A 288,358-nucleotide genomic window follows, 5' to 3' on the forward strand; every position below is an offset into this window, starting at 1 on the left:
CTTTAACATGTTTGTAACAAAATGGTCAGTGGTTCATCTGGGAAGATGTCCATGAAGGTTCCATGTTTGGTCCGTGTGCCATCCGTAGTCCAAGAATACTGCTTAACTGAAAATTTGTTTCCAGAGCATCTCCGTGAGAACCAAGGGCCAAGCATGGATGCCAACCCTGTTGTGTCCATGGTTTTCACGGACCAATAGACTATAATGTGCATGGGGGCGTGCTTCCGTGGTGCCATCACGGACCCACAGATGGTATGCTAATGTTAAGGATGCTTATTCATCATCTGCCCTGCGCCCCTTGGAGAAATCTGACCACATCCTCATACTACTGTCACCAGTTGTTAGACAGTCAGCTACAAGAAGGAACATCAGACAAGTGGTCTTCAGGAGCTGAGGAGGCCTTACACGAGAGCTTTGATGTTACAGTCTGGGACATGCTGTGTAGGACAATGGGAGAGGATGTTAATGAATTTGTTGGTAGGATTACTGATTACATTAAAGAAGAACTCCCCCTGACAAAAAAATTATTTTCTGACCTGTTATAAAGGTACATGATGTAATCTGTAGTGAATGTAATTTTCTTACCAGCGTCAGTATTTGTGAGTTATCTCCTCCCTTATGCTTCTCAGCTGTGTCATGTGACCAGCAATCAGACTCTCCAACTAACACAGCATCTTATGTGTGGACAGGAAGTCAGTTTCTCTATGTCTTCCTATGGGAGCCTCACTCTCAGTCTTATAGTTTTATGGGTTTTGTTTTCACGGCGTTCCCTATTCTGTAAAACGTACCTGTTACCTTCATTTTCCGTGTCAGTACAATTACAGCGATACAACATTTATATAGTTTTTTTTTATTTCTTTATTTTCTTTAATTTGTCATCGCCTTATTCTGACCCTCATAACCTTTTTCATAATTATGTGTACAGATCTCATTTTTTGCACGGTGATCTTTAGTTTTTATTGATACCATTTTGGTATGCATATAACTTTTTAAACACTTTTTATTCAAATTTGTCGGGGAGGTGAAGCAATCAAAAATGGTGAATCAGCCATTTTGATGGTTAAACCATTCGCTGTATGGGATAAATATTTTTTATTATGTTGTAGTACAGGCGTTTTTTATGTTCTTTAAAAGTTTATTTTGGGAACTTGCACATGTAGTTATCAGATCACTTCCATCATAGTCTCCAATGCTAATGCCTATGAGTCTATGAGAATTTCACCATTTTCCTATGGCGACCCCTGGCAGGGTCCCTACAGGAACATAGCTGCGGCAGCCTTAAATCATTCATGTAGACTGGGAGTGCTGCAGGGAATGAACGGCTTCCTCGATCGCTGCTAGTGGCACAGTCAACCTTCAGATGATAAGAAACAATGACCACTCTATCTGAATGGTGAAATGTCTGCAATCAGCGTTATCACCAATGCCAGACATTAGTCGTTGGCAGCAGCTAGGGCGCCTGGTGCGCTCCTGAGTAGGCACCATATTTAAAAAGATGACTTAAAGAGGACCTTTCACTAGAATAAAAAATCTAAACTAACTATACAGACATGGAGAGCGGCGCCCAGGGATCCCCCTGCACTTACTGTTATCCCTGGGCGCCGCTCCATTCTCCCGGTATAGCCTCCGGTATTGATATGGTTCTGGATCTGACTCCAATAGTCAGTGATGTATTGTTGATGTATTGCTCCGAATGATATAAAATAATTGGCATACGTACGCCTTGAAAGAGAGATCACACACAGACTGTCACAGAGAAGTCAGTCAATGCAAGATGCTGCGTTTATTGAGATTACATGATATTTTATAACAAAAAAGAGGAACTTTATGACTCGGCTAATTTGATGATCTAATTGTCACATTACTAAGTCCCATGACAAGGTATCACATTATCACTCCATACTTTAGCAATGTCAGCACTATGTCAGCAATTTCAATATCATAAAGTGTTTAGTAAGGGATTATTAAGGGAGCTGGCTGCTACTTCAGGGGCCATCTTGTTTGTTAAGCAAACTGTTAGATATAATACAAGCAAGTATACATTTGATACTAGATATATGATATATGATTCCACAACAGTCCCCCCTTGTAGACTTGATTGTAGACTTGATTGTAGACTTTCCCTAAACCTAGCGAATCCCCTGGCATACCATTCGTATCCTCTTCACCCACAGTGGCGACAACTTATCCCTTGTGAATAAGTTCCCGATTGAGCGGACTTCTGGTAATACCCTGGGATTCATTTGTCCCTAATTCTCATCATCTCTTGGATCTTCAGGTCTGGGTGGAGGAGCTTCATCCGCGGGAGTTGGAGAAGGCGGGGGTGTCGGGAATGTAGGGGGTGTCGGGAATGCAGGGACGACATCCACATCTATTGCGGTGCTAGCCATTTGTTCATAGAGAAGTAGTATGGCTTCTTCAGCAGGCTTCTTTCTGTTGGTGATACGGTTAATGCAGGAAACAACAAATTTGATAAATATGTAGATTACCATCAATATTAGGGCTATCTGTAATATTCCCTGAATTATTCCCATCGTCCATCCACTAATTCCCTTGAACCAGTTACTGGGATTAAGGAATGAGAAAGTGTCAGACCACCATGTTGACTTATCTGCACTGTGAGACTCTAGCCATTCATCACGTATCTCACTCATCTTTTCCAAACCAGCTTTTACTTGTAGATTACCTTGTGGATCGATATAATGGCAGCATGCAGTACCTACTACCTGACACATACCTCCATCCCATCCTTTGCAGTGAAGTAGTCTAATACTAAAGTGTGTTGATTAGTGACTATGATGAGCTGATTCTGGACAACATTAGATGTATTCATCAGTTTCATAATTTCCCAAATCTGATCATCCAAGTAGTCGGTAGCCATTACTAGCTTGTCATATGTTTGTGTAAGCATAGGATAGATTAATAGAGTACTAAAGAACTTGTTGGCACCACTCATTTCCACAAGATGGGGTTTTCCATTTGGTCTAGGAATGTTATCTGCGGCTCTTTTATATAAGGTGTGTTTGGGGATAGCATTGACATTTAATTTTCCATGAGGCAGTGTAAAAGTGGCTGGTGTGAGCCTAGCAATTGTACATAAACCTTTGAAATCCGAAGGGAGCCATTTATATGCCCTGTGTCCACATACTAGGTATATATTTTTTGGGACCGAAACCACTGTACTATTGAACAAACGAGTGATTAAGTGGGCTAGTTTGATACCTTCTGCCAGTTTTTGACCCTTTTCTTGACCCTCTGTGGTTTCACTAGTCATCCCTATTGTCAAGTCCTTTACACTGCGCCGGGCGCAGGCCAGATCACCACTTGCTTCAGCATATATACCAATGCACTGTACTGGACTGTCTGGGTTGGAATCATTACAGCCTGATCTGTTATGGGAACTGAAAACCATACCATGGGTTTGTACCTGTAGGCAGTAACAGTGGGTCCAATTTGGGAAGCAGGATACATTGCTCCACATATAGTCATTCCAGGGCATATTGCTATTCTGAGCTGAGGGTCCTGTTCTGTTTATCATTAGCCATGGGGACCCATCCCATGCTACTACTATTAGGGAAGCTTTTATACAACACTTGATGATGTTTGACAAACTTATTGTCCCACCCGTCATCATCCATTTCCGCCGGGGGAGGAATGTATGCACTGGTGGTGAGTGTCACCAGTGCTAGCAGATAAAAGAAAATCATTTTGTTATTTCTGAATCTGGCGGGTTCCTTATCCTTTTGCAGTGAGAGGCGTGGATCCAGGTGGATCTCCCTTCGAGCTTTACAGAAGTTGGAGTGGTCAGTAGTACTTGGTAAGGCCCCTCGAAGCGTGGTTCTAGGGTACTTCTGACGTGTTTCTTGACCACTACCCACTCTCCTGGTTTCAGAGTGTGGCTGCCTTCTAGGGAGTCAGGATCTGGAATGGAAGAAAAGACTTGCACATGGATGTTAGACAACTGTTTGCTCAAAGCTATCACATACTTTGCAACAGATTCATAATGCATTTGCAACTGTTGAGGGAAGTACAGCCCCATCCGGGGTCCCGATCCAAACAATATCTCATGTGGAGTCAGCTTATGGGGAGGTTTGGGAGTGTGTCTGACTGCAAAGAGTGCTATTGGTAAACACTGAACCCAATTGAGCCCTGTTTCCCTAGTCATTTTCAGCATTTTTGACTTTAATACCCCATTCAGTCTCTCGACTTTGCCGCTACTTTGGGGTCTGTAAGGGGTGTGGAATGCCAGGTGTGACCCTACCATCTTCCAGACCTCTTGGGTTAGGTTAGCAGTGAATGCTGGGCCCTGATCACTCTCAATGACCTCAGGTACCCCGTACCTACAGACAGTTTCCTGTATCAATTTTTTAGCAGTAGTTGTTGCTGTCTGATTCCTGACGGGGTAGGCTTCTGGCCACCCAGAGAACATGTCTACCACTACTAACACGTATTGAAACCCTTGGCACATTGGCATCTGGATATGATCAATCTGGATCCTCTGGAAGGGGTATAAGGCTTTTGGGAGACATTTTTTGGGCGTGGGCTCAGTCCTACCTGGATTGCATTGGGCACAGATTAAACATGACTGGACATATTTCACTAGTACAGGAGTGATTCCTGGGGCTACCCATATTTTATCGATGAGCTCTTTCATTATCGTCTTAGATTGATGAGTGGGCCCATGGGCCACAGAGGCTATTACAGGATAGAGTGCTCTAGGCAAGCACACTTTCTTCCCTTGTGTCCAAAGTCCGGATTCTTCTTCCAGGGCTGACTCCTTTAACCAGGTTTCCTTTTCTGAGCGGGTGGCTTGCTTCTGCATCTGTTTCAGTAGATCCCATGATATTTCTTGTTGCTTGACATCCGGTTGTGCTAACATGATTTTATCTGGCTGTGCTCTTTCCTCTTCCATTGCTGCCTGTTTGGCTGCTTGGTCCGCCAATGCATTTCCTTTGGCTTCTGGTGTGTCAGCACGGGTATGTGCCTTTACTTTGATTACTGCTACTTTGGTGGGCAGGAGTACTGCAGTCATCAAAGCCTCTACTGCTAAAGCATGTTTAATTGGGGTTCCTGCTGCTGTAATGTAATCTCTGGCCTTCCATATTATTCCGAAATCATGAACTACTCCAAAAGCATATCTGGAGTCTGTGTAGATGTTAGCAGTGGAGTCTTTTGCTATGAGGCAGGCCTCAGTAAGAGCTATGAGTTCAGCCTCTTGTGCTGACTGGTCTGGGCGCAATTGCCTTGCACACAGTACTTCATACTCACTAGTAACTGCCATGCCTGTATGGAATTTCCCTTTGTCATCGGCATACCTTGAACCGTCTACAAAGAGTGTCCAGTGAGGGTTTTGCAAAGGAGTATCCTGTATTGATGGTGGAGTTCCTACTTCAGCTTCCATCATTGTAATGCAATCATGTTCTTGTTCTTTGTAAAGAGAGTCGGTTGAGGCCCATAGTTCTTCTTCCTGAAGATCTTCTTCAGCACGTAGATCAATAAAATCTGCAGAATCTCCATCTGCAGTACACTCCCCCCTTGGGAGAGGAAGGAGTGCAGCAGGATTGAGGATGTGGCATCTCTGGATGGTGACATTATCTGGCAGAAGCAGGCTACACTGGAGCCTGAGGTGGCGTTGTGCAGTGAGGTGTTTAGGTTGTGTTTGTTGCAGGATAGCTGAGATGTCATGGGGAGCCATGATGGTGAGTGGGTGTCCCAGGACGATGTCAGCTGTAGCGTTCAGGAGAGAACTAGCAGCATGAACGGCCCTGACACAGGAAGGGGTGGCTCTGGCTACAGGGTCTAGACGTTTTGAGAAGTAGCCTAGAGGTCTACTACGACCCCCATGGCTCTGGGTGAGAACTCCAGTGGCATGACCCTGACGTTCCATGACATAAAGGCGAAAGGGAAGCTGATAGTTAGGGATGCCAAGAGCTGGGGCAGTGACAATGATTTGTTTGAGAGATTGGAATGCTTTTATGGCTTCTGCAGTCATTTGGAAAGGAACAGTAGCAATACGGGGTATGCAATCAAATAGTGGCTGCATTAGAACGGATGCATTAGGGATCCATGGTCTACAGTATGAAATGAGTCCCAGAAAGGTTTGCAGTTGGTGAGGGGTATCTGGCAGTGGGATGTCTGAGACTGCTTTCTTTCTGGCATCCGTAAGATGCTTACTGCCTTGAGAGATGCAGTGACCTAGGAAAACAACTTTTGGAAGACACAACTGTAATTTAGAACGTGAGACTCTGCACCCAGCATCCGCCAGGTAGGCAAGAAGTGAGGCAGATGAGTTCAGGCAGACGGGGTGTGAGTCAGCACAGAGGAGTAAATCATCCACATATTGTAAGAGTTCCACCTCTGGGTGATCTGCTTGCCATGGTTGTAAGATGGATGCCATTGCTTTGCTAAAGCAGGAAGGACTATTATGAGCTCCTTGAGGCAACACCGTCCAGGTGTATTGTTTTCCATCATGTGTAAAAGCAAAGAGAAATTGGGAGTCTTCATGTAATGGGACAGAAAAAAAGGCATTTGCTAGATCAATGACAGTAAAGATAGCAGCCACAGGAGGAATGCTAGCAAGCAAAGTGTGGGGATTTGGTACAATGGGGGTTTCAAAGACCGTAGCCTCATTAACTGCTCTGAGGTCTTGTACCATGCGATATACAGGAGGCTGTCCCTTCACACTCTTCTTTTTAATTGGGTATAAGGGAGTGTTACATGGTGAGGTGGTAATTTTAATAGCTCCATTTGCAAGAAGAGCCTGTATCTGGAGGGTGATAGCATCTCTCTGGGAAATGGAGAGAGGGTATTGTGCTTTATAAGGCAGTAAGTTAGGATTCTTCAAGGTTACAGTGACTGGTGGGACTTTGAGACGCCCAATGTCTTGGGGACCTTTGGTCCAAAGGGTATTAGGGATGAGGTGCAAAATGCTTTGCAGCGAATCCCCTTGTTCATGTGATTCAAGTGACTGGGATTTTAATGCCATTAGGAGGCAGGTTTCTTCAGGACTCAATGCCGTACCTAGAACAACTGTACCATTTTCCTTGAACTGGATGTTGGCACGTATTTTCTGAAGAAAATCTGAGCCTAATAGGTTATAAGGACATGTCTGGCTTACAACAAATTGTGACATTACTCCAGTGGGCAGATGTAACTGTGGAGATTGGCTTTGGGATTTAGTAGAGGGAGTAATCAAGAGAGGCTTAGTAACAGGGTTGTGCTGGGTGACCCCTTCTAAACCAGAGCAGGGTAAATGCATATCTGTGAGCCAGGAAGGGAGTATGGCGGTCTCACATAACACACTGCGGGCTGCACCAGTGTCTACAAGGAATGAGAGTTCCTTCCCTGCCACATCGAGGGTGATTCGAGGGGCGGGGCCTGCAGGAGGGGCAGAGACTGCCATACACGGGGTGTCCCCTCCCAGCAACACTGGTTTGCCAACGTCCTAGTGGGATGGAGCTGGCCATGGAGGAGGAGTTCCTCTTTGGCTCTGATCTGCTGGCCACAGATGTTTGGAGCGACAGTTTCTCTTAATGTGCCCTGGTTTGCCGCACCCATAACAGACACGGGGGCGGGGGTCTTTCCTCTCTTTCTTCTCCCGTCATGACTGCCATGACTGATATGCGGGATTTCTTTGTACTACTCTCCAGCCCTTTTGCAACTTGTTCTAAGATTTCCAATGTTAATGATTTCCATTCTGGGCGACAGGTTACAAGAGCTTTGTTCAGATCTGGCCTAAGGCCATCTACAAATGACCGTGCTAGGAGTCTTAAGTGCACAGGTTCATTTGGACTGAATCCCATATCTTTATAGTTTTGTTTAACTCTTTGTACAAACTTTTCTACTGACTCTGCTTTATCCTGCACCATGTCTTGCAGGGTCGTGGACTGCTCTGCTAGTCTGTCTTTCGCCCACTTATATAATTGCTGAATGAAATCACGGCCAGATTCTGAATCACGAGTGTCATAATTTGCTCCAGGGAGTTCTGGTTGGCGTATGTGATCCATTATAAGTGAAGAAAATTCACCAGTTTTATTTTGTACAATACTTTGCAAGTCTGACCAAGTACACCCGTAGGTTTGATAAACTTGTGCCAATTTTCTATAAAAGGGCATAGGGTGTGTATCTGGGTCAGGCATGAGGTTCACTATGGTGAACAACTGCTGGGGGGTAAAGGACACATACCTAGGTGGCCCGACTGGGCGAGTGTTCAAGTATATTTCCCTTAAGGCTTCAAGATTTCCTTGTCCTATGTTATGGATCTCTCTTTGCAGCTCTGTAATTTGGTTTTGAAAAGACTCATTCATTGCTCTTGCTGCACCCTGCTGGCTACTTAGGGTAATATCAGAAAATTGTCCAAGGTGCGGTGGGGGGCTGCGATATCCCGGGGTTTGTGCTGCAGTACCAGGTGCATAGTCCACTGTCTGCTGTGAGTCTTCCCCTGCATCTTCCTTTTGTTTCTCCCCATCCTCATCTTCCTGATCTACAGCACCACTACCTCCTACCATTATATGAGCTGGAGCTATGGGCTGACTGGGTAGCATGTAGGTGCCGTCAGGATTTACAAGTGGGTATATAGCAGTGACTTGTGGCATGACAGAAAGAGCAGGGTTTGGGGAGATTACAAGTCCAGCCTTGGGCGTTGGCTGAGGACAAGATGGCGTCACTGCTGGGACTGGTGAGACGTGCTGGGGGGCTAAAAGAGCATGATTATGTGGGCGTGGAGCACCACAGGCTAAGCACGTATCACGGGGGGCAGGGTTCTGCTGACCACAATGTGTACAAGTCCAACTTCCCCTTTTTCTTTCAGCTGCGCCACTGTTATAGGGCGGTGGCTGTTCCTGTACTAAGACTGGGCCAGGCCGATAGTAATGGAGTCCTGATTTTTCATCAAACATTGCTTCTCCTTTTGTCTGTTCAAATTCTTTGCTACAGTCCAGCCATACCCTGACTGTATCTATCAACTTATCATCATTCAATTTGCCTCTTTTCTCAGTCAACAATGTCTGCCACACAGCAGAACACAACACACCTCCTTTTGCAATACCATAATTCTTTTCTAACTTGCTTAGTCCTTTGACATAACCTTTTCCTCTCCGGTCCGCCACGTACTGTTCAGGTGAACAATAGCCCTTCGGGACACTATTTCGGTTACCCATCTTTTCAAAACAACACGTTCTGGAGCCTTCAACACTTTCTGGAGCCTTCAACACTTTCTGTCTCTGATAGTTGGATTAGCACAGACACTGACAAACAAACACCTTGAGCTTGAGATTAACACACCACTGGGTTATCAGCAAGCCGTCTCCTTCCCTTCTACTATTTCTTGGGGTTACACACCAGGGTTACCCCTCAATGTAGGCACTTTAGGAGACTTCTATTGTTCTGTCAGTCTATGCCTCTCCTTTCTCCCAGAGACCAGAGAAACCAACCATACACAAAAAAATAATAAAACACAATACATCAAGCTTATCAATACAATGGGGTTCTTACTTTCATGCCCCTGAGGATGCCTCACTGTCGGTGCACCCCTCCCTAGAACAAATATGGATAGACTAAGCCAAGGGACACAGAATAGGTAAGATGAATATATTTTCTCACCTCTTATTACGGGCCGCGGTCCCGGTGTCCGTTGGCTTGTCTCTCTGGGTCCAGTCTCTGGGGGTACGCCAGCAGGAGGTCCAATCCTCAGGCCCCACGTTGGGCGCCAACTGATATGGTTCTGGATCTGACTCCAATAGTCAGTGATGTATTGTTGATGTATTGCTCCGAATGATATAAAATAATTGGCATACGTACGCCTTGAAAGAGAGATCACACACAGACTGTCACAGAGAAGTCAGTCAATGCAAGATGCTGCGTTTATTGAGATTACATGATATTTTATAACAAAAAAGAGGAACTTTATGACTCGGCTAATTTGATGATCTAATTGTCACATTACTAAGTCCCATGACAAGGTATCACATTATCACTCCATACTTTAGCAATGTCAGCACTATGTCAGCAATTTCAATATCATAAAGTGTTTAGTAAGGGATTATTAAGGGAGCTGGCTGCTACTTCAGGGGCCATCTTGTTTGTTAAGCAAACTGTTAGATATAATACAAGCAAGTATACATTTGATACTAGATATATGATATATGATTCCACAACAGTATCTTCATATGTTAGGCTCCACCCAGTTGAACCTGCCGGCATCTCATTCTCCCATGCTGTAGCGCTGGCCAATCGCAGCGCTCAGCTCATAGCCTGAGAGATCCCTGGGCGCTGCTCTCCATGTCTATATAGTTAGTTTAGATTTTTTATTCTAGTGAAAGGTCCTCTTTAATCTGAAGTTGTCTAAGGGTTAAAATCAATGGGTACATGTGCCATCTGTGATTCACTGACATGTGAAAGAGGCATAAGGGCATGTTGGCGTCTGCATTGGACGCTACTTTCAGGCCCTTCGTCACAGATTTGGTCAAAAATAGAGGCGAACCACAAACAAATGAATCCCACTATAGTCAACGGGATCTATTTGACTCAGTTCGTGTCAGTTATGTTCCATTATTTTCATTTTTCTGCTCCTTTAATGGAGCAGAGCAATGGAAATAAAGAACGATGATTTGCTTAGTCTGATGAAGCCTACCAGTGTCACGGTCTCTCCTGTGACAGGGGTCAGAAATGACCACACCTCTTGTCACAGGTGTAGCTTAAGTGGTTATTCCAACTTCTCTATTTAGTCTGGTCTCACACTGCGGTTGTTAGCCCCTTTCTGGTTGTGGAAGTGCTGGTGTCTGGTTCTTCTCTGAGTTCCTACTCGTCCGCGTACCTTGGATTTAAGTGTCTTTTCCTATTTCTAGTTTTCTGTATTCACCAATATTTTGGAATTAGGCCTGAGGGAGTCTCCTGTTCCTTCAGCCAGGAACAGGTCATCTTTTGTCCTGACACTATTTCCAGGGCACTTTAGGGTCAGATAGGGCTCTAGGTTCCCGCGTATGAACATTTCTACCATGGAGGTCTGTTCATACTGATAGTAGTCAGGGCTCGGTTTAGGGATTCACTAGGTGGTGACCTTTCCCCTTTCCCTAGTTTCCAGGCCCAGTACCTTTTCCCTTCCCTCCTGTGTTCGGTGTGGAGTTTACCACCCACACCACGCCATGATATTATCAACCGCCTCTAACCATCTTTTTTTTTTGTGTCAGTGAGGCTATGGATACAATCACTGCACTGGCTAGACAATTGCAGGGTCTGTCTATGGAGGTAGCTGACCTCCGCACGCATATCCAGGGATCACAGGCTTCTGGTAGTAGTTACAAGGCCTGTCCTGATCCCAAGGTTGCACTTCTGGACATATTTTTTTGGGGAAGCGATAATTTCATTCGGTTCAGAGAGTCGTGTAAATTGTACTTTAAGTTATGTCCACTCTCATCTGGGAATGAGAGTCAAAGAGTGGGTATTATCATGTCATTGCTTAAAGGGGATGCTCAGACTTGGGCTTTTTCTGTACCGACCGGATCACAGTCCCTCCAGTCGGTAGATTAATTTTTCAAAGCACTAGGTCTTATCTACAAAGGCCCGGATCGGATCTCCCTGGCCGAGACCAAGTTACATGGTTTACAGCAGGGAGAGCGTTCTGCAGAGATCTATTATTCTGAATTTAAGAGATGGGCTACGGATATGTAATGGAATGATCCAGGTCTCCATAGCCAATTCTGTCAAGGATTATCCGAGAGGCTAAAGGACGCGTTGGCCTTCTACGAAAATTCGGAGTCATTGGGAGAGGCTATGTCCCTTGCTGTACATATGGATAGACGCCTGAGAGAGAGATCTAAGGTACCTCACTCTCGGGACGAACTATCATATAACATGGCAGCTTCCTCTGACACCTTGGGTGGAGAGACTCCTGAGTTTATTCCTGGTGATGAACTAATGCAGTTAGGAGAAGCTACCCCTGGGCCTGCTTGCAAGCATTTTAGTCATAAGAAGGGAGTATGTTTTTTTCTGTGGAAAAAGTGGACATTTTGTTAATGTTTGTCCTTACATTCAGCGTCAAGGTGAAAACAAAAATAAAAAAATGTGGGACGGGAGTCAGAGAACTTACTTTTGTCATTTACTGGTAGTACCCAATTTCTCCTGTCTGCCGAGGTGGTGCTAGAGTCCAAAACTGTGGGAATTGAGGTGTTTATTGACAGTGGGGCAGGGGTTAACCTAGTTGATGGTTAGTTCGTCCGTTTGCATGGGTTGACAACTAGTGCATTAGAGAAAAATATTTCGGTGTTTGCAATAGACTCTGCACCACTTGTTTGTCACAGATGGTGCTGGACATCCGTTTAAGAGTGGGTGATTTTCATCAGGAATCTATTTCGTGTTTTGTGCTGGAGGGTCTGCCTGCTCCATTAATTCTGGGTTTACCATGGTTGAGCAAACATAATCCTACCATTGACTGGCAAGCGAGACAGATTCTCAATTGGAGTGATTATTGCATTGATCACTAAAGCTGTTCCCTCTTTCATTTCAGATTTATTTTCTGAGAATGGTTGCCAGGGTTTACCCCCACACTGGGAATATGATTGTCCTATTAATCTTATTCCCGGAGCAAAGTTGCCCAAATCTAGGTTATATAACCTTTCTGAACCCAAAAGAGCATCCATGCGAGAGTATATTGCCAAGAGTTTGGCTAAGGGACATATTAGACCTTCCAAGTCCCCAGTGGCAGCAGGGTTTTTCTTTGTAAAAAAAAGACTAAACTCTTAGGCCATGTCTGGACTTCCGTGAGCTCAATCGGATTATGGTCCGTGATCGTACCCATTTCTTTGATTCCTGACTTGTTTAACCAGATTGTTGGTGCCAAGGTGTTCTCCAAGTTGGACCTAAGGGGGGCATATAATCTGGTCAGGATCAAGGAAGGGAATGAATGGAAGACGGCGTTTAATACCCCAGAGGGTCATTTTGAGAGTCTGGTCATGCTGTTTGGGTTAACTAATGATCCTGCAGTTTTCCAGCATTTTGTTAATGATATCTTTCATCATCTGGTGGGGAGGTGTGTTGTTGTGTATCTGAGTGACATACTAATCTATTCTCCAGATATAGAGACTCATCAGGATCATGTGAGACAGGTGTTACAGATCCTAAGAGAAAATAAATTGTATGCTAAGATGGAGACGTGTGTATTTGCAGTTCAGGATGTGCAATTCCTGGGTTACCTTCTCTCATCTTCAGATATTTGTATGGATCCAGAGAAGGTTGTATTGGACTGGGATCGACCCGAAAATCTGAAAGCATTTATGCGGTTTTTGGGGTTCACCAACTACTACCGTAAATTCACTTTGAACTACTCGACTGTGGTTAAACCTTTAACGGACATGACTAGGAAAGGTTCGGATGTCTCAGTCTGGTCTGATGTGGCATTAGAAGCTTTTTCTGCAGTGAAGGAAGGTTTTGCTTCTGCTCCTATACTGGTGCAACCGGATGTGTCACGGCCATTCATTGTGGAAGTTGACACATCCAAGGTAGGAGTAGGAGCAGTCTTGTTGCAGGGTCCTTCACCTAGTAAATGGCACTCATGTGCATTCTTCTCTAAGAAACTCTCGGCTGCAGATAGGAATTGTGATGTGGGTAATAGAGAGTTGCTGGCCATTAAGTTGGCTTCTGAGGAGTGGTGTCATTGGTTGGAAGGAGCAATCCATCCTATTACTGTGCTTACTGATCACAAAAATCTGGCTTTCCTGGAGTCGGTTAAATGACTGAACCCAAGGCAGGCCAGATGGTCATTGTTTTTTACCAGATTTAATTTCATCGTCACCTGTCGCCCTGGGGTTAAGAACGTCAAGGCTGATGCTTTGTCACGTAGCTTTTCTCGAGGGGAGGGGGTGATTCGGAAGATCCTGGTCCGATATTGTCTGAAGGGGGAGTTATATCCGCCCTATATCCCGACTTGAGGCAGAGGTGTTGGAGGCCAGCTCCTCTATTTAGTCTGGTCTCACCCATCATGCATTGCGGTTGATAGCTCCTTTCTGGTTGTGGAAGTGCTGGTGTCTGATTCTCCTCTGAGTTCCTGCTCGTCCGTGTACCTCAGAGTTAAGTGTCTTTTCCTATTTCTAGTTTGTTGTATTCACCAATATTTTGGTATTAGGCCTGAGGAAGTCTCCTGTTCCTTCAGCTGAAAAGAAACAGGTCATCTTCGGTCCTGACACTATTTCCAGGGCACTTTAGGGTCCAGATAGGGCTCTAGGTTCCTGCATATGAACATTCCTACCATCGAGGTCTGTTCATACTGATAGTAGTCAGGGCTCGGTTTAGGGATTCATTAGGTGGTGACCTTTTCCTAGTTTCCAGGCCTAGTACCTCTTCCCTTCCCTCCTGTGTTTGGTGTGGAGTTTACCACCCACACCGCGCCGTGACAACAAGATATATATTTTTCTCAGTACCTGCTGCTTGGCTACTTTAGCTCAGCTCCATTACGCCAGAGCAATGATCTGTGATTACAGCTTAACTACAGCGACAATAGGGATTTTGAGGTATTCTAAGACTCACCACCTGCCTCATCATTGGTTCAGACTGTTATCATTACAATTGGATACAAATTATACTGTAGCCCACTGGAGTACAGGCCCCAAAAATTATGCATTCACCGTACAGAAAAGATCAAGTGATTATGTGGCTGGAGGTATATTAGACGGTTATTGCATAACAATTTTACTGCAGGCCAGTGGAGTACATGAGAGGAGGGAGAAAATCTCCGGTGTGAGGATCGGGTTCCCCAGCTTCCCCATAAGGAAAATATGGGTCCCGATCCTCACCCCACCCCCCAGTACCTCAATAAAAATGGCGGCGGCGGCCTGGCGCATGTGCAGACTATATGCCGGCCACCGCCGCCCTTACAATAGCTCTCTTTCCTCAGGAGAGGAGAGAGTGTGATTTAGTATGTCCCGATCGGGTCCCCCAGCACAGCGATTGGGGCAATGTGGCCCCAACAAGTTTGATAAAGGGCAGGAGCCCCCCCAAGGAATTAAAAAAAACATTACTATTGGTCCCTGATCATGTGGTCTCCATGATAACCCTATCATGGAGATCACATCCATTATATTTACTAACACAGCCAGGACATGGGCTGTGCTTCTCTCTCCCCTCAGTGCAGTTGTTCTGTGAGGAGAGAGATGAGACTTCTGTCCTGGCTGTGCGAATTACTGTGAAAAAAAGAAAAAATCTGTTCATAAACTGTCCGTCTGTAACTGGCGGGTAGTGTGCGTCCGTCATAAGGCGTCTGTCATTAGGCGTCTATTAGGGATGGTCAGTTACCTCCTTACATTACTGTGTCCGTCTGTCACTAGCGGTCAGAGGCCATCTGTCACTGTCCGTCTGTCACTGGCGGTTAGAGGCCATCTGTCACTGTCCGTCTGTCACTAGCGGTCAGAGGCCTACTGTCACTGTCTGTCTGTCACTGGTGGTCAGAGGCCATCTGTCACTATCCATCTGTTAGTCGGTCAGTGGCCATCTGTCACTGTCCGTCTGTCACTGGTGGTCAGAGGCCATCTGTCACTGTCCATCTGTTAGTCGGTCAGTGGGCTTCTGTTAGGGTCCGTCCATAATTGTCGGTCAGTGGATGCACCGCTGCTGACGCTACCGAACACTTACTTTTAATTTTTAGGGTGGGATATATATAATATATATATTTTTTCTTTCTGAGCTTGATAATAAAAAAATGGCTCAAAGATTATATAGTGCGGAGCAGGCATATGAACTTCTACGCTCTGAAAACTCTGAATCCGACACCGCTTCAGAGGCGGAAATATTTTCCGATAGCGGGGACTCTAGCTCTGCTTCCATCCCGAGACCCCATAGCCTTATAGTGGTAGAAGTCGCCACCTCATCGCATTCACCACCCAGCGTTCCCATCCCTTCTACTACGTGGGTTTCTGCTTCATCATTTTCCCTCCAAGTACCCCAATTTTTATCTACTCCCCAAATTATTGTGGACGTCACCAATTTTACTCCTTATGATTTTTTTCATTTATTTGAGGTCGATAAAGTCCTGGAATTAATTGTGCAGCAGACAAATCTGTATGCCACACAATTTGCTGTACAAAAGCCCACATCTATTTATATAAGATGGTGGACCCCCACAAGTGTCCCTGAAATGAAAAAATTTTGTGGGCTTACCCTGGACATGGGCATTGTAAAAAAGCCATCTGTCCGATCCTATTGGGCTGCGAGTACTGTCCACTCAATCCCTTGTGTTTGCAGCAGTTATGTCCCGAAACCGCTATGAAGCCCTAATGCAGTTTATGCATTTTTCGGATAATTCCCAAGTCCCCCTCAGAACTGACCCAGCCTACGACCGGCTAAATAAATTGAGACCCCTTATTTCCCTCCTTAGGGATTCATTGTTAAAATTATATACCCTTGATAAAAATCTATCAATGAATCCCTTTTTAGTTTTAAAGGTCGCCTTTCCTTCCGTCAGTTTATTCCTTCCAAGCGTGCCAGATATGGAGTAAAATTATATAAAGTGTGCGAGAGCAGAACCGGCTACACCTGCGGTCTGTCTGTATATGAGGGCAGAGACTGCCAACTTAATGCCCCAGGCTGCCCTGAAAATATTGGGACATTCCTACACAAAGGGTACCACGAGTACACAGATAATTTTTATACCAGCATACCCCTTTTTAAATCCCTCCATGCTCCAAACACAGGGGCTTGTGGGACAGTCCGTAAAAATAGAGTGGGATACCCACAACCGCTGGTGTCCAAGCGTTTGGAGAGAGGAACATCCTTCGCCCTTGCAGCTGCTTGCAGTGAAGTGGAAGGAGAGGAAGGATGTCTACATGCTGACCACCGTGCACGCAGACACCACAGTAGCAGTTAGGGAGAGGGAGGCTACGGTTGACAAACCAGTCTGTGTGACAGATTATAATACATTTATGGAAGGTGTAGACCTCTCGGACCAGGCGCTTCAACCCTACCTGGTGAAGCGAAAAAACAGGGCCTGGTATGAAATGGTAGAAATCTACCTCATTCAGATAGCTACCTATAATAGTTTTGTTTTATTTAAAAAGGCCCAAGAAACGCTCAACTTCCTCAAGTTCCATAAGAAGGTGGTTGAGAGTCTCCTGTTTGAGTCCCCCACACCTGGGCAAGACTTTGAATCTGAGGATGTTCGAAGGCTTTCAGAACGCCACTTCCCTCACCCCGTCCCTGCCACTGCCAGCAAGACATATCCTCAGAAACTATGTCGGGTGTGTAGCAAACACGGAAGGAGGAGGGACACCCGAATTTACTGCCCAGTTGCCCATCACATCCAGGCCTCTGCAATTACCCCTGTTTTGAGATGTACCATACGGTTACTAATTATAAATTTTATTAATACCAAAAAGGGTGGGTGTTTTCAGGAAGTCAATTTATTCTAATTTTCTGTTTAGCTTGTGTGCTTTCCAGGGAGGGAGGGATACTTTTGGGATCGGTTGTGGAGCTCATTTTTTTTTTTTGTTTACCTTTTCTGATTTGTTTTCTTAATTTTCATTATTTCATTTTTTTATGACTGTGTCCTGCCACACAAAGCTGTTCATTCTATTCACATTACTGTATCATGATATTTTTTTATTTGGAGGATCTCTAATGATGGAGTTGTTCCTCACCAGTACACTAAGGGCTTTATTAAGAATTTTTTTGTGTGGACCTCTTACACCCCACAACACGTCTAGAAATCCTGACATCATTTTGGGAATTAGTGATCCATTACTGTTCCTACAGACGGTTCTGGACACTGTCCTTTTACATATTCTGTAGGTGACTTGCCGGGCAGGGGCCTGTTATGGTGCACCGCGTCACTTAGCACGTTCCTCTCTCATATAGGGATCGATGGGGCTAAAGAGACGTTATACAACCAGTCACTGTCCGTGAATGCCAGCTTGTCTTTACAGCCCTATCGGTGTTCTTGTATCTTGTGAACAAAGTGAAATTTGCAACATAGTTGGAGACATTTGCTCCGTTTTCTTGGACATGTTGCCTTTCACTACAGTTGAGTTTTTTTTCTGCAATAAATAATTTTATGTCAGACCAGAACCCTGCTCACAACAGCATAAGAATGACAGAAATGCGGGACAACTGCTTTGTTAGCGAGACATAGTCATATGTACAGGCAAATGCCTTTTTAGAAATCTGCCTCCCTTATAAGTGCACAGCTTCACTTCTCGTCTGTACGCGCCACAAAGATAAGAATGTGGCGGATTTCTAAGACAGTAACAGGGTTGCCCATCTAGAAATAATTTTTCTCCAATTTTCAGTGAAAATTTTATTAACAATTTGAATAAAACCATATATACTCATTATTTCATCCTATAATAATTTTGCACTCAGCATCCTCACTACACCACTAGATGCATGCTTTAAGGGATCTAGTTTTTAAAATGGGGTCATTTATGGGGGTTTTCTATCATTTTGCAGCTCAACGCCATTACATGTGTGCAATGGGGCCTGAACCATTTTCAGTTTATTATCTGAAAGGCGCTATTTTATGTTTGGGCCCTGCCGTGTGTCAAGACATAAGATTAGGGCCACAATGGGGATATTTCTGAAGACAGGAGAAATGGGGTGATACATTTTGGGGTGTACTTCTTCATTATCATGTACTTTGTAGGAAAAAAAACCTGTCTTTAAATTGACACTTTTGCATAAAAAAATGAAAAATATTTTTTTTCACCTTCTTTAAAAAAAGATAGGGGATCAAAATACTTATTACACCCATAGATGAATACCTTAAGGGGTATACCTTTCAAAATGGAGTCACTTATGGGGGCGGTTTTATTATTCTGACACTTATGAGCCTCTGCAAACTTGGCTTGTTGCAGGAAAAAATATGTACTTCAAAAAAATGTTTATTCATATTAAAATGGTCAGTCTCCTAAATTAAAAAAATAAGTAAAAGTGCAGCCAAAATAAAGTAAAGATGTGGAAATACATTTCTGATAAAAATATTGAATAGTATTTATGCATGTATGTGAAATATTGCAATTGAAAATAGGAAAATATGCCAACTTTTACAAATTTTCATAGTTTTTAAAAAAAGATACGCATATTTTATCGGTAACGTTTTACCACCTACGTTAAAGTACAATATGTGACGAGAAAACAATGTCAGAATTACTTTGATGTGCAAAACCTTTACGAAGTTATTCTCTGCTAAAGTGACACATGCCAGATTTCCAAAATTTGGCTTGGTCATTAAAGAGGACCTTTCATCTGTTTAACCCTAGTCTAATTAGGGTCTTACCTTATAGGGCGGCGCCCACCCCACTTTTTTTTTTCTTTTCAAAATTCGTCCGCTGTTGTCCCCCGTTGATTTCGGTGCCTATATTCTAATTAGCTGACTTGGTTATACTAGGCGAAGACTGGAGCGGTTCTCTTCTCCGTGGCTGTGAGCGCAGCCAGTCAGACTAGGGTTAAACAGATGAAAGGTCCTTTTTTAAGGTCCAAACAGGCTTGGTCACTAAGGGGTTAAAGGGGTTCTTCCATGACTGATGCAAAAAAGTGACAATCAGACATCATAGAGTACATGACAATCTCTTCCTAACAAGAACCAGCCCTGTACCTCACATGGATCCAGAGATCTCCTCATTCATTGCTTCTTATTCTGATGCGTGTCTGTATTGACTGGTTTCACCTGATACCAATCAGACAGCGTTCAGTCATGTATGAAGAATCCAGATTACATTATTGCAGAGCCTAGAGGAAGATTTCGAGGACAAACGTAGGCCAAGTTCTCACTTCAGTTATTTCCATCAGTTATTGTGTGCCAAAACCTTAGAGATAAGGTGCAATGATTTGATTTGCACATATTCTATGTTTTTGACCCGCACCTGGTTTTGGTTCCCAATATCTGATGGAAATAGCTGACCAAATAAGTCTACTTTCACACTCGTGTTTTGGCTTTCCGTTTGTGAGATCCCTTCAGGGTTCTCACAAGCGGTCCAAAACGGATCAGTTTGCATTCTAATGCATTCTGAATGGAAAAGGATCCGCTCAGAATGCATCAGTTGAGTCTCAATTCCGCTCTGGAGGCAGACACCAAAACGCTGCTTGAAACTGAGCCAAACATTTTGTGCAGATCCGTTTGTATTATCTTTAACATAGCCAAGACGGATCCGTCTTGAACACCATTGAAAGTCAATAGGACGGATCAGTTTTCACTGCCACAATCTGGCACAACAGAAAACGGATCCGTCCTCCATTGACTTTCAATGGTGTTCAAGACGGATCCGTCTTGGCTATGTTAACCGCCTCCAGACCGCCTAACGCAGATCCGCGGTCCGGAGGCGGCAGCTCTGCGCAGAGTGACGCATATACGCGTCATCTCGCGAGAGCCGTGATTTCCTGTGAACGCACGCACACAGGTAAGAGACAGGATCTCCAGCCTGCCAGCGGCGATCGTTCGCTGGCAGGTTGGAGATGCGATTTGTTTAACCCCTAACAGGTATATTAGACGCTGTTTTGATAACAGCGTCTAATATACCTGCTACCTGGTCCTCTGGTGGTCCCTTTTGTTTGGATCGACCACCAGAGGACACAGGTAGCTCAGTAAAGTAGCACCAAACACCACTACACTACACCCCCCCGTCACTTATTAACCCCTTATGAACCCCTGATCACCCATGATCACCCCATATAGACTCATTGATCACCCCCCTGTCATTGATCACCCCCCTGTAAGGCTCCATTCAGACGTCCGTATGATTTTTACGGATCCACGGATACATGGATTGGATTCGCAAAACGCATACGGACGTCTGAATGGAGCCTTACAGGGGGTGATCAATGACAGGCGGGTGATCACCCATATAGATTCCCTGATCACCCCCTGTCATTGATCACCCCCCTGTAAGGCTCCATTCAGACGTCCGTATGATTTTTACGGATCCACAGATACATGGATCGGATCCGCAAAACACATACGGACGTCTGAATGGAGCCTTAGAGGGGGGTGATCAATGACAGGGGGGTGATCACCCATATAGATTCCCTGATCACCCCCCTGTCATTGATCACCCCCCTGTCATTGATCACCCCCCTGTCAGGCTCCATTCAGACGTCCGTATGATTTTTACGGATCCACGGATACATGGATCGGATCCGCAAAACACATATGGACGTCTGAATGGAGCCTTACAGGGGGGTGATCAATGACAGGGGGGTGATCACCCATATAGACTCCCTAATCACCCCCCTGTCATTGATCACCCCCCTGTAAGGCTCCATTCAGACGTCCGTATGTTTTTTACGGATCCACGGATACATGGATGGGATCCGCAAAACACATACGGACGTCTGAATGGAGCCTTACAGGGGGGTTATCAATGACCGGGGGGTGATCACCCATATAGACTCCCTGATCACCCCCCTGTCATTGATCACCCCCTGTAAGGCTCCATTTAGACATTTTTTTTGGCACAAGTTAGCGGAAATAGATATTTTATTTTTATTTTATTTTTCTTACAAAGTCTCATATTCCACTAACTTGTGTCAAAAAATAAAATCTCACATGAACTCACCATACCCCTCACGGAATCCAAATGCATAAAATTTTTTAGACATTTATATTCCAGACTTCTTCTCACGCTTTAGGGCCCCTAAAATGCCAGGGCAGTATAAATACCCCACATGTGACCCCATTTCGGAAAGAAGACACCCCAAGGTATTCGCTGAGGGGCATATTGAGTCCATGAAAGATTGAAATTTCTGTCCCAAGTTAGCGGAAAGGGAGACTTTGTGAGAAAATACAAAAAAAAATCAATTTCCGCTAACTTGTGCCAAAAAAAAAAAATTCTATGAACTCGTCATGCCCCTCATTGAATACCTTGGGGTGTCTTCTTTCCAAAATGGGGTCACATGTGGGGTATTTATACTGCCCTGGCATTTTAGGTGCCCGAAAACGTGAGAAGAAGTCTGGGATCCAAATGTCTAAAAATGCCCTCCTAAAAGGAATTTGGGCCGCTTTGCGCATCTAGGCTGCAAAAAAGTGTCACACATGTGGTATCGCCGTACTCAGGAGAAGTTGGGCAATGTGTTTTGGGGTGTTATCTTACATATACCCATGCTGGGTGAGAGAAATATCTTGGTCAAATGCCAACTTTGTATAAAAAAATGGGAAAAGTTGTCTTTTGCCAAGATATTTCTCTCACCCAGCATGGGTATATGTAAAATGACACCCCAAAACACATTCCCCAACTTCTCCTGAGTACGGTGATACCACATGTGTGACACTTTTTTGCAGCCTAGGTGGGCAAAGAGCACCTTTAGGATTTCACAGGTCATTTTTTACACATTTTGATTTCAAACTACTTACCACATATTAGGGCCCCTAGAATGCCAGGGCAGTATAACTACCCCACAAGTGACACCATTTTGGAAAGAAGACACCCCAAGGTATTTTGTGCAAAAAAGTGTCACACATCTGGTATCGCCCTACTCAGGAGAAGTTGGGCAATGTGTTTTGGGGTGTCATTTTACATATACCCATGCTGGGTGAGATAAATATCTTGGTCAAATGCCAACTTTGTATATAAAAATGGGAAAAGTTGTCTTTTGCCAAGACATTTCTCTCACCCAGCATGGGTATATGTAAAATGACGCCCCAAAACACATTCCCCAACTTCTCCTGAGTACGGCGATACCAGATGTGTGACACTTTTTTGCAGCCTAGGTGGGCAAAGGGGCACACATTCCAAAGAGCACCTTTCGGATTTCACCGGTCATTTTTTACAGATTTTGATTTCAAACTACTTCTCACGCATCTGGGCCCCTAAAATGCCAGGGCAGTATAACTACCCCACAAGTGACCCCATTTTGGAAAGAAGACACCCCAAGGTATTTTGTGATGGGCATAGTGAGTTCATGGAAGTTTTTATTTTTTGTCACAAGTTAGAGGAATATGAGACTTTGTAAAAAAAATAAAATAAAAAATCATCATTTTCCGCTAACTTGTGACAAAAAATAAAAAGTTCTATGAACTCACTATGCCCATCAGTGAATACCTTAGGGTGTCTACTTTCCGAAATGGGGTCATTTGTGGGGTGTTTGTACTGTCTGGGCATTGTAGAACCTCAGGAAACATGACAGGTGCTCAGAAAGTCAGAGCTGCTTCAAAAAGCGGAAATTCACATTTTTGTACCATAGTTTGTAAATGCTATAACTTTTACCCAAACCATTTTTTTTTTTACCCAAACATTTTTTTTTTATCAAAGACATGTAGAACAATAAATTTAGTGAAAAATTTATATATGTTATTTTTTCAAAATTTTACAACTGAAAGTGAAAAATTTCATTTTTTTCCCCAAAAAATCGTTAAATTTCGATTAATAACAAAAAAAAGTAAAAATGTCAGCAGCAATGAAATACCACCAAATGAAAGCTCTATTAGTGAGAAGAAAAGGAGGTAAAATTCATTTGGGTGGTAAGTTACATGACCGAGCAATAAACGGTGAAAGTAGTGTAGTGCAGAAGTGTAAAAAGTGGCCTGGTCATTAACCTCCCTGGAGGTGTTCCCGAGCGTGACTCGGGGTTAATTTTCGCTGCCAGGAGCGGTAACCCCGAGTCACGCTCGGGGTAACATTGCAGTCCTCCCTCACCTTCTGCCGGCGATCCGGCGATGTCCTCTGCTGTGAGCGCCGGCTGGCATATTACTTCCTGGTTCCGTTCCCTGCGAGCAGCAGCTGCGCATGGGGGCGGAACTGGGCGGGAAATTCAAAAAAATATAAACAGTAAAAGTGACACACACACATAAAATAGGTTATACATTGTAATCTGAGAGGATTACACTGTATAACCTCAGATCTGACATTTTATTACTGTACAGTGCCCCTTGCCTGCAATTTTACTGTAATTTGTGCCCATAAAATAAATTTATAACATAACACCAAATTTCATGCAAAAAATTGTACCACTTTTGGTACAAAATTCCAGACATAATCATACCGCCAGGGAGGTTAAGGGTGTTTCAGCTAGGGGGTTGAAGTGGTTAAAGATAATACAAACGGATCCGCACAAAACGTGAGTGTCAAAGTAGCCTAACTGGTGTGAACTCAGCCTTAGACAGCAAACAAACTGCAATAACAGCAATAAGAAAATGCACATGAAACTCTGAAGACATGAGACATGACACTCCTATATTTATTTCAAGCCTGCAGTTTAGGGTGTCCTTTCTCAGGGGATGTGTCTTTTTTGCTCCATCTTTCTTCCTATGACAGCTCAGGGGTATGTTCTCTCTGCTGCAGCTCTCTCCCTATCACAGCTCAGGGGGCATGTTCTTTCTTCTGCAGCTCTCTCCCTGTCACAGCTCAGGGGTGTGTTCTTTCTTCTGCAGCTCTCTCCCTGTCACAGCTCAGGGGTGTGTTCTTTCTTCTGCAGCTCTCTCCCTATCACAGCTCAGGAGTGTGTTCTTTCTTCTGCAGCTCTCTCCCTATCACAGCTCAGGTGGCATGTTCTTTATTCTGCAGCTCTCTCCCTATCACAGCTCAGGAGTGTGTTCTTTCTTCTGCAGCTCTCTCCCTATCACAGCTCAGGGGTGTGTTCTTTCTGCTGCAGCTCTCTCCCTATCACAACTCAGGAGTGTGTTCTATCCGCTGCAGCTCTCTCCCTATCACAGCTCAGGAGTGTTCTTTCTTTTGCAGCTCTCTCCCTATCACAGCTCAGGAGTGTGTTCTTTCTTCTGCAGCTCTCTCCCTATCACAGCTCAGGGGTGTGTTCTTTCTGCTGCAGCTCTCGCCCTATCACAACTCAGGAGTGTGTTCTTTCCGCTGCAGCTCTCTCCCTATCACAGCTCAGGGGTGTGTTCTTTCTTCTACAGCTCTCTCCCTATCACAGCTCAGGGGTGTGTTCTTTCTTCTGCAGCTCTCTCCCTATCACAACTCAGGAGTGTGTTCTTTCTGCTGCAGCTCTCTCCCTATCACAACTCAGGAGTGTGTTCTTTCTGCTGCAGCTCTCTCCCTATCACAACTCAGGAGTGTGTTCTTTCCGCTGCAGCTCTCTCCCTATCACAGCTCAGGGGTGTGTTCTTTCTTCTACAGCTCTCTCCCTATCACAGCTCAGGGGTGTGTTCTTTCTTCTGCAGCTCTCTCCCTATCACAGCTCAGGGGTGTGTTCTTTCTTCTGCAGCTCTCTCCCTATCACAGCTCAGGGGTGTGTTCTTTCTTCTGCAGCTCTCTCCCTATCACAGCTCAGGGGTGTGTTCTTTCTTCTGCAGCTCTCTCCCTATCACAGCTCAGGGGCTGGGGCCTTTCTATTGCAGCTCTCTCACATTCAAAGCTCAGGAGGTATATGTCCTTTCTACTGCAGCTCTCTCCCTATCACAGCTCAGACAGTGTGTCCTTTCTTCTGCAGCTATCTCCCTTTAGATACAGGGAGAACAGTAGATACAACAGTATGGTAAACGACCAAACTGAGTGCCTGCAACCATGCTCACCCAGCTCAGTCGGTGGACATGCACATTACTAGACAGATTAAACACAGGGGGCGCTATTACAATAAAGTAACTGAAAGTAAATTACAAAGGGAAGTAGCTCTTCTTGCTCAATTATATTAAAACAACATTTAAAGTTGGCACCACCCATTCGTGACTAACCTATAACCGCCAGCGGACCAGAAGGGTAGAAGAAGCTGCCACCAGAGGGTTCTGGGGTATTATGAGATCAGCTGGGACCAGTTTGACATTGCATGCATTAAGTAGACATTAACATAGTGGTTCCCTGGTGGTTTAGGATACTAAAGGGGTCAATAAACAAGAGAAAGAAGCTGCCCAATATGTTTGAAGAGGTTGTCCAGCTTTTTAACAAATTTTGTCTCCCCTTCATCCTGCAGGGCCTATGGAGTGAAGCATAGTTACCTGCTCACCGACGTTCAGAATAACAGAATAAAGTGTTCTTAGAAGGCAGAAAATGCTCAAAACCCCATATGCTGTTGCATATTTCTAACTGGGGGAAAAATCCTGCACATGTGATCTATTGCTAACAGCAATCCCTAGCAAAAATGCATACAATGGAGGATGCCCTCAGCGGACCACATGTACCACAACAACATCCTACACAGGATAGCCAAATGTGTGGATGTGATTGGCAATATACAGTCCTGATCAAAAGTTTAAGACTACTTGAAAAATGGCAAAAAATCATATTTAGCATGGCTGGATCTTAACAAGGTTCCAAGTAGAGCTTCAACATGCAAAAAGAAGAAATGGAAGTGAGACAAAACATTTTTTGATCATTCAATTTAATGAAAACAACGAATAAACTGAAACAGGCTGTTTTTCAGCTGATCAAAAGTTTAGAACCACATGCCTTAAAAAGGCCAAATCTGTGCAAAGATGTGGATTCATTGTCATTTTCTGTCAGGTAGTCACACGTTGTGATGGCAAAGGAAAAAAAACTCTCCCTTTTTGAACGTGGTCGGGTTGTTGAACTGCATAAGCAGGGTCTCTCACAGCTCGCAATCGCTGCTGAGGGGGGACGCAGTAAGACAGTCATTTGGAATTTCTTAAATTCTTAAATGATCCTGAGGGTTATGGAACAAAAAAGTCAAGTGGAAGACCCCAAAAAATTTCATCAGCACTGAGCAAGAGGATCCAATTGGCTGTCCGTCAAGACACTGGACGATCCTCGACCCAAATTAAGGCCCTTACTGGTGCTGACTGCAGCCCATAACCATCAGACGGCATCTGAGACTGAAGAGCTTCAAAAACAAAAAAGTCTTCAAAGACCTCGTCTCCTTGAACGCCACAGAACTGCTCGTTTGGACTTTGCAAGAGAGCACCAAACATGGGACATTCAAAGGTGGAAAAAAGTTTTATTCTCTGATGAGAAAAAATGTAACCTTGATGGTCCTGATGGTTTCCAACGTTACTGGCATGATAAGCAGATCCCACCTGAGATGTTTTCTACGCGCCACAGTGGAGGGGGCGCCATAATGGTCTGGGGTGCTTTTTCCTTTAGTGGAACAATGGAGATTCAGGAAGTGCAGGGGCGTCAAACGGCCGCTGGCTATGTCCAGATGTTGCAGAGAGCATTCTTCATGACTGAGGGCCCTCGTCTGTGTGGTAACGACTGCGTTTTTCAACCGGACAACGCTACAGTACACAATGCCCGCAGGACAAGGGACTTCTTCCAGGAGAATAACATCACTCTTTTGGCCCATCCTGCGTGTTTCCCTGATCTAAATCCCAATGAGATCCTTTGGGGATGGGTGGCAAGGGAAGTTTACAAAAATGGGCAACAGTTCCAGACAGTAGATGGCCTTTGTGCAGCCGTCTTCACCACTTGGAGAAATGTTCTGACTCACCTCATGGAAACGCTTTCATCAAGCATGCCGAAACGAATTTTTGAAGTGATAAACAATAACGGCGGAGCTACTCATTACTAAGTTCATGTTTGGAAGTTGGATTTCTGTTTTGGGGGGGGTTTAGTTTTTTTTTGGAGGTGTGGTCCTAAACTTTTGATCAGCTGAAAAACAGCCTGTTTCAGTTTATTCGTTGTTTTCATTAAATTGAATGCTCAAAAAATGTTTTGTCTCACTCCCATTTCTTCTTGTTGCATGTTGAAGCTCTACTTGGAACCTTGTTAAGATCCAGCCATGCTAAATATGATTTTTTGCCATTTTTCAAGTGGTCTTAAACTTTTGATCAGGACTGTATAAAACAGAAATTTACAAAAAATGGTGCACTACAATGGTAAATGCAATTGACAATATATGGCTAAACCCTCACACTGATATTAAAATGAGACTTTCTTCAATATATTCTTATATCAAGAACATACCAAAGCCCGTGCACTCCTTCAAGGTATCTCAAAGTGGCACGGGACCTAACCTAGCTAACCTACCTGTGCCGTATGGGCAATTACAGGGGCCATATGGGCAATTACAGGGGCATAAAGTCAGACACACAGCGAACAACTCCCAGTTGTCAGCAACAGAGCACATGTGCAGGATTTTCTTCCCCAGTTAGAAATGCGCAACAGCATATGGGGTTTTGAGCATTTTTTGCCTTCTAAGACCACTTTATTCTGTTATTCTGCTTATACATGCACGCCTGGAGGTGTGGCAACTCCAGGTTTGAATGTATCTTGATTTTGATCTACGGGTAACATTCAGGTGCCCCCGTGTGGCCTGCGTCGCATGAGTCAGTGATAGGTGGGACTCACAGCCTCCTCCCTCCTCCTATTGTATGTGTGATTTCACGCTGGAGGTAACTGGGAGTTATTCGCTGTGTGTCGGACCTTATTCCCCTGTAATTGCCCATACGGCACAGGTACAGTACAGACCAAAAGTTTGGACACACCTTCTCATTCAAAGAGTTTTCTTTATTTTCATGACTATGAAAATTGTAGATTCACACTAAAGGCATCAAAACTATGAATTAACACATGTGGAATTATATACATAACAAAAAAGTGTGGAACAACAGAAAATATGTCATATTCAAGGTTCTTCAAAGTAGCCACCTTTTGCTTTGATTACTGCTTTGCACACTCTTGGCATTCTCTTGTTGAGCTTCAAGAGGTAGTCACCTGAAATGGTTTTCACTTCATAGGTGTGCCCTGTCAGGTTTAATAAGTGGTATTTTTTGCCTTATAAATGGGGTTGGGACCATCAGTTGCCTTGTGGAGAAGTCAGGTGGATACACAGCTGATAGTCCTACTGAATAGACTGTTAGAATTTGTATTATGGCAAGAAAAAATCAGCTAAGTAAAGAAAAATGAGTGGCCATCATTACTTTAAGAAATGAAGGTCAGTCAGTCAGAAAAATTGGGAAAACTTTGAAAGTGTCCCCAAGTGCAGCCACAAAAACCATCAAGCGCTACAAAGAAACTGGCTCACATGCGGACCGCCCCAGGAAAGGAAGACCAAGAGTCACCTCTGCTGCGGAGGATAAGTTCATCCGAGTCACCAGCCCCAGAAATCTCAGGTTAACAGCATCTCAGATTAGAGACCAGGTCAATGCCACACAGAGTTCTAGCAGCAGACACATCTCTAGAACAACTGTTAAGAGGAGACTGTGTGAATCAGGCCTTCATGGTAGAATATCTGCTAGGAAACCACTGCTAAGGACAGGCAAAAAGCACAATAGACTTGTTTGGGCTAAAGAACACAAGGAATGGACATTAGACCAGTGAAATCTGTGCTTTGGTCTGATGAGTCCAAATTTGAGATCTTTGGTTCCAACCACCGTGTCTTTGTGCGACGCAGAAAAGGTGAACGGATGAACTCTACATGCCTGGTTCCCACCGTGAAGCATGGAGGAGGAGGTGTGATGGTGTGGGGGGGCTTTGCTGGTGACACTGTTGGGGATTTATTCAAAATTGAAGGCATACTGAACCAGCATGGCTACCACAGCATCTTGCAGCGGCATGCTATTCCATCCGACTTGCGTTTAGTTGGACCATCCAGGACAATGACCCCAAACACACCTCCAGGCTGTGTAAGGGCTATTTGACCATGAAGGAGAGTGATGGGGTGCTGCGCCAGATGACCTGGCCTCCACAGTCACCGGACTTGAACCCAATCGAGATGGTTTGGAGTGAGCTGGACCGCAGAGTGAAGGCAAAAGGGCCAACAAGTGCTAAGCATCGCTGGGAACTCCTTTAAAGACTGTTGGAAGACCATTTCAGGTGACTACCTCTTGAAGCTCATCAAGAGAATGCCAAGAGTGTGCAAAGCAGTAATCAAAGCAAAAGGTGGCTACTTTGAAGAATCTAGAATATGACATATTTTCAGTTGTTTCACACTTTTTTGTTATGTATATAATTCCACATGTGTTAATTCATAGTTTTGATGCCTTTAGTGTGAATCTACAATTTTCATAGTCATGAAAATAAAGAAAACTCTTTGAATGAGAAGGTGTGTCCAAACTTTTGGTCTGTACTGTAGGTTAGTGTTAGCTCCCGTGCCACTTTGAGATACCTTGACGGGGTGCACGGGCACCGGTATGTTCTTTATTATAAGAATATATTGGCGAAAGTCTTATTTTAATAACAGTGTGAGGGTTTAGCCATATATTGTCAATTGCATTTACCATTGTAGCGTACTATTTTTTGTAAATTGACATTCATTTCTGGCTCCTTTGGTCCACTTCTGCATTCCCCACTTCCTCCATGGATGGGGGTCACGTGTGCCACTAAAGCCAATAACTGCCTGCAAACGGTGACGTACCCCCCCAAGCGACACATGACCCAGTGACTTTGTGCTTAGGGAACCCCAGTTGTCAGTCTTTGGCTGCAGCGGTACACCTGACCCCCATTTACTCTGAAAGTTGACAGGTGGGGACTGAGCATGGCGAACAGAAGGACCTGTAACTGAATGATGGGGGGCAGGAACATATGCATCCTTTCACAGGTCTGGTGGGCAGGGGAGGTGGCCTAAAATGTTTGAACGATGGAAAAACCCTTTAATAAATTTTTTACCCTTATCTACATGATATAAAATTCTGCAGAGAATATTCTGGGCATGCTCTGTGACTTGCTCAGAGCTGACTGTTGCTAGACTAGGGAGGAGGGAGGAACTGCTGAGCTCCATGTTTGTCTGTGTTATCTACCACCTGCATTATAATGTGTTAACTTTAATATATAATCCTGCCTTGTAATTATGAGATAAACTTCTGACCCTCCACTAAATATACACAGCACAAGGTGAAGAACCATCTAGAAAAAGCAAGCCTGTTATAAATCTAAGTAGTAAGTATTTCATCTACTCTAGTGTAGGATTTAGCTCTTGCTCCTGGTGTTTTGCTTATTTTATATTGAGGAACCAGATTTTCACCATTTATTTTACTAGAAACCAAATGGGGACCAATCATGAAAGGATTGTCTGCGTTGGACAATCCCACTAGTCGCTTGAGCTGATGACAAGGTCTTCCTTGCTGACTCCAAAAAGGAAAATCCTGAATGAAACCACTTTTCGGATTCTCCTTAATACAGGCTTAGATCGCGTCAGTCTCCTGCAGGGAATATGGATACACCCTATCCCAGAAAGCATCCTGTCCTGGAGGAAGTGAGATGGCAAAGTTGCAGGGAAGGTGCAAGGGAAAAGTCTCTCCTTGGAGAAGACATCTGCAAAGTCCTGATATTGATGTGGAACACCATCTGGAGGAGAACTGACCTCAGCGGGAGTAGACAAGTGAGAACCAGGTTTAAGAGACAATGCTGAGGACAGCGAGAGACACAGAAGATGATCTGAATGGAGGATCAGTCTATAGATAGGGATTGTTACATGAGCCAGGGTAATTCCAAAAACATCAGACTACTGGAAAGATTGAGAACTAGGAAATAAATCTCCTTAAATAAAAAAAAAAAATCACACTTAAAAGCTGGAACTTTACAGTCACTGTTGTGAACTTGTGGAAGTGATGATCTGTTAACAAAGATAATACTGTATGTAGAGGTTTTTGGAGTGACTGGAGCAGAATCCAGAGGTTTTTTTTTTTTAGAGACTATTCTGTGAAGTTCTCTAAGGTCCCTTGCAGACGAATGTAGCGGATTAGGTCCGAATGCATTGCGGGTGCTTTCTGGGAAAATCGCTTGATTCTGCAAGCAGGTTCAGTGAATTTTGTCTGCGATTGCGTTTCGTTTTTTCCAAGAGAGTGCAATGTGGTTTAATGCATTTTGCACGCGCGCGATAAAAAACTGAGTGTTTACAAACAACATCTCTTAGCAACCATCCGTGAAAATCGCAGCGCATCCGCACTTGCTTGCGGATGCAATGCGATTTTCACGCAGCCCTGTTCACTTCTATGGTTCCAGCTTTGCATGAAAATCGCAAAATATATAAAACATGCTGCGATTTTCATGCAACGCAAAAGTGATGCGTGAAAAACTACCCTCATGTACACAGCCCCATTGAAATGAATGGGTCCGGATTCAGCGTGGGTGCAATGCAAAAACCTGCCAATATTGCCATTGATAAAACTGAATGTGAGGCCTAAGGTCATCTCTCCACTCTTACTCATGCCTTGAAGTTTTCTAGCTTCACAGGACAAACAGGATGGTTGACCTTTTTGCCCACATTACATAGTCCATGTATCTGCTGGCAAGGATTATTGAATGTTAGAACCAGGCCAGGATATCAGCAAGTCCATTCCTCCTCCTGAGACTTCTTCCAAAAAATTAGGATCCACGTGAGCAGCTAGAGAGATCAGGTTATCAAGAGCTGGAGGAAGACCTCAACCCACTAATTAATGCTTGATATGACCTAATGATCCTTTATAGAAGTCCATTACTAAAGCTTTGTTATTCCTTGAGAATTCTGGAGCCAGGTTGTGAAACCTGATGGCATACTGACCAGTCCTACAGACCCTTTGTATCAGGTATAGCAGAGCAGAATCTGAGCAGGATGCTTCAAAAAGCAGCCTCGAAGGAGGACAGAGAATGCACAGTTGGGCCCTTACACTCCTATAAAGGTGATGCCTAGGCCAGAGCTCTGTGAGTGAAGTAACCAGGGAAGCCACCTTAGATTGGCCATAGTGGAATTGTGTAGGACACCATTCAAAGTGTATGGTACACTGCTTGATACATCCTCACCCGGCTTTAGGATCTATGGAGGTGCAGAAAAGCTGTTTGTGACACTCTGGGGTCTCCTAAGACTGTATCCAATTCCAACCCCTTTCAAACTCTCTAATGCAAAGACAGCACTAGTACGTCTGATCAGACTGTCACGGACGGTGTACAGGAAACAAGGCAAAACAACATGCATAAAAGACTCGCTGGATCCAAAAGCTAAGGAACAAAAGGGAGACCCCTGTAGAAGACCTGGCACTTTCCCTGGCTGCTCAGCCTATGCATAGATCCGAATGGTGGAGGTTTGCATATCCACGTACCTTGACTATATAACTCCTGAGCACCCTACAATAGTGAGGGGACACGACCACCGGCTCCCTACACCAGACACGGAGGGAGTCAGGGTCACCTGGGATCCAGCAAACAGAAAATAACAGATAACAGTATAACACTTAACTTTGTAGAGGAGAGGAGAACCAGATGGGCATGCACACATACTCCAGGAAGAAATATAAGCCGCCCAGAAAAGCATTCTGGGGAGGAATTTAAAGGGAAGCAATTAGTCCAACACATGACAGCTGAGAGAGGGTAACGAGATGAGTGACTGAATACCACAACAAAGAAACTCAAGGGGGAGGTTCTGAAAGGCCTCTGTCAGAGCTTCTCAGCTGTCTGGTTGTGACAGTACCCCTCCCTCTACGAGTGGACTCCGGACACTCAGAACCCACCTTCTCAGGATGGGACCTATGGAAAGCCCTGATGAGACGAGAGGCCTTAATGTCCGTCACTGGGACCCACATCCTCTCCTCAGGACCATACCCCTCCCAATGCACAAGGTACTGAAGAGAACCGCGGACAAGACGAGAATCCACAATCCTAGAGACCTGAAATTCAAGATTCCCATCAACCATAATCGGAGGAGGAGGCAAAGGCGAGGGTACAATGGGTTGAACATAAGGTTTCAATAAGGACTTATGAAAAACATTATGGATCTTCCAAGTCTGAGGAAGATCAAGACGGTATGCAACAGGATTGATGACAGACAGGATTTTGTGAGGCCCAATAAACCTAGGACCCAACTTCCAGGAGGGAACCTTCAATTTGATATTCTTGGTAGACAACCACACCAGATCACCAACATTCAGGTCCGGACCAAGCACACGTCTCTTATCTGCCACACGCTTATATCTCTCACTCATGCTCTTTAGATTATCCTGAATCCTTTGCCAAATAGATGACAACGACGAGGAGAATCTGTCCTCATCAGGTAAACCAGAAGACCCCTCTCCCGAGAAAGTCCCAAACTGTGGATGAAACCCATATGCACCAAAAAATGGTGACTTATCAGAGGACTCCTGACGACGGTTATTTAAAGCAAACTCAGCAAGGGACAAAAAAGAACACCAATCCTCTTGATTCTCCGCCACAAAACAGCGCAGATATGTCTCCAGATTCTGATTGACGCGCTCTGTCTGGCCATTCGACTGCGGGTGGAAAGCAGAAGAGAATGACAACCGAACCCCCAAGCGAGAACAGAAAGCCTTCCAGAATCTGGAAACAAACTGCGTGCCCCTATCAGAGACTATGTCTGAAGGAATACCGTGCAATTTGACAATGTGATTAATAAATGCCTGCGCCAGCGTCTTAGCATTGGGCAAACCAGGAAAAGGGATGAAATGCACCATTTTGCTAAAACGGTCCACCACCACCAGAATCACAGTCTTCCCCGAGGAACGAGGCAGGTCCGTGATAAAGTCCATAGACAGATGTGTCCAAGGACGGGAAGGAATGGGTAAGGGAAGGAGAGGACCTGATGGCCGTGAATGAGGGACTTTGGCACGAGCGCAAGTCTCGCAGGCTGCCACAAAACCCTCAACCGACTTACGAAGCGCAGGCCACCAGAATCTCCGAGCGATGAGATCCAGTGTGGCTCTTACCCCCGGGTGCCCAGCAAGGACCGTATCGTGGTGTTCTTTAAAAATCTTGTGTCTTAAAGCGAGAGGCACAAACAACCTCCCAGGAGGACAAAGATCAGGAGCCTCTAACTGGGCTGCCTGCACCTCTGCCTCCAATTCAGGAAAAAGAGCAGAGACCACCACACCTTCAGCCAAAATGGGACCCGGGTCTTCAAAATTCCCGCCTCCCGGAAAACAACGTGACAGGGCATCTGCCTTCACATTCTTAACTCCAGGGCGGAACGTGACAACAAAATTAAACCTAGAAACAACAAAGAAAAAACCAGCGGCAACAGGTGACTTCGAGGGTCGTATGTGTCCCTTTCTCAGACTCTCAGAGATATAAGCACGCATAGCGATCCTCTCAGGTTGGGAAAGATTGTATAAACGAGATTTAGGCAGCTTGGCGTCTGGGATGAGATTAATAGGGCAATCGTACTCCCTGTGCGGGGGCAAATCCTGAACTCCACTCTCAGAGAAGACATCCGAAAATTCAGAGAGAAAAGATGGTATAGTCTTAGTAGCAACCTCAGAAACAGATGTCATGAGGCAATTCTCTCTGCAAAAGTCACTCCAACCATTAATTTGCCTCGCTTGCCAATCAATGGTGGGGTTATGCTTAGTGAGCCAGGGCAGCCCCAACACCAGAGGGGTAGGCAAACCGCTAAGGACGAAACATGACACATCCTCAACATGAGCATCACTCACAATTAAACGGATATTGTGAACTATGCCCTTTAATGATTTCTGAGAAAGTGGAGCGGAATCGATAGCAAAAACAGGAATATCCTTTCCCAAAGTGCGCACCTGGAAACCATGAGTTATCGCAAATTGATTATCAATGAGATTGACCGCTGCTCCACTATCCACAAAAATCTCACAAAAAATGTTCTTGCTCTCTAGCGCCACCCTAGCCGGCAGGACAAAACGGGAATTACAAACAAACGGAAAACCTTCAATTTCCGCCTCAACCCTGCCAATAGTAACAGACGGAACATTTTTAAAAGATTTTTTCCTCTTTGTTTCTTTATTATACCCAGAGAACTGCCTGAATCTCCTAGAGGGACAAATATTTGCCAAATGATTAATACCTCCACAACAAAAACAAACCCTCCCATGCGGGCTAAATCTTCTATTGTCAGAAGCAATCAACCCCAGCTACATGGGCTCCTGCTCAGAAGGGGCTGACAGCGACTGAGACCCCTGCGCACAAAATGGGACCGCTGCACAGTCCTGGGACCGAGTATGACAGGAAGGAGAGATCTCTCCTCTCTCTCTAAGACGCCTGTCAATACGAACGGCCTGAGACATAGCAGAGTCCAAAGAAATAGGCCTTTCATGAAAGGCAAATGCATCTTTCAATCCCTCTGAAAGACCATGGCAAAATTGACTTCGGAGTGCAGCATCATTCCAACCAGTATCAACTGCCCATCTCCGAAATTCTGAGCAGTATATTTCTGCGGATTGTTTACCCTGGCATAAGAGACGTAGTCTAGACTCCGCCAGAGCAATACGATCCGGATCATCATATATCTGACCCAGGGCTAAAAAGAATTCATCCACTGAACGGAGGGGCCGTGCCCCCTCCGGCAGCGAAAAGGCCCAGGACTGAGCGTTACCCCTGAGCAGCGATATAATGATCCCCACCCTCCGTTCCTCATCACCAGAAGAATGGGGAAGAAGGCGAAAATGGAGTTTGCAAGCCTCTCTAAAACGCACAAAATTCTCACTACCCCCGGAGAACGTATCCGGGAGCGAGATCTTAGGCTCAGAACAAACTCCATGAACGCAAGCTGAACCGGTCACTTGAAGCTGAGAAAAAGTCCTGCGGAGATCAGCTACCTCCAATGAAAGACCCTGAAGGCGTTCAGCCAAAAGTGAAACCGGATCCATGCTTGAGACGGTTATGGCGGCTTATAATGTCACGGACGGTGTACAGGAAACAAGGCAAAGCAACATGCATAAAAGACTCGCTGGATCCAAAAGCTAAGGAACAAAAGGGAGACCCCTGTAGAAGACCTGGCACTTTCCCTGGCTGCTCAGCCTATGCATAGATCCGAATGGTGGAGGTTTGCATATCCACGTACCTTGACTATATAACCCCTGAGCACCCTACAATAGTGAGGGGACACGACCACCGGCTCCCTACACCAGACACGGAGGGAGTCAGGGTCACCTGGGATCCAGCAAACAGAAAATAACAGATAACAGTATAACACTTAACTTTGTAGAGGAGAGGAGAACCAGATGGGCATGCACACATACTCCAGGAAGAAATATAAGCCGCCCAGAAAAGCCTTCTGGGGAAGAATTTAAAGGGAAGCAATTAGTCCAACACATGACAGCTGAGAGAGGGTAACGAGATGAGTGACTGAATACCACAACAAAGAAACTCAAGGGGGAGGTTCTGAAAGGCCTCTGTCAGAGCTTCTCAGCTGTCTGGTTGTGACACAGGCTTAGGGTACTTTCACACTAGCGTTATTCTTTTCCGGCATTGAGTTCCATCCTAGGGGCTCAGTTTTATCCTAATGCATTCTCAATGGAGAGCAATCCGTTCCGGATGCATCAGGATGTCTTCAGTTCTTCTGGTCTTTTTGCCTTTTCAGGACAGAGATAATACCGCAGCATGCTGGGGTTTTATCTCCGTCCAAAATTCCGGGTGCAATGCGTGAGGTGAACGCATTACACCTGCACTGAATGCGGACCCATTCATTTCTATGGGGCTGCGCACATGAGCGGTGATTTTGACGCATCACTTGTGCGTTGCGTGAAAATTGCAGCATGCTCTAATTTGTGCGTTTCTTACGCAACGCAGGCCCCATAGAAGTGAATGGGGCTGCGTGAAAATCGCAAGCATCCGCAAGCAAGTGCTGATGCGGTGCGATTTTCACGCATGGTTGCTAGGAGACGATCGGGATGGGGACCCGATCATTATTTTTTTTCCCTTATAACATGGTTGCCCCAGGCGCCAGACTGCAGGGAAGCTCTGGCTGGCCGCTGGCGCAAAAAACACTGACTTTATGTTTTCGCTCTGCTCTGTTGCACTGCGCAGAGTGAGCGAGGAGCGGTAAACTGTCAGCCGAAGGAGCGCGCACCCTGATGAATCACCAGGGCGCGCACGGCAGTACGCACTGATATAGGCTCCGTCCACCTTCCAGACACTGCGGAGCAAGAAGGACTTAAAGGGACACTGACAGGCCCAATTAGCATATTGAGTTATATATATCACAGTACAGGTCATATAAAGTGTATTAGAATCATGTAAGTATCCCCCCTGCCCACCTTATAAATACGGAAATATAAAGTTTTATAACCTGCTTGTCCGGTCTCCAATCTGCCCAAGGGGCGGCGTTTCATCTGAAAATGCGCCCAGCCAGCCGCTCCCAACTGCCGTTCTGAAGCCCCGCCCAGCTCATCAATATTCACGTGGCTGGGCGGCGGCTACAACTCTCCAGGTCTCGATCCTGCGCATGGGCATCGTTCGTGTGTAATCTTCTGCGCATGCGCATGAGGCTCGGGGACGCAGGCAGGGTGTGTACGCAGGCGCGATCTAACGGCGCAGGCGCAGAAGATTACACACGAACGATGTGTAATCGAGACCAGGCGCAGGATCGAGACCTGGAGTCGAAACGCCGCCCCTTGGGCAGATTGGAGACCGGACAAGCAGGTTATATAACTTTATATTTCCGTATTTATAAGGTGGACAGGGGGGATACTTACATGATTCTAATACACTTTATATGACCTGTACTGTGATATATATAACTCAATATGCTAATTGGGCCTGTCAGTGTCCCTTTAAGAAGAAGATGGCTGCCGCTTCAGCACCAAGTGTAGCGGCAGCTTGTGTGTGACTGAGCGACACGACACTGACAGACAGTGAGTGATGACCGTGTCAGCTGGTCAGATGAGGTCATATATAAGGATCCTGGGACCTGGCTGTCACACACAAATGTGCGAAAAATGTTTATCAGACAGGCAGCAAGAGCACATTTAAAGGAAATGTTAAGGCGGTAAATGCCTTTCAAAGGAAGATGTGCTGTTCTTACTGCCACATTATTGGGGGGCACTATGGGGGCATCTACTGAGACAACAAAAAAGGGGTATTTTATATGGGGGAAGGGGGAGAGGAACACTATGGGGGCTTCTACAGAGGCCACAAAGAGTATTTTATATGGCGGGCTCTGTATAGGGGCATTTTATACTGGGACACATTATGGTGGGTACTAGAGATGAGCGAATTTCATATTTTGAAATTCGTTCACACTTCATTTGGTGGTAAAAGGTGAATTGCATTATGGATTCCGTTACCACGGACCATAACGCAGTTCTATGACGGAATGCACAACGGAAACGGGACAGATCCGCTTTGCAGCCCATATTTATTTTTCCTAGTTATTATTGCTATTGGTGGGACTTGGGAACATTATTACTGTGGGGGCACCTTGGCACAGTATCAGCTTACCACAAATTTTTTGGGCGGATGTTTACACTATTAGTGTCAGGGCCCTATTTGCAGGGTGCAGTTATTTTAGGGCACTGTGTGCCAATAATTATTGAAGGGGGCATCATCTGTGTGGTAATATTATTATCAGGGGGTTCATCTGTTTCTGCAGTATAGTATTGGGGAGCACAGCGGCACAGTATTGGGGGTGGTAGGATGATTTGTCCATAAGATGGGAGGATGATGGAAAAGTAGTAAACTAAGATTTATTTATTTTTGTCAAACTGCAGAGACTAGGAATGGCCGAAAACTGGTGGTCTGGTCTGAAGGTCTGAAAGGAGAAGATGAGGAAAGAGAACATCTACATCAAAGAGACGTCACTGGATGTAAGAGGTATGGGGCGCTGTATTACCCTGTATGTTCTGTAGTGATGGGAGGGTGGATATATAATATTTGGCCCACCCTGCCGCAGCCTGGCCCCAGACTTCAGGTCACACTGTGCGTGTTCTGGATTCTTGGGCCTCACATCCGTCTACTACATTATCTGTACTCAGAGAGTTATCACTGTGTTATCTGTGGTGTTACATAGGACTGCAGGTGATATCTACTACATTATCTGTAAAAAGGGGCGTGGCCACAGGTGGGGGGGCGCAATACTTGGCTCGCTCCGGGTTCTGGCAACCCACGCTACGCCACTGGGAACAGGGTATATGTCAGAGAATGGGCACAGTCCAGTCAGGCCTGAGCCTGGTTGTTCAGGTGGTGTGTAACCATTTGCTGATGTGCCAGGTTGGTGTGGCACTGTTTGTGTACAGCACTGTATTGGCTTCTGTTACTTGCCATAGCACAGACGGCCAGAGGTCGGTGACTCAGCGGGGGGCGTAGGGGCCTCCTGGTCAGACACGTAGGGCACTGTGGCAAGCTGTGTACACAATGCATCCTGGTAAAACAACAATTTTGCCTCCATTTTGGTATCAGAAAAACATTCCCCCTATTTGCAGTTATAGCAAAGGTCTGAATCAAAAGCATGGCTATCCAGAAGTCCTCTCTTTGCTTGATGCTAAAGATACTCTTGTCAGAATGTAACCAACCAACCAAGCATGCAGTTTACCATGTTCCCCAGCAAGCACTAGGACCCAGTTCTTTCAGGTTCCACCCCACACTGTGATGGTTGGTCATGGTCAGTGTCATCATCATCATCATCATCAGGATGTCTGCCATAACAACTGTCAACATCATCCCCTTGCTGTGCCTGGAAAAACTACATGTCCCCCTGCACCACCAACTCATCCTCCTCCAGTAGTAGCTCCTCATCCTCCACGTGACTTTGTCAGTGTGGTTCCCCAACAGCGATAGGGCAATGAGCAAGCTGTTCTTCCACCATAACTTGTTGCATCAATATTTACCCTAATATAAATATCCGGGGGATGACATCGCTGATGCTTCTGTTGTCCCTACTCTCAAATCTGGTGGCCTTAGTACACAACATGTGTCCCCGATGAGCTGCCACTGCCTGAGCTTAAAATAACACATGCCGCCTGCCTTAGTGGTCTGATGCGTGATTAAATTATTCACCGCTTTATGTGGTTGTACAGATGCTCCAGAATGTGCAAGGTAGAATTCCAGCCAGTTTGAACCTCGCAGATCATCAAGTGGTCCAAAGGCAGACGATTCTGTCTCTGTCGCCAGGAATCTGTCTCTTAGCCTCATAAAAATTGTTGCAATGCAGAGACGTTTCCTGGAGGTGGGCAGCACCCTCTGCGTGCAACAAAACTTTGATATGAGAGATGGGGAGTGAAAGCAACGCTCTGTCCTGCTTCTGTTTGGAGGATGACATGGAGGAGGCGGAATAAGCGAGTGCTGCAGGAACCAGACACAGAGGTATCAATGTAACCAGGCCTCGTTGCTGCGGTGCAGAGCAAAATATTGATCCAATGAGCCATGAAAGACATGAACTGTCCATTCCCTTAACAGCTGCTCCATGTGTCGATAGTGGCATGCACATGGTAGCAGTGGTCCACGTTCTCCACCACGTGAGAGTACAAATCCTCTTTTTTTGATAAATAATCTTCCCTTTAGGCGGAGCACATGCCATCAGTTCATTAAAGGCAGTGAAATTCCACTGAGGGCGGGTTTTCATTTGCGTTACGGAAGTCCATTATAGGTTCCATTAAAACAGAGTTATAACGGAATATAAGGGAATTTTAGGATGGAATGCAAAACGGAAGCCGATAGTAAGTTATACCCCTACTTGCGGCACATCCAGCAGTATTAAGAACAAAGTGCAATTTCTGGTACCTGGTGGTTATTCTAGATGATGGGTATCTGGGCCATAGTCCCTTGCCTGCAGCAGGGTCTGTAACGGTTTTGCTGATCACTCTGCTGGCTTTGCACACTGAAGTTCTTTTAAACCTGGTTTGTGATGAAACCAACCTCGCCACTGTGTTTTAGAGGGGGCTGTTTGCCAGCCTCCTGGCCCAGGATTATGGCCCTTTGAGATACTTTTGCTAACTTTTAAACCCCTGAACCTATTCAAGTGAATTTTGGATAGGTTTGTCCCCAAGTTATACTGGGTAAATTGATGTAAGTTATATGTATGGACAATGTAAACTCACAAAGTTGTAACAATTTATAATAAGTGTAACTTGTCAGCTTGGGAGATAGTTGAGTGGATAGACAGAGGGGAGGAATATGCTGGGTGTGTTTCTATTGTCCCATTGTTCTATTGTCCCATTGTGCCATTGTGTGTTTAAATGGTGATGTCTGTCCTGTTGTCTCCACATGTGTATTGGCGATTTCCCTTTGTCCTGAGAGATAATTGGATTGCTCCTCGGTTGTCTCCAGGGCAGAGAGGAGGAAACCATAATGCATTGTGGGGATGTGTTGTATCTGTCCTGTGTCGCAGTCTCCCTTCTGGTCCCCTAGGGGCGTGAACGATTGGTTGCTGTACTTGCATTGTATGTGTTGTAATATATTGATTGGTTGTATTTCAAAACCCTGTGAGCAGTACTATGTTTTTGGTTTGTGAATAAAAGAGGCTGTATGCCCCAGGACAGTCAGTTCCTGTTTTAACCCTCAAAGTGAAGTGTCGTCTCATTCTTGGGGGAGGATTTATGGCATGCTGTTCCAGTTTGACTGATAGGAGCGTAAACCTATTCGTATGGTTTCCTATTCCACTGTCTTCATATGCTTGAGAGGATTTATATTCTTCTTCGGTTCGGTGATGGTGGTGTCTGCCAGAGTGCTTGGAAACCTCAGGAAACGCTAGGAGCATCCAGCAACGGAGGTACCCAGTCGGGGTGCCAGGTGATCTGTTACGGTTCTTGCGTCTTTACTTTTCCAAGGTCTTACAGGTGAATTGATTATGGTCCCTTGGAGTAGGCGCTCTAAAATGTGTGTCCTTTCTCCACCCTGTCTGGACTCAAACTCTTCTTCCTGGTAGGACGTCGGACCAGCCCACTCCTACTAAGAGGGGAGGAACAGAATGGTTAGCCTTGTTCCAGCAAACCATCGCCAACCTCACCTCTTCTGCTGGAATGCTGAGCATAACATAACATTAGATAACATTACATAATAAAACATTTGCAGATACCCCAGGTCTACTGGTACAGCACATGCTGGTCCTTTAAGAGCCTGAGAGAGAGCATACGCAGCCTATGGGGAGGAAAAAGCCAGTCACTTAGTCTACATTCACACGACCACGCCGAGTTTTGTGGTCCCCAAATTGCAGAACAGAACGGGCCGTCCCTTCATAGAAATGTCTATTGTTGTCCGCAAAACAGATAAGAATAGGGCATGTTTTATTTTATTCTTTGCGGGTCCACGGAATGGAGCAACAGGTGAATGGGTCTGCAACAAAGCCACAAAAAATGCGGACCCAAACAACGTTCGTGTGCATGAGCCCATAGAAGCAGGCATTAAGTGCAAACAGCAGGACCATCCCACTAGGTGGAGTGATGGAGACATTGGTGGGACTGCTGGCAATCAACAAGGTAAAAGAGGAGAGAATATTTAAAAGAAAAAAAACTGCTACAAGAGGACATAGTTTTAAATTAGAGGGGCAAAGGTTTAAAAGTGATATCAGGAAGTATTACTTTACTGAGAGAGTAGTGGATGCATGGAATAGCCTTCCTGCAGAAGTGGTAGCTGCAAATACAGTGGAGTTTAAGCATGCATGGGATAGGCATAAGGCCATCCTTCATATAAGATAGGGCCAAGGGCTATTCATAGTATTCAGTATATTGGGCAGACTAGATGGGCCAAATGGTTCTTATCTGCCGGCACATTCTATGGGTCAGATTTATCATTAGCTCAAGTCAGAATAATGGAGTGAAAAAGTCGCAAATTTTTGCGCAATCGCTTAAACTGCACAAAAATGTACGACTTTTATTAGCTCTGCGCTATGCTCGCCAGTTTTCTGAAAGTGGGCGTGTTTTCTTATGTAAATGAATCTCTAGACAGATTTACTATTGCGACTATTTAAAAAGTCACAAAAAAGTTGGACCTTGGAAGTGAGGACCATGCTTATCTTATACGACTTTTTTAATAGAACATGCAAATTTTTTGTAAAGACGTGCGACTGTAAAGCTGCTTACTGACGGATAAACTGCTACCATCAAACCACATTTATTACAGTCTTTAAGGGCCGATCATAAATCTGACTTGGCTAAAACTGACTTTAGCCATATGTGAAAGTGAAGTGAGCTGTCAGAGTCATGATAAATCTGGCCCTATGTTTCTAAGGCAGGTGAGCAGAGTGGTGCCTCTGCACGCTGGAGAAGGTGGAGCAGCATTGTGCATAGGATGCAGCCATAACATTTTTCTCATAGTACTGTCGAGAACATGATTAAGCCTAGTAGGGCCTTTTTGTCACCATCCACCCAAACCTTCTAACTGAAAAAGTATCCCATATAGAATTGTACTGCGCAGTGTCTTTTATTGCCTGCAGATCTCTCATCTTCCACCTAACCCTACATAAACGGTACAAAGTGGGAAAGTGATGTTCTGACACCTTCAATGTATTATCCCCAAAGGCTAGACATGTGCAGAAAGGTCTGCAATAGAGTAACTTGAAGATCCCTCACCTCCCCTTCCGGCCCCAAACATGTTAAAGGGGTTGGCCACCTTCTGGTTATTGTTGACCAAGGTGTATATGAGATGATTACATGACACTTACTAATATAGTCTTTGTGGTCATGGCTGCGGAGATGACGACCTGACCTGAAAGGTGAACAACTTACCTGAAAAGTCATGAACTAACTAAAGATGGCTAGCGGTGTGCCCATAGCCATGAGCGTGGGTAGGCCTATAAGGGGGCAAAAAAGCAAGCATAGGACGTTTGTTAATGATGATTTTTAATGTATATTGGTTTTCTGACACGTGGTTCAACAAGCTAGATGGCGGAAGGCATTGGAGATCTCCACGTGAGGATTGGGAATGTAACGCACAAAGCAAGAGGAACGCCACCTACCCATCTTCTTGATGATATGCCCGGGTACTCCGTGACGGGAAGCTGAGGAAGCGGCTCCAATGCGAAAAGAATGTCCAGAAATGAGACTCGGGTCAAAACCTAGGCTGGAGATCAAAGTGCTGATATGCAAGATAAATTGGGACGAGGTGAGACAATGGTTGTTGAAGGGGAGCAAAGGACTATCCGAAGGAGCATCACCCAGTACTGACAAAAGCTTGTTTAAAACCTGAACTGGGCACGTCATTGAAAGTCTGGTAGTATCGGATCACCATTGGAGGACCGGATTGGGAGGTTTTGGTGGAGGCAGTGATAGGGCGAAGTGCCCCTCGTGCCATGCTAGCTGGCCTTTGGTTAAGCCTCTATTCTTGCGTGAGGAACTGGTGAATTCCCCGGGCCTGAGAAAGCCGTAGAAGCTTAGGAACATGGCAGCTTTGATGGTGATGCTAATATAGGGCCCAAAGGGATTCCCATCTAAAGAGCTGGATAGCTTTCTAAACAGGTCTCCTGAAACCGGCTGTCTGGTCGAGGTAGACTTTGCCACTCCTTTGAATGCCCCTGAGGGTTGCTTTGATCGCCTGCGAAGAAAAGAAAGATCCGTGATTAGGACTTGCAAGCATAAAAAAATGCTGGACCCCTGCTAGATACAACCTAATGGTGTTGTAGGACAGTTTGAACTTCATATGGCAGTAAGCCGTCATGTATGTAGTTTTGTTGGTGTCATCTCTAAGATGCAAGTGCGTGAATTTATTGAAAGCGCTCCAGCCGGCTTTGTAGTTCCTGGCAGTGTTTGTGGACAAGGACTTACGAATGAGGGATTTGGCACCGAAAGCGCACGTCAGTGGTGCAGGTACGCTGGGGGTTTTAAGGAGCCCTATGCCCCTTCCACAAATGCAGGCTAAGACTCTCAGCCTGCTGGATTTGTTGAAATTCTAGATTTAATAAGTGTAGTGTCCCACTAGGTAAATGTGGGCACTACACAAGGGTCAATTGGGCCACGTTGTTCTCCAACTCTTTACATTCCATTTTAATGTATATTGCTATGTTATTTATGTGTATTTTCTCTGTGTATCAGGCCTGTTAGGGTGTAGTTCCTCCTCCTAGACAGTAGAGGGAGCCGGGGAACCCCTAATATATATACACTACGTGCAGAATTATTAGGCAAATGAGTATTTTGACCACATCATCCTCTTTATGCATGTTGTCTTACTCCAAGCTGTATAGGCTCGAAAGCCTACTACCAATTAAGCATATTAGGTGATGTGCATCTCTGTAATGAGAAGGGGTGTGGTCTAATGACATCAACACCCTATATCAGGTGTGCATAATTATTAGGCAACTTCCTTTCCTTTGGCAAAATGGGTCAAAAGAAGGACTTGACAGGCTCAGAAAAGTCAAAAATAGTGAGATATCTTGCAGAGGGATGCAGCACTCTTAAAATTGCAAAGCTTCTGAAGCGTGATCATCGAACAATCAAGCGTTTCATTCAAAATAGTCAACAGGGTCGCAAGAAGCGTGTGGAAAAACCAAGGCGCAAAATAACTGCCCATGAACTGAGAAAAGTCAAGCGTGCAGCTGCCAAGATGCCACTTGCCACCAGTTTGGCCATATTTCAGAGCTGCAACATCACTGGAGTGCCCAAAAGCACAAGGTGTGCAATACTCAGAGACATGGGCAAGGTAAGAAAGGCTGAAAGACGACCACCACTGAACAAGACACACAAGCTGAAACGTCAAGACTGGGCCAAGAAATATCTCAAGACTGATTTTTCTAAGGTTTTATGGACTGATGAAATGAGAGTGAGTCTTGATGGGCCAGATGGCTGGATTGGTAAAGGGCAGAGAGCTCCAGTCCGACTCAGACGCCAGCAAGGTGGAGGTGGAGTACTGGTTTGGGCTGGTATCATCAAAGATGAGCTTGTGGGGCCTTTTCGGGTTGAGGATGGAGTCAAGCTCAACTCCCAGTCCTACTGCCAGTTTCTGGAAGACACCTTCTTCAAGCAGTGGTACAGGAAGAAGTCTGCAAGGTAAGAAAAACATGATTTTCATGCAGGACAATGCTCCATCACACGCGTCCAAGTACTCCACAACGTGGCTGGCAAGAAAGGGTATAAAAGAAGAAAATCCAATGACATGGCCTCCTTGTTCACCTGATCTGAACCCCATTGAGAACCTGTGGTCCATCATCAAATGTGAGATTTACAAGGAGGGAAAACAGTACACCTCTCTGAACAGTGTCTGGGAGACTGTGGTTGCTGCTGCACGCAATGTTGATGGTGAACAGATCAAAACACTGACAGAATCCATGGATGGCAGGCTTTTGAGTGTCCTTGAAAAGAAAGGTGGCTATATTGGTCACTGATTTGTTTTTGTTTTGTTTTTGAATGTCAGAAATGTATATTTGTGAATGTTAAGATGTTATATTGGTTTCACTGGTAAAAATAAATAATTGAAATGGGTATATATTAGTTTTTTGTTAAGTTGCCTAATAATTATGTACAGTAATAGTCACCTGCACACACAGATATCCCCCTAAAATAGCTAAAACTAAAAACAAACTAAAAACTACTTCCAAAAATATTCAGCTTTGATATTAATGAGTTTTTTGGGTTCATTGAGAACATGGTTGTTGTTCAATAATAAAATTAATCCTCAAAAATACAACTTGCCTAATAATTCTGCACTCCCTGTAGTCAGGTCCTGTTCAAGGAAAGGGTTCTGTGTAGTCAGGAGTCTGTGTAGAGACAGAGAAGAGTGTGGACTTTAGCCAGAGAGGAGCTGAGGGCCACCTCCTGACATGCAGCTAGACAGCCAGGCTTCTAGCTGACCACCAGGAGAAGAAGCTACCTCCTGAGAGAAACCTGCAGTTCCCACAAAGTGCAGAGCAGAAGTGTTTCCAGCTGAACCAGAGAGCTGAAGGGCAGAAGGATTTACTTAATGCAAGGATATATATATATACCTGAGGAAGTTTCCCTAACCAAGGATAAAGCCATCAATAGGGTATACGGGCCTTGGGATAAAGACAGACAGGATTCTGAGGAAAAGTGCAGCCTGGTCTGTAAGTGTTGCAAGAACATTGTGCCTGCCATTTGTCTAAGCCTGCTTGTGATTGCTACTGCCTTAAGGAACTTTACCAAAAGACTGTACAAAGTTAACTGTTTCCAGTCAAGGAAGTTTTGGTTTACTACAACATCGTGTTCATCAATTATTCCTCTCATAAATCGGTGTGCCACCGTTACCGGCACTGGCGTCACGAATTTAAAAGGGACCTTGCCCCCGGCACATTAAACACCTGCAACATCCAGGGCACCTCATCTACCATCAGGCCTGGTCCCTATACACTGAGAGTGCCCCAGAGGTCTCCTGTGCCAGCCTTTCCATCACTGCTGTACGCCTGCCCAGGGTCTTTCAAGAAACTGTGAGTAACCCAGAACAACCCTCATTTGCCTAAGTAACTGTGACCTCACCATCGCAATACCCTGGAGGGCTGCGTACTGCATAAGGTGTGCCACTTTGTTTACAATGTCTTTTGTACTGTCCACACAGAGGTCCTGTCCATAAGATGGCAGCTGATGGACAGTCATGTGACCAGACAAATCACCTCTACGTGATGTCTCCTCGATTCAAATACACTACACCTGTCATCTGCTCTTGTTCTGTTAGGAGTTTAGTGCAGGTGCAGTGTATTTGAACACAGACGACATCCCATGGAGGTGATTTGCCTAGTCACATGACTGTCCATCAGCAGCCATTTTATGGACAGGACCTCTTTGTGGACAGCACAAAAGACTTTGTAAAAAAAGGGAGAATACCTTATGAAATATAGAAAATACCACAGATTTTCAACTCAAACTATATTAGTAAGTGCCACATAATCATCTTACAAACAGATTGGTCAACAATAAACAGAAAGTGGACAACCCCTTTAAGGCTGAGCTGACAGAAATGAGGAATTCCTAGGTGACCATCCATCTTGCTATGCTTCAGAGTTTCCAATCTCATACGTGCAAAGCCCCTATGTCACATCAGCTCTCGAAGAAGTCTATAGAACTGATGAAAACATCTAAGAGGTGTCCACAATGGAGAGTTATGTAGCGGGTTAAGCAATTAAGGCATCTAAATCATCTTAATAAGATTGACACCTCCCACCATCGACAATGGCAGCTTAGACCAGGCGCTCGCTTTAAATCTACCAATAAAAGAGGACCGATTTAGCTTTTCGTAATCCGTAAAGTGACACATTAGGCTATTTTCACACTGGCGTTTTGGCTTTCCGTTTGTGAGATCCGTTCAGGGCTCTCACACGGATCAGTTTTGCCCTAATGCATTCTGAATGGAAACGGATCCGCTCAGAACGCATCCGTTTGCCTCCGTTCAGTCACCATTACACTCTTGAGGCGGACATCAAAGAGCTGCCTGCAGCATTTTGCTGTCCACCTGACGAAGCGGAGCCAAACGGATCCATCCTGACACACAATGTAAGTCATGGCTATGGAAGACATAATACAACCGGATCCGTTCATTACTGATGCATGCGGTTGTATTATTGTAACGGAAGCGTTTTTGCAGATCCATGACGGATCCACACAAAACGCTAATGTAAAAGTAGCCTAACTTCCAAGAAGGGCCAAATCCACCTAAAGTTTGGTTCGTTTGGGAATCTAGTGTCCAATTTCCAAACCCAGTATGCTTCTCTATACCAAAGTTTCTTGCTCCTCTGACGGTTTGAGACAGGAGATAGCATACACTACATGCTTAGTATAACAATTCAGAAAGGTACTCATAGTACTCATAGTGACCTAACCTTAACAGGGTATTTACAGATGTCTAGATATCTATTTTATGGGGGCAGTCCATGCCCACTGCCGCTCCTACCCTGCTCATGGGAACAACCACTGCCTTGGTCACTTGCTCCGCTGTCCCAGGGCTCTGGAAGTCTGGTGCTGCTGCAGTCGCCCTCTTCATGCCCGATCCGAGTCGCTGGAGTAGTGCTGCAATCCCTTTTTTTTAATTTACAATAGGAAAGACAGGTTAAACAGGTACATATGCAGGAAAACAGCAAAAAGATACAACTATATCAGCAGTTAACAGCAACTGGATCAATTATAAGCGGATAAGCATGCAAGAACAGGTGAACTGCGGATAGTCGATAAGAAATTAGATAATTACAGAATAATGAGAGAGGAGAATGGGTGGGGGAGGGAGGACAGACACAGGGACGTATAGAGGGGAAAAAAAGGGGGGACGGGGAGGTAAGGAGGGGACGGGGGAGCAGTGGTGTAGGTCCGACAATTGCTAACAGTGTAGCGGTGATGGAAGGGGGGTGGCGGTCCACGATGGGGCAAATAATGTATCGCCATTTGGCATAAATTGGGTAGGTAGCTATGATTCCCTGTACAGTAAGTGTACACAAGTGGATTCATATGTGGGGGGAGGGCGGGGGTCAGTCATATGGGAGACAATAATGACATTTGGTAATCAAACCCTCACTTTTTTGCTGCCCCTCCATACCACCCAGGGTAAGTAGATGTTACTTGTGGTGGGATCTCTTCTCCCAATGGGAGAGTTCCTCAGTCTGGAAAGAGATTCAGACTTGTCAATCCAGAGAGAAATGGAGGGACTGGGACTAGACTTTTAGTTGAGGGCTATTAATAATTTTGCTGCTGCCAAAAGGATTTTTTCTGGTTTGTGAGTGTATCAGGTAATAATGATAGTAGAGCAATTTTTGGGCTAGTGGGTATCTGAGTGTTAGTTAGATTGAAGATGGCCTTGATATTTTGGAAAACCTCTCTCCAAAATGTGCTAAGCAGGGGGCATGACCATCATATGTGTAGAAAGGTGCCTCTGTCGGACTGGCATCTCCAGCATAATTCTGAAGTGGAGCCGTACATCATGCTTCACTTGTCTGCTGTCAAATACCAACTAGTTAGTACCTTATAAGCATTTTCTTGTATAGTGATGCATCTGGAGGTGAGTTTAGGTGACATTAAGATGTTGTGTAGATCTCTGTCTGAGAATTTCACATCCAAGTCTCTCTCCCACTCTCGTATGAAGTAAGGAGAGGTTGGGGTCTCCTGTTCCAGTAGATTCTGGCATATGATAGAGATTAATCTGGTTGGATGTTGTGTCCGGGACAGGGGCCTCTCAAACCATGTAAGTGAGGGTATCTGTCTATCTGGTGATACAGCACTCCTAATGGAGGATCTAATGTAAGCCTATTGCAGGTCATCCGGTCCCGTTAGTTGGAATTTTGATATTATGGTGGGTGAATCTATGATTGTTCCATCTTGATCTAAAAACTCTGTTATTAAAGCCTTTGAGTTACGGATTCGTGATGGTAGAGAAGAATAGCCACTCCTGCAGAAAAGTAGGCAGTCCCCTATGGTCAGTAAAGGGGAGGGAAACGTGGAGCATAGCTCCCTGGTTTCTGTGTTTTTCCATATTGTTAGTGTTGCTGAAACTAGAGTGTTACCTTTTGGGATTGGTGGGGTATCTGCAGGGTTGGAAAAAATCACGGCCCTTAGCGGATGGGCGGCCAAACACTCTTCTAGTAAAATCCAGTGTTTGTTGGTTGGTCTCCTTATACAGTCAGTCTTTTAAGGTGGATAGCCTTGTGGTATCTTATTATAGAGGGCAAACCAATCCCACCCCTATGTAGTGGGAGTAGAAGGATCTTAATAGAAAATCCTGGTTTTTTTATTACCCCACACATAAGAGGAGCAAAGTCTGCAGAAAGAGTCGAAGAAGCTGCAGGGAAGTTTTATAGGTAATACTTGTAGTAGGTATGTAACTTTTGGTACTATTAGTGTGTTAAATATGTTTCTTCATCCCAGCCATGAAATGAATGTTGGAGACCATGAAGCAAGTATGCCTGGTATGAGCAAATCTTATTGGGGATGGAAAAAGAGGGAACATGGTGTCATGAACCCACAATTTGCATGTGGTATTACTTATGTGTTGGATTACTTGATTACTTGTACTTGAGTTACAGATGCAGTTGGAGCAGTCTGCGATCCTCGAGGTGCTGAAGAGGATTTTGATTGGGGAATCTATCAACTGGCAGTGCGAGATGCCTGTAAAAGAAATATAGCGGTTACTTGCTGTGCATTCAAGTACGGCGCAGTGAAGAATCCCCATCGCCCCCACCCCTTTGTATGTCACGGTGTTTGTATGGGGTAATTGTCGCTCTACGAGCGGACTAAGTATTGAATTATTAATTTGTTGTTGGTAAAGTGATGGGTAGTTGTAAAGTTAATGGTATACATTAAAAATTGTTGGATTGACATTAGTTTATGGTAACATAAAAACACTGTGGCCAAATATTACCAATAAATAATAAAAGATTTTAATGATTAAGGTGTGGCCTTCCTTTATTCAATTATTAGGGTATGACACCATGGATTTCAATAGAGGAAGGTAGTTGAGGTTCTAGGGAGATATTTATTCCTAGAAACTTAAGTGATGTGCAGTGGCGTAACTAGAAATGGTGATGTGGTTGTCCATTCAAAAGGTGAATTTGATGGGATTTGGAGATATTAATCTTAAAGTTGGAAAGATATCCAAAGGAATCAAATATTTCAATAATGGCTGGGAAGGCTTGTGAAGGACTGGTCTCCAGTCTCCATTAGTAACAGGTCATCAGCATAGGCAGCCTGTTTGAGCTCCAAAGCTCCACAAGCCAGGCCTTTTATCTCTCGGGATTGTCGGATATGCTGTAACATGAATAAAATTGGGGATAAGGGGCCCCCCTGTCTGGTCCCGTTGTTTATGTTTAAAGCCAGGGAAATTTGGTCATTTACCTTAATGTAAGCTTTAGGTGATTCATACATAGTGAATGTTCCTTCAAAAAAGGAAGGCGGGAAGCCCAGTCTGGACAGAGTGCACCGAATGAAAGGCCAAGCCACTCTATCGAAGGCCTTTTCTGCATCTGTCCCTAACATAACAATAGATTGGTTTCTTCTTTTCATTAAAGGAATGGAGTTTAATACTTTGTATGTGTTGTCTTTACCTTCTTGGCCGGGTATAAATCCTGTCTGATCAGGATGTATCAAATCTTACATAGTTACATAGTTAATACGGTTGAAAAAAGACAAACGTCCATCAAGTTGAACCAAGGGATAGGTGGGGACGCAAATCCCAGAAGGACGTGAGACTCAGATTTCTACACGTTTTCATAAGCATTTATGTTTTTTACTTTTAAGAATTTGCCTAAACCCTTTTTGAAACTGTCCACTGTTCCTGCTGTGACCACGTCCTGAGGAAGTCTATTCCATAGATTCACAGTTCTTACAATAAAGAAGCTTTGACGCTTCTGGAGACTGAACTTTTTCTTCTTCAGTCGGAGGCAGTGCCCCCTTGTCTTTTGAGCACATTTTACATGGAAAAGCTTTACGCTGTATTTTTTGTATGGCCCATTTATATATTTGTATAGGTTAATCATGTCCCCCCTTAGACGTCTCTTCTCAAGACTAAATAAATTCAATTATTTTAGTCTTTCTTCATAACTTAGACCCTCCAGGCCCCTTATCAGTTTAGTCGCTCTCCTCTGTACTTTGGCTGCAGTGCATCCTTTCTATGTACTGGTGCCCAGAACTGGACTGCGTATTCCAGATGAGGCCGCACCAGCGCTTTGTAAAGTGGTAGTATTACATCCCTGCCCCGCGAGTCCATGCCTCGTTTAATGCATGACAATATCCTGGTGGCCTTAGAAGCAGCTGATTGACGTTGTATGCTGTAATTTAATCTACCATCCACAAGGACACCCAAATCCTTCTCTATAAGTGACTCTCCCAGTGTTACATCACCTAGGACATATGAAGCACAGAGATTATTACTACCAAGATGCAGAACTTTACATTTGTCCACATTGAACCTCATTTGCCAAGTTGATGCCCAATCACTCAGAGTGTTCAAGTCAGCTTGTAGTTTGTGGACATCTTCCATAGACCGTACAGTTCTACACAGCTTAGTGTCATCTGCAAAAATAGATATGGTGCTATTAATCCCATCCTCGGTATCATTAATAAATAAATAAAATAATAGACGGCCCAGCACTGAACCTTGTGGTCACCACTAGTAACCTGGGACCATTCTGAATAGGAATCATTGACCACAACTCTCTGGAGACGGTCCTTTAGCCAGTTTTCAATACAGTTACAAACTATACTTTCCAAGCCAATAGACCTTACTTTATTTATTAAGCGTCTCAAAAGCCTTTGCAAAATCCAGAAACACTACATCCACAGCCGTCCCTCTGTCCAGGCTACTAGTGACCTCACTACATCCACAGCCGCCCCTCTGTCCAGGCTACTATTCACCTCCTCATAAAAACAAATCAGGTTAGTCTGACAACTTCTGTCCTTGGTAAACCCATGCTGGTTATCACTTATAATATAATTTACAGTCACATACTAGTCCTGTATATAGTCCTAACTGGTCTATATTTACCTGTGGAGGACCTTGATCCTTTTTTGAATATGGGCACCACATTTGTCTTGCGCCAATCACTTGGCACTGTACCAGTCCCTAGAGAATCCTTAAAAATTATAAACAGGGGCACAGCAATGACTGAACAGAGCTCTTTAAGCACTCTTGGGTGTTATCCATCTGGACCCAGAGTTTTGATCACATTTACCCTATTTAACTTCTCTTGGACCATATCTACAGTTAGCCAAGTGAGTATATCACTGGATGTAATAACAGCCCCGGCGCCACAGATATCAGCTCCTTTCTCTTCTTTTGTATATATAGAGCTAAAAAAAACTATTTAGGAACTCTGCCTTTTCCTTATCTTCAGTGACTACACCCCCTTTACCATTATTTAGGGGACCTACCTGCATTTATATATTTAAAAAACTTTTTGGGATTTGTTTCGCTTTCTTTTGCTACCTGCTGTTCGTTTTGTATCTTTGCTAATTTTATCTCCTTTTTGCAGATATTATTAAGCCCTTTGTAATCGTCAAACTGTACAGCTGACCCCTCAGATTAGTATTTTTTAAAGGACCTCTTTTTGTCCATTATTGCTCTTTTTACAGTAGCTGTAAGCCATGGGGGGTTTAATTTTATCCGTTTATACTTGTTACCTAAAGGGATACATTTTTCAGTGCAATTACTCAATGGGGATTTGAAGCTCTCCCATTTATCCTCTGTATTATTATGTGACAGTAGCTGCTCCCAGTCTATGCCCTGAAATGTTGCCCTCAACCCAGGGAAATTAGCCTTTTTGAAATTCAGTGTCTTTGCTCTGCCTGACAGAGTTTGCTTTTTATAGTTTAGGGGGAATATAATTATATTGTGGTCACTATTACCTAGTGTTTCTCGAACAGTAACATTACCAACAAGCTCTGCATAATTAGAGATGACCAGATCCAACAGAGCATCGCCCCTAGTGGGAGCTTCTACAAACTGGCCCATAAAGTGGTCCTGCAGTAAGATGAGGAATTTTCTCCCCTTTGCAGTTGAGGCAGAACCATGACCCCAGTCAATGTCTGGGAAGTTAACATCTCCCATTATGACCACTGTACCAGCCTGTGCCGCCCGTTCTATTTGGTTATACAGTTGCGTTTCTATCTCCTCTGTGATGTTAGGGGGTCTATAGATTACACCAAGTATTATTTTTACTGTGTTTTTATCCCTTTGAACTTCTACCCATAAGGTTGCCACATCCTCACCATCCTCACCCACAATTGCCTCTTCAGATCACTCCTCACATACAGGCACACACCACCACCTTTTCTATTGACCCGGTCTTTCCTAAATAGTGTAAAACCCTCAATATTAACAGCCCAGTCATGTGAAGAGTCCAACCATGTCTCAGCCACACCAACTACATCTATATGTTTGTCTAGTACCATAGCCTCCAGCTCCCCCATTTTGCTAGCTAGACTTCTGGCATTTGTGAAAATACATTTTAAATTACTATTACCTGTAAAGTGATTATCCGGCTGAATCCGTTGCATTGATATTATAGAGATTGGAATGGAAGCTTTGATAAGCCACTGCTATTCTAGTATTATCTTTCAGGAGCGATTTATCTTCTTTTTGGATGGCGTGGATTCTTGCTTTGTGCTTACGTTGTCTCAAGATTGCTAACATGAACTTTGTGGGTTTATTCCCATGTGCAAAGAACTTTTGTTTGATAGATAAGTGAGGTGAGGGAGCCAAAGTGAATTGTGAGGAGCTGGTTCAGTGACCCCAGTGTTCTCAAAGTGCAGGTCCGTGACCTCCTTGGCCCAGGGGCTTGTAATGTAAGTTGGTGAGCTATTCACTTATCTGGAGTATATTGGCGGCCTTGTCGCAGAGCAGGTAAGCCACTGGGTCATGTCCACAGACCTTCCGTTGCTCTTCTTAAAGTGGCCTGGGGGTAGCGGGTTGGTCCGATGAGTGGTGAGATGGTTCGGTCTGGCTCTGTGGGCAGGGCTGGCCTTATGTGTTCAGGCGCCCTGTGCGAGCTAAACATACACAAAGAGGAAAACAATCTTTGTAACAAACAGTTTTTTTTTATTACAGATAATTTAAGTGCAAGTGCAAACAAGTACAATCATACCCAGTGTCACCCAGAGCCAGTCCCCTGCCCCCCTTAATCATACACTGTCACCTTTACCCAGTCCCCTGCCCTTCTTAATAATACCCAGTGTCACCCTTACCCAGTCCCCTGCCCCCTCAATTAGACCCTGCCCCCCTTAAATTAAGGGTGACAGACACTGGGTATGATGAAGGGGGCAGGAGACTCGATAAGGGTGACACTGGGTATGATTAACGGGCAGGGGACTGGCTTTGGTTGACACTGGGTATGATTAAGGGGGGCAGGGTCTAACTGAGGGGGCAGGGGACTGGCCACACAGCTCGCACACCCCAAAGGCTGGCCCTGTCCGTGGGGAACATACAGCACCTCAAGGCAAATGGCGCCTTCACTGTGTTTTGGAGCTTACTTCCCATGGTAGCCTGGAGCTGCAGCTTGGCGCTTACTTGTATCCTTTCTCCTGTCCACCTCCCAGAGTGGTCCATGGGGTCTTTTTACGGCCGTAGGGATATTTTATTCCACGGCTGTTTGCGATCTGTAGGCCCCAATGTTGGGTCTGGAAGCTCAAATTGTAGCTGGAGGTCTAAAGGCTAAAGGGTATTGATGCCGATGGATTAAATGATCCTATACAAAGCTATGTAAATGCTCGTCCTCACAGCTCGGCTTCTGGACATGCCCCCCAGAATTATAGCTTTTTCAAACTGGAATACCTAGCCTTGGTATGGGCTGTAACTGAGAAGTTGAAGGATTATCTAGCGGCCACGCCTTTCACTGTCTACACTTGAACATTGCACGTCTGGGAGCTCTGGAGCAAAGAAGGGGCCTCTAGACTGGCGAACTTCGGCTTACCGGACTGGTAAAACTAATGACAGTGCCGACGCAGGCTACCTGCGCAGAGGGAACTCATTTCTAAAGATGATCAGTGGGAAGATGTGGAAATGGCAATTTTCTACTCCCGACTCGCCCAACAGGAAGCTCTACACACTAGGCATCAGGCCTCCAAAGCCCTGTGGTTCCTCACTGCCAGTTGAGAAAGAACTCTGGCTCAAACTACAAGCAGAGAGTCATCGGAGAACTGTTGGCTTATTTGTCCAGTGGGCGCGTACCAGAGAGAATCTGGCAGCGGAGAAAACAACTCTTCCTACAAAGAGATCTGCTCCTCAGAAGAACGTTCGATCCAGTCACCTGTGAGCGCCTCCATAAGATAGTAGTGTCCCGAAGAGATGCTAAGATGGTAACGAACATGTACCATAACAGGTCTGGCCATTTTGGAACCCCAAAAACGCAAGCCACCATCAGGCGGCGTTTCTACTGGACTGATATGAGAAGTGATATTGAAACCTGGTGCTGTGGCCAGGAGAGAAAGACATGATCAGCAAGCCCCTCTTCATTCAACAGTAAGTAGGAGTCCTCTAGAAATCGTGGCTATCGACCATGTGAAACTGGAACCCAGCAGATACATCTATGCTATGACAATCATACAAACCGGATTCCAAAAAAGTTGGGACACTATACAAATCGTGAATAAATACTGAATGCAATGATGTGGAGGTGCCAACTTCTAATATTTTATTCAGAATAGAACATAAATCACAAAACAAAAGTTTAAACTGAGAAAATGTACCATTTTAAGGGAAAAATATGTTGAATCAGAATTTCATGGTGTCAACAAATCCCCAAAAAGTTGGGACAAGGCCATTTTCACCACTGTATGGCATCTCCCCTTCTTCTTACAACACTCAACAGATGTCTGGGGACCGAGGAGACCAGTTTCTCAAGTTTAGAAATAGGAATGCTCTCCCATTCTTGTCTAATTCAGGCCTCTAACTGTTCAATCGTCTTGGGCCTTCTTTGTTGCACCTTCCTCTTTATGATGCGCCAAATGTTCTCTATAGGTGAAAGATCTGGACTGCAGACTGGCCATTTCAGTACCCGGATCCTTCTCCTACGCAGCCATGATGTTGTGATTGATGCAGAATGTGGTCTGGCATTATCTTGTTGAAAAATGCAGGGTCTTCCCTGAAAGAGATGATGTCTGGATGGGAGCATATGTTGTTCTAGAACCTGAATATATTTTTCTGCATTGATGGTGCCTTTCCAGACATGCAAGCTGCCCATGCCACACGCACTCATGCAACCCCATACCATCAGAGATGCAGGCTTCTGAACTGAGCGTTGATAACAACTTGGGTTGTCCTTGTCCTCTTTGGTCCGGATGACATGGCGTCCCAGATTTCCAAAAAGAACTTTGAATCGTGACTCGTCTGACCACAGAACAGTCTTCTATTTTGCCACACTTGTAAATGATCCCTGGCCCAGTGAAAACGCCTGAGCTTGTGGATCTTGCTTAGAAATGGCTTCTTCTTTGCACTGTAGAGTTTCAGCTGGCAACGGCGGATGGCACGGTGGATTGTGTTCACTGACAATGGTTTCTGGAAGTATTCCTGAGCCCATTCTGTGATTTCCTTTACAGTAGCATTCCTGTTTGTGGTGCAGTGTCGTTTAAGGGCCCGGAGATCACGGGCATCCAGTATGGTTTTACGGCCTTGACCCTTACGCACAGAGATTGTTCCAGATTCTCTGAATCTTCGGATGATGTTATGCACAGTTGATGATGATAGATGCAAAGTCTTTGCAATTTTTCACTGGGTAACACCTTTCTGATATTGCTCCACTATCTTTCTGCGCAACATTGTGGGAATTGGTGATCCTCTACTCATCTTGGCTTCTGAGAGACACTGCCACTCTGAGAAGCTCTTTTTTACCCAATCATGTTGCCAATTGACCTAATTAGTGTTAATTGGTCTTCCAGCTCTTCGTTATGCTCAAATTTACTTTTTCCAGCCTCTTATTGCTACTTGTCCCAACTTTTTGGGGATTTGTTGACACCGTGAAAATTTGAATCAACGTATTTTTCCTTTAAAATGATACATTTACTCGGATTAAACGTTTGATCTGTCATCTACGTTCTATTACAAATAAAATATTGACATTTGCCATCTCCACATCATTGCATTCAGTTTTTATTCACAATTTGTTTAGTGTCCCAACTTTTTTGGAATCCGGTTTGTAGACTACTACACTAAGTTCGTCATGGCTGTACCTGTAAAGGACTTAACTGCTAAAACTACAGCAGCTGCCATGTGTAAGAGCTTCATTTTGCCGTATGGGTGTCCTGGCAAGATATTCACTGATGAAGAATCTGCATTCTATTCTCAGTTATTCTATGAACTTTGTGCACTGTACAACTGCAAAAAACTGAGGACCACTGCATATCACCCTCAAGGGAATAGACTGTGCGAAAATATGAACCAGACACTGATCAATATGCTCAAGCCTTTACCACCTCACAAGAGGGCCGAGTGGTCTTTGCTTCTCCCTGAATTAGTGTACCTGTACAATAGCACCACTCATTGCTCCACCGAGGTACACCCCATAGTACCTCCTGTTTGGAAGACAGGGCCGTTTACCTGCAGACCACGCCCTTGATGCCCTGTGCCAGACTCTGAACCCCTCCTTCCCCAATATGAATGGGTCAAAGAGCATCAGAAGTGCCTAGAGGATGCCAGAGAAATAGTTGATTTCAAAATAGAGAAGGCCCAGCAAAAACAAAAATAGGACTTTGATCTACATGCACATGCTGAGCCCTTACAACCAGGAGACAAGGTCTGGCTCAGAAACAATCACCTAGTAAGCAAGCTGGATAGTTGCTGGGATCGCGAGCCATATACAGTAGTGGCTGTCCCCTCATCGGAGGTTTATGAGATCCCAAGTACACCGCAACCGGCTCAAGAAATGCCTGCAGGAACCTGTTCAGGAGCAGTCAAGAGAAGTGGATGAGTCACCTGAACTGCCATTGTCTTCAGAGTTGCTGTCCATGCTTGACCCCCTTTGGTGTTTTTTTCAGCCTCAAATCCGAGTCTTGATGCCAGTTGCTGGGATTACTACGTCTACAGAATCAAGTCAGGCGGCTGATCCTCCTTCGCAAGTCCCGGACTCTACCTCCACCCACGGAGACTCTGAACTGTCCTTGAGGAGATCCCAACGGACCAGCAAAGGTAATCCACCTGCCCGTTTTTGGGAATTCTTTGAAATTAATATTTAGCTACAGAGACTATAGGAGCCAAGCCATGGACACATTTTGACTAGTGAGAAACATTACCCTCTAGAGTTGAGCGAACACCTGGATGTTCGGGTTCGAGAAGTTCGGCCGAACTTCCCGAAAATGTTCGGGTTCGGGATCCGAACCCGATCCGAACTTCGTCCCGAACCCGAACCCCATTGAAGTCAATGGGGACCCGAACTTTTCGGCACTAAAAAGGCTGTAAAACAGCCCAGGAAAGGGCTAGAGGGCTGAAAAAGGCAGCAACATGTAGGTAAATCCCCTGCAAACAAATGTGGATAGGGAAATGAATTAAAATAAAAATTAAATAAATAAAAATTAACCAAAATCAATTGGAGAGAGGTCCCATAGCAGAGAATCTGGCTTCCCGTCACCCACCACTGGAACAGTCCATTCTCAGATATTTAGGCCCCGGAACCCAGGCAGAGGAGAGAGGTCCCGTAACAGAGAATCTGGCTTCATGTCAGCAGAGAATTAGTCTGCATGTCATAGCAGAGAATCAGGCTTCACGTCACCCAACATTGGAACAGTCCATTGGCATATATTTAGGCCCAGCACCCAGGCAGAGGAGAGAGGTCCCGTAACAGACAATCTGGCTTCATGTCAGCAGAGAATCAGTCTTCATGTCATAGCAGAGAATCAGGCTTCACGTCACCCACCACTGTAAGAGTCCATTTTCATAAATTTAGGCCCAACTCCCAGGCAGAGGAGAGAGGTCCCGTAACAGAGGATCTGGCTTCATGTCAGCAGAGAATTAGTCTGCATGTCATAGCAGAGAATGAGGCTTCACGTCAGCCACCACTGCAACAGTCCATTGGCATATATTTAGGCCCAGCACACAGGCAGAGGAGAGAGGTCCCGTAACAGACAATCTGGCTTCATGTCAGTAGAGAATCAGTCTGCATGTCATAGCAGAGAATCAGGCTTCACGTCACCCACCACTGCAACAGTCCATTTTCATAAGTTTAGGCCAAGCACCCAGGCAGAGGAGAGAGGTCCCGTAACAGACAATCTGGCTTCATGTCAGCAGAGAATTAGTCTGCATGTCATAGCAGAGAATGAGGCTTCACGTCACCCACCACTGCAACAGTCCATTGGCATATATTTAGGCCCAGCACCCAGGCAGAGGAGAGAGGTCCCGTAACAGACAATCTGGCTTCATGTCAGCAGAGAATTAGTCTGCATGTCATAGCAGAGAATGAGGCTTCACGTCACCCACCACTGCAACAGTCCATTGGCATATATTTAGGCCCAGCACCCAGGCAGAGGAGAGAGGTCCCGTAACAGACAATCTGGCTTCATGTCAGCAGAGAATCAGTCTGCATGTCATAGCAGAGAATGAGGCTTCACGTCAGCCACCACTGCAACAGTCCATTGGCATATATTTAGGCCCAGCACCCAGGCAGAGGAGAGAGGTCCCGTAACAGACAATCTGGCTTCATGTCAGCAGAGAATTAGTCTGCATGTCATAGCAGAGAATGAGGCTTCACGTCAGCCACCACTGCAACAGTCCATTGGCATATATTTAGGCCCAGCACACAGGCAGAGGAGAGAGGTCCCGTAACAGACAATCTGGCTTCATGTCAGTAGAGAATCAGTCTTCATGTCATAGCAGAGAATCAGGCTTCACGTCACCCACCACTGTAAGAGTCCATTTTCATAAATTTAGGCCCAACTCCCAGGCAGAGGAGAGAGGTCCCGTAACAGAGGATCTGGCTTCATGTCAGCAGAGAATTAGTCTGCATGTCATAGCAGAGAATGAGGCTTCACGTCAGCCACCACTGCAACAGTCCATTGGCATATATTTAGGCCCAGCACACAGGCAGAGGAGAGAGGTCCCGTAACAGACAATCTGGCTTCATGTCAGTAGAGAATCAGTCTGCATGTCATAGCAGAGAATCAGGCTTCACGTCACCCACCACTGCAACAGTCCATTTTCATAAGTTTAGGCCAAGCACCCAGGCAGAGGAGAGAGGTCCCGTAACAGACAATCTGGCTTCATGTCAGCAGAGAATTAGTCTGCATGTCATAGCAGAGAATGAGGCTTCACGTCACCCACCACTGCAACAGTCCATTGGCATATATTTAGGCCCAGCACCCAGGCAGAGGAGAGAGGTCCCGTAACAGACAATCTGGCTTCATGTCAGCAGAGAATTAGTCTGCATGTCATAGCAGAGAATGAGGCTTCACGTCACCCACCACTGCAACAGTCCATTGGCATATATTTAGGCCCAGCACCCAGGCAGAGGAGAGAGGTCCCGTAACAGACAATCTGGCTTCATGTCAGCAGAGAATCAGTCTGCATGTCATAGCAGAGAATGAGGCTTCACGTCAGCCACCACTGCAACAGTCCATTGGCATATATTTAGGCCCAGCACCCAGGCAGAGGAGAGAGGTCCCGTAACAGACAATCTGGCTTCATGTCAGCAGAGAATTAGTCTGCATGTCATAGCAGAGAATGAGGCTTCACGTCAGCCACCACTGCAACAGTCCATTGGCATATATTTAGGCCCAGCACACAGGCAGAGGAGAGAGGTCCCGTAACAGACAATCTGGCTTCATGTCAGTAGAGAATCAGTCTGCATGTCATAGCAGAGAATCAGGCTTCACGTCACCCACCACTGCAACAGTCCATTTTCATAAGTTTAGGCCAAGCACCCAGGCAGAGGAGAGAGGTCCCGTAACAGACAATCTGGCTTCATGTCAGCAGAGAATTAGTCTGCATGTCATAGCAGAGAATGAGGCTTCACGTCAGCCACCACTGCAACAGTCCATTGGCATATATTTAGGCCCAGCACCCAGGCAGAGGAGAGAGGTCCCGTAACAGACAATCTGGCTTCATGTCAGTAGAGAATCAGTCTGCATGTCATAGCAGAGAATCAGGCTTCACGTCACCCACCACTGCAACAGTCCATTTTCATAAGTTTAGGCCAAGCACCCAGGCAGAGGAGAGAGGTCCCGTAACAGACAATCTGGCTTCATGTCAGCAGAGAATTAGTCTGCATGTCATAGCAGAGAATGAGGCTTCACGTCACCCACCACTGCAACAGTCCATTGGCATATATTTAGGCCCAGCACCCAGGCAGAGGTGAGAGGTCCCGTAACAGACAATCTGGCTTCATGTCAGCAGAGAATCAGTCTGCATGTCATAGCAGAGAATGAGGCTTCACGTCAGCCACCACTGCAACAGTCCATTGGCATATATTTAGGCCCAGCACCCAGGCAGAGGAGAGAGGTCCCGTAACAGACAATCTGGCTTCATGTCAGCAGAGAATCAGTCTTCATATCATAGCAGAGAATCAGGCTTCACGTCACCCACCACTGTAAGAGTCCATTTTCATAAATTTAGGCCCAGCACCCAGGCAGAGGAGAGAGGTCCTGTAACAGAGGATCTGGCTTCATGTCAGCAGAGAATCATTCTGCATGTCATAGCAGAGAATCAGGCTTCACGTCACCCAACATTGGAACAGTCCATTGGCAAATATTTAGGCCCCGGCACCCAGACAGAGGAGAGGTTCATTCAACTTTGGGTAGCCTCGCAATATAATGGTAAAATGAAAATAAAAATAGGATTGAATGAGGAAGTGCCCTGGAGTACAATAATATATGGTTAAGGGGAGGTAGTTAATGTCTAATCTGCACAAGGGATGGACAGGTCCTGTGGGATCCATGCCTGGTTCATTTTTATGAACGTCAGCTTGTCCACATTGGCTGTAGACAGGCGGCTGCGTTTGTCTGTAATGACGCCCCCTGCCGTGCTGAATACACGTTCAGACAAAACGCTGGCCGCCGGGCAGGCCAGCACCTCCAAGGCATAAAAGGCTAGCTCTGGCCACGTGGACAATTTAGAGACCCAGAAGTTGAATGGGGCCGAACCATCAGTCAGTACGTGGAGGGGTGTGCACATGTACTGTTCCACCATGTTAGTGAAATGTTGCCTCCTGCTAACACGTTGCGTATCAGGTGGTGGTGCAGTTAGCTGTGGCGTGTTGACAAAAGTTTTCCACATCTCTGCCATGCTAACCCTGCCCTCAAAGGAGCTGGCATTGACACAGCTGCCTTGGCGACCTCTTGCTCCTCCTCTGCCTTGGCCTTGGGCTTCCACTTGTTCCCCTGTGACATTTGGGAATGCTCTCAGTAACGCGTCTACCAACGTGCGCTTGTACTCGCGCATCTTCCTATCACGCTCCAGTGCAGGAAGTAAGGTGGGCACATTGTCTTTGTACCGTGGATCCAGCAGGGTGGCAACCCAGTAGTCCGCACAGGTTAAAATGTGGGCAACTCTGCTGTCGTTGCGCAGGCACTGCAGCATGTAGTCGCTCATGTGTGCCAGGCTGCCCAGGGGTAAGGACAAGCTGTCCTCTGTGGGAGGCGTATCGTCATCGTCCTGCCTTTCCCCCCAGCCACGCACCAGTGATGGACCCGAGCTGCGTTGGGTGCCACCCCGCTGTGACCATGCTTCATCCTCATCCTCCTCCACCTCCTCCTCATCCTCGTCCTCCTCGTCCTCCAGTAGTGGGCCCTGGCTGGCCACATTTGTACCTGGCCTCTGCTGTTGCCAAAAACCTCCCTCTAAGTCACTTCGAAGAGACTGGCCTGAAAGTGCTAAAAATGACCCCTCTTCCTCCTCCTCCTCCTCCTGGGCCACCTCCTCTTCCATCATCGCCCTAAGTGTTTTCTCAAGGAGACATAGAAGTGGTATTGTAACGCTGATAACGGCGTCATCGCCACTGGCCATGTTGGTGGAGTACTCGAAACAGCGCAACAGGGCACACAGGTCTCGCATTGAGGCCCAGTCATTGGTGGTGAAGTGGTGCTGTTCTGTAGTGCGACTGACCAGTGCGTGCTGCAGCTGAAACTCCACTATGGCCTGCTGCTGCTCGCACAGTCTGTCCAGCATGTGCAAGGTGGAGTTCCACCTGGTGGGCACGTCGCTTATGAGGCGGTGAGCGGGAAGGCCGAAGTTACGCTGTAGCGCAGACAGGCGAGCAGCGGCAGGATGTGAACGCCGGAAGCGCAAACAGACGGCCCGCACTTTATGCAGCAGCTCTGACATGTCGGGGTAGTTGTGTATGAACTTCTGCACCACCAAATTCAGCACATGCGCCAAGCAAGGGATGTGCGTCAAATTGGCTAGTCCCAGAGCTGCAACGAGATTTCGCCCATTATCACACACCACCAGGCCGGGCTTGAGGCTCACCGGCAGCAACCACTAGTCGGTCTGTTGTTCTATACCCCGCCACAACTCCTGTGCGGTGTGGGGCCTGTCCCCCAAACATATGAGTTTCAGAATGGCCTGCTGACGTTTACCCCGGGCTGTGCTGAAGTTGGTGGTGAAGGTGTGTGGCTGACTGGATGAGCAGGTGGAAGAAGAGGAGGAGGAAGCCGAGAAGGAGGAGGTGGCAACAGGAGGCAAAGAATGTTGCCCTGCGATCCTTGGCGGCGGAAGGACGTGCGCCAAACAGCTCTCCGCCTGGGGCCCAGCTGCCACTACATTTACCCAGTGTGCAGTTAGGGAGATATAGCGTCCCTGGCCGTGCTTACTGGTCCACGTATCTGTGGTTAGGTGGACCTTGCTACAGATGGCGTTGCGCAGTGCACACTTGATTTTATCGGATACTTGGTTGTGCAGGGAAGGCACGGCTCTCTTGGAGAAGTAGTGGCGGCTGGGAACAACATACTGTGGGACAGCAAGCGACATGAGCTGTTTGAAGCTGTCTGTGTCCACCAGCCTAAATGACAGCATTTCATAGGCCAGTAGTTTAGAAATGCTGGCATTCAGGGCCAGGGATCGAGGGTGGCTAGGTGGGAATTTACGCTTTCTCTCAAATGTTTGTGAGATGGAGAGCTGAACGCTGCCGTGTGACATGGTTGAGACGCTTGGTGACGGAGGTGGTGGTGGTGGTGTTGGTGGTACATCCCCTGTTTGCTGGGCGGCAGGTGCCAACGTTCCTCCAGAGGCGGAGGAAGAGGCCGAGGCGGCAGCAGCAGAAGAGGCCGAGGCGGCAGCAGCAGAAGAGGTAGCAGGGGGAGCCTGAGTGACTTCCTTGGTTTTAAGGTGTTTACTCCACTGCAGTTCATGCTTTGCATGCAGGTGCCTGGTCATGCAGGTTGTGCTCAGGTTCAGAACGTTAATGCCTCGCTTCAGGCTCTGATGGCACAGCGTGCAAACCACTCGGGTCTTGTCGTCAGCACATTGTTTGAAGAAGTGCCATGCCAGGGAACTCCTTGAAGCTGCCTTTGGGGTGCTCGGTCCCAGATGGCGGCGGTCAGTAGCAGGCGGAGTCTCTTGGCGGCGGGTGTTCTGCTTTTGCCCACTGCTCCCTCTTTTGCTACGCTGTTGGCTCGGTCTCACCACTGCCTCTTCCTCCGAACTGTGAAAGTCAGTGGCACGACCTTCATTCCATGTGGGGTCTAGGACCTCATCGTCCCCTGCATCGTCTTCCACCCAGTCTTGATCCCTGACCTCCTGTTCAGTCTGCACACTGCAGAAAGACGCAGCAGTTGGCACCTGTGTTTCGTCATCATCAGAGACATGCTGAGGTGGTATTCCCATGTCCTCATCATCAGGAAACATAAGTGGTTGTGCGTCAGTGCATTCTATGTCTTTCACCGCTGGGGAAGGGCTAGGTGGATGCCCTTGGGAAACCCTGCCAGCGGAGTCTTCAAACAGCATAAGAGACTGCTGCATAACTTGAGGCTGAGACAGTTTCCCTGGTATGCATGGGGGTGATGTGACAGACTGATGGGGTTGGTTTTCAGGCGCCATCTGTGCGCTTTCTGCAGAAGACTGGGTGGGAGATAATGTGAACGTGCTGGATCCACTGTCGGCCACCCAATTGACTAATGCCTGTACCTGCTCAGGCCTTACCATCCTTAGAACGGCATTGGGCCCCACCATATATCGCTGTAAATTCTGGCGGCTACTGGGACCTGAGGTAGTTGGTACACTAGGACGTGTGGATGTGGCAGAACGGCCACGTCCTCTCCCAGCACCAGAGGGTCCACTAACATCACCACGACCATGTCCACGTCCGCGTCCCTTACTAGATGTTTTCCTCATTGTTATGGTTCACCACAACAACAAAAATATTATTTGGCCCAATGTATTGTATTCAAATTCAGCGGGATATAAATTTGAGGCCTAGTATTTAGGCGCTGGGTGACCGGTATGGATTTACTAACAGAATTGGACTTGGAAATGCACAGTAGCGTGTGTGTGAAGTTATTCTGAATGACCCTATGTGCACCTTGAATATTATATACCCTTTTAGGGATAGATTTCAAATAGCTCTGATATAGCAGAAACCACTAAATTATGAAATTGCTAAATTGGGAATTGTATTTCAACCCAGAACAAAAAATGTGCTTTGACGGACACTAAATAACTTTCCCAGCCACAACAGGACAGCGGTAACGAGAGATTTAGCGGGATATAAATTTGAGGCCTAGTATTTAGGCGCTGGGTGACCGGTATGGATTTACTAACAGAATTAGGACTTGGAAATGCACAGTAGCGTGTGTGTGAAGTTATTCTGAATGACCCTATGTGCACCTTGAATATTATATACCCTTTTAGGGATAGATTTCAAATAGCTCTGATATAGCAGAAACCACTAAATTATGAAATTGCTAAATTGGGAATTGTATTTCAACCCAGAACAAAAAATGTGCTTTGACGGACACTAAATAACTTTCCCAGCCACAACAGGACAGCGGTAACGAGAGATTTAGCGGGATATAAATTTGAGGCCTAGTATTTAGGCGCTGGGTGACCGGTATGGATTTACTAACAGAATTGGACTTGGAAATGCACAGTAGCGTGTGTGTGAAGTTATTCTGAATGACCCTATGTGCACCTTGAATATTATATACCCTTTTAGGGATAGATTTCAAATAGCTCTGATATAGCAGAAACCACTAAATTATGAAATTGCTAAATTGGGAATTGTATTTCAACCCAGAACAAAAAATGTGCTTTGACGGACACTAAATAACTTTCCCAGCCACAACAGGACAGCGGTAACGAGAGATTTAGCGGGATATAAATTTGAGGCCTAGTATTTAGGCGCTGGGTGACCGGTATGGATTTACTAACAGAATTGGACTTGGAAATGCACAGTAGCGTGTGTGTGAAGTTATTCTGAATGACCCTATGTGCACCTTGAATATTATATACCCTTTTAGGGATAGATTTCAAATAGCTCTGATATAGCAGAAACCACTAAATTATGAAATTGCTAAATTGGGAATTGTATTTCAACCCAGAACAAAAAATGTGCTTTGACGGACACTAAATAACTTTCCCAGCCACAACAGGACAGCGGTAACTGAGAGATTTAGCGGGATATAAATTTGAGGCCTAGTATTTAGGCGCTGGGTGACCGGTATGGATTTACTAACAGAATTGGACTTGGAAATGCACAGTAGCGTGTGTGTGAAGTTATTCTGAATGACCCTATGTGCACCTTGAATATTATATACCCTTTTAGGGATAGATTTCAAATAGCTCTGATATAGCAGAAACCACTAAATTATGAAATTGCTAAATTGGGAATTGTATTTCAACCCAGAACAAAAAATGTGCTTTGACGGACACTAAATAACTTTCCCAGCCACAACAGGACAGCGGTAACGAGAGATTTAGCGGGATATAAATTTGAGGCCTAGTATTTAGGCGCTGGGTGACCGGTATGGATTTACTAACAGAATTAGGACTTGGAAATGCACAGTAGCGTGTGTGTGAAGTTATTCTGAATGACCCTATGTGCACCTTGAATATTATATACCCTTTTAGGGATAGATTTCAAATAGCTCTGATATAGCAGAAACCACTAAATTATGAAATTGCTAAATTGGGAATTGTATTTCAACCCAGAACAAAAAATGTGCTTTGACGGACACTAAATAACTTGCCCAGCCACAACAGGACAGCGGTAACGAGAGATTTAGCGGGATATAAATTTGAGGCCTAGTATTTAGGCGCTGGGTGACCGGTATGGATTTACTAACAGAATTAGACTTGGAAATGCACAGTAGCGTGTGTGTGAAGTTATTCTGAATGACCCTATGTGCACCTTGAATATTATATACCCTTTTAGGGATAGATTTCAAATAGCTCTGATATAGCAGAAACCACTAAATTATGAAATTGCTAAATTGGGAATTGTATTTCAACCCAGAACAAAAAATGTGCTTTGACGGACACTAAATAACTTTCCCAGCCACAACAGGACAGCGGTAACGAGAGATTTAGCGGGATATAAATTTGAGGCCTAGTATTTAGGCGCTGGGTGACCGGTATGGATTTACTAACAGAATTGGACTTGGAAATGCACAGTAGCGTGTGTGTGAAGTTATTCTGAATGACCCTATGTGCACCTTGAATATTATATACCCTTTTAGGGATAGATTTCAAATAGCTCTGATATAGCAGAAACCACTAAATTATGAAATTGCTAAATTGGGAATTGTATTTCAACCCAGAACAAAAAATGTGCTTTGACGGACACTAAATAACTTTCCCAGCCACAACAGGACAGCGGTAACGAGAGATTTAGCGGGATATAAATTTGAGGCCTAGTATTTAGGCGCTGGGTGACCGGTATGGATTTACTAACAGAATTGGACTTGGAAATGCACAGTAGCGTGTGTGTGAAGTTATTCTGAATGACCCTATGTGCACCTTGAATATTATATACCCTTTTAGGGATAGATTTCAAATAGCTCTGATATAGCAGAAACCACTAAATTATGAAATTGCTAAATTGGGAATTGTATTTCAACCCAGAACAAAAAATGTGCTTTGACGGACACTAAATAACTTGCCCAGCCACAACAGGACAGCGGTAACGAGAGATTTAGCGGGATATAAATTTGAGGCCTAGTATTTAGGCGCTGGGTGACCGGTATGGATTTACTAACAGAATTAGGACTTGGAAATGCACAGTAGCGTGTGTGTGAAGTTATTCTGAATGACCCTATGTGCACCTTGAATATTATATACCCTTTTAGGGATAGATTTCAAATAGCTCTGATATAGCAGAAACCACTAAATTATGAAATTGCTAAATTGGGAATTGTATTTCAACCCAGAACAAAAAATGTGCTTTGACGGACACTAAATAACTTTCCCAGCCACAACAGGACAGCGGTAACGAGAGATTTAGCGGGATATAAATTTGAGGCCTAGTATTTAGGCGCTGGGTGACCGGTATGGATTTACTAACAGAATTAGGACTTGGAAATGCACAGTAGCGTGTGTGTGAAGTTATTCTGAATGACCCTATGTGCACCTTGAATATTATATACCCTTTTAGGGATAGATTTCAAATAGCTCTGATATAGCAGAAACCACTAAATTATGAAATTGCTAAATTGGGAATTGTATTTCAACCCAGAACAAAAAATGTGCTTTGACGGACACTAAATAACTTTCCCAGCCACAACAGGACAGCGGTAACGAGAGATTTAGCGGGATATAAATTTGAGGCCTAGTATTTAGGCGCTGGGTGACCGGTATGGATTTACTAACAGAATTAGACTTGGAAATGCACAGTAGCGTGTGTGTGAAGTTATTCTGAATGACCCTATGTGCACCTTGAATATTATATACCCTTTTAGGGATAGATTTCAAATAGCTCTGATATAGCAGAAACCACTAAATTATGAAATTGCTAAATTGGGAATTGTATTTCAACCCAGAACAAAAAATGTGCTTTGACGGACACTAAATAACTTTCCCAGCCACAACAGTACAGCGGTAACGACAGATTTAGCGGGATATAAATTTGAGGCCTAGTATTTAGGCGCTGGGTGACCGGTATGGATTTACTAACAGAATTAGACTTGGAAATGCACAGTAGCGTGTGTGTGAAGTTATTCTGAATGACCCTATGTGCACCTTGAATATTATATACCCTTTTAGGGATAGATTTCAAATAGCTCTGATATAGCAGAAACCACTAAATTATGAAATTGCTAAATTGGGAATTGTATTTCAACCCAGAACAAAAAATGTGCTTTGACGGACACTAAATAACTTTCCCAGCCACAACAGGACAGCGGTAACGAGAGATTTAGCGGGATATAAATTTGAGGCCTAGTATTTAGGCGCTGGGTGACCGGTATGGATTTACTAACAGAATTAGACTTGGAAATGCACAGTAGCGTGTGTGTGAAGTTATTCTGAATGACCCTATGTGCACCTTGAATATTATATACCCTTTTAGGGATAGATTTCAAATAGCTCTGATATAGCAGAAACCACTAAATTATGAAATTGCTAAATTGGGAATTGTATTTCAACCCAGAACAAAAAATGTGCTTTGACGGACACTAAATAACTTTCCCAGCCACAACAGGACAGCGGTAACGAGAGATTTAGCGGGATATAAATTTGAGGCCTAGTATTTAGGCGCTGGGTGACCGGTATGGATTTACTAACAGAATTAGGACTTGGAAATGCACAGTAGCGTGTGTGTGAAGTTATTCTGAATGACCCTATGTGCACCTTGAATATTATATACCCTTTTAGGGATAGATTTCAAATAGCTCTGATATAGCAGAAACCACTAAATTATGAAATTGCTAAATTGGGAATTGTATTTCAACCCAGAACAAAAAATGTGCTTTGACGGACACTAAATAACTTTCCCAGCCACAACAGGACAGCGGTAACGACGAGATTTAGCGGGATATAAATTTGAGGCCTAGTATTTAGGCGCTGGGTGACCGGTATGGATTTACTAACAGAATTAGGACTTGGAAATGCACAGTAGCGTGTGTGTGAAGTTATTCTGAATGACCCTATGTGCACCTTGAATATTATATACCCTTTTAGGGATAGATTTCAAATAGCTCTGATATAGCAGAAACCACTAAATTATGAAATTGCTAAATTGGGAATTGTATTTCAACCCAGAACAAAAAATGTGCTTTGACGGACACTAAATAACTTTCCCAGCCACAACAGGACAGCGGTAACGAGAGATTTAGCGGGATATAAATTTGAGGCCTAGTATTTAGGCGCTGGGTGACCGGTATGGATTTACTAACAGAATTGGACTTGGAAATGCACAGTAGCGTGTGTGTGAAGTTATTCTGAATGACCCTATGTGCACCTTGAATATTATATACCCTTTTAGGGATAGATTTCAAATAGCTCTGATATAGCAGAAACCACTAAATTATGAAATTGCTAAATTGGGAATTGTATTTCAACCCAGAACAAAAAATGTGCTTTGACGGACACTAAATAACTTGCCCAGCCACAACAGTACAGCGGTAACGACAGATTTAGCGGGATATAAATTTGAGGCCTAGTATTTAGGCGCTGGGTGACCGGTATGGATTTACTAACAGAATTAGACTTGGAAATGCACAGTAGCGTGTGTGTGAAGTTATTCTGAATGACCCTATGTGCACCTTGAATATTATATACCCTTTTAGGGATAGATTTCAAATAGCTCTGATATAGCAGAAACCACTAAATTATGAAATTGCTAAATTGGGAATTGTATTTCAACCCAGAACAAAAAATGTGCTTTGACGGACACTAAATAACTTGCCCAGCCACAACAGGACAGCGGTAACGAGAGATTTAGCGGGATATAAATTTGAGGCCTAGTATTTAGGCGCTGGGTGACCGGTATGGATTTACTAACAGAATTAGGACTTGGAAATGCACAGTAGCGTGTGTGTGAAGTTATTCTGAATGACCCTATGTGCACCTTGAATATTATATACCCTTTTAGGGATAGATTTCAAATAGCTCTGATATAGCAGAAACCACTAAATTATGAAATTGCTAAATTGGGAATTGTATTTCAACCCAGAACAAAAAATGTGCTTTGACGGACACTAAATAACTTTCCCAGCCACAACAGGACAGCGGTAACGAGAGATTTAGCGGGATATAAATTTGAGGCCTAGTATTTAGGCGCTGGGTGACCGGTATGGATTTACTAACAGAATTAGACTTGGAAATGCACAGTAGCGTGTGTGTGAAGTTATTCTGAATGACCCTATGTGCACCTTGAATATTATATACCCTTTTAGGGATAGATTTCAAATAGCTCTGATATAGCAGAAACCACTAAATTATGAAATTGCTAAATTGGGAATTGTATTTCAACCCAGAACAAAAAATGTGCTTTGACGGACACTAAATAACTTTCCCAGCCACAACAGTACAGCGGTAACGAGAGATTTAGCGGGATATAAATTTGAGGCCTAGTATTTAGGCGCTGGGTGACCGGTATGGATTTACTAACAGAATTAGACTTGGAAATGCACAGTAGCGTGTGTGTGAAGTTATTCTGAATGACCCTATGTGCACCTTGAATATTATATACCCTTTTAGGGATAGATTTCAAATAGCTCTGATATAGCAGAAACCACTAAATTATGAAATTGCTAAATTGGGAATTGTATTTCAACCCAGAACAAAAAATGTGCTTTGACGGACACTAAATAACTTTCCCAGCCACAACAGGACAGCGGTAACGAGAGATTTAGCGGGATATAAATTTGAGGCCTAGTATTTAGGCGCTGGGTGACCGGTATGGATTTACTAACAGAATTAGACTTGGAAATGCACAGTAGCGTGTGTGTGAAGTTATTCTGAATGACCCTATGTGCACCTTGAATATTATATACCCTTTTAGGGATAGATTTCAAATAGCTCTGATATAGCAGAAACCACTAAATTATGAAATTGCTAAATTGGGAATTGTATTTCAACCCAGAACAAAAAATGTGCTTTGACGGACACTAAATAACTTTCCCAGCCACAACAGGACAGCGGTAACGAGAGATTTAGCGGGATATAAATTTGAGGCCTAGTATTTAGGCGCTGGGTGACCGGTATGGATTTACTAACAGAATTGGACTTGGAAATGCACAGTAGCGTGTGTGTGAAGTTATTCTGAATGACCCTATGTGCACCTTGAATATTATATACCCTTTTAGGGATAGATTTCAAATAGCTCTGATATAGCAGAAACCACTAAATTATGAAATTGCTAAATTGGGAATTGTATTTCAACCCAGAACAAAAAATGTGCTTTGACGGACACTAAATAACTTTCCCAGCCACAACAGGACAGCGGTAACGAGAGATTTAGCGGGATATAAATTTGAGGCCTAGTATTTAGGCGCTGGGTGACCGGTATGGATTTACTAACAGAATTAGACTTGGAAATGCACAGTAGCGTGTGTGTGAAGTTATTCTGAATGACCCTATGTGCACCTTGAATATTATATACCCTTTTAGGGATAGATTTCAAATAGCTCTGATATAGCAGAAACCACTAAATTATGAAATTGCTAAATTGGGAATTGTATTTCAACCCAGAACAAAAAATGTGCTTTGACGGACACTAAATAACTTGCCCAGCCACAACAGTACAGCGGTAACGAGAGATTTAGCGGGATATAAATTTGAGGCCTAGTATTTAGGCGCTGGGTGACCGGTATGGATTTAGTGACAGAATTAGACTGGGATATGGCCAAAAAATAACCACACTATTTCTGGTTAAATGCACTTGGTGACGGGCGCAGCTTGCCCCTGATGTAGTATATGGCCAAAAAATGAACAGACTATTGCTGGTTAAATGCACTTGGTGTCACAGCTTGACCAACCACACTACTGAGGGTTAAATGCACTTGGTGACGGGCGCAGCTTGCCCCTGATGTAGTATATGGCCAAAAAATGAACAGACTATTGCTGGTTAAATGCACTTGGTGTGATAGCTTGACCAACCACACTACTGAGGGTTAAATGCACTTGGTGACGGGCGCAGCTTGCCCCTGATGTAGTATATGGCCAAAAAATGAACAGACTATTGCTGGTTAAATGCACTTGGTGTGACAGCTTCACCCTGATGTAGGCTTTAGCCAAAAAACAACCACACCATTGAGGGTTAAATGCACTTGGTGACAGGCGCAGCTTGCCCCTGAAGTAGTATATGGCCAAAAAATGAACAGACTATTGCTGGTTAAATGCACTTGGTGTGACAGCTTGACCAACCACACTACTGAGGGTTAAATGCACTTGGTGACGGGCGCAGCTTGCCCCTGATGTAGTATATGGCCAAAAAATGAACAGACTATTGCTGGTTAAATGCACTTGGTGTCACAGCTTGACCAACCACACTACTGAGGGTTAAATGCACTTGGTGACGGGCGCAGCTTGCCCCTGATGTAGTATATGGCCAAAAAATGAACAGACTATTGCTGGTTAAATGCACTTGGTGACAGGCGCAGCTTGCCCCTGATTTAGTATATGGCCAAAAAATGAACAGACTATTGCTGGTTAAATGCACTTGGTGTGATAGCTTGACCAACCACACTACTGAGGGTTAAATGCACTTGGTGACGGGCGCAGCTTGCCCCTGATGTAGTATATGGCCAAAAAATGAACAGACTATTGCTGGTTAAATGCACTTGGTGACGGGCGCAGCTTGCCCCTGATTTAGTATATGGCCAAAAAATGAACAGACTATTGCTGGTTAAATGCACTTGGTGTGATAGCTTGACCAACCACACTACTGAGGGTTAAATGCACTTGGTGACGGGCGCAGCTTGCCCCTGATGTAGTATATGGCCAAAAAATGAACAGACTATTGCTGGTTAAATGCACTTGGTGTGACAGCTTCACCCTGATGTAGGCTTTAGCCAAAAAACAACCACACCATTGAGGGTTAAATGCACTTGGTCGCAGCTTGTGCTGGCGCACCACAAGACACAAAATGGCCGCCGATCACCCCAGAAAAATGTGACTGACAAACGGTCTGAGTAGCCTAAAAACAGTGAGCAATTGAGTATCAGCAGCTCAATGATGCACAGCTGCAGATCGATCAGTAATCAAGTACTTTGGAGGAGTTAATCTGCCTAATCTCGCCCTACTGTCGCAGCCGCAACCTCTCCCTACGCTAATCAGAGCAGAGTGACGGGCGGCGCTATGTGACTCCAGCTTAAATAGAGGCTGGGTCACATGGTGCTCTGGCCAATCACAGCCATGCCAATAGTAGACATGGCTGTGACGGCCTCTTGGGGCAAGTAGTATGACGCTTGTTGATTGGCTGCTTTGCAGCCTTTCAAAAAGCGCCAAGAAAGCGTCACAAAAGCGCCAAGAAAGCGACGAACACCGAACCCGGACTTTTACGAAAATGTCCGGGTTCGGGTCCGTGTCACGGACACCCCAAAATTCGGTACGAACCCGAACTATACAGTTCGAGTTCGCTCATCCCTATTACCCTCCCTTTTGTGGTTATATTTTGGCCTTTTTCATCCACCCCTTTTGTGCCTGGACTTCATAGACTCCATCTATCAGTCAGTAACGATCTCCAGGTGGCGCACATTGGCGTACTACCTCTTGTATATTATAGATGACATTTTTTTTCTTTTTGCATTATATGTTACAGTTTTGCAACGTTACAAGCCTGAACCTAAAGGACTCAAACGTGTACCTGAGCTCTTTGTGATTTCTATTATCATTTTTTTGCACTACTTTTGCCATAAAGTTTTACGGGTTCTGCAACGTTTAAGCACGTTAGCCCATTGTCTGGACTCTTATATGGGTAAAAAAATCTATACAGTGATCTATACACTTTTTGTATGGACTTTGGACTTTATACCGTCAGCTATGTAGTTAGCATCCTTGCTTCTTTGCTCATATGGACTGCCCTCTGAGGACTCAAAAATACTAATGGTCCTATTTTGCCTTGTATTAGTTTAGAAAACTTAGGTATTATATTGTCTAATTTGCATATGCCCTTAACTAGAGTTGAGCGAACACCTGGATGTTCGGGTTCGAGAAGTTCGGCCGAACATCCCGGAAATGTTCGGGTTCGGGATCCGAACCCGATCCGAACTTCGTCCCGAACCCGAACCCCATTGAAGTCAATGGGGACCCGAACTTTTCGGCACTAAAAAGGCTGTAAAACAGCCCAGGAAAGAGCTAGAGGGCTGCAAAAGGCAGCAACATGTAGGTAAATCCCCTGCAAACAAATGTGGATAGGGAAATGAATTAAAATAAAAATTAAATAAATAAAAATTAACCAAAATCAATTGGAGAGAGGTTCCATAGCAGAGAATCTGGCTTCCCGTCACCCACCACTGGAACAGTCCATTCTCAGATATTTAGGCCCCGGCACCCAGGCAGAGGAGAGAGGTCCCGTAACAGAGAATCTGTCTTCATGTCAGCAGAGAATTAGTCTGCATGTCATAGCAGAGAATGAGGCTTCACGTCAGCCACCACTGCAACAGTCCATTGGCATATATTTAGGCCCAGCACACACACAGGCAGAGGAGAGAGGTCCCGTAACAGACAATCTGGCTTCATGTCAGCAGAGAATCAGTCTGCATGTCATAGCAGAGAATCAGGCTTCACGTCAGCCACCACTGCAACAGTCCATTGGCATATATTTAGGCCCAGCACACACACAGGCAGAGGAGAGAGGTCCCGTAACAGAGAATCTGGCTTCATGTCAGCAGAGAATCAGTCTGCATGTCATAGCAGAGAATGAGGCTTCACGTCACCCACCACTGCAACAGTCCATTGGCATATATTTAGGCCCAGCACCCAGGCAGAGGAGGGAGGTCCCGTAACAGAGAATCTGTCTTCATGTCAGCAGAGAATTAGTCTGCATGTCATAGCAGAGAATGAGGCTTCACGTCAGCCACCACTGCAACAGTCCATTGGCATATATTTAGGCCCAGCACACACACAGGCAGAGGAGAGAGGTCCCGTAACAGAGAATCTGTCTTCATGTCAGCAGAGAATTAGTCTGCATGTCATAGCAGAGAATCAGGCTTCACGTCACCCACCACTGCAACAGTCCATTGGCATATATTCAGGCCCAGCACCCAGGCAGAGGAGGGAGGTCCCGTAACAGAGAATCTGGCTTCATGTCAGCAGAGAATCAGTCTTCATATCATAGCAGAGAATCAGGCTTCACGTCACCCACCACTGTAAGAGTCAATTTTCATAAATTTAGGCCCAGAACCCAGGCAGAGGAGAAAGGTCCCGTAACAGACAATCTGGCTTCATGTCAGCAGAGAATCAGTCTTCATATCATAGCAGAGAATCAGGCTTCACGTCACCCACCACTGCAACAGTCCATTGGCATATATTTAGGCCCAGCACCCAGGCAGAGGAGGGAGGTCCCGTAACAGAGAATCTGTCTTCATGTCAGCAGAGAATTAGTCTGCATGTCATAGCAGAGAATGAGGCTTCACGTCAGCCACCACTGCAACAGTCCATTGGCATATATTTAGGCCCAGCACACACACAGGCAGAGGAGAGAGGTCCCGTAACAGAGAATCTGGCTTCATGTCAGCAGAGAATCAGTCTGCATGTCATAGCAGAGAATCAGGCTTCACGTCACCCACCACTGCAACAGTTCATTGGCATATATTTAGGCCTAGCACACAGGCAGAGCAGAGAGGTCCCGTAACAGACGAATCTGGCTTCATGTCAGCAGAGAATCAGTCTGCATGTCATAGCAGAGAATGAGGCTTCACGTCAGCCACCACTGCAACAGTCCATTGGCATATATTTAGGCCCAGCACCCAGGCAGAGGAGGGAGGTCCCGTAACAGAGAATCTGTCTTCATGTCAGCAGAGAATTAGTCTGCATGTCATAGCAGAGAATCAGGCTTCACGTCACCCACCACTGCAACAGTCCATTGGCATATATTTCAGGCCCAGCACCCAGGCAGAGGAGAGAGGTCCCGTAACAGAGAATCTGTCTTCATGTCAGCAGAGAATTAGTCTGCATGTCATAGCAGAGAATCAGGCTTCACGTCAGCCACCACTGCAACAGTCCATTGGCATATATTTAGGCCCAGCACACACAGGCAGAGGAGAGAGGTCCCGTAACAGAGAATCTGTCTTCATGTCAGCAGAGAATTAGTCTGCATGTCATAGCAGAGAATGAGGCTTCACGTCAGCCACCACTGCAACAGTCCATTGGCATATATTTAGGCCCAGCACACACACAGGCAGAGGAGAGAGGTCCCGTAACAGAGAATCTGTCTTCATGTCAGCAGAGAATTAGTCTGCATGTCATAGCAGAGAATCAGGCTTCACGTCACCCACCACTGCAACAGTCCATTGGCATATATTCAGGCCCAGCACCCAGGCAGAGGAGGGAGGTCCCGTAACAGAGAATCTGGCTTCATGTCAGCAGAGAATCAGTCTTCATATCATAGCAGAGAATCAGGCTTCACGTCACCCACCACTGTAAGAGTCCATTTTCATAAATTTAGGCCCAGAACCCAGGCAGAGGAGAAAGGTCCCGTAACAGACAATCTGGCTTCATGTCAGCAGAGAATCAGTCTTCATATCATAGCAGAGAATCAGGCTTCACGTCACCCACCACTGCAACAGTCCATTGGCATATATTTAGGCCTAGCACACAGGCAGAGCAGAGAGGTCCCGTAACAGACAATCTGGCTTCATGTCAGCAGAGAATCAGTCTGCATGTCATAGCAGAGAATCAGGCTTCACGTCAGCCACCACTGCAACAGTCCATTGGCATAAATTTAGGCCCAGCACCCAGGCAGAGGAGAGAGGTCCCGTAACAGACAATCTGGCTTCATGTCAGCAGAGAATTAGTCTGCATGTCATAGCAGAGAATCAGGCTTCATGTCAGCCACCACTGCAACAGTCCATTGGCATATATTTAGGCCTAGCACACAGGCAGAGGAGAGGTTCATTCAACTTTGGGTAGCATCGCAATATAATGGTAAAATGAAAATAAAAATAGGATTGAATGAGGAAGTGCCCTGGAGTCCAATAATATATGGTTATGGGGAGGTAGTTAATGTCTAATCTGGACAAGGGACGGACAGGTCCTGTGGGATCCATGCCTGGTTCATTTTTATGAACGTCAGCTTGTCCACATTGGCTGTAGACAGGCGGCTGCGTTTGTCTGTAATGACGCCCCCTGCCGTGCTGAATACACGTTCAGACAAAACGCTGGCTGCCGGGCAGGCCAGCACCTCCAAGGCATAAAAGGCTAGCTCTGGCCACGTGGACAATTTAGAGACCCAGAAGTTGAATGGGGCCGAACCATCAGTCAGTACGTGGAGGGGTGTGCACACTGTACTGTTCCACCATGTTAGTGAAATGTTGCCTCCTGCTAACACGTTGCGTATCAGGTGGTGGTGCAGTTAGCTGTGGCGTGTTGACAAAAGTTTTCCACATCTCTGCCATGCTAACCCTGCCCTCAGAGGAGCTGGCCGTGACACAGCTGCCTTGGCGACCTCTTGCTCCTCCTCTGCCTTGGCCTTGGGCTTCCACTTGTTCCCCTGTGACATTTGGGAATGCTCTCAGTAGCGCGTCTACCAACGTGCGCTTGTACTCGCGCATCTTCCTATCACGCTCCAGTGCAGGAAGTAAGGTGGGCACATTGTCTTTGTAGCGTGGATCCAGCAGGGTGGCAACCCAGTAGTCCGCACAGGTTAAAATGTGGGCAACTCTGCTGTCGTTGCGCAGGCACTGCAGCATGTAGTCGCTCATGTGTGCCAGGCTGCCCAGGGGTAAGGACAAGCTGTCCTCTGTGGGAGGCGTATCGTCATCGTCCTGCCTTTCCCCCCAGCCACGCACCAGTGATGGACCCGAGCTGCGTTGGGTGCCACCCCGCTGTGACCATGCTTCATCCTCATCCTCCTCCACCTCCTCCTCATCCTCGTCCTCCTCGTCCTCCAGTAGTGGGCCCTGGCTGGCCACATTTGTACCTGGCCTCTGCTGTTGCCAAAAACCTCCCTCTGAGTCACTTCGAAGAGACTGGCCTGAAAGTGCTAAAAATGACCCCTCTTCCTCCTCCTCCTCCTCCTGGGCCACCTCCTCTTCCATCATCGCCCTAAGTGTTTTCTCAAGGAGACATAGAAGTGGTATTGTAACGCTGATAACGGCGTCATCGCCACTGGCCATGTTGGTGGAGTACTCGAAACAGCGCAACAGGGCACACAGGTCTCGCATGGAGGCCCAGTCATTGGTGGTGAAGTGGTGCTGTTCTGTAGTGCGACTGACCCGTGCGTGCTGCAGCTGAAACTCCACTATGGCCTGCTGCTGCTCGCACAGTCTGTCCAGCATGTGCAAGGTGGAGTTCCACCTGGTGGGCACGTCGCATATGAGGCGGTGAGCGGGAAGGCCGAAGTTACGCTGTAGCGCAGACAGGCGAGCAGCAGCAGGATGTGAACGCCGGAAGCGCGAACAGACGGCCCGCACTTTATGCAGCAGCTCTGACATGTCGGGGTAGTTGTGTAATGAACTTCTGCACCACCAAATTCAGCACATGCGCCAAGCAAGGGATGTGCGTCAAATTGGCTAGTCCCAGAGCTGCAACGAGATTTCGCCCATTATCACACACCACCAGGCCGGGCTTGAGGCTCACCGGCAGCAACCACTCGTCGGTCTGTTGTTCTATACCCCGCCACAACTCCTGTGCGGTGTGGGGCCTGTCCCCCAAACATATGAGTTTCAGAATGGCCTGCTGACGTTTACCCCGGGCTGTGCTGAAGTTGGTGGTGAAGGTGTGTGGCTGACTGGATGAGCAGGTGGAAGAAGAGGAGGAGGAAGCCGAGAAGGAGGAGGTGGCAACAGGAGGCAAAGAATGTTGCCCTGCGATCCTTGGCGGCGGAAGGACGTGCGCCAAACAGCTCTCCGCCTGGGGCCCAGCTGCCACTACATTTACCCAGTGTGCAGTTAGGGAGATATAGCGTCCCTGGCCGTGCTTACTGGTCCACGTATCTGTGGTTAGGTGGACCTTGCTACAGATGGCGTTGCGCAGTGCACACTTGATTTTATCGGATACTTGGTTGTGCAGGGAAGGCACGGCTCTCTTGGAGAAGTAGTGCCGGCTGGGAACAACATACTGTGGGACAGCAAGCGACATGAGCTGTTTGAAGCTGTCTGTGTCCACCAGCCTAAATGACAGCATTTCATAGGCCAGTAGTTTAAAAATGCTGGCATTCAGGGCCAGGGATCGAGGGTGGCTAGGTGGGAATTTACGCTTTCTATCAAATGTTTGTGAGATGGAGAGCTGAACGCTGGCGTGTGACATGGTTGAGACGCTTGGTGACGGAGGTGGTGGTGGTGGTGGTGGTGGTACATCCCCTGTTTGCTGGGCGGCAGGTGCCAACGTTCCTCCAGAGGCGGAAGAAGAGGCCGAGGCGGCAGCAGCAGAAGAGGCCGAGGCGGCAGCAGCAGAAGAGGTAGCAGGGGGAGCCTGAGTGACTTCCTTGGTTTTAAGGTGTTTACTCCACTGCAGTTCATGCTTTGCATGCAGGTGCCTGGTCATGCAGGTTGTGCTCAGGTTCAGAACGTTAATGCCTCGCTTCAGGCTCTGATGGCACAGCGTGCAAACCACTCGGGTCTTGTCGTCAGCACATTGTTTGAAGAAGTGCCATGCCAGGGAACTCCTTGAAGCTGCCTTTGGGGTGCTCGGTCCCAGATGGCGGCGGTCAGTAGCAGGCGGAGTCTCTTGGCGGCGGGTGTTCTGCTTTTGCCCACTGCTCCCTCTTTTGCTACGCTGTTGGCTCGGTCTCACCACTGCCTCTTCCTCCGAACTGTGAAAGTCAGTGGCACGACCTTCATTCCATGTGGGGTCTAGGACCTCATCGTCCCCTGCATCGTCTTCCACCCAGTCTTGATCCCTGACCTCCTGTTCAGTCTGCACACTGCAGAAAGACGCAGCAGTTGGCACCTGTGTTTCGTCATCATCAGAGACATGCTGAGGTGGTATTCCCATGTCCTCATCATCAGGAAACATAAGTGGTTGTGCGTCAGTGCATTCTATGTCTTTCACCGCTGGGGAAGGGCTAGGTGGATGCCCTTGGGAAACCCTGCCAGCGGAGTCTTCAAACAGCATAAGAGACTGCTGCATAACTTGAGGCTGAGACAGTTTCCCTGGTATGCATGGGGGTGATGTGACAGACTGATGGGGTTGGTTTTTAGGCGCCATCTGTGCGCTTTCTGCAGAAGACTGGGTGGGAGATAATGTGAACGTGCTGGATCCACTGTCGGCCACCCAATTGACTAATGCCTGTACCTGCTCAGGCCTTACCATCCTTAGAACGGCATTGGGCCCCACCATATATCGCTGTAAATTCTGGCGGCTACTGGGACCTGAGGTAGTTGGTACACTAGGACGTGTGGATGTGGCAGAACGGCCACGTCCTCTCCCAGCACCAGAGGGTCCACTAACACCACCACGACCATGTCCACGTCCGCGTCCCTTACTAGATGTTTTTCTCATTGTTATGGTTCACCACAACAACAAATATATTATTTGGCCCAATGTATTGTATTCAAATTCAGCGGGATATAAATTTGAGGCCTAGTATTTAGGCGCTGGGTGACCGGTATGGATTTAGTGACAGAATTAGACTTGGAAATGCACAGAAGCGTGTGTGTGAAGTTATTCTGAATGACCCTATGTGCACCTTGAATATTATATACCCTTTTTGGGATAGATTTCAAATAGCTCTGATATAGCAGGAACCACTAAATTATGAAATTGCTAAATTGGGAATTGTACTTCAACCCAGAACAAAAAATGTGCTTTGACGGGCACTAAATAACTTTCCCAGCTACAACAGGACAGCGGTAACGAGAGATTTAGCGGGATATAAATTTGAGGCCTAGTATTTAGGCGCTGGGTGACAGGTATGGGTTTAGTGACAGAATTAGACTTGGAAATACACAGTAGCGGGTGTGTGTGAAGTTATTTTGAATGACCCAATGTGCACCTTCAATATTATATACCCTTTTAGGGATAGATTTCAAATAGCTCTGATATAGCAGAAACCACTAAATTATGAAATTGCTAAATTGGGAATTGTACTTCAACCCAGAACAAAAAATGTGCTTTGACGGACACTAAATAACTTTCCCAGCTACAACAGGACAGCGGTAACGAGAGATTTAGCGGGATATAAATTTGAGGCCTAGTATTTAGGCGCTGGGTGACCGGTATGGATTTAGTGACAGAATTAGACTTGGAAATGCACAGAAGCGTGTGTGTGAAGTTATTCTGAATGACCCTATGTGCACCTTGAATATTATATACCCTTTTTGGGATAGATTTCAAATAGCTCTGATATAGCAGGAACCACTAAATTATGAAATTGCTAAATTGGGAATTGTACTTCAACCCAGAACAAAAAATGTGCTTTGACGGACACTAAATAACTTTCCCAGCTACAACAGGACAGCGGTAACGAGAGATTTAGCGGGATATAAATTTGAGGCCTAGTATTTAGGCGCTGGGTGACCGGTATGGATTTAGTGACAGAATTAGACTTGGAAATGCACAGAAGCGTGTGTGTGAAGTTATTCTGAATGACCCTATGTGCACCTTGAATATTATATACCCTTTTTGGGATAGATTTCAAATAGCTCTGATATAGCAGGAACCACTAAATTATGAAATTGCTAAATTGGGAATTGTACTTCAACCCAGAACAAAAAAGGTGCTTTGACGGACACTAAATAACTTTCCCAGCTACAACAGGACAGCGGTAACGAGAGATTTAGCGGGATATAAATTTGAGGCCTAGTATTTAGGCGCTGGGTGACAGGTATGAGTTTAGTGACAGAATTAGACTTGGAAATACACAGTAGCGGGTGTGTGTGAAGTTATTCTGAATGTCCCTATGTGCACCTTCAATATGATCTACCCTTTTAGGGATAGATTTCAAATAGCTCTGATATAGCAGAAACCACTAAATTATGAAATTGCTAAATTGGGAATTGTACTTCAACCCAGAACAAAAAAGGTGCTTTGACGGACACTAAATAACTTTCCCAGCTACAACAGGACAGCGGTAACGAGAGATTTAGCGGGATATAAATTTGAGGCCTAGTATTTAGGCGCTGGGTGACAGGTATGAGTTTAGTGACAGAATTAGACTTGGAAATACACAGTAGCGGGTGTGTGTGAAGTTATTCTGAATGTCCCTATGTGCACCTTCAATATGATCTACCCTTTTAGGGATAGATTTCAAATAGCTCTGATATAGCAGAAACCACTAAATTATGAAATTGCTAAATTGGGAATTGTACTTCAACCCAGAACAAAAAATGTGCTTTGACGGACACTAAATAACTTTCCCAGCTACAACAGGACAGCGGTAACGAGAGATTTAGCGGGATATAAATTTGAGGCCTAGTATTTAGGCGCTGGGTGACAGGTATGGGTTTAGTGACAGAATTAGACTTGGAAATACACAGTAGCGGGTGTGTGTGAAGTTATTCTGAATGACCCAATGTGCACCTTGAATATTATATACCCTTTTAGGGATAGATTTCAAATAGCTCTGATATAGCAGAAACCACTAAATTATGAAATTGCTAAATTGGGAATTGTACTTCAACCCAGAACAAAAAATGTGCTTTGACGGACACTAAATAACTTTCCCAGCTACAACAGGACAGCGGTAACGAGAGATTTAGCGGGATATAAATTTGAGGCCTAGTATTTAGGCGCTGGGTGACCGGTATGGATTTAGTGACAGAATTAGACTTGGAAATGCACAGAAGCGTGTGTGTGAAGTTATTCTGAATGACCCTATGTGCACCTTGAATATTATATACCCTTTTTGGGATAGATTTCAAATAGCTCTGATATAGCAGGAACCACTAAATTATGAAATTGCTAAATTGGGAATTGTACCTCAACCCAGAACAAAAAATGTGCTTTGACGGACACTAAATAACTTTCCCAGCTACAACAGGACAGCGGTAACGAGAGATTTAGCGGGATATAAATTTGAGGCCTAGTATTTAGGCGCTGGGTGACCGGTATGGATTTAGTGACAGAATTAGACTTGGAAATGCACAGAAGCTTGTGTGTGAAGTTATTCTGAATGACCCTATGTGCACCTTGAATATTATATACCCTTTTAGGGATAGATTTCAAATAGCTCTGATATAGCAGAAACCACTAAATTATGAAATTGCTAAATTGGGAATTGTATTTCAACCCAGAACAAGAAATGTGCTTGAACGGACACTAAATAACTCGCCCAGCTACAGCACTAAGGACAGATTTAGCGGGATATAAATTTGAGGCCTAGTATTTAGGCGCTGGGTGACAGGTATGGGTTTAGTGCCAGAATTAGACTTGGAAATACACAGTAGCGGGTGTGTGTGAAGTTATTCTGAATGACCCAATGTGCACCTTGAATATTATATACCCTTTTAGGGATAGATTTCAAATAGCTCTGATATAGCAGAAACCACTAAATTATGAAATTGCTAAATTGGGAATTGTATTTCAACCCAGAACAAGAAATGTGCTTTGACGGACACTAAATAACTTTCCCAGCCACAACAGGACAGCGGTAACGAGAGATTTAGCGGGATATAAATTTGAGGCCTAGTATTTAGGCGCTGGGTGACAGGTATGGGTTTAGTGCCAGAATTAGACTTGGAAATACACAGTAGCGGGTGTGTGTGAAGTTATTCTGAATGACCCAATGTGCACCTTGAATATTATATACCCTTTTAGGGATAGATTTCAAATAGCTCTGATATAGCAGAAACCACTAAATTATGAAATTGCTAAATTGGGAATTGTATTTCAACCCAGAACAAGAAATGTGCTTGAACGGACACTAAATCACTCGCCCAGCTACAGCACTAAGGACAGATTTAGCGGGATATAAATTTGAGGCCTAGTATTTAGGCGCTGGGTGACAGGTATGGGTTTAGTGCCAGAATTAGACTTGGAAATACACAGTAGCGGGTGTGTGTGAAGTTATTCTGAATGACCCAATGTGCACCTTGAATATTATATACCCTTTTAGGGATAGATTTCAAATAGCTCTGATATAGCAGAAACCACTAAATTATGAAATTGCTAAATTGGGAATTGTATTTCAACCCAGAACAAGAAATGTGCTTGAACGGACACTAAATAACTCGCCCAGCTACAGCACTAGGGACAGATTTAGCTGGATATAAATTTGAGGCCTAGTATTTAGGCGCTGCGTGACAGGTATGGGTTTAGTGCCAGAATTAGACTTGGAAATACACAGTAGCGGGTGTGTGTGAAGTTATTCTGAATGACCCAATGTGCACCTTGAATATTATATACCCTTTTAGGGATAGATTTCAAATAGCTCTGATATAGCAGAAACCACTAAATTATGAAATTGCTAAATTGGGAATTGTATTTCAACCCAGAACAAGAAATGTGCTTGAACGGACACTAAATAACTCGCCCAGCTACAGCACTAGGGACAGATTTAGCTGGATATAAATTTGAGGCCTAGTATTTAGGCGCTGGGTGACCGGTATGGATTTAGTGACAGAATTAGACTGGGATATGGCCAAAAAATAAACAGACTATTGCTGGTTAAATGCACTTGGTGTGACAGCTTCACCCTGATGTAGGCTTTAGCCAAAAAACAACCACACCATTGAGGGTTAAATGCACTTGGTGACAGGCGCAGCTTGCCCCTGATTTAGTATATGGCCAAAAAATGAACAGACTATTGCTGGTTAAATGCACTTGGTGTGACAGCTTCACCCTGATGTAGGCTTTAGCCAAAAACAACCACACCATTGAGGGTTAAATGCACTTGGTGACAGGCGCAGCTTGCCCCTGATTTAGTATATGGCCAAAAAATGAACAGACTATTGCTGGTTAAATGCACTTGGTGTGACAGCTTCACCCTGATGTAGGCTTTAGCCAAAAAACAACCACACCATTGAGGGTTAAATGCACTTGGTGACAGGCGCAGCTTGCCCCTGATTTAGTATATGGCCAAAAAATGAACAGACTATTGCTGGTTAAATGCACTTGGTGTGACAGCTTCACCCTGATGTAGGCTTTAGCCAAAAAACAACCACACCATTGAGGGTTAAATGCACTTGGTGACAGGCGCAGCTTGCCCCTGATTTTGTATATGGCCAAAAAATGAACAGACTATTGCTGGTTAAATGCACTTGGTGTGACAGCTTCACCCTGATGTAGGCTTTAGCCAAAAAACAACCACACCATTGAGGGTTAAATGCACTTGGTCGCAGCTTGTGCTGGCGCACCACAAGACACAAAATGGCCGCCGATCACCCCAGAAAAATGTGACTGACAAACGGTCTGTGCAGCCTAAAAACAGTGAGCAATTGAGGATCAGCAGCTCAATGATCCACAGCTGCAGATCGATCAGTTAATCAAGTCCTTTGGAGGAGTTAATCTGCCTAATCTCGCCCTACTGTCGCAGCCGCAACCTCTCCCTACGCTAATCAGAGCAGAGTGACGGGCGGCGCTATGTGACTCCAGCTTAAATAGAGGCTGGGTCACATGGTGCTCTGGCCAATCACAGCCATGCCAATAGTAGGCATGGCTGTGATGGCCTCTTGGGGCAAGTAGTATGACGCTTGTTGATTGGCTGCTTTGCAGCCTTTCAAAAAGCGCCAAGAAAGCGTCACAAAAGCGCGAAGAAAGCGACGAACACCGAACCCGAACCCGGACTTTTACGAAAATGTCCGGGTTCGGGTCCGTGTCACGGACACCCCAAAATTCGGTACGAACCCGAACTATACAGTTCGAGTTCGCTCATCCCTACCCTTAACCTTTTTCTCTCCACAGACTTGGGAGGGGAAGGAGCCAGTATGTCCTGTGTCTTTGGATTCATGTGCTGTTGCTACACAGGGAGGACCAAGTGGTAAAGTCACAAGCAGTCTAAACATCTTTAAAGGGTAACCCCACTGCTAAACTGTGAGTTAAGAGGGGACCCTCTTGAGAGCTATGAAAGGTAGGCTGGTTCCTCCTCCTAGTTCTAGGTGCCTTAAGGCACTGTGCACTGTCTTAGGAAAAATGTGTGAAAAGCTACCAGTTCAGACATCAAGGTGACAAAGCATAAAACATGATGAGACCTTGGTGCTGGAAGGGAATACAGGATGAAGCCACCCTTCTGTTTGCAGGATTTCATTGCATTGTGGTGGGATTACATGCTTTCTTTGGTATTAGTGGCCACGATACTCAAAAGGAAGCCAGGAATGAGTGCTTGGTGCAGACTCTTTGGTTCTCTGGTTTATACCAAGAGGGAAAACTGTGAATAGACACCCTACTCATACGGGCAGAGACCTAGTGGTAGTTGTTGCTATATCAGTTAGAAATAGAAAAATAGTCTCATGCAGCACTATAATCTTCCTTGGAGCACATCCTAAGCACAAGCCGAGGACAGCTTGGTTTTAAGTCAGGGGCAATGTAACGCCCCTGAGTGGCATTACCACTCCTATGCCCTGCTTCTATCTGTGTATGCTAATATCATTTCATCTATGCATTTATTCCAAGTCCTATTTCTATGCAACGGTATATGTTCATGTAATGTACCCAGTTCACCAGTAGGTGGCAGCAAGCATGGCAGAACTACCGTTAGAGAGAATGGAACCCTTCTTTCCATTCTGACCCTCTCTCTAAGGAAGGGAGGAGTATAGTTAGTTAGAGGTCAGTCCTAGCTTACCCCAAGATAGCTGAAGGTGTGCAGGGCCACGTCTCTTTGGGACGTACCCAAGCACAAACCAAGCCAGCCAGAGCACCCTAAGCTCAGCTGGACATGGAGGCAGAAACTTGAAGCCTTAGAAGCCAGGAAGAAAGTTCTCTGGTATAACTTAAGAGACAGACTAGAGAGGGAAAGTGCAGCATATAGCAAAAGCTGAGTTATATAGCCAGCCTGTCAGTACAGCAGAGCCAGAGAGAAACAGATGTAGCAGAGATGAGTTTCCACGCCAGTTTTAATGCTAAAGCCTGCTGGAACCAAGACAAAGTTTGAAGACTGTCTCTGATGAACGTTTATTCAAGTAAACCTGCTGTTCAACTATATTCAAGGTCTGGACTCAATTTATTCTTCATCCCACAATTCAACTACCCCCTTTGTCTGCTTCAGAGCCAAAGCCTGGGGTTCCAGCATATCCAGGTAGGACCACTGTGACACGTGCACAAAACATTAAGGGACATTATAGGCCACCCTCTACCACTCGGCCATTCCTACACCTGGGTACCAACACCAGTCCTTAAAGGGACTCTGTCCCATTGTTGCTTCATTGCAACTGGCGTCACAAAATACTTATCTCATCTTAAAGGGACCCCAGTGCTCACCGCGCCTCTGTTGCAGCTATAAGATTAAAACTCTGAGTCATATGTTAGCGGATGCATTTCGCATTATTTGGAAAATTACTGACTGTTGCGGGCTGTTAACAAACGTCCGGTCTGTGCAGTAATTTCTGACATTCAGTTTGTAATTTATGATGTTACATTACCACAATACATCTATTTCTTAAAGTTTTGTAAGGTGGATAAAAACAGTATTACTGGTTAAAAGAAACAGGAGTGCTATAAAGAGGTAAAACCGCAGGCGCGATGGTGCCCTTGATGTAACCACTGCTGTAGCTATTTTACTATACAAATGAATATCCTGCTGTATACCTGTACATGTAGGTATGTAAATAGAGATGAGCGAAGTTTTTAAAAATTTGATTTGGCCGATTCGCCGGACTTCAACAAGAAATTTGAATCGCTATAAGTCAGATATTCCCGGGCCTCTCAGTGTGAAGGCTTGGAAGTCAACCCTTTCCCGACCGCCGACAGTATATTTACGTTGACGGCCGGGCATTTAATAATGGCCACAGGGTGTCTGATGTTTTAAAGTGCAGACACCCGGCACCATTGTCCGTGACCAGTGGTAATGGCGGTCGCAGACTTTTAACCCTTCAGATGCCGTTACCCCATATCAGCATCAGGAGAGACGCTATGTAACGCAACAGCTAACAGAAGCCATTCGCTATGGTAAATTTCGCTCTGCTGTGCGAACAGGACAAAATATTTCACCATCCTGGAATAAGGACGCAACGTAACTGTTTCTCTAACAGAATGGATTAACTCTGAATCTGGGTGCCGTAGAACGTGCTGCACACAATTCCACCTTTCATTTTCTAAAGGAGCTTTGCAAAATGAAAATTTGATTCTGCTTGGTTGCTACGGGCAACTAAGCTGTTTTTACTTTACACCAATTTAGATAAATCTCCCCCACTAACTGTATGAGTAAAATAACAGATTAAGGCCTCATGCACACAACCGTTCCATTTTTTTTGCGGATCCGCAAAAAACGGAAGCCGCCCATGTGCCTTCCGCAATTTGCGGAACGCAACGGGCAGCCTATTGTAGACATGCCTATTCTTGTCCGCAAAACGGACAAGAACAGGACATGTTATATGTTTTTTTCCGGGCCACGGAACGGAGCAACGGATGCGGGCAGCACACGGACTGCTGTCCACATCTTTTACAGCCCCATTGAAGTGAATGGGTTTGCAACCGAGCCATAAAAACTGCGGCTCGGATTCGGACCCGAACAACAGTCGTGTGCATGAGGCCTAACTCAATGTGGGTGCAGTAGAACGTCGTGCACACAGCAATACACTCAACCTGTAGTCTCCCTACTGTCTCAGTACAGTCTCCCTTCTGTCTCAGTACAGTCTCCCTACTGTCTCAGTACAGTCTCCCTGTAGTTTCCCTACTGTCTCAGTACAGTCTCCCTGCACTCTCCCTACGATCTCCCTGCTGTCTCAGTACAGTCTCCCTACTGTCTCAGTACAGTCTCCCTACTGTCTCAGTATAGTCTCCCTGTAGTCTCCCTACTGTCTCAGTACAGTCTCCCTTCACTCTCCCTATGATCTCCCTGCTGTCTCAGTACAGTCTCCCTACTGTCTCAGTACAGTCTCCCTGCACTCTCCCTACGATCTCCCTGCTGTCTCAGTACAGTCTCCCTACTGTCTTAGTACAGTCTCCCTACTGTCTCAGTACAGTCTCCCTGTAGTCTCCCTACTGTCTCAGTACAGTCTCCCTTCACTCTCCCTATGATCTCCCTGCTGTCTCAGTACAGTCTCCCTACTGTCTCAGTACAGTCTCCCTGCACTCTCCCTACGATCTCCCTGCTGTCTCAGTACAGTCTCCCTACTGTCTCAGTACAGTCTCCCTGCACTCTCCATACGATCTCCCTGCTGTCTCAGTACAGTCTCCCTACTGTCTTAGTACAGTCTCCCTACTGTCTCAGTACAGTCTCCCAGTAGTCTCCCTACTGTCTCAGTACAGTCTCCCTTCACTCTCCCGATGATCTCCTTACTGTCTCAGTACAGTCTCCCTACTGTCTCAGTACAGTCTCCCTGCACTCTCCCTACGATCTCCCTGCTGTCTCAGTACAGTCTCCCTACTGTCTCAGTACAGTCTTCCTGCACTCTCCCTACGATCTCCCTGCAGTCCCCCTTTCCAATATTATTTTTTAAACAGTTTTCAGCAACACTGTCTCTAGCGCGTGAACGCTTGCTACGTCTCTCCCTTTGCTCAGCTGACAGGACAATGGCGGACACCGTGCGGGATGAGGCTTTTACAGGGCATGTGACATCACAGCGGATGGCTACCAGCATACTGGCTGGCTGCACGGCATTGTGGGAGATCTCACATTCCCGGGCTTCTTACTTTTACCTTTTAACACATGCAGTGCAGTCGCTATTTTAGGAAAAACTGATTCATTGTCATGAAGCGTGAGGAAATTCGGACTTGTGGCGAATTGAATTTTTCCTAAACTTTGGTTGCTTTGATTTGCTAAACACTATATATAATAATTGCATGAGAGGTTAGCTGCTGCACACATCAGATCCAAGAAGTCATTATTAATACAGTGACAAAAACATTTATATGTCCCAACTTTTGTAAAATTTCCTTTTCTTGAATCCAGATACTGTATTTGCTTTGGCAGCTGCTGCTTGGCATTGAGCAATGTAACATTGTGATAATCGGTTCTCACTTCTGTATTAATGCAGGAAAGAACAGGTATTAAGCTGTGCCCTTCAGCATTTCCACCTCTCTGAAACTGGGTTAATGGATGACGCCCCATAGACATTCAGTAAGGCTTTGTGAAGATATGTGGATAGGATTACGTTCTAGCCCATTGGTCCAATATAACAATGACTCATGAAAGGTAAACCTAGGAGCCTACCGCGGGGATGCTCTGCTCACTGTGAAGGCTGAGCACTGGTTTTGCAGGTTTTTTGCCCATTATTGTGTTCTTTTCTTCTTCTTAGAGGTATAGGCTGCGACCTCACTTTGATGCATCTACATGTTATAACCTGAGGGCACAATGCGGAAATAGAGTCGGAAGCTCAGTTTCAGAAGGCCGGCAGTGATTTCCTCTGCTGTTGGTGTTTCCCGTCTCTATTAAAAGGTAAGTCGATGATTATAGATGTGGATTATCTGCGGATATTAGGCATTTACCACCTACTGTCACACCTTGCCAAGGATCCCAGTGGTTGCCATGCAGCAGCCGGCAGTAGGTCCATAACCTTAAGGGAGCAGATGCCTGCAATTCCCTTGTTGTCGTCTTGCTTCCAAAGACTGAGATTCATATGCAATGCACTACATGGAATGTCTAGTTTTCAGGGGGTTTGGACGTCTGTATCAGAAAAAAAGAGTATTCTGTTTTTGAGTAGGAAAATTCTGGATGGAATCCTAAGGGCTCATGCACACGACCGTTGTCGGCCAGTGCGGCCTGCAAAAAGCGGGTCTGTAATATACCGGCCGCTAGCGCACCACATCACGGATTCACTTGAATGGGTCCACAATCCAGAAGGCGAGGCACGGAACCCCACGGAAGTACTCCTGTCCATGCACTACTTTTTTGGCGGTGCGGACCGTCGGATGCGGATCACGGACCCTATTCAAGTGGATGGATTCTATGTCTGCCTATGGTGGCCGTGCATTGCGGACCAAAATTTGTGGCCCGTAGCACGGGTCCGGGCCGGCACATGTTCATGAGCCCTAAGAATGCGTTTGCTACAATTGTATACAGCCTTGAGTTACATTGTAACAAATGATTTAGCCGCTTGTCAGACAGTAGAAAGGTTGATGAACGAACGCATCCTCCATTTGCGACTGTCCGTTTATTAGGGTCCATTCACACGTCCGTTTTGGTGTTCCGCATCCGTTCCGATTAAAAACGGAACGTTATGCGGATCCATTCATTTTCAATGGAATCAGCAAATAATCGGACAGCACTCATGGTGCTCTCCGATTCCGTGATTCCGTTCCGTTCCGTGGGTTCCGTTATTCGGTTCCTGGAAAAAAAATATACCCTGTCCTACTATTTGTCCGATTTTGCGTTCCGTCATCCCATTCTAGTCAATGGATCCGTCGAAAATCTGGAAGACATGCTAAAAGCATCCTCATGTCATCCAGATTTTCGGATCCGCAAAAAACAGGAACGTTTATCTGGAAAGGTAAAAATACTGACGTGTGAATGGACCCTTAGTGAGATGTGTTTCTGGAAAAGCTGTAGCCAAAGGTAATTATATTTAGAGAAGAGCGGAGTTACTTTCAGTGATGGCCAGTTCGCATTGTTCTCCCGCGAACACATGCGGGCTGCCATCTTTTTTCACAAGTCCAGCGAGGCACAGGTAAGCCCTTACCTGTGCCTGTGCGCGAGCCGGTCTAAAAACAAGTGCGGTCAACGGGAGCAGGCAGTTCCGAGAACAGCCCGAGGAATGCCCCCGGTGGCTGTTCTCGGAACCGCCTGTTCCCGCTGACCGCACTTGTTTTCCTACCGGTTTTGTGAAAAAAGATGGCAGCCCGCATATGTTCGCGGGAGAACAATGCGAACTGGCCATCACTGGTTACTTTGTCACGAAGCTCATTTATTTGTAAGTAGTGGGTGCAATGACAGGAAACGGCGATTATGCCGCCCCCCGTCATTGTAACCCTCAGATGCCACATTCATTGCTGATCGCAGCATCTGAGATCTATATTAAAGCATTTTAGTGTTTGCAATTTAAAAAACAAAAAGGAAATTGCACTTACCTCATCCATTTGAGTGCAAAGAGGCCGCTGTGGCCATCTTGCTTGAAGACTAGGCGCAAAATGACGTCATCACGTCGGCCGCTGTGGTGACGTCATGGGTCACCACGGACGAGATTTTGCGTGGGATCTTCAAACAAGATGGCCGCGGCGGCTTCAGTGTGATCAAATGGATGAGGTAAATATGATTTCTTTTTTTTACCGCCATTTCGGGGGAAATCAATTCAGTACCATGAAGTGCAAGGAAATTAAACTTTGCGGAGAATCATATTTTTCCTGAAATACGGATCGAAGTCCAGATTGTGAACTTCGATTCGCTCAACACTAATTATAATATGAGGCTGCCATGGTTGCTCCATCTGGGATTAATACCCAGTTTTCCCAGACTCCTGAGTGGCATGGGTGTAACTATGGTGCCCAGTGGGTACGGGGGCTCATCTGCACTCTGGGTAATTGTGGATTATGAAAGGAGACAGTGGAAAAATTGAAAGTAGGTCTTCATAGAGTGATGGCATTTGGCTTGATGATAGGTGGAGATCCAACCTATGGGACCTCACTGACCCTAAGAATGAAGGGGTCACAATGCTGCACAGCAGCCATGACATTCAAATAAACGGGGCTCCTTCTTTCTCAAGATCCTAGAGGACAGAACCCCACCAATCAAAAAGTGGTGTATACTAGCTTTTGTCCTCTATTCACATGGTGGCCATTGGTTCTGTGGTGCCTGTGGGTGGTGTGACCCAGATCCATGGGGGTTTAGCCCGATAGCAGGGGTGCTGTTGGGCTGCTTGGTGGCCCCCTCCCTGTGGATGCTGTGATGTGGAACTGCGCCAAATTAGGGATGCAATAAAAGCGGTCAGCATGTGGGCCTGTACAGTTAAAGGGGTTGTCCGAGGATAGGTCATCAATATGTGATCGGAGGGGGTCCGACACCCGGCATTCCCACCTATCTGCTGTTTGAAGAGGCCTTGGCGCTCTCCTCGCAGTTTACCAAGCACAGCACAGTCTATTGTACAGTGGCTATTGCTTGGTACTGCAGCTCAGACCCATTGACTTGAATGGGACTGAGCCGCGACCAGTCCATGTGACCGATGAAATTGACGTAACATGGCCTGCAGTGCTCGATGAGCGCCGTGGTCTCTTCAAACAATAGATCAGTGGAGGTGCCGGGAGTTGGACCCCACCGATCTGATTTCTGATGACCTAACCTGTGCTGACACTGATTGAGACGATGCCTATCTTTTATGTGTAGAGAGTAGCGCTATGGAGAAATGTGAACTTTTATAAATATGCTAAGGAGCACCAGGAGGCAGGTTTTGCGGTTCAAGCACTGCTTCAGCAGCCGGGGCGGATTGGCCATAGACCTTACAAGAAAATTACCCGTTAGGTCGATGCCCAGGGGGCCGCCTGAGTCCTCCTCACGTCCGGCCAGTTGAAGTCGTTGGGGATGTATTTTGTGCTGCTGGCAGTATTTTGTGATGGACTGCGGTATTTGGCTGTTGGAGTGGTATAATGTGCCACAATATGGTATTGTTGGCCCTGCCTTCCATCATTTTGGATCCCGGGGCCACTTTTAGTAATTTTTCCAGGGCCGCTTTAAGTTTCCAATCCGCCCCTGCCAGTGACACCCCTGGTGCTCCATACTGAAGCCCCTCTCCGTCAAATCACACCCCTCTCCCTTTATATTGACTGCACTAGACCGCTGGTCTAGCGCTGAGATCTCGCACCTGCACACCCGCTGTGTAGAATGAATTGAAGTCGACCGTGCCACCACTTCTGTGTTCAGTGACAGTAACAGCGCATGCGCAGTGTACATCTTCACTCATCAGGATGTGCGCAGGCGCAGTTCTAGGCAGTGAGTGTGTAGGTTGTCAACCTAAAGGGGGCGGGGGGCGACACCAGGGGTGTCGCTGGAGTGGTGCTAGAACCGCATAAGCCCGCCTCCTGGTGCTCCAATAGCTCATTAGCATATTTTACAAGTTCAAATTCCTCCACAACACTACTACCTACAGATAAAAGATAGGTATCGGTTTAATCAGCAACCCTACCAGGCTATATGCCAGGTTGTATAGGGTTGATCCAGGTGACAGAGTCGCTTTAAGGATTAAACATGTCTCAAAGAGGCACAGCTCTTGTACATCTTGTCTAGTATTTCCTTTAACAAAACTGTAATACCAGACAGTGGCAACACACAAGACATAATGCAGATCCCTTTTTTGACACCTTTGCACTGAGTTTTTAGTTGTTCATTACCTACCCTTTTACTTCTGCAGAGTTTGTGTAATTCCTTCACCTAGCTGCTGGTGCTGCAGAATCCATCAATCCATTAGAACGCTGCTCCTGTGTCCAATGGACCTCTCTGCTTTCACCTTCCCTTGTCTCAGTGTTACAGATAGCAGCGGTGGAGGGGGAGGAGGTTGTGCATAACAGATGTGTTTGGAGGGAGAAACCCTCAAGGAAGGGGGGCTCACACAGGCTGTAGATAGGGAGGAAAGCCTACACAAGGCAGCATGGGGAGGTCAGTAGCATCCTGGACACACAGATACTGGGAGGGACATGGCCACATGAGAAAAGTTTGAAACTAGGGTCTGAAAATGAATGAAAGAATGAAAATTTCAGCCTGAAACTTACTGCAACTTTTACAATTTTTACTTAAAGTAACCATATAAAAATTATTTATTTCATGGCCAGGGTGTCCACAGCTTTGAACTCTCCAGTTGCTAATGGCTGTTAGGCTCAAGGATGGGATTCAGATGTTTAATAACAGGTTTCCTGCTGAGTAACATAGTAACATAGTATATAAGGCCGAAAAAAGCCCTCTGTCCATCCAGTTCGGCCTGTCATCCTTCAAGTTGATCCAGAGGAAGGCAAAAAGAAACCTGTGAGGTAGAAGCCAATTTTCCTCACTTAAGGGGGCAAAAATCCCTGCCCGACTCCAATCAGGCATCAGAATAAATCCCTGGATCACGACCCCTCTCTAGTAGCTATAGCCTGTAATATTATTACGCTCCAGAAATACATCCAGGCCCCTCTTGAATTCCGTTATTGTACTCACCATCACCACCTCCTCAGGCAGAGAGTTCCATAGTCTCACTGCTCTTACCGTAAAGAATCCTCTTCTATGTTTGTGTACAAACCTTCTTTCCTCCAGACGCAGAGGATGTCCCCTCGTCACAGTCCTGGGGATAAATAGATGATGGGAGAGATCTCTGTACTGTCCCCTGATATATTTATACATAGTTATTAGATCTCCCCTCAGTCGTCTTTTTTCTAAAGTGAATAACCCTAATTTTGATAATCTTTCAGGGTACTGTAGTTGCCCCATTCCAGTTATTACTTTAGTTGCCCTCCTCTGGACCCTCTCTAGCTCTGCTATGTCTGCCTTGTTCACAGGAGCCCAGAACTGTACACAGTACTCCATGTGTGGTCTGACTAGTGATTTGTAAAGTGATAGGACTATGTTCTCATCACGGGCATCTATGCCCCTTCTGATGCAACCCATTATCTTATTGGCCTTGGCAGCAGCTGCCTGACACTGGTTTCTACAGCTTAGTTTGCTGTTCACTAAAATTCCCAGGTCCTTTTCCATGTCAGTGTTACCCAGTGTTTTACCATTTAGTATGTACGGGTGACTTGCATTTTTCCTTCCCATGTGCATAACCTTACATTTGTCAGTGTTAAACCTCATCTGCCACTTATCTGTCCAAGCCTCCAATCTATCCAGATCGCTCTGTAGTAGTATACCGTCCTCACAGTACCCATGGTGTAATGCAACACAGAAAGTTACTTCTACTTTCTTATCCAGATAAAATAATGACAATGTGGCAAATATACCGTATGTGTGGAATAAGATTTTTTTAATTTTTTTTATTTCCGTAGCAGACGTGAAGCCAGAACAAAACCAGCATCTTGACATTTTTTTAGTTTTATATGGAGGAAAATAGCAAATATCTTTTTCTTTCAAATGCAAGTATTCACTTTGCCCAACATACATGGTTAATGTGATGCCCGAGAACAATGGCCTCTTTCTGGTTCTGTCTTGTCCTGTCAACATTAGCTGGTATTTGTGGTCTGTAAAAGGGTGCAAAGTGCATGTTTGGGATAGACGTTGGGATAGACAGACTCATTTTTATAATATAAGAGACCAGCAGAAGGACCCGGCTTCGAACAGGTATATTTAATTTTTTGTTTGTGTAGTGGCCCCATAAGAATTGCCCAGTTTTGCACTGGTCTATTTTGTATGTCGTTTGTGTGTGTGGTTAAAAAATTTGCTACTGGTTTGAGGACATCAGTTTCCTTAAAGTAAACCTTTTACTACAAAATAGAAGTAATTCTACTCTTATATATATATATTTAGATTAGATGGATGTGAGGAGTAAAGACCTCTTCAATCTGAGAGCAGCCAGTCAGTATTGTAGCCTCAATCACATGACGGAGGGATTGGTTATTTGTCGCTCGACCCCTCCCCCCACCATCCCAACTACTTAATTGGCCCATGCCTCCCCCACCTGATCCCCACAACCCGGGTTAACTAATCCCAAGAAGACACGGACACCAATGTTGGATTAAATCGGCCACAGCAGCCGTTTCTATTAACATAACATACATATAAATAAATAACCCTTGTAATATTATAACCAAAAACGTATGTATAACTTATAATCCTCAATCCAAAAGGGGGAGGTCCTTGAAGCCCCAAAATAAATGAGTTACCCCACCGTGTTGAGCCATCTTGCCATTAGCCGTTGACCGCCAGCTCAGAGGCATCACTGATGGCCCCCCAAAATTCAGCCACAACCGACCGCCAACCATGTCAGTCCAGCCCCAACCGTGGAGCCCTCACCACCTGATAATCTCTCCAACTTCAAGGACCTCCCCAGCCGCCGTGACAAAATGCATACCTACTGCCGCCCCAGCCTCACAAACCCCCACCAACTACCCAATCAAGACCACAACCTGGCCTCCGCCTTTAAGCCAAAACCTTCAAAACAGGGTGGGTGGGAGCACACGTTGCTGCGCAAAATGGCCCCTTCTCTCCCCAAACTACAACTATTTAACCCTTTGGTTCCCACCCCCCCTTACTTAAACTGACCAATCACCACCCGGGGGCTCCCTCAAACCAACCCCCCCGTCATGACGGCCTCCCCTAAAGGCTCCCGCCCCCCAGTCCGGCCATTACTTGACAGAGGTGAGTGCGGTGAGTGCTAGCTCACGTTGCTGCGCAAAATGGCCCCTTCTCTCCCCAAACTACAACTATTTAACCATTTGGTTCCCGCCCCCTTACTTAAACTGACCAATCACCACCCGGGGTCTCCCTCAAACCAACCCCCCGTCATGACAGCCTCCCCTAAAGGCTCCCGCCCCCCAGTCCGGCCATTACTTGAGGCTTGCATTGTTTGACACAGAGTTGGGTTCTATTGCAAAGTCGTGGTGCATCAACAGTATTATTGGAGCTCCAACTTTCAATTCTAAGCAATATGGCGGCATTCCAGACGGTTCTAAGGAATTCAAAAACTCAACAGGGTATTCTACGCTGTCATCAAGATTTATAACATCCGATATCCACCTCAACCGAGGGATGATTACTTTATCCAAGTAATTGATTAAGCCTATGGCAGCTATCATATATATATAGAACCTACACAGAGAATTGCCAGACCGCTTATACTATTCAAATTCTTTATTACAAAAAATTACAATTATTTGCATGATTAGACATAAAAACAAAAAAAGTGCAGGAGATAAAAACGACATCACTGGAGGAGATCTACAGCGGATCTAAGTCCATATGTATTCGACATGATTTTCACTTTTTAAAGTGCATGTGCAGCAGAATGACATAAATGTATAGTAAATATTTAGTAAGTCTTTGGACATTTACCCATGCTGTTTCTCCTCCAGGATGGCGCCAACCCCTGGAGGAGAAACAGCATGGGTCAATGTCCAAAGACTTACTAAATATTTACTATACATTTATGTCATTCTGCTGCACATGCACTTTAAAAAGTGAAAATCATGTCGAATACATATGGACTTAGATCCGCTGTAGATCTCCTCCAGTGATGTCGTTTTTATCTCCTGCACTTTATTGTTTTTATGTCTAATCATGCAAATAATTGTAATTTTTTGTAATAAAGAATTTGAATAGTATAAGCGGTCTGGCAATTCTCTGTGTAGGTTCTACATCAAGATTTATAGTTGTGTCAACAGCAGTGTATGTGAAAATTTGGCCTGGTATGTCTCTCAAAATTTCAGCATTAAAAGGGTATTCCCATCTTGTTCATCATGTTTCATTCCATTCTATAGCCCCCATGGAGCTTTTCACTAAATATAATGCCTTTTTAAAATCCTATTGTTTTCTTCTAAAATAGAAAAATCACATTCTATTGTTTATATTCGCTGCCCATGGATACGGCCACCGATCGCCGGCCGCATCCATGGGCCACGTTTGCGCAGAGCTCACCCATGGAGTTCCAGTGGCCGGCTGATGGAGGCACAATGGGGGCTGATGGAGGCACAATGGGGGCTGATGGAGGCACAATGGGGCTGATGGAGGCACAATGGGGCAGATGGAGGCACAATGGGGCAGATGGAGGCACAATGGGGCAGATGGAGGCATATGGGGCTGTTTGAGGCATATGGGGGGCTGATGGAGGCATATGGGGGGCTGATGTATGTAGCAGAGCTAAATATGCTGCTGTTCAGCCATAGTTCTAGTGGGGAAGGGAATAGACAGATGTAGCAGAGCTGTATATGTGGCGGTCAGTATCAATGCTGGTGGAAGAGAGAAACTGATGTAGTAGAGCTGAATATGCTGCTGTTAAGACACATTTCTAATGGGGAAGGGAATAGACAGATGTAGCAGAGCTGTATATTTGGCGGGTCAGCATTAATGCTGGTGGAAGAGAGAAACAGATGTAGCAGAGCTGAATATGCGGCTGTTCTGACACAGTGCTGGTTGAAGAGATAAACAGATAGATGTAGCAGAGCTGTATATAAAGCTTTTAGACACAGTGCTAGCGGGGGAGTAGAAAAAAGATGTAGCAGTGCTATATAGGAAGCCATTCAACCAAAGTGATGTTAGGGGACTGGAGAAGACACTTGTAGCTGAGCTGTATATGCATCTATAAAGATACATAGTGTAAGGTTTATACACAACTGGAGTACAGCTGTAATGGAAACAAATCTGCATCAGTGCTGGTTGGTGGGGGTTGGTCAAGCTTTTGAGCTAATATATAATATGGAATTATCGTTTTTGATGCACAGAATGGGTTTGTAAAAGATCAGACTGACATTTTGTGTGTAAAACTGTGCAGAAGAGCCATGTGTTACTGTACACTGAGCTCACTTCACATGCTCTCTGATTCCCCCAGCGGGGGGAGGGGCCTCACAGACACTGCAGGCTGCCAGACTGATGACTCATACTCTTCACATGAACTAGCACGCAAGGGCTGAGTTCTCAGTATGATGTCATAAGGAGGTGTGGCCGGCCTTCACTCAAACTGCCTAAGCCCGCCCAGCCTTAGCAGCAGAAAACCAGCTAGCTGGCAGCAAGTTGGCAGCAATTAAGGATGAAGTAGTTAGATGGGAATACCCCTTTAATCGCATTCACTGTATTGTTCCTAGGAGACAAAATTGTCTGTTCACAAAGCCAAGGATAGTAAACCTCCCTCCCATGTGCAAATATCTGAGCAATGCCAGGAAATGCATTGTTTTTTAAGTTAGCAAATGATGGAACAACGTTGCAGAATTTTGCAGGAAAAGACACTATTTGCTCCATTGAGTTGGCCGCTTCCAAGCTGAAGCAACATTTGTGCAAATTGCTGTGCAGTATTGTGGCCAGAAGTAAGGGCACGCATGTTTGTACTGAATGTAAGCCTCTTAACAAAACGCCAAAGTGGTGAAGCTTTCAGGGAAGCATTCAGCTCATCAGCTACCGTACCTCTTTGCACGATTGACCATGTCTGCCTAAAGTCTCCAGCCAGTAAAAACAATCCTCCTCCCATCAGGTTCCTATTTTGTCTGCAGTCCTGAAGTGTTTTGTTGACTGCTTCTAAGCCATGCTTGTGTGCCATGGTGCATTCATCCCAGACAATAAATTTGCATCTTCTGAGAACATCGCCCATGGCTGATTCTGCATTCAAATTGCAAACAGGTCCTCCCTGGTCAAATCAAGTGGCATTAAAAGTGGAGTTTGCAGTCCTGCCACCATTCAGTAAAGTGGCAGCTATGCCAAATGAAGCAGTTGCAAGAGCAATGTCACCAGCACATCGTACTTTGGCAAGAAGCAGATTAATGAGAAACGTTTTTCCTGTTCCTCCAGGAGCATCCAGGAAGTAGATTCCTCCAGTGTTTCTTTGAATATCTTGAAGAAGAGTTTCATAAACGTTCTCTTGTTCTGGCACATTGTCAAGCATGGGCTCATTTGTAGCAACATACTGTGTTAGTTGGCTAATATCATAAGTGGTTTCTTTGAGGAACTCATAGCTCACTTGATGATGACCATGTCATTGTGGTGATTGCAAATCAAACTTTGACAAACATAAACCAGTCTTCCAAAAAATCACTGCCTGATTCTCAATTAGAGGAGTCAACTGCAGCTAATTCCAAAAAATCACCGCCTGATTCTCAATTAGAGGAGTCAACTGCAGCTAATTATTATTTTCTTGTTTCTGGGCATGTTGCAGGACATCTTCAGCCATTTGTTGTTTGCATTGTTCCCAGAGCTCCTGAGGTTTGGAAGAAAGGCAGCATGTGAGAATGATCGCAAACAGCTCTCTGATTTTGACAGATGATTTGCTTATCACTGCCTCCTGAAGGCAATCATGCCCTTGTTGGTCATTATCAAGTAAGACAAGTCTCAAACATGCTTCTTTGTATGAGTGACAATGTGCACCATTGACTGTCAGGATTGCTTCAAAGGATTTTGGACCTCGAACAACATGAAGCAACATACGAAGATAAAAGCATTCTTTAGGATGAACAGTGTAGACTCTGCCAAGCGCATTAGTAACAACAACATCTTGACCTGAAATGTGAGTGCCTTGTTTGCGAGAATGCCATGTCTTTGCAAAAGTCCACATGTAGTAAGCAGGAACCTCAACATAAAGCAGCGTCCTTGCAAATTCGTCTCTCTGACACAGTTCAAAAAATGCCGTCAGAGTTGTTCTAGGTTGATTCTGAGCTCTTTGAGGTGCATTGTCAGTAGTAAAATACACTCTCTGGCCATTTTGCAATTAAACAGAGAGATGCTGAACCATTGGATGTTTGGGTAACCTGCTCCACAGGAGCCATGGTGATCGTCTGAAAGAATGCAGGATCCACTCCTTTGTTAGGTATTTCAGCACTAATTATTGAATCAATCTGGTTTGGCTGAATCTTTTCCGTAAGCCCCAATAAAATGTGAGAGTGTGGCAATCCTCACTTTTGCCATTCTATTGTGTAACACCAACACTGGGGTTCTCCAAAAATACAACCCTTGGTGAGAAAATCCATTAGCTTGTTCTCTTTTAGCTGAAAGACTCGTGCAACCAAGTCATGTCTCACAATGTTGGCCTGGCTAGGGAATTGCATGGTCTTAATTTTTGGCCAATCTGGCTTGCATGTGAAAGTAATGAAGAGGTGTTTCCGACCATATTTGCAGACATATGTCATGCAATCTTGGACATACTCACGCATGTGCCTCGGGCTGCCAATAAAGCAAGAAGGCAGAATGACCTGTTGTCCAACAATGTCAGGTCTCCTGTCAGTACGAATTGCATCCAAGAGGTTGATATATTCTGGTCAACGCAGTTGTGCCTGATGTCTTGCAACTTTTATAAAAGTTAGCCTTTCGGATTCAACCTTGGCATAAATGTCAGCCAACAGTTGGTGAGTCAAGTCACCAAAGGCCAGTAGCCAGTTTGTAATGCCAGGATCACTGCTGCGAATCATAATCATGGAGGCATAAAAGTCCATGCATGATACAGTCTTATCCTGTGATGGTGACCCATTTATTACAACAATGCCTTCCAAATAACCTCATTTGGATGTGGAAGACGTGTGCTGGAGCAGGAATACTTGCCCACCTTCAAGATCCGGGGGTAAGTCTATCACACAATTGGATCCCTTTTGCTACCATTTAATGAAGACAATTTAGAAGCATTGCCTTTATGTCTTCAAGTTTTTTTTCATGGGTGACAGCTCTGCAGAAGTAAATGCCCATCACAGAAACAATCCCCTCACTAAGCCATATATAGTCCGTATGTTGCAAAATATGTTTCACCAGCACAATCATATGTACGATTGTTTAAGACTACCATTGAAAGAATTCCGTCACCCGCCTACAAATTGGCCATTCAAGCTGACAATGCACCGCAAAGCCAACATCCTGGAACATTCATTTCACCTACAATCAACGAAGTTGTCATAGTCATGATTACGGACAATTCTGATATGCGGGATATCATCCTACGTAAGAGAGACAATGTGTTACAAAGGATAAATGAATTTCACAGGTCCTATGATGCCCTACAGTATCCATCGGTTTTCTGGAATGGGCAGGACGGCTATCACTTTTACATTCCTCAGATAATAAATGGGTCACCATCACAGGATAAGACTGTATCGTGCATGGACTTCTATGCCTCCATGATTCGCAGCAGTGATCCTGGCATTACAAACTGGACAGATTGCTGGACAAGAAACAGCTGAGGAGAAGAAGCTATGGATCCCTGAGTGAGCCAAAAAGGAATGCAAGGCAAACCCAGAAAGCTACCATTAAGAAACAGCACTAGCTTTAGACATAGAGCGCGTAGCCACCCGCTGCGACTTCCTGCCCCCAGGTATAATGGAGTCAGACGTGGCTCTTGGCACCCTCGTGACAGTGTATGACAGTTGGGATATGAACATAAAGGCTTGCATGCTTGTATTGGCTAATGCAGGTAATTTTTTGGGAATATCTCAGGAACAGTACATCCTGATGTACCTGTGTGCCAAATTTGGTGAAGATCGGTCCAGTCATTTGGTCTTGCATACAGAACAGCCAGACAGACAGAAACTCATCTTTATATATACTATCAGTAGGACCCGGCTTTGCACGGGTATATTTCATCTATTTCATTTTATGTTTCCGTGTGTTGTAAAAAGATATCGACAGTTTCTCCCATAACAGTGACCTCTACAGTACCCACCCCTTGTCACGGCTGAGGATGGGGAAAACCCTCAGCCGTGTGATGCCAGAAGATGGTAGGTCGCTACTTGGCCTGGACCACAGAATTAGGGAGCAGGTCACCTCCTAACGTGTCCCTAATCTGACCCTGACTCCTAGCTACATGAGCCGACCTTATAGGTAGGAGGGCTCATGCTCAGGAACCTCGGATCCCTACTCACCCTCTGCAGATCCCTGAGCTAGGAGCTGGGTAGACAGCCCGTTCCTCCTGGACAGGGAGAAACAGGAGTCTAAAGTGGCCAAGCTGCAAGGGGATAGGAACATGAACAGCCTATGGATATGGCAGGAGGATGAAAAGTACTTCCACACCTACCTGCCACAGACACACAGACTGGATCCTGTGCAATACAAGCTAGTGTCCATACCCAAACATAAATGGACACAGCACACACACATCCACACACAGAACCCAGATCCATAGCTGCACCAAATAACAAAAGGAAAACATCAACTGAACATCACATATATCATAAACTTATGACCACAAGGGTGGCCCACACTGGCAGATGGTAAATTAGTAGGAGGATGACTCCAGCAAGCATGACTGAAGTACCCCTCTGCCTACTGCTCACAGCAGAGACTATATAGGCCCAAGTAGCCACACCCACACAGACACACAAGGAAGGAAGGAAGTTAACCCTTCCAACACCAGGGAAGGGAAGACAGCAACTTAAAGGGGAATACAAACAATAAACCCCGTGCACACCAGACAAGGAAAGTGCACACATATAAACACACGTTGCCAAGTGCAACCGCATGCACAACATAGCAAGCTGCCTCGCAACAGCTCAGGCTGCTATGCTGCCACATAAATAATGTTGCCAGCAGCAACCACAGGTGAGGAAAATACTACAGCCCTCACCTGTGATTGACAACCAGACCAAAACCGCTGACAACCGCATGCGACCACAAGAGTCACGACCATAACCATGGTCGTGACACCCCTTTAACAATAACCTCCACAGTGCCCTCCCCTTTAACATTGACCACCACAGTGGCTGCTCCTTTAACATTGACCTCCACAGTGCCCACCCCTTTAACAGTGCCTTCCCCTTTAACAGCAACCTCCACAGTGCCCTCCCCTTTAACAGTGATCGCCCCTTTAGCATTGACCACCCCTTTAACAGTGACCTTCATAGTGGCCGCCCCTTTAACAATGACCTTCACTGTTAAAGTCAACGATGTCTAACTCATTCTTCAGCTCCCCTATAAATACCTGCTTCTCTCTCTCACTCTTTGCCTGATCATTACAGGTCCTGCTAGGTCCTGCTAGTCTGCTTTACCTTGCTAGCTGAGCTATAGTCCATTTACCTGTTAGTATACTGAGAGTTGCCTTTCTGGACTTTGACCTCAGCCTGTTCCTGACTACAAGTTAGCCTGATTCCTCTGGAATGCCGCTCCGGTGTCCCTGCACCCCTGGGCGGTTGGCACAGTGGATCCAAATCCACAGAGCATAACATCTGCATCCCTGTATGGGGGTTAAAAGGTTAACACCAGGGGACTGTCGGGACATCATGCCATACAAGTGAATATATATCTGATCCTTCAGAGGCAGAATATAAATTGCCACCCAGTGACCCACAGGGGATGTCTTCTCTGATTGGAGTTCTTCTATTTTCTTTTCTTGATCTTGTTCAGACCATCATGATGGCTTCTCCTGCCCAGGACATCTCTTTTGCTCTTCTCTTGTGCAGCACATCCTCACATAGGGAGTCATTTACTAACACTTGTTGGAGTATATCTGTTGTAGATTGTGGTGCAAATAAGCGGCTTTTCCTCACTCATGCCAGGTTTAAAAAAGAGGGCATGACACGGGCAGGGAAGGGGGCAGGCCGTCAGGCCCATCTTATTTATGATTTTCTATGCCATCTGTCGGCTCCAAAGGAGACAGATGGTCACGGCACCTCTGCTAATGAAGTTGCATCAGCAGAAAAGGCTTCTATTTTCGCTTCAGTATTGGAATTGGACTTCTGTTTATTGGCAAAGGGTTGTCATATTTTCTACATCATGAAATGGACGTTGGTGTGTCAGGCGAGAAACATCAGAGAACAAACACCCTGCAGTCAAGCTGGTGGGGGCATCGTTATGGTCTGAGGAATGTTTTTGTGGCATTCTCTAGGCCAGTCATCCATGCGGAAGGCACCAATTTGGGTATGAATCCATCCTTGCATATAATGTACACCCGTAAATGCTGATTGTCTTTCCTGGGGAGGATGGGATCTTCCAGCAAGACAATGAGACCCGTCACAACATTGGTTGGAAGAGCATGTGAGTCAACTGTGTACATCTTCAATTACATCCACATCCTAAGGATATGACAACAAATGCATTACCCTGGTTCTGCAAAGAGGCTGTTATCTTAACACCCGGATCGGGAGAATCATAATGAATCGGCGGTGATATATATTCTACTCTTACAGTATATTGCTTCAGCAATGGATGTGCTCTGCAGCACTTAAAGGGGTTGTGCAGCCATACATAATAATGTCAGGATAGGTCATCGGTATCTGATCGGTGGGCGTCCGACACCTGAAGAAGAGGCAGTGCTCCATGTCAGCGCCACTTCCTCTTCATTACACTGCGCTTCGTCTCAGGGCTTCAGTGCAATGACGAGTACTTTGTCCATTCACTTGAATGGTGCGAGTACTTGTAATTACTCTATGCCGCCGCTGCACAGGAGACAGCGCGTAGTGTAAAGACCAGGAAGCGGCGAGCACATGGAGCGTCTCCTCCTCTACAAACAGCTGAAAGGCGTTGTCCTGACATAACGACCTATCATCAGCACAGGTCATCAATATCTGATCAGCGGGGGTCCGAACCTGTCGATCAGATACTGATGACCTATCCTGATGATAGGTCGTTAATATATGTCATGACAACCCCTTTGAAGGGATTCTCCAAGAGTATAAAATGTCCCCTCATGTGCCGACATGGAATATACTTACCCCGGTCCCCGCGGCGCTCCTGGTACCCGTACCGCCGCTGCTGCTTCTCCCTGCACACGGATGAAAACATCCGGTGTCGGAGGGGAGCAGCCAATGGCAGGCGGGGACGAGCCTCCCTAGCATCGCTGGTGACGCTACGGAGGCTCGTCCCCGCCTGCCATTGGCTTCTCTTCCCCCGACACCGGATGTTTTCAACACCAGGTGTTTTCCCGGCGGTGCGGGAACCAAGAGCGGCGCGGGGACTGGTGTAAGTATATTACCTGTGGGGTGCCCGGCACATGAGGGGACATTTTATACTCTTGGAGAACCCCTTTAAGGAGAATTGGATGACAACCCTTGTTGGAAGTGTATTGCTGTCAATCCATCCATCTTTTCCAGTGACTGATACTGTAAGGGATCTCAAACAACATGAAAAGGGAATTTTTTTAAATTGTAGTTAGGAACAATTACACAAGAACCTCTTGACTGTGTTATAATAGTCCCATCTTCTGTGCATCACAAGCCGAGCGTGATAACTTCTCCCTCCTCCTTGCAAAGCGTCTCTGTATTGTGTAACTTTATACACAGTCCCTTACCTCCTTCCCATGGTATAAATGGACTGATCATTCTCTCCCCCTCCAGGGGAAGGACTGGCGGCAGCGCTCAGCTCTGTTTGCTTCCTTATTGTTAGTGACTGCACGCAAATTCAGAGGTGGCTTTTATCCTTCATGATGGAGCAGAAAGGTTGGAAAATCTGAAAGGTGAGTCCAGCTACTCATAACCAATGTAAGATAATGATAGCATCTACAGACAATGGACTTATTGTAAGAGGGAAGGGATGCACAATGCAAGCATAAATCCTAAATAGGTGTGAGCCCTAAATACAGGGAGTGCAAACCAGCATGAAACAGGTGCAGCAGGAATGGTATCTTGGTGGAAATTTGTACGTGGACTCTTTAACACGGTCAGTATTTGGCCAGTATTTTGCATCAGTATTTGGTCAGTTTTTGTAAGCCAAAACTACCGAGAGATATTTGTGCCTCTTCTGTGTTTTGGACCCATTTCTGGTTTTAGCTTACAAATACTGATGCAAAAATGCTGACCACATTCTGACTATGTGAAAGTGGCCTTTATCTATATCAGTTTTAATTGAATATTTTATGTTTTTTATATTTTTGTGTCATAAATGTATCCCTTTAAAAAAAAAAATTTTCATTGTTGGCATGACAATTTTAATAAATTCTTTACATTTTTTATTATATTTTTGTATAATGATTTTTTTTATTTCTACTTTTTTGTATTTTTTTGTAAGATTTTCTTTACTACTTTTTAGGTTCTTGCAATAATGATTACAATAATCCTGTGATTATATGGTTTATCTTTTTTGTAATATTATCATTTTTATTTAATATTTTTTATGAAAGCTTATGATTACATTTATATTAGATTATATGATTGGTATTCATTCATTTAATTTTTTCATATTTATTACATTAGTCATTTGGTTATTTTATTATACAGCATCCTTCCTAATGTTTTTTTTTTTTTCTGTTGCATTGTTTTCCATCGTTCGCCTGTTTTCTTTGGACCTTTATGTACTCTTTATGCATACACCGACATTTATGTCATGTCTATGTGTCCTCGTTTTCTCGGGTTTATTTGTGGTTAGGAAGCTTTAGCTCGGAATTAAAACTTATTTATGAGGTTATAGTTGTTTCCTAGTTTAGGAAACCTGTTTTTAATATACTCCTAGGCATTCTAAGTTACTATTCAGCGCCCCCACCTGTTATCCAGAGCTTACACTGGGGTACATGGCCATGCATTATACAGAGAGCCCATCAGGGCTGGAATGGGACCCAAAAACAGCCCCAGTACCCAAACCCCAAGTACTCAAAAAAAAAAAAATCACCACCATTCATATCAATGAAAAATAGTGTTGCTCAACATTTAGACCAGACCCCAGATCACAGCAAATAAAAATATCCAATCACAGACCGCACTATATACCATTCACAGACACTACATACCGTACACTACATTAGACAGACACTACATACCGTACACTACATTAGACAGACACTACATACCGTACACTACATTAGACAGACACTACATACCGTACACTACACTACATTAGACAGACACTATTACCGTACACTACACTACATTAGACAGACACTACATACCGTACACTACATTAGACAGACACTACATACCGTACACTACATTGGACAGACACTACATACCGTACACTACATTAGACAGACACTACATACCGTACACTACATTAGACAGACACTACATTAGACAGACACTACATACCGTACACTACACTACATTAGACAGACACTACATACCGTACACTACATTAGACAGACACTACATACCGTACACTACACTACATTAGACAGACACTACATACCGTACACTACATTGGACAGACACTACATACCGTACACTACACTACATAAGACAGACACTACATACCGTACACTACATAAGACAGACACTACATACCGTACACTACATTAGACAGACACTACATACCATACACTACATTAGACAGACACTACATACCGTACACTACATTAGACAGACACTACATACCGTACACTACATTAGACAGACACTACGCGATCACAGCCAAATTGGAGCTTTAAAATAGTTGTGTGACCACAAATTGCAGACTAATTGCACCAACGTTTTAGTTTGCACAATTATTCTGAGCCGTGCGGCTCCAGCTTTGCCACTACTTTCTGTACTTTTCTCCTATTCCTCCCCTCCACAGACTGTGTTCCACCCCCCCCCCCCTTCCTCACAAATGTTCCCCATGGTTTCCCCCTTTTTCTCATGCTGCTTCCTATGGTGACCTCCTCTCTTACATACACAGAATAATGAAAGACAAAATTGTAGTGGCTATCCTGTTTTGGTTTCGGGATATAGGTGCACAGCGGCCGCACAGTCTGCAAAAGTAGGATAATGTTTCACACTTGCGGCAGAGGATTCCAGCAGGCAGTTCCGTCGCCGGATCCGTCAAAAACGTATGCAAACTGATGGCATTTGTCAGACGGATCAGGATCCTGATCCGTATGACAAATGCATTGAAATGCCGGATCTGCCTCTCCGGTGTCATCCGGAAAAAACGGATCCAACATTTATTTTTATTTTTTTCACATTTTTGCGGTCTGAGCATGCGCAGACCGCAATACCGGATCCGTTTTGCCGGAACACTCGGCATTAATGCATTTCAATGGGAAAAAATGCAGTGTGTTCCGGAATTTTGGACAGAGATAAAACCGCAGCATGCTGCGGTATTATCTCCGTCCTGAAAAGTCAAAAAGACTGAACTGAAGACATCCTGATGCATCCTGAAAGGATTGCTCTCCATTCAGAATGCATTAGGATAAAACTGATCAGTTCTTTTACGGTATTGAGCCCCTAGGACGGAACTCAGTGCCGGAAAAGAATAACGCTAGTGTGAAAGTACCAGGCACTCAATCATCAGGAATTGTACCAAGAAAAAGTATTTATTGTATCAAAATATATATACAAATATAATCCTAATATATCTATTTCATCCACACAATACAAAAGTCACATAAAAAAAAAGCCCTTATTATATCCAGAGGAAAAAAATGAATATTCATTGATTGTAGGCACCGTGGGAAGAAAATGTCAATGCGTCATGATTCCACTTCATTTGCTAATTCCTGTCCATGATTATATATAATAAGTAGTGTGACTTGATCCAGATGTTGTATGCAGTTTTATTAATGAATCAATACTTATAGTGAATAATTACAGTAAGATCTTCGTAATAACGGATCGCATACTGAAACCATACGGATATGTTTTGTGGAATAACGGAACGGAAGAGGACTTAAATCAGAGAAAAAAATAAACTCTGATACGGAACAATGGATCAGTGAAAAACGGACCGCAAAACAACCCCGGTCATGTGCATGAGCCCTAACTAGTGGGATAGCACCACTTGAAGCCCCACAGTTCATTTATTAAGAAGGTAGCGATTCAAAACGGGTTGAGAAATCGTTTGCCACGACTACAGTAATCCAGAGAGATCCCCAGTACAGCCACAACTTGATACAGTAATGCAATATCCGAATCCCTGATTCACACCAAACAACAGAGCGCTGCATCGGAGAATAAAGGGGTTGTCCGGGTTATTTTATTGTTCTTTGTATGTTTCTAACTAATCAAATGTAACATCTTTGCCATGCACTTACTGCATCTGCAGTGGCTGCTTTCTCAGATTTCACTGAGGGTCACATGACCTGTGATGTCAGCCTCTCTCCCTGCTCTGATAACGATTTGTGCAGAAGCCTGAGAGTTGTACACCAGAGGTCACTGTGCTGGCCTTGCCCCCCTGCACTGCCTTCTGCTGCTTATTTCTCTCTCCCTGGATTCTTAACCCTTTCAGCAGCACAGACTCAGGGCTGAAGGCTTTACTGAGTAGCTGCAGGCAGTGAGGAGACAAATGCTGGGCACAAGAGCTGACAGAGAAGTTCTGCAGAGCATTGCATAACAGGTAGGGGGAAGATTATGTGTGTATCAGCAGTGTCATTGTACAGCTGGGACCTGAAGTCCTACACATACAACATGCTGCTGAGTCTTCCAGCAGACAGACATGTCACTCAGGGCAGCACTTGTATTAACTCCCTTTGCAGAGTCGGGGAGGGGCAGAGATTGTTGTTACTGCAGGTAAACAAAGGGCCAGAAGAGAACCAGGGAAATGAGGAAAAATATTTTTTTTTTTACCTAAAACTTGCTTAGCTTAGTTATATATTGCTGCCCATCAGATTTACAGTGCTACATACAGGGAGTGCAGAATTATTAGGCAAATGAGTATTTTGCCCACATCATCCTCTGCATGTTGTCTTACTCCAAGCTGTATAGGCTCGAAAGCCTACTACCAATTAAGCATATAAGGTGATGTGCATCTCTGTAATGAGAAGGGGTGTGGTCTAATGACATCAACACCCCATATCAGGTGTGCATAATTATTAGGCAACTCCTTTCCTTTGGCAAAATGGGTCAAAAGAAGGACTTGACAGGCTCAGAAAAGTAAAAAATAGTGAGATATCTTGCAGAGGGATGCAGCACTCTTAAAATTGCAAAGCTTCTGAAGCGTGATCATCGAACAATCAAGCGTTTCATTCAAAATAGTCAACAGGGTCGCAAGAAGCGTGTGGAAAAACCAAGGAGCAAAATAACTGCCCATGAACTGAGAAAAGTCAAGCGTGCAGCTGCCAAGATGCCACTTGCCACCAGTTTGGCCATTTTTCAGAGCTGCAACATCACTGGAGTGCCCAAAAGCACAAGGTGTGCAATACTCAGAGACATGGCCAAGGTAAGAAAGGCTGAAAGACGACCACCACTGAACAAGACACACAAGCTGAAACGTCAAGACTGAGCCAAGAAATATCTCAAGACTGATTTTTCTAAGGTTTTATGGACTGATGAAATGAGAGTGAGTCTTGATGGGCCAGATGGATGAGCCCGTGGCTGGATTGGTAAAGGGCAGAGAGCTCCAGTCCGATTCAGACGCCAGCAAGGTGGAGGTGGAGTACTGGTTTGGGCTGGTATCATCAAAGATGAGCTTGTGGGGCCTTTTCGAGTTGAGGATGGAGTCAAGCTCAACTCCCAGTCCTACTGCCAGTTTCTGGAAGACACCTTCTTCAAGCAGTGGTACAGGAAGAAGTCTGCATCCTTCAAGAAAAACATGATTTTCATGCAGGACAATGCTCCATCACACGCGTCCAAGTACTCCACAGCGTGGCTGGCAAGAAAGGGTATAAAAGAAGAAAATCTAATGACATGGCCTCCTTGTTCACCTGATCTGAACCCCATTGAGAACCTGTGGTCCATCATCAAATGTGAGATTTACAAGGAGGGAAAACAGTACACCTCTCTGAACAGTGTCTGGGAGGCTGTGGTTGCTGCTGCACGCAATGTTGATGGTGAACAGATCAAAACACTGACAGAATCCATGGATGGCAGGCTTTTGAGTGTCCTTGCAAAGAAAGGTGGCTATATTGGTCACTGATTTGTTTTTGTTTTGTTTTTGAATGTCAGAAATGTATATTTGTGAATGTTGAGATGTTATATTGGTTTCACTGGTAAAAATAAATAATTGAAATGGGTATATATTTGTTTTTTGTTAAGTTGCCTAATAATTATGCACAGTAATAGTCACCTGCACACACAGATATCCCCCTAAAATAGCTAAAACTAAAAACAAGCTAAAAACTACTTCCAAAAATATTCAGCTTTGATATTAATGAGTTTTTTGAGTTCATTGAGAACATGGTTGTTGTTCAATAATAAAATTAATCCTCAAAAATACAACTTGCCTAATAATTCTGCACTCCCTGTATATTTTTTTCATAACTCAAACAACCCCTCTAAAGGCTCATGCACACGAACATATTTTCTTTCTGCTTCCGTTCCGTTTTTTTTCAAACCGTATGTGGAACCATACACTTCAATGGGTCCACAAAAACAACGGAATGCACACGGAACACATCCGTATGTCATCCGTATTTCATCTGTATGTTGCGGATCCATACTGTAGAAATGCTATGTCCAGCCCATATTGCTCATGCATTTGGTGATTAATAAGTAACTGTTTCTGCTTCCGATCTGCAAAAACATGATCGCATACGGAAACCATACAGATATATTTTGTGGAATAACGGATCGGAAGAGGACTTAAATCAGAGGGAAAAAAATGCAAATATGGAACAACAGATCCGTGAAAAATGGACCGCAAAATAACAATGGTCGTGTGCATGAGCCCTACGTCCGATCACGTGGGACGCCGAATGCAGGGAAGGTACCGGCTGTGACACGGGGAGTTAGGAGGTTCGGTCTACGAGTGGAACACTGCTCGGACTGAAGACCTACTCCAGAGAAGCCAGCAATGTGGTAACATTCAATCTTTTGCTACAGAGAAAGGCCTCATGCACACGACAGTATTTTTTCACGGTCCGCAAAAACGGAGTCCGTAGGTCCGTGATCCGTGACCGTTTTTTCGTCCGTGGGTCTTCCTTGATTTTTGGAGGATCCATGGACATAAAAAAAGTCATTTTGGTGTCCGCCTGGCCGTGCGGAGCCAAGTGGATCCATCCTGAATTACAATGCAAGTCAATGGGGACGGATCCGTTTGACGTTGACACAATATGGTGCCATTTCAAACGGATCCGTCCCCATTGACTTTCAATGTAAAGTCTGGAGTCCCTTTCATACCATCGGATCGGAGTTTTCTCCAATCCGATGGTATATTTTAACTTGAAGCGTCTCCATCACCATGGGAACGCCTCTATGTTAGAATATACTGTCGGATATGAGTTAGATCGTGAAAACGAATTTCCGACAGTATATTCTAACACAGAGGCGTTCCCATGGTGATGGGGACGCTTCTAGTTAGAATTTACTACAAACTGTGTACATGACTGCCCCCTGCTGCCTGGCAGCACCCAATCTCTTACAGGGGGCCATGATCAGCACAATTAACCCCTCAGGTGCCGCACCTGAAGGGGTTAATTGTACTATCATATCCCCCTGTAAGAGATCAGGGCTGCCAGGCAGCAGGGGGCAGAGCCCCCCCCCTCCCCAGTTTGAATATCATTGGTGGCCAGTGCGCCCCCCCCCCTCCCTCCCTCTATTGTAATAATAGGTTGGTGGCACAGTGTGCGCCCCCCCCCCACCGGCCCCCCCCTTCCTCCCTCTATTGTAATAATAGGTTGGTGGCACAGTGTGCGGCCCCCATCGCCCCCCCCTTCCTCCCTCTATTTTAATAAATCATTGGTGGCACAGTGTGCGCCCCCCCGCCCCCCCTTCCTCCCTCTATTGTAATAAATCGTTGGTGGCACAGTGTGCGCCCCCCATCGCCCCCCTTCCTCCCTCTATTGTAATAATTTGTGGGTGGCACAGTGTGCGCCCCCCCCCCGCCCCCCCTTCCTCCCTCTATTGTAATAATTCGTTGGTGGCACAGTGTGTGCCCCCCATCGGCCCCCCCTCCCTCTATAGCATTAACAACATTGGTGGCCAGTGTGCGGCCTCCCATCTCCCCCCCCCCCCCGATCATTGGTGGCAGCGGAGTTCCGATCGGAGTCCCAGTTTAATCGCTGGGGCTCTGATCGGTAACCATGGCAACCAGGAAGCTACTGCAGCCCTGGTTGCCATGGTTACTTAGCAATAGTACAATAGAAGATTCATACTTACAGTACCTGCTGGCTGCTGCGATGTCTGTGTCCGGCCGGGAGCTCCTCCTACTGGTAAGTGACAGTTCATTTAGCAATGCGCCGCACAGATCTGTCACTTACCAGTAGGTGGAGCTCCCGGCCGGACATCGCAGCTGCCAACAGGTAAGTATGAATCTTCTACTATTGTACTATTGCTAAGTAACCATGGCAACCAGGACTGCAGTAGCGTCCTGGTTGCCATGGTTACCGATCGGAGCCCCATCGATTAAACTGAGACTCCGATCGGAACTCCGCTGCCACCAATGATCGGGGGGGGGGGAGATGGGAGGCCGCACACTGCCACCAATGTTGTTAATGCTATAGAGGGAGGGGGGGGCGATGGGGGGGCGCACACTGTGCCACCAACGATTTATTACAATAGAGGGAGGAAGGGGGGCAGGGGGGGGGGCGCACACTGTGCCACCAACAAATTATTACAATAGAGGGAGGGAGGGGGGGCCGATGGGGGGCGCACACTGCCACCAACAAATTATTACAATAGAGGGGGGAGGGGGGGCGGGCGCACACTGTGCCACCAATGAATTATTACAATAGAGGGAGGGAGGGGGGGTCCGCACTGGCCACCAATAAATTTAAAACTGGGGATAGAGGGGGGTCTGCCCCCTGCTGCCTGGCAGCCCTGATCTCTTACAGGGGGATATTATAGTACAATTAACCCCTTCAGGTGCGGCACCTGAGGGGTTAATTGTGCTGATCACAGCCCCCTGTAAGAGATCGGGTGCTGCCAGGCAGCATGGGGCAGTCTTGTACACAGTTTGTAGTGTATTCTAACTAGAAGCGTCCCCATCACCATGGGAACGCCTCTGTGTTAGAATATACTGTCGGATATGAGTTTTCACAAAGTGAAAACTTAGATCTGAAAAAGCTTTTATGCAGACGGATCTTCGGATCCGTCAGTATGAAAGTAACCTACGGCCATGGATCACGGACACGGATGCCAATCTTGTGTGCATCCGTGTTCGTTCACGGACCCATTGACTTGAATGGGTCCGTGAACCGTTGTCCGTCAAAAAATAGGACAGGTCATATTTTTTTGACGGACAGGATACACGGATCACGGTCTCGGCTGCAAAACGGAGCATTTTCCCGATTTTTCCACGGACCCATTGAAAGTCAATGGGAACGCGAAAAAAAAAGGAAAACGGCACAACGGCCACGGATGCACACAACGGTCGTGTGCATGAGGCCAAAGGCATACAATCTGAATAATTACCTGAAGCATATTGGTAACAAATCTTCAAGGTATTAATGTTTATACTATAATCTACATCCACTAAAGAATATAGTATATACGATTCTACGAACTATCAATTTTGAGCACTGATCATTGACATCTGGATCAAGTTGTCTTTCTATGCTGACAATCATGTGCTTTGATTTATGAAATTGGACCAATCAGATTGCTATTTATATTACGAAGAACATAATTCTAAATAATTCATAAATCAAACTGCATACAGCATATGGATCAAGTCTCTACTTATTATATATAATCATCAATATTAATTAGCAAATGAAGTGGAATCATGACGCATTGACATTTTTTTCCCATGGTGTCTACAATCAATGAATATTCCATTTTTTCCCTCTGGATATAATAAGGGCGTTCTTTTTATTTGACTTTTATATTGTGTGGATGAAATAGATATATTAGGATTATATTGATAAAAGAATATAGGGATACCCGCGCTGCCGTATAGAAATGGGACCACAAAGTACAAAATTATTATGTGTGGGTCCCGTCACTGCTGGGTTCGAGAGGGGTTAATTGCCAGAACCCCTAATTTTAGATAAAAATGGTGGTAGAGTGTGATTGAACCCGTGCTGACTACTATTGCTGTTATCCGGGTGATATATTATTAAACTAGCTAAATTAGGGTGAGAGGGTGGCCAGCTCCCAATGCACAGTTATATTATAATATATCACACGCTGGGAATACTTTCTGGTGAGACAAAGCAAAATTTTTACATTTGAATATGTAAGTTACATATAATGCGCACACGTACTAGCCTGTGTATTGAGGGATGTACTTGCCAGTGTTAGATCCCTGAGGAAGGAATACGTCTATTAAGGCGTCCGTAGCATCAAGGTGTGACGTCACGCCGAAGGATCCCTTGGAAACATAAAACATCTCTTCCCCGCACGCGCGAGCTGCCGGCAGGAGCGGCACGCGCGATTAGTGGTTAGCAGAATACAGCGCCAGCAGGCGGGGAAAATAAAGCAGGACGAATTCAGTGAGCGGCGCTAACACAGAATATACTGGCAGGTACGTCCCTCAATACACAGGCTAGTAGGTATGCGCATTATATGTAACTTACATATTCAAATGTGAACCAGCAGCATTTTGTTCGATCTGTCTCACTAGAAAGTATTCCCAGTGTGTGGGAATAAAACTCTACACGCCCCTGTTAAAATGGGGTGTGTAGAACTTTTTCCACCTTTAATGTGACCTATAAACTGTACAACTCAATTGAAAAACAAACTGAAATATTTTAGGTGGAGGGAAGAAAAAAAAATAATAATAATAATAATGTGGTTGCATAAGTGTGCACACCCTCTTATATCTGGGGATGTAGCTGTGTTCAGAATTAAGCAATCACATTCACAATCCTGTTAAATAGGAGTCAGCACACACCTGCCATCATTTAAAGTGCCTCTGATTAACCCCAAATAAAGTTTAGCTGTTCTAGTTGGTCTTTCCTGAAATTTTCTTAGTCGCATCTCACAGCAAAAGCCATGGTCCACAGAGAGCTTCCAAAGCATCAGAGGGATCTCATTGTTAGAAGGTATCAGTCAGGGGAAGGGGACAAAAGAATTTCCAAGGCATTAGATCTACCATGGAACACAGTGAAGACCGTCATCATCAAGTGGAGAAAATATGGCACAACAGTGACATTACCAAGAACTGGACGTCCCTCCAAAATTGATGAAAAGATGAGAAGAAGACTGGTCTGGGAGGCGACCAAGAGGCCTACAGCAACATTAAAGGAGCTGCAGGAATATCTGGCAAGTCCTGGCTGTGTGGTACATGTGACAACAATCTCCCGTATTCTTCATATGTCTGGGCTACGGGGTAGAGTGGCAAGACGAAAGCCTTTTCTTACGAAGAAAAACATCCAAGCCAGGCTACATTCTGCAAAAACACATCTTAAGTCTCCCAAAAGCATGTGGGAAAAGGTGTTATGGTCTGATAAAACCAAGGTTAAACTTTTTGGCCATAATTCCAAAAGATATGTTTGGCGCAAAAACAACACTGCACATCACCAAAAGAACACCATCCCCACAGGGAAGCATGGTGGTGGCAGCATCATGCCAAGGGGTGGTTTTTCTTTAGCTGGAACTGGGGCCTTAGTTACGCTAGAGGGAATTATGAACAGCTCCAAATACCAGTCAATATTGGCACAAAACCTTCAGGATTCTGCTAGAAAGCTGAACATGAAGAGGAACTTCATCTTTCAGCATGACAACGACCCAAAGCATACATCCAAATCAACAAAGGAATGGCTTCACCAGAAGAAGATTAAAGTTCTGGAATGGCCCAGCCAGAGCCCAGACCTGAATCTGATTGAAAATATGTGATCTGAAGAGGGCTGTGCCCAGGAGATGCCCTCGCAATCTGACAGATTTGGAGTGTTTTTGCAAAGAAGAGTGGGCAAATCTTGCACAGTCAAAATGTGTCATGCTGATAGACTCATACCCCAAAAAGACCGAGTGCTGTAATAAAATCAAAAGGTGCTTCAACAAAGTATTAGTTTAAGGGTGCGCACACTTATGCAACCATATTATTTTATTTTTACATTTTTTCTTTCCTCTACCTAAAAGATTTCAGTTTGTTTTTCAATTGAGTTGTACAGTTTATAGGTCACATTAAAGGTGGAAAAAGTTCTGAAATGATTTATCTTTGTCTCATTTTTTTTACATCTCAGAAACCTGACATTTTAACAGGGTGTGTAGACTTTTTATATCCACTGTATATTATAATATAACTTCTTCACCTTCTTCGGTGCTGTTTTCCCCTTTGCCACCTTCTTCTGCACTGTTTTCTTCTCCTCCGCCTTCTTCTACACGGTTTTCCTCCTCCACCTGCTTTTGGACTATACTCCCCTCACCTTCTTCCAGACTTTGTCCTCCTCCACCTCTGTAGTGTTGATGCAGAACTTGTGGCATGTAATTATAAAGTCACTAAAGGTCATTTTTTATTGCTACCGATTTGTACTCAATATCAGCAAAATCGCTGCTTGCACAGAACAGCATTAGGATGTTGCCACCACTTTTTAACAGAGCCAGCTGACCTTCCAAGTGACTAGCCCCCTAGAAATCCGTCCAGTACGGTAGATTGAGTAGATCAGGTTCTGATCCTGGGGCTTGGCGCTCTATTTAAACCCCTTCTTGGCCAAATACCAGTGATAGTCTCTGACTCACTGTGTTCCTGGTTCCTGTACTTTTGGGATTGCTCGCTCCTCTGACCCTAGCTTGTCTCCTGACCATGCTCTGTCTCTCTTTTGGTACTGCAATGTCCGTCTGGTTCTGATCTCGGCTTGTCTTCTGAACACTCTCTGTCTCTTGTTTGTACTGCATTGCCTGTCTGATTTTGACCCATTTACGTATGACCCTGTTTTTATGATTGTCTCTTTGTGTTTGTCTGTCTCTGCACCTTAGTAGTATAGGGACTGTCGACCAGTTGTGGTCTTGATACCTAGGGCTTGAACTATGGTGATGAGCGGCGGGGCAATATTAATTTTATATATTATTTATATAGATAGTCTTTATTGATTTCTTATTTTATACATACAAATATTCAAGCAATTATTCCCCCCCCCCCCTTTTTTTTTTTTTTTACAATATCAGCATTGAGACCATTGCATATTACCATAACCCTCCAACCCACCCTGTTGCTTAGTCCACTCCTGGGAGAGACGACAACAACACAAAAAAAAAAGGAACAAACAGCAGTTGCGCTCCCCCCCATCCCGAGTTCCCAGGCTCCCCCCCCCCCCCCCCGCAGCCAAACCTACTATTTCATCCACTTCTGCCACTTTCTAACAAATCTATCTTTTTCCTTAGTTGACACCAAATGAAATTTCTCTTTGACAAGCGATAGTCGAGTAAAATTCTCCCACTCCCTAACTGCGGGTGCCGCCCAATCTCCCCAACGTGCAACAATACATTTCCTTGAATAAAATAGTAGTTTGGATGCTATTTCTTGGTCTTTAATAGTATCAATTTTAGTCATTACTCCCAAAATACCTACCTCGAAGCATGCAGAGATTTTAAACAGATGATATTTTTCTATTTTATCATTTACATTCCCCCAAAATTGCTGGATCTTTGTACATGTCCACAATATATGGACGTCGTCCACCCCTTCCTCCCCACATTTTTAACAGCTAAATTGTTTGGTTTTGTAACATTTCATTAAGATCTTAGGGGAGTAATATAGACGATATAGTATATTAAATTGGGCAATATTCTAATTCACAATTTTTCGCGAATATTCATCATAAATTCGCAAATTCGTCATTTTTTTCTTGATTGCAAAAATTGGCAATGTAATATGCGCGTATTGCGCGCGCAATACAGGCGTGGGTCACTTTTGCTACATTTTTCAAGCTGCTAAAGACTGGAGAAAATGGTTGGCACGGCAGAACATTACAATAGCCTTATATGCAGATAGAGTCAAGTGCTCCAATATATTCGTGATTGCGTAAATCTGCAATTAATGATAATTTTGGCGCAATACGTGCAACATCACATTTTAGCAGGTCTGACTATATATTACTGATTGGTGCACTAAGGATTGTAAACTTGTGACATCACAGCACTATGTCTATAGCATGTACAGTATGTATGGACAGCATCACTAACTATCTGTATTATATATATATATAAGCTAACTAACTAACTAACTAACTAACTATCTAATGTAATTAAACAGGAAAGCAGAGAGCACAGCAATGTCACTGCTTTCTCTCTCAGAACTGCAAAAAACTTCAGAAAATGGCTGCTGGGGAGGTTCTTATATAGTAAGGGGTGGGCAACTTTCCTATTGGTTGCTAGGGATGTTGCAAACTCAGACAAAGACATTGCAGCCTTCTCATTGGCTCACAAGCAAGAAGCAGGGAGGAATCATGGGTTCAGATTAAATACAATTTAGAATATTCATGAATACGAATATACAGCACTATATTCTAAATCTTAGCGAATTCTCAAAGTGGCGATATTCGCGATAAAAATTTGCGATTCGAATATTCGCGCCCAACACTATTGAAGTGCAAGTAGGTAGGGAAAGTTGGGTTGGTTCTAGGTCAGGGCTCATTGTCCGTGTCTGGCCCTACCTACAGGTATTACAGATACATTTTATTGTTTTTCACAATGTTTCTTGGCACAAGAAATATTTCGGAGGGGTCCTGCTTCTGGGATGCCCATACATTTCCAGAATGAGCAGATCCTGGATACATCATTGGGATCTCAGACACCAATGATTTCCAGATTGAAGGCCCGCTTGGCTGTTTTTGAAACCCCCAGAGAAGCATTTGGAGAGAGCCGCGCATCCATGGCCAACTCTCCAGTTACAGCAGCCAGCGACCTATTCTCGAGATAGGTGTGTGTCCCAGAATTTGAACTTGCACTTATCGGACATTTGTGGCATATTGCACTTATCGGACATTTGTGGCATATCCTGTGACTATAAATGCTGAGATATAAATAATCCTTTCCATGGAGAGAGTTGAAGAAGCAGCCCGTCTCCTGCAGTAACAAAGGGTCCCAATGTCCTCCAACAGCTGCTTTCAGGGTACAGTTGGCAAGACCCATACGCATTAGATCAATGGCTGATCATAAAGAAATTGTTTTAGTTGACTTTTATCTCATTGTATAGCAAATTTTTTTGCCTATTTCACACCATGTTGCCTGTTTTTAAATTTACTTTTTAAAAATCATATCTGGCCTCCTTTAATGAAAGTTGGTTTCATATACATTTCAAATATTTGCGATATTTAAGATTTAAGGTCATAATTCTAACAAACATTTAGACTTTTGACCCACTATGAGCATCATTTATCAAAACTGTCATAATAATGGGTCTTTTTATTTGCCAAAAGTCACCAAAAAGTTTGTCAGAAAAATGGCCTGAAATTGATATATTGTCCCAGTTGTCGTTACAATAGAAGATAGCATCTCTATTAGAAAGCTGGAGGCAGAAAACAGTATCCACCACTGAACATGATGTCCCAGCTTATCTACTCCCCTCCCTGCACAGTGACCTCTGCACAGGTCACAGAGAATGCCCACGAAAGGCAAAGAGTCATTTCCAGACTATAGGTTCCTATTATGCAAACCTCTGAATGCTCTTCAGACAGTATGGCTTCCTCAGTAATAAAGTCCAGAAAATAGAGCAAAATCCTGCAAATTTGTAAAGAAGTGACACATTCCCTTTATCAATTCATTAAAAATGAAATCTGATATGTGAATAATTTGTGTTCAAAGTGACTCAACCACATTATATCAAGAGTCGCTGCTTTAGGTCTGGTGACACTGCTGCCTCCATAGCGAGGTCACCTCACGTGACCATACCATTCAGTGACTGGCAATGGATGTGACATCTTTATAGACAGAAAGTCCCTTCATTCTACGACCAAGTGATATGATGCATTGTCGTTGCAGACAAGTCATTGAAGGTTGGCGGTGCTTTTAGTGTATCCTTTTTTTCTTATACAGAATTCATTCAAGCAGGTACATCTGAATACATATGGATTTATACAGCTCCCGCTAAACTCAGTACTAAAATTAGAAATCCGCATACAGTAAGCTCCCCCTGGTGGTGACTGCAGGTAGAATTAATTTTATTATCTGAGGCTCTGTTCACATTGCTATAATGGCAGAAACATGGAAATCATGACAGTACCGCTGGATCCATCGCATGCATAGTTGCCGACATATCCCAGGCCATTTAAGCCCCAGCACGAGATCTCTCTGAAACATCCTGGAAACTTCCATAAACCCCCACTTTTAAGTAAATTTGTATAAACCCCACCCATTTTATGTAATTCCCACCCCTTTACTGGGACAGTGTGCAACTATGTACACAATGGACACCAACAGCACACAACTGTTCCCAGTGACTTATACTGGGTTCAATCATGGTATCCGTCATCTTTTTGCTGGGCTATCCTTCTCCCTAATCTGATAAGTCTGTAATGTAACAGAAACTCCAAACAGAGTCTCTGATGGTAGTGTCATTGCAGCCTAACTCAATTATGCGAAGTCCAACCTGTATACAATTGTATAGAACTGTTTTTAAAGGGAATGTGTCATTAGAAGAATGAACTAATTTTAACAAGTTTTTATGTAGTTGAGGTGCCCTTGATGTAACGTGTCTGGATACAAGGCAGGAGAGTGACATTAGTGGAGTCAAGAACCAGGCCAGTTGATTGCAATAAATGAAGTGCAAAATGGGAGTAGTAGTTCAACAATTAATAGCAAGGCACAATTCCAAAACATATAACTGTGCAATTCTTCCCCAATGGTTGCATAATGACAGCATCAATAATGAGGGTTATAGTACACTTTCTCCCGGGCTCTCTCTAAAGTCTCTCTGCAGAGCTTTGGGCATGCAATGAGGTTCTTGGTAAGCCTCTGCAGTTCTCGGCCTGAGGGTTGCAGATTTGAGATATGGCTGACCAAAACATATCCAAGTGTGGAAAGGTGCATTAGCAATGTTCCCTCTCACAGCAATAAATGTGCACAATATCTTGCAGACTGACTCCAATGCATGGCCTTGTTGGTTCTAGACCTTTTCTCAGGAGGACTTTGATGGTAAAGGTGCTTTCTTTGCTGCAGAAGCACCAGAAATGAGGGTTCTCTGATCTTGAGCCTAGCTCTTAGGAGCTTGCACATGTAGATCTTCACTGTAGCACAGCTAGAGACACACTCCTCTGGCACAAAACTAATCAGGGGTGGACCCAGGTCAATCTTCTGGCAACCTAATACAATAAGCCAAGATATTAATCCTCAGTTATCCATACAATGCCATTAGGTAAATAAACATAGCCTACATTTAACTCAGCAATTAAAAATGATAGCAATTAACCTTTGCAGTAATTCTTACTGGGGTACTGCACCAGTACTTGATTTACTGCCTTCTGCACTGTAAGGTACATTTATGCCATGGGCAGGTGGGCCTTAGCATGCTGTGGTGTACATTTAAGGCACAGGAACCAAGTCCATGTAATATACAGCTTATGGCTTGCTGCAATGGTGGGTATCCATCCATGGAGGATGGGGCTGGCAACTGCAGTGCTCCTCACACTGAAGGGAATGCTGCGGAACAGCTGATGGGTGAGGGTAGGCGGTGTACGATCCCCGGTGATCTGATATTGATAACCTATCCTAAGGACATATCCTTTAAGTGCCCAAAAGAGCTGGATCATTATGGGGTAAAAAGTGCATAAAAGATTTTGGAAGAAGTTTTTCAGGTTCCTTGCAATTGGAAATGCGTTTGCCTCCCCTAACTTTTGAGTTTCTTCTGGAGAGGTCAACAGTTGTGGTGAATGTCTGGTCTAGCTGTGAATTTATGAAACAAAGTGCAGTAGATAACAGCAGAGAACTGCAGAGCAAACAGCACGGTTCCCCAACTACATAGGAGTCCTAGATGACACATATTACCATTCAGAATGAGATCCAGACTCTACAATATAATTACAAGCAGTACCGTTTGGTAATAGTTGACCTATAACTACTGGCCAGTTGGCCAATAACTACTGATTTGTAATTGGACACCGGGTCCCGTGGAAACACTACTGATTCGAGAATCTTCTGGGTTACTAGAATGGCTCAGTTGCTTCTCATTAACCAGTTGGGTCAGCATCCTACTAGGTAGAGGTGAATCTCTAAATACAGACTCTCCAGGGCCCAAAGGTGCACACCGAGCGCTTTCATGAGTGCACTCCTGCTACATGTGGAAAACATGGACTCACACAGATACTTGTAAGCATTTCTACGGTGAAAATCCGGACATTTAAGGCCTGGGAACACCTAGGAAGCCAAACCATCCAGGAGCACCACCAACCCACCCAGGAGCACCACTAGAGCGCCAATAAGCATTACCTAACTACCCAGGAACACTACCAAGCCAACCAGGGGCACCACCAAACCACCCAGGAACGCCTCCAAACCACCCAGGAATGCCACCACACCACCTAGCAGCACTCATTTTTGGGTGAGGTTTTACATAAACTCCAACCCTTTTGCAGTTCAGTTTTTGGCAATTGTTGGTGTGTATGGGCTCAGTCATAAAAGCCCATGTCCTTCACCATAACTACATCCAGTCATGGATCTTGAGGGGAAGCACACATACTCGATTGTCCAGATTGTGAGTGAGGAAGTAGCATGCTGACAACCTCCTGACAGGCCTCAGTTCCAGGAGGAATATAACAGCCACATACCACAACAACAATTATTTTCTTTTGGGGGTTTTGGATATTAAAATAATTTCTCACTTTTGGAAGAATGAAATTTGTGGTCTATCAGGCACCAGGGTCCAAGAGCGATTGCTAAGTCTTCACCTCTCTGTCTTACTGTCCCAAGTGGGATCTATGACATATCAGAAGTTCACATCTGGATCTCCGCTCATGGACAGATGTGATAACAGAAGTTGACAACCTGACAGCTTTCTTGGCTAGTGCTAAAATCAGTTAGTTGGGGATCGGTCTATCACATGTTTTGAGGAGAAATCTTATGTCTATAGCCAGCTGTACTTTGGCATATATAATGGGCCACGTATAAAAGATTAATAGTTTTCAGGAGTAACATGCTAAACGTGGTGTCATATTCATCGAGGAACCGATGCCATGTTCTCTCAGGTGACAATGTTCAGCTGTGGTCAGGGGTGTAGCTATAGGAGTCACTACTCAGGAGTCTGAGAGGCCCAAAGACCCTTGTGCCACATAAGAAGACACTGGTATTATAGAAAGTGTATGCAAGTTACACCTCTGGCTGGACAGAAGGGGTTAGGTTAAGAATTTGGTATGGAGGAGGGGGGGTGCAGTTTCAATTTTTGCCTCATGCAGCACGAAGGTTTGAGGGAAGGGGGGCCCAAGCTGAACTCTTGCACCAGGGCCCATGAGCCTTTAGCTATGCCTCTGGCTGTGGTCACATATTGGTTAATAGCTATTACTGTATAAGTACCTTATAAGTGTAATCACACTGAAGTGGATATGAAATACTTGGTGACGCAAGTATTGCGCAAAATTTGGCAGCAGGCCCATAGAGCGATGCGTGTTGAAAAAGTCAAACAATCCTCCCCCGAAGAGAATATTTCAAATACAATTCTGGTAAGTGTAGGCCGGACACATGAGGAGGTAAACACTGGGCTATTATGTATTTTGTTTCCATGACCGTTCCGTTTTTTTTTTTTTTGCGGATTGGATGAGGACCCGTTCATTTCAATGTGTCCGCAAAAAATGTGGACAGCACACCGTGTGCTCTTCGCAGCCGTATGTCTGTTCCGTAGCCCCGCAAAAAATATAGAGCATGTCCTATTCTTGTCCGTTTTGTTACAATGGGTCCGCAAAAAAAACGGATGCAATATAGATGCCAAAAGGACGTCATCCGTATTTTTTGCAGATCAGTGTTTTGAGGATCGCAAATCACATACAGTCGTGTGCATGTAGCCTTAATGACAGCAGTAAGGCCCTGTTCACATGTGCATTACAGGATTCCGTCATACAGACGTTCACTCCGACAGTAACCAAACCGATTCCATTACAGTCAATGGGATCTGTTTGGCTCGGTTCCTATCCTGTGCCTAATCTGTTATCTAACGGAGCAGAAGAACGAAAATAAAGAACGCTGATGTGAAAGAGCCCTAAGCACATAATAATATAAGACTAAGAGCCAGTGTCGGACTGGGGTGCCTAGGGCCCACCAGTGGGAGTCATTCTAGGGGCCCACCCTACAGCTGCCATAAACGGAAATATTACTTGTTCATTTTTTGGACTTACATACATGAATCTTTGCAGTTTAGTACACAATACAGTTTGCAAAACAGAATGGTATTGTGCACTGCACCATATCAAAGTGTATATCATTAAGCAACTCATTGTAGTTGATAATGTATCTGTTATTTACAGTCAGTAGTAGTTTGGATAGCCCTCACACATGGAAATTCCTTATCCTTGATGAACCACCCTTTCCCTCATCCTAAACAATATCCAAAGTAAAGTAAATGTTTGTCGGCATCTTCAAATAGAAAAGTGTACTGGAGTGAATAGGCCACCATGTAACCATCCCTATAGGGTCTTTCTCAAGTGTCTTGACCACTTGAGTAAGACCCTATAGGAGTCGATACGTGGTGGTGAACGCCGTATTCACTCCAGTAAACTTTTTTATTTGAAGATGCCGACAAACATTTACTTTAGTTTAGGCTGACAGTTATTTTTTTTCTGTCTTTGCTATCATGGTGGTATCCATGTATGATACAGATCCAAAATAGGGTCATGTGCATGAACATCCGTACACGAACCATATAATATTCTACAAATATAGCAAAAGAAAAATGTGAAAAACAATTTTATTGCACAAATAAATGCACTGAATAAATAACATTAAATATAAAACTCAAATATTAAACCACTCAAACCACTTACTGCACATAGTAATTGCACAGTACCGTACAAATACAGTAACATTAAAATGGTAATAATGCTATAACTTACAAACAGTTAAAGAATGCCATATTACAAAACTAGTTTACAGCAGCATTTTTTGGAGAACAAAAGACGAGTTTGAAAATCTGTCAACAATGTCATTGTCACGGCGGACGTACACTTTGTACCAAAGATAACACACCAACTAGGCTCTGGACGAGAGACAGGGGAAGGGTCACCTCCTAGCTTATCCCTGACCTCTTTCCCTGCACTGCTCAGCCCACAGCAGACCTTATAGGTAGGTGTGCTAGTGTCCTCCAGCCTGGGCTAACAAAAACCCTGAACTCCCTAAGATGGTGAAGTGGGGAGATAGGAGCAGTCTGCTCGCACAGAACCTGGATGGACAAGAAGACACAAACAACCGAACTAGCAATGACACTTATCTCTGAGAGCAGGAACTGACAGCCAACCTTCTCTCCAAGCTTCCCAGACCAGAATGAACAGTATAATCCGCTCAGGACACTGGGCAGTGTGCTATTTAAACTAAAGACCCCACCCAGTGCACCTGAGAGAGGCGGATCCAGCACAGCTCCAAAGCAATCACTAAACTCGTGCTGCTATCCTGGCTGACCTCCGCACATCCTCAGAGTGGGGCATGACAGTGCCCCCCCTTCTATGGGTGACCTCCGGACACCCCGGACCAACCTTATCCGGATGGGACCTATGAAAGGCCCTCACCAGTCGGCTGGCGTTGACATCAGACGCCGGAACCCACATCCTCTCTTCAGGACCGTATCCCCTCCAGTGCAGCAGGTACTGGAGGGAGCCCCAAAGAACTCTCGAGTCGAGAATCCTGGCGATCTCGAACTCCAAGTTTCCCTCAACTAGAACAGGAGGAGGAGGCAATGGCGATGGTACCACCGGTTTAACATATTTTTTTAGCAAAGACCTGTGGAAGACATCATGGATCCTCCAAGTCTGCGGAAGATCCAGCCGAAACGCCACCGGATTGATCACCGCAGAAATCTTATACAGACCAACAAATCTTGGACCCAGTTTCCAAGATGGCACTCTCAACTTGATATTCTTAGTGGACAACCACACCAGATCACCCACACACAGGTCCGGACCAGTCACACGACTCCTGTCAGCCATTTGTTTATACCTTTCACCCATCCTCTCCAAATTCCCTTGAATCCTCCGCCAGATAGAGGACAAGGCAGAAGAGAATCTCTCCTCCTCTGGCATCCCGGAGGAACCAGACCTAGAAAAGGTACCAAACTGAGGATGGAAACCGTATGCGCCAGAAAATGGGAACTTACCCGTGGACTCCGCCCTACGGTTATTCAATGCAAATTCTGCTAAGGACAAGAATGAGGACCAGTCCTCCTGATTCACAGCCACAAAGCACCTCAAGTAGGTCTCCTGGTTTTGATTGGTACGCTCCGTCTAACCATTCGACTGTGGATGAAAAGCCGACGAGAAATAAAGTTGAATGCCAAGCCGAGAGCAGAACACCCTCCAAAACCTGGAGACAAACTGTGAGCCCCTATCAGAGACCACATCCGAAGGAATACCGTGCAATTTCACAATATTATCCACAAAGATTTGCGCAAGAGTCTTAGCGTTAGGCAGACTCGTTAGTGGTATAAAGTGAGCCATTTTACTGAAACGGTCGACTACCACCAAAATCACTGTTCTCCCGGAGGAACTCGGCAGGTCCGTAATAAAGTCCATGGACAAATGCGTCCAAGGACCAGATGGAATAGATAATGGAAGAAGTGAACCAGGCGGTCGAGTATGAGCAACCTTTGACCGAGCGCAGGTTTCACAAGCTGTCACGTAATTCTCAATACTCTTACGTAACCCTGGCCACCAGAACCTCCGGGACACCAGATCACAGGTGGACTTACCACCAGGATATCCAGCGAGAACAGTATCGTGATGTTCCTTGAACACCTAGTATCGTAGGCCCTCAGGAACTAACAACCTCCCTGGAGGACACGAACCAGGAGCCCCCTCCTGAGCTCCCAATACCTCCATCTCCAATTCAGGGTACAGAGCGGAGACCACCACCCCATCTGCCAAAATCGGCGCTGGATCTTCTGAATCACCTCCCCCAGGGAAGCTGCGAGACAAGGCATCTGCCTTGACGTTCTTGACCCCTGGGCGAAAGGTAACCACGAAATTGAACCTGGTAAAAAACAATGACCATCTGGCCTGTCTAGGGTTCAGACGCTTGGCAGATTTCAGGTAGGCCAAATTCTTATGGTCTGTATACACCGTAACGGGGTGGGACGCCCCCTCTAACCATGTTGTGTTGTGTTGAGCGTTTTACAGCGCGTAGGAACGCGCTGTAAAACGCGGGTGTGAACCCAGCCTTAGGGAAAACTTTTCTAACTCCTCTTTCAGCTTTGTAAAAAGCTCTTCTCCTGTTTTGCTGCTGACATTAATTAGAGAAAACAAACGCTCATACACGTTTCTATCCTTGACGTAGCGCAAAATTATGCTACACTGCTCTTTAACAGCAACATCTTGAGTACTATCCATTTCTACACTAAATTGTACAGCTTTTTTCACGTCTTCGGTTATTTTTTGTTTCACCATACTGCCCATTATTAGAATTAGTCGGTTTATAGATGTTTTGCTTAAGAAAGTAACAAGACTACCTCTCTTTACTTTCTGGATTTTTGCTTTTTCGTTTTTTGCTAATGGCTATTACCTCGTCGACATGTTTTTTGAATGTGGGATCACATTTGCTGCAAAGTATTGCCAACTCCAGAAAATTGCCATGATTTAATTCAGCATTCAGTAAAGTGTGAGCTGCCTCATCCTTCCCTCTGTAGGCAAGAGCCAGTTTTGAAATACAAAGAATAATATCAATTATTCTTTTAAGAACAGTACGATTTTGCTGAACCTTTTCTTTCCGTCTATTAACTAAGTTGACATTGATCAATGTTTCAATATCTCCTTTCTTTTCTGTAGCTAAATAAGCAGATACAGAGGCTTGATGCAAGTTTGACTCCTCATGTTCTTTAATGCGTGTATAAACATGCGCCTTCCACCCAGCAATGAAAAAACTTCGCCTGTTAGGGCAAAAAGCCATACATGTTGAGCAAAAAAGGTTCCTGTGTTTCTTTACGATAGGACAACCATTTCCTCTGAATTGCACTGCCCTCGGGCACAGACCTTAGATAAGCCTTGTGTGCTTTGAAAGACAGTGTATAAGTGGCGTCTGACAATGGCTGGATTGGGTGCAGTTTCATAAAATTTAGTTTAGTAGTCAAATTACACCTAGGGTCTGGTGCCTCGAAAGCATTGCTTACTGCAGATGTGGATGGTATTTCTGACATTATGTCATAGTCAGAACTTTCTGAATCTCCCTCTTTCTCAAGTTCATCTAAATTACCAGTCAAGTCTTGCGTGTATATGTCTTTTATCGCTTCAGGTAAAGATGATTCACCAGCCTCATCTTCATCAAGTATAGTTGCTTCTACATCTGCCACTGTCTCAGACTGTTCAGGAGCTGTAGAGCAAGATGCCGTTGGTTCCACAGAGTTTTGGCTGGTGCCATAATTTCTGCTGCCCTGGAGCTGATCCAGCTTTTGCAAGATCTTTTCGGGTAGCCGTTAGTCTCTTTTGTGCACCAGTTTTATTTATTTTTTTGGGTGCTTCTTCTGATTTTTCTTCAGAAGCAGAGGGTCGTTTAGAAGACATTGCCCTACAAAATATTATTATTGAAATTAGGACTGCGTGGTTATTCACTTTTTCCTGATTCTGCGTGACCTTTCCTTTACAGAATCATACTAACATAAAGCTGTCACTAAGATTCTGTAACAATAAGGTCATACAGAGGCACAAAGCATTATCAGTCATAAGTCCAGAATGCACCATCCCTCTCTAACATGGAGCGTGCAAGGAACAAGGCAGAAGTCCAGAACGCACCATCCCTCTCTAACATGGAGCGTGCAAGGAACGCGGCAGAAGTCCAGAATGCACCATCCCTCTCTAACATGGAGCGTGCAAGGAACAAGGCAGAAGTCCAGAACGCACCATCCCTCTCTAACATGGAGCGTGCAAGGAACATGGCAGAAGTCCAGAACGCACCATCCCTCTCTAACATGGAGCGTGCAAGGAACATGGCAGAAGTCCAGAACGCACCATCCCTCTCTAACATGGAGCGTGCAAGGAACAAGGCAGAAGTCCAGAATGCACCATCCCTCTCTAACATGGAGCGTGCAAGGAACAAGGCAGAAGTCCAGAACGCACCATCCCTCTCTAACATGGAGCGTGCAAGGAACATGGCAGAAGTCCAGAACGCACCATCCCTCTCTAACATGGAGCGTGCAAGGAACAAGGCAGAAGTCCAGAACGCACCATCCCTCTCTAACATGGAGCGTGCAAGGAACATGGCAGAAGTCCAGAACGCACCATCCCTCTCTAACATGGAGCGTGCAAGGAACAAGGCAGAAGTCCAGAACGCACCATCCCTCTCTAACATGGAGCGTGCAAGGAACACGCTTGTGTGAAAGACCCCTAATGCTTAGTTTTTATTATCAACGTTGTCTGTCACCAGTTTTATGCTGCTAGGTTATAACAGCTTCAGCACACGCCAAGTCCCCATATTCATGAACTCAAGGCTATTCAACCGATCTACCTTTAATTGACAGTTCTTTTCCAACTGAATCAGCAGCAGGGGGTGAAAAAAAGCCAGGAGCTCATGAATATTCATGACTCATCATAATGCACTGGAGCTGGTCAATTAAACAAAGTGATTAATTATGAGCAAAGTTATGGAAAATTTAATTCGGCTGCTTTGCCGAATTTCACAAAGAAACTTGCTTCATGACGAATTACTTTGTCACAAATCGCATTTCTTTGTATGTAGTAGGTGCAATAATGGGGAACCGCGATTGCACTACCCCCTGTCATTGAACCTTTCAGATGCTGCATTCATCACTGATCGCGGCATCTGAGAATAATAGTGAGGGCTTACAGGAGTTAATTAGTTAAACCAAAAATACTCACTTTATCCATTTGATCGGCCATCTTGATTGAAGACACCACGCAAAATATTGCACAGTGAAGTGATGATGTGATCACATTGCAGGCGTGGTGACGTCATACGTCACCGTGCTTGAGATTTCATGCGGCATCTTCAATCAAGATGGCCGCAGCGGTCTCTTTGTGTGCTTGATACTTAGCCAGATACCCGCTCATTTGCGGACGTGTAACGTTAGTTGCTACATCAATATTTTCTCTGATTTCAGTTACGATGCATATAAATGAATAAAGGGCATAATATGGGACAAACTCTCTGTTGGGAATCTTTATATTCCCTAGTTTGATATCAAGCCAATAATTTATACGTTTTGTTGCAATACTACCATTTTCTGAAATTGGTCATCATTTTGGGGCAGAGCAAGGGCTCGTATCTGTCATCTTCTTGATTGAGTTTTTCACATAATCCATTGATTGTATATTTCTCACAATTTTAAAGCCGGATTGCATAATATTCTTGTGTTGGTTGAGTAGTGTTTTGTTGGCACCATATAGTGGTGAATTCTGGGTACTGCATATCATTGTATATTATTGAAATTTTCATTGATTAATTTTTGATTGTATTTTAAACTATTGTATAATAAACCATTTATATTTTTGCGTAGACACTTGTAATCTGTTTACTGATTACACAAAATAATCAGGTTCTCGATTGAACTCTTTTTGAGATGTTGATGTCCATCTCGCAGGTCAATATCGTTTGCATAATTTTTCTTTTGATCCGTGAATTTTTATTTCTTTATATATAAAGCATTTGCTTTATATACCCAACAACCTCCAGCCTTATTGTCTATCCACTGTCTCTAACGTCGCGTTTCTCTCTGAAACAAAACCTTTCAAAAACGAAACTTCTTGCATTTTCTTCATCCGCTGACCTACATAACCTGATATATCCAGCTCAGTGTGTTGTACTACCATAACTCCTGGGCATGGTGCCCACTAGGGTTATGTTCAAACTTTCATTCACCCTCTATATTCAATCATTTGCCTGCCCAGGCTACCTGCACTTCCGAAACATCTCCAGAATCCACTTTTTTCTTACTGTAGAAACAGCTAAATTTCTCATTGTTGCCCTGATTAGGGAGGAGCGAACTTGTGTTTTACAAGTTCAAGTTCAGGGGCCCTCTCTTGCATAACGGAAACCAGAAGGATCCGTTCTGCAGTCCATAGACTTATATTACGACAGAAGGCAGACGGAATGCCTCTTAAAGCCATTCCATCATAGAATTCCGTTTCCCTCACGAAACGCTTTCATATTTAGTCTGTCCTGAATGCAGCAGCCAGGCTCATTTATACATCCAACATCTATTCCAGTGCCTCGGAAATACACACTGAGAGCGGCACTGCACCAGATTAAAAAAATAGCAAAAAATGCAAAGCATAAAAAAGAAAAAAAAAAAGGCAGAAAAAGGGTGTACGCCTCCAAAGAGGCAGAATCCAAATCCTCACCAAATCCTAGATGAACACAGAGAAGGCAGCACTCCAAAAAGGATCAAAGTTTTATTCCACTGTGCCAGTCACTGCACTAATGTCTCCACCCTGTGCCATTCACTGCACCAATACTTCCACCCTGTGCCAGTCACTGCACTAATGTCTCCACTCTGTGCTAGTCACTGCACCAATGCTGCTTCCACCCTGTGCCGGTCACTGCACCAATACCTAAACCCTGTGCCAGTCACCACACCAATGTCGCCACCCTATGCCAGTCACTGCACTGATTGCCTATACCAGGCATGCTCAACCTGCGGCCCTCCAGGTGTTGCAAAACTACAACTCCCATCATTCCCAGACAGTCTACAGCTATCAGCCTACAGAAGGGCATGGTGGGAGTTGTAGTTTTACAACAGCCTGAGGGCCATAGGTTGAGCATCCCTGGCCTATACAGTATAGGTTTAAATTTATCTCTCCCCAATCCTGCACCCCCTACATCTCCTCCCTCATCTTGGTCTACCACCTTAGCCGTGCTCTCTATTCTGCAATGATTTGCGACGCCCTTTCCGCATGACATCTTAAGAGCTGCACCAGTTCTCTGGAAAGCCGTACTCTGGACAATTAGATAAATTCCCAACATCCACAGTTTTAGGCATTCCGTAAAAACACATCTCGGTAGGGTGGCCTATCACATCCCCAAGCTAACTCATCTCCATTCACCCCCCCCCACCCCCCACACTAGACATCCCCTTTAAATATTCCTCAGTTCTTTTGCTGTAGTTGCTTCTGTGCGCCACTACTGCTCTCATCAGCTTTGTGTCCAGCAGATCTAAACCCCTGGCTAGCAAATCATTTAGGAAGAAAGAAGTATCTCTAGAATGAGGTAGACTTGTTGCAGGGTGATAGGCGACCTGGCATGGTCATGGCGACCATACTGATTGTCACCCTGCTTTTCCATAACCAGAGATGACATCTGACAAGGACCAGGGTCTTCTGATGACATAACCACTTGCCTGGTTTATAGCGGCTGCGCAGCGCTGTCTCTGGCTCATGCCCATAATCATCATGTGAATAGGGGTCGGTCATTCAGAACATGATTAGACTGGCAGAGGGGCCTGCTCTGACTTACAATGAGTTCATTTTTAATTACATGCTGATTAATTACTTGCCAAAATCCGTTAACCACCATGCGGACAATGCAGCAGGCAGTATAGTGACAACATTGCCCCCTTTGGATAAAGAAGGAAGCATCAGTAAATAAATTCATGTAATATTAAGGCAGCCCACAATGTAACCCTTCAAACCCCAACTGCTTTCTTCTTTTGCGGGGATCCCAATATTTTAACCTGTTGGGGAACTGAAACTAAGTATGGAAAAGTAGGTACATGTACGGGAGTGATTGTGTATAGCGCTGACGAGCACCCCTTACAAGATATGGAAGCGGTCATTAGCATTTTAACAATATGTTCTGGCACAGGGCCATCATCTACAGCATGGGTACTCAACTGGTGGACCGCTGTCCGGATCCGGACCGTGGTTGCCAGCTGTCCAGACCCCTGCATGCATTGGCCCCTGGTGCAAGCTCTCAGGGGGTGCCAGAGTCCAGAAGCAATGAGCACTTCCATCAATACAGATGGAAGCTCTCTTTTATGGAGCGCTGGGAGCTTATGTCCTATCACTCACCGCTCAGCTCCACGCGCTCCTTTCTCTCCTTCAGGCAGGAGAATTCTCCCCGCTCCACCATTCAGCCTGCAGGCACGGATCGCGCGGCCGGCTTGAGTGGGCAGAGACTAAAGCCGGGCAATCTGCATAGGCTCTGCCCACATAGCGCTGCAGAGCGACTCAAATTTGCCACTGTCATGAAGTACAATGTATCATGAGAAAACAATCTCAGAATGGCTTGGATAAGTAAAAGTGTTCCAAAGCTATTACCACATAAAGTGACACATGTCAGATTTGCAAACAATGGCCTGGGATTTAAAGGGTAAGGCCTCATGCACACGACCGCTGTGTGTTTTGCGGTCTGCAAAACACGGATGGTGTCCGTGTGCGTTCCGCAATTTGCGGAACGGCATGGAAAGCTATTGCTATAACTGCAAAACGGACAAGAATAGGACAGGTTATATTTTTTTTGCGGACCACGGAAGGGAGCGACGGATGCGGAAAGTAAACTGAGTGCTGTCCGCATCTTTTGCGGCCCCATTGAAGTGATGTCACGGATGGTGTTGCAGAAAACTAGAAGACAACAAATGAAGATCTGACTGACTTGATCCCAAACTAAGGAACATAAGGGTGAGCCCTGTAAAAGCCCTAGCACTCTCCCTGACTTCTCAGCCCATGCAAAGATCTCTATGATAGATAATTGCATGCCCTCGTGCCTCAACTGTATGACACCTGAACACCCTATAATAGTGAGGGGACACAACCACCGACTCCCTACACTTAATACGGAGGGAGTCAGAGTCACCTAGGATCAAGGCAACAGGAAAACACAAACAAAGGAACAGACTTATCTGTAGAAGCATCAGTTGCAGCAACCAGCATGAGCACATTCCAGGAAGTTGTATAAACCGCAAAGTGATGCAGTATGGGAGGGGATTTAAAGTGATGCAATCAGTGCAACTAGATGACAGCTGAGAGAGGGAAACGAGATGACAAAACGAAAGCAAAACAAAAGAACCTCAAGCAGGAGGTTCTAAAGAACGTCTGTCAGAGCTTCTCAGATTTCTGGCGGTGACAAGTGAATGACCAAAACATGAGGCATGAGGCCTAACTGTCATGTTTTCATCAATAAAATCTATTTTAGCATATGTTACTGCTGCTGCAGCATTATGCATAATGCATTCTGTAGTTTCTTCACATACCACTGTTTTCCTTGAGTTTTTCCCTTAGTTACGGCTGTTTAAACATTACAATATATGGACCTTCTCAAGATGGCTCCTCTGCCAGTTCTCTGAGGCCAAAACTGCTTTCCCTCACTTCACATACACACTTGCTGTTGCCAGCAGATTGGATTACTGAGAGACACGCCTCCTCACTCTGAAGCCTAATGCAGGGATGCAGCGTGATGGACCGCCCCTCTGTCTTCTGTTTATACTAAAAGGAAGACAGACAAGCCCTAGCAACGGTCTTTTAAGGGAGCAGTGGAAAGGGACAGAGGACATTAATGAAAGCTGTTATTATAAGGTAATTACAGATCTTTTGACAATCATTGACAGACTAACTCAGGTATACATGTCGAGCTCTAATAAACTAGCAAATAAAAAAAAATATGACAGTTACCCTTTAAGGTGAAAAGTGGCTCGGTACTGAAGGGGTTAACATGTCTTCCGGTACCACAACAAAAAACAGACAAAACATTTACCACAAGACGCTCAGAGCTCCCACTGACGCTCAGAGCTTCAATGTGCTGCACAGAGCTATTTATTCCTGTGGTCTTCTCACACAGACTATGGACTCACTTTGTCTCTTATCGTAAAGGCAATATCTTTACAATATCCCAGGAAAACATTCCAAGACTTAGTCTTCAAAGACAATTACTTGGTGTTCAGTCTTTAAAGACAATCCTTCAAGACCTTAGTTACAACGTCCCAAAAGACTTACCAAGAACTTAGTCATTTAACTTGTACCTAAGACTCTGGTTACACCGACCCAGATACTAAGAAAGAACAAAGCCACAAACCACGCAGACAAAACAACTTCTCTTTTAATTTCTTACCCAAATTCAGATGAAAAAGTCCCCTTTAATCTCTGACTATTCGAGATGAGCGAATCGAAGTTGACGAAGTCGAATTCGTTCCAAATTTCAGGAAAAATTATATTCTGAACGAATGCAAATTTCCTCGCGCTTCGTGGTAACGAAGCGCAATTCTTCCTAACATGGCGGCTAGCCGGCTACAATGGCGGCTACACGTGTGAGGACATGGGGCAAGAAACTCTGGGATGGCGGGATGACCCATAATGCCATGCATGCAGCCAATCAGCAGCCAGCCAGCCCGGTGATGTCACAGCCCTATAAATACGGCGGTCATCTTAGAGTCTGCCATTCACTATCATACTGTGTTCAGAGACAGACGTGTATACAGGCACTAGGGAGAGTAAAAGAAAAACGAATTGTTGTGGGAAAAAAAGCGATTTACAAGTGCAGGGAAACATTACTTGGGGATCCAGATAGTCTCTGTCATCCCAGCAATTAGTTATTGGGGTGCAAGTGCTATGTTGAAAAGCCTTTAGTTGCTTATATCTGTGAAAAAAGATAAATATATACGCAGGTCACTTTTGCTGTTAACTGCGCTGAAATCATTTAGTCGCCTATTTCAATACAATACGAGAAATATTTACGCAGGTCACTTTTGGTGTTATTTGCGCTAAAAGCGTTTATTGCCATATTTCTAGAGAAAAATAGAAAAATAGACTGAGTTCATATTTGCTGTTATTTGCGCTAAAAGCGTTTATTGTCATATTTCACTACAATACAAGAAAAATAGACTGAGTTCATATTTGGTGTTATTTGCGCTAAAAGCGTTTATTGTCATATTTCACTACAATATGAGAAAAATAGATGCAATTCACATTTGGTGTTATTTGCGCTAAAAGTGTTTATTGCCATATTTCTAGAAAAAAAGAGAAAAATAGACTGAGTTCATATTTGCTGTTATTTGCGCTAAAAGCATTTATTGTCATATTTCACTACAATACAAGAAAAATTTACGCAGTTCACATTTGGTGTTATTTGCGCTAAAAGCATTTATTGCCATATTTCTAGAGAAAAAGAGAAAAATAGACTGAGTTCATATTTGCTGTTATTTGCGCTAAAAGCGTTTCTTGTCATATTTCACTCCAATACGAGAAAAATAGACGCAGTTCACATTTGGTGTTATTTGCACTGAAAGCGTTTATTGCCATATTTCAGTAGAAAAAGAGAAAAATATACGCAGTTCACCTTTTCTGTTCACTCATCGCGAGAAGTAGTATATGTAGGCTCTGCTCAGAACAGCTACTAGAGGACAGTCAGCAGCTACTGCCCAGCCAAGATCTAGTTGGGCAAGTAGTAATGAGGAGAGTGGCATGGGAGTGACTTGTGCTGCGAGTGGTCAGGCTCCTGACCCAGAGGCCGTTGAGGAGGACATAAGTGATGTGCAGACACTAATCACTGATGATGAAGCCGATTGCACTTGGGAGCCGGGTGCAGAAGGGGCTTCATCATCATCAAGAGAAGAGAGTGACAGCTTGCCTGTAAGGCTACGGCAGAGCCAGCAAGGTGGTAACATGGCTGGGAGTCAGCATCGTGGCAGCATTTGGGAGGTCGGGAGCCAAGCGTGCCTGGGGTAGACCACCTGCTTTGCAGCAGACTATCTGCCCGGGAAGTAGTGGTGCAGGGGTTCACAGAGGCAGCAGCGGTAGCAATCAGTCAGTGCGGACTGTTGGGATGAAAATCACCTACTCGGCGTTGTGGCAGTTTTTCTTAAGTGCCAGAGGTGAACGTGGCCATATGTTGCATCTGTGGGCAGAAGGTGAAGCGTGGCCAGGGTGCCAATGTTGGCACTACGGCCCTGCGTCAACATATGCTGCGTCGTCATACAGTGGCCTGGGAGAACTGTGGCTCCGATGTGGTGGTCCAGCCTGCCGCAGCAACCACTACATCACCCAGTGGCACGCATCCAGTTTCAGCCAGTCAAGGCTCCACCACCTCAGCCGAAGGGAGCTGTCTGTCAATCCCATCTTCTGCTGGTCCAGATGCTCCTGCTCCTACTCCTCGTCAGTCATTCCGTCAGCAATTGATCACCGAAGCGATTGCCTAGAGACAACAAGATGCGTGCACGCATTCAACGGCGCAGAAGCTGAACGTACTCCTGTCCAAGTTGCAGGTGCTTCAGTCCCTCCCCTTCCAAGTGGTGGACTCTGCACCTTTCAGAGAACTGATGGCTTGTGCCGAGCAGAGGTTGAGAGTCCCAAGCCATCATTTCTTTGCGAAAAAGGCAGTACCATCCCTGCAGACACATGTAGAACAGAAGGTGGGCCAGTCCTTGAGCCTGTCGGTGTCTGCCAAAGTACACAGCAGCGCTGACATTTTGGAGATGTAACTACGGTCAGGGACAATACATGTCCTTTACGGCCCACTGGGTGAATGTGGTTCCTGCACAGCCACATCGGCAATTTGGACAGGTCACACCGCTTCCTCCTCCACGTTGTCACGCCGTTGGTCCTGCAACAATGTCTGCCTCTGCCTCCTCATCCTCCACCATGTCTCAGCATCCACTGCAGGGACAAGTTACAATGCCCCTTCAGCATACCACATGTGCAGGGCTCGGTGGTGTCACGCTCTTCTGCACCTGGCTTGCCTTGGCGAACCGAGTCACACAGGGGAGCAACTGCTCCGTGTGATGCATCAAGAAATCGAATCCTGGCTTTCTCCCCAACAACTCAAAATCGGAACTATGGTGACTGACAACGGGAAGAACATTGTGCCGGCGCTGCGTCAAGGAGGGCTGAGCGTGTCCAATCTGGTTGTCAAGTGGTTCCTGAAGTCTTCCACCCATCTGCAAGACATCCTAAAAATGGTCAGGAAACTTTGCATGCACTTCAGCCACTCATATACCGCAAAGCACACCCTCCTTGAGTTGCAGCGGCAGAACAGCATCACCCAACAAAGGCTGATCTGCGATGTTTCCACCTGTTGGAATTCCACCCTCCATATGTTGGACCGACTATATGAACAGAGAAAGGCCATCAACGATTTCTTGATGATGCAAGCAGATAGTAGTACTCCCCTGCGTAACTTAAATGACACCTTCCGTTTTCTCAGGCCCTTTGAGGACGCCAAGTTATTTGTCAGTCGCAAGAATTAAGGGATGAACGTCATCATTCAACTGCTTCATGTCCTGGAACAGATGGTGGTAACAACGGCTGGTCAGGGGACAGGAGACGTGGCGCCTCGATCTCATGGCCACATGAGCCCTGTGGGGGCTGAACTGGAAGAGGGGGGAAAGGAGGACATTGGAGCACAGGCAATGTGTAGCCAAATAGGTGGTTTTTCTACTCAGCTGATAGGACAGGAGGAGTAGGAGTCACTCGCACAAATGGCCCACTGCATGCTCACTTGCATGCGTAGTGACAGCCAAATTTTCACCATTTGGCAGGGGTGACCTCTGGCTCTCCACCTTGTTGGATCCTCACTACCAGTCCAGAATGGGGGCTTTTTTTTTTACTCCCACTGAGATAGAGGACAAATTAAACTACTACAGAAACATCCTATGTAGTCAGTTAGCCTCTGCCTATCGGCCCCATTGTCCATCCTCTCGCAGGTCTGACCGGGGGGCCCACTGCGCTCACGTTCCACTGCCATGATTGCTGGGGAGGGGTGGGGTGGCAGGAGCAGTACCAAGTCCATCAGCAGCAGCCTGAGTCTATAGTCGCTGATGAGTAGCTTTATTCACCCGCGTAGTGAAGAAACTACTCACCAGCAGCAGCTAGACCTGGACCAGGACCTGAACCAGCAGTTAGTGGAATACTTGGACAGCACCCTGCCACCCCACATTAAACATTCCCTGGACCACTGGGTAGCCAAACTGGATTTGTGGCCGCAACTTGCAGAGTTTGCCCTAAAAAAGCCATCCTGCCCGCCCAGTAGTGTGGTATCAGAGCGGGTGTTTAGTGCGGCGGGGGCCGCCCACCGCCCCACTCTGTTACATGGTCACTTTCAGGTCTCCTGATGCAGCTGCTGCTGCCATCTCCAAACTATGTCACCTTGCTACTTTGTGGTCACCTCCTGCTGCTGCCATCTCCACACTATGTCACATTGCCACTCTATGGTATCCTCCTGATGCTGCTGCCGCCATCTCCACACTATGTCAACTTGCCACTCTGTGGTCTCCTCATGCTGCTGCTGCCATCTACACACTATATCAACTTGCCACTCTCTGGTCTACTCATGCTGCTGCTGATACTGCCATCTACACACTATGTCAACTTGCCACTCTGTGGTGCTGCTGCCATCTCCACACTATGTCACCTTGCCACACTGTGGTCTCCTTCTGCTGCTGCCATATCCACAATATGTCACTTTGCCACTCTGTGGTCTCCTCATGCTAGATCATCCATGGTGCCACACCAACACTTTGATCCAAGAGACCATTTTCTTCTGACTACCTACTTTGATGCTGCAACCCGCCTGATGCCACACATCTAATGCCAAGAGCTCCTTATTTCACCAACCTTCATCAGCGGGTACTGGTATTGCCACCCAACGCCCCACTCTGTTACCTGGTCACTTTCAGGTCTCCTGATGCAGCTGCTGCTGCCATCTCCAAACTATGTCACCTTGCCACTTTGTGGTCACCTCCTGCTGCTGCCATCTCCACACTATGTCACATTGCCACTCTATGGTATCCTCCTGATGCTGCTGCTGCCATCTCCACACTATGTCAACTTGCCACTCTGTGGTCTCCTCATGCTGCTGCTCCCATCTACACACTATGTCACATTGCCACTCTATGGTATCCTCCTGATGCTGCTGCTGCCATCTCCACACTATGTCAACTTGCCACTCTGTGGTCTCCTCATGCTGCTGCTGCCATCTACACACTATGTCAACTTGCCACTCTCTGGTCTACTCATGCTGCTGCTGATACTGCCATCTACACACTATGTCAACTTGCCACTCTCTGGTCTACTCACGCTGCTGCTGATACTGCCATCACCAAACGATGTCACCTTGCCACTCTGTGGTCTCCTCCTGCTGCTGCCGCCATCTCCACACTATGTCACCTTGCCACACTGTGGTCTCCTTCTGCTGCTGCCATCTCCACAATATGTCACTTTGCCACTCTGTGGTCTCCTCATGCTGCTGCCGGCATTTACACACTATGTTACCTTGCCACTCTGTGGGATAAGTGATAAGATAGTGGATCCTGAATGGAATGTGGCACCAAATACTCCTTCCAGTTTTAAAGATAGGTGTTGCAAAAAAATAAATAAAAATGCAGTAGTAAAAAAGGCCAATGTATATTACTTTATATCCTTCTTGTTGTGAATGTTCATACTTCTCCTGTTTCCTGAATGGGAGGAGCCTAAAACATGCATATGCAGCATGGAGATGCAGTCTACTGTACAGCAGCTGCAAACTTGCGCATTTTTGTGTGCTCCTGTCCGTGACGTATACTGTAGTGAAGGTAATCTTCTTACCAGTGATTGTATTTGTGAGTTATAACCTCTCTTCTGATCCTCAGCTGTGTCATGTGACCAGTACTATGAGTTTTCAAATTACACGCCATCTTATGTGTGGACAGGAAGCCCGTTTCTCTCTGTATTTCTATGAGAGCCTCAGTGTCAGTCTCATAGGAATGAATAGAGAAGTAACTGACTTCTTGTCTTGTGTCAGTTGGAAATCAGAGTGCTGGTCACATGACATGGCTGAGGATGAGAAGGGAGGTTATAAATCACAAATACAATCACTGGTAAGAAGATTACCTTCTCTACAGATTACATCATGCACCTTTCCAAGGGTGCATTCACATCACCGTTTAGCTTTCAGTTCTTCTGATTAGTCAGAAGAAGAAATAGAAAAAAAACAGGATCCTTTAAAAAAAACGATCCTGTTTCATCAGTTGTCATCCGTTTGAGCCATTTCCGCCTGGGATCTGTTTTTATAAATAAAAAAAGTACTGCATGGACTTTTCCCCCCGCCCCCCGTCTTAAAAAACGGATCTCAGACGGAAATAACTCAAACTTTTGGCTGGAGGCAACTGCCACTAGAGGAAGCTTATAGCATATTGTTATATTAGGAGCTATTCACATCACATTTTAGACCTCTAAACCCCAGGACCTGCTGTATAGGAGGTAGAAACACGAACCATCACAGGCTGCACTGCTGTCTATAGGAGGTGGATACACTAACAGTGACCACAGGCTGCACTGCTGTCTATGGGAGGTGGATACACTAACAGTGACCACAGGCTGCACTGCTGTCTATAGGAGGTAGATACACTAACAGTGACCACAGGCTGCACTGCTGTCTATGGGAGCTAGATACACTAACAGTGACCACAGGCTGCACTGCTGTCTATAGGAGGTAGAAACACTAACAGTGACCACAGGTTGCACTGCTGTCTATAGGAGGTAAAAACACTAACAGTGACCACAGGCTGCACTGCTGTCTATAGGAGGTAGAAACACTAACAGTGACCACAGGATGCACTGCTGTCTATAGGAGGTAGAAACACTAACAGTGACCACAGGCTGCACTGCTGTCTATGGGAGGAAGAAACACTAACAGTGACCACAGGCTGCACTGCTGTCTATAGGAGGTAGAAACACTAACAGTGACCACAGGCTGCACTACTGTCTATGGGAGCTAGATACACTAACAGTGACCACAGGCTGCACTGCTGTCTATAGGAGGTAGAAACACTAACAGTGACCACAGGCTGCACTGCTGTCTATAGGAGGTAGATACACTAACAGTGACCACAGGCTGCACTGCTGTCTATGGGAGGTAGAAACACTAACAGTGACCACAGGCTGCACTGCTGTCTATGGGAGGTAGATACACTAATAGTGACCACAGGCTGCACTGCTGTCTATAGGAGGTAGAAACACTAACAGTGACCACAGGCTGCACTGCTGTCTATGGGAGGTAGAAACACTAACAGTGACCACAGGCTGCACTGCTGTCTATGGGAGGTAGATACACTAACAGTGACCACAGGCTGTACTGCTGTCTATGGGAGGTAGAAACACTAACAGTGACCACAGGCTGCACTGCTGTCTATAGGAGGTAGATACACTAACAGTGACCACAGGCTGCACTGCTGTCTATAGGAGGTAGATACACTAACAGTGATCACAGGCTGCACTGCTGTCTATGGGAGGTAGAAACACTAACAGTGACCACAGGCTGCACTGCTGTCTATGGGAGGTAGATACACTAACAGTGACCACAGGCTGCACTGCTGTCTATGGGAGGTAGAGACACTAACAGTGACCACAGGCTGCACTGCTGTCTATAGGAGGTAGATACACTAACAGTGACCACAGGCTGCACTGCTGTCTATAGGAGGTAGATACACTAACAGTGACCACAGGCTGCACTGCTGTCTATGGGAGGTAGAAACACTAACAGTGACCACAGGCTGCACTGCTGTCTATAGGAGGTAGATACACTAACAGTGACCACAGGCTGCACTGCTGTCTATAGGAGGTAGATACACTAACAGTGACCACAGGCTGCACTGCTGTCTATAGGAGGTAGATACACTAACAGTGACCACAGGCTGCACTGCTGTCTATAGGAGGTGGATACACTAACAGTGACCACAGGCTGCACTGATGTCTATAAGAGGTAGATACACTAACAGTGACCACAGGCTGCACTGCTGTCTATGGGAGGTAGATACACTAACAGTGACCACAGGCTGCACTGCTGTCTATAGGAGGTAGATACACTAACAGTGACCACAGGCTGCACTGCTGTCTATGGGAGCTAGATACACTAACAGTGACCACAGGCTGCACTGCTGTCTATAGGAGGTAGAAACACTAACAGTGACCACAGGTTGCACTGCTGTCTATAGGAGGTAGAAACACTAACAGTGACCACAGGCTGCACTGCTGTCTATGGGAGGTAGAAACACTAACAGTGACCACAGGCTGCACTGCTGTCTATGGGAGGTAGATACACTAACAGTGACCACAGGCTGCACTGCTGTCTATAGGAGGTAGAAACACTAACAGTGACCACAGGCTGCACTGCTGTCTATGGGAGCTAGATACACTAACAGTGACCACAGGCTGCACTGCTGTCTATAGGAGGTAGAAACACTAACAGTGACCACAGGATGCATTGCTGTCTATGGGAGGTAGATACACTAACAGTGACCACAGGCTGCACTGCTGTCTATGGTAGGTAGATACACTAACAGTGACCACAGGCTGCACTGCTGTCTATGGGAGGTAGATACACTAACAGTGACCACAGGCTGCACTGCTGTCTATGGGAGGTAGAAACATTAACAGTGACCACAGGCTGCACTGCTGTCTATGGGAGGTAGAAACACTAACAGTGACCACAGGCTGCACTGCTGTCTATAGGAGGTAGATACACTAACAGTGACCACAGGCTGCACTGCTGTCTATGGGAGGAAGAAACACTAACAGTGACCACAGGCTGCACTGCTGTCTATGGGAGGTAGATACACTAACAGTGACCACAGGCTACACTGCTGTCTATGGGAGGTAGATACACTAACAGTGACCACAGGCTGCACTGCTGTCTATGGGAGGTAGAGACACTAACAGTGACCACAGGCTGCACTGCTGTCTATGGGAGGTAGAAACACTAATAGTGACCACAGGCTGCACTGCTGTCTATGGGAGGTAGATACACTAACAGTGACCACAGGCTGCACTGCTGTCTATAGGAGGTAGATACACTAACAGTGACCACAGGCTGCACTGCTGTCTATGGGAGGTAGATACACTAACAGTGACCACAGGCTGCACTGCTGTCTATAGGAGGTAGAAACACTAACAGTGAACACAGGCTGCACTGCTGTCTATGGGAGGTAGAAACACTAACAGTGACCACAGGCTGCACTGCTGTCTATGGGAGGTAGAAACACTAACAGTGACCACAGGCTGCACTGCTGTCTATGGGAGGTAGATACACTAACAGTGACCACAGGCTGCACTGCTGTCTATGGGAGGTAGATACACTAACAGTGACCACAGGCTGCACTGCTGTCTATGGGAGGTAGATACACTAACAGTGACCACAGGCTGCACTGCTGTCTATGGGAGGTAGAAACACTAACAGTGAACACAGGCTGCACTGCTGTCTATAGGAGGTAGATACACTAACAGTGACCACAGGCTGCACTGCTGTCTATGGGAGGTAGAAACACTAACAGTGACCACAGGCTGCACTACTGTCTATGAGAGGTAGATACACTAAGGTTACATTTGTAACTCCCTGAGTGGCATTACCACACCTACGCCCTGTTTCTATCTGGGTATGCAATCTCAATGTCATTTAATACATTTATTCCAGGTCCCATATATTTTGCATTTCCTGTTATGCCTCAGTTTATGTTTAAATGTAATGTGCCTGGTTCAGCAGCAGGTGGCAACGAATATGGCAGTATGTAGTATATAATGGAACCTTCCAGTCCATTCTAACCCCCCTGTGGAGGAGTTGGCGAGTCCCATGTGCTGCAGGAAGGGTGGGGACCAGTTAGTTCCAGTGAGTTCCAGTTAGTGTTAGCTGACCCCCTGCTAAGGAAGCAGGTGTGCAGTGCAGCGTCCCTCCTGGATGTGTGTTGCCCTCACCCGCCAGAACACCTCCAGTTCTGCTGGAGCAGAGAGACCACTTCTAGAAGTCTCATTAGCCAGGAAAAAGTTGCCCTGTGCCTTGCCATAGAGTCAGACAAAGAGAGAAGTTACAGCAGAAAGCAAAAGGAAAAGTTCACATTTAATCCTGTCTGCATAGCAGAGCCGAGAGGGTTTGCCTGCCATTTTAATGCTAAAGCTTGCTGGAAACCAAGATCAAGTCTGTAAACCATTTGAAAAAATATTTATGCAAAGTAAAGCTGCACTTGAGCTTTGTACAAAGTCTTTGCTCTGCTTCGTCCGGCAACGCCTGGGGTTTGCGGATATCCAGGTAGGAGCACCATGACAAGTGCACAGCCGCACTAGAGGGACATCTTAGGCCACCCTCGTACCACTCTGGCATTCCTACACCTGGGTTCCACCATCACCTTCTACATAGGGGGACTTAGTCCCTCGTTGCTGAAATGCAACTGGCGTCACAAAAGATTACATTTATCACATCTTAAAAGGACCCTCGCCGCATGTATGGATGTTGCAAGTGGCGTCTACGAACAGGATCACGTGTGTGCCCCTATACTGCAAGAACTATAGAGGATCTACATTAGTGCCTGTAGAACCCCCAACAAGAGACTTTATTGCATTTACGCACTGTTGGAGAGTGTGAATCTGCAGCAATTGCAGCACTGTGGCAAAACAGGGGTTAATCGGCCATCTTAGATTTGGATCTCGTGCAGTGTGAGGTAGATGTCCATCCAGCAGAGGGGAGGGAATCAAAGAGCCTGCCTCCACAGAGGAACCATTGTGCAGCAGAAGGAACTATAGTGCTTAGTACAAGTTCCCAGGAGGACAAAGAGGAAGTAAAGAGGCGGCCATTCTGGAAAAGGGAAAATGCCGTTTTTTTCCCCCTGGATCCTGAGAAGCAATGTCTGGGGAAAATAACCTTGCTAAAGACTGTTTGGGACTATTTTCGGCCTGCCAGAGCATTATATCCTCCAAAATTGAGTAGTTGCAGTGACTCTTAAAGGAGTCATGCACCAATTCCACTGCCGTTGCCCATAGCAACGCGCACTTAAATTGCAATTTAGCCTACATTGACCCCTCTAGTCTGGTATAGGATATTAGAAGCCATGTTTGCATCATGCCTCTAACTATTTCATTAATGGAGTCAGAGAAAGACTGCCCTGTGGCCATTGTCATAGCCACTAGGGACTTTCAACCGCAGCGAAGAAGGCTGTCAGACCCTCCGGTATGGAGCAGTGGGCCATCTGCCAGGCGAAGGTTACCACCGTTGCCCCTGACTACTGGAATAGCAGAGCCAGAAAAGAGCCAGTCTGTGGCCATTATCACTGCCACTACAGAAATCTCTGGGCCTACTACTACTACTGCTGCTGTTCAGCCTGAGCCCACCAAACAGGAGCACTGCCCTGAGGTGTGCGAGGAGTCCACTGATACTGCTCCATGCACTCCGGAACCACCACCGAATCCAGAGCTTCTTGCTATGAAAGACCAAAGGTCTATCCTTTATTGCTGTCCATAGAATCTGTCACCTACCAGGAAAAGGCCAAGGCTCACAGAGGATCCTCCAATAGAGGGTGATCCTGCAGTTCTAAGTTCTGCCACGGAAGGTCACCAGAAGATCGCAGATGAAGCTTCTGCTGGAGTTACAGCTGCAGAGAGCACCAGAGCTAGCAGTGACAGCGATGAAGATGTCACACAGCTTAAAGAAGGACTTTTGCACCCTAAACTATGGGATCCAGGAGGAGACCTCATGCTGGGAGGAAAACTACCCACTGTGGGAATTGTCTACTACCTTATACGGATTATAAATGACTTTTTTCACTATATTGTATCTTCCAGTTTTAAAACGTTACAAGCATGCACCCAAGGAATAGACTCGAACACATACCTGAGCTCTTTGTCATTTCTACTGTCATATTTTTGCACTCTTTTTGCATTAAAGTTTTAAAGGTTCTGCAACTTTTAGGCACTTTTAGCCCATTGTGTGTATCTCTTTTTCAGGTACCACAATATGATTTTAATATGCACTTTTTATATGGACTTTATACCGTTAGTCAGAAAGTTAGCTTCTTTGCTTCACTTGCTCATATGGACTGCCTCTGAGGACGTCAATACTAACGGTTCTTGTGTTACCCTGTGTTAGTTTGGAAAGCCTAGGCATTGTATTTTATTGTTGCTACACAGGGAGGACCAAGTGGTAAGTCACAAGCAGGTCTATCAATGCCAAGGATAACCCGCTGCTAAGATGTGTGTTTAGAGGGAGTAATTAACCCTCAAGAGAGTTTTGGGAGAAAACCAGTATCTCATCCTCCTAATTGCTACCTTGTGCTTTGTTAAGGTTAAGTATGTCCTAAGGCCTTGCATGCTGCCTTAAGGACATTTAGTAGCTGCCTGTACAGATATCAAGGTGACAAAGCATAAAGCATGATTAGACCTTGGTGCTGGAATTAGGCCACCCTTCTATTTGCTTGTGTTTCATTGCATAATGGCGGGATTGCAGAGTAAAGTCACCCCCGCGCTTTCTTTGGTATTAGGGCCCAGTATATTTAAAAGAAAGCCAGTTATGAGCGCTTTCCGCACACCTTTTGGCTCTCTGGTTTATACTGAGAGGGAAACGGTGAATGGACACCCTAATCATACGGGCAGAGACCTTTTAGTAGCCGTTGCTTTATCAATTAGTAATAGTACATAGTTTAATGCAGCACCTTAACTTTTATTTGGTACCCTTAGAGCACCTCCTAAGCACAAGCCGAGGACGTCTTGCCTCTTAAGTAAGGGGGAATGTAACGCCCCCGAGTGGCATTACCACACCTACACCCTGTTTCTATCTGGGTATGCAATCGCAATGTCATTTTATACATTTATTCCAGGTCCCATATATTGTGCATTTCCTGTTATACATCTGTCTATGTTCAGCAGGTGGCAGCGAATATAGCAGAGCAGTATGTAGAATAGAATGGAACCTTCCAGTCCATTCGAACCCCCCGCTGTGGAGGAGTGGGCAAGTCCCATGTCCTGCAGGAAGGGTGGGGACCAGTTAGTTCCAGTGAGTTAGTGTTAGTTGACCCCCTGCTAAGGAAGCAGGTCTGCAGTGCTGCGTTCCTCCTGGACGTGTGTTGCTGGAGCAGAGAGACCACTTCTAGAAGTCTCATTAGCCAGGAAGAAGTTTCCCTGTGCCTTGCCATAGAGTCAGACAAAGAGAGAAGTAGCAGCAGAAAGCAAAAGTAAAAGTTCCTATTTAATCCTGTCAGCATAGCAGAGCCGAGAGGGTTTTCATGCTAAAGCTAAGACCTTTCTTTCATCATCCTCTCCACCACCTATTCACCCTTTTCGCACTGCTTCGTCCGGCAATGCCTGGGGTTCCCGGATATCCAGATAGGAGCACCGTAACAAGTGCACAGCTGCACTGAGAGGAACATCTTAGGCCACCCTGATACCACTCTAGCATACCTACACCTGGGTTCCACCATCACCTTCTACATAGAGAGACTCAGTACTGCTGGATTGTGGAGGAGGAGCGGTGCAGGTCGGGAATCAGCCTGTGGCCTCCTCCTACATAGCAGCGCAATGTGTGACAGACATCATGCCTCTGCTGGGGGGCTGTGGTCATCGGAGGAGCCAAGTGCATATTTACTGTTAGTATTTTTACTTTCTGTTAAGGGGCACATATCAGGACATAACTAGTGTGAGGGGGCACATATCTGGGCATATCTACTGTGAAGGGAAACATATAAGCATAACTGCTGTGAGGGGGTATATCTGGGCATAGCAACTGTGAATGAGGCATATATCTGGGCAACTGTGAAGGGGACACATATCTGGCTATAGCTACTGTGAAGGGGGCACAATGTAGGCATAACTACTGTGAAGGGGGCACAATGTAGGCATAACTACTGTGAAGGGGGCACAATGTAGGCATAACTACTGTGAAGGGGGGGGGGCATTTCTGGGCATAACTTTAGTGAGGGGCACAATGTGGTCATTACTACTGTGAAGGAGGCACAATTAGGGCATTACTATTGTGAGGGGCACAATGTAGGCATTACTAGTGTTAGGGGGAAGATACTACTGTGAAGAAGGCACATGTGGGCATTCCTACTGTGAAGGGGGCACAGTGTGGGCAGTATATTTACTTACTCTTACCCTAAGTTCAGACCTGAGCGTTTTACAGCGCGTTCCTACGCGCTGTAAAACGCTCAACACGGAGAAACCAATGATTCCCTATGGGAATGGTTCTCACCTGGGCGTTTTACAGCGCGTACGATCGCGCTGTAAAACGCCCGACGCTCAAACAAGTACAGGAGCTTTTTTTGGCGCGTTTGACGCGCGTTTGGGCCATAGACTCTTTGGACAACACTGCTGTCAATCACCCAAACGCGCGTCAAATGCGCGTTTACTATTACAAAAAACGCGCATAAAAACGTGCGACAAAAACGCGCATAGAAACGCGCGTTTGCGAAATGCTTAGGTGTGAAACCAGGGTTACTACTACTACTCCATGCTCTTCTCTGTGGAGTCTTTTAGGCAGTTAAGGACCTGTGTGGGGCTGGAGAGCACTGCCTGAGGCAAGAGGATCACTCCACCTCATGAATGATGCGCCCCTGGGTATGTTTTTTAGATTCAATGCTGCAACTTGCTTTAGGCTTAGCCCCATTGAATGGAGCTGACAACCGCCGCAGCTTCCAGCTTCATCCATCCGGACACCACGCCAAGAATTAACATGTCTTTCTTGTCATGGTTGAGGCTCTAAACTGCTGGCTGCGTAAAACAGCAACACAGTCTGCCACTGAGAACGATGAGAGGCAGACAGTACACTGCCACTCAACGTGAAGTCCGCTGCAAAATTCCAGCGGCAAAATATGCCATGTGAATGGATCAGATGAGGGTACAAGTTGGTTTGTATTCTGGATACATTGAAAAAAAAATTGCTGCATTTATCTTCACTCAGACAACCTTTCTGGCGTCAGGATGGACACCCTGGGAGAGTCTCTGTCATTGATAGAATTCTTAAATTTCGGCTTTCACTCCCTTTTGGCACCAAAGTGGTTTTTAGCATTTATATAGTAGTGGTCTGGAGCACATCACCATGTGGCAGGATTTATTATATGGCTTTTACAATGGTAATTTAAACTTCATATATTTTATGAACTCGAATTACAATTTCTTGGATCCATGTCAGCAGCCAATGTCCCCGCGCAACCTTCAGATCTCAGTATTATATGGGATAGATTTCCATTTCAAATAATGAAAATGTGTCATGACTTTCTAAATAATCCACACAGGGGATTACAGCAAGATTAGGATGAATCAGGACCAATATTGTGTTTTCTGCATTGAAACCTGGAAGATTATTGTATACAATTGAATAACCTTTGCAATTTCCCAATTTAACTGTTCTTTGCTTGTCATTATTCTTTATTATGTATCCTTCAATTTGCAACATTAATTAGATCTGGAGAAACCAGATGGTAGTAAAAGAGTGTATATAGCACTAATAGTAAGCAGTATGGTACATGTACAGGTAGAGAGCAGTACAATACATGTAGTATAGGTAGAGAGCAGTACAGTACATGTACAGGTAGAGAGCAGTACAGCACATGTAGTACAGGTAGAGAGCAGTACAGTACATGTAGTATTTGTAGAGAGTAGTACAGTACATGTAGTATAGGTAGAGAGCAGTACAGTACATGTAGTATTGGTAGAGAGTAGTACAGTACATGTAGTATAGGTAGAGAGCGGTACAGTACATGTAGTATTTGTAGAGAGTAGTACAGCACATGTAGTACAGGTAGAGAGCAGTACAGTACATGTAGTATTGGTAGAGAGTAGTACAGTACATGTAGTATAGGTAGAGATCAGCACAGTACATGTACAGGTAGAGAGCAGTACAGTACATGTACAGGTAGAGAGCAGTACAGTACATGTAGTATTTGTAGAGAGTAGTACAGTACATGTAGTATAGGTAGAGAGCAGTACAGTACATGTAGTATTGGTAGAGAGTAGTACAGTACATGTAGTATAGGTAGAGAGCAGTACAGTACATGTAGTATTTGTAGAGAGTAGTACAGCACATGTAGTACAGGTAGAGAGCAGTACAGTACATGTAGTATTGGTAGAGAGTAGTACAGTACATGTAGTATAGGTAGAGATCAGCACAGTACATGTACAGGTAGAGAGCAGTACAGTACATGTACAGGTAGAGAGCAGTACAGTACATGTATTGTACTGCTCTCTACCTGTACATGTATAGGTAGAGAGCAGTACAGTACATGTAGTATTTGTAGAGAGTAGTACAGAGTATTTAAACTAGGAAGGGGGGGCAAAAGAGTGAAAATAAAAGAGTCCAATTGCCCCCCGAAACAATGCCAGAACAGGTCAGATGCACAGAGGTTAAGAAATGATAAGCTCAGAGTCCTCTCTACAAATGCTCGCAGTTTAGGTAAAAAAATCTATGAACTTGGGTCAATAATGGCATCTGAGAATGTAGATTTAGTGGCTGTTACGGAGACATGGTTTAATGAAAGAAATGACTGGGACATAACCATACCAGGGTACTCTTTATACAGAAGAGACAGAGAAGGCAAGAAAGGAGGAGGAGTGGCCCTGTATGTGAAAGATAGCATTAAATCTAACCTAATACAAGTTGGTGAGGCCAACCTAGAGTCAGTTTGGGTTACGTTGCAGTTTGCTAATCATGCAGTAACTCGTGTAGGTGTGATATATAGACCACCTGATCAAGTTAAAGAACTAGATGATCTACTAGTTGAAGAAATAGCTAAAATGACAATGAAAGGAGAAGTTATCATTATGGGAGATTTCAATCTTCCAGATATAAACTGGAAAACCAAAATAGCAAGTTCTACCAGGAGTACAGATATTCTAAATTCCCTACTGGGGTTATCCCTACAACAAATGGTTGAGGAGCCAACCCGGAGGGAGGCCATTTTGGATTTGATATTCACAAATGGGGATTCGGTATATGATGTCATTGTAGGCGAAACCTTGGGATCTAGTGATCACCAGTCAGTGTGGTTTAATATAAGAACTGTGAAAGAGTCCCACCACACAAAAACAAAAGTTTTAGATTTTAGAAAAACAGACTTTTCAAAAATGAAATTAGTCATAAATGAGTCCTTATCAGACTGGAACGGATTACATGGAGTCCAGGAGAAATGGGACTACTTAAAAGGTGCATTATTGAAGGCAACAGAAAATTGCATTAGACTTGTCAGTAAAAGCAAAAAAAGGAAGAGACCACTGTGGTACTCGGCAGAAGTGGCCCAAATCATTAAAAATAAAAAGCTAGCATTTTGTAATTATAAAAAAACCCAGAACAATGAAGATAAGGAAATCTACAAGATTAGGCAGAAAGAGGCCAAGCAAGTTATAAGAACTTCTAAAGCGCAGGCAGAAGAAAAACTAGCTCAGTCTATGAAAAAAGGGGATAAGACATTCTTCAGATATATAAATGAAAAAAGGAAATTAAAACAAGGAATAACTAAATTAAAAATAAAGGACGGAAGGTATGTAGAAGAGAATAAAGGGCTAGCCGACTGCCTTAATGAATACTTCTGTTCAGTTTTTACAAAAGAAAAAGAAGGAGAAGGACCTCCACTAGAAAGGATGACTATTAAATCGTTTGATGCATGTGTCTTTACAGAGGAAGATGTTCTAAGTTTGCTGTCTAAAGTGAAGACAAATAAGTCACAGGGGCCTGATGAGATACACCCAAAATTATTAAAAGAGCTTAGTGGTGAGCTGGCAAAACCGTTAACAGATTTATTTAACCAATCATTAGTAACAGGAGTCGTCCCGGAAGATTGGAAATTGGCAAATGTCGTGCCCATTCACAAGAAAGGTAGTAGGGAGGAATCGAGCAACTATAGACCAGTGAGTCTGACATCAATAGTAGGCAAATTAATGGAAACCCTATTAAAGGATAGGATTGTGGAACATCTAAAATCCCATGGATTGCAAGATGAAAAACAGCATGGGTTTACTTCAGGGAGATCATGTCAAACAAATCTTATAGATTTTTTTGACTGGGTGACTAAAATAATAGACGGTGGAGGTGCAGTAGACATCGCATATCTAGATTTTAGTAAGGCTTTTGACACTGTCCCACATAGAAGACTTATCAATAAACTGCAGTCATTGAGCATGGACTCCCATATTGTTGAGTGGATTAGGCAGTGGCTGAGTGACAGACAACAGAGGGTTGTAGTCAATGGAGAACATTCAAAACAAGGTCATGTTACCAGTGGGATTCCACAGGGATCTGTACTGGGACCAATTTTGTTTAATATCTTCATAAGTGACATTGCAAAAGGCCTCGATGGTAAGGTTTGTCTTTTTGCTGATGACACAAAGATATGTAACAGGGTTGATGTTCCTGGAGGGAAACGCCAAATGGAAAAGGATTTAGGAAAACTAGAAGAATGGTCAGAACTCTGGCAACTGAAATGTAATGTGGATAAGTGCAAGATAAGGCACCTGGGGCGTAAAAACCCAAGGGCAGAATATAGAATATTCGACACAGTCCTGACCTCAGTATCTGAGGAAAGGGATTTAGGAGTAATTATTTCAGAAGACTTAAAGGTGGGAAGACAATGTAATAAAGCAGCACGAAATGCAAGCAGAATGCTTGGATGTATAGGGAGAGGTATAAGCAGTAGAAAGAGTGAAGTGCTGATGCCGCTGTACAGAACACTGGTGAGACCTCACTTGGAGTATTGTGCGCAGTACTGGAGGCCATATCTCCAGAAGGATATAGATACTCTAGAGAGAGTTCAGAGAAGAGCTACTAAACTAGTACATGGATTGCAGGATAAAACTTACCAGGAAAGGTTAAAAGACCTTAATATGTATAGCTTGGAAGAAAGAAGAGACCGAGGGGAGATGATAGAAACTTTTAAATACATAAAGGGAATCAACTCGGTAAAGGAGGAGAGAATATTTAAAAGAAGAAAAACTACCACAAGAGGACACAGTTTTAAATTAGAGGGGCAAAGGTTTAAAAGTAATATAAGGAAGTATTACTTTACTGAGAGGGTAGTGGATGCATGGAATAGCCTTCCTGCAGAAGTGGTAGCGGCAAATACAGTGAAGGAGTTTAAGCATGCATGGGATAGGCATAAGGCCATCCTTCATATAAGATAGGGCCGGGGCTATTCATAGGATTCAGATATATTGGGCAGACTAGATGGGCCAAATGGTTCTTATCTGCCGACACATTCTATGTTTCTATGTTTCTATGTTTACAGTACATGTAGTATAGGTAGAGAGCAGTACAGTACATGTAGTATAGGTAGAGAGCAGTACAGTACATGTAGTATTGATAGAGAGTAGTACAGTACATGTAGTATAGGTAGAGAGCAGTACAGTACATGTAGTATTGATAGAGAGCAGTACAGTACATGTAGTACAGGTAGAGAGCAGTACAGTACATGTAGTACAGGTAGAGAGGCAGTACAGTACATGTAGTACAGGTAGAGAGTAGTACAGTACATGTAGTACAGGTAGCGAGCAGTACAATACATGTAGTATAGGTAGAGAGCAGTACAGTACATGTAGTATAGGTAGAGAGCAGTACAGTACATGTAGTATTGATAGAGAGTAGTACAGTACATGTAGTATAGGTAGAGAGCAGTACAGTACATGTAGTATTGATAGAGAGCAGTACAGTACATGTAGTATAGGTAGAGAGCATTACAGCACATGTAGTACAGGTAGAGAGCAGTACAATACATGTAGTACAGGTAGAGATTAGTACAGTATGTGTTGTACAGGTAGAGAGTAGTACAGTACATGTATTACATGTAGAGAGCATTACAGTATATGTCATGTGGTTAGAGAGCAGTACAGTACATGTAGTATAGGTAGAGAGCAGTACAGTACATGTAGTACAGGTAGAGAGCAGTACAGTATATGTAGTACAGGTAGAGAGCAGCACAGTATATGTAGTACAGGTAGAGAGCAGTACAGTACATGTAGTACAGGTAGAGAGCAGTACAGTACATGTAGTATAGGTAGAGAGCAGTACAGTACATGTAGTACAGGTAGAGAACAGTACAGTACAGGTAGTACAGGTAGAGAGTAGTACAATACATGTAGTACAGGTAGAGAGCAGTACAATACATGTAGTACAGGTAGAGAGAAGTACAGTTTCTTTGCAGCTGCTTGCTTGAGCTGAATGGAAACCGTCTTGAGGCACATAATAAAATAGAAAGCAAGATTCTTGTTATAGGCGTTGGCTGGGTACCTGACCGCCATTTGAACTACACTATAGTTCTCAACAAGCAAGTATCCATTTTGTATCAATAGTCCATAACAGTAGCACAGGTACAAAAGAGACGGGAAAACAAACAGCAGCACTCTATAGGTATGCCAGGGGCAAATTCTGCAATAGTTCCCGGACCAGGAACAGTAAACTAGAAATGATGAAAAGAGGGCAGCACTCCGGTCTTGTGATGAAAATAAGGTGATGTTTATTACCCCCAAAAGCTTTTGGGTGTGATAACATCACCTTATTTTCATCACAAGACCGAAGTGCTGCCCTCTTTTAATCATTTCTAGTAGTACAGGTAGAGAGCAGTACAGTACATGTAGTATAGGTAGAGAGCAGTACAGTACATTTAGTACAGGTAGAGAGCAGTACAGTGCATGTAGTGCAGGTAGAGAGAAGTACAATACAAGTAGTACAGGTAGAGAGCGGTACAGCACATGTAATGCAGGTAGAGAACGGTACAGCACATGTTATGTGGTTAGAGAGCATTACAGTACAGGTAGAGAGCAGTACAGTGCATGTAGTACAGGTAGAGAGCAGTACAGTGCATGTAGTACAGGTAGAGAGCAGTACAATACATGTAGTACAGGTAGAGAGTAGTACAATACATGTAGTACAGGTAGAGAGCGGTACAATACATTTAGTACAGGTAGAGAGCGGTACAGCACATGTAATGTGGTTAGAGAGCATTACAGTACAGGTAGAGAGCAGTACAGTGCATGTAGCACAGGTAGAGAGAAGCACAGTACATGTACAGGTAGAGAGCAGTACAGTACATGTAGTACAGGTAGAGAGCAGTACAGTACATGTAGTACAGGTAGAGAGCAGTACAGCACATGTAGGACAGGTAGAGAGCAGTACAGCACATGTAGAACAGGTAGAGAGCAGTACAGTACATGAAGTACAGGTAGAGAGCAGCACAGTACATGTAGTACAGGTAGAGAGTAGTACAGTACATGTAGTACAGGTAGAGAGCAGTACAGTACATGTAATACAGGTAGAGAGCAGTACAGCACATGTAGTACAGGTAGAGAGAAGTACAATACATGTAGTACAGGTAGAGAGAAGTACAATACATGTAGTACAGGTAGAGATTAGTACAGTATGTGTTGTACAGGTAGAGAGTAGTACAGTACATGTATTACATGTAGAGAGCATTACAGTATATGTTATGTGGTTAGAGAGCAGTACAGTACATGTAGTATAGGTAGAGAGCAGTACAGTACATGTAGTACAGGTAGAGAGCAGTACAGTATATGTTGTACAGGTAGAGAGCAGTACAGTACATGTAGTACAGGTAGAGAGCAGTACAGTACATGTATTACATGTAGAGAGCAGTACAGTACATGTAGAACAGGTAGAGAACAGTACAGTACATGTAGTACAGGTAGAGAGCAGCACAATACATGTAGTACAGGTAGAGAGCAGCACAATACATGTAGTACAGGTAGAGAGCAGCACAATACATGTAGTACAGTACATGTAGTACAGGTAGAGAGCAGTACAGTACATGTAGTACAGGTAGAGAGTAGTACAGTACAGGTAGTACAGGTAGAGAGAAGTACAGTACATGTAGTACAGGTAGAGAGAAGTACAATACATGTAGTACAGGTAGAGAGTAGTACAGTACATGTAGTACAGGTAGAGAGTAGTACAGTACAGGTAGAACAGGTAGAGAGGCAGTACAGTACATGTAGTACAGGTAGAGAGTAGTACAGTACATGTAGTACAGGTAGCGAGCAGTACAATACATGTAGTACAGGTAGAGAGCAGTACAGTCACACTAGGTAATAGTGACCACAATATAATGATATTCCCCTTAAACTATAAGAAGCAAACTCTGTCAGGCAGAGCAAAGACACTGAATTTCAAAAAGGCCAATTTCCCTGGGTTGAGGGCAACATTTCAGGGCATAGACTGGGAGCAGCTACTGTCACATAATAATACAGAGGATAAATGGGAGAGCTTCAAATCCACATTGAGTAATTGCACAATTTTTTTTATTCTTTTAGGTAACAAGTATAAATGGCTTATAGCTACTGTAAAAAGGGCAATAAAAGACAAAAAAAAGGCATTTAAAAAAACACATACAAATCTGAGGGGTCAGCTGTACAAAGATTACAAAGGGCTTAATAAAATCTTCAAAAAGAAGATAAAATTAGCAAAAAAATATAAAGCAAACAGCAGGTGGCAAAAGAGAGCAAAACAAATCCCCCAAAAATTATTTACATTTAAATGCTAAAAAACCAAGGTCTGAGCAGGTAGGTCCCCTAAATAATGGTAAAAGGGGAGGGGGGGTAGTCACTGAAGATAAGGAAAAGGCAGAGTTACTAAATAAGTTTTTTAGCTTTATATATACATAAGAAGAAAAAGGAGCTGATATCTGTGGCGCCGGGGCTGTTATTACATCCAGTGATATACTCAATTGGCTAACTGTAGATATGGTCCAAGAGAAGTTAAATAGGGTAAATGTTAACAAAACTCCGGGTCCAGATGGATTACACCCAAGAGTGCTTAAAGAGCTCTGTTCAGTCATTGCTGTGCCCCTGTTTATAATTTTGAAAGATTCTCTAGGGACTGGTACAGTGCCAAGTGATTGGCGCAAGGCAAATGTGGTGCCCATATTCAAAAAAGGATCTAGGTCCTCCACAGGTAAATATAGACCAGTTAGTTTAACTTCTGTTGTGGGAAAAATGTTTGAAGGACTCTTAAGGGACTATATACAGGAGTATGTGACTGTAAATAATATTATAAGTGATAATCAGCATGGGTTTACCAAGGACAGAAGTGGTCAGACTAACCTGATTTGTTTTTATGAGGAGGTGAGTAGAAGCCTGGACAGAGGGGCGGCTGTGGATGTAGTGTTTCTGGATTTTGCAAAGGCTTTTGACGTTTAATAGGTAAAGTAAGGTCTATAGGCTTGGAAAGTATAGTTTGTAATTGGATTGAAAACTGGCTGAAGGACCGTGTCCAGAGAGTTGTGGTCAATGATTCCTATTCAGAATGGTCCCAGGTTATAAGTGGTGACCCCAAGGTTCAGTGCTGGGCCCTCTATTATTTAATTTATTTATTTATGATATTGAGGACGGGATTAATAGCACCATATCTATTTTTGCAGATGACACTAAGCTATGTAGAACTGTACGGTCTATGGAAGATGTCCACAAACTACAAGCTGACTTGAATGCTCTGAGTGACTGGGCATCGACTTGGCAAATGAGGTTCAATGTGGACAAATGTAAAGTTATGCATCTTGGTAGTAATAATCTCTGTGCTTCATATGTCCTAGGGGATGTAACACTGGGAAAGTCACTTATAGAGAAGGATTTGGGTGTCCTTGTAGATGGCAGATTAAATTATAGCAAACAATGTCAATCAGCTGCTTCTAAGACCACCAGGATATTGTCATGCATTAAACGAGCCATGGACTCGCAGGGCAGGGATGTAATATGACCACTTTACAAAGCGCTGGTGCGGCCTCATCTGGAATACGCAGTCCAGTTCTGGGCACCAGTCTCCATAGAAAGGATGCACTTCAGCTAGAAAAAGTACAGAGGGGAGCGACTAAACTGATAAGGAATAAAATAAATATAAAAGAATAGAATTTATTTCATCTTGAGAAGAGACGTCTAAGGGGGGACATGATTAACCTAAACAAATATATAAATGGAAAAACACAAATGCAATCGCGCTCTGCAACCAGCACTCTGCCCTGCCTCTATGCTGGATGTTGAATGAGGCATTGGTGTACATTTTGGCCAAAGCGTAATAAGCCACTCACCACGTCAAGGTCGCCTCTATGAGTGGTCCCTAACACTAGTTCCTACCTGTTATGGGCCATGACAGCCACACAAAGTCCAGGGAGCGCAGGTACAGCATGCACGCCAGACACACTCTGCTTTTAACCCCGTCCGGTGCCATAACAGCTTCCATCGGATCCAGGTATGCAAGTACCAACATGCATGCTGAGCCCACTATATACTTCTCCTGGAGCCAAATGGCTACTGGTAGGTGCTGTATAAGCAGACTCAGTTTTATACTGACTTTAAAACCAGCCTCCAGGGCAGACTAACTGGTCAGGTGTGCATGACTGCTTGGAGATCGCCACGCCTCCAATATATACTACAAAGAAAAAAAAAATTTAATTTTCATTTTCCTCATGATGATTTGTAAAACACAACCCTGCTCCTTCTGCACTAGCCCTGATCAGAAAAAACTCTGATCCCATCACTTAACCCCTTCAGGGTTGAATTCAATCATGATCACAACAGTGTCGAAGAGAAGGAGCCCCACCGCAGCAGTAATTGCCAGTGTGACCACTGAGACAGCCAGAACCTGCCTTAATACCTACCTGTGCGTATTTCTGTTGAAAGTCCCAATCCACTGGAATTCAGAAAAATCTCAGCTTATTGTTAGTAAAAAAATAATACATTTTTTAAAATAACATTTTACTTAGAATGCAGAAAACATTAGGTGTCCCCACAGTCGGTACACTCAGGTGCCTCACAGTCATGTATTTGCGGTCTGTATGATTTTTTTTTATTAGATATATAACACCGTTTATTTTTCCTAGGAATAAGATGGAAAAAACGTTCTTCGCCACCAAACATCAAATTCTTCCATTAAACACGGACAGATTTGCCTCTTGATTTTACCCCCTGTGGATGACCAGGTAGGAAATATTCGTTGTCTGTAGATGGTCACTTGTTTCCTACGAGATACAGTTAGGAAACATTGTATCATTTGTTACTAGACTGGAAATTATTCTTTACCTTTAAAAAAAAAATGAAAGCAAATTTCCTTAGGATCAGGAGTGTGAGTGTGTGTGGCGGTGCAACACGTCTGGTACTATTATTCAGGGGCACAGTGTGGAGCTATTATATTCAGGGGCACAGTGTGGAGCTATTATATTCAGAGTCACAGTGCAGAGGTATTATATTCAGGGGCACAGTGTGGAGCTATTATATTCAGGAGCACAGTGTGGAGCTATTATATTCAGGGCCACAGTGTGGAGGTATTATATTCAGGGCCACAGTGTGGAGGTGTTATATTCAGGGGCACAATGTGGAGCTATTATATTCAGGAGCACAGTGTGGAGCTATTATATTCAGGGGCACAATGTGGAGGTATTATATTCAGGAGCACAGTGTGGAGCTATTATATTCAGAGGCACAGTGTGGAGATATTATATTCAGGGGCACAGTGTGGAGCTATTATATTCAGGGGCACAGTGTGGAGATATTATATTCAGTGTGCACAGTGTGGAGATATTATATTCAGGGGCACAGTGCGGAGGTATTATATTCAGGGGCACAGTGTGGAGCTATTATATTCAGGGCCACAGTGTGGAGGTATTATATTCAGGGCCACAGTGTGGAGGTATTATATTCAGGGCACAGTGTGGAGCTATTATATTCAAGGCCACAGTGTGGAGGTATTATATTCAGGGGCACAGTGTGGAGGAATTATATTCAGGGCCACAGTGTGGAGGTATTATATTCAGGGCACAGTGTGGAGCTATTATATTCAGGGCCACAGTGTGGAGCTATTATATTCAGGGGCACAGTGTGGAGCTATTATATTCAGGGGCACAGTGTGGAGCTATTATATTTAGCGGCACAGTGTGGAGGTATTATATTGAGGGGCACAATGTGGAGATATTATATTCAGGGCCACAGTGTGAAGGTATTACATAAAGGGCCACAGTGTGGAGCTATTATATTCAGGGGCACAGTGTGGAGGTATTATATTCAGGGGGCACAGTGTGGAGCTATTATATTCAGGGCCACAGTGTGGAGGTATTATATTCAGGGCCACAGTGTGGAGGTATTATATTCAGGGGCACAGTGTGGAGGTATTATATTCAGAGGCACAGTGTAGAGGTATTATATTCAGGGGCACAATGTGGAGATATTATATTCAGGGCCACAGTGTGAAGGTATTACATAAAGGGCCACAGTGTGGAGGTATTATATTCAGGGGCACAGTGTGGAGGTATTATATTCAGGGGCACAGTGTGGAGCTATTATATTCAGGGGCACAGTGTGGAGGTATTATATTCAGGAGGCACAGTGTGGAGCTATTATATTCAGGGGCACAGTGTGGAGCTATTATATTCAGGGGCACAGTGTGGAGCTATTATATTCAGGGGGCACAGTGTGGAGGTATTATATTTAGGGGCACAGTGTGGAGGTATTATATTCAGGGCCACAGTGTGGAGCTATTATATTCAGGGGCACAGTGTGGAGGTATTATATTCAGGGGGCACAGTGTGGAGCTATTATATTCAGGGGCACAGTGTGGAGCTATTATATTCAGGGGCACAGTGTGGAGCTATTATATTCAGGGGGCACAGTGTGGAGGTATTATATTTAGGGGCACAGTGTGGAGGTATTATATTTAGGGACACATTGTGGAGCTATTATATTCAAGGGCACAGTGTGGAGCTATTATATTCAGGGGCACAGTGTGGAGGTATTATATTCAGGGTCACAGTGTGGAGCTATTATATTCAGGGGCACAGTGTGGAGGTATTATATTCAGGGGCACAGTGTGGAGGTATTATATTCAGGGGGCACAGTGTGGAGCTATTATATTCAGGGGCACAGTGTGGAGCTATTATATTCAGGGGCACAGTGTGGAGCTATTATATTCAGGGGGCACAGTGTGGAGGTATTATATTAAGGGGCACAGTGTGGAGGTATTATATTTAGGGACACAGTGTGGAGCTATTATATTCAGGGGCACAGTGTGGAGCTATTATATTCAGGGGCACAGTGTGGAGGTATTATATTCAGGGTCACAGTGTGGAGCTATTATATTCAGGGGCACAGTGTGGAGGTATTATATTCAGGGGCACAGTGTGGAGGTATTATATTCAGGGGCACAGTGTGGAGCTATTATATTCAGGGCCACAGTGTGGAGGTATTATATTCAGGGGCACAGTGTGGAGGTATTATATTCAGAGGCACAGTGTGGAGGTATTATATTCAGGGGCACAATGTGGAGATATTATATTCAGGGCCACAGTGTGAAGGTATTACATAAAGGGCCACAGTGTGGAGGTATTATATTCAGGGGCACAGTGTGGAGGTATTATATTCAGGGGCACAGTGTGGAGCTATTATATTCAGGGGCACAGTGTGGAGGTATTATATTCAGGGGGCACAGTGTGGAGCTATTATATTCAGGGGCACAGTGTGGAGCTATTATATTCAGGGGCACAGTGTGGAGCTATTATATTCAGGGGGCACAGTGTGGAGGTATTATATTTAGGGGCACAGTGTGGAGGTATTATATTCAGGGCCACAATGTGGAGGTATTATATTCAGGGGCACAGTGTGGAGCTATTATATTCAGGGGCACAGTGTGGAGCTATTATATTCAGGGGCACAGTGTGGAGCTATTATATTCAGGGGCACAGTGTGGAGCTATTATATTCAGGGGCACAGTGTGGAGCTATTATATTCAGGGGCACAGTGTGGAGCTATTATATTCAGGGGCACAGTGTGGAGGTATTATATTCAGGGGCACAGTGTGGCGTTATTATATTCAGGAGCACAGTGTGGAGCTATTATATTCAAGGGGCACTGTGTGGAGCTATTATATTAAGGGGAACAGCGTGGAGGTATTATATTCAGGGGCACAGTGTGGCGGTATTATATTTAGGGGCACAGTGTGTAGGTATTATATTGAGGGGCACAGTGTGGCGCTATTATATTCAGGGGCACAGTGTGGAGCTATTATATTCAGGGGCACAGTGTGGAGGTATTATATTCAGGGGCACAGTGTGGAGCTATTATATTCAGGGGCACAGTGTGGAGCTATTATATTCAGGGGCACAGTGTGGAGGTATTATATTCAGGGGCACAGTGTGGAGCTATTATATTCAGGGGCACAGTGTGGAAGTATTATATTCAGGAGCACAGTGTGGAGCTATTATATTCAAGGGGCACTGTGTGGAGCTATTATATTCAGGGGCACAGTGTGGAGGTATTATATTCAGGGGCACAGTGTGGAGGTATTATATTCAGGGGCACAGTGTGGCGGTATTATATTTAGGGGCACAGTGTGTAGGTGTTATATTAAGGGGCACAGTGTGGCGCTATTATATTCAGGGGCATAGTGTGGAGGTATTATATTCAGGAGCACAGTGTGGAAGTATTATATTCAGGGGCACAGTGTGGAGCTATTATATTCAGGGGCACAGTGTGGAACTATTATATTCAGGGGCACAGTGTGGAGGTATTATATTCAGGGGCACAGTGTGGAGCTATTATATTCAGGGGCACAGTGCGGAGATGTATTCAGGGGACACAGTGCAGAGATGTATTTAGGGGGCACAGTGTGGAGATATATTCAGGGGGCACAGTGCAGAGATGTATTCAGGGGGCACAGTGTGGAGATATATTCAGGGGGCACAGTGCGGAGATGTATTCAGGGGCACAGTGCAGAGATGTATTCAGGGGGCACAGTGCGGAGATGTATTCAGGGGCACAGTGCAGAGATGTATTCAGGGGGCACAGTACGGAGATGTATTCAGGGGCACAGTGCAGAGATGTATTCAGGGGGCACAGTGCGGATATGTATTCAGGGGCATAGTGCAGAGATGTATTCAGGGGGCACAGTGCGGAGATGTATTCAGGGGGCACAGTGCAGAGATGTATTCAGGGGGCACAGTGCAGAGATGTATTCAGGGGCACAGTGCAGAGATGTATTCAGGGGGCACAGTGCGGAGATGTATTCAGGGGCACAGTGCGGAGATGTATTCAGGGCCACAGTGCGGAGATGTATTTAGGGGGCACAGTGTGGAGATGTATTTAGGGGGCACAGTGTGGAGATGTAGTCAGGGGGCACAGTGCGGAGATGTATTCAGGGGCACAGTGCAGAGATGTATTCAGGGGGCACAGTGCGGATATGTATTCAGGGGCACAGTGCAGAGATGTATTCAGGGGGCACAGTGCGGAGATGTATTCAGGGGGCACAGTGCAGAGATGTATTCAGGGGGCACAGTGCAGAGATGTATTCAGGGGCACAGTGCAGAGATGTATTCAGGGGCACAGTGCAGAGATGTATTCAGGGGGCACAGTGCGGAGATGTATTCAGGGCCACAGTGCGGAGATGTATTCAGGGGGCACAGTGTGGAGATGTATTTAGGGGGCACAGTGTGGAGATGTAGTCAGGGGGCACAGTGCGGAGATATATTCAGGGGCACAGTGCAGAGATGTATTCAGGGGGCACAGTGCAGAGATGTATTCAGGGGCACAGTGCGGAGATGTATTTAGGGGGCACAGTGCGGAGATATATTCAGGGGGCACAGTGCGGAGATGTAGTCAGGGGGTACAGTGCGGAGATGTATTCAGGGGCACAGTACGGAGATGTATTCAGGGGGGACCCGGCAGAGATGTATTCAGGGGCACAGTGTGGAGATGTATTCAGGGGGCACAGTGTGGAGATGTATTCAGGGGCACAGTGTGGAGATGTATTCAGGGGCACAGTGTGGATCTGTTTGTATTCAGGAGGCGCAGTGCGGAGATATATTCAGGGCACACAGTGCGGAGATGTATTCAGGGGGCACAGTGTGGCGGTATTATAGTCAGATTGCTCTTTTCCATGGGTCTGTGTCTGGTGTTCAATTAACCAGGGCAGTGCTGCGGTACCAGCATGGATGAGACTGGTCCGGTCTTCAGGGGGCTGAAGCAGATGACGGGCACCTTACAAGTCACAGAAGAGATCCGTCAGTTGTTTTCTGTTCAGGAAAGGTCTAATGGCTCCAAATCTTCCAGCCATAAACTTTTTGTCGTTGAGGAATAGAGAGCAAAGTTCGACCAAAGCTGATAAGTGATATATAACCACAGTGATCTCATTGGGCAGATGGCCTGTATTATCTTCCCTCCTCCGTGATATAAATCACAGCAAAAAGATAAAAAACTAAGATAAAAACATCCTGCATGATATGATAAATAAATATGCGGATGTCCATGGCTACATTTATGGGGGAAAAAAATCACAGAAAACTGATAATAATGCACGATACACAACACAATAGATGCAAGCATTATATATGGACCAAGCCCTCACTCTGATATAATGCAATCTGAGACTCTCAGCTAATATATTTTGATCAAAACACATCTGTGCCCGCCTACTCGCGCCAAGGTGGTCTCAGGTCAGGCAGGTCCTACGCTAAACCTACCTATGCCGTTAGACATCTACATTCAGGAGAGCAGACCCTGCACATATAGTGTGCTGCTCCTAGTCACCTGTATGTGCACCCACAGGTATATGTACCACCTAATCCAGGCGGTCTGTTTGATAGGAGGCACAGGTATGCTACTCTCAGGATAAAAATAGGAGCGCATTCACACTTGAAGGTGCCACTCCCTCAAGTGTATAGTACAAACTAAACAAAAATCACAGAAAAAAGATAAAAAACTAAGATAAAAACATTCTGCACAATATGATAAATACATTTATCAGTGATTTTTCTTCATAAATGTAGCTATGCACATCCGCATATTTATTTATCATATCGTGCAGGATGTTTTTATCTTTGTTTTTTATCTTTTATTTAGTGATTTTTGTTTAGTTTGTAGTATGTACTTGAGGGAGTAGCATTCCTGTGCACTTTTGCCCTTCCTATCAAACAGACCGCCTTGTTTAGGTGGCACATATAGCGGTGCGTGCTCCTCCTCTCATCGGTTGCAGGATGCACACAGAGGTGACTCGGAGCAACACACTCTATGTGCAGCGTCTGCTCTCCTGAATATAGATGCCCAACTGCATAGGTAGGTTTAGAGTAGGACCTGTCTGACCACCTTGGCGTAGGTAGGTGGGCACAGATGTGTTTTGATCAAAATATATTGGCTGAGAGTCTCAGATTTTGTCATATCAGAATGAGAGCTTAGTCCATATATAATGCTTGCATCTATTGTGTTGTTTGTTTTCTGTGATTGTTTTCTACTATAGACTACTTTCTCTGTAGGAAGAGCAGCTCTGGAGCACAAACTGCTGTTCTAATACAGTAAAAGCTGTAGAAAGCAGAATTTCTTAAAACATCCCTTCTCTGATGAAATTGAGGTGTCTGCCCCTGGCGATGGGGATTCTTACCTGGTAGGAGGACTGTCTGTTCTCCCCTCCAGGAGAGGAGCAGATAGTGTGGGCAAGACTGGAGATCCCACAGGAGCCCCTTTGGGGACTGGGTGAAGAGGGTCTTCTCCGAGAGCTCAGGAACTGGGGGGACAACATGAGCTTAAGTGGGGAAGGAGAGGAGGAGGGGGTGACAAGGAACACAGACTGAATGTGACGCGGGGGGAAACAAAGGCTGAATGGGGGACTTCATGAATTGGGGAGCATGGCCAAGGTAAAGACACGAAGCCAGCATCATGGGGTTGGGGGTTGCAGTGGTGTCCCGATCTTGGCTGAAAGCGCTTGTCCCAGTTGACCGCCCATTATAGTAACACCGCCTTGTAGATGTGTAAATGGAAGATCATCCCTCTTGCTGGACTTCCTTCTTCTTGCCAATGTCCAGGCTCCAGATCTCCGACCATGACCTTCCTCACCCATGGGTGGAGGGTGACTGAACATCAAAGGGTGAAAATACCGGAAACATAAACCATTAAGATAAATGGTAATTTATGGGCTTGTTTTGCTGTATAATAAATGTGGTGATAATTGAGAAACACTCTTGCAATTTAGTAAATAATTAACTATTATATCTACCTTCATAGAAAACATTTTAGAGGTTTTCATTTTAGGGAGGATGACCTCAACTGACATATCTCCCCTCCCCATACATGTACAGCTGCAGTAATACGCTGCCCAAGCATCGCCAGATGGTGTCTTGTGTTGTTAGTGCTGCGTCACCTGGTGGCTGAAATGATAATAGCATTAGGAAGCAGTATAAAAAGAAGTGAATATTGGGGCAGATTCCTGTGATATGAAGAGTTATTATGAGCAGGGAAAAAATACTGAATGAAGCTAGGTTGGATTAAGGTTAGTAGGGACCCCCATGCAATCGCTGGAACCTAGGCTACCTGACCCCGTATATCAGCAATATATAGGAAATATGCCACATATGACATCTTACACTGAAGTCTATAGGAGTGGCAAAGTCTCCAGTGCTAACCACTGAGCCACCATCCTACCCAGGGATAGGTATAAATGGCAGACAGACAGAAATAATGGATACATACCCAAACATAATGTATCAGTATAATGATAGATTGTTAGATAGATATGAGATAGATAGATAGATAGATAGATAAATATGAGAGAGATAGATATTAGATAGATAGATAGATAGATAGATAGATAGATAGATAGATAGATAGATGATAGATAGATAGATAGATAGATAGATATGAGATAGATTGATGAAAATGTCTGTACAAAGGTGCATATTGACGCTATATAAAGGGGTCCTCTCACTTCAGTGAGTGGCGTTTATCATGTAGAGAAAGTTAATACCAGGCACTTACTAATGTATTGTAATTGTCCATATTGCCTCCTTTCCTGTCTGGATTCATTTTTCCATCACATTATGCACTGATCGTATCCAGGGGTTACGACCACCCTGCAATCCAGCAGCGGTGGTCGTGCTTGCACACTATAGGAAAAAGCGCAGGCCTCTCTGGTGGCCAAGACTGGGGGAATGTACATAGTCCAGAACTTTTTCCTATAGTGTGCAAGCACAGCCACCACTGATGGATTGCAGGGTGGTCGTAACCCCTGGATACGAGCAGTGTATAATGTGATGGAAAAATGAATCCAGCCAGCAAAGAAGGCAATATGGACAATCACAATACATTAATAAGTGCCTTGTATTAACTTTCTCTACATGATAAATGCCACTTTACTGACCAAACTTTGCTAGGCAGGGTGGATGGATGTCTAAGGCACCCTCTATCTCCAACCGCAGGCCACATGCCCTTTATGCCCCTTCTGGGAAGGATGCCATATTGGGCTCCGCTCCTACACACCCGATTGTGTGAATACTTACCCATTATTACACCTTAACATAAGATGATACCTGCTTCTTGTCAGGAGGTGCCTTCCACGGAAGTGTATTGAAACCGTAAGGGTACGGCCACACGGTCAGGTTTCCTGATGCAGTTTTGGAAGCCAAAACCAGGAGTGAATTCAAAAAAAGAGAAGACGTTTCTGTCCTTTATACTCTCTCTCTCATTTTATGATCCACTACCGATTGACTTCCAAAACTGCATCGGGATACCTGATAGTCTGGCCGAACGCTAAGAGGAGGAGCTCCTAGATCTGATGGTGGCATGTGGGCTGTCATGCGGACATTCATATCTCAGCGTATTCTTATTATCTCCTGATATATTAGTCTAAGTTTCCACCAAAGACGTCCTGAGGATAATTTTTTTTCCCTTTTCATTTCAGATGGCTCGTAAAAGGGCAATCTTCATCACCTTGCTGATTTTCCCCGCTTTGCTCATGTTAGGGTTGTTCCTCAAGATGCAGGGCTATGAAATATGGTACTATTGTCTTACCTGCACCGACAACTATATGGTCTATAGTTATGACTACAGTATTAAAACCTTCATGAAACTTCCCGAAGTAGACTGCAAAGAAACACCACCATTCTTGGTTCTTCTGGTCACCACCACACAAGACCAGAAAGAAGCTCGTGATGCCATTCGAAAAACGTGGGGCAAGGAAAGACTGATCCATGGGAAGAGGGTGGTTAGTTATTTTCTCCTGGGTTCAAAGGAAAATGAAAGTGCAAAGGAGAAGGTCAACCTGGCCAAAGAAAGCGTCATGTACAATGACATCATCCAACGCAACTTCATAGACACATATTACAACTTGACCATTAAAACCTTAACGGGCATCGACTGGATTTCGAACTATTGCCCTCAGGCTTCGTACATCATGAAGACGGACTCGGATATGTTCGTCAATATATTTTATCTAGTTGAACTTCTTCTGAGGAAAAATCAAACTTCTAACTTCTTCACGGGTATTCTAAAGCCGGATGATGGTCCTATCCGCATGAGGTTCAGTAAGTGGTACATAAGTAAAAAAGAGTACACGAAGGAGAAGTATCCACCGTTCTGTTCGGGGACAGGCTACGTGTTCTCCATGGATGTGGCACAGAAGATCTACATCATATCGTCAATAATGCCCTTCTTCAAACTGGAGGATGTGTATGTCGGCATGTGCCTGGAACAACTGAAGATCCGGTTGCAAGAGCTTCATAGCGAGCCAACATTCTTTGCAACAAAACCCCCATTCTCGGTATGCACGTACCAAAGACTTGTGACTTCCCATGAGGTAACACCTGAAGAAATGTTGACGTATTGGGAGGCATTACAGAGATCTGAAGTACTCTGCTAGTGAACAGTATTTTTTCTGATGAGAGTTTTTCCCCCTCAGGGTAGACACAGGACAAAGAATTCAGGCTTTAGTGCCTTTACTGTTTAGTGCCTTTACTGGTTTCTTGAAGTTGCGCTCCAGTCATCTTACAATATTACATAGGTGACTCCCCTGAAGAAGATTAAAGGGGTTGTCTCATCTCAGACATTGGTAGCATATTGCCAGGAAATGTCACCAATGTCAGATAGGTTGGACTGGTCCACCGGAATACCAGAAGATCCTTTGGTGGCCCGAAGTTTTGATACCATAGAGAGCCCCAAAGGTCATTTGGAACCAATCAATTGCCACTATGGTCTAACTGACTTTATTGATGATATAGGTGTTGGGCCTCAAGAATAATTTCCTCTGATGGACCCAACAAACACCAGTCTGACACTGGATAGGAGCAGGTTCCACCTCTGGGACCCGCTCCTGGCTTTAGAATGGGCCTCCCAAAGTTAAGGAGAGCGCCCCGCTCATACATGGCCACCCTCCATTCACTTCTATGGGAGTTCTGAAAATAGCTGGCTGGGCTATATCCTGCAGTCCCATAGAGGTGAATGGAGAGATGGACATGAATGACTTCCAAGAATAACGGAGTGCGCTCACTCGGCTATTTTCTGATCTCCCGTAGAAGAGAATGGAGAGCATTCCGCACATGCGTGGTGAATAGGGATGAGTGAACCCGAACTGCAAAGTTTTCACTTTTTCACTGAAGTCCTGTTTCGGTGTTCGGGTGATTTTATTATTTTCTGTTATAACATGGTTATCTTGGAAAATACTAGCACTCTTAAGACAGAATGCAAAAGAATATGGCCATTTAGGGGTTAAAAAAACCCTCATCTCACCCCCTTGATCGCGCAGCAGCAGCTTCACTGAACAGGGCCTGCCAAAGGACCCGCGATGTGCGCGATGACGTCACCACTCTCACCACTCAGGTCCTGCTGAATGAAGATAGAAGACACTGCTGCAGCTCGATCAAATGGATGAGTTGAGTTGTTTTTTGGGGGTTTTTTAACCCCTAAATGGCCATATTTTTTTGCATTCAGTCTTAAGAATGCTATTATTTTCCTATATAACCATGTTATAACGGAAAATAATAAAGTGAAGTTCAGGTCCCCATTGACTTCAATGGGGTTCGGGGTCAAGTTCGGCCCAAACCCGAACTTTGACCTGAAGTTCGTCCGAACCCGAACTTCCACGGGTTCGCTCACCCCAAGTGGTGAACTCTCCTTTGCTTTGGGGGTCCTGTTCTGGAGACAGGAGCAGGTCCACAGAGGTGGGACCTGCACCTACCTGATATTTGTGGCCTATCCTAGAGATAGGCCACCAATGTCTGGGAGTACACGGCCCCTTTAAGGAGAGTGGAGTGTGTAGAGCGACTGTGATAAAAGCCAAATTTTTTCTTTTAGCAATGTATCATAACGTCTAATTTCCAAATGCCAAGGCTGCCCAACCCTGGTTGGAGCTTAATTGTCACATGACTGTGTAGACTCACTAACCAATTGACTCCCTTATAGGGAAAATAACCTAAGGGGGTGGAGCCTGACACATATTTCTAAGTAGTGCATTGTGGTGTCGTGGAAATGACAGCCGTGTGTTGCTACAATGTAGAACCCATACTATAACAGGAAATACAGGGTCCACAAAGGGGTTTTCCAAGACCCCAAAAATGTAGGTTACGGCAGATGATATGAAGTCACACCCATCTGCTTAATCTTCCATTGTTCCAGCGCTCCCTGACAGTCTTTATTTGCAGCAGTGACGCCCCCGACTACTCCATGTTGCAGGCAATCACTGGCCTCAGCGGCCACACGTGGTTATCGGGGACATCAACAGGAAACAAAGACCGGCGTGGAGCACTGGAGCGGCGTGCCATACTATAACCGGAAATACAGGGTCCACCAAGCGCACTTAAAGGGGTTTTCCAAGACCCCAAAAATGTAGGTTATGTTAGAGAGTGTTATATAATAACAAAAAAGGCCACAGCCATCTGTCTAGTCTTGTGCCGTTCCTGTGTTGCTGTTCCGGTGCTCCATGAGAGTCTTTATTTCCAGAGATGTAACGATGATGCCCTGGAATTCAGGAACCGTTTTATAATAGTCATGCGAAGCTTTGACAGAATATCTACGAAAATTTGCTTCCAATTTAGAACCAATTCTAACTTTTTTGCTTTGGTTATAATCAAGTGTTCATGACTATGAGTGCGGTATTATTTCATCCCGCCGCACAATGTCGGAGTATTTATCACCTCTCCTTACATGTCTGTTTTAGTATATACAGTACAGACCAAAAGTTTGGACACACCTTCTCATTCAAAGAGTTTTCTTTATTTTCATGACTGAAAATTGTAGATTCACACTGAAGGCATCAAAACTATGAATTAACACATGTGGAATTATATACTTATCAAAAAAGTATGAAACAACTGAAAATATGTCATATTCTAGGTTCTTCAAAGTAGCCACCTTTTGCTTTGATTACTGCTTTGCACACTCTTAGCATTCTCTTGATGAGCTTCAAGAGGTAGTCACCTGAAATGGTTTTCACTTCACAGGTGTGCCCTGTCAGGTTTAATAAGTGGGATTTCTTGCCTTATAAATGGGGTTGGGACCATCAGTTGCGTTGTGGAGAAGTCAGGTGGATACACAGCTGATAGTCCTACTGAGTAGACTGTTAGAATTTGTATTATGGCAAGAAAAAAGCTTTGAAAGTGTCCCCAAGTGCAGTCACAAAAAACATCAAGCGCTACAAAGAAACTGGCTCACATGCGGACCGCCCCAGGAAAGGAAGACCAAGAGTCACCTCTTCTGCGGAGGATAAGTTCATCCGAGCCACCAGCCTCAGAAATCGCAGGTTAACAGCAGCTCAGATTAGAGACCAGGTCAATGCCACACAGAGTTCTAGCAGCAGACACATCTCTAGAACAACTGTTAAGAGGAGACTGTGTGAATCAAGCCTTCATGGTAGAATATCTGCTAGGAAACCACTGCTAAGGACAGGCAACAAGCAGAAGAGATTTGTTTGGGCTAAAGAACACAAGGAATGGACATTAGACCAGTGGAAATCTGTGCTTTGGTCTGATGAGTCCAAATTTGAGATCTTTGGTTCTAACCACCGTGTCTTTGTGCGACGCAGAAAAGGTGAACGGATGGACTCTACATGCCTGGTTCCCACCGTGAAGCATGGAGGAGGAGGTGTGATGGTGTGGGGGTGCTTTGCTGGTGACACTGTTGGGGATTTATTCAAAATTCAAGGCATACTGAACCAGCATGGCTACCACAGCATCTTGCAGCGGCATGCTATTCCATCCGGTTTACGTTTAGTTGGACCATCATTTATTTTTCAACAGGACAATGACCCCAAACACACCTCCAGGCTGTGTAAGGGCTATTTGACCATGAAGGAGAGTGATGGGGTGCTGCGCCAGATGACCTGGCCTCCACAGTCACCGGACCTGAACCCAATCGAGATGGTTTGGGGTGAGCTGGATCGCAGAGTGAAGGCAAAAGGGCCAACAAGTGCTAAGCATCTCTGGGAACTCCTTCAAGACTGTTGGAAGACCATTTCAGGTGACTACCTCTTGAAGCTCATCAAGAGAATGCCAAGAGTGTGCAAAGCAGTAACCAAAGCAAAAGGTGGCTACTTTGAAGAACCTAGAATATGACATATTTTCAGTTGTTTCACACTTTTTTGTTATGTATATAATTCCACATGTGTTAATTCATAGTTTTGATGCCTTCAGTGTGAATCTACAATTTTCATAGTCATGAAAACAAAGAAAACTCTTTGAATGAGAAGGTGTGTCCAAACTTTTGGTCTGTACTGTACATGTACTCCACATAATATAATAATTCTGAACTCTACGCGGTGTCATTCCTCTGTTGTTCCTACTGGAAATGTGAATAAATTGACATTTGGGTGTTACCATTCCTCTTGTCACTCTGATGCATAGTGTCAGAGTGCATGGGGACACACCCCAAACTGGTAACACCCAATTGTCAAATGTATTCATAATTCTTTAGGAGAAATAACAGAGGAAGAGTCCTGAATAAAGAGGCTCTAGATTGCATACAAGTGCACAACACATTGGAGTGTGGAGTGGATGGGAGTAGTAGTGGACAGGATGTAAGTGGTAGTCATGGTGTTCACAGTGGCTGGACCTCCCTCCCTCACTCCTAGGGCTGGTGCCGTAACGCGGGGGTTGCACTTGAGATGATTCGATTTTCCATCGCATTATACACCTCTTGTCTCCAGGGGATATAACCACTGCTTCAGGATGTGAGCTGCTGCGCATGCGCGCTTATGTGCACTCCCACAGTCCCAGCCACCAGAGAGGTTGATCATTTTTTTCTATAGTGTGCAAGCACGACCACCACTGATGGATTGCAGGGTGGTCGTAAACCCTGGAAACGAGTAGTGTATAATGTGATGGAAAACTGAATCCGGCCAGCAAAGGAAGCAATATGGACAATCACAATACATTAGTAAGTGCCTTGTATTAACTTTCTCTACATGTGTTAAATAATATGTGATGGGAGGTCTGTATGAGGACGTCAAGACCTATATTTCAAGTCTCCATCTATGACAATGTGAAGCCCATACATTAGTAAAGACACGCCTGTATCTATGGTATAACTGATTGACAGAGGCGGTGGTCTCCTTACATTCACTCTGTTGGGGGTTGGTTGCTGCTCAACATGATTGAAGACACACATGGAGCCTGAGGAAGGATTCCGCCCCTTCAGAAAGGATACTTTAAGGACATTCATTTTCACTCATGGACAATAGACTAAGGCCTCTTTCACACTTGCGTTGTCCGGATCCGGCGTGTACTCCACTTGCCGGAATTACACGCCGGATCCGGAAAAACGCAAGTGTACTGAAAGCATTTGAAGACGGATCCGTCTTCAAAATGCTTTCAGTGTTACTATGGCACCCAGGACGCTATTAAAGTCCTGGTTGCCATAGTAGTAGTGGGGAGCGGGGGAGCGGTATACTTACAGTCCGTGCGGCTCCCGGGGCGCTCCAGAATGACGTCAGAGCGCCCCATGCGCATGGATCATGTGATCCATGCGATCACGTCATCCATGCGCCTGGGGCGCCCTGACGTCACTCTGGAGCGCCCCGGGAGCCGCACGGATGGTAAGTATGCTGCTCCCCGCTCCCCACTACAGTTTACCATGGCTGCCAGGACTTTAGCGTCCCGGCAGCCATGGTAACCATTGAGAAAAAGCTAAACGTCGCATCCGGCAATGCGCCGAAACGACGTTTAGCTTAAGGCCGGATCCGGATCAATGCCTTTCAATGGGCATTCATTCCGGATCCGGCCTTGCGGCAAGTGTTCCGGATTTTTGGCCGGAGCAAAAAGCGCAGCATGCTGCGCTATTTGCTGCGGCCAAAAAACGTTCCGTTCCGGAACGGAAGACATCCTGATGCATCCTGAAGGACGGACTGTCCATTCAGAATGCATTAGGAAAATCCTGATCAGTATTCTTCCGGCATAGAGCCCCGACGACGGAACTCTATGCCGGAAGACTATAACGCAGGTGTGAAAGGGCCCTAAGACTTTTCCTAAACTATTTTTGTAAGTATTTAACTTTTATGAAGACCGAAAATAAATTGCATTATTCATCTTTTTATACAATCCTGGTGATGAGTCCTCCGGGTGTTCTTTACTCCAAATGACCCAAACACTAGATTTGGAGAGGATTACCAAATCGGTTTGATATTTTTCGTATATAACTATATTACAACATGATGAATGCCACTTGCTGTAGTGAGACGGCCCCTTAGTCCATGCTATGAGACCCGTCACAGACCTGACCAGTGCGCTCCTCCACTGGTCAGGTCTGTCACCTACGTCTTCTCCTCACAGATACATCTTCCTCCTGAAGCCTCCTGCACACGAACGTGTGCGCCCCGTGGTCGTGCTGCGGCCCGCAATGCACGAGCACAGTCCGTGGGGCAGCCGCAGCGTATCGCCGACCCATTCACTTGAATGGGTCCGCGATCCGGCCGTTCCGCAAAAAGATAGGACATGTTCTATCTTTTTGCGGAACGGAAGTACGAGACGAAACCCCACGGAAGCACTCCGTAGTGCTCCCGTAGGGTTCCGTTCTGTGCTTCCATCCCGCACCATTCCGCATCTCCGGATTTACGAACCCATTGAAGTGAATGGGTCCGCATCCGTGATGCGGAATGCCCACAGAACGTCACCCGTGTATTGCGGATCCGCAAATGCATTCTGAATGGAGACCACTCCGGATGATCTACACGGCCGGGGAAGCAGGAGCTCGAAGCTAGTGTTCTGCCCTCCTTCCAGAAAGTTCTCAGTAGAAAAGATGGACACTTGCTCCGGCCACAGCAATACACTTCCAATATTTAAGAAGGACCTGTCACCTCTCCAGATGTGTCTGTAGTAATAATTACTTGCATTCCCCATGTGATATCCATTCTGGAGCATGTATTCTTATGACTCTATGTTGTTTCTACTAGAAGTTATGAATGAATTATCAGCAGCTTGCAGTAAAGGTACAGATGGGTGTTACCAGTTGGGGGTGTCCCTGCCCAGTCTGACACTAGCAGCACTGATTGGACAGAGTCAGACACAGAATCTGCTGGTAACACCCAGCAGTACCATTCCTGCAGACTGCTGGCAATTTATTTGTGAACTTCTAGTAGGAATAATAGAGGAATGGCGCAATACAGGGTCATAAGGATAGATGCTCCCGCATTGTTTTTACATGGGGAATGCAAGTCTGGAGAGGGGACAGGTCCTCTTTAAAGACACATTACAACTTGAATCCCTCCAGTACAGAAGCGCACTGGTTTACTGCAGATCCTGACTTTCTGGCCTTGTTTCCCATTGGGGTGCACCACGCCTATACCAACCCTTCCGGAGAGCAGCAACACAAGGTGACCCCTCGACAGTGTCCGGGGGACCCCAAACCTGTCCAACTCCTAAAAGTTACTAACCACATACTCCAAATACATACTTACCGCTTCTTCCTATGTGAGAGGTTCCAAGGCGCAGATGCATATAACAGGGGAACTATAGGGTTAATGCACTGTAGGCTCCACTGGAGCCGAGCCTGATGTATATACTGTCTGTACAGAACACGAGAGTGTCTCTTCGATATGATTAAAATCATGAAGTTTTTGTATCTTATGTTATTGTCCCGTTGTTCTTGTATATAGGGTGGTGGGATAAGGGGGGAATGGTGGGGCAGATGCAATACTCCTCATCAGCCATGCTTCTGGTGTTCCCAGGCTGTACCCTGCCTGCTGCGCCCACATGTACAGTCCCTGCTGCGCCCACATGTACCGTTCCTGCTGCGCCCACATGTACCGTTCCTGCTGCGCCCACATGTACCGTCCCTGCTGCGCCCACATGTACCGTCCCTGCTGCGCCCACATGTACCGTGCCTGCTGTGCCCACATGTACCGTCCCTGCTGCGCCCACATGTACCGCCCCTGCTGCGCCCACATGTACCGCGCCTGCTACGCCCACATGTACCGTGCCTGCTGCGCCCACATGTACCGTGCCTGCTACGCCCACATGTACCGTGCCTGCTGTTCTCCTGCTATGTGTTATGCCAGTTGTGCCCTTGTACTTTGTACCGTTTCTGACCACCTCCATCACTACTCTAGCGCTATCCCTCTCCTCAGTGGTCCAGCAGTTCTTCATCACTCTCGGTAGCGTGCAGCAGAAGGATTTCAACCACCTACTATATTATAGGAATTGTGTGCCGGGGACGTGGCATGGTCTTCCTCTACTGCAGGTTCACCGGAGGAACGGAACACCTTTTGTTTCATTAAAACTATCCAATACTTCATTTATCCTGAGGAGGCGCTGCAGGGCAATAGAACACTAGAAACCAGATTCTTCCACAGATCACTAAATGTCTACCTTGTGCTCAGCCTATCAGCAGGGCACCCATCTAACAAAAAGTATCGAAAGCAGAGAACCCCTTTAATGGCTTTTGTGTTTGCTTTTATACCTTTCTTGTAAGGAGGCGGCTGAAAATCTGCTCGAAATTTACATAAGTGAAGCTACCATGGAATAAAATAAAATATATTTGTTAGGCTGGTTTCACACGGGCTTTGCGGGATAAGTGCGGGTGCGTTGCGGGAACATGCACGATTTTTCCGCGCGAGTGCAAAACATTTTAATGCGTTTTGCACGCGCGTTAGAAAAATCGGCATGTTTGGTACCCGAACTTCTTCACAGAAGTTCAGGTTTGGGATCGGTGTTCTGTAGACTGTATTATTCTTCCTTATAACATGGTTATAAGGGAAAATAATAGCATTCTGAATACAGAATGCATAGTACAACAGCGCTGGAGGGGTTAAAAAAATTAAAATAATTTAACTCACTTGATCGCGCAGCCCGGCTTCTCTTCTGTCTTCATATGTGAAGAAAAGGACCTGTGGTGACATCACTGCACTCATCACATGGTCTATCACATGATCCATCACCATGGTGACATCACCACAGGTCCTTTTCCTCACAGATGAAGACAGAAGAGATGCCGGCTGCGCGAACAAGTGGATTAGGGTTAGTTAAATTATTTTTTTTAACCCCTCCAGCCCTATTGTACTAAGCATTCTGTATTAAAGCGAACCTTTTACCTCATTTTCACTTTATAAACTAGCAACAGTACCTTATAGATTATCTTGAGTGTGTCGTTATCCATGTTACTGCCGCTTTCCTGCGCTGTTTATTCATAAAAAAATCGTCTTATAAAGTTCACATTTCGTGCTCCAACAGTCAAGCAACAAGTCAAGGGGGTAGCCCTTCCCTCTCCTCTGGCCGTACCGCCCCTGCCCTAACGCCGCCTCTATGCCTTGTAATTGACAGCCGGCTCAGTCGCCGGGACGGCGCTTCTGAATCCTGCGCATGCGCCGTCCTCCTCATTCGCCGCTCGATCCTGTCTTTCTGGCGGACACAAGCGCGACCATGTAACAGAATCGCGCATGCGCCGTACGCGATGCCTGCCTGTCTGCTCTCCCTCCCGTGCGCGCGCTCCACTATCTTCAGGCGAATGAGGAGGACGGCGCATGCGCAGGATTCAGAAGCGCCGTCCCGGCGACTGAGCCGGCTGTCAATTACAAGGCATAGAGGCGGCGTTAGGGCAGGGGCGGTACGGCCAGAGGAGAGGGAAGGGCTACCCCCTTGACTTGTTGCTTGACTGTTGGAGCACGAAATGTGAACTTTATAAGACTATTTTTTTTATGAATAAACAGCGCAGGAAAGCGGCAGTAACATGGATAACAACACACTCAAGATAATCTATAAGGTACTGTTGCTAGTTTATAAAGTGAAAATGAGGTGAAAGGTTCGCTTTAAGAATGATATTATTTTCCCCCATTCCTGGTGTCTCCTAGCAACCGTGCGTGAAAATCGCACCGCATCCGCACTTGCTTGCGGATGCTTGCGATTTTCACACAGTCCCATTCACTTCTATGGGGCCTGCGTTGTGTGAAAAACGCAGAATATAGAACATGCTGCGATTTACAAGTGATGCGTGAAAATCACCGCTCATGTGAACAGCCCCATAGAAATGTGGCACCGCGAGAACTAGTCGCCGGGGCTTCCCCCCAACGGCTCATTACCACCCGTCTTGCAAGGGGGGAGAGGGCTGCCTTGTGTAATGAAGAACTGCTCGCGGTGAAATGGAGAGACAAGCGTGACGTTTACATGCTCTCCTCCATTCACGCAGACACGACAATCCAAAGTAAATGAGCAACCAGTGTCATTGAAAAGCCCCTCTGTGTCCACGACTATAATTTGCTCATGGGAGGGGTGGACTTCAATGACCAGATGTTGGCTCTGTATTTAGTTTCCCGACGCACCAGACGCTGGTATAAGAAGGTGTCTGTATATTTAATTCAATTGGCTGTATATAATAGTTTTGTTCTCTACAGTAAGGCTGGGAGAACAGGATCCTTCCTCAAATTTCAGGAAGAGATCATCGAGAACCTCCTGTATCCAGGAGGTTCCGTGGCCCCATCCACCAGTGTAGTTAGCCGTCTACACGAGCGACATTTCCCCAGTGTCGTTGCCGGTACCTCAACCCAACCGTCACCCCGAAAAAGATGTTGTGTCTGTAGCAGGAGTGGAATAAGGCGTGACACCCGCTATTTCTGTCCTGACTGCCCTGACCACCCTGCCCTATGCTTAGGGGAGTGTTTCCGGAAGTACCACACACAGGTACACCTAGCATAGGGATCACATCTCACAGGACAGGCACACAGGGCTATTAGGGCCCATACACACAGAGCTGCTGCAAACCTCTCCTTTCACCTGGGACAAAGTGCATAATGTACTTCGCCACATCTTTGGGCGATTTGCGCTTTGCACATTGTCCCATGGGGAAGGAGAGGTTTGTCCTATAAAGGTAAAAAAAAAAAAAAAAAAATCACCAGTATGCTAAAAAGTTAGCGTTATGTTCAAAAAGTTAAAGTTTATATGTTCTGTTCAAAAGTTATTATAAAGTTAATAAATTTATTGCGTTGCGGCCTGGTTTTTTCTCTTTTGCTTTGTTTTTTTTACCTTCCAGGTGGACCAACCGATCGACTAGCTGCAGCACTGATGTGCATTCTGACAGAAGCATTGCGCTGCTGTCAGATTACACACAAGTCGGTGTATACGGCGCTGCAAGACGAGATTTCTCCTCTGCAGTAAAAGATACGTTTGCCGAGGCATACGAGCTGAGGAGGTGGCGGTGTTCATATGCTTTGGCAAACACTTTGTATATAAAAAAAAATAAAAAAAATCCCGGCAATGATTTATTCATCCACATCGATTGATGTGAATGGAGAAATCTGGTTTGCCAGGGCATACGAGCTAAGTGGGTATGGGTGTCGGGCGGAGCTCCTATGTCCTGGCAGACGCCTTTCCCCTCCTTTTTTTTTTTTGGGCAGAGATTTTTTCATCCACATTGATCGATGCGAATGAAGAAATCTGTGCCGTTCATTTTTTCTTTCTGCCCAGAGGCTGAACGAAAAAAAAAAAAATCTCATTACCTGTATGCTCAATATAAGGAGAATAGCAGAAACTCCTAATGCTGGCCATACATGTAATGATTGCGGAGACCCTCAAATGCCTGGGCAGTACAAACACCCCACAAATAACACCATTTTGGAAAGAAGACACCCCAAGGTATTCGCTGAGGGGCATATTGAGTCCATGAAAGATTGAAATTTTTGTCTCAAATTAGCGGAAAGGGAGACTTTGTGAGAAAATAAAAATAAAAAATCAATTTCCGTTAACTTGTGCCCAAAAAAAATGTGTTCTATGAACTTGGCATGCCCCTCATTGAATACTTTGGGGTGTCTTCTTTCCAAAATGGGGTCACATGTGGGGTATTTATTACTGCCCTGGCTTTTTAGGGGCCCTAAAGTGTGAGAAGAAGTCTGGGATCCAAATGTCTAAAAATGCCCTCCTAAAAGGAATTTGGGCCCCTTTGCGCATCTAGGCTGCAAAAAAGTGTCACACATGTGGTATCGCCGTACTCAGGAGAAGTTGGGGAATGTGTTTTGGGGTGTCATTTTACATATACCCATGCTGGGTGAGAGAAATATCTCGGCAAAAGACAACTTTTCCCATTTTTTTATACAAAGTTGGCATTTGACCAAGATATTTATCTCACCCAGCATGGGTATATGTAAAATTACACCCCAAAACACATTGCCCTACTTCTCCTGAGTACGGCGATACCACATGTGTGACACTTTTTTGCAGCCTAGGTGGGCAAAGGGGCCCACATTCTAAAGAGCACCTTTCGGATTTCACAGGGCATTTTTTACAGATTTTGATTTCAAACTACTTCTCACACATCTGGGCCCCTAAAATGCCAGGGCAGTATAACTACCCCACAAGTGACCCCATTTTGGAAAGAAGACACCCCAAGGTATTCCGTAAGGGGCATGGCGAGTTCCTAGAATTTTTTATTTTTTGTGACAAGTTAGCGGAAAATGATGATTTTTATTTCTTTTATTTTTTTTTCTTACAAAGTCTCATATTCCACTAACTTGTGACAAAAAAGAAGAACTTCCATGAACTCACTATGCCCATCACGAAATACCTTGGGGTGTCTTCTTTCCAAAATGGGGTAGTTCTACTGCCCTGGCATTTTAGGGGCCCATATGCGTGAGAAGTAGTTTGAAATCAAAATCTGTAAAAAATGCCCTGTGAAATCCGAAAGGTGCTCTTTGGAATTTGGGCCCCTTTGCCCACCTAGGCTGCAAAAAAGTGTCACACATGTGGTATCGCCGTACTCAGGAGAAGTAGGGCAATGTGTTTTGGGGTGTAATTTTACATATACCCATGCTGGGTGAGATAAATATCTTGGTCAAATGCCAACTTTGTATAAAAAAATGGGAAAAGTTGTCTTTTGCCGAGATATTTATCTCACCCAGCATGGGTATATGTAAAATGACACCCCAAAACACATTCCCCAACTTCTCCTGAGTACGGCGATACCACATGTGTGACACTTTTTTGCAGCCTATAACTACCCCACAAGTGACCCTATCTTGGAAAGACACCCCAAGGTATTTCATGATGGGCATAGTGAGTTCATGGAAGTTTTTATTTTTTGTCACAAGTTAGTGGAATATGAGACTTTGTAAGGAAAAAAAAAAAGAAAAAAAAATTCATCATTTTCCGCTAACTTGTGACAAAAAATAAAAAGTTCTATGAACTCACTATGCCCATCAGCGAATACCTTAGGGTGTCTACTTTCCGAAATGGGGTCATTTGTGGGGGTTTTCTACTGTCTGGCCATTGTAGAACCTCAGGAAACATGACAGGTGCTAAGAAAGTCAGAGCTGCTTCAAAAAGCAGAAATTCACATTTTTGTACCATAGTTTGTAAACGCTATAACTTTTACCCAAACCATTTTTTTTTTTTTACCCAAACCATTTTTTTAAATCAAAGACATGTAGAACAATAAATTTAGTGAAAAATTTATATATGGATGTCGTTTTTTTTATATATTTTACAACTGAAAGTGAAAAATGTCATTTTTTTGCAAAAATTTTGTTATATTTCGATTAATAACAAAAAAAGTAAAAATGTCAGCAGCAATGAAATACCACCAAATGAAAGCTCTATTAGTGAGAAGAAAAGGAGGTAAAATTCATTTGGGTGGTAAGTTGAATGACCGAGCAATAAACCGTGAAAGTAGTGTAGTGCAGAAGTGTAAAAAGTGGTCTGGTCATTAAGGCTAGGTCTACACGACGACATTTGTCGCGCAACAAAACGTCGCGTGACAGATAGGGCGCAACAGTTGTAGTGGGACATTTTGTTGCACTAATGTCGCGCGACAATTTTTATAATGGCAGTCTATGGTGTCGCATTGCAACATGCGACATGTTGCGACTGCGACGCGACAGTCGCAGAAAAATCCATCTTAGGGTGCTTAAGCTAGGGGAGCTGAGGTGGTTAAAGGACTCTGGGGCACATTTATTAAGACCAGCAATTTATTTTTATTTTTTTACTTTCTTATTACGTTTTGAATAGGAAACTTTCTGATGTAGCAGAGCTGACTTGGGCCTCATGCACACGACTGTATTTTCCATGCGATTCACATTTTTTGAGGATTACACACAAAAACATTCATTTCTACGGGTCTGCAAAAAAAAAAATAATGGACAGCACACAGATGTCGTCTGTACTAAAGTGAATGGGTCCGCATCTGAACCGCAAAAATTGCGTATCAGATGCGGACCAAAAATATGTTCATGTGCATGAGCCCTAAATATGATTTTACTAAGGTGTTATGACTTCCATGGTACCACCCAAGTTTTGCCCACTTAGTGAACTACCAGCTTCCCCATATTTTCTACTGGTTACACAGAATATATTTTTTTCCAACAAAGAATTTTATTGAATGTACCTCTAAGTTCAAAGAGAAATCACAAGTTAAGGGCTCATGCACACAACCGTATGTATTTTGCGGTCCGCAAAAAATACGGATGACGTCCTTGTGCATTCCGTATTTCGCAGAACGGAACAGCTTGGCCATAATAGAACATGTCCTATTATTGTCCGCATTACAGACAAGGATAGGAGTGTTCTATTAGGGGCCAGCTGTTCAGTTGCGCAAAATACGGAATGCACACGGACGTCATCCATATTTTTTGCGGATCAGTTTTTTGCGGACCGCAAAATACATACGGTCGCGTGAAAAAGCCCTTATGGTGTAAAATGCGCCAAAAAGAATGGCGTTTTGATTTGCACCAAATATATTAGCAGTTTTCCCCAGAATTTTCACCATAAAGAATGCATTACGCCAAAAATGAGATATAAATGTCAAAGTGGGCGGGGCTATTAAATTGGTGCGTATTACGCCTCATTTATCATCCTCTTACGCTGGGTTCAGACCTGAGCGTTCAGGATGGAGCGCTCTGTATGCGCGATTGTACGGGCGTTTGCAATCGTGCATACAGAGACAAGCGAACGCCCATTGTCACGCGTTCCCGCTGAAGTCTATGTACGGGAACGCGTGACAAGACGCCCCAAAGAAGCTCCTCTACTTCTTGGGGCGTCGGGCGTTTTACAGCGCAATCGTGCTCGCTGTAAAACGCTCAGGTGAGAACCATTCCCATAGGGAAGCATTGGTTCTTGCCTGTTGAGCGTTTTACAGCGCGTAGGAACGCGCTGTAAAACGCTCAGGTCTGAACCCAGCCTTAGGCCTTATGCACACGACCGTTGTTGTGTTCCATTCCGCAAAATGGGGTTCCGTTGTTCCGTGATCCGTTTCCGTTTTTGTTTCCGTGTGTCTTCCTTTATTTTTGGAGGATCACCAGACATGAAGGAATGTAAAAAAAAGTCTAAGACAGGTTTGCCATGCAAATGATAGGAATAAAACGGACGCGGACTCGGATGACAATCTTGTGTGCTTCCGCGTTTTTTAGTGGTCCCATTGACTTGAATGGGTCCGCGAACCGTTTTCCGCGGAAATAATAGGACAGGTTATATTTTTTTGACGGATTGGAACCATGGATCACGGACGCGGATGGCAAACGGTGCACTATCCGCATTTTCAACGGCTCCATAGAAATGAATGGGTCCGCACCTGGACCGCTAAAATAGGCGGAAAGGACGCGGAAGCAAACAACGGTCGTGTGCATGAGGCCTTATCGGCAGAAATGGCTCAAATTGTTACGGACAAATAAGCCGGCTTACGTGGTGGTGTTTTATGAAAAGGTGTTTTATCGCATTTATGAAAAGAAAACCAACTCGTCGTGGGAAAAAGTGATCGGTAAGAATTTAAACAGGATGATATAAAAGAGCCAAACCGCAGGTTTCAGTCAATAAATGGACATTCAACAAAAACGTCCCGAGTCTGAGACAAAAGTCGCAATTTACCATTGAAAAAGTCGCGAATATGTTTAAAAAATAAGTCTCAAGTGTGGTCTGGCAGGGGTTTGCTGAAATGGCGCATTTTGGTTTAAAAAAAAAGTCACATTTTAGTGCCATTGGTGTTAAAATGTCGCAAATAGAGAGAAATAGGTGACAATGAAATCTATATTTTAAAAAGTCGCATTTTAAAAGTGCCGTGCGCCTTTTGATATATGAGGTGAAACAAATCACCACTTTTGATTTGTAAGGTTAGTATTTTTTGGGCGCAAATTACTTCATTCTTGATAAATGTCCCCAGTATGGTTTTTTTAAGACACCATACCTCCCAACGTTTGAGACAGTTAAAGAGGGACACTTAGGGTTTATTGTGTGAAAGATCCACCCCCCCCCCCCCCCCTCCATATTTATACAGTTCAATAGTTTTCTCTTAGAAAATGGTGCAAAATAATCTGAATATAGAAATGTCTAAAATCAAAAAACTGTATAAAAAATAATGAAATAATATACCAGACGGGCTCAGCTACAGGCCTCATGCACGCGGCCGTTATTTTGGTCCGCATCCTAGCCGCAGTTTTGGCGGCTCGGATGCGGACCCATTCACTTCAATGGGGCCGCAAAAGATGCGGACAGCACTCCATGTGCTGTCCGCATCCGTTGCTCCGTTTCGTGGTCCGCAAAAAAAATATAACATGTCTTATTCTTGTCCGCGTTTTCGCAGCCAGGCTCATTTCTCACATTACAAGACTAAAAGAAAGTACACTCCTAGATCACATAATTAAAAAAAAACGCCCCGCAGTTAAATTACATTTGTCTTAACTGGAGGACACAGAACTTTCCCAAATGCCTTTTACAGGATTGGAGCGTCATTTTCTGTTAAACCACTAGGGGGAGCTCACTGGATGGAGATTTATTCAAACATCAACTTCAGCACAGTCTGCTGTGAGCTCCCCTAGTGGCGACAGAGAGAACTTTTTATTTAATTTAATTTTTTTCTTCTAAAGGGCTTAGAAAGGGGGTCCTGGGTACCTGGGTAATAGTAAGCTCCACTAAGTTCATGTCCATGAGTATTGCAATACCCTGACAGTGGCAGCATGACTTGTTAGTGCTTCCCTGGCACAAGGCACCTTCACCCTACATGGAGAACCTCTACAACCATACGAACGCTAGTAGACTCAACTTCTGCTTTCGGCTTGAAAAACACATGAAAAACTGATGCTGAAATGAAAGCGTGCCCAAGGCAGGGCAGTACCTGGCAATACCTCCTGTACTGCCTTGATGGTGGCCCTAATGAGGTCAATTCATAGCTGGAAAAAAGTGTACAATCTTCCGACTGCTATAAAGAGGGGGTGCAGTCTGGGGTCTGTATAAGAGCTGGTCTTGTCTGAGGGTTGTATAAATGGGGGATCTAGTTTGGTATCTGTATAAAGTAAGCCTGAGCTCTGTATTACCAGTTTCAGCCCCAAAGGTTTTTTTCGTTTTCATTTTTCACTCCCTGCTTTTCCGGGGCCATAACTTTTTTATTTTTCCATTCACATAGCCGTATGAGAGATTAGTTTTTTTTGTTTTTTTTTTGTGAGACAAGTTGCACTTTCTAATGCTTCCTTTTAATAATGCATACAATATATTGTAGGGAGGTGGAAAAAAATTCCAAATGGGGTGAAATTGAAAAAAAACAAAACAACTCTACAACAGTTTTATAGGTTTTCTTTTTCAGTGTTCCCTATGCGGTAAAACTGACCTCTTACTTTCCTTCTTCATGTCAGTACAATTACAGCGATACAACACGTGTATATATGTTTTTGCATTTTAATACAGAAAAAAATATATAAAAACCTTTAAAAAAAAAATATTTCTTTTTCATTTTAACCCCTATAACTTTTTTGCAGATATGTGTATAGAGCTGTGTGAGGATACATTTGTGGGGCAATCTGTACTTTTGATTGAAACCATTTTGGGGCATGTATGACTTTTTATTCAATTTTTTTGGGAGGTGAAGTGACCAAAACAAACGGCAAATTGGCCATTTTGACTTTTTTTGTGTTTCACTATTTGCGTTTTTTATATTTTAATAGTACGGGCGTTTTCCCATGCGCCGATGCCCTGAATATGTATTTTTATATTGTTTATTGTAACGAAATCTGAGGTAGATAGATAGATTTTCCTAAACTTGCGTTATCAATAGCTGATTGTATGTCAGTGTTTTTTGATCTATTAAGGACTTATGCAAATTGTGCCTCTAGATGCCAACCAGTCTGCAAAAAGGTGAGACACCCCACATTCTCAGAGGATGCCCCCATTTAGCACAGGCCTGCTACTTACAAGCCATATGGGCATACTAATGAAGACCTGGAAGGGGACACTAAAAATGAAGGGCAACCTCAGACATGGTGGCTGCTATCCCAGCAGGTGGTCTAAGCCATTCAGTAGGTGGATGAAATAATATCAGAAGCCAGAACTCCAACCTCATGGCACCCACAGCCTCGGAACCCTAGTAATTGTGTTCAGCCTGACATGGGCTTCGGGCAGAGTCTATGCGCGCCATACTGGACAGGAGGCATTTCTCGGTATTCAGGATCTGGCCTCCTGGAAATCATAATGGATCATATATGGTGTCTGTATGACCGGGACGAGGCAACTCAGATTATGGGATCATACCTGTACCCGCAGTCCCTGATTCATATTGCCACCTCAGTCAGTCTTCTGGGAAGGTGGGGCAGAAACCTGAATAATATCAGATGTCCCAGAAGGCCAGACCGAAAGGAGGGAGGTTCCCTCACAGCCCTCGGCTGAGGAGAGATAAAAATGGGTGTTTGGGAACAGGTAATTGTCAGCCATTTTGGGGATCCACATCGTTTGGAGTGACTGCCCGTATCCTCAGCTGTCCCCACAGACGGAATATAACTGCTGCATCTCAGTAAGCCAATATTCTGTATTTTATCCCTTTTATTTTATCTGTTTTACTGCATTGTTATTGTATGTATATTTTATCTTTTATCTGACACTTTCTTTTTCTATTGCACTGCACTATCGTGTATTAAATTTAAAAATTGATAAGTCCTTTCCTTGTGGTCTTATAGAACTTGCTCTTTCGGAGGGAATAACGTTACCAGTAGTGTTTCAGAGGATTTTAGGTCCCATATAGATAACCTGTGTTACTGTGTTACATTTGGGTTGAGAGAACATCTGAGTATAGGCCCCTATTGCCTTATAGTATAGGTGGTGGCAGCTATTGTGATAGAACATTTTGGGGTGTTAGAATCTAGGGAAGTAAGTTAGTATAATTCTGTCATCTAGAATAGGTGGGGGGGAATTCTGTGTAAATTGATGAGCTCACTAGTATAACTCACCTCTCGTGTCCCGAGATCGTCACATTTAAGGTCCATTCACACGTCCGTAAGTGTTTTGCGGATCTGCAAAACACGGACATCTGCAATGTGCGATCCGCAATTTGCGGAGCGCACATCACAAACACTATAAGGCCCCTTTCACACGAGCAAGATTTCCGCGCGGGTGCGATGCGTGAGGTAAACGCATTGCACCCGCACTGAATCCGGACCCATTAATTTCTATGGGACTGTGCACATGAGCGGTGATTTTCACAAATCACTTGTGCGTTGCGTGAAAATCGCAGCATGCTCTATATTGTGCGTTTTTCACGCAACGCAGGCCCCATAGAAGTGAATGGGGCTGTGTGAAAATCGCAAGCAACGACCAGGATGGGGACCCGATCATTATTATTTTCCCTGATAACATGGTTATCAGGGAAAATAATAGCATTCTGAATACAGAATGCATAGTACAATAGCGCTGGAGGGGTTAAAAAAAAAAAAAAAATTTAACTCACCTTAATCCACTTGCTCACGCAGCCCGCATCTCTTCTGTCTTCATCTTTTCTGTGCACAGGAAAAGAACCTGTAATGACGTCACTGCGCTCATCACGTGGTCCGTCACATGATCCATCGCCATGGTAAAAGATCATGTGATGGACCATGTGATGAGAGCAGTAACGTCATCAAAGGTCCTATTCCTGTGCACAGCAAAGAAGAAGACAGAAGAGTGGCCGGGCTGCGTGAACAAGATTAAGGTGAGTAAAATTATTCTTTTTTTTTAATTTAACCCCTCCAGCGCTATTGTACTATGCATCCTGTATTCAGAATGCTATTATTTTCCCTTATAACCATGTTATAAGGGAAAATAATACAATCTACGCAACACCTAACACAAACCCGAACTTCTGTGAAGAAGTCCGGGTTCGGGTTTGGGTACCAAACATGCCGATTTTTCTCACGCGCGTGCAAAACGCATTACAATGTTTTGCACTCGCGCGGAAAAATCACGCATTTTCCCGCAACGCACCAGCATCTTATCCGGGCCAAAAACATGACGCCCGTGTGAAAGAGGCCTAATAGAAAATACCTTTTCTGGTCCGCATTTGCAGACAAGAATAGGACATGTTCCATTTTTTTTCAGGAACGTAATTGCTGATCCCGAAAAAACAGATCCTGAAAAAATGTATGCGGATTCAGAAAATGCGGATGCGGATCCCGGAAATGCGGATTCGCATCCGTTACAGTCCCATTGAAAGTGAATGGGTCCGCAAATTGCGCAACAAATGTGGACCTACATTTCGGACGTGAATGGACCCTTATATCTATTTATTTATACCTTGGAGAAAGGGGGGTGATTTGATTATTTTTTTTATATATATATATATATATTTTTTTTTTAAAAACATTTTTTTACACTTTTTTATACCAATCAATCATCAGATTTCTGGTGTCACAGACTCAAGGGAGAAGGTTTAATAGGACATTCTAGGGTAGTCTAGGGTAGGTAGGTCTAGGAGAAGGAAGCACTGAGAGAGTGTAGTGTCCCACTAGGTAAATGTGGGCACTACACAAGGGTTAATATGGCCATTGTATTTTATATGATGCTTTATGTGTATTTTCCCTGTTATGTGTGTATCAGGCCTATTAGGGTGTAGTTCCTCCTCCTAGACAGTAGAGGGAGCTAGGGAACTGCCTAGTATATATAGTTAGGCCCAGACAGGAAAGAGTTAGGGCAGGGCAGTGTAGTCCAGGAGGCTAGTGAGTGCAGTCTAGCCTGCCTGAGGTTCCTGAGCAAGTGTAGCTCAGAAGTTTGTTACCAGGGAAAGAGTTACCTCCTGAGAAACCTGCAGTTCCCACAAAGTGCAGAGCAGAGCAGAGCAGAAGTGTTTCTAGCTGAACCAGAGAGCTGAAGGGCAGAAGGATTTACTTAATGCAAGGATATCTATATACCTGAGGAAGTTTCCATAACCAAGGATAAAGCCATCAATAGGGCATACGGGCCTTGGGATAAAGACAGACAGGATTCTGAGGAAAAGTGCAGCCTGGTCTGAGTATCTTGCAAGAACATTGTGCCTGCCATTTGTGAAAGCCTGCCTGTGACAACCTGATTGCATGTGGAACTGAACCCAGACTGTAAATAGTTGACTGTTTCCAGTAAAAGGAAGTTTTGGTTCACCACAACATCGTGGTCCTCAATTATTGCTATTATAAATCGGTGTGCCACAGTTACCGGCACTGGCGTCACGAATCTTAAAGGGATCTTGACCCCGGCACATTAAACTCCTGCAACATCCAGGGCACCTCATCTACCACCAGGCCTGGTCCCTATACACAGAGAGTGCCCCAGAGGTCTCCTGTGCCAGCCTCTCCATCACTGCTGTACGCCTGCCCAGGGTCTTTCAAGAAACTGTGAGTAACCCAGAGCAACCCTCGTTTGCCTAAGTAACCGTGACCTCACCATCGCAATACCCTGCAGGGCTGCGTACTGCAAGAGTAGCCACCCCTGAACCAGGGACCAGCCAGGAGGAGGCCAGAAAGAACAAAAGGAAACATCCATTGAAGCAGGCCAGATGAATGAAAGAAAAGCATAGAGAGGTGGTAAAGAACCAGCTCTGGAGAGGAAAACTGCATTACTGGAAGCTTCTAGACTTTGCAGCCCTTGCGTCCAGTCATATAAGATGACCACCTTCATAACCCCTAAAAGGAGGGCATCACACCTGGGACAGTGGGTGACGATACAACACACAGAATGTAAATCTGTAATCTTTATACTGGCATCAGACAATGTTACCGTAAGGAGGTATAAGAGGAGAGGACTACAACTCCCAGCATCCCCAGGCAGGTATTATGGGATATCAGATGAAATTTCAGGGAGGGGGTATAAGAGGAGAGGACTACAACTCCCAGAATATCTATGCAGGTATTATGGTATATCAGAGGGTATTTCATAGAGGGGCTATAAGAGGAGAGGACTACAACTCACAGCATGTCCAGGCCGTTATTATGGAATATCAGAGGACAATTCAGAAAGGGAGTCTCAGACATTTTTGGAAATTTATAAATCCTAGCTGGACAATGTTTTTAGGTCCCTGAAAGAAGAAATGTCTGGGAAAAAGAGGAAGTATGGTCATCCTAAAAAAAGGCTTCTGGCCCTGGACACATCTGCTGCAAACTGGTCACCTGCATGACTACTCTGTCCACATCCGATTGTGAACATATGAACCCCAACCTGTTCAAAATAAGGAGCAGATGAGTTTTCTTGCCGTTGAGGGGACCACCCTGTGGTTGTGTTATATTGCTTAACAAGAAAATGAGAGCTCCTCGTGCCTGGATGAATATGCTAAAGTCAGCGAGTGAACTGCGGAGTCAGGAGAACTACTTTTCAGAGACGCCTTCTGCCAGTCCATTGCGAGATAAGAACTGTCCTGAATTAGTCATTGAAGGAACTGTTTTGCTGCACAATTACCTCCTTATTGCTTCCTGTGCTGCTATTACACCTAGAAGTGTTGGTGCCAGGACAACCAGGACCATGACTTGTAACTCAAAACCTTCACCATCAAGAGCACTTCAACTTCCATCAGGCAGAAGAACCCCAGAGCCGGAGTGTGCCTCGAAGGGAAGAAAAGGTGCAACCTTCCCATCACTGCATGCCTGCCTAGGGAGTGTCAGAACAGTGAGTATTCCCACTACCCCATCTTGTCACCCACACACTCACATGCCAGCCTGAAGAAGATCTAGCAAATCGATTTGAGCAATGAATGGGGAGATCTCTAGATCCATGTGGGGTACAGGGTTGGTTGTACTACATGATGTCTGATTTACATTATAAGAAATATGAATGTACAGAACAGCATTAAATCCTTGGGGGTGAATAATATTAGTTATTTAGTTCAGAGTGGGGGACAAAATTAAACTGTGCTGTGATATTTATTAGTTTTAAAGGTCTGATCTCTATTAACTTTTGGGTGAAATGAACGGAGTCATTTGTATTTTCCATGCCACACACAGCCCACCAACAGCTTTTAGTAATCTCCCTAATGTCCCTTCTCAAAAGTTGACAGGTATGTACTATTGAGCAATCAAACAAGTGGTGTATTTACCATGGAGACAGACTACTAACCGCTCTATCTCAGGCCGTGTAGCAGCTAAAGGAATGAGACAGGTCATGTTTTAAAACTGGCATGTACTACCTGCAGATCTCACTCCCAACCTGGTTTCTTAAAGGGATTCTGTCACCTCCCCTCAGCCAAAAAACGATTTTAAAGCAGCCATGCAGCACAGCTTACCTGGATTAAGCTGTGCTCTTTTATCTTGAAATCCGTCCAGCAGTTACTGCAAAAAACGACTTTGATCGATAAGGAAATGTGTCCTGAAGGTGCCCAGAGGGGCGTTTTTTTCTTCTTAGAGAGCCCAGTACCGCCCCTCTTTCAGTGCCCAGCCCGCCTTCCTTGTACTTTCTAACCGCCCCCAGCCTGCCACAGCCTCCCCTCCCTCTCCTCCCCCTCCCTCACGCCGAACGAAGTCTCGCACAGGCGCAGTACCCACTGAGGGCTGCGCCTGTGCGATCATCAGGAGACTGAGGGCGGCAGCTTCATCTTCGTCACTGGGCATGCGCCGAGCCCAGTGACGTCCAATGTTCGCTCTTCCCTGCTGACTGAGGGAAGAGCGAGCATCGGACGTCACTGGGCTCGGCGCATGCCCAGTGACGAAGATGAAGCTGCCGCCCTCAGTCTCCTGATGATCGCACAGGCGCAGCCCTCAGTGGGTACTGCGCCTGTGCGAGACTTCGTTCGGCGTGAGGGAGGGGGAGGAGAGGGAGGGGAGGCTGTGGCAGGCTGGGGGCGGTTAGAAAGTACAAGGAAGGCGGGCTGGGCACTGAAAGAGGGGCGGTACTGGGCTCACTAAGAAGAAAAAAACGCCCCTCTGGGCACCTTCAGGACACATTTCCTTATCGATCAAAGTCGTTTTTTGCAGTAACTGCTGGACGGATTTCAAGATAAAAGAGCACAGCTTAATCCAGGTAAGCTGTGCTGCATGGCTGCTTTTAAATCGTTTTTTGGCTGAGGGGAGGTGACAGAATCCCTTTAAGGTTGTACCTTGGGCTGTTTTGGTGGCTAGCCCTGCAAGCCAAGTCTTGTTTTAAAGCTTAGATTCTTCTTGGCACATATCTCTAGCTGCTATACAGTCTGAGATACACTGGGTTGAGAACATTTTATGGACGACACACCCTGACAATTGCCAGGGCCCAGATCACAGTGTCATATTAGTTGCACCATGCACACAAACATCAATAAAGTTTTTCCTATCCATAACCGATCTTTAGAATAAAACATGCAGGTGGCTTCTCTGCCGACACCTGTTACACACTGCAGTAATATTAATAACAATAATCACTAGAAAGAAATATCTAATATATTTCTGACAAATGCAAAAGGTATCCATCAGTCAGAAAATACATTTTCAATCACCATAAACAATTGTTTTCAAATGCAAGACAAATAAGGGCAAACTGGGCTCCTGCATACGGCTGCATGGCTCAGGTGGCAGCACTGACATAGGTGTAGTTGATATACAGTACAGACCAAAAGTTTGGACACACCTTCTCATTCAAAGAGTTTTCTTTATTTTCACGACTATGGAAATTGTAGATTCACACTGAAGGCATCACAACTATGAATTAACACATGTGGAATTATATACATAACAAACAAGTGTGAAACAACTGAAAATATGTCATATTCTAGGTTCTTCAAAGTACCCACCTTTTGCTTTGATTACTGCTTTGCACACTCTTGGCATTCTCTTGATGAGCTTCAAGAGGTAGTCACCTGAAATGGTTTTCACTTCACAGGTGTGCCCTGTCAGGTTTAATACGTGGGATTTCTTGCCTTATAAATGGGGTTGGGACCATCAGTTGGGTTGTGGAGAAGTCAGGTGGATACACAGCTGATAGTCCTACTGAATAGACTGTTAGAATTTGTATTATGGCAAGAAAAAAGCAGCTAAGTAAAGAAAAACGAGTGGCCATCATTACTTTAAGAAATGAAGGTCAGTCAGTCCGAAAAATTGGGAAAACTTTGAAAGTAAGGGCTATTTGACCATGAAGGAGAGTGATGGGGTGCTGCGCCAGATGACCTGGCCTCCACAGTCACCGGACCTGAACCCAATCGAGATGGTTTGGGGTGAGCTGGACCGCAGAGTGAAGGCAAAAGGGCCAACAAGTGCTAAGCATCTCTGGGAACTCCTTCAAGACTGTTGGAAGACCATTTCAGGTGACTACCTCTTGAAGCTCATCAAGAGAATGCCAAGAGTGTGCAAAGCAGTAATCAAAGCAAAAGGTGGCTACTTTGAAGAACCTAGAATATGACATATTTTCAGTTGTTTCACACTTGTTTGTTATGTATATAATTCCACATGTGTTAATTCATAGTTTTGATGCCTTCATAGTCATGAAAATAAAGAAAACTCTTTGAATTAGAAGGTGTGTCCAAACTTTTGGTCTGTACTGTATTTGAGGTTCTATGACACCTGTTCAATATTTCTAAAACACCGGTACACACACGTCCTTGAATCACTTTTTTGTTTAAAAAATGACATTAAACTCAAAGTATGATCAAAGCATTGGTATAAAAAAAAAGTCATGCCCCTAAAGCCATATCCCCTTTTTACCTTTGTAAACTTGTCCAGTATGTTTTGTTAGGAAACGTGGCAACCCTACCTGGCGTTAAACTCCTGCTTCTGTTCCTGACATAAACAGATGTATTTCTGCCACTAGGGGGAGTTCAGTGCAAAGTGATTTTTAGAGCTTCCATTAACTTCAGTGTCAACTGTATACATTTCTTTAAAAGGAGCTTCCCCGAGTGGTGGCTGCAGGGAACCAATTTTTTCATGTACTGCAGAGAAGCAGGAAACATAGAGCTGTATGGTGGAGATTCGTCACTATAGTTATTCCAGTTGTCTGGTGTAAGTACACTGTGAAATATTTATGGAGCAACTGTTCCACTTTTTTCAGTGAGGTAGAGCACATCTTTTTTTTAATTATCGTTACTTCCTCCACTTAATAAAAAAATGTAAAGGACAGGGAAGGAGCATACTAAATTTTGATATGAGGCACTGTGAGATCTGTGTACACTCTGCATCAGAACCACATCATATAAACAGTCATAGACCCAGCTAGTTGATGGTTTCCAGGTACCATCAAAGCACAACCAAATTCAAGAATAAGTTTAAACAGCCAAAAGCTCATGACAATAAATAACAAAGCTGCTGGATTTGCTAAATAAAGAGCAATTTTTTTAATCAAAAGTGGTGACTGTCATGTCCCTTGAGGCCCAAAAATTGTTGTAAAAACAATACTGGAGGAGTCAGCAAGGGGTTTAATTGATGGGATAAGCACCTCAAGAACTGAAACTCCCAGCAGAGACTTGTGAGCTGTCACCAGCAATCCCTGCTCACTGAAAGCAGCGTCTGGTTAATGATTGCTGGTGACTGCGTGGAAACATGTGGACTCTACCCCACTCTTATCAGCGAAACCGCCAGTCCCATTAGTCAGGGACACAGCCCTTTTCAGTTCAAACTTGACATTAAGAAGCTTTCGCTGGATTATTATCAAGACTCCTTCAGGAATTAATGGACCCCACAGACCAATGTGTCAGCGACTGAAGTGTCCAGACCTGAGCATGGCATGAGAGGGCTCCAGGATCCATCAGGCACACATGTATGGGATATCATGTAATACCAGATTCTAAGGTAATAAATTATTATTTTGTATGTTGTTTTGATGTCATTTTCTATATTCTGTATAATAAATGTAGAAATGTTCAGCACCACAGAGGTTAAAAGGAGGGCCAGAGATATGTATCACCTCCTGTACCAGCCTACACAACTAGGATGATTACCAGAAACCCTTCTCCATTTTACTTGGCAGGAATAGTAGGGGGCGCTAAACTCAATCATTGCCCGAGATAAGACCGGATTTGGCCAAGTGCATTGCACTGTTAGCAGTAGAAAATGGCTATTCTCATACATTAAAAGAGCAGTAAAAGGGGTCAATAGTGAATTGATTGGAATATGGTCATGAATTTGCACTACTGCTCCATTCACACAAGGGGACATGGGAACCACTTTTAGGGGTCCCAGCAGTTGGATCACATGTGAAAAGATGATAAATGTTCTTCATGGGCAAACCCCTTTAATTTGCAGGTACCATAGTAGACTTTGTTTTTTCGATTTTCTGGATCAATACAGGATAATAATAAGAAATAAACCTTCAGTGTCCTAGACCCCCAAGGATGCTATCATTAAAGGATTGGGATTGTCCAGGCTTTCTGGCTGCTCCCCCCACCTTGCTGGACATGTAGAGGGGAGCATACTTTCCTTCTCCCTGCCGCTGGGTTCTAGCTCCTTCGTTCCACTGTTGCTGCGGTGTCAGTGCTCTGGTTCTCACTGGTCAATATCCAGCATTGAGGGGGGTCATGTGTGGTGCTGCAGCCAAAGCCTGGCTGCAGTGGTAATGTGTCCCACAAGCGGCACGTTTTGAGTTGAGGGTTAGCCAGAAAGCCTGCCAAAGTTGTACAACCCTTTCAAGCATTTCACTGCCCTAAACCACCAGGTATATTATCATTCAACATTTCACATCACTAGACCCCCAGGTATGTTACCATTAACTGTCTCACTGCTCTCACCCACTGGGTATGCGAGTATTAAACATTTCCCTGCTCTAAACCAGTAGGTACGTTACCATGAACCATTTACTTGCCCTAAACCACTAGGTATGTTACCTTGAACAATTTACCTGCCTTAGACCACCAAGGATGTTATCATTAAATATTCCATTGTTCTAGACTACCAGAGATGTTACCATTAACCACCTCATTGACCTTGACAAGCAAGGATGTTACCATTTACCTTCTCATTACCCTAGACCACCATGGAAGCTATCATTGAACATTTCACTACTCCTAACCACCAGGAATGTTACCATTAAATATTTCACTGCTCTAGACCACCAGAGATGTTACCATTAACCACCTTACTTCCCAAGACAACCAGAAATGTTACCATCAACCACCTCATTGACCTTGACAAGCAAGGATGTTACCATTTACCTTCTCATTGCCCTAGACCACCAGGGAAGCTATCATTGAACATTTCACTACTCCTAACCACCATGGATGTTACCATTAAATATTACACTGCTCTAGACCACTAGAAATTTTACCATTAACCACCTTACTTCCCAAGAACACCAGGGATGTTACCATTAACCTCCTCAGTGCCTTAGACCACCAGGGATTTTACCATTAAACATTTCCCCAAAGATAACAGTAAAACAAACTAGACGTTATTCATTTAAAATAAGAGAAGATGTAAGTTGGAGGTACAGTGTATATTGATGTTCTTGCACATGGCCTTCAGATGTCTATTTCCACTCCTGTAATAAATGAAGATAAAAATAGAAACAATAAAAACAAAAAATCCTTAATTCTTTGGGGAATACACTAGTATATTAAAAAAAAAATGTGTTTAACGGCTTTAGTAATAACCCCCTAGATTTATCAGCTTTAAATTATTTTTTTTCCACAATACAAATGTATCCCCTATCGCAAGTATCTAAAAGGTGGGGTCTCACCACTGGGACCTCCACTGATCTTGAGAACCTGGCTATCTCCTGCAGTTCCAAAGAGAGTGGATGGGGCAGCACTGTGCATTCTCGACCAACCGCTCCATTCATATGACTTTCAAGGGACCCCTGTTCTTGTGATTGGTGTGTGCCCCTGCGGTTGGACCTCCACCGGACAGAGGCTTGTTACCTATCCGGGGGCTTGTATTTTGAGAAAACCCCTTTAAGCTGTCAGCAAATGTTTAAATTCCCGGCAACAACGCCACAGGTTAAATAAAATATTGCACAGTGCCCATTCACATCAATGGGCTGTCTGTGCAATGCATGACGGGACAGAACAAGAGACGCTCTTTATAACGGGTTTCTACTCTGGCCAACAGATGAGAATCCTAAAAAGTGGACCCTCTATTAACTACCTAATGTATAAAAATATTTTTTATTTTAACTGGACAACCCCCTTTAATCCTTTGATGACATCTACCATGTGTGTAGGTCAGATGTCGTTTCTTTAAAGATGACAAGGAGCAAGTCCCATAGCCAATGTGTGCCTACTGTTCAGCAGACACCTGGGGATCATGTCTGCAAATGGTGATAACGTCGATCGCAGACATATAACCCTTTTGATGCTGTGGTCAAATGTGACCATGACTTCTGAGCTCTAAAAACCTGGGAGCTCTGCCCTCCTGGCACTGGAATGGCTTCCCCTAGTATTTGATCAGGGAAGCTGTTCATTCCCTGTGGCAGGCTAGGTCCTGCCCTCATATGGCTATGAGAATAATAAAAAAAAAAAAATTATGGCTCCAGGAAGGTCAGGAGTAAAAAATGGAAATGCAAAAACCTAAAAAAAAGAAACACCATGTGCGCAAAGGGTTAATAAGTCACAATAATATTATTATGGTTTTAACAATCTGTTCTTCACGTAACATAATTCAGTGTTATATATACCAGGCAGCGTGCTCCACTGAGTCATTATTTATCAGACGTCATATAGCAAACACTTCTACAGCAGCCACACCTCATGAACTATCTGCTGGACTATTATAGGGCGGTATCGAATGGATTGTATTTGTCGTTATTTATTAGAGAGTCCTTTAAAAAAATTCCAAAAAATGTCTGGGCCCCACTGAAGTTAGGAGCACAATCATGCAGTTAAAGTGGAAGAACAGATGGTTAAGAACCATAGTGCAAAACAATAATAAAAAGACGCTCACCGCAGTTCCTCTCCTAACGCAAAAAGATTCCGGCAACCGCAGACCAACGGTCAGAAATCCAGTTTCAGAAAGCCAAATCCGAAGCCTTTGTGAAAATCATCCAACTTTTATTTAATCTTCTGAGCCCTTATTTCATCCTTCCTGAGCCCTTGTTCGCAGTATAATACTTAATACATGTACATACTATTTAAGAGCAAAACGGTTACACCCATGAACCTGAAGATAAAATAAAAGTTGGATAATTTTATCAAAGGCTCCAGATTTGGCTTTCTGAAACTGGTCAATAACGATACCCCTGGTGGGCTAGGTTGGGGTGGAGGTCAACAAGGGACCAGAAGGGCTCGAGCAGATAAACTGTGTGTGCAAAGGATGTGTCGAGAAATTAGCCAAATCCGCTAATGATGAGGGAGACCAAGACAAATATTTATAGTTGCATTTAAAGGGGTTATCTAAACCTGTAAACCCTCCCCCCCTTACAATCCACCCCTTTACCTTGTCCCCAACATCTGTGTCCTTCTGGTTCCCTCCACCGACGTCCCTGCATCTCCCGAGTGTGCAGATCACAAAATCCAGCAACGGTGACCTGCCCCCTTGCGTCATGTGTGACGTAACCCGTGGCGCAAGGAGAGCAGGTCAGCGGCGCAGCCTGCCATTGGCTGCACAACCCCTTGTGATCTGTTGCGCGATGGGCAGATGCAGCGAAGGCCGTGGAGGGATCTGTAAGGACACAGGTGTCGGGGACCAGGTAAGTATTCTCTGTATGAGTGGACTGGACATTGTGGGATTGGGTGGGGGTGGTGGTTACAGGTTTGGATAACCCCTTTAATGTAAAAATTCCCCTGTTTAGGTCCCAGAATGTAATAGCGCCCCCTTTAGTTTCCACAATGTAATAGTGCCCCTTTAGGTTCCACAATGTAATAGTGCCCCCCTTTAGGTTCCACAATGTAATAGTGCCCCCCTTTAGGTTCCACAATGTAATAGTTCCCCCCTTTAGGTTCCACAATGTAATAGTGCCCCCCTTTAGGCCGGACCCCTTGATGACACGCTCCTGGGGCAAACCACACCTCAATGTTCACATTGCCACATATCCCCCCACCCCCTCTGTTCAAACCTGTGGGGGTGAACACATGTACCAACTGGATGCTCGTGACAGGGCATCCGCATTATACTGCCATCTTCTGGCTCAACGTTCCCCCTTGAAGAGATGGCCAGCGTCACATGCTTCCCTTTATTTTGCCAGACCCAGGCCATCAGAGCTTGGTTTGTAAACACTACCTTCCTACCTAGACTACAGTGTCTAAGGGCCTCCTCCGTCTCCTCTTCGCTGGAGAACTTAGCTTTCTGGTTTGCTTCTTTTCAAGATTTCTTCTTAGGCCCACAACCTTTAACCCCTTAAGGACACAGGGCGTACCGGTACGCCCTATTTCCCGAGTCCTTAAGGACCAAGGGCGTACCGGTACGTCCTGACTTAAAATCGGCATTCCGGCGCCGCGGGGGTTAATCGGAACGGGATTTCGGCTGAAATCATTCAGCCGGCATCCCGTAACAACGCAGGGGGGGGTCATTTGACCCCCCCGTATCGGCGATCGCAGAAAACCGCAGGTCAATTCAGACCTGCGGTTTTCTGCGTTTCCGGTCCATTCGGGTGTCCGGTGACCCGATGAACCGGAAAAAGACTGCGATCGGTGGCGTAATTATACACCACCAATCGCAGTCCGAGGATTTGAGGAGGCGGTGCTGGCCCTGGTGCTGAACACTGCTGTCCAGGGTGCTGATTGGTGCAGGGGAGAGAGGCGCGAGATTCAAACTTCCTGCGCTCCTCTCTCCCCTCCTCTTCCTGTTCTGCACGAGCACCCGGCAGCATCGTCCAGCACCAGCTCCTGTGTCCCCCTAATCGCCATCCATCACCCTCCTGCACCCATCGCCACCCAGGTAGGTTAGGGTCAGTGAGGGAGAGGCATCGTTAGGCAGGGAAAGAAGGGAAAAGTTAGTTAGGAAAAAAAAAAAAAAACTTTTAACTTTTACACAAAACTTTTTTTGATCCATCTATCAGACCCCAGACCCCCCCCTGCCACTTGCCCCCCCCTACCAGCCCCCCACCACCACCAGCCCCCCCACCCCCTCCACCCATCCCCCCACCACTCCCCCCAACCCCCCCCCCCCCCACCACCACCACTAGCCCCCTCACCACCACTTTTTTTTCTGCGTTCGCTGACTGGTCGGCACTTTTTAGCGTCCGTCCACTGTTAGCGCATCGCCTGCCCCACCGCTGATCAGCGTTGTACCGCTAATCAGCAACTTTTTTTTTTTCCTAACACTTGCCCTTTTTTCCTTTTTTTAGTACGCGAACACCCGTTGCCCCCACACACACGCACATATAATAAAGTTTTACACACACGCACACCTACACGCACACACACCCATGGCCCGCCGGGTGTTCTCGGCCGAGGAGGCATATGCCCAGATTGCCTCCGACTCCGAGAGCCCCAGTGAGGATGAGGATGACCCCACATTCCTCTTATCATCAGCATCCTCCTCATCATCATCGGATGACGATGAGCCACCAAGGCGGCGGAGACGCCGCCAGGCGGAGCCAGGGGCCGCACATGCTAGGGATCCTGTGGCCCACCCTAGTACGAGCCGCCCTGGGGTTCGTACTGGTTTCCCGGCCCACCAAATAAGTTCACCGGAGACCCCTGCCGATGAACTTAGCTGGTGTCCCCCAGTGGACTTTGAGCCTGAGATTCCGGATTTCGCTGGCAATCCTGGAATCCAGATTCCCACAGTGGGGTTTACTGAAATTGACTATTTTAGTTTTTTTTTCAGTAACCCACTGGTGAATTTGATGGTGGAGCAGACGAATCTGTACGCCCAACAGTTCGTCGCTCAAAACCCAGGCTCAGTTTTGGCTAGACCCGGTGGCTGGACGCCGGTCAGTGCAGCCGAAATGAGGACATTTTGGGGCCTCGTGCTGCATATGGGTCTAGTCCAAAAACCCAGTGTCAGGCAATACTGGAGTGGGGACGTCCTGTACCAGACCCCACTGTACAGTATGGTCATGACACGCTCCCGGTTTGAGGCCATCCGGAAATGTCTGCATTATTCCGATAATGCAGCATGTCCACCCCGAGGTGATCCTGCCTATGACCGGCTGTATAAGATACGGCCTGTCATCGATCACTTTGGGGCCACATTTCAGCAGGCCTACGTACCTGGAAGGGAGGTCGCGGTTGATGAGTCGCTCATTGCGTTCAAGGGGAGACTCAGTTTCCGCCAATATATTCCCACAAAGCGAGCGAGGTATGGCGTGAAGCTATACAAAATTTGTGAGAGTACCTCAGGGTACACTTACAAATTTCGTGTGTACGAGGGGCGAGATTCCCGTATTCAACCCCCAGAATGTCCCCCCACTCTGGGTGTTAGCGGGAAACTCGTGTGGGACCTTATGTACCCACTGCTGGATAATGGTTACCACTTGTACGTGGATAACTTTTATACCAGCATTCCCTTGTTCAGGTCCCTTGCCGCCAGATCTACGTTCGCTTGTGGGACCGTGCGGAAAAATCAGCGCGGCCTCCCTGCCTACCCCCTCCAGGTACCTATCCCCAGGGGTGAGACCCGTGCACTTACCAGTGGAAACCTGTTGCTGGTCAGGTATAAGGACAAGAGGGATGTCCTTATGCTGTCCACAATCCACGGTAACGGCACCACCCCAGTCCCTGTGCGAGGTACCGCGGCAACGGTCCTCAAGCCCGATTGTATCGTCGACTACAATCGGTATATGGGAGGAGTTGATCTCTCGGATCAAGTCCTCACGCCATATAACGCCATGCGCAAAACCCGGGCATGGTACAAAAAAGTTGCGGTCTACTTGGTGCAGGTTGCCATGTACAACTCTTTTGTACTATCCCGAAGCGCTGGCAGCACAGGGACATTCCTCCAATTCTATGAGGCAGTCCTCAAGGACCTGATCTTTTCGGACCGGGAAAGAGCAGGCCGGAGTACCTCGGGAACTGGAGGCGCCCGGATCGTCCCTGGCCAACACTTTCCAGGTGTGGTCCCCCATACTGGAAAGAAGGGACGAACCCAAAAAAAGTGCAGAGTGTGTCGCAGGAGGGGGATACGGAAGGACACCACCACTCAGTGCGACACGTGCCCCGATCATCCGGGCCTCTGCGTTATCGATTGCTTCAGGGAGTATCACACTTCCATGGAGTACTAAATTTTTATAATCCCCAACAGTTCACTAGAGAACATAAAACACTATGGCTCTCAGACTTTGGAGACACGAAAACTATTTTTCTTTCCCCCAAAAATATTAGTTTTAGTGCAGGCATCCTCAAACTGCGGCCCTCCAGATGTTGTAAAACTATAACTCCCAGCATGCCCAGACAACCTACAGCCATCAGCAGGGCATGGTGGGAATTGTAGTTTTACAACATCTGGAGGGCCGCAGTTTTAGGATGCCTGCTTAGTGTCTCCAAAGTCTGAGAGCCATACATATTGGGCATCGTCGCGTGCGTAAAAGTCGTCGCTATAAAAATAACTTTTGACCAAACGCCTCGGATGAACGGTGTTAAAAATATAAAATAAAAACGGTGCCAAAACACCTATTTTTGGGCAAAATTTCAATTTAAATCCATTTTGCCGGTAATAAAGCAAGGGTTAACAGCCAAACAAAACTAAATATTTATTGCCCCGATTCTGTCGTTTGCAGAAACACCCCATATGTGGTCGTAAATGGCTATATAGCCGCACGGCAGGGCATAGAACGAAGGGAACGCCATACGGTTTCTGGAAGGCAGATTTTGATGGACAGTTTTTTTTTTGACACCATGTCCCATTAGAAGCCCCCCCTGATGTAGCCCAGACTAGAAACTCCAAAAAAGTGACCCCATCTAAGAAACTACACCCCTCAAGGTATTCAAAAGTTACTTTACAAACTATGTTAACCCTTTAGGTGTTCCACAAAACTAAATAGCGAATGTAGAAACAATTTTAGATTTTAATTTTTTTGTTACATTGCCTCAAAAAAGAGTAATATAGAGCAACCAAATATCAAATTTACCCCAAAAATAGTCCCAAAACAACAACCACCTTATCCCGTAGTTTCCTAGATGGGGTCACTTTTATGGAGTTTCTACTCTAGGGGTGCATCAGGGGGCTTGAAAGGGTACATGGTGTAAATAAACCAGTCCAGCAAAATCTGCCTTCCAAAAACCATATGGCGTTCCCCTTCTTCTATGTCGTGCCGTTTAGCCAAATAGTAGTTTACCACCACATATGGGGTGTTTCTGCAAACTACAGAATCAGGGCAACCCATTTTGAGTGTTGTTTGGCAGTTAACCCTTGTTTTACTCCTAGAAAAAATTGATTATATTGGAAAATTTTCCAAAAAATTGAAATTTCATAATTGTTTCTCCATCTGCCATTAACTCTTGTGGAACACCTAAAGGGTTAACAAAGTTTGTAAACCCAGTTTTGAATACCTTGAGGGGTGTACTTTCTTAGATGGAGTCACTTTTTTGAAATTTCTATTCTAGGGGTGCAACAGGGGGCTTCAAATGGGACATGGTATAAACAAAACCAGTCCTGCAAAATCTGCCTTCCAAAACCCATATGGTGTTCCCCTCCTTCTATGTGCTACCGTTCGGCCAAACAGTAGTTTACGACCACATATGGGGTGTTTTTGCAAACTACAGAATCAGGGCAACCCATTTTGAGTGTTGTTTGGCAGTTAACCCTTGTTTTACTCCTAGAAAAAATTGATTATATTGGAAAATTTTCCAAAAAATTGAAATTTCATAATTGTTTCTCCATCTGCCATTAACTCTTGTGGAACACCTAAAGGGTTAACAAAGTTTGTAAACCCAGTTTTGAATACCTTGAGGGGTGTACTTTCTTAGATGGAGTCACTTTTTTGAAATTTCTATTCTAGGGGTGCAACAGGGGGCTTCAAATGGGACATGGTATAAACAAAACCAGTCCTGCAAAATCTGCCTTCCAAAACCCATATGGTGTTCCCCTCCTTCTATGTGCTACCGTTCGGCCAAACAGTAGTTTACGACCACATATGGGGTGTTTTTGCAAACTACAGAATCAGGGCAACCCATTTTGAGTGTTGTTTGGCAGTTAACCCTTGTTTTACTCCTAGAAAAAATTGATTATATTGGAAAATTTTCCAAAAAATTGAAATTTCATAATTGTTTCTCCATCTGCCATTAACTCTTGTGGAACACCTAAAGGGTTAACAAAGTTTGTAAACCCAGTTTTGAATACCTTGAGGGGTGTACTTTCTTAGATGGAGTCACTTTTTTGAAATTTCTATTCTAGGGGTGCAACAGGGGGCTTCAAATGGGACATGGTATAAACAAAACCAGTCCTGCAAAATCTGCCTTCCAAAACCCATATGGTGTTCCCCTCCTTCTATGTGCTACCGTTCGGCCAAACAGTAGTTTACGACCACATATGGGGTGTTTTTGCAAACTACAGAATCAGGGCAACCCATTTTGAGTGTTGTTTGGCAGTTAACCCTTATTTTACTCCTGGAAAAAATTTATTATATTGGAAAATTTTCCAAAAAATAGAAATTTCAAAATTGTTTCTCCATCTGCCATTAACTCTTGTGGAACACCTAAAGGGTTAATAAAGTTTGAAAAAACAGTTTTGAATACCTTGAGGGGTGTAGTTTCTAGAATGGGGTCATTTTTGGGAGGTTTCTATTATCTAAGCCTCACAATATGACTTCAAACCTGAACTGGTCCATAAAAAGTGGGATTTTGAAGATTTCTCAAAAATTTCAAAATTTGCTTCTAAACTTCTAAGCCTTGTAACATCCCCAAAAAATAAAATATCATTCCCAAAATGCTACAAACATGAAGTAGACATATGGGGAATGTAAAGTCATCACAATTTTTGGGGGTATTACTATGTATTACAGAAGTAGAGAAACTGAAACTTTGAAATTTGCTAATTTTTCAAAATTTTTGGTAAAAAATGAATTTTTTTATGCAAAAAAAATAACTTTTTTGACCCAATTTTAGCAGTGTCATGAAGTACAATATGTGACGAAAAAACAATCTCAGAACGGCCTGGGTAAGTCAAAGCGTTTGAAAGTTATGAGCACTTAAAGTGACACTGGTCAGATTTGCAAAAAATGGCCCGGTCCTTAAGGTGAAAATGAGCCCGGTCCTTAAGGGGTTAACTTCCGCAACCTTTACAGACGCGTTTTCCACCCTTCAGCCACTCTAATGTCACCTGGTGTTCCCACTCACTTTGTTTCTTTAGTCCATCACCAGATAGCACATCTCTTTTTTCTTTAGTCCCCACAGCGGTTACCTCAGGTTTTGCTTCAGTATCAGTCTTCTGCTTCTTCAGTGGCTCTCCTTACTTTGGCAGACCCCTCTTCAGCCTTATCCTTGGTCTTTGGAGCATCTGAGGATTTCTCCCACTCTAACTAATCGGCCTTAGCTTCTTCAGCCTTTGAGTCTCCTTTGGAGTCTTCATTCACTTTGTTAGCTTTCTCATCCTTCTCAGACACGGCATCATATACTTCAAATCTAAACCCCTCCTCCTCTTTCCCATCAAGGTTGGAGGTACTGGGGACACCAGGGTCTTCACTAAACATAGAAACATAGAATGTGTCGGCAGATAAGAACCATTTGGCCCATCTAGTCTGCCCAATATACTGAATACTATGGATAGCCCCTGGCCCTATCTTATATGAAGGATGGCCTTATGCCTATCCCATGCATGCTTGAACTCCTTCACTGTATTTGCAGCTACCACTTCTGCAGGAAGGCTATTCCATGCATCCACTACTCTCTCAGTAAAGTAATACTTCCTGATATTACTTTTAAACCTTTGCCCCTCTAATTTAAAACTATGTCCTCTTGTAGCAGTTTTTCTTCTTTTAAATATTCTCTCCTCTTTTACCTTGTTGATTCCCTTTATGTATTTAAAAGTTTCTATCATATCATATTGCCAGATTTTTTACCATTCCTCTAGTTTTCCTAAATCCTTTTCCATTTGGTGTATCCCTCCAGGAACATCAACCCTGTTACAAATCCTTGTGTCATCAGCAAAAAGACACACCTTACCATTGAGGCCTTCTGAAATTTCGCTGATAAAGATATTAAACAATATGGGTCCCAGAACAGATCCCTGAGGTACCCCACTGGTAACAAGACCTTGGTCTGAATATACTCCATTGACTACAACCCTCTGTTGCCTGTCCCTCAGCCACTGCCTAATCCATTCAACAATATGGGAGTCCAAGCCCAAAGACTGCAAATTTTTTTTTGATAAGCCTTCTATGTGGGTCAGTATCAAAAGCCTTACTAAAGTCTAAATAAGCAATGTCTACTGCACCTCCTCCAACTATTATTTTAGTCACCCAATCAAAAAAATCAATACAATTAGTTTGACACGATCTCCCTGAAGTAAACCCATGCTGTTTTTCATCTTTCAATCCATGGGATTTTAGATGTTCCACAATCCTCTCCTTAAGTATGGTTTCCATTAATTTCCCCACTATTGATGTCAGGCTTATTGGCCTTAAGTTGCCCGATTCCTCCCTACTACCTTTCTTGTGAATGGGCATAACATTTGCTAATTTCCAATCTTCTGGGACGACTCCTGCTGCCAGTGATTGGTTAAATAAATCTGTTAATGGTTTTGCTAGTTCACCGCTGAGCTCTTTTAATAGCTTTGGGTGTATCCCATCAGGCCCCTGTGACTTATTTGTGTTAATTTTAGACAGCTGAACCTCTTCCTCTGTAAAGACACATGCATCAAAAGATTCATTTGTCTTCTTTCCTAACTGAGGTCCTTTTCCTTCATTTTCCTTTGTAAAAACTGAACAGAAGTATTTATTGCGGCAGTCAGCTAGTACTTTATCTTCTTCCATATACCTTCCTTCTTTTGTTTTTAATTGGTAATTCCTTGTTTTAGTTTCCTTTTTTCATTTATGTATCTGAAGAATGCCTTATCGCCTTTTTTCCCTGACTGAGCTAATTTCTCTTCTGCCTGTGCTTTAGAAGCTCTTATAACTTGTATGGCCTCTCTCTGCCTAATCTTATAAATTTGCCTTTCATCCTCTTTTTTTTTTTTATAATTCCTAAATGCTATCTTTTTGTTTTTAATGATTTTGGCCACTTCTGCTGAGTACCACGGTGGTCTTTTCCTTTTTTTTGCTTTTACTGACAAGCCTAATGAAATTTTCTGTTGCCTTCAATAGTGCCACTTTTAAGTAGTCCCATTTCTCCTGGACTCCAATGAAACTGTTCCAATCTGATAGGGACTCGTATACCACTAATCTAATTTTAGAAAAGTCAGTTTTTCTAAAATCTAAAACTTTTGTTTTTGTGTGGTGTGACTCTGTACTTATAGTAAACCACACTGACTGGTGATCACTAGATCCCAAGCTTTCCCCTACAGTAATATCATATAGAAAATTCCCATTTGTGAATACTAAATCTAAAATGGCCTCCTTCCGGGTTGGCTCCTCAACTACTTGCTGTAGAGATAATCCCAGTAGGGAATTTAGAATATCTGTACTCCTGGCAGAGCTAGCTATTTTGGTTTTCCAGTTTACATCTGGAAGATTGAAGTCTCCCATAATGATAACTTCCCCCTTCAATGTCATTTTAGCTATTTCCTCAACTAGTAGATCATCTAATTCTTTGACTTGGCTAGGTGGTCTATATATCACACCTACACGAGTTACCTTATGATTATCAAGCTGCAAGGTAACCCAAACTGACTCTAAATTGTTCTCGCTAACTTGTATCAAATTATATTTTAGGCTATCTTTCACATACAGGGCCACCCCTCCCCCTTCTTGCCTTCTCTGTCTTTCCTGTATAGAGAGAACCTTGGTATTGATATATCCCAGTCATTACTCCCCTTGAACCACGTCTCAGTAACAGCCACTACATCTATATTCTCAGATGCCATTATAGCCTCAAGTTCATTGATCTTATTCCCTAAACTGCGAGCATTTGTAGACAAGAATCTGAGCTTGTCATTTCTTAACCTTTGTGCTACTGGCATCTTCTGGCATTGTTCCGGGGGGCAGTTGGACTACTGGATTATCACTCTTTTGCCCCCCTTTCCTAGTTTAAATGCTCCTTAGCAAATACTTGGAACTGTTCACGAGGACATTCGTTCCCTTGAGAGAAAGATGCAAACCATCTTTCTTGTACAGTTCTTTTCCATTCCAACAAGAGCTAACATGAGATACAAAGCCAAACCCTTGATTCAGACACCATTCACCAAGTCATACATTGAATTCCTTAATGCGCATCTTCCTGTCATGCTGAAGGTTATGCACAGGCAAAACTGCAGACTAGACTCGTCGTCTTCTGGTATTTTCTCCATAGGCTCATCACCCAGGATATTGTTCTCCTTTCAGGCAGGATTCAGGAGAGCCAGTCCATTGTAGTAGACAGGATCCTCATACTGGTCATCCGTCTCCTCGTATTTCTTCCTCAGAAGACTGCTGGCTTTCTGGAGGGCATTGACAGCAGAGGAAATGTCTTTCATGACCAGGTCCTGGCCACGCACTGCCATGAATCTCTTGTCTTCTGCATCCACATCAACCCCATCAACTGGTTCAGCAGATACATCTTCTATCTTCTTCTCTGCCCCGGCCGGCACCACGGCGCCACCATCTCCAGTCCCTTTATTAACAGGCTCTGGCTTAGACTTCTTGACGTCTTTCAGAGGACTCTCCTCTTCAGGTTTCTCATTTTCCACCTGTTGCTCGAGAGCACGCTTAGATTTCTCCAACTCAAAGACGTTCTTCCCGACGTCATCTTTTGAGCTCATGAGATTTTCCATCTCTGCTCTGAGTTGCCTGTTCAGCCTCTCAAATTTATCTCGCTCCTCAAACACTTTTCCAAGGGCTCTGGCCAAGGAGAGGGCTTTGGTCTCCTTCTCCTGAGCATCAGCCTCCGCTCGGCCACGTTCTTCGGTATATCGAGCCGATATGTATTTCTCTTCAACCAGGAGCTGGTTAAACTTCTTCTGTTTCTTCTCCAATCTAGACACAGTTTGTCTCTGGTGGTCCAGGTCCACCATCCGATCATGCAACTCTTGATCGAGTTGAGCCATCCTGGCTTCCAAATGTCTTTTTTCCTCCAAGAGAGCAGATTTTTCGGAGGCGCTGTTTAAGACCTCACCAGCCAGCTCATCTCTTTCCTGCTCTGCATGACGTCTGGATCGCTCAGAAGCTACAAGTTCCTCTTGAAGTTGGAGAATTTCCGCTTCTATTTGTGACTCTAGATCCTTCAGTTCATTCATCTCTTTCTGAATCTCTTCCTGTGACTCCTCTGGAGCTTTCTGCAGTTGCTCTGCAATTACCGCTAGTCCCTTCTCTAGTGTATCTGTGTGAAGCGAGGGAAAACATCTTCAAGTTTGTAGCTTTATTGACCTGTCAAGCCATCTAACCCTGCCTGGGTATGGGTCTCAGACAATAGGCTGCCGTCTCCCCAGTCAGCTCTCGTCCCGTCAGGTATAACTGTCATCTGGTCGCTTCTAGTAACCACCTTAGTTTCACCAGAAACTGACATGGCAGCCTCACTCTCTGAGCTGCTATAAGCCACATTACATATATCACGTGTCCCACTCTTGTTATTATCATCCCTGACCTCTAGGGGCACACATGAGCTAATCCCCACATTGGACATTTCCTCAGTAACCATAGAACTCTGTGGAGACTGCATACCCACTTCTGGTATGTGTGGTACATACTCTAGCCCCGCCACATTGTCTAGAATGGGGTCTACTAGCGGTGTTGCTTCAACATTTAATATCACTTTTACATAAGACACATGTTTACCAACAGGGGGGGCTTCTTCACCAATCACAGCCTGCAAAGGAAAAGGCATGTCATTATTATCACATATTTCACATGACATCACATTCCCATTATGCATTTCGGCAAACATGGTACCATCACTTTACACCTTATCAGCTCCACTGTTTCTAATGGTCACTTCATTTAATGGGCTAGGTACCAGTTCTGCGGCAGTTACGTGACCGACCGCAGAAGTGTTTCTACCCCACAAATCATGGAACAACCTTCTCTCATGTACGAGTGAATTTACGGCAGCAAGTCCATCAGTCCCAGCTGTCACTATAGCCTCACACTCAGCGAGAACTACCTGACAATCTTCATTAACCGCATGTCTGTCCAGCATATTTAGCACTTTATTTATCTCAGGTTTCCATATTGTGCTACCTCTTACCCGGGCCATCATAGGGTCCCTAATTTTCTCCACCCCATGCCTAGCCTTGGTCACGGGCATTTTGGGCAACACAACAACCTTCTCCCCTGCAAAGTCCTGCGAGGAAGCAACCGCAACAGGCTTACCCGCCTGTTCAGACCCTGCGTTTTCTCCAATGTCACTCACTTCCGAGACAGTTCCTTGCCTCGGTGATTTATCACTCACCGTCCCAGCAGTTATCCCCTGCGGCCGGCTCACTGTGACTGGGTCTGTCACATAATTAATAACAGGAGCGATCTTACCCAGCGATGTCACGCGTTCGGCAGTCTCCATGATCCTCCATTGCAAAATCACCTGCAGCCTCCTGACTGCAGTGGTTGCTACGAGAAACGCTGTGACTCCATCCTCCTTCCAGATGTGGAGTCACACTCTCGGGAGACCAGTCCTTGGGATCTCCAGCCACAGAATATGAGCCACTTGCTCCGCTATATAACTGCTGGGCAGCCACACGCTGTTGTGGTTGGTTGCCCTTAGCAACAGCCTCGCAGATCCTCGGCACATCCTCTCTAGGACTCTGTCTCCACTGGTAGGGAACATTCGACCTCCTGAGAGCTGAACCGCTCTCCCCCTCTTTACCTTCCCGATGGTTGCCCTTGGCAACGGCATATCTTTGCTTTTCCCCCCGATAGTCTCGGCACACCACCAACCTCTTGGAAATTTGTACAGGGTCCAGTTGAGAACCCATTTCTCAAGGCCAGCTGCAACTGTGCCTCCAAAGCCTCTCGCTCTGCATCAAATTTCACCAATTCATTTTTAGTGTAGCCAATTGCTATGGCCATTTCTTCTGCCTGCTGTATGTGCCAGCGCCACCGGACGTACTCTTCCCCGAGACCCATGGTAGCAGGAAAAACTTTCAGCCACAAGTCCACTTTTGCTGGGCTACTGGCCCTTTAATTCACTGCAGTTTTACTTGCACCACAGCAAAATAGTTCACACTCTTATGAGCAGCACCTGCTCCACTGGACAAAAATAAGCTTCCGGCCCTTTAACTCCACACACGGCAAAAAAACTGCTTTTAGCAGCACCTGCAGTCTCAGCGTTGCCACTAGCAACCGACCGTTGCCCTTCTCTCATGGACAACTTGCCCGCATCTGACACCATTTGTAGGGGATCGTCTCTTTTCAGGGGGTCACACTCACAGATATCTTTGTAGACACAATTATAATGTCCAAACTCTTGCTTTATTTCAGACACTTCAGCAAAGCACAGGTTAAGAAGTCGCAGCTTCAACTTATCACGTGTGACATCCACACAAAATAACAAACCCTTGCCCGGCTAGGCTCTAACTAAACACATAAGCGTATCCCTGACTCACCTAGAGAGCCCTGTTCACACATGGAATACAAATGTGGCTTTCCTCAGCCATTCAGTCCAGCAACCTCCAGGCTGTGACACTTCAATACCTTTTGGGGGCTTGTGGTCCAGTAGTCCTCCCGACTCTGGCCTCGTGATCCTTGTTTCACAGGCATCACCGCGTCCCCCAAAGTTCAGGCTGTCGTCTAGCCTCGTGGCCCTCAGCCCACCCGGCTGAGACCACTCGCACAGAGCCTCACCAGGACTCTGCTTCACAAGACACTCCAGAGTGAGCCACACCCAAGATCCAGTAGCAGGATTAAATAGAATCCCTGGACATGAGCATGCCCTAAGTCCTGGACTGGAGCATGGGGAACAGGCACCCACCCAACACATTGCCTGTTCCCAGTAAAAGCCCACCCTGAAATAGCTGAACCAGCTACACTATCTATATGGTGTCCCCCAACTACTTTAGTGGACACCTGGACTAGGGCTTTTACTCCACCAAGACCGGGCCGCTTGGTGACACGCTCCTGGTGCAAACCACACCTCAATGTTCACATTTCTACAGGTCATATATTAATTGTAATTCTACCTGAGTGGTCTATGTGATTGAGTGTGTGGAATGCAGACTTCTATATGTGGGCTGTACAATTCGAAAAATTTTGATCCAGATTATTGGAAAATTTGAACTACCGTATTTTTCGCCGTATAAGACGCACCGGCGTATAAGACGCACCTAGGTTTTTGGGGAGGAAAATAAGGAAAAAAATATTTTTAACCAAAAGGTGTGCTGTGTGTTTGGAACTAATGGTAGTCTGTGGATGGCACTATTACTGGGGATCTGTGGATGACGGACACTGTTATGGGGGGGATCTGTGGATGACGGACACTGTTATGGGGGGATCTGTGGATGACGGACACTGTTATGGGGGGATCTGTGGAGGACGGACACTGTTATGGGGGGATCTGTGGAGGACGGACACTGTTATGGGGGATCTGTGGAGGACGGACACTGTTATGGGGGATCTGTGGATGACAGACACTGTTATGGGGGATCTGTGAATGACGGACACTGTTATGGGGGGATCTGTGGCTTGCACTGTTACAGAGGGATCTGTAGCTGGCACTGTTATACATGTGTCATCCACAGACCCTCCCAGCCCATTACTGTGCCATCCACAGATCCCCCGCCGCTCCAGTAATATAAATATAACATGTCTTATTCAATTAATAGTTATTAAATATGCCTCTTTATTCCTAATAGTACCTTAAATCCTAACCGCTGCAGTACAATGCCGGCAGGCAGGCTGGGCGGCCGGTGCGTCACTCACTGACGTCACTTGCCTGCGCCGCCTGCTTCATTCATAAAGTAGGCGGCGCAGGCACGTGACATCAGGGAGTTCCGCTGACGCCCGCCCGGCCTGCATTGTACTGAAGCGCTTAGGATTTAAGGTACTATTAGGCATAAAGGGGCATATTTAATAACTATTAATTGAATATGACATATTATATTAGTATACCGGAGCGGCGGGACGGGGCTATAGTACACTGACTGCACCGCCCTGCCGCTATTGCCGGCCCCAGCTCCTCCTCCCAGTCCCTCCCCGAGTCCCCGCTCGCTTTACATCGCAGCTTGAGATGTAAAACTGACAGCATTCGCCGTATAAGACGCAGGGGCATTTCTCCCCCATTTTGGGGGGAGAAAATGTGCGTCTTATATGGCGAAAAATACGGTATATCACAAATAGCTCATATGTGAATATTTCGAATAATGCCAAACATTTTATTACTTCCCACAACAGAAGCTTGCACACCTTTTCTGCTTATGCAATAGAACATATCTGTAAAAAATAAATCAAGGCAACTGGACGTACTGTAGATTTCTTGAAAACGTTTCACTCGTTCTTCCAACGAGCTTTCTCAATTCTGAGTGACTGTACAAAAATTCTTGTACAGTCACTCAGAATTGAGAAAGCTCGTTGGAAGAACGAGTGAAACGTTTTCAAGAAATCTACAGTACGTCCAGTTGCCTTGATTTATTCTTTAGAGATATACCATGACCTGGATAAATGAGAACCTTCACAGACATATGCAATAGAACATGTTTTTCTCCCGCAAAGAGGAGGGCATTTAAAAGGATTAACCCTACAAAGAGAAGCCTTCTGGATTTTAAGGCTAAGCACCAGACACCCTACAGGTTTAAATTTAAGGATAAAAATTAATGCAAATGTATTAAAAAGAAAGTAACCATTTAACCTGTATAAGTTGGAGCCATATATGTTTGTTTTTAACTGCATGTATACATGATGTTGATTTGCAATAGATTTAGGTTCAGACACTGCATTTTTTCTCTGGTCCAGTATTTGAACACAGGGAATGAACATATGTTGACACAGTGCCTGTGTAGATTTTTTCCTAATCCAAGCAAAACCACATTGTGTTTTCTTTTAAATATGCAATAGATCCCTTTTTGTATTAGAAGTAAAAACAGATGACTATTCTACCTACAATTAGTCCACTCCATTGTCTACACCTGAATTTAACCCCCCCTCCCCCCCAGCAATTGGGGGGTGGTGAATCACAAAGTTTATAAGGAAGTGGAATATCTGAGGTAGCACGCCAGTCATGAGTAAAAACATTTACTTGTTCGAAACGCGTTGACTTTAAATGGATATGTGAAGATTTGATGTTATATTGTCCACTACTGGAAATAAAGAAAACATCACTCAAAGATAGCAGGTGCTGGAATTTTTATCATAATTTTACAACTACTGAGGTCTTACCTACAAATCCGTGCACCAAGGGTGAATTGCTTGGATCTCTAAAGCTGGTGAGCTGGGTTTTCCTATTATTTATGCAGGGAGCCAATTCCTTCCCGCTCCACCATAAATTTCAACTTGAAATGAAGCTGCTTTTGGGCGCCCGACTTCCAGTAGTTAAAGCGTCCCTGCCTGTGACTACTTTTCATCCCACTGGTGGAGGCGTTAGTGGTAATAACATTGGTGGTCTATGGTAAGAGCACATCTATCCCACTCCCATATTCCTCATGCCTGGGCAACAAAAAATGTCTGCACAACATTTCGCATACAAACAATAGAGCTGAGAAATGGGGATCATTCTAAATTAAAGTGGCATTATACCAACTTTAAATGGAAAAATAGAAGCTCTTTGCGCACATTTTTGATCAAACGTGTGTCGGGCCCATCTACCAGGTGTCAAGGTGGCTTTGCGGAAGCCACCTTGACGCCTGGTAGATGGGCCTGACACGTTTGATCAAAAATGAGCGCAAAGAGCTTCTATTTTTCCATTTATAGTAGGTATAATGCCACTTTAATTTAGAATAATCCCCATTTCTCAGCTCTATGGTTTGTATGTGAAATGTTGTGCAGCCATTTTTTTTATCAACCATGTTTGCTTTATGAATATGCACCTGTGACTATGTATATGAATGTGCTAGCCTAAATTTTCTTGAAGTATTCGTAGTTTCTTGCAGATTCCTAGTAGATCCAAAAAAAACCCCAGCTTGATAAGAGGAATAGTAGAGGATTCTGTGTTCTCGGTTTCCTGTGATGTCCTGATTCATTCAATTCAGCTTTATTCATGGTCTGATGTCCACCGACCATTCTGTTGTTTTCATCTTTCCAGTCCTGAGACATTGTAGGCTGTGGTTGGCAATAAATGTCATCTTAGAAAAAGTTATGAGATCAATAAAGTGGAAGAATGCGATCCTGCCAAAACCATCCAGATTTATTGCAGGTAGTAAAATCTATGTAGTCGCGTGACCGGTTTATTGCAATATATAATATCTCCAAAGGTTTTGACACAAACTGAGATGTCAAGTGTACGTATGTCAGTATACATAGTGGAGTCCCATCATTATGACCACCGGCTAATATCCAGAGTAACTGCTGTGTGCAGCATGGACAGCAGATAGATGGGCCCAGAGTGACTCCATAAAGTCCTGGTAGATGGTCACAGGTATCTGGAGCCATGCTGACTGCAGTGCATCCCACAGCTGCTGGAATGAGAGGATACATAGAGCAAACATGACCATCGAGGTGGTCTCACAGATGCTCAATTGGGTTCAAGTCTGGGGAATTAGGTGCCAGTGTAGTACTTGGAAGTCTTGGTCATTCTCTTCCAACCAATGTTGGACATTTCTAGCCATGTGACATGTCACATTGTCTTGCTGTAAGATCCCATCTGCCCGAGGGGAGACAATCAGCAAGGATAGGTGTACGTGATCTGCAAGGATGGGTTCATACCCAAATCGGTTAAGAGTCCCTTCCACATGGATGAGTGGGCCTAGAGAATGCCATGAAAACCTTCCCCAAACCATAACGCTGCCACCACCAGCTTGTGTTCTTCCAGCAATGGTTGCAGGGAGTTTGTTCTCTGATGTTTCTCTCCTGACATGCCAACGTCCATCTGCAGTGATCGGACCACAGGGGCAATATGTGTGAGTTATGGTGAGCCGATGGCGGTAGTAGTATTACTCACGGTTCTGTAGCTCCCTGGGCCAGTGTGCAGTGAAGGGAAGGACCGCACAATATCCCTCTGGCACTCTCTATTTGTCCAGGGATTCCCAGCCAGATGGAAGTTGAGGTGCCCTTGATGGTGTAGATGCTTTGGGTGCCTTGGTGGCAGGGTCCCTGGTGTTCGTGACGCCAGCACCGTTAGGTGCGTTAAGAGATGGTATGAAAGAAGGAGAGAGTCAGGAGTTGAACCAACAAGAACTTTACTTGAAATATTTGCCTTGAGGTAGATAACATCCACGCAAGTAATGCCTTGGTACATACGAGGGAGGTAAGCTGCAACTCCAGACAACAGGCACGGTGGGACAGTGGTAAACTGCAGGTTCCAACTCAATGTGATAGAGAGGATGATACTTTCCTTATCTTGCTCAACTTGCTCTGAAACTTCAACCTTTTGGTACTTTGGATGTTCTGAACGAGCACTTGACAACCAACAGGGGGGTCTCCCTAGCGGCAGGCAAAAACCTCTGCTACATTATTCGAACAGGTTGCTTCAATACTATAAGTCCGCTTGGTCTCTGACTCCAGGACAGTGGCACTACAAAGAGAAGTGATCCAGTAGTCCTTGAGCTTGGTTTCCTTTCTATCTTGCCTTACTCCTGGGGGAACCCCAGGGGCACAAAGGGGTTATCCCATCTTAGACAATGGGGGCATATTGCTAGGATATGCCCCCATTGTCTGATAGGTGCGGGTCCCACCTCTGGGACCCGCACCTACAAGGAGAACGGAGCCGGGGAAAGTTGTGGCTGGAGGACCCCGGGTTTCCCGGGCTCCGTCCACCACCAGGCGCAGGTCCCCGCCTCTCCCATTGAAGTGAATGGGAGCGCACCGCGCATGCGGGGCCACTGCTCCCATTCATTTCTATGGGGCAGAGAGAAATAGCCAAGCCAGCGCTCGGCTATTTTCGGCGGCTCCATAGATATAAATGGAGGGTGGCCGCGCATATGCGGTGCGCCCCTCCTCAACTTTCTCCACTCTGTTCTCCTTGTAGGTGCAGGTCCCAGAGGTGGGACCCGTACCTAGCAGACAATGTGGGGAATATCCTAGCAATATGCCCCCATTGTCTAAGATGGGATAACCACTTTAATTACAGACTTTCTTCTCCTAGCTTCCTGCCCACTCACAACTCAACTCTTAACCAACTTCCTGTGACTGATCTGTCCTATATAAATTATGTAACAGCTACACCTAGTGGTGAAAGTGTGTAACTACAGTTACCAGCCTGTTGAGAAGGACTTGCAGCTATACAAGAGAAAATATACAATGGCATAAGATGACATATACAAGTTTTAAGTGTCCCCTTTTCACACGTAGTGGGACACTCCACATCCGTTCCATGAAGCAGAAAATGTGACTGAATGGAGAAGACAACCCTTTGCCAATCAACAGAGGTCCAATTACAATACTTCTCGAAAATAGAAGCCTTTTCTGCTGATGCACCTTCATCAGCAGAGGGGCAGTGACCATGCTTCTGCTCTGAAGCTCCATTCACAGTAGGGTTCACTGAACTGTTGTGTTAGACACACGTCTGGTGGCCCCTGGTTCATTTTGGTGGTGAGCTGCTCCACTGTAACGTGTTGGGGTTGGTTGGTAGATGGATGCATGTGCTGCTGAGACTGATTGACAGCCAGGTGAGGTCAAGCACCGGACTGGATCCCACATGCTGGTCCGGGGTTTACGGACACCTAACTCTCTTAAAAGCCATCTGGAGTGCAGTAGGGGGTCTGTGTGTGTAGAGGTACTTGTGCCTGGATGCATGTTGGCGACCTGTCTGGGAGGACAGGTCAACGAGATCCAGGACTTTACCTCTTTATTCAGATCTGTTCCAAGGTGTGAACACACACCAAGACTTGACCTCTACAGTACCCGCAGCACAGTGTGAATGGAACACCAGGACTTAAAAACTAAGGTGACTTCTGTTTGTGTTCGGTTAACCTGCCAGGTGTGAATAAACACTGAATTCTGGTAAAGAACTGTTTTTGTGTCTCTGTACTGCATCCGCTCACCTACCAGAGCAATTCCATACAATACCCACCAAGCCCACTCAGCACACCTTATATACCCAGTAAGCCCTCTCAGCACACCTTATATACCCACCAAGCCCGCTCAGCACACCTTATATACCCACCAAGCCCGCTCAGCACGCCTTATATACCCAGTAAGCCCTCTCAGCACACGTTATATACCCACCAAGCCCGCTCAGCACACCTTATATACCCACCAAGCCCGCTCAGCACGCCTTATATACCCAGTAAGCCCGCTCAGCACGCCTTATATACCCACCAAGCCTGCTCAGCACACCTTATATACCCACCAAGCCTGCTCAGCACACCTTATATACCCACCAAGCCCGCTCAGCACGCCTTATATACCCACCAAGCCTGCTCAGCACACCTTATATACCCACCAAGCCCGCTCAGCACACCTTATATACCCACCAAGCCCACTCAGCACACCTTATATACCCAGTAAGCCCGCTCAGCACACCTTATATACCCACCAAGCCCGCTCAGCACACCTTATATACCCAGTAAGCCCGCTCAGCACGCCTTATATACCCAGTAAGCCCTCTCAGCACACCTTATATACCCACCAAGCCCGCTCAGCACACCTTATATACCCAGTAAGCCCGCTCAGCACACCTTATATACCCACCAAGCCCGCTCAGCACGCCTTATATACCCAGTAAGCCCGCTCAGCACACCTTATATACCCACCAAGCCCACTCAGCACACCTTATATACCCAGTAAGCCCGCTCAGCACACCTTATATACCCACCAAGCCCGCTCAGCACACCTTATATACCCAGTAAGCCCGCTCAGCACACCTTATATACCCACCAAGCCCGCTCAGCACGCCTTATATACCCAGTAAGCCCGCTCAGCACACCTTATATACCCACCAAGCCCGCTCAGCACGCCTTATATACCCACTAAGTCGGCTCAGCACAGAGGACTTACTTCATGACTTACACGCTTATATTATGTATAAGAACAGATTGATTTGTTATTTTTCATTTTGGACTAAGGAAAGAGACTGTGCAGAGACGAGTTCAGCTTTTTCCCCTTATTGGATTACCCAGACCCATAAGCAGAGTCTCTGCCCGGTGTGTCAGTGTCACAGATGAGCTGAGCTGTCCTCTGACTTCAGACATGCTGAGGCTATTATTATGAGAGGCGGTGTCAAGACCCCCACCTTTATTATTTTCCAGAAAACTTTAAGGAGTGACCCCCTTTTTCTATGTTTGTAAATTCATTACAATTTTGGTATGGACAACATGTATGCGCCGTGCACGGCTTTTAGTTATAAGGTTGACATAATAGATGTAGCTTATAACGATCTAGTATCAGGATCTACTCATATTATACACAAACTGTAATGGCAATTCAATTGAAATCATTTGGTAACACCTTATCTATATGGGCGAGGATGTCTTGTTGCTGTTCCACTTGATTAACACTAGGTGGCGCCCTAGTCCCACAATCTGCAAGTATCAGCATCAAAAGACCTTCATATTCCCTGCACTATTGTATACAGTATGTGACTATGGACAGAATATGTGCACATAAAAACACAGATGTATGTGCACGTTTCACCCACATGTTTATATGCAAATACTGCCATTCAACGGCAAATAATGCCTCCATGCTTGTCCACCCTTGGTAGGGTTAAAATGGTTAAAAAATATAAAATGTATCTAGTACATGACAACCTCTAACAAAGCCAGAACCAGCCCTGTACCTCACATAGATCCAGAGATCTCACCATTCATTGCTGGCAGCTTAGGGGATGTGTCCTTTCTCAGGGATGTGTCCTTTCTGCTGCAGCTGGTGGCAGCTGAGGGATGGAAACGAGTATGTGCTTCCAGCTCAGAGAGCAGCACAGGGAAATTCAAAAAACAAAACAAAAAAACAGCAGGTGGCGCTATACAGATATATTTTATTAAATAACCCAGCAGCTATAAAAAAAATATATATATATGTAATTACTTGCAATTAAAAAGTATTCAGACCCTGGTGCTGGTTTGAAAACTGTAGAATATTTTTTGTGGGACAACCCTTTTAATGATTAAACCCCTGACAATTTAAGACATTACATTGTATGTAACCTGGTAGTAGAGGGCAGTAAATGTGTCATGGTTTCTCCTGGAGGCCGTTAGGAAATGGGGGCCCTAGGCAACTGCCCAGTGTGTCACCCTTTAAAACATGCTCTGCATGCATACAATGCAGCTGTTAAATGTTAAAGTGCCGCTGGGCAGTAACTAGAATGAATTTATTAGCTAATGGCAGTGGTGGGACTGGTCTGAGATCAACAAGCATGACATAATAGAAAGATTATTATCTGTAGGTGGTGAGGTGCATTCTAATGAAGAGCCTCTGTAACAGAAGGGAACTTCACTTAAAGGGGTGTCTGACTTAAAAAAAAAAAACATATACTCTTTGTATATAACAGAGAGTGGCTACAAAAGGAGTCCTTCTGGAGGACCCAAAGTGTACATGTATTACTCGGACAGCTCATTGATGTGAATGGACACTGTGCAATGCTTAATTTCCCCTGAGGTGGCGCTGCAGAGAAACTGAACACTTCTGCCAGGTTCTGAAATAGATCAAAGCTGATCGCAGATGATCGTCGGGAGACTCTTCTTACAAAATTGATTTGTCCAAAGAGCAGAAACCCTTTAGTTAAAGGGGTTGTCCCACAAAAAATATTCTACAGTTTTCAAACCAGCACCTGGATCTGAATCCTTTTGTAATTTCATGTACAGTAATACAAATTTAGCAAAGCCACTGAGTTATTCAATAAAATGTATCTGTATAGCGCCACCTGATGTTTGTTTTTTTCTTATTTCTTTGACCTGCTCACTGAGATGGCCGCACATGCTCAGTTTCGTCATTCAACTGCCTCCTGAGCTGTGATAGGGAGAGCATGGACACGCCCCTGAGCTGTAATAGGGAGAGCTTGGCCACACCCCTGAGCTGTGATAGGTAGAGCATGGACACGCCCCCTTAGCTGCAGCAGAATAAACACTCCCCTTGAGCTTCCAGCTCGATATAAATCTTGCAGAGCATTGACTGGGGAGATCTCTGGATCCATGTGAGGTACAGGGCTGGTTCTAGCTTTGTTAGAAAGAGATTTACATGTCCTATGTGATGTCTGATTTTCATTTTTTACATTAGTCATGGGATAACCCCTTTAATGCAATTTTGCCATGTGTGTGATTGTAGTGCCCTAGAGCAAGGGTACTCTGGAGTATGGATGTTTGCAGACATTTCCCCCTATTAGTGTTATGCAAAGCCATCAACTCACCACTTTAGTGCACTTTGAAAGGTTAACGTGCAATGTGATCTATGCTGTTCATTGCTCTTATACTGCTTTAGGGCTCATGCACACGGCCGTTGCCCGGCCGTGCCTGTATTGCAGCCCGAACTTTATTTGCACTGAATTATGGAAAGGGTTAATGCACAGCCAGTTCACACCAGGGGCGTAACTACCATAGCGGCAGACCATGCGACTGCTATGGGGCCCAGGGCAAGAGGGGGCCCATTTGGGATCATCTCCTCTGCTACTGGGGCTGAAAACTTGGTCAGAACTCTACCCTCTAAAGGAACAACTTTTAGCAAATGAGGCAGTGGAAAAAATGGCCCAAGGGTAATTGAAAAAGGTTTAGGCAGAAACCCTTCTGTCCTGTGTGGGGGCCCAGTTTGATCCTTGCTATGGGGCCCTTACTTCTCAATGTTCACACTAAGAGACTTTGAGAATTTCTAGCCCGTGCAGTGAGAAGCTAGTAATTTTCCATTGCTGTCATACAGTCATGTGAAAAAATTAGGACACCCTTTGAAAGCATGTGGTTTTTTGTAACATTTTTAATAAAAGGTTATTTCATCTCCGTTTCAACAATACAGAGAGATTAAAGTAATCCAACTAAACAAAGAAAACTGAAGAAAAGTCTTTTCAAGATCTTCTGTAAATGTCATTCTACAAAAATGCCTATTCTAACTGAGGAAAAAGATAGGACACCCTCACATGTATTCCCTCTTAAATTGGCTCAGATCTCACACAGGTATATCACACCAGGTGCACATAATTAGTAGATCGTTACTCTGCATGTTGAATGAGGCTTACCCTATTTAAACCTCAGACATTTAGATTGGTGTGCTCCTGACTGTTGAAGTGAGAGTGAGCACCATGGTGAGAGCAAAAGAGCTGTCAGAGGACTTCAGAAAAAAGATTGTAGCAGCCTATGAGTCTGGGAAGGGATTTAAAAAGATCTCAAAAGATTTTGAAATCAGCCATTCCACTGTCCGGAAGATAGTCTACAAGTGGAGGGCTTTCAAAACAACTGCCAACATGCCCAGGACTGGTCGCCCCAGCAAGTTCACCCCAAGAGCAGACCGCAAGATGCTAAAAGAGGTCTCCAAAAACCCTAAAGTGTCATCTCGAGAACTACAGCAGGCTCTGGCTACTGTTGATGTAGAAGTACATGCCTCTACAATCAGAAAGAGACTGTACAAGTTTAACTTGCATGGGAGGTGTGCAAGGAGGAAACCTTTGCTTTCCAAGAGAAACATCGAGGCCAGACTGACATTTGCCAGAGATAAAGTTGACAAAGACCAGGACTTCTGGAATAATGTTCTTTGGACAGATGAGTCCAAAATTGAATTATTTGGACACAACAGCAGAGGACATGTTTGGCGTAAACCAAACACAGCATTCCAAGAAAAGAACCTCATACCAACTGTGAAGCATGGAGGTGGAAGTGTCATGGTTTGGGGCTGCTTTGCTGCAGCAGGACCTGGTCAGCTCACCATCATAGAATCCACGATGAATTCTACTGTGTATCAGAAGGTGCTTGAAGAACATGTGAGACCATCAGTTAGAAAATTAAAGCTGAAGCGGAACTGGACCATGCAACATGACAATGACCCAAAACATACTAGTAAATCAACCAAAGATTGGCTGAAAAAGAAGAAATGGAGAGTCCTGGAATGGCCAAGTCAAAGTCCAGATTTGAATCCCATTGAGATGCTGTGGGGTGACTTGAAAAGGGCTGTACGTGCAAGAAACCCCTCAAACATCTCACAGCTGAAAAAGTTCTGCATTGAGGAGTGGGGTAAAATTTCCTCAGACCGATGTCGAAGACTGGTAGATGGCTACAAGAACCGTCTCACTGCAGTTATTTCAGCCAAAGGAGGTAACACTCGCTATTAGGGGCAAGGGTGTCCTATCTTTTTCCTCAGTTAGAATAGGCATTTTTGTAGAATGACATTTACAGAAGATCTTGAAAAGACTTTTCTTCAGTTTTCTTTGTTTAGTTGGATTACTTTAATCTCTCTGTATTGTTGAAACGGAGATGAAATAACCTTTTATTAAAAATGTTACAAAAAACCACATGCTTTCAAAGGGTGTCCTAATTTTTTCACATGACTGTAAGTGACTACAAGGAGTTTTGGAGGGAAAAGCCTGACAGAGTGAACCTTTGACCATGTAGTTTAGCTTTGTTAGACTGTTGTGTATGAATTGTAAACTGCTTAGTCATTCCCATTGACTTGTATTCAGACACAATAGAAGTCAGCTATGAACTGCAGCATTGTTTCTGTTACACTGTGCTTCTCCAGCTTGACCCCTCCCACCAGAAGTTTCAAGTTCAGTTAGAAGCTATATAAAAGTCTGTGCCAGACTGCATGAGTGACCAGAAGAAGATACTGAGACGGGGATACTCTGCCACAGACCCTGGTCACCAGACTTTTCACCATTAAGTGAGCCAGATGACTAAGCCAAGGCCCTGGGCCACCCGCCCTTTGACAAAGGTACCAGCTTTCTAAGAAAGAGAGGGACAACTAGCTCAGGCCATTCCTTAGAACAGAACATTCTGTTACCAGAGGGGAATCAGCTCAGTGCCTTGTCTGTATTGTTTTGCACTTGAGTTCCTCCAGTAAAGTCTCTGGACTTATTTCCCATTGAGGTGAACCACACCTCACCATCACCTCCAGAGAACAACATCACATAGTGGTCCCTCAACGGTGTCTAGAGGAACTAGTGTAAAAGGGCCACCTCAAACCAAAGGTTAAAGGGGCATGAGTAATCACTTTGTGATCAGAGGAGGCCCTGTTCGATTCTGAGAATGAAGGATCTGCAGTTTGATGGTGCCTACTTCTTTCTTATAGTGTGGGGGGTGTAGCTGCTGGCTTTCTACCTTATCCTGGTGAGATGAGGATTCTGCGAGAGGGAAGGTGGAACAGCAGCTTTCCAGCTCCACACCTGCAAAAACCTGCCCCCTCTGAAGCAATAATGTGTCTGGATATAGTGCAACAAACCCACTGTACTTTACTGAGGTTATTTTGTAGATGGTTCACACGGGCACTGTATACATCAAATGCAGTCTTTACAGCTGGCATATGCAATTCCTAAGGCTGTAGATGGGAGGCTGGTGTCTCTCCTAATCAGGCATTACAATCTCTCCTTTCCAGGCCTAAGGGGTGCATTCTCTCTGTCTCTGCAGATATATACTGTATATCCAGTATCCTCACTGGAGTACAGTTTCTGAACAGAGGGCCCTTCTGTCCTTTTTGCTATAATAGGGAACCTGAAGCTTATTTGCTCCCTCCACATGCAGAGAAGTCTGTAGCCTCAATGTAGGTGTGTTACCTCCTCTGAAAAATGCTGTCCAATCCTCCTTTGTGGCCGCCATACAGTCTGTATGATCCAGTATCTCTTTCCCTAAAGAACTGGCACATAATTTGTCACTTTAGCTTTTGCAATCCATAGGGGAAGATGATTTCTCTGTCAGTTCTGCTCCTTAGCCCTGTCGTCCCAAGCTGAATTCACTTCCTCTTAGAGAAGAAGGGGGCGTGCCAGCCCAGCCTAGCAACTACGGAACCTCCCACTGCTTCTTCCATATACAGCCTTTGGGACAAGTAGTACATGTGAGAAGCTGTGAGAGAGGAGGTGGAGCAGCAGCTCTCCATCTCCTCAATGTCAAAAGCATGCCCACACAGCAGTAATAATGGGAGAGCTATGGGCGTGTAGCTCTGGTCCTTTCATCTTATCCTGTGTGTGAGAAGGGGTATGCTGTGAAGGAGGAAGGGGAACAGCAGCTCTCCATCTCCACAACACTAAAAGCATGCCCACTCAGAAGTAATACAGAGAGGGCGATGGCGGTGTAGTTGGCCGTGTGAGATGGGAGCAGCAGCTCCCCAGCTCCATGCCTTCAAAAGCATGCCCACTCGGCAGTAATAATGGGAGAGCTATGGGCGTGTAGCTCTGGTCCTTTCATCTTATCCTGTGTGTGAGAAGGGGTATGCTGTGAGAGAGGAAAGGGGAACAGCAGCTCCCCAGCTCCATGCCTTCAAAAGCATGCCCACTCGGCAGTAATAAAGAGAGGGCAATGAGGATGAAGCTGTGGTCTTTCCACCTTATCCTGTGTGAGATGGGGACAATATAGGTGTAGCTGTGATCTTTTCACTGTATCCTATGTGTGAAATGGGGGATGCTGCGAGAGGGGAGGGGGAGCAACAGCTCTCCAGCTCCACCCCAGGGAGATACCACCCAGTCAACAGGAATAAAGAGAAAATGAATAAAATCTGCAGGTAACACAGTATTTCTGGCTGCACTACATGTAGTATAAGTGCTCCTCAATTTTTAGAACTTTAGCGCTCCAAGGCAAAATATCAAAACACATAACTCCACGTGCTGTCTCCTGTGTAAGTACTTCCAGCGGAAACTGCCTTGGGCCTGCAGCTTGTACTCCTAGCAGATAGACTAAGTGTCAGAAGTAGAGATACAGAATTTAATTGCCAGGTTCATGTTTTTTAAAGTTGTGGAGGGGAGTAGAGAACTTGCTCGAAAAGTAATTTCCTTTGTTGCCAGCTGGAAGCATGGCTTCTCTGCGGAGTCCCTGCCAAATTGCTGGTTCCCCATGTAAAACAATGACTGCTCCAGTCTGTCAGAATGGCTACCCATTCCATTGGCGGGGTGCCACCCATTCTGGTGAAATCCATGGATACTCTAATGTGTATGGCCTTAGCCCAGCTCACCTCAATGGTAGGAGCTTCTCTAGAAGAGGGTGGTAGCTGCGATGATGGATGGCGCAGGTCCACAGGAGCTACAGCTTGCAGATAGGTGGTGGCTCATATCTGCCGTAGACGTGGAGGGTGTGCTGGTTGAGTTTAGCCTTGTTTTATTGTATTTCTGCTTCTTTATTGTAAATGCCTATTTTTGAAAAGAAAAATAATTCATAAAAAGAAAATATCAGCCGTAGATGTGGTTGGCTGGTCTGTGAGGTAAAAGAGGTGTTTTGTAAGTCTCAGGATAAATAGCGCCCCTCTGGTCCATGGACAGTATCTTGTATTGCAGCTTAGTCTTAGTCCAGACACAACCCATGAACCAGAGTAGCACTACTTCTGGAAAAATAGCAGACTCTTTTTTTTTTTTTTTATCTTGTTCAGCCCCTTTAACATATAGTATTACCCTTAGTAAACTTACTACAGTAGCTCTGCAGCAATGATGGAGCAGGAGAGCAGCAGACAGATAACAATCCTAGTCCTTGCCCTAAGATGGTATAATGCAGGGTCCCATGGGGGAGAATTTTGAGATTCAGGATCCTGCCGACTACGCCAAGTTGTAATATAACAGGGCAGGCTGGCGCTCTGCTGAAGAAAAGTTGCAGACGCTGGAGTGCAGAAATGTAACTCAATTTATTAACTCTTCTCCGTTATGGAGAGGCGCCATTTGCATCTTCCTTGGTCACAGCCTAAACTTTTTTTTATCAGGTGTCTAAAGGCGACTCCTATAGACAACGCCACCAAAACATTTCCATTCTGTCTGCTCAGGGTTACATAACAGGTAAAGAAATGTTCATACTAGATTGTCTCTTACATTAGGTTCTCGTCAGACGTGAGTGCCTCCTCCCTGCTGGGCCTCATTATCAGTAAGCTAGCATCCTCCGCAGACAAGCGACCACTATCAGCCACCTCCATCTGTATTACCTTAGCAATTTTAACACAAAATGACCAATTATTCTGAACTCTTCTATTCAGCGCTCTAAACCTTGGATGTCGGCCCAGTTAGAGGGCTGTGAACTTGGGAAGGTCACTCCCTGCAGCCTTTGTGCTAGGTACAGGAAATACTGTACCCTGAACATAGCAGACTGGAAGCTGCAGGCATTTTATGGGGGATTTTACAGCTTTAAATTGAATGAAGAGTTTTAGAAATATGACAAAATCAGCTCTGCTACATTTTTCACCATTGTGTATTTAAAGGGGGGTCTGTCAGCAGTTTTGACCATCCCAAAAAGCACTTGTTAGGGGTTGGAGATAGCTGGACAAACATAGGTTTTGTGGAGCTTTTACCATCAGGAGAAGTGTGAAAGTTAAGTTTTGTTCTGCTAGATGCTTCTCCTGCAAGTGCCCAATGTGACGCACTCACTGCATTCAGCTGCCTTCCAGCCCCCCCTTCTCTGAGTGAGAGCTGTAGTGGTCTCTTGGTTGGATGGCACTTCACAGTGAGCACTTGCAGGAGCAGAACCTGGCAGAACAAAACCTCATATTTACACTACTCCTGAAAATAAAAACCTCAGAAAAGGTATGCCTGTACTGCTCCTAGTTTGCACCGTTTAGCATGGTAAAAACTGCTAACAGATGCCCATCAAAGGTGTTATTTCCGAGACTGTAACACTGACAAACTCTCCTACTCCTACCGATCATATAAATGAAGGAGGTCACAGTGCTCTAGCAAATTCCAAGTCCCAGGATTATACATATGATTGTGGCTTGTCAGCTACTGCAGCTCAAGCAGCTCCCCTCCATTCAAGTGAATGGACTGAGGTGCAGTAAGGAAGCACACCCCCTTTATTCACCTGATCGTCGAGGTGCCAGAAGTCAACCTCCATGGTCAGATATCAGCACTCGGCTATCTCTGTTGGTCACCGATCCATTTAAACTACTCAGCACTGGGGTCTAGTGACAATACACTTTCATGTATCCTGTGAATTGTTGGTAAATGTTTCTTCTAGGAAAACCCCTTTAAATAAAAAAAACACGACTGCCCTTTTGCGCAACCAGAGCCACTCATTCTTATAGACAGTGTCTATCGTTTTATCTCATATCTATCTATCTATCTATCTATCTATCTATCGATTCTGACCTGTAACATATTCATACCCATGATGGTATTCTTGTTCCAGGAGGTGAGAGAAAGTAAAACTGACTGATGGACGGATATCGGGCGATCTTTATATGGATTACCATTTTGTGCCTGATACAAGGTAAAACTGATTATTACTATTATTATTATGTCCTAGAAACAGTGTATCATGAATAGCGGGTATCCCCATGTACTGTACAAACAATGTTATATATAGTTATAGTGTTTGAGTTTTAAGGTGAATTTGAAGATTTGAGAATAAATGTATTCTTGTACATAGGAGCAGTATTATAGTAGTTATATTCTTGTACATAGGAGGCAGTATTATAGTAGTTATATTCTTGCACATAGGAGGCAGTATTATAGTAGTTATATTCTTGTATTATAGTAGTTATATTCTTGTACATAGGAGCAGTATTATAGTAGTTATAGTCTTGTACATAGGAGGCAGTATTATAGCAGTTATATTCTTGTATATAGGAGCAGTATTATTTTAGTTATATTCTTATACATAGGAGCAGTATTATAGTAGTTATATTCTTGTACATAGCAGTATTATAGTAGTTATATTCTTGTACATAGGAGGCAGTAATAATATAATTATATTCTTGTACATAGGAGCAGTATTATAGTAGTTATATTCTTGTACATAGGAGCAGTATTATAGTAGTTATATTCTTGTACATAGGAGGCAGTATTATAGTAGTTATATTCTTGTACATAGGAGCAGTATTATAGTAATTATATTCTTGTACATAGGAGCAGTATTATAGTAGTTATATTCTTGTACATTGGAGCAGTATTATAGTAGTTATATTCTTGTACATAGGAGGTAGTATTATAGTAGTTATATTCCTGTACATAGGAGGCAGTATTATAGTAGTTATATTCCTGTACATAGGAGGCAGTATTATAGTAGTTATATTCTTGTACATAGGAGCAGTATTATAGTAGTTATATTCTTGTACATAGGAGGCAGTATTATAGTAGTTATATTCTTGTATATAGGAGCAGTATTATAGTAGTTATATTCTTGTACATAGGAGCAGTATTATAGTAGTTATATTGTTGTACATAAAAGCGGTATTATGGTAGTTACCTGTATATTCCTGTACATAGGAGGCAATTTTTATTGTAAAAAACAAAACAAATACAATTAAATGAAACAAATGTTCTCCATCAGTTCAAAACAGAAATCACATTCAGAGCTTATGCAATGATTTCTCTATTATGGAAAACACAATAAAACTATTTTTCAACTTAAAGAGTCTACACCTGTTAAAGAAGGGAAAGAAATATATATATAATGCAAACTGAAAAATGAGATAATCATTTTTAATCCAGAGACACATTTCTCTCTAACTGTCTGTTTTAATGGTTACTTTTAATTTCTAATGATCTTACCCACCTGAGCTCAGACAGTATTTGGCTGACTGCGGTCGTGTGTTGGAAGGCCTCGCTGTGCAGGGACACCCGGGTTCTTGCATGCCAATGAGAATAGTTAATGGTGGTTATTATCTCATACATTGTTCCCCTGTCGATATTACCATTAGTAGATGGAACACCATAGATAAGTTCAGGATATTTCAGGGACTGCAACCTGGAGATCATTAAGTTGTCAGACACTTCCCTCCATATTTTCCTCCCTCCCCAGCACTCCGTTATAAAAAGCTCCATTGTCTCCTCCTGTGGACAACCTAGGGGACACTTCTTATCTGACTGAGTCAAGTATTTTAGGTTTCCTCTGGCATAGAGCCTCCCATGTAGTGACAACCAGGCAATGTCATACAGTTTAACGGGGAGTCGTTTCCCATTGAGGAATCTAAGACTTTCCTGCATTGTGGTGGTCGGACAATCCCTCAGAGCAAGTGGAGAGCAAAAGAAATCCCTACATATCTTAAAGGGACACTGACAGGCCGTTAGAGCCTATAAAGTGACATATATTCTTCTATTGGTCTTAATATGCTTAATAAACTATACCATTATCACCCCTCGCTGCCTTTCCGTTACTTATAAAAAGTGTTTTTATCAATATGCAAATTACCTTACTTTGTGCCCAAGGGGCTGTCCCTCATTCAGTTCTGTGCCCAGCCGCTCCCCAACTGCCGTCTCCTAGTTCCACCCAGCTCATTAGTATTCACTGCACTGGGCATTTTTTTTTTTTCTTCCGACGCGGCGAAATCCTGCGCATGCCCATTACTATCTTCCTGGCATCAGCCTCATCTTGTCGCTCCGTGCCTGAGCCGGATAAGGTCCCCGGCACCCTCTAGCTCCCGACGCGTCACCGCGTCGGGAGAAAAAAAAGTATTATAGTAGTTATATTCTTGTACATAGGAGGTAGTATTCTAGTAGTTATATTCTTGTACATAGGAGGCAGTATTATAGTAGTTATATTCTTGTACATAGAAGGCAGTATTATAGTAGTTATATTCTTGTACATAGGATCAGTATTATAGTAGTTATATTATTGTACATAGGAGCAGTATTATAGTAGTTATATTCTTGTACATAGGAGGCAGTATTATAGTAGTTATATTCTTGTACATAGGAGCAGTATTATAGCAGTTATATTCTTGTACATAGGAAGTAGTATTATAGTAGTTATATTCTTGTACATAGGAGGCAGTAATATAGTAGTTATAGTCTTGTACATAGGAGCAGTATAATAGTAGTTATATTCTTGTATATAGGAGCAGTATTATAGTAGTTATATACTTGTACATAGGAGGCAGTATTATAGTAGTTATATTCTTGTACATAGGAGGCAGTATTATAGTAGTTATATTCTTGTACATAGGAGCAGTATTATAGTAGTTATAGTCTTGTACATAGGAGCAGTATAATAGTAGATATATTCTTGTATATAGGAGCAGTATTATAGTAGTTATATACTTGTACATAGGAGGCAGTATTATAGTAGTTATATTCTTTTACATAGGAGGCAGTATTATAGTAGTTATATTCTTGTACATAGGAGCAGTATTATAGTAGTTATATTCTTGTACATAGGAGGCAGTATTATAGTAGTTATATGTCTGTACATAGGAGCAGTATTATAGTAGTTATATTCTTGTAGATAGGAGCAGTATTATAGTAATTATATTCTTGTAGATAGGAGCAGTATTATAGTAGTTATATTCTTGTAGATAGGAGCAGTATTATTGTAGTTATATTCTTGTACATAGGAGAAGTATTATAGTAGTTATATTCTTGTACATAGGAGCAGTATTATAGTAGTTATATTCTTGTAGATAGGAGCAGTATTATAGAAGTTATATTGTTGTACATAGGAGGCAGTATTATAGTAGTTATATTCTTGTACATAGGAGCAATATTATAGTAGTTATATTCTTGTACATAGGAGGCAGTATTATAGTAGTTATATTCTTGTACACAGGAGCAGTATTATAGTAGTTATATTCTTGTACATAGGAGGCAGTATTATAGTAGTGATATTCTTGTACATAGGAGGCAGTATTATAGTAGTTATATTCTTGTACATAGGAGCACTATTATAGTAGTTATATTCTTGTACATAGGAGCAGTATTATAGTAGTTATATTCTTGTACATAGGAGCAGTATTATAGTAGTTATATTCTTGTACATAGGAGCAGTATTATAGTAGTTATATTCTTGTATATAGGAGCAGTATTATAGTAGTTATATACTTGTACATAGGAGGCAGTATTATAGTAGTTATATTCTTTTACATAGGAGGCAGTATTATAGTAGTTATATTCTTGTAGATAGGAGCAGTATTATAGTAGTTATATTCTTGTACATAGGAGCAGTATTATAGTAGTTATATTCTTGTAGATAGGAGCAGTATTATAGTAGTTATATTCTTGTAGATAGGAACAGTATTATAGTAGTTATATTCTTGTACATAGGAGCAGTATTATAGTAGTTATATTCTTGTACATAGAAGCAGTATTATAGTAGTTATATTCTTGTACATAGGAGCAGTATTATAGTAGTTATATTCTTGTACATAGGAGGCAGTATTATAGTAGTTATATTCTTGTACATAGGAGCAGTATTATAGTAGTTATTTTCTTGTACATAGGAGCAGTATTATAGTAGTTATATTCTTGTACATAGGAGGTAGTATTATAGTAGTTATATTCTTGTACATAGGGGCAGTATTATAGTAGTTATAGTCTTGTACATAGGAGCAGTATTATAGTAGTTATATTCTTTTACATAGGAGGCAGTATTATAGTAGTTATATTCTTGTACATAGGAGCAGTATTATAGTAGTTATATTCTTGTACATAGGAACATTATTATAGAAGAGATAATATGGAAAAAAAAGTTTGGTTTTATCCCAATGATTGTATTTTAAATATTGAAATGGCTTATACTCTTTGAGTCATATTTTTTTCCCCCGAAAGTCACAAAAGTTTATATTTTGCTGTCTATACAGTAAAAGGGCATGTATATTTTTGCAAATGTATATTGCTAGATTTTCTTTTATGTCAAGGAGACACATAAAATTGCATAAAATCTGTATATGCAAAACAATACAGTTTTTGCTGATAAAGGTAATTGGCTCAGTTGCCTCGTTTTTACACCTTTTAGATGATTAACATTTCTCTATAGTCCGCAGCTATAAAATCCAGTGTCTATGTAATATTACTGCTTTATCCAATCCCTAAAAAGTACCAGTTCGTTGCATCAATAAAGATGCATTATTGCTGTGTCCTAGTCATCATTGCACCATGTGGGGAGGGGGTTGTAAATAATTGATGGCTTTCATTTGTCGATTTTTGCCAGTTAAAGTTCTCTGAATTCTAGACAAGCCCTTTAAGAGTCAGCTTACCTGTGACATGTAGCGACCCGGGAATACAATAACCATTGGTTTTCATGTCTTTTATTATTTTTGGACTTTGATATATTAGGATCATTCCGCGCTGTGCCCTCCTGTCCCTCTAGGAAATAGAAATTTGACAGCTTTGACATTGCGCTAAACGCTCTACCTTTGACAGTGAAAAATATTAACAGAAAAACAAGGAAATGAGAATTTTATGGCTGAACAAAAATAGCAAAAATGTTGACATTTGTCACGGCAGAAATAAATCATTAAATGTAATAAAATCTAAATTGCAAAAGGTTTTCGCCAGGTAGATGTGTGAGGAGAAACAAATGCTGCCACACTGTCATACAGACTACCAGCAGGTGCCACTAGGGGGTGATCACAGGATACAGATTTATACAGCTTCCATTGATTTCAATGTGTACCTTCATATGCAGTGAGCTCCCGTTAGTGGTGACTAATGCAGAGTGAAATAGTTTACAAAGTCGGATAAACAGAATGTTTTCGATACAGACACTTTAGAAATATATTAAAACATACAAAATTTCGGGCCCTGATCCATAAATGCAATGGTTGATGTTAATTTCAATAAATGCGGTGTTCACTGGGCAGTGATAAAGTTCGGCCCGTTCCGAGTCCTGCTAATGCACCTGACATTAAAGGGGTTGTCTGGGTTCAGAGCTGAACCTGGACATACCTCCATTTTCACCCAGGCAGCCCCCCGACTTGAGCATCAGAGCAGTGCATGCTCCGATGCTCTCCTTTGCCCTGTGCTAAATCACACAGGGCAAAGGCATTTTCAAGAGTTCCAGTGACGAACCGGGCTCTCCATGTGGATGCCGGGAAGCCCAATGACATCACCGGCACTGATGGGCAGGCTTTAGTGCTGCCCTAGCCATTAAAATGGCTAGGGCAGCACTAAAGCACGCCCAACAGAGCCGGTGATGTCACCAAACACACTGCCGGGTGGAGGCCTCCGCCTGGCAGTGTGTTATTGTAAACAAAAGAGCCCTTGCCCTGCGCGATCTAGCGCAGAGCAAAGGAGAGCATCAGAGCATGAACTGCTCCGATGCTCAAGTCAGGGGGGCTGCCTGGGTGAAAATGGAGGTATGTCCGGGTTCAGCTCTGAACTTGGACAACCCCTTTAAATAGATGGAGGTTCTTTGAAGCCTAGTCCATATCTCCTATTAGACTATTTCAGGGGGTCCACTGCTCCAGACCATTCTCTTCAGTCCTACCACATATTTTAACTGATGACCGGTCCTCTGCATAGTCTATCAGTTTCTGATCAGTGGGGGTCCGACACCTGAGACCCCTGCCGATCAGCTGTGTGAGAAGGCACCTGTACTCACATTAGTGCCACTGCCTTCTCACAGCTTTGCTTAGGCCATCTGATGTCATCCTCATGTCACATGGTCTAGGCGGAGCTTAGGACCCATTGAAGTGATCAGGGCATCAGTTAAAAAAATCTCAGAAAAAAACCTTTAACTTTAGTAATAATTTTACTTGCTGTACCACTCCAGACCACATGGAGTGCAAAGCAAATTGACTAAGGTCTGTGATAGACTGCTCTAAGGTGACATCTAGTGGTAAAGTAGTGCAATGATCAACTGTTTTTATTTACTGTCTTCACAGATTTTGGGTCATGTTCCGAAATTCTTGAAGGTCCTAAAAATGTCACTGTGCTGCGTGGTTCAAACGCAAGCTTCAAATGCACAGTACAAGAGTTGAAAATTATGTCATGGTACATACATGAAGTATTTGCTGTCTCCATAAGCCCCAGTGGGGTCACAGTGGGCAGCGATTTCACCATCATTCTCAAGAACAGCACAAACTCCTTCAGCGGAGCGTTTACCTCAGAGATAACAATTATCAACGTCAACAAATCTACCTCCGGAAGTGTAGGTTGCAGCAGCCTCTCCGCATCATTTAAAGATGCCTACCTGTCTGTCCAGGGTGTGTATATCATATATATAATACACTAATAAACAGTACATTGAATACATGAACAAATGGAGCTAGCTATATAGGTTTCATAGGTCTGCATTTAACGTTGTATATACGTCCCGCAGAACTAGTGGCCCCAACAGGAGGTGAAGGCTCGATGTCTGTGATTCCCAGGCTCAAGAGGAAGAAGCAGATGTCATAGGGGCCAACAGATGCATTGTGGACCCACAGGGTTGGAAATGGATTTTGCCAAACCGGGGAGCAGAGTCTAAGGGATTATTTGCACTTCATCTTGTAACCGTATATATATATATATAGATAGATATGAGTTTTTCTGGAGGGAAGCCCTAGATCAGTAGTTCCAAAATGTGTAGGACACAGATACATAGAGCAGCAAAATTTGATCAGAGAATTGGTGCTCAGGGGTCACACAAGCAACATACAGATAGAATATGTAGTCAGGAGTAAAGTTACGTCAAAACTAAAATATCTATGTAGCTATAAATCTATCTATCTATCATCTATTGATCTATCTCATATCTATCTATTATGAGGGATCGCTCTCTCTCAGGGGGTCGCAATCACAGACTTCTCCTCTGACAATGGGGATCAAGTCCAAAAGGTAATTTATTTTGGCACTTGCCCCCAAAAAAACATACACCTGCCTGTCTGGGCTCTACCTAATACACGTGTTGTCTCTACCTCATCTATAGAGTGCCATTCACACACAGGATTAGTTCTTGCTTCCTCAGCCATATCCTCCTGGCTGTGACCACACCAGCACCATTGGGGGGAGAAGGTCCAGAAGTCCTCCCAAATCTGACCATGCGACACTCTTTCCGTAGGCATTGCTGGGCCCCCCAAACTTTAGGCTTTACAAAGTCTCATGGCCCCTTAGCCCTCCTGACTAAAACAACACAGAGCTTTCCTCAGCCTTTCTTCCTCCAAGTCATACACAGAGGGTTGTTTTATCCCTCCTTGATTACAGCAGCAGGCCCCACCTGCGATCACCTCCGGCAAAAGACAATACATGTAGTGGAAGGGTGTGGACTGGCAGATCCCACTACCAAACCTATCCCTCAGTCCACATGAAATCCAGCCCAGAACAACATCTAGACAAAACTGTCTCAGCAAACTACACTTTGCTGAAACCACTGCAGCTTTCTGGATTTCAGTTATCTCACCCAGCTGAGGTATCTGGGTGGGATATACACGCCTCCCAGCACTTATACTGTCCACATCACCACACTTTTTATCTCATATCTATCTATCTATCTATTATCTATTATCTACCATATGTAAATATTCATTATTGATCTTTTTCTTCCTCAGTGAATGGCTCTGTTCAAATCACAAATGGAAGTGTCACCGTGACACCAAACTCCACAGTCAGCATGATCTGCCAAGCAGCCCAGTGGTATCCAGCTCCAACCATCACATGGCAGATAAATAATACCGCAGCAGATACTTTATATTACTCCACAATGTTCACCACAGACGTCAACGACTTTGTGACTGCTCAAAGCACCTTTAGAATAAACCCAGAAGAAGATCTCAGCTTGACCTGTCTGGCCACAGTACAGACTCTGACCCATCCGCAGTCAGCGACAGCCAACATAACAGTAAGGGAACGCATCCCAGGTAAGTGTGGCACTTTTCTTCATTATTCTCCAGACAGGTCCCTTCAGGTTATGAAGGTTATGACACCCATCACCCACCCATCTTAGACCAGAAATGGCTGGCATCTACTCATTGACATATTTTTCCATGCATGGTAGTAGAAAAGCGTAGAATGATCTTTGGGTTGTCCTCCAATCTTCCTTATTACTTACATATGTTGGGCCCTACCTCAATGGTTAGACTTAAATAATTACATTTTGGCTATATGCAGCCACCCCTAGGGGGAGCTCACTGCTAGAAGTGATCTCAATGAGAGCTGTATGAATTTGTAAGAAGTGAGCTCCTTCTAATGGCAGTTGTAGGCAAATATTATGAAAGTGGTACTGGGCCCTTTCTCACCAAGAGCCTGATAACAATAGGAAACTAGACAATCCCTTTAAGGGTTGCATATAAAAGAGCCAACCAATCAGATAATCAGAATAAGTGTTATCGAGAACATGACAATAGTATTGTATTAATGTTTATCTCAGGGGGCAGCTCTTCACTCAGTCAGACGGACATCATCCTCATTGCTGTCTTCGCATCTCTCGGGGGATTACTGATCATCATCGTCATCTTCGTAGTTATCATCTTTTGTTGCAAAAGGAGAAAACAGAAGAAAACAGGTAAATTGAGAATCTCCAGTGACACTCAATGACACTAAGTAAAACTTCTTTCTCCGGGAGCTGTATTATTTTAGGAAAGTTGTTATCTGGAATGAAACATTGGCGGCTCCCATGCAAAATTTATTTCATCAATGCGTTACTACAGCGCAGGAATCCGCATATGAGGCTGTACCGACGCAGGTCTGGTATAAACAAGGTCGTCCCTTGTTTAACTAGATTGATGTGCAGTCATTATGGTGAGCAATCTATTAGTTTTGGTGGTGCTTGAAAGTTTGTGAACCTTTCAGAATTTTTTCTATATTTCTGCATCAATTTGACCTAAAACAACATCAAAGTCCTAAAAATTAGATAAAGATAACCAAATCAATTGAAAGAGTAAAAAATATTAGACTTGAAAATTATCCAAAATTACGTAAAAGTCTGTGAACCTCATTGTGCAGCAATGACTGCAACTAAACTTTTCTGGTAGTTGTTGATTAGTCCTGCACATCGGCTTGGAGGAATTTGATCCCATTCCTCTGTACAAAAAAGCTTCAGCCCTGCTATGTTGGTTTCCTTCCTTGAACTGCTTGCTTCAGGACCTTCCACATTTCTGTTAGATTAAGGTCAGAACTTTGACTTGACCATTCGAAAACTGTAAGGCCCCTTTCACACGGGCGAGTATTCCGCGCGGATGCGATGCGTGAGTTGAACGCATTGCACCCGCACTGAATACCGACCCATTCATTTCTATGGGGCTGTTCACATGAGCGGTGATTTTCACGCATCACTTATGCGTTGCGTGAAAATCGCAGCATGCTCCTCTTTGTGCGTTGTGGTGCGATAATCCACGCAACGCAGGCCCCATAGAAGTGCATTGAAGGTGGGGTGTATAGCATTGTTTACATAATCCTTGTTAATCGTTGTGTCTTGTTCCTAGCGTAGATTTTGTGTAGCTTGGTTATTGTAGTCCTTCTAGTTCTTATCTTGTTTTTAGCATGATTGAAGGCTTCTGTTTGTTGTTTTTCTGTGGAATCTGTTAATGATTTGCTGAATTTATCTTTAGATTTTTCTTGTCTCTGGGTCCTAGATCCTTTTTCGTTTTTACCGCGTTAGCATTGTCGATTAGGGTCAGTTTTTAGTCGGTGTCATTTAGTTTCTTTCATCCTCTTCTAATCTGAATACAATCACCATCTTCCTTCTGCACCATTACCTGACTGATACTTCCTCAATTCGTCTGCTTCCTTACCTGACTATCATCATCATCATTATCTGTCTGCTTCATTACCTGACTGACGTAACCTTCATCCATTTGTGGTGTTATCCTTTACCACCATTCCTGTCATCTATTGGTGAGCTTCATTTCCGCATATTTGTTACCTGCCCATGTTGATACAGGCTTCATAATATTTTTCTCACGACTATCTGGTCTTTATACATTTAGACCCTACTGTAAGATCTGGGGATATCTAAGTACTGGGAGACAGTATTAGTACCTGGGAAGGGGGAAAAAACTCATTACCTGAAGGAGTGAGGAGCTGTAAGGACCTGTGAAAAGGGAAAAAACCTCATTACCTGAAGGAGTGAGGAGCTGTAAGGACCTCTGGAACAGGAACAACCTCCTTACCTGAAGAAGTGAGGAGCAGTAAGGACCTGTGGAGTCAGGTTGGGGTTCTCAGTTTGGGGGACTCTATTTATATAGACAGTCAGGTCTAGGGTCTAAAGTCTGTATTACTTTAGGAGATTTGAACTAGGATGTGTATTAAGGGTGTCTTGTCTGGAGTTTATATTAGTTTATGGGGTCTGTATTGGTTTACTGGGTATAATCTAGGTTTGCATTAGTTTAGAGGGTCTAGATATATATTACTTTAGAGGGGCTGATCTGTGGTCTTTATTACTTTAGGGGATCTGGTCTGGGATGTGCATTATGTTAGGGGGTCTCCTCTGAGGTCTGTATTAGTTTATGGGATATGATCTGGATTTGTATTACTTTATAGGATCTGATCTAGGTTCTGTATTGCTCATGGTGGATCTCGTCTTTATTGCTTTAGGGGATCTAGTTGGAGGTCTGTATTAGTTTAGGGGGTCTGGTCTAGTTTCTGTCTAAGTTTAAAGGGTCTTGTCTGGGGTCTGTGTTACTTTGAGGGGGTGTTTGGTCCTTGGTTTTTATTTCTTTAAGGGTTCTGGCCTGGGTGGGGTCATTATTGCTTTAGGAGATCTAGTCTGTGGTCTGTATTAGTTTAGGGGATCTAGTCTGGTGTCTGTATTAGCTTACAAGGTATAATCTGGGTCTGTATTAGTTAAGAGGGTCTCGTCTAGGGTCTGTATTACTTAGAGGATCCGATCTGGGGTCTGGACTACTTTAGAGGGTCTGGTCTGTGGTCTTTATTACCTTTAAGGGTTCTGGTCTGTGGTCTTTATTATTTTACGGGTCCTGGCCTGTTGTTTTTATTACTTTAGGGGTTTTGGTCTGGTGGGGGTCTTTATTACTTTGCATTGCATTCGTTTACGGGGTATGATCTGGGTCTATCTTTATTTAGGGCATCTGGTCTGGGTTCTGTATTCATTTTGTAGAATTATGGCAGTGGGGTCATATGCATTGCTTGTGATCCAAATGTCTTCGTTTGAGGGCATGTCCTATATAAATGGGGCATATGTTAAAATTTACAGCAAATCACAACTCCTTAAATTGCTTCTTAGAATCTCAGTTTTTTTATTATTATTATTTATTATTAAAGCGCCATTTATTCCATAGCACTATACACTATAACTATAGGGGTCGCAGCGGTCTCAGTTGCAGCTAGGCCCCTAAGCCAGGGGGGCCTAGAGGGCCTGTGGTGCTGTATATTTGCACTGCATCTTATAAAGGGATTACTAGTGAGCGCTTTCATAACGAAAGCTCTCACTAGTCTGCAGGAGGGAAAGAGAAGCGGTGTGGGCGCTGTACAGTACTTACCCCTCCTCCTGCTCGCTCTTCTCAGGGTCCGCGCTGCTGTGTCCTGGCTGCCTGCAGCGTCAGGACGTACAGAGCGCACTGTGACCTGATGCTGCAGGAGGTCAGGTGACTGCAGGGCGGGACCTAAGAAGAGATGAGAGCCCAGGAGAAAGCCTGACCAGGAGAGGAGCGGCTCAGCAGGAGAGGTAAGTTTGTTTATTTATTTTATAGTCTGATCTGAGGTCTGATATGGGGTCTGAAGAGTCTGATTAGGGACCTAAAGGGTCTGATTGGGGGTCTAGAGAAGTCTAATGGGGGTCTGATTCCAGGTCTGGAGGTCTAATGGAGGTCTGATTAGTGGTATGGAGGTCTAATGGGGGTCCGATTGGGGGTCTGGAGGTCTAATGGGGGTCTTAATGGGTGTTTGAAAGTCTAATGGGGGTCTGATTGGGGGTCTAGAGGTCTAATAGGGGTCAGATATGGGAGTTTGGAGGTCAAATGGGGGTCTGGAGGTCTGGTCTGAGGTCTAATGGGAGTCTAGAGGTCTAATGAGGGTCTTATATGAGGGTCTGGAGGGCTAATGGGGGTCTTATCTGAGGTCTGATATTGGGGAGGGGTCTAACATTGAGGGCTAATGGGGGTCTGCTATGAGGTCTGACAGAGGTCTAAAGGAGGTCTGGTCTGAGACAGGGGGGTCTCATCTGGGGTTTGATATGGGGTCTGATCTGAAAGCTAAGGGGTATTTTTTTGTACTGGCACACTATCTGTGCGGTACCAGTATTTTCAGGGGGACTGTTTCTACAGTATAGTATTGGGGATTGGGGGGGGGGGCAGAATGGGGTGTTGAAAAGGTGAGGAGTATGATGGAAAAGTAGGAAAGTAAGATGTCTGCTTGTTAAACTCTGCAGAGACGAGACGCGGCTGAAAGAAGTCACCATGGTGGACTGGTCTGAAGGAGAAGATGAGGAAAGAGAATATCTACATCAGAGGAGACATCATTGGATGGAAGGGGTACATATGTGGCGCTGTATTACCCTGTATGTTCTGTAGCGCTGTATGTAATGTTTTCCAAGTATGTCTTTAAAGAGGTTGTCCACTTTATTTTTCGTATGAGCGCTGCCTTCTCTGCTCTGTTTAGCTGCTCACCACTGCAATTGCTGCGGCGAGCAGGTGACAGGAAAGCAGCTCTCATATCAGCGCTGCCCTCTCTTCAAATAGCTGATCTACCGGCACAACCTGACGGTTTGATATTATTGACCTAGGATAGGTCGGCAGTAGTAAAAAGAGGACAACCCCTTTAATAGTAGTAGGACTGGAGGGAAGGGGTTAGGTTGAGAATTTGGCATGGGGGGGGGGATATTTCACTTTTTGCCTCAGGAACCAGAAAGGCTAGGTGCACCCCTGCCCCTTGCCATAAAGCACTTGAGAGAAGGTGGTGGTGGGGGGCCCAAGCTGAACTCCTGCACCAGGGCCCATGAGCCTTTAGCTACACCCCTGGCGCTGTACAAATGAAAAGGGGTGCACATACATAATACAGACAATTGCACTAAGCATGAACAAGACGAGTTACAGACTGGTACAGAGGAGAGAGGGCCCTGCATGCTTTCCCTTTGGTTGTTGAGTATGCATACATAGTAGATATTATGCCCAAATTCAACCTATTTAATCACTACCCTCATGTCACACAAGGGTCCGGGAAGCTGAGCAGTGAGGGGCTGTTTGATGAAGTCCTCCGACTGCAGAGCTGCCGGTGATTTTCTTTCCCAGAATAATAAAGTAGCGGCTCTGCAGGATCGGCGAGCCAAAAATAGATTTTTTTATAGATCCTGCGGAGCTGCAGTTTTATTCCTGAACATCTAACATTTGGAGGAAACGCGTCGTGTAAATATTTGGTTGCACCTAATTTATGACTTTTAGCTTCACAGGGACTAATCTGCCTCCGACGTTATACGCGCATCTATTATTATCATACTGCGATTTCTGTCCTTTATCCATTGTCTTTTGTAACGCTCCGCTCCGTCTATTTAGCAAACATTATTATTTCCATACATTTTACTGCTCTCCTGACACTTTCTTCCCTCCTCTTCACAGAGAGCGGCTATCAGAGTGATGCATGGTAAGTCATCTATCACATTCCAGCCGAGAGCGGTAAATCTCACTGGTGTAATTTACCGGGAGAATGTGCTCAGTATAAAATATTAGGCGATGTTACTCATGATGCATCAGGCAATTTGGGGGTTCATGTTTATTATAGTGTAGACATTTCTCAGCCGGCAGTGAAGATACATGTTTTATGGAAAGTTCTGCTCAAGCTGTATATTGGCACGTCCACATGGGATAGGCAACGTGTCGGCAAAGTCGATGAGATTTTACAAAATCTTACCAACATGGTTTGAAACAAGTCCATTTGTCGAAATTCACCTGCAGTGTGGATTTTACCTCCACAGTGGGTCTGTTTATGCCTTGGATCTCCACCACAGACTTCACCCTTTGCAACACATAGGGTGAAACCCGACACAAATCCTCATGGTTCTTACCAATGGATTTTTTACGCTGAATTTACACTCCAATATGAGCATAGCCTATGTGCGGAGAGCCCAGGAGAAAAGGGTGGAGGATGGGAGTGGTAGTAACTTGGGCAATGGTAGCTGTACGCACGGATCCCAGTGGCAACCCTCAAACTGATGCTTCTAGGGCTGTGCAGGAGGGAGCACCCTTTCTTCCCATGGGGCAAACCCTTAGACCACATCCCGCCTGATGGTAGTTGGCAGTGCGGTTCTTCGTAGATGTTTCTGTAATTCCCTGGCTGATGAGTACAGAAATAATATGTGGCTTGCCAAACCAGCTGAAAGTGTGGAAGGATTCTTTGCAATGTTCTCTCTCACAGCAGTAAGGCATCTCTATCTGCCATAGATTAGTAAGATACCTTGCTAACTGACTCCAGTGCATGCCCTTGTAGGTTCTGAACCGTCTAACTTCTTCTCACTTTGGAGCATGTTAATGCAGCAGATATTCATTAGATGTAGGAACCTCAGACCACATGTAGGGCTTCTCTCTTCCACAGCTAGCACAGAACAACTCTCTCCATAAGCAGGGCGGTGGACCTAGGTCCATCTCCTAGCAATCTAAGGGGGGTGAGTTAAGGTGTTAGCCCTGACTTAATCCATACAATACAATCATAACATTTCACTTAACAGTAGAACAATTCATCCTTTAACAGTTACCTTATTCTGGAGTACTGCACATGTAACGTGCATGGTTTTATAGTGTTAGAGAACCATCCAGTAGAATCTCTAAAATTGAAAGGGGTGCTCGCTGACTCTTTCCTTTGTAGAATGACTCCTTTCTTCATTACTAGGAACGCCCCAGAGCGGAACGACAACAATCTGAGGACCATCCAGGGAGACAGTCTTGGAGAGCGTAACTTTGCATATACACCCGACCCTGTACCAGTAAGGCATAGTAAGTTGAACTGGTTATGGATCTAAAAGTAGACATGATAGCATGGTGTCTTGATAGCAGGCACCATTTTTTTGAGAAGAATTGAGTTTCTGGGCTTATCTCAGACCATGTACAACATCTGCAAGAAGGTTCTCCCAAATGCTTGCGTGGGTTCTGGACCCTTGATCTGTACACAAATTCAGCCACCCCTACCCCCTTATGACACCCTATCAGTGTCCAGACTACAGAGATCGGCAGTGCCACTGGGTTGCATTCTAGAGTCCTGAAGCTAAATTGGGGGTGCCGGTGAAGGCTGTGTCCAGTTGGTGGTATGTCAGTGAAGTAATGAGTGCCCTATGTATCATTCACAGGTTTTGGTTCCATTAATGGTAGCAGCTCACCTTACTATGATGATTCATCTACCTCAACAGCCTCAAGTGTAAAGGTATGGCTATGATTAACATGCAACATGCCACCCCATGTTAGGTGGATAATATATGAAATAGAGAAAGGTTTGAGAAAGGCCTCATTGTGTAGGGCTAAAATGTTGCAGTTGGGGTGAATAAAGCGGGTCCACCACCATTTCACCTTATTTGGAGTGGTGTCTCATTCTTAATTTCTAGTATTCATTGGCTTTGAACCCACTGCACAGAGGGATTGCACCCAGTCTGTCTGCTTTTTGTCTTATGCTGCTGTGTTTGGTGTTTGATAGATAGATTTGAAATAGATTATCTAGAAAGGAGATAGATATAAAGATTGATAGATAGATATTAGATAGATATACAGAAAGAAAGATTGCATTATATGAGATAGATATTAGATATAAAGATCGATAGATCTTAGATAGATATTAGATAGACAGATATTTGATAGATAATTAGACAGACAGATGATAGATAGATAGATAGATAATGTAAGATAGATAAGCGAATCGAAGTTGACGAAGTGGAAATCGATCCGAATTTCAGGAAAAATTAGATTTGCATCGAATCCGAATTTCCTCACGCTTTGTGGTAACGAATCACATTTTTTCCTAAAATGGCTGCTGCACTTGTTAGGACATGGAGCAAAGAACTCTGGCAATGAGGGGTCACCCACAATGCCATGCATGCAGCAAATCAGCAGCCAGCCGTGTGATGTCACAGCCCTATAAATATCCTCAGCCATCTTGGATTCTGCCATTTTCCAGTGTACTTAGTGCAGGGAGAGACGTCAGCAGGCGCTAGGGACAGTGCTAGGAAAGACTTCATTGTGCTAAAAAAAACGATTTGCAAGTTCAGGGAAAGATTAGTAGAAGTTCAGGGAAAGGATAGGGAGGAATCATTCCACAGTATTGAAGAAGAATAGGGTCTAATAGGGGAGGTTACAGCCTGGGTAATAGGAACAATCCTATTACACCTTGCTGCACTGACTGGGGATCCAAATTGCCATTATACAGCTCTGTAATTCCAGCAAACCGTTCTTGTTATTGGAGTGCAAGTGCTGTTTGATACAGCCATTAACAGGGTTTATTACAAGGAACTATTTCTACCTCTTATTTGCCGTTCAGGGGTGCAGTTATATGTTCTAAAGTCTTCTTTGGCTTGTATTAGTGGGGAAAAAAGGCTTGTTAGCCGTTGTGCGGTGAAGTGACAAAATGACAGCCTTTTTTGGCGTGTATTAATTTCCTTTTTATTAACTTATTTGATCTAACAGTATGTCAGACAGCAAAGTGCCAGGCTATGCACAGAGGAGTGGCAGAGGCCCAAAATTTTCTGGCGCAGGCACAGGTCACAACAGAGTAAGGGGCCGTGGCAGCAGGAGTCGCAGCGAGAGCTCAACCCCACTATACAGAAAGGACGAGCTACTAGAGGACAGTCTAGTCAAGCTACTGCCCAGCCAAGATCTGGAGGAGACATCCGCCACTTCCTCCGGTGGGCCAGTCCTTGACGTGTGGTCAAGGACAATACATGTCCTTTACGGCCTACTGTGTAAATGTGGTTCCTGCCCAGCCGCACCAGCAACTTGGCCAGATGACTCCGCTTCCACCTCCACGTTTTCACGCCGTTGGTCCTGCGACAATGTCCGCCTCTGCCTCATCATCCACCACCATGTCCTCAGCCTCCACTGCAGGGATAATTCACAGTGCCCCTCCAGCATGCCACATGTGCAGGGCACGGTGGTGTCACGTTGTTCTACACCTCGTTTACCTGTGCGAACAGAGTCACACAGGGGAGGAACTGCTCCGTGTCCTTCATCAAGAAATTGAATCCTGGCTTTCTCAGCAACATCTCAAAATTGAAACCATGGTGACCGACAACGGGAAGAACGTCGGTGCTGCGCCAAGGAGGGCTGAGCCATACGCCCTGCATGGCGCACGTGTTTAATCTGGTTGTCAAGCAGTTCCTGAAGTCTTCCACCCATCTGCAATACATCCTAAAAATGGCCAGGAAACTTTGCATGCACTTCAGCCACTCGTACAACACCAAGCACACCCTCCTTGATCTGCAGCCGCAGAATTGCGTCCCCTAACATAGGCTTATGTGCAATGTTTCCACCCGTTGGAATTCCCGCCTCCATATGTTGGACCGACTATACGAACAGAGAAAGGCCATAAACGATTTCTTGATTATCCAAGCGGACAGGAGTAGTCCCCTGTGTAACTTCAATGTCAGCCACTGGCAGCTCATGAGTGACACCTGCCATTTGCTCAGGCCCTTTGAGGATGTCACGTTATTTGTCAGTCGCCATGACTACGGGATGAACAACGTCATTCCACTGCTTCATATCCTGGAACAGATGCTGGTAAATCTGGCTGGTCAGGGGACTGAGGACATGGCGCCTACATCTCACGGCCATATGAGACCTCTGGGGGTTGAACTGGAGGAGGAGGACATTGGAGCACAAGCAATGTGTAGCGGAATGGGTGGTTTTTTTACACAGGTGTCACGGACCAGCGGGTCTGAACCCACTATGCTACGTGTCCTACCTCCTCTAAGGGCATTGTCTAAGTGAACCCCTCGATCTTCACAGTACCACTGATGGTGGGGATAGACTTTCCTGAGGGGAACAGCAGGTTGCTACCTCTTCAGGAGGATATGCACACGAGGTACTTGAGCAAGGTACGAGAGCTACAGGCGTTGTCAGCAGGCTGAGTCATAACCAGGAGCAACAGTGCAGGACCGAAGGATGAGGCAGAGGTGAAGTCAAACAGGCAATAGGTCATGGCAGGGGGCACAGGTACAGGTCATCCAGAATAAATCAAAAATAAAACTGCAGCACTCACCTGTATTCAATTCATGCTGGTTTATTCACCAAAAATTGCGACGTTTCAACCTCCCAGTCTTTCTCAAGCAGGTACAGGTCAGGAAATCAGGTTCGGCAACAGGAGAGTCAAGGCAAGCAGGCAGGGATCAAACAGGTAACAGAGTCCAGGAATATAAGTATGAGTCAGGAACACAGGAAAACAAGCAGCTATCAGGGACCTTAGCAAGACACAAGGGCCTTGATACTGAGGCATCTGGGAAGGGGGCTGAGACACTTATATATGTGCAGGAAGGCTAGGATTGATCAGCGAGGTCACATGACCTAACCCATAAAGCACAGGAAGTGATGCGTGCCGGCCATTAAGGAAGCAGGGAACAAGCAGCAAGCATGCTGTGGCCAGGGCTGAGAGGAAACTGTGAAGCGGATCCCAGAACAACAGTACCTATGCAACACGCCAGACCTGCAGGGTATGACGAAGTGAGGTCACAGTTATAGGCAATCGAGGGTACTCACTATATTTGGGGAACCCTGGGCAGGCGCGTGGCAGTGAAGGAGAGGTAGACACAGTTCCTCTGGGGCACGCTCTGTAGATAGGGACCAGGCCTGATGGTAAAGCAGAAACCAAAAAACAAAAAAATTTATTAGTGGCAATTTTGGAGGAGCTGCTCAACCCCAGACACAGTGGCGTGTCCTCAATTAGGGGGAGCAACCCGACCGCATGTGGACCGCGGTTATCGACTAACCCCAGCAAAATATGCATACAATGGAGGACGTCGGCGCGGTCCACATGCACCACAAGAGCAAACTACACAAAATGTAGCAATCATATGAAACACAGAGAAAGAATGCACCAAACAGATATAACACTGACTAAACTGGCAAGACACAGATGAAGGTATTAAAAGCTGAGACTTTCGCCAATATATACCAGTGATGGATATATCGGAGCCCATCATGCACCACGTCACGGCTCTCAGCATGGCAAGGGTCCTAACCGCTGCTCTAACTATGGTGTGAACACGGTCTGGGGGTGATATAATTCAGCTCGCAGCAAAGCTTCCCACAAACGTCCAGCATGAATGCTGCAGTTGTGCGATGTGAATGAAGCCAGGCTGCAAGCCACACCCACACCAGACCATGTGATGGAGGTCACCAGGTGCAAAGGAGTGTTTAAATGCCAGGTAAAGGCAGACACACTCAAATCTAGCAAAGCAGAAACCAAAAAACTAAAAAATTTATTAGTGGCAATTTTGGAGGAGCTGCTCAACCCCAGACACAGTGGCGTGTCCTCAATTAGGGGGAGCAACCCGACCGCATGTGGACCGCGGTTATCGACTAACCCCAGCAAAATATGCATACAATGGAGGACGTCGGCGCGGTCCACATGCACCACAAGAGCAAACTACACAGAATGTAGCAATCATATGAAACACAGAGAAAGAATGCACCAAACAGATATAACACTGACTAAACTGGCAAGACACAGATGAAGGTATTAAAAGCTGAGACTTTCGCCAATATATACCAGTGATGGATATATCGGAGCCCATCATGCACCACGTCACGGCTCTCAGCATGGCAAGGGTCCTAACCGCTGCTCTAACTATGGTGTGAACACGGTCTGGGGGTGATATAATTCAGCTCGCAGCAAAGCTTCCCACAAACGTCCAGCATGAATGCTGCAGTTGTGCGATGTGAATGAAGCCAGGCTGCAAGCCACACCCACACCAGACCATGTGATGGAGGTCACCAGGTGCAAAGGAGTGTTTAAATGCCAGGTAAAGGCAGACACACTCAAATCTAGCAAAGCAGAAACCAAAAAACAAAAAAATTTATTAGTGGCAATTTTGGAGGAGCTGCTCAACCCCAGACACAGTGGCGTGTCCTCAATTAGGGGGAGCAACCCGACCGCATGTGGACCGCGGTTATCGACTAACCCCAGCAAAATATGCATACAATGGAGGACGTCGACGCGGTCCACATGCACCACAAGAGCAAACTACACAGAATGTAGCAATCATATGAAACACAGAGAAAGAATGCACCAAACAGATATAACACTGACTAAACTGGCAAGACACAGATGAAGGTATTAAAAGCTGAGACTTTCGCCAATATATACCAGTGATGGATATATCGGAGCCCATCATGCACCACGTCACGGCTCTCAGCATGGCAAGGGTCCTAACCGCTGCTCTAACTATGGTGTGAACACGGTCTGGGGGTGATATAATTCAGCTCGCAGCAAAGCTTCCCACAAACGTCCAGCATGAATGCTGCAGTTGTGCGATGTGAATGAAGCCAGGCTGCAAGCCACACCCACACCAGACCATGTGATGGAGGTCACCAGGTGCAAAGGAGTGTTTAAATGCCAGGTAAAGGCAGACACACTCAAATCTAGCAAAGCAGAAACCAAAAAACAAAAAAATTTATTAGTGGCAATTTTGGAGGAGCTGCTCAACCCCAGACACAGTGGCGTGTCCTCAATTAGGGGTTTTTTTTTTGGTTTCTGCTTTGCTAGATTTGAGTGTGTCTGCCTTTACCTGGCATTTAAACACTCCTTTGCACCTGGTGACCTCCATCACATGGTCTGGTGTGGGTGTGGCTTGCAGCCTGGCTTCATTCACATCGCACAACTGCAGCATTCATGCTGGACGTTTGTGGGAAGCTTTGCTGCGAGCTGAATTATATCACCCCCAGACCGTGTTCACACCATAGTTAGAGCAGCGGTTAGGACCCTTGCCATGCTGAGAGCCGTGACGTGGTGCATGATGGGCTCCGATATCTCCATCACTGGTATATATTGGCGAAAGTCTCAGCTTTTAATACCTTCATCTGTGTCTTGCCAGTATAGTCAGTGTTATATCTGTTTGGTGCATTCTTTCTCTGTGTTTCATATGATTGCTACATTCTGTGTAGTTTGCTCTTGTGGTGCATGTGGACCGCGCCGACGTCCTCCATTGTATGCATATTTTGCTGGGGTTAGTCGATAACCGCGGTCCACATGCGGTCGGGTTGCTCCCCCTAATTGAGGACACGCCACTGTGTCTGGGGTTGAGCAGCTCCTCCAAAATTGCCACTAATAAATTTTTTTGTTTTTTGGTTTCTGCTTTGCTAGATTTGAGTGTGTCTGCCTTTACCTGGCATTTAAACACTCCTTTGCACCTGGTGACCTCCATCACATGGTCTGGTGTGGGTGTGGCTTGCAGCCTGGCTTCATTCACATCGCACAACTGCAGCATTCATGCTGGACGTTTGTGGGAAGCTTTGCTGCGAGCTGAATTATATCACCCCCAGACCGTGTTCACACCATAGTTAGAGCAGCGGTTAGGACCCTTGCCATGCTGAGAGCCGTGACGTGGTGCATGATGGGCTCCGATATATCCATCACTGGTATATATTGGCGAAAGTCTCAGCTTTTAATACCTTCATCTGTGTCTTGCCAGTTTAGTCAGTGTTATATCTGTTTGGTGCATTCTTTCTCTGTGTTTCAGGCCTGATGGTAGTTGAGGTGCCCTGGATGTTACAGGTATTTCATGTGCCTGGGGCAAGGTCCCTGTGGTAATTCGTGACGCCAGTGCCTTTGGCCGGTGGCACGCCGGTTGGTGGTTGGAATGATGAAGGTACACAAGTATATAGTGAACCAAAACGTAACTTTACTGAACAATCCAACTTTGTACAGCAGGGAGTAGTATAGTCTTCAGTATTACAGTTCCACAGAAGGGGCTTATTCACAAGTATGGCAGGCAATAATCATGCAAGTTACACTGAGGGTAAATTCCACAAGCACTCAGCAGCAGGTTGTACTTTGACACTGTCCTTTCTAGAACTCCTACTCTGGCTTGATATCTCCCAAGGCCCGGATGCCTAAAAGGGTGGCTTATATCCTTGGTTATCTCCTTCCTCAGGTATTATACTGCTTGCAAGGGTTTCTAAGTTCCTCTGCCTATCAGGGGCACTTGGCTTACCCTGGGACGCCTCCTCCCATCAGGTGGATACTGTCGGTTTCTCCCAGGAGGTTGAATCCTGCAACTGGGGTATCTCTTCAGAGCTAACTTAGGCTCTCTTGTTCTTCAGGCAAGCTGGAGCTTCTCAACAGCCTCCTGGACATCACTAGCAGCCTGGGCTATCCAGCTGCATGTCAGGAGCAGGCTTCTTAACCTGTGTCTTCTCAGACTCCTGGCTCTGCACTAACTCTCCCTGTCTGGGTCTGGACATTTATACTAGGGGCTCCCTATCTCCCTCTAGTGTCTGGGATGTCTAACTACACCCAACTAGGCCTGCTGCTGCATTAGACAGGGGTACATTGCATATAACAACACATTAAAACATACATTAAATGCAGAATTAAATATGACATTTCTGTTCCTTGTGAGTAGGAGTAACGCGCACACCAATTGACCCTTGTGTAGTGCCCACCCATACCTAGTGGGACACTACATACCCCCACGCTATAACGTTGCCCGTCCTCGGCGCAACATGGAGGGTCCCTGCACAGCTGGATACTGCATCTGTAATGAGGACAATAAAGCAAAGCAGGAAAACACATCTACATTTGCAAAATATACATTATATGTATACATATATTAGGCAGTTCCACTGGAATAGGAGCAAGTAATGGTGAAAAGGGGCGTCGTTCTCTTCTCTCAGGATAAAACAATGGGAACAGGGGCGCTGACCTGGCACAGCGTAACAATAAATACCAGGATAGTCCATATAATACTTTTTAAGTGCAAATTGTCCATGGGAAATATAAAACATTAAATAACAGTTCTTTGGAGGCTCAAAGCATATCAAATGAGTCCGTACCCAGGTTCTTTTCTTTCTTGTTTAATCCACAGTTAAATAGAGATAGAAGATCTTAGGAATCATTGCAAGAATCACAGAGGCTCGCACGAGGTGAAGTCCATCTCTGGGCACAATACTTTAAAATAGTAGCAAAATCTCAGAGGCTCATGTGCATTTGAGTCTATCCCTGGGCCCAATTCCTTTAAATTCCAGTTGCATAATAAAATAGCAGCACATAAAATAGTCCACATTATTCAAATGGCATACACATCAAAGTAGTGCTGTAATACCCTTAATCAACCTGAAAAGGGGGTTAAAGGGTTAAGAGTGCAACTTATGAAAACAGGCACAACTGGGTTTTCACTCTGAGAAAGCAGGCAGGAGGTCCTGTAAACAAGATGGCCTTGCTGCACGTGGTATTTCAGTGGCTCACCGCCTCCACTGAGCCGTGGGTAACTGGCAGCAGCAACAGAGGGCCAAAACAACAAAGGACTCCTGTCCTGAAAGGGTTAACTCTTCTTTTAGGATCCCTTGGCAAATAAAGCAAACATCAAGGGCCTAGCAGGCCAATTCACAGGGGCATATCATATCCACTTTGCATTTCAGTGGTGCTCCCTGGCTCCATTTGTATATTGGGCCTGTACTGAGGTTCAATCGATGGATGTGCCCACAACACAGTATTGGGGGGCAACTGCAACATAAACGGACCCCTAATAGGTATAGGCCCCATAGGCCTAGGGGTAATCACAGTCGCTGACCTCACCGGAGCAGGCATGAAAATCGTAGGCTGCTGCACTGACCTGGGTACCGCTGCTGCAAGCGGTCCGGTGGGTTCTGGGACGACTGGCTCTGTGCGCCGGTGCACAGCATATGAGGATCCCACCGCAGGTGCCGGTACTAAGGAGGGACGACTGGCAGGGACAGGTACTCTCACCTTTGGCCCGGAGACGTCCGGGTCCTTACGTTGTAGGCCAGGTGGAGTCCGGATCCTGGCGGAGGCAGTCTGGCGTAGCTCCCGCAGTTTCAGCTCCAGCCGCACGATCTGGTCGTCCAGGCTTTCGGAGTCGGGATCGCTGGTCTCCGCTGTCGTTGTCGGCACTTGGGCGGTGGGTGATTCGTCCTGCGCAGCCGCTGCAGGCTCAGGTGAGGCGTCCGCTTTCCTCCCTCTGCGGATATTCTCCAGGGCAGCTTTAAATCTCTCTGCATCCTGAAGCTCACGGACAGTTTTCTCCCTGCGAGGCAACTCAGGTGAGGGCCATGGGCTAACCCTCTTCTCTACCACTGTCGGCTGCCAGAACACATTTGGGCCAATAAAAGAGCCCCGTTCTTGGAAGGCGTGATGGGCCGGTCCTGGAGAGCATTCAGATTCACGCTCGCAGCCAGGGTTGTCCTCCGGAGAGCGCACAGACTCACGCTCGCAGCCAGAGTAGTCCTCATCAAAGTCCCAGTCCTCTGTCTTCTTCTTAGGACGGGACACAGCAGTGGCGTAGGGGCCTCGCAGGCCCTCAGCAGGGGTAAATTCAACCTCCTCTCCCTCGCGGAGGTTGTGTAGACGTTCTGGGAGGTAACTCCGCTTGACGGACCTCCTGTTGACATATAAGTCTCGTCCAGTCAGGTAGTCTTTAATGAAACCGAAGCCTCGGTCCTTGTCAAAGGCCACAACCAACCCCATCCTCCTTTCCAGGCGGGGTTGTGTGTCAGTGTGGCACTCGTGAACGGTCTTTGCCAGTTCTTCGTAGTAAATCTTGGTTTTGGTTGTCTTCTTTATGGCGGCCTCCCGGATCTCTGCCATCAATGCGGACCACTTGAACGAGGGCTGGAAGAAGTCTCTCCAGGAGCCATAATAGGTCTCCGGTTGCGTCCTCTGTGGCGGGCAGGCGGGTCTCTCCGGTCCCGGAGAGTAGGCCGGTGGAGCGTCCTCTCGCTCAACACCAGTCACATCCATGTTTAATAAGTCAGGCGCGGACATATCATCAGAAAAGTCCTCACTCCTCAACATGCTCGATCCTTCTCTGGAGAGCGACAGGGTGGCGCCAATAAGTTCAGACAGATCCTCCCATTGCACTGGGAGGCCGCCCCCCAGGTACTCCAGTATGGGGGAGGCGGAGTCCATCACAGCAGACATGCAAATGTCCAGACAGGGCGGTGGCGCCAGCATACAGCCTTCCCGCACTTTTAGCAGAAGGCGCCAATTTTTACCGCCAATTTAAGATGAAGATGACGCAGCAAACAATTTCAAGCAAGCTCAGCGGCCATCTTTGAGCAAAATAGCTGTCTATTCATTGACAGCAAGCGGTGGCTTAAATAAGCAGAAAACAGTCCATACAATGCAATCTTCACACCGCAAATATTACAGTTCACTTTTGGCCCAGCAATTTTCAATAAAACAATTGGGGCATGTCACTTTAAGACGATTTTCAGCACACAGTTTTTAAATCCGCTATGGCGCAGGAATATTCGGATCCTGTTCGTGACGCCAATTTATGCAACACGCCAGACCTGCAGGGTATGACGAAGTGAGGTCACAGTTATAGGCAATCGAGGGTACTCACTATATTTGGGGAACCCTGGGCAGGCGCGTGGCAGTGAAGGAGAGGTAGACACAGTTCCTCTGGGGCACGCTCTGTAGATAGGGACCAGGCCTGATGGTAGTTGAGGTGCCCTGGATGTTACAGGTATTTCATGTGCCTGGGGCAAGGTCCCTGTGGTAATTCGTGACGCCAGTGCCTTTGGCCGGTGGCACGCCGGTTGGTGGTTGGAATGATGAAGGTACACAAGTATATAGTGAACCAAAACGTAACTTTACTGAACAATCCAACTTTGTACAGCAGGGAGTAGTATAGTCTTCAGTATTACAGTTCCACAGAAGGGGCTTATTCACAAGTATGGCAGGCAATAATCATGCAAGTTACACTGAGGGTAAATTCCACAAGCACTCAGCAGCAGGTTGTACTTTGACACTGTCCTTTCTAGAACTCCTACTCTGGCTTGATATCTCCCAAGGCCCGGATGCCTAAAAGGGTGGCTTATATCCTTGGTTATCTCCTTCCTCAGGTATTATACTGCTTGCAAGGGTTTCTAAGTTCCTCTGCCTATCAGGGGCACTTGGCTTACCCTGGGACGCCTCCTCCCATCAGGTGGATACTGTCGGTTTCTCCCAGGAGGTTGAATCCTGCAACTGGGGTATCTCTTCAGAGCTAACTTAGGCTCTCTTGTTCTTCAGGCAAGCTGGAGCTTCTCAACAGCCTCCTGGACATCACTAGCAGCCTGGGCTATCCAGCTGCATGTCAGGAGCAGGCTTCTTAACCTGTGTCTTCTCAGACTCCTGGCTCTGCACTAACTCTCCCTGTCTGGGTCTGGACATTTATACTAGGGGCTCCCTATCTCCCTCTAGTGTCTGGGATGTCTAACTACACCCAACTAGGCCTGCTGCTGCATTAGACAGGGGTACATTGCATATAACAACACATTAAAACATACATTAAATGCAGAATTAAATATGACATTTCTGTTCCTTGTGAGTAGGAGTAACGCGCACACCAATTGACCCTTGTGTAGTGCCCACCCATACCTAGTGGGACACTACACCTACACAGACAGAGCCCAGGACTGCAGCGGTGAATGGGAAGCACTGGCAGCAGATCACCGCTGAACATGGCGTCCAGGACCGCGGCGGCAAGTAGGGGACCAGCGGTGCACAGCAGCTGCTGTTACAACAGGCGACAGAAGAGGAGAAGCAGGAGTAGCCGGAGGAGCAAGAGGGAGATGATGAATACGAGGCAGATGACCCAGGCACACCCTGGAAGTGTGCAGTAGAGATGGAGGCAGGGAGTCCCTCCAAGTCACTTGCGCAAATGGCCCGCTGCATGCTCACTTGCTTGGGTAGTGACAGCCGAATTGTCACTATTCGGCAGAGGGATGACTTCTGGCTCTCCACCTTGTTGGATCCTCACTACCGGTCGAAAATGGGGGCCTTTTTCACACCCGCTGAGAGGAAGGACAAACTGAACTACTATAGAGACATCCTATGTAGTCAGTTGGCCGCTGCCTATCTGCACCATCGTCCATTCTCTCGCAGGTCTGACCGGGGGGGGCCTTCTGGTCTCTCGTTCCACTGCCATGCCTGCTGTGGCGGGGTGGGGGGTAAGAACAGTACCAGCTCCATCAGAAGCAGCTTGAGCCTAGTGAAGAAACTACTCACCAGCAGCAGCTAGCCCTGAAGCAGAACCTGAACCAGCAAGTGGACAGCACCCTGCCACCCCACATTGAAGATCTGCTGGACTACTGGGCAGCCAAACTGGATTTGTGGCCGGAACTGTCAAAAAGCTGTCCTGCCCGGCCAGTAGTGTGGTAACAAAGCGGGTGTTTAGTGTGGCGGGGGCCATAGTTACCTCAAGGAGAACTCGCCTGTCCACCCAAAATGTGGAGAGACTGACCTATGTCAAGATGAATCAGGCGTGGATCAGCCAGGATTTCCACCCACCAATTCCATGCATCAGATTAGATTATCCATGCTTTCTCACCCAAACCTTGACAAAAGAGACCGGTTTCTTCTGGCTACCTGTCTAAGCTACTATTCTGATGCTGCCACCCATCTGATGCCACCCATCTGATGCCAAGTGCTCCTTCTTACACCCATCATTGTCAGCGGGTACTGTTATTGCCACCCACCTCCCCACTCTGTCACCTGGTCACTTTGTGGTCTCCTGATGCTACTGACACCTCACCACTCAGGTCTCCTCATGCTGCTGTTGTCACCTCCACACCATGTCATTGTGTCACTCTGTGGCCTCCTCATGCTGCTGCTGCTGCCACCTCCACACTATGTCACCTTGCCACTCTGTGGCCTCCTCATGCTGCTGCCAACTCACAACTCTGTCTCTGGGCCATTCTGTAGTTTTCTTATGCTGCGGCTGCCACCTCCACACTCTGTCATTGTGCCACTCTGTGGCCGCCTCATGCTGCTGATGCCACCTCCACACTATGTCACCTTGCCACTCTGTGGTCTCCTCATGCTGCTGCCAACTCACAACTCTGTCTCTAGGCCACTCTGTGGTCTCCTCATGCTGCTGCCACCTCCACACTCTGTCATTGTGCCACTTTGTGGACTTCTCATGCTGCTGCCACCTCCACACTATGTCACCTTGCCAGTCTGTTGCCTCCTCATATTGCTGCTGTCACCTCCACACTCTGTAATAGTGCCGATCTGTGGTCTCCTCATGCTGCTGCCACTTCACCACTCTGTAGTCTCCTCATGCTGCGGCCAAATCACAACTCTGTGGCCTCCTCATGCTGCTGCCACTTCACCATTCTGTGGTCTTCTCATGCTGCTGCCACATCACCACTCTGTGGTCTCCTCATGCTGCTGCAACATCACTACTCTGTGGTCTCCTCATGCTGCTGTTACCTCAACACTGTGTCACTGGGCTACTCTGTGGTCTCCTCATGCTATTGCCACCTCACCACTATGTCACTGGGCTACTCTGTGGTCTCCTCATGCTGCTGATACCTCAACACTATGTCACTGGGCCACTCTGTGGTCTCCTCATGCTGCTACCACCTCACCACTATGTCACTGGGTCACTCTGTGGTCTCCTCATGCTGCTTCTGCCTCACCAATATGTAATTGGGGCACTCTGTGGACTTCTCATGCTGTTCCCACCCTCCCCACGCTATGACTGGACCACTATTTTGCCTTTTTGGCCTGGTTGACATCATCATTTATTTGACCCTTCTTCTGATCTATCAGAAGGAAGGAAAAATGAGACGCACAACGGATCCTGTCTATGTAGCTGCTGTAAGAACTGTATGGTCCCATCAAAGTTGGCTTATGATTTGGTAGCAAAAACCAGGAGTGGGTACAAAACACAGAAGACATGCAAATATTCTATTCACGTGTCATCTCTGTTTTAGATCCACTCCTGTTTTTTTGTTTTTTTTCGGCTTTAGCAATACTGATGGATTACTGACCAAATGCTGACCGAGTTAAGGCGAATGCTCAACAGACAGGGGATCCGTCTTTTATGGCTTATTGTTCTGACAGATCAGAGGAAGGGCAAAATAATCTGTGACGTCAACACAAACTTACTGCTGACATCCTTTCCACTCTGTCAGGGGCTCTATTTGTATAAGCGTTGTAATAGAACAGGTTCTGTAGACATCTGTGTGAAATCAGCTGACTACGGTGTAAAAGGAGTGCGCTCTTTCTTGCTACAGTAGGATCTTGGGCCTCTGCACGGTTCTTTATACCTGGTGCTAACATCGACCTGTAAGGCTGAGTTCACACTTGAGTTATTTGGTCAGTTTTGGCCCCGTGACTGCCCAAATAAGTGAAGTGTTCAGTGATTCTAAGAGCGACGCCTGTCATCTACATGTCATACTGACTCACAGTATTGTTTCACTACCACAGCAGACTCCCTATGCGTGTTACTGCAAGGCACAGTGTTCTACACCACTATACAGGCTCTCTGCAGCCAGGAAATAGCTGTTTTGTATCGCAATTCGCCGCTAATAAATTCTGATTGAATCAAATCTTTTCAGAAAATTTGGCGAACCGGCCGAATCAAATTCTTCTGAAATTCGCTCATCTCTAATAGATAGATATGAGATAGATAGATAAATAGATATGAGATAGATAGATCTATGATTGATCCCTCTCCAGTAATCACAAAACAATTTGTTCTGTAATTACAGTACTTCCTTATGTGACATCTATTGACTTCCTCGGTTTCCTTTGTTCCTTTCCGGCTTCTATTCTCATCTGCCTGACTGCAGTCATTTTAGGAAGAGCTTCAAGAACAGAACAATTGGCAGTTTATGCCAAAAAGATATAAAAATAATTCAGCGCGTTCTGGGAGAACTCCTTCCATCCTCAGCTCCAAAATAAACAGAGGCAGCTTCCAAATCCTACTGAAATCCTCGCTGCTAATTACATGAATAGTGAACAAATGTTCTGCCTTGCATCCAAGGAGCAGAATAGCTGTAAGCCGCAGTGCTAGACTACAGAATGTGACTTCTATTAAACTGAATGGAAATCCTAGTGGGAGGAGTGTGTGTGGGCTGTCATGTGGAGGGTCCTACCTTAGTTTTTGGCAGAGTGGACATGGTTTGAAGGGGAAGTATAAACTGACAAGAGCCCATGTATACCTAAAGGGGTTGACAAAAATTTGGTTGCCATATTAAGCCCCTTTAAATGCAAGTTGAGTGACCAAATGACCAAAAACAGCCCCCCATGGTCTATAATATGGCTGGCTCCAGCTAGTAAGAGTAGGTAGAGCAGCTTTGGAGCACCAAGTGCTAATCTAACCAGCGAAAGACTGTGCACACTCAAAGGGAAGGTATGCTTTGTGACTTCGTTGGATGGAAAATGCAATTTTTTATTTTTCTATTGTTACTTTGCCTGCAGGTTCCTCCTCAGGAATGGACTGATGACCATCTGAAAAAAATAAGACATGTCACGCACGTGTGATCTACATACAACATTACAAACCCACCGGATTACTTTGTCACGCCACACTGTCTCCGCTGACCCCAACTCAGTTTTGAACCTCATATATTATAACTTCAGGATGAATTATTCCATAACGGAACAAACCGGGGGTCATGTGTGGAGCTGAAGATCCTCTGAGAAGTCTTAGGTGAGGAGGGTAAACAAAAATGGAACAAAAAGTGGTGAAGATCTCCTCTATGTTCAAAGAGAAAAAAGTCTGTGACTTTGCTGTGTGACTATAAAATGAAAAGAAACAACATAGCAGCAGTAACATGAGATGTTACAAAAAAATACTAAAAAAACAACATAATTTATCAGGTGTTTTATACAGTTTTTGTTTTTTTTACATTTTTTAGCAGTTATAACATTTATTGCCAAAGACAACAAAAAGGTAATGGATTAAATTTAGAACTGATTTATGTATAATAAATAAAGGAGTGGTCTGGGCAGCTATTATTAAAAAAACGAGGCTAGAATTACATAAATAAAAGAAGTAGTACTCTGTCTATCTCCTGCTGCTCCCGATTCAAAGGTTCCCAAGTCTCCACTGGTCTATCTGGTTCTGGTCCTTCTTAACACAAAGGAAAACACTGTTCAGGATCTTACTGTCAATGTGTCATTGTCCCATGTCTCCCATTGTCAGTGCCTCATTGTTCTTGGTGTTTCATTTTTCAGTGTCTCATTTAGTGTGTCATTGTTCCAGGTCTTCTGTTGTCAGTGTGTCATTGTTCAGGGTCTTCTGTTGTCAGTGTGTCATTGTTACAGTGTCACAGGTAATGGGGAAGGGGAAAACACCAGATACACACAAAAGAAACAGACAACAGTCTAGGCCTCAAAAGCTAAGGAAGAGGGATGGTGACCTCCTAGTAACCCCTATGCCTTTCCCTAACTCCTGCCAGTATGAGCAGATCCTGATGGTGAAAATGCTTATACGCCAGATACCTATGCCCTGCTAAAACTGACAAGCCCTAGGATAGGTAGCAGGAGACGAGACAGCTGGTTCCTTCCCAGATGAAGAAACTCGCGTCTCCCTGATGTCTAGAAATAAAACACACCAGAGAACAACAAACAGAACAGGCAACTTATACTTAGCTTTGAGATGAATGGTGAAGCAGGAGATCCAAGACAAACAAGCTCTAGCAACTCCAAGAGGAAATATCAACCACAATGTCAGCAATGTGAGGCGGACCTAAATAGAGCCTCATCACTGATAACAAGCAGAACCTGAGGAGAGGTGAGATCCTGCCAAACAACAACATACAAAGAGGAAAACAGTGAGACCTGTCAGATAGCCTCACGTGCAGCAAGTCTATCTGATCTTCTCACCTCTGTCAAGGGAGGAACCGTGACATCCAGGTCTTCTGTTGTCAGTGTGTCATTATTCTAGGTCTTCTGTTGACAGTGTGTCATTGTACCAGGTCTTCTGTTGTCACTGTGTCATTGTTCCAAGTCTTCTGTTTTTAGTGTGTCATTGTTCCTGGTGTCCCAGTGTCACTGTGTTATTGTTCCAGGTCTTCTGTTGTCAGTGTGTCATTGTTCTAGGGCTCCCATTGTCAGTGCCTCATTGTTCCAGGTGTCCCAATGTCAGTTTGTTATTGTTCCAGGTCTTCCATTGTCAGTTTGTCATTGTTCCAGGTCTTCTGTTGTCAGTGTCATTGGCCCATGTCGTCTGTTGTCAGTGTGTCATTGTTCCAGGTCTCCCATTGTCAGTATATCATTGTTCCAGGTCTTCTGGTATCAGTGTGTCATTGTTCTAGGTCTCCCATTGTCAGTGTGTCATTGTTCCAGGTCTCTTCTGTTGTCAGCGTGTCATTGTTCTAGGCCTCCCATTGTAAATAACTCATTGTTCCTGGTCTCCCAATGTCAGGGTGTCATCTTCCTGTGTCTATATGTAAAAACAAACAAAAGAATGATTTCAGCTCACCAAAGCCACAAAAGCAGTTAGACAATTTCCTTGTTTCTGTGGAACTGTGCACTGCTTTTCCGGGTTAGGCCTCTTTCACACTTGCGTTGTCCGGATCCGGCGTGTACTCCACTTGCCGGAATTACACGCCGGATCCGGAAAAACGCAAGTGTACTAAATGCATTTGAAGATGGATCCGTCTTCAAAATGCGTTCAGTGTTACTATGGCACCCAGGACGCTATTAAAGTCCTGGTTGCCATAGTAGGAGCGGGGAGCGGGGGAGTGGTATACTTACAGTCCGCGCGGCTCCCGGGGCGCTCCAGAGTGACGTCAGAGCGCCCCATGCGCATGGATGACGTGCCATGCGATCACGTGATCCATGCGCTTGGGGCGCCCTGACGTCACTCTGGAGCGCCCCGGGAGCCGCACGGACGGTAAGTATGCTGCTCCCCGCTACACTTTACCATGGCTGCCAGGACTTTAGCGTCCCGGCAGCCATGGTAACCACTCTAAAAAAGCTAAACGTCGGATCCGGCAATGCGCCGAAACGACGTTTAGCTTAAGGCCGGATCCGGATTCAGAATGTATGGGGATAATCCTGATCAGGATTCTTCCAGCATAGAGCCCCGACGACGGAACTCTATGCCGGAAGAAAAGAACGCAGATGTGAAAGAGCCCTTAGAGTCTTGAAAATAAATGTTTATCCAGCACTCTTCTCCATACAAATAATTAATCCTTTATTTAGAACAAAGTTTAAAAAAAATTCACAACCACATGAGTGATGAATAAAAAGAACACACAGTTCAGATTACTACAGTTATGCATTCTTGCTTAGGAGTAAGAACACATATTTTGTAATCTGAAACACACAGTTTTTTTTTTACTTGTGGTTGTGGAATTTTTTAAACTGTGTTCTAAATAAAGGATACACTATTTTTATGGAGAGGAGTGCAGGATAAACACTTATTTTTAAATTGTTCTGTATCTCCCCATGTCAGTGTGTAATCATTCCAGATCTCACTGTTCCAGGTCTCTCGGTGTCAGTGTAGAACTGATAATGCTTTCTAGGGTTCTAGGTCTCTTATTGTAAGCATGTCATTGTTCCATCTCTCCAAGGTCATTGTGTTATTGTTTCAGGTTTTCATTGTCAGTGTGTAATTGTTCCAGATCTCTTAATATGAATGGATTAATGGTTAGCATATTTTCACTATAACATTGTTCTAGACCTTAGGCCCCTTTCACACGGGTGAGTATTCCGCGCGGGTGCGATGAGTTGAACGCATTGCACCCGCACTGAATCCCGACCCATTAATTTCTATGGGGCTGTTCACATGAGCGGTGATTTTCACGCATCACTTATGCGTTGCGTGAAAATCGCAGCATGCTCTATTTTGTTCGTTTTTCACGGAACGCAGGCCCCATAGAAATGAATGGGGTTGCGTGAAAATCGCAAGCATCCGCAAGCAAGTGCGGATGCAGTGCGATTTTCACGCACGGTTGCTAGGAGACGATCGGGATGGCGACCCGATCATTATTATTTTCTCTTATAACATGGTTATAAGGGAAAATAATAGCATTCTCAATACAGAATGCATAGTAAAATAGCGCTGGAGGGGTTAAAAAAAATAATAAATAATTTAACTCACCTTAATCCACTTGGTAGCGCAGCCCGGCATCTCTTCTGTCTTCTTATTTGCTGTGTGCAGCAATAGGACCTTTGGTGACGTCACAGTTATCACATGATCCATCACATGATCTTTTACCATGGTGATGGATCATGTGATGACCGGAGTGACGTCACCACAGGTCCTGTTGCTGCACACAGCACAGAAGACAGACAGAAGAGATGCCGGACTACGCGATCAAGTGGATTAAGGTGAGTTAAATTATTATTATTATTTTTTTAACCCCTCCAGCGCTATTTTACTATGCATTCTGTATTCAGAATGCTATTATTTTCCCTTATAACCATGTTATAAGGGAAAATAATACAATCTTCAGAACATCAATCCCAAGCCCGAATTTCATGTAATGCGTGCAAAACGCATTACAATGTTTTGCACTCGCGCGGAAAAATCGCGTGTGTTCCCGCAACGCACCCGCACATATTTCCGCAACGGCCGTGTGAAAGAGGCCTTAAAGTTCCTGGAAACCTTTCTTTCTGGAATACCAAATCTCAGTGTGACATTCTTCTTGAAGCAATGTATCCTTATACAGGGCACACAGTTTGTGAGCGGAGAGTGCCATTCCAATGTACCATTCTTCTAGGACCTCAACGTCTATGTTCCTAACAATCTTTTTTTTTATATTTTTTATATTATGTGTCATTATGGAATTCCTCTAGACATTTTATTGGAGCCCCAAGGGTTTTGTTGATATACTATTGTTCTATTGCACTGTGTCATTGGTCATAAGGCCAATATGCCATTCCTCTACAACCGTGCCAATATATGGAGGCAACCAGTGTGTCAGCTGTCATTGTTCTAGGACCCCAGAAGTCACTTGTTCTAGAATAGCCAGTATCACTGCAACAGTGCTCTAGAACTGACATTATCCTTGGGCAAATCTGTAGACCTCAAGTTGTCAACATGCTGGGGTATTATACTTGTCCCCCCCCCCCCCATGTCAGTGGTCATTATTCTTCTAACCCATAACCATTAATCTAGGACCCCACAGAAATCCTTGGTTCTGGAATAATGTATGCCATGTCACCAGAGGAAGACGTAAGAAGGTCAAGCATTTGGCAGGCTGTGGGCACAAATACCCTTTGTTCATTGCCCCCCACAGACCCTGTACCACTGATTTATGTGTAGTAATATAATAATATAATGAGAGTAATAACTGTGTAGTAATATATTAATATAATGAGAGTAATAACGGTCCGTTCTGGAGTATTACACCTCGTTCACATGCTCTGCATTTTTCATCCAGCAGTGAGATACTAATGATGTTATCAATGTCATTACTTGAATGCTATGACAGATATCTGTATTTATGTTCTCATAGATCACATCTGCCCAGAGCAAAGCTCTCCTCTATCTGATGATCATTTCTAGACTATTCACCAATCTAATGAAAATGTCAAAACCTCAATAATAATGAGGTAATAAAAACCAAATATCCTACTTTATGTGTCTTCTTAATAACCAGACACCCACCTCTCACAGAGGGACGGATATCAGTGTGTGTGTTAATGAGAAAATTAAGTACCAGCATGTAACAATACAAAGGTAAGTATCAGGTAGATGTGAAACACAAATACAGTCTAAAAATAGAAGATATATGGATAGAGTTGAGCGAACACCTGGATGTTCGGGTTCGAGAAGTTCGGCCGAACATCCCGGAAATGTTCGGGTTCGGGATCCGAACCCGATCCGAACTTCGTCCCGAACCCGAACCCCATTGAAGTCAATGGGGACCCGAACTTTTCGGCACTAAAACGGCTGTAAAACAGCCCAGGAAAGGGCTAGAGGGCTGCAAAAGGCAGCAACATGTAGGTAAATCCCCTGCAAACAAATGTGGATAGGGAAATTAATTAAAATAAAAATTAAATAAATAAAAATTAACCAAAATCAATTGGAGAGAGGTCCCATAGCAGAGAATCTGGCTTCCCGTCACCCACCACTGGAACAGTCCATTCTCAGATATTTAGGCCCCGGCACCCAGGCAGAGGAGAGAGGTCCCGTAACAGACAATCTGGCTTCATGTCAGCAGAGAATCAGTCTTCATGTCATAGCAGAGAATCAGGCTTCACGTCACCCACCACTGTAAGAGTCCATTTTCATAAATTTAGGCCCAGCACCCAGGCAGAGGAGAGAGGTCCCGTAACAGAGGATCTGGCTTCATGTCAGCAGAGAATCAGTCTGCATGTCATAGCAGAGAATCAGGCTTCACGTCAGCCACCACTGCAACAGTCCATTGTCATAAATTTAGGCCCAGCACCCAGGCAGAGGAGAGAGGTCCCGTAACAGAGGATCTGGCTTCATGTCAGCAGAGAATCAGTCTGCATGTCATAGCAGAGAATCAGGCTTCACGTCAGCCACCACTGCAACAGTCCATTGTCATAAATTTAGGCCCAGCACCCAGGCAGAGGAGAGAGGTCCCGTAACAGACAATCTGGCTTCATGTCAGCAGAGAATTAGTCTGCATGTCATAGCAGAGAATGAGGCTTCACGTCAGCCACCACTGCAACAGTCCATTGGCATATATTTAGGCCTAGCACACAGGCAGAGGAGAGAGGTCCCGTAACAGACAATCTGGCTTCATGTCAGCAGAGAATCAGTCTGCATGTCATAGCAGAGAATGAGGCTTCACGTCACCCACCACTGCAACAGTCCATTGGCATATATTTAGGCCTAGCACACAGGCAGAGCAGAGAGGTCCCGTAACAGACAATCTGGCTTCATGACAGCAGAGAATCAGTCTGCATGTCATAGCAGAGAATGAGGCTTCACGTCACCCACCACTGCAACAGTCCATTGGCATATATTTAGGCCTAGCACACAGGCAGAGCAGAGAGGTCCCGTAACAGACAATCTGGCTTCATGTCAGCAGAGAATCAGTCTGCATGTCATAGCAGAGAATGAGGCTTCACATCACCCACCACTGCAACAGTCCATTGGCATATATTTAGGCCTAGCACACAGGCAGAGCAGAGAGGTCCCGTAACAGACGATCTGGCTTCATGTCAGCAGAGAATCAGTCTGCATGTCATAGCAGAGAATGAGGCTTCACGTCACCCACCACTGCAACAGTCCATTGGCATATATTTAGGCCTAGCACACAGGCAGAGCAGAGAGGTCCCGTAACAGACAATCTGGCTTCATGACAGCAGAGAATCAGTCTGCATGTCATAGCAGAGAATGAGGCTTCACGTCACCCACCACTGCAACAGTCCATTGGCATATATTTAGGCCTAGCACACAGGCAGAGCAGAGAGGTCCCGTAACAGACAATCTGGCTTCATGTCAGCAGAGAATCAGTCTGCATGTCATAGCAGAGAATGAGGCTTCACGTCACCCACCACTGCAACAGTCCATTGGCATATATTTAGGCCTAGCACACAGGCAGAGCAGAGAGGTCCCGTAACAGACAATCTGGCTTCATGACAGCAGAGAATCAGTCTGCATGTCATAGCAGAGAATGAGGCTTCACGTCACCCACCACTGCAACAGTCCATTGGCATATATTTAGGCCTAGCACACAGGCAGAGCAGAGAGGTCCCGTAACAGACAATCTGGCTTCATGTCAGCAGAGAATCAGTCTGCATGTCATAGCAGAGAATGAGGCTTCACGTCACCCACCACTGCAACAGTCCATTGGCATATATTTAGGCCCAGCACCCAGGCAGAGGAGAGAGGTCCCGTAACAGAGGATCTGGCTTCATGTCAGCAGAGAATCAGTCTGCATGTCATAGCAGAGAATCAGGCTTCACGTCAGCCACCACTGCAACAGTCCATTGTCATAAATTTAGGCCCAGCACCCAGGCAGAGGAGAGAGGTCCCGTAACAGACAATCTGGCTTCATGTCAGCAGAGAATTAGTCTGCATGTCATAGCAGAGAATGAGGCTTCACGTCAGCCACCACTGCAACAGTCCATTGGCATATATTTAGGCCTAGCACACAGGCAGAGGAGAGAGGTCCCGTAACAGACAATCTGGCTTCATGTCAGCAGAGAATCAGTCTGCATGTCATAGCAGAGAATGAGGCTTCACGTCACCCACCACTGCAACAGTCCATTGGCATATATTTAGGCCTAGCACACAGGCAGAGCAGAGAGGTCCCGTAACAGACAATCTGGCTTCATGACAGCAGAGAATCAGTCTGCATGTCATAGCAGAGAATGAGGCTTCACGTCACCCACCACTGCAACAGTCCATTGGCATATATTTAGGCCTAGCACACAGGCAGAGCAGAGAGGTCCCGTAACAGACAATCTGGCTTCATGACAGCAGAGAATCAGTCTGCATGTCATAGCAGAGAATGAGGCTTCACGTCAGCCACCACTGCAACAGTCCATTGGCATATATTTAGGCCTAGCACACAGGCAGAGCAGAGAGGTCCCGTAACAGACAATCTGGCTTCATGTCAGCAGAGAATCAGTCTGCATGTCATAGCAGAGAATGAGGCTTCACGTCACCCACCACTGCAACAGTCCATTGGCATATATTTAGGCCCAGCACCCAGGCAGAGGAGAGAGGTCCCGTAACAGAGGATCTGGCTTCATGTCAGCAGAGAATCAGTCTGCATGTCATAGCAGAGAATCAGGCTTCACGTCAGCCACCACTGCAACAGTCCATTGTCATAAATTTAGGCCCAGCACCCAGGCAGAGGAGAGAGGTCCCGTAACAGACAATCTGGCTTCATGTCAGCAGAGAATTAGTCTGCATGTCATAGCAGAGAATGAGGCTTCACGTCAGCCACCACTGCAACAGTCCATTGGCATATATTTAGGCCTAGCACACAGGCAGAGGAGAGAGGTCCCGTAACAGACAATCTGGCTTCATGTCAGCAGAGAATCAGTCTGCATGTCATAGCAGAGAATGAGGCTTCACGTCACCCACCACTGCAACAGTCCATTGGCATATATTTAGGCCTAGCACACAGGCAGAGCAGAGAGGTCCCGTAACAGACAATCTGGCTTCATGACAGCAGAGAATCAGTCTGCATGTCATAGCAGAGAATGAGGCTTCACGTCACCCACCACTGCAACAGTCCATTGGCATATATTTAGGCCTAGCACACAGGCAGAGCAGAGAGGTCCCGTAACAAACAATCTGGCTTCATGTCAGCAGAGAATCAGTCTGCATGTCATAGCAGAGAATGAGGCTTCACGTCACCCACCACTGCAACAGTCCATTGGCATATATTTAGGCCTAGCACACAGGCAGAGCAGAGAGGTCCCGTAACAGACAATCTGGCTTCATGTCAGCAGAGAATCAGTCTGCATGTCATAGCAGAGAATGAGGCTTCACGTCACCCACCACTGCAACAGTCCATTGGCATATATTTAGGCCTAGCACACAGGCAGAGCAGAGAGGTCCCGTAACAGACGATCTGGCTTCATGTCAGCAGAGAATCAGTCTGCATGTCATAGCAGAGAATGAGGCTTCACGTCACCCACCACTGCAACAGTCCATTGGCATATATTTAGGCCTAGCACACAGGCAGAGCAGAGAGGTCCCGTAACAGACGATCTGGCTTCATGTCAGCAGAGAATCAGTCTGCATGTCATAGCAGAGAATGAGGCTTCACGTCACCCACCACTGCAACAGTCCATTGGCATATATTTAGGCCTAGCACACAGGCAGAGCAGAGAGGTCCCGTAACAGACAATCTGGCTTCATGTCAGCAGAGAATCAGTCTGCATGTCATAGCAGAGAATGAGGCTTCACGTCACCCACCACTGCAACAGTCCATTGGCATATATTTAGGCCTAGCACACAGGCAGAGCAGAGAGGTCCCGTAACAGACGATCTGGCTTCATGTCAGCAGAGAATCAGTCTGCATGTCATAGCAGAGAATGAGGCTTCACGTCAGCCACCACTGCAACAGTCCATTGGCATATATTTAGGCCTAGCACACAGGCAGAGCAGAGAGGTCCCGTAACAGACAATCTGGCTTCATGTCAGCAGAGAATCAGTCTGCATGTCATAGCAGAGAATGAGGCTTCACGTCAGCCACCACTGCAACAGTCCATTGTCATAAATTTAGGCCCAGCACCCAGGCAGAGGAGAGAGGTCCCGTAACAGACAATCTGGCTTCATGTCAGCAGAGAATTAGTCTGCATGTCATAGCAGAGAATCAGGCTTCATGTCAGCCACCACTGCAACAGTCCATTGGCATATATTTAGGCCTAGCACACAGGCAGAGGAGAGGTTCATTCAACTTTGGGTAGCCTCGCAATATAATGGTAAAATGAAAATAAAAATAGGATTGAATGAGGAAGTGCCCTGGAGTCCAATAATATATGGTTATGGGGAGGTAGTTAATGTCTAATCTGGACAAGGGACGGACAGGTCCTGTGGGATCCATGCCTGGTTCATTTTTATGAACGTCAGCTTGTCCACATTGGCTGTAGACAGGCGGCTGCGTTTGTCTGTAATGACGCCCCCTGCCGTGCTGAATACACGTTCAGACAAAACGCTGGCTGCCGGGCAGGCCAGCACCTCCAAGGCATAAAAGGCTAGCTCTGGCCACGTGGACAATTTAGAGACCCAGAAGTTGAATGGGGCCGAACCATCAGTCAGTACGTGGAGGGGTGTGCACACGTACTGTTCCACCATGTTAGTGAAATGTTGCCTCCTGCTAACACGTTGCGTATCAGGTGGTGGTGCAGTTAGCTGTGGCGTGTTGACAAAAGTTTTCCACATCTCTGCCATGCTAACCCTGCCCTCAGAGGAGCTGGCCGTGACACAGCTGCCTTGGCGACCTCTTGCTCCTCCTCTGCCTTGGCCTTGGGCTTCCACTTGTTCCCCTGTGACATTTGGGAATGCTCTCAGTAGCGCGTCTACCAACGTGCGCTTGTACTCGCGCATCTTCCTATCACGCTCCAGTGCAGGAAGTAAGGTGGGCACATTGTCTTTGTAGCGTGGATCCAGCAGGGTGGCAACCCAGTAGTCCGCACAGGTTAAAATGTGGGCAACTCTGCTGTCGTTGCGCAGGCACTGCAGCATGTAGTCGCTCATGTGTGCCAGGCTGCCCAGGGGTAAGGATAAGCTGTCCTCTGTGGGAGGCGTATCGTCATCGTCCTGCCTTTCCCCCCAGCCACGCACCAGTGATGGACCCGAGCTGCGTTGGGTGCCACCCCGCTGTGACCATGCTTCATCCTCATCCTCCTCCACCTCCTCCTCATCCTCGTCCTCCAGTAGTGGGCCCTGGCTTGCCACATTTGTACCTGGCCTCTGCTGTTGCCAAAAACCTCCCTCTGAGTCACTTCGAAGAGACTGGCCTGAAAGTGCTAAAAATGACCCCTCTTCCTCCTCCTCCTCCTCCTCCTCCTGGGCCACCTCCTCTTCCATCATCGCCCTAAGTGTTTTCTCAAGGAGACATAGAAGTGGTATTGTAACGCTGATAACGGTGTCATCGCCACTGGCCATGTTGGTGGAGTACTCGAAACAGCGCAACAGGGCACACAGGTCTCGCATGGAGGCCCAGTCATTGGTGGTGAAGTGGTGCTGTTCTGTAGTGCGACTGACCCGTGCGTGCTGCAGCTGAAACTCCACTATGGCCTGCTGCTGCTCGCACAGTCTGTCCAGCATGTGCAAGGTGGAGTTCCACCTGGTGGGCACGTCGCATATGAGGCGGTGAGCGGGAAGGCCGAAGTTACGCTGTAGCGCAGACAGGCGAGCAGCAGCAGGATGTGAACGCCGGAAGCGCGAACAGACGGCCCGCACTTTATGCAGCAGCTCTGACATGTCGGGGTAGTTGTGAATGAACTTCTGCACCACCAAATTCAGCACATGCGCCAAGCAAGGGATGTGCGTCAAATTGGCTAGTCCCAGAGCTGCAACGAGATTTCGCCCATTATCACACACCACCAGGCCGGGCTTGAGGCTCACCGGCAGCAACCACTCGTCGGTCTGTTGTTCTATACCCCGCCACAACTCCTGTGCGGTGTGGGGCCTGTCCCCCAAACATATGAGTTTCAGAATGGCCTGCTGACGTTTACCCCGGGCTGTGCTGAAGTTGGTGGTGAAGGTGTGTGGCTGACTGGATGAGCAGGTGGAAGAAGAGGAGGAGGAAGCCGAGAAGGAGGAGGTGGCAACAGGAGGCAAAGAATGTTGCCCTGCGATCCTTGGCGGCGGAAGGACGTGCGCCAAACAGCTCTCCGCCTGGGGCCCAGCTGCCACTACATTTACCCAGTGTGCAGTTAGGGAGATATAGCGTCCCTGGCCGTGCTTACTGGTCCACGTATCTGTGGTTAGGTGGACCTTGCTACAGATGGCGTTGCGCAGTGCACACTTGATTTTATGGGATACTTGGTTGTGCAGGGAAGGCACTGCTCTCTTGGAGAAGTAGTGGCGGCTGGGAACAACATACTGTGGGACAGCAAGCGACATGAGCTGTTTGAAGCTGTCTGTGTCCACCAGCCTAAATGACAGCATTTCATAGGCCAGTAGTTTAGAAATGCTGGCATTCAGGGCCAGGGATCGAGGGTGGCTAGGTGGGAATTTACGCTTTCTATCAAATGTTTGTGAGATGGAGAGCTGAACGCTGGCGTGTGACATGGTTGAGACGCTTGGTGACGGAGGTGGTGGTGGTGGTGTTGGTGGTACATCCCCTGTTTGCTGGGCGGCAGGTGCCAACGTTCCTCCAGAGGCGGAGGAAGAGGCCGAGGCGGCAGCAGCAGAATAGGCCGAGGCGGCAGCAGCAGAAGAGGTAGCAGGGGGAGCCTGAGTGACTTCCTTGGTTTTAAGGTGTTTACTCCACTGCAGTTCATGCTTTGCATGCAGGTGCCTGGTCATGCAGGTTGTGCTCAGGTTCAGAACGTTAATGCCTCGCTTCAGGCTCTGATGGCACAGCGTGCAAACCACTCGGGTCTTGTCGTCAGCACATTGTTTGAAGAAGTGCCATGCCAGGGAACTCCTTGAAGCTGCCTTTGGGGTGCTCGGTCCCAGATGGCGGCGGTCAGTAGCAGGCGGAGTCTCTTGGCGGCGGGTGTTCTGCTTTTGCCCACTGCTCCCTCTTTTGCTACGCTGTTGGCTCGGTCTCACCACTGCCTCTTCCTCCGAACTGTGAAAGTCAGTGGCACGACCTTCATTCCATGTGGGGTCTAGGACCTCATCGTCCCCTGCATCGTCTTCCACCCAGTCTTGATCCCTGACCTCCTGTTCAGTCTGCACACTGCAGAAAGACGCAGCAGTTGGCACCTGTGTTTCGTCATCATCAGAGACATGCTGAGGTGGTATTCCCATGTCCTCATCATCAGGAAACATAAGTGGTTGTGCGTCAGTGCATTCTATGTCTTTCACCGCTGGGGAAGGGCTAGGTGGATGCCCTTGGGAAACCCTGCCAGCGGAGTCTTCAAACAGCATAAGAGACTGCTGCATAACTTGAGGCTGAGACAGTTTCCCTGGTATGCATGGGGGTGATGTGACAGACTGATGGGGTTGGTTTTCAGGCGCCATCTGTGCGCTTTCTGCAGAAGACTGGGTGGGAGATAATGTGAACGTGCTGGATCCACTGTCGGCCACCCAATTGACTAATGCCTGTACCTGCTCAGGCCTTACCATCCTTAGAACGGCATTGGGCCCCACCATATATCGCTGTAAATTCTGGCGGCTACTGGGACCTGAGGTAGTTGGTACACTAGGACGTGTGGATGTGGCAGAACGGCCACGTCCTCTCCCAGCACCAGAGGGTCCACTAACACCACCACGACCATGTCCACGTCCGCGTCCCTTACTAGATGTTTTTCTCATTGTTATGGTTCACCACAACAACAAATATATTATTTGGCCCAATGTATTGTATTCAAATTCAGCGGGATATAAATTTGAGGCCTAGTATTTAGGCGCTGGGTGACCGGTATGGATTTAGTGACAGAATTAGACTTGGAAATGCACAGAAGCGGGTGTGTGTGAAGTTATTCTGAATGACCCAATGTGCACCTTGAATATTATATACCCTTTTAGGGATAGATTTCAAATAGCTCTGATATAGCAGAAACCACTAAATTATGAAATTGTTAAATTGGGAATTGTATTTAAACCCAGAACAAAAAATGTGCTTTGACGGACACTAAATAACTTTCCCAGCCACAACAGGACAGCGTTAACGAGAGATTTAGCAGGATATAAATTTGAGGCCTAGTATTTAGGCGCTGGGTGACAGGTATGGGTTTAGTGACAGAATTAGACTTGGAAATACACAGTAGCGGGTGTGTGTGAAGTTATTCTGAATGACCCAATGTGCACCTTGAATATTATATACCCTTTTAGGGATAGATTTCAAATAGCTCTGATATAGCAGAAACCACTAAATTATGAAATTGCTAAATTGGGAATTGTATTTCAACCCAGAACAAAAAATGTGCTTTGACGGACACTAAATAACTTTCCCAGCCACAACAGGACAGCGTTAACGAGAGATTTAGCAGGATATAAATTTGAGGCCTAGTATTTAGGCGCTGGGTGACAGGTATGGGTTTAGTGACAGAATTAGACTTGGAAATACACAGTAGCGGGTGTGTGTGAAGTTATTCTGAATGACCCAATGTGCACCTTGAATATTATATACCCTTTTAGGGATAGATTTCAAATAGCTCTGATATAGCAGAAACCACTAAATTATGAAATTGCTAAATTGGGAATTGTATTTCAACCCAGAACAAAAAATGTGCTTTGACGGACACTAAATAACTTTCCCAGCCACAACAGGACAGCGTTAACGAGAGATTTAGCAGGATATAAATTTGAGGCCTAGTATTTAGGCGCTGGGTGACAGGTATGGGTTTAGTGACAGAATTAGACTTGGAAATACACAGTAGCGGGTGTGTGTGAAGTTATTCTGAATGACCCAATGTGCACCTTGAATATTATATACCCTTTTAGGGATAGATTTCAAATAGCTCTGATATAGCAGAAACCACTAAATTATGAAATTGTTAAATTGGGAATTGTATTTAAACCCAGAACAAAAAATGTGCTTTGACGGACACTAAATAACTTTCCCAGCCACAACAGGACAGCGTTAACGAGAGATTTAGCAGGATATAAATTTGAGGCCTAGTATTTAGGCGCTGGGTGACAGGTATGGGTTTAGTGACAGAATTAGACTTAGAAATACACAGTAGCGGGTGTGTGTGAAGTTATTCTGAATGACCCAATGTGCACCTTGAATATTATATACCCTTTTAGGGATAGATTTCAAATAGCTCTGATATAGCAGAAACCACTAAATTATGAAATTGCTAAATTGGGAATTGTATTTCAACCCAGAACAAAAAATGTGCTTTGACGGACACTAAATAACTTTCCCAGCCACAACAGGACAGCGGTAACGAGAGATTTAGCAGGATATAAATTTGAGGCCTAGTATTTAGGCGCTGAGTGACAGGTATGGGTTTAGTGACAGAATTAGACTTGGAAATACACAGTAGCGGGTGTGTGTGAAGTTATTCTGAATGACCCAATGTGCACCTTGAATATTATATACCCTTTTAGGGATAGATTTCAAATAGCTCTGATATAGCAGAAACCACTAAATTATGAAATTGTTAAATTGGGAATTGTATTTAAACCCAGAACAAAAAATGTGCTTTGACGGACACTAAATAACTTTCCCAGCCACAACAGGACAGCGTTAACGAGAGATTTAGCAGGATATAAATTTGAGGCCTAGTATTTAGGCGCTGGGTGACAGGTATGGGTTTAGTGACAGAATTAGACTTGGAAATACACAGTAGCGGGTGTGTGTGAAGTTATTCTGAATGACCCAATGTGCACCTTGAATATTATATACCCTTTTAGGGATAGATTTCAAATAGCTCTGATATAGCAGGAACCACTAAATTATGAAATTGCTAAATTGGGAATTGTATTTCAACCCAGAACAAAAAATGTGCTTTGACGGACACTAAATAACTTTCCCAGCCACAACAGGACAGCGGTAACGAGAGATTTAGCAGGATATAAATTTGAGGCCTAGTATTTAGGCGCTGGGTGACAGGTATGGGTTTAGTGACAGAATTAGACTTGGAAATACACAGTAGCGGGTGTGTGTGAAGTTATTCTGAATGACCCAATGTGCACCTTGAATATTATATACCCTTTTAGGGATAGATTTCAAATAGCTCTGATATAGCAGGAACCACTAAATTATGAAATTGCTAAATTGGGAATTGTACTTCAACCCAGAACAAAAAATGTGCTTTGACGGACACTAAATAACTTTCCCAGCCACAACAGGACAGCGGTAACGAGAGATTTAGCGGGATATAAATTTGAGGCCTAGTATTTAGGCGCTGGGTGACCGGTATGGATTTAGTGACAGAATTAGACTGGGATATGGCCAAAAAATAACCACACTATTGCTGGTTAAATGCACTTGGTGACGGGCGCAGCTTGCCCCTGATTTAGTATATGGCCAAAAAATGAACAGACTATTGCTGGTTAAATGCACTTGGTGTCACAGCTTGACGCACCACACTACTGAGGGTTAAATGCACTTGGTGACGGGCGCAGCTTGCCCCTGATGTAGTATATGGCCAAAAAATGAACAGACTATTGCTGGTTAAATGCACTTGGTGTGACAGTTTCACCCTGATGTAGGCTTTAGCCAAAAAACAACCACACCATTGAGGGTTAAATGCACTTGGTGACAGGCGCAGCTTGCCCCTGATTTAGTATATGGCCAAAAAAATGAACAGACTATTGCTGGTTAAATGCACTTGGTGTGACAGCTTCACCCTGATGTAGGCTTTAGCCAAAAAACAACCACACCATTGAGGGTTAAATGCACTTGGTCGCAGCTTGGATGCACTTGGTCGCAGCACCGCACAAGACACAAAATGGCCGCCGATCACCCCAGAAAAAAGTGACTGACAAACGGTCTGGGCAGCCTAAAAACAGTGAGTGAGCATTTGAATTTCAGCAGCTCAATGATGCACAGCTGCAGATCGATCGATTAATCAAGTGAAGTCCTTTGGAGGAGTTAATCTGCCTAATCTCGCCCTACTGTCGCATCCGCAACCTCTCCCTACGCTAATCAGAGCAGAGTGACGGGCGGCGCTATGTGACTCCAGCTTAAATAGAGGCTGGGTCACATGGTGCTCTGGCCAATCACAGCCATGCCAATAGTAGGCATGGCTGTGACGGCCTCTTGGGGCAAGTAGTATGACGCTTGTTGATTGGCTGCTTTGCAGCCTTTCAAAAAGCGCCAAGAAAGCGTCACAAAAGCGCCAAGAAAGCGACGAACACCGAACCCGAACCCGGACTTTTACGAAAATGTCCGGGTTCGGGTCCGTGTCACGGACACCCCAAAATTCGGTACGAACCCGAACTATACAGTTCGAGTTCGCTCATCCCTATATATGGATAGATAGATAGATAGATAGATAGATAGATAGATATGAGCTAGCTAGATAGATAGATATGAGGTAGGTAGATAGATAGATAGATAGATAGATAGATAGAATCCTTTATAATCAGCAGCCGGAAGATCCAAGGTCTGAACGCGTCATCCTTTGGATGTAAAGTAAATGATCCAGACTTCACCGAGAGTTTGAGAAACATCGACTTTTAAATCCTTCTAGAAACATGGACTAAGGCAGAGAGCGAGTCCCTGGCACCCACTGGATACAGGGAAATCTCTGTCCCGGCCCTGAAAAATAAAACCACTAAACTTGGCCGCTGTTCGGGAGGAATAATAGTTTGGTATAAAGTGGAGCTCCATGAGCAGATCAGACCAGTGGAACGAGGAATCACCTCCCAGTCTGACATCTACCTCTGTGCGGTCTACATACCACCACCTGAGTCCCCCTACTACAACCCAGAATGCTTTGAGATCCTGCAAAGGGAAGCCTCCCACTATCAAACCCTGGGCAAAGTCCTTATCATGGGAGACCTCAATGCCAGAACAGGCAGGGAACGAGACTACCTGACCACAGATGGAAACATCTATATATATGGAGCACAGACCGACAACTACAGCTCAGTACATACAGAGAGGAACAGTTTTTTATCTTTGCCGAAGCCTAGGACTTTTTAGGAAGGACTACAATAAACTCCCATGTGGGTAGCAGCGTAGTGGACTACGCCATCACAGACATGGACCCCGCAAACATTGGGGCCTTCATAGTCAGCCCACAATCGCACTTGTCTGATCACAACCAAACATCCCTATATATTAAGTCCACAAACAAACCACCAAGACAAATACCTCAGCAGGTGGGGCTCTTCACACTACCTCCATCTTATAAGTGGTCCAAGACATCGGCTCAGAAATATAAAGAGGTGCACAATAAACCAAAAATCCAAGGGATGCTCTACTACTTGAACAACAATGTGTTTGAGATAAACCCAGAAGGAGTCAATTAGGCTGTAAGAGATCTTAATAATATATTTTACAGAAATAGATGACCTGAAAAAGTATAGCCACCTGAAGCAAAAAGAAGATACCCCCAACACTTGGTTTGATGAGGAGTGCAGAGCTGTACGGAAAACCTTAAGATGGGCCTCAAATAAAAAGCATAGAGATCCCAACAACATCAACCTACGAGAAGTCTACTAGGAAGATGCGCATTAAGGAATTCAATGTATGGCTTGGTGAATGGTGTCTGAACCAAGGGTTTGGCTTTGTGTCTCATGTTAGCTCTTGTTGGAATGGAAAAGAACTGTACAAGAAAGATGGTTTACATCTTTCTCTCAAGGGAACGAATGTCCTCGGTGAACAGTTCCAAGTATTTGCTAAGAAGCATTTGAACTAGGAAAGGGGGGCAAAAGAGTGATAATCCAGCAGTCCAACTGCCCCCCGGAACAATGCCAGAAGAGGCCAGTAGCACAAAGGTTAAGAAATGACAAGCTCAGAGTCTTGTCTACAAATGCTCGTAATCTAGGGAATAAGATCAATGAACTTGAGGCTATAATGGCATCTGAGAATATAGATGTAGTGGCTGTTACTGAGATGTGGTTCAAGGGGAGTAATGACTGGGATATATCAATACCAGGGTTCTCTCTATACAGGAAAGACAGAGAAGGCAAGAAGGGGGGAGGGGTGGCCCTGTATGTGAAAGATAGCATAAAATCTAATTTGATACAAGTTAGCGAGAACAATTTAGAGTCAGTTTGGGTTACCTTGCAGCTTGATAATCATAAGGTAACTCGTGTAGGTGTGATATATAGACCACCTAGCCAAGTCAAAGAATTAGATGATATACTAGTTGAGGAAATAGCTAAAATGACATTGAAGGGGGAAGTTATCATTATGGGAGACTTCAATCTTCCAGATGTAAACTGGAAAACCAAAATAGCTAGTTCTGCCAGGAGTACAGATATTCTAAATTCCCTACTGGGATTATCTCTACAGCAAGTAGTGCAGGAGCCAACCCGGAAGGAAGCCATTTTAGATTTAGTATTCACAAATGGGAATTTGGTATCTGATATTACTGTAGGGGAAAGCTTGGGATCTAGTGATCACCAGTCTGTGTGGTTTTCTATAAGTACAGTGACTGAGTCACACCACACAAAAACAAAAAAAATACAAATAAGTCACAGGGGCCTGATGGGATACACCCAAAGCTATTAAAAGAGCTCAGCGGTGAACTAGCAAAACCATTAACAGATTTATTTAACCAATCACTGGCAACAGGAGTCGTCCCAGAAGATTGGAAATTTGCAAATGTTATGCCCATTCACAAGAAAGGTAGTAGGGAGGAATCGGGCAACTATAGGCCAGTAAGCCTGACATCAATAGTGGGGAAATTAATGGAAACCATACTTAAGGAGAGGATTGTGGAACATCTAAAATCCCATGGATTGAAAGATGAAAAACAGCATGGGTTTACTTCAGGGAGATCATGTCAAACTAATCTTATTGATTTTTTTGATTGGGTGACTAAAATAATAGATGGAGGAGGTGCAGTAGACATCGCTTATCTAGACTTTAGTAAGACTTTTGATACTGTCCCACATAGAAGGCTTATCAATAAAGTGCAGTCATTGGGCTTGGATTCCCATATTGTTGAATGGATTAGGCAGTGGCTGAGGGACAGGCAACAGAAGGTTGTAGTCAATGGAGTATATTCAGACCAAGGTCTTGTTACCAGTGGGGTACCTCAGGGATCTGTTCTGGGACCCATATTGTTTAATATCTTTATCAGCGAAATTGCAGAAGGCCTCAATGGTAAGGTGTGTCTTTTTGCTGATGACACAAAGATTTGTAACAGGGTTGATGTTCCTGGAGGCATACACCAAATGGAAAAGGACTAAGGAAAACTAGAGGAATGGTCAAAAATCTGGCAACTAAAATTTAATGTTGATAAGGGCAAGATAATGCACCTGGGGCGTAAGAACCCAAGAGCAGAATATAAAATCAGTGATACAGTCCTAACCTCAGTATCTGAGGAAAGGGATTTAGGGATCATTATTTCAGAAGACTTAAAGGTAGGCAGACAATGTCATAGAGCAGCAGGAAATGCTAGCAGAATGCTGGGGTGTATAGGGAGAGGCATTACTAATATGATAGAAACTGCTAAATACATAAAGGGAATCAACAAGGTAAAAGAGGAGAGAATATTTAAAAGAAGAAAAACTGCTACAAGAGGACATAGTTTTAAATTAGAGGGGCAAAGGTTTAAAAGTAATATCAGGAAGTATTACTTTACTGAGAGAGTAGTGGATGCATGGAATAGCCTTCCTGCAGAAGTGGTAGCTGCAAATACAGTGAAGGAGTTTAAGCATGCATGGGATAGGCATAAGGCCATCCTTCATATAAGATAGGGCCAGGGGCTATCCATAATATTTAGTATATTGGGCAGACTAGATGGGCCAAATGGTTCTTATCTGCCGACACATTCTATGTTTCTATGTTTCTACAACACAGAGGCAATACAAAACCCTTCTCAGAAGGAAAAAGCAAGAATATACCTCAACCAAACTTACAGAGCTTCAAGATGCCCTCCAAGATAACTCCTTCTGGGAACTATGGAACCACCTGGGCACAAATGAGAAGAAAAACAACCTCCATATTCAGAACGGCAACATCTGGCTCCAGTATTTCAGAGACCTCTACAGAGACATCCCAAAAGAAGAATGTAACCCAGACCAAGAACAAATGAGGTCAAAACTGAAGAGCGTGGAAGAGAAACTTAAAGATTTCTAAAAACCCACTAGACTCTTTCACCCAGCACAATGTACTCAGTAAAATTTTGTGGACTTAAAAAAGGCCTTTGACGCGGTGTGGCACCCAGGATTGCTCCTGAAGCTATTGGAGAGTGGAATAGGAGGAAAGACATACGACGTCATCAAAAGCTCCTACACCAGCACAAACATAAATGATATAAAATAAACACCTGCCCGTCTAGGTACTACCTAGTATATAAATGGAACCCCTGACTCACCTACAGAACACAGTTTAGGGTCAGGGTCTCAGGCTCCAAGCCTGCAGTTGGGTCGCTCATCCTCCATCCTGGGAAGAGATTCGGCTACACAGCCTCGTGGCCCCTCAGCCCTGCTAGCTGAGACCACACAGAGCCTCTGTTCCAGGATCACTCTCTCCACAAGACTGACATACTGGGAAGTGCTTTATGCCAGCCTGATTACAGCAGGCCTCACCTGCGATCACCTCAGGTAGAATGGAATACCCGTCCTGGAAGGGTGTGCATTGGCAGATCCCACTTCCAGTTCTATCTGCCAATCCAACTAAAATCCAGCCCAAAATTTATAAACAAAACTGTCTCAGAAAACTATGCTTTGCTGAGACGACTGCTGCTCTCTGGATTTTAGCTGTCTCACCCAGCTGAGGTACCTGAGTGGGACATACACTCCTTCCAGCACTGTTCCCATTACCACAATAGATATGAGATAGACAGGGGCATAGCTAGTGGTGTAGAGGTAACAGTCGCTATAGGGCCCAGGAGACTGAGGGGGCCCAAAGACCCTTGTGCCACATAAGAAGACACTGGTATTATAGAAAGGGCACACTGGTCAAGTTACACCTCTGGCTGGAGGGAAGGGGTTAGGTCGACAATTTGGCATTGGGGGTGGACATTTCAATTTTAGGAGATAAATACAGAGAAAGATAGAGAAATAGATAGATACGCACCAGACCGGCCCACATGTCTGTAGCGTAAAACACTATTGACCTACGTACTGGATACATGTCTCTTTTGTCAATATCTTAATTAAATTGATCAGATTTTTCTCTTAACCAGGCTCTTCTTCATTATTAGGAGATGGCAGGTCACTGATTAATATCATTGATGAGACAATAATGTCCTTCAGAACCAAAAAACAGGAGAAATAGATTGCAAGAGCTGCTCTTTTAAATCTAATATATAAAGCTGAGTGTATGTATGTTCTGTGATTTTGTTTTATATGTTTTATATGTATTGAATGTGTGCCTTTATTTGGCAATTGAACATTCTTTTGCACCTGGAAACCTCCATCACATGGTCTGATATGGGTGTGTCTCACAGTCTTGCTTTGTTCACATTGCATTAGTTGTCCTGCTATGCGGTTGTGTGGAAGCTTGGCTGTGAGCTGGATTTCATCACCTTCAGACCGTGTTCACACCATAGTTAGTGCACCAGAGTTAGCGCAGTGGTAGGACCCCTTGCCATGCTGAGTGACCGTGACGTGGTGCATGATGGGCTCCGATATCTTCCTGACAGGAATATATTGGCAAAAGTCTCAGCTTTTAATATCTGCTTGTATGACCAGCTAGTATAGTCAGTGATATATCCGTTTGGTGCAACTTTTTTCAGTGATTTATATAATTGTATTTTCATCCGCACAATGCTCCAGTCTGTGTAGGATGCTTCTGTGGTGCATGTGGACCGCGCTGGCGTCCTCCTTTGTACGCATTAATTGCTCGGGATGGTCGTTTGCTGCGGTCCACATGCGGTGGGATTGCTCCCCCAATGAGAAACACGCTACAGTGTTTGGGGTTTGAGCAGCTCCCCCATACTTGCCACTGTATTTTTGTGGTTCACATGTGGTGGGACTGCTCGCCCAATGAGAAACACGCTACTGTGTTTGGGGCTTGGGCAGTTCCCCCATATTGGCCACTATAGTTCTGTGATTTTGTTTTATATGTATGTGTGTGCATATGTATGTACACTAAAGGAATCCGCACCGTTGCATTTACAATCTCGAAATTTGGCACACAGGTACATCAGGTGACCTGGGCTCAGCTCTCTAGCAAGTACCGTTCCTGAGATATTCCCAAAAAATGCATTAGCCAATAGAAGCATGGTCACATGACCCTTATCATCCAGTAGAAGCTCACAGGCCCTTGGTCTCTACATACAGTTTTAAACCAGGTTTCCATAACAACCCAGCCATTTTTCTTCACTGCTGTAGGTTAGCTTTAAAGGGGCAGGGCACTCTGGATGAAACTGTTAAGGGAGCGGAGTGCTGTGGAGGTCACAGTTCAGGGACAGGTAGGATGGCCATTCAGGCCACCTTCAAAAAACGGACTTAAAAACCCCGCCTTTGGTCCAGCTAAGCCACTCCCTGACCTGGTTAGGCCACACCCCTCCCACTCCACAGCCGACGGGGATTCAAAAAATTAAGGTAAAAATCAACTTCTGGTAAAAATGATAGGTTTTAGTACCAGTGGCTCA

The 288,358-nt window shown here is 45.0% G+C and overlaps 2 protein-coding genes and 1 long non-coding RNA gene across 6 annotated transcripts; 2 read left to right on the forward strand and 1 right to left on the reverse strand.

The window, feature by feature from the left end:
* Nucleotides 1–44,314: 44,314 nt before the first annotated feature.
* Nucleotides 44,315–51,457, reverse strand: LOC122930575. The gene is made up of 3 exons (XR_006388148.1): nt 51,342–51,457; nt 49,251–49,375; nt 44,315–44,954 (listed from the first exon to the last, which is right to left on the reverse strand). It is a non-coding gene; the product is annotated as an uncharacterized LOC122930575 (long non-coding RNA).
* An 8,376-nt stretch (nt 51,458–59,833) lies between these two features.
* Nucleotides 59,834–175,190, forward strand: B3GALT5 (beta-1,3-galactosyltransferase 5). Of its 3 annotated transcripts, XM_044287470.1 has the most exons (5): nt 59,834–59,954; nt 92,858–93,015; nt 93,119–93,258; nt 164,638–164,736; nt 173,466–175,190. In XM_044287470.1, exon 5 carries the CDS (start codon nt 173,466–173,468, stop codon nt 174,420–174,422), a length of 957 nt encoding a protein of 318 aa, XP_044143405.1. In that variant the 5' UTR covers nt 59,834–59,954; nt 92,858–93,015; nt 93,119–93,258; nt 164,638–164,736; the 3' UTR covers nt 174,423–175,190. The 3 variants fall into 3 exon arrangements, with proteins under 3 accessions (XP_044143405.1, XP_044143406.1, XP_044143404.1); XM_044287471.1 differs by lacking the exons at nt 59,834–59,954; nt 92,858–93,015 and having other exon boundaries at nt 93,075–93,258; XM_044287469.1 differs by lacking the exons at nt 59,834–59,954; nt 92,858–93,015; nt 93,119–93,258 and adding an exon at nt 109,656–109,777.
* Nucleotides 175,191–200,702: 25,512 nt separating this feature from the next.
* On the forward strand, nt 200,703–265,819 carry IGSF5 (immunoglobulin superfamily member 5). 2 transcript variants are annotated; one of them, XM_044287477.1, is made up of 10 exons: nt 200,703–200,894; nt 232,870–232,942; nt 234,282–234,362; nt 240,694–241,014; nt 242,338–242,646; nt 243,156–243,290; nt 248,296–248,320; nt 249,563–249,666; nt 250,017–250,090; nt 265,085–265,819. In XM_044287477.1, the coding sequence occupies exons 3-10, from the start codon at nt 234,308–234,310 to the stop codon at nt 265,145–265,147; spliced, it is 1,086 nt and encodes a 361-aa protein (XP_044143412.1). In that variant the 5' UTR covers nt 200,703–200,894; nt 232,870–232,942; nt 234,282–234,307; the 3' UTR covers nt 265,148–265,819. The 2 variants fall into 2 exon arrangements, with proteins under 2 accessions (XP_044143412.1, XP_044143411.1); XM_044287476.1 differs by lacking the exon at nt 232,870–232,942 and having other exon boundaries at nt 265,085–265,818.
* The last annotated feature ends 22,539 nt before the right edge of the window (nt 265,820–288,358 follow it).

Source organism: Bufo gargarizans, chromosome 3 (assembly GCF_014858855.1).
Source record: "Bufo gargarizans isolate SCDJY-AF-19 chromosome 3, ASM1485885v1, whole genome shotgun sequence".
Taxonomy (NCBI): Eukaryota; Metazoa; Chordata; class Amphibia; order Anura; family Bufonidae; genus Bufo; species Bufo gargarizans.

Excerpts from the sequence above, each read along its gene's own strand:
- B3GALT5 (XM_044287470.1), top strand. The coding sequence starts at position 173,466 with ATGGCTCGTAAAAGGGCAATCTTCATCACCTTGCTGATTTTCCCCGCT.
- IGSF5 (XM_044287477.1), top strand. The coding sequence starts at position 234,308 with ATGGACGGATATCGGGCGATCTTTATATGGATTACCATTTTGTGCCTG. Across the intron at positions 242,647-243,155 it reads AGTAAGGGAACGCATCCCAG|GGGGCAGCTCTTCACTCAGT; the intron begins GTAAGTGTGGCA and ends TGTTTATCTCAG. Across the intron at positions 250,091-265,084 it reads CAACAGCCTCAAGTGTAAAG|GTTCCTCCTCAGGAATGGAC; the intron begins GTATGGCTATGA and ends CTTTGCCTGCAG.